The sequence below is a fragment of the Podarcis gaigeae genome, assembly GCF_964106915.1.
Source record: "Podarcis gaigeae genome assembly, chromosome: 3".
NCBI classification, from domain to species: Eukaryota; Metazoa; Chordata; class Lepidosauria; order Squamata; family Lacertidae; genus Podarcis; species Podarcis gaigeae.
Window position 1 is genome coordinate 99,492,772 of NC_139680.1, and position 288,358 is coordinate 99,781,129.

At 43.5% G+C, this 288,358-nt stretch overlaps 3 protein-coding genes and 9 long non-coding RNA genes across 16 annotated transcripts; 7 read left to right on the forward strand and 5 right to left on the reverse strand.

Annotated features, from left to right (window-relative positions):
• Positions 1–11,723: 11,723 nt before the first annotated feature.
• On the reverse strand, positions 11,724–13,046 carry LOC310842083. The gene is made up of 2 exons (XR_014562835.1): positions 12,253–13,046; positions 11,724–12,101 (listed from the first exon to the last, which is right to left on the reverse strand). It is a non-coding gene; the product is annotated as an uncharacterized lncRNA (long non-coding RNA).
• Positions 13,047–27,231: 14,185 nt separating this feature from the next.
• On the reverse strand, positions 27,232–31,771 carry LOC310842341. Its single transcript, XR_014563077.1, has 3 exons — positions 31,511–31,771; positions 29,917–30,033; positions 27,232–28,189 (listed from the first exon to the last, which is right to left on the reverse strand). It is a non-coding gene; the product is annotated as an uncharacterized lncRNA (long non-coding RNA).
• A 2,750-nt stretch (positions 31,772–34,521) lies between these two features.
• On the forward strand, positions 34,522–36,847 carry LOC310841261 (uncharacterized protein). Its single transcript, XM_083731814.1, has 3 exons — positions 34,522–34,706; positions 35,211–35,327; positions 36,515–36,847. The coding sequence occupies exons 1-3, from the start codon at positions 34,643–34,645 to the stop codon at positions 36,649–36,651; spliced, it is 318 nt and encodes a 105-aa protein (XP_083587940.1). The 5' UTR covers positions 34,522–34,642; the 3' UTR covers positions 36,652–36,847.
• Positions 36,848–54,301: 17,454 nt separating this feature from the next.
• On the forward strand, positions 54,302–56,977 carry LOC310841199. Its single transcript, XR_014562398.1, has 3 exons — positions 54,302–54,456; positions 55,175–55,291; positions 56,777–56,977. It is a non-coding gene; the product is annotated as an uncharacterized lncRNA (long non-coding RNA).
• Positions 56,978–72,906: 15,929 nt separating this feature from the next.
• LOC310842074 lies at positions 72,907–76,329 on the forward strand. The gene is made up of 3 exons (XR_014562823.1): positions 72,907–73,046; positions 74,569–74,679; positions 76,147–76,329. It is a non-coding gene; the product is annotated as an uncharacterized lncRNA (long non-coding RNA).
• Positions 76,330–79,326: 2,997 nt separating this feature from the next.
• On the forward strand, positions 79,327–82,489 carry LOC310840273 (uncharacterized protein). The gene is made up of 3 exons (XM_083729569.1): positions 79,327–79,466; positions 80,732–80,842; positions 82,308–82,489. The coding sequence occupies exons 1-3, from the start codon at positions 79,406–79,408 to the stop codon at positions 82,448–82,450; spliced, it is 315 nt and encodes a 104-aa protein (XP_083585695.1). The 5' UTR covers positions 79,327–79,405; the 3' UTR covers positions 82,451–82,489.
• Positions 82,490–86,446: 3,957 nt separating this feature from the next.
• Positions 86,447–92,223, forward strand: LOC310842081. The gene is made up of 3 exons (XR_014562832.1): positions 86,447–86,644; positions 88,262–88,372; positions 92,018–92,223. It is a non-coding gene; the product is annotated as an uncharacterized lncRNA (long non-coding RNA).
• Positions 92,224–97,001: 4,778 nt separating this feature from the next.
• On the reverse strand, positions 97,002–99,518 carry LOC310842107. 2 transcript variants are annotated; one of them, XR_014562868.1, is made up of 3 exons: positions 99,386–99,518; positions 98,176–98,289; positions 97,002–97,207 (listed from the first exon to the last, which is right to left on the reverse strand). It is a non-coding gene; the product is annotated as an uncharacterized lncRNA (long non-coding RNA). The 2 variants fall into 2 exon arrangements; XR_014562869.1 differs by having other exon boundaries at positions 98,176–98,286; positions 99,386–99,507.
• Positions 99,519–100,934: 1,416 nt separating this feature from the next.
• Positions 100,935–130,480, forward strand: LOC310842077. Its single transcript, XR_014562825.1, has 4 exons — positions 100,935–101,110; positions 128,083–128,279; positions 129,170–129,280; positions 130,273–130,480. It is a non-coding gene; the product is annotated as an uncharacterized lncRNA (long non-coding RNA).
• On the reverse strand, positions 108,209–149,292 carry HAAO (3-hydroxyanthranilate 3,4-dioxygenase). 4 transcript variants are annotated; one of them, XM_083733776.1, is made up of 10 exons: positions 149,022–149,292; positions 146,453–146,531; positions 145,827–145,910; positions 145,250–145,356; positions 143,905–143,994; positions 143,379–143,422; positions 139,378–139,523; positions 137,776–137,844; positions 135,347–135,429; positions 131,493–132,456 (listed from the first exon to the last, which is right to left on the reverse strand). In XM_083733776.1, exons 1-10 carry the CDS (start codon positions 149,102–149,104, stop codon positions 132,378–132,380), a joined length of 864 nt encoding a protein of 287 aa, XP_083589902.1. In that variant the 5' UTR covers positions 149,105–149,292; the 3' UTR covers positions 131,493–132,377. The 4 variants fall into 4 exon arrangements, with proteins under 4 accessions (XP_083589904.1, XP_083589902.1, XP_083589901.1 ...); XM_083733775.1 differs by having other exon boundaries at positions 131,493–132,505; positions 149,022–149,290; XM_083733777.1 differs by lacking the exon at positions 143,905–143,994 and having other exon boundaries at positions 131,493–132,505; positions 149,022–149,290.
• LOC310842133 lies at positions 112,402–113,911 on the reverse strand. The gene is made up of 3 exons (XR_014562908.1): positions 113,808–113,911; positions 112,941–113,051; positions 112,402–112,524 (listed from the first exon to the last, which is right to left on the reverse strand). It is a non-coding gene; the product is annotated as an uncharacterized lncRNA (long non-coding RNA).
• Positions 149,293–156,183: 6,891 nt separating the features above from the next.
• On the forward strand, positions 156,184–210,791 carry LOC310842338. Its single transcript, XR_014563076.1, has 3 exons — positions 156,184–156,334; positions 157,585–158,076; positions 210,664–210,791. It is a non-coding gene; the product is annotated as an uncharacterized lncRNA (long non-coding RNA).
• The last annotated feature ends 77,567 nt before the right edge of the window (positions 210,792–288,358 follow it).

Below are 288,358 nucleotides of genomic sequence, written 5' to 3' on the forward strand. Positions count from 1 at the left end.
GTAACAACATCATGGCGAGTACCAGCACCTATTTTTCTAGGAAAAGAGCACTGATCCCACCTATCCTGCAAAGAGTTGCAATGAATTACAATGACTGACATATGAAGGGGAACTTAATTGATTCCCTCTGTCCAGGGCCCCAAAGAACCAGTGATTCTGTATCCAATGAGTAGAGAGATTACAACAAAGAAGACATGCTGTAGTTTTTATCCTACAAGTCCCAATTCACAAAAGTAATTGCAAAATGATTAAGTAGAAATAAGCATTTATTATAGAGAGAGACTGTGTCCACTTTCTAAACAGAAAGAGCTCATTAAATTAGGAAACATTGCGCTACCAGTTGCTTCTCTCGCTACCAGAGCATGCTCAAAGTTCTCATTATGCTGAAAGCTAGGGAGATCTGGCCTTCATGAAAACAGGTCTGGGCATGCTCAGAACAGACAGATGATTCTATCAGGGTTGTTGGGGCATCTCCTTGGAATGTCCTCTTGACAACAAGAAGAGAGAGAGAGAGAGAGAGAGAGAGAGAGAGAGAGAGAGAGAGAGAGAGAGACTGCTCAAATGGGGTTGAAAAGTTAGCAGTCCTCTTAGAGAAACATGGAAGGAATAATAATAATAATAATAATAATAATAATAATAATAATAATAATGCAATACTTTTGGATTAGGACTGGCAGCAGCATTTTCCTCCCTTCCTCTACCTTCAAGATATCTGGAGCTTAAATTATAGGAGCACAAACACACTTTCTCTGTTCTAGTGAAGGGTCTTGCCCAGTAACTGATTGTTGAGAATATTTTCAACATCTATCTAAACTTCAGCCTCAATTCCTCACCCCTTTTTGGTAATGGGGATGCAGCTTAGGCCCCGGTAAAGTGTAACACCCCACCTCACTGTGAAGTGCTTAGAGATAACATTGAATTATGGGTAAAAAGGAAATGTTTTTACAGTAACTGGGTGTAATTTAGACACTGCATAAGGATTACTCCTGAACGAGAAACTAATGACAAATACTATTGGCAAAGTTTAGTGATTGAATGACCAGGTGACCACATTGTTCAAGAGACTGAGGGTTTTACTCCATTTTCAGAGGCAGACTCCTTTTATCTCGATAATGACACGTCTCAAAAAGAACCAAACAGGATATCATGTTCCCTTAAGAGATATCCAAACAGGATATCATGTTCCCAAACACAAAGCAGGGTGGACCAAGAAACCACAACCAACCTACTAATGGACAAAATAAGCAGCACCATTGGATTTGCTGTTGTTGTTGTTGTTGTTGGCATCCGTGTTTTTCGAAAGACAATGGAACGCATCCCTGGGGATGAAGTCACACCTTTGTGTTAGCACCGAAGTGACCTGTTTTGGGGGGCAAGCCTGGGCAGTGTGTATGGAGGTCCTGGAGGACAAGACCCCCCTCTCAGCTTCACGTATGAGGTCCAAATGAAAGCAGAACAATACATTTGGCATAAGTATGGCTGCAGGAGTTGCTGGAAGGAGGCATACGCCTTCCAATCGTCTTAGGGACTGCACTCTGGATTTGTTTACGCCTTAGCCTTTTCTTCTTCCCACAATATCTCACAAGGCAGCAGAGTTTAGGATAAGAGTTTGCTGCAGGGAAGCATACAGATTTGTCCCAAATGACTTAATTTGGCTGCAATCGGTGCTTCCTTCACCTTTACAATCATCATTTCTCCAATAAACTCATGTAATGAAAACCTGCTTCCCATTGAGAAGAAGGTGTGGAAGGGCTGAAAAAGAAAGAGTGAGTCATTGTTATCTTCCCCCTAGAATCTCCCTCCCCCCCTTTCTCTGCCTGTGTGTGTGTGTGTTACAAGGAACATAAAATTTGGATCACAGTAGTCCAGATTATGAACTGAATTGCTCATGTACAGGACAATAATTATGATTGGACCAAGAGATTGTAATGCTAATGACTCTGAAACTAAGAGAGTATTGGATCCGGCACTGAATTTTCCTGGATTGGATTCAACTTCCATATGAAAGTGATGCTGTTTTAAGCTCATGTAGATGAATGCAATTAAGCAAGCATTGCCCTCATTCTAAACAGGAGCACGCATTTTATCCTCCACAACTTCATTTCAGACATAAGGACTTTGTGGAGAGTGGAGGTGCTTGCTTCTCATTGCTGATCTGTGGGTCAAGGGTGGTATACAGATTATAACAGCAGCAGCAGCAGCAGTATGAACCCAACCTGCATCTTGAAAAGAACAGAACCATTTGCACAGAGTCATTACACACAGTCAATTAAAATGCATGTATACCTTTAACCCTTATCCCCAATAAAGAACTTGTCACACCAGGAAGAAGGAAAAGGCTGGTTTATTACATGGAAAAGCAAAGAATGAATATGTTCTGCTTTAGACAGCCTGTTAAAAAACCTGCAGGCAGCAAAATGATCATGATTACATTCACACACCTTATTTCTGTAGAGCAAAAGTGTCCCTAGGTACCTAAAAGCCCAGAGAGTAAGCGCAGGGACAGGACGCTAGCTGGTCTCTCCATAAAAGATAGGAAATGCATTGGAGTCACAGAGAGTTCATGAAATGTATTTGGAAAAGAGAGCCTTCTTTCATTGGCTGCTGCTGCTGGCAGGGTTGAGGAGAATGAAGGGTGTCATTTCCCCAGCTGGAAACATGAACTAGGAGGGAGGCTTGGTGAAGTGCAAAGAGAAGAGAGGGGGCTGGCAAGATGCAAATGAGGAGAAGGGGGCTTGGTAGGGTGAGGGTTTGGTAGGTTGCAAAGGGAGGGCTTAATGCAATGGGTGATTTGTAGGTGGGATTGGTGAGTAAGTTGAGGAGGGCAGGCAGCCCCTAGTAATAGAATACAATGTAATAAAAAGAAGCAATATGTATAAACGTGAAAACTCTGCAACATCTAGCACAATTGCTACAACAGACAAATCATTAGGTTGCTCTCCAAGATCCTCAGCAATTTGCAGGTGGCCAGTGGATGTAACAGGAATCTATGGTCGTCTGCTATATACAATAGGAACTTTCCTCCATGAGGCTCCCTTGGAATGAAGTGAACAGAATTGATAACAAGTGTGCCTGTTTTAAAGAGCCATGCCACATCCCAGACTGAAAAAGGAGACAATCGAAAGGAGCAGACCATATGCATTTGGGGGGGGGGGGTCTTCAGATGGGCTTCATACCTGTCTACATGTCCCTGTTGCAGAAATCAAAATTATTGCAGCAGATATTATTCACCATGTACTTCTCCTTTTCATTGCTAACAGATGTCACCTCATAGCCAATGCCACACATTTCTTTATTTTCAGCGCAGTAAGTCAGTCTCCATACAGGTTTCTTATCTATAAGGGTAGAAGGTAGAATCCATTGGAACAGAAAATGAGTACAAGCATTAATGTTTCTGTTCCCTGATTGCCATTTATACTTCATATAGTTACTTATGTTTCAAAACACATTCCATATAACCCTTTTTATCATCAAAACAGTAGGGGACACTTGCTTCCATTGTATAGATGTGATAAAGCAATGAAAATTCAGCATTGCACAACTGAGAGTGCATTGATAACTCAGCTGTAGGTCACAAAAATGTTTTGTATGAAGCTTCAATCCATAGCATATCCAAGTAAGAAGGATAAAGTGGCAAATGGGATGTTTTGCCCCATCAAATAAACCAAAGGGCATGGAACTGCTGTTTACTACTGTGCCAATTCATGTACCAATATCTGAAATCACTGAAATTTGCATGGGCAATATTTTACACCAATGTTTACCATGGCAGTGGTGGGAAGGTCTATGACAGGGGTCCTCAAACTTTTTAAACAGGGGGCTGGTTCACTGTCCCTCAGACACTGTTGGGGGCTGCTGAGATAAACCCAATGGGCCTGTAGTTTTAGGACCCCTGCCTTAGAAGTTCACAACATTGTCAAAAGGGATGATGGCCATTTCCTGTTTGTCTCTAGAAACACATGGTATGCACAGGTAAACTGCCTCTAAAAATTCTAAAGTTCCATTTAGCTACCAGAAGCCTATGTAGTGTTCACATTACATCTGACTTAAGAGCCAGGCTCAAATCCACACATGAAGTTCACAGGGTGATCTCAAGCCAGTCTTTGAGCCTGAACTCTCTTACAGGGCTGTGGCAAGAATAAAACAGAATGGAAGAAGAAAGAAGAAGAGCTATGTACCCTGAACTCCTTGAGAAAAGGATAGGATTAAAATGACAGACAACTAGAAAATCCCTCCAGGAATTTGTCTTCTTGTGATTTTTCTTTTAACAAACCATCACCAACACCACCACTAAAAGAAGAGCACAACTGGGCTTGACTTAATGTCAGCTACGGAAGAGTCATCCTCACCCCTCCAGCTCCATCATTCCCATCATTCTCAGCCCTCTTATCCTGTTCCTCATAGAAACACCAGATGAGCCCTGCTGGATCAGGCCAATGGCCCATCTAATCCAGCATCCTGTCTTCCCAGTGGCCCCCCAATGCCTGTGGGAAACCCCCGTGAGCAGAATTCGAGCACCTTCCGGTTCCCATCAACCAGCATTCAGAAGTCCTGCTGCCTCCGACCCTCCCAGGATGCACGCAAATAAATCTCCCCCCCAACCTCACACTTTCCACGTAGCCTTGGGCACAATCTCCCTCCCTCCCCAACCAGGTGCCTCTTGCAAGTATGACTAGAATAAGCCCCTTCTGACCCCCACCCCTGCCTCAGCTTCCTTTCCCCCAGGCCTACCAGAAACACCGTCTTCAATCCACCATGCTTTGCCATTCCTTATCCTCAGTATGTCTTGTAGAGTCACTGTCAGGAGAAATGGTGGGATAGAAATCAATATACAATGTGAGGGTCCTGTTCCCACCCTCACCACCTCTGCCAGGCTCACGCTTCCCCAAAATTCACCTCAGGTGGAGGGGGGAGGGCACCCTTTCCCCCTGCCCTGAAGTTGGCGACATCAGCGCCACCCCCACCCCCCGCTGCTGCGGCCAGTGAGGAAACACAAAAGTGCCGGTGCATTACCTCTCTCCATCCTTTCTCTTTTTATTTTAAATTTCCATGGAGCCCCAGAGAACAAGGGCTCATGTGTACCTGTGTGAGAGTGAATTGCTTTGTTCCATCCGTCCGAGAGTTCCCGGATGCAGCACCCCCTTTTTTCTTTGCTCCTTTCCCTCAGGTGTGTGTCCTGCCCAGTGCTCATGCATTAATTCCCTCAATGCCCAGTTTGTACTCTTGTGCCAAAATTCCATAAGACCCCGCCCACTTCCACGTCCTGACCACACCTCAGTGGTGGGTGTGCATGCATGTGTAAAAGGCAACGGGCCAAAGGGACTAAGCACATGCGTTTGTTCTTTTCAACAGAATTGCCACACCACGCTGGGTTTACCTTGCCACGCTTCCTGCGGCAAGTTGGAAGCCTCACCACCCACTCAGTCAGTTCCCGCTCACTGAGGTAAACCCAGTGTGGTGTTTCAGTCAGTCAGTCAGTCAGTCAGTCAGCAGCGTTTCACTCAGTCAGTCCCTGCACGCTGAGGTAAACCCGGTGCGGAGTTTTGGCCAGCGGGCTGGATTTATAAGCCTGGTGGACCAGATCCAACCCACGGCCCGTAGTTTGAGGACCCCTGGACTATGGGAACAGTTAACAACGCATCCAGGGAAGGATGAGAGATTTCTGATACTTCTCAGTGGCTTCAGATGTCCAAAAAGCATATATGACGGGGAAATCTAGCATTTAATCATAGTGAATTGTTTCCCACAGATTTTGGAAGGGGTTGTTAAGCAATATTTGTTTACCATATAGATCTATGTCTTCCCGTATGCAATTCAATGTAGAGATCTGCATTGTATATTGGAAAAAATCTAGGAGTGAAAAAAGGAACCAGCCCCACCAATTACCCTTGGGGTGAGATGGTTAATGCTGAGGATATGGTCTCCACCACCATCTTTCCTGGAGATTTATGCTCCTTTTGCACCAGCCTCTTTTCCCCAGCCGGAAAATGGTACCGCCTATTGCAGCTGCCCAAACTACTGCAGCTGCCATTTCGAAATTGGGAGAGAAGGAAAAGCTTATAGACTTTGCAAAGGTGTCCTGCAAGCAAACCTCGGGATCCCAACACCTTGGAAGTCCTAATGGGGCTCTTGCCCCTCCAAACTGCATCCACTTTGGGCAAAAGAGGAAAAAGTGAAAGCCATTGCTATATTTTCCCTTGTCGTGAATGGGAAGCACTGAGCATTTTATACACAGTGGCTCAAGATCCAGATTATGGACTAACGCAGTGCTATTTTTCTGGGAAAAGTGGTGCCAGAACTCACCGTGAACGCCTTCCTTGTTCTCTTATAATGGCAATGGTATCTACCTGAGAGGGGTCCAGCTGAAAAAAAGTTCTGGACTAAAGCACAGAGAACACAGAGCATCTCAGAAGCTGACTGATTACAAAAAAAGGACAAAGAATGCAGGTAAAAGGTAAATCTTGGGATCCTTCCACACTTACCATATGGCAACATTGTATAGATAAGACACGTCCCATTTTCTGCCTTGGTTTCACAGATTTTATTAACTTCATTTGGAGTACGTGAGTTGGATAGTTCACATTTCAGGGTGTCTGCTCCAAAATAATAATAATAATAATAATAATAATAATAATAATAATAATACAAAAAAGAAAAAACAAAAACAAATCCCCACTCTTGTAATTAAAATATTGAGCTTTGAGTGAGAATGAAAAAAATAACTTTTATTTGGTAGCTCTTTGCACTGCATATTCTCTACATGGCTGACAGCACAGAAACTTTAAATCAGAGAAGAAGAAAAAGATAAAGGTAAAGGACCTCTGACAGTTAAGTCCAGTTGCGAACGACTTTGGGGTTGAGGCGCTCATCTCACTTTAGTGGCCAAGGGAGCCAACGTTTGTCCACAGACAGTTTTTCCGGGTCATGTGGCCAGCAGGACTAAGCCACTTCTGGTGAAACCAGAGCAGCGCACGGAAACGCCGTTTACCTTCACACCAGAGCAGTACCTATTTATCTACTTGCATTGGTGTGCTTTTGAACTGCTAGGTTGGCAGGAGCTGGGACTAAGCAATCGGAGCTCACCCCGTCACAGGGATTCAAACTGCCAACCTTCTGATCAGAAAGCCCTGGGCTCAGTGGTTTAGACCACAGTGCCACCCGCGTCTCATAATTAGAGAAACCTTAGCCTAAATACATACAAAAAAATCAAGACTTTGCAATGCCCTGGTTTTCCTGAGGCAAGAAACTTACCTCCAAGTTGAAAGTAGATGACAACATAGAAAGCCAGGAGTATGATGCGAACTTTGGGAAGCATCTTGGAACTGGGAGGGTCCTGCTCACCACAGTGGAGCTCCAGGATACAGAGGAAGGAGTGCCGATCTCCTTTCACTTCCAATAGGATGGACAAGCTGCTTCTTATTGTTTCATTTGCAAGGCGGCTGCTCAGGGACCTCTGAGATCATTCTGTCTCTGTTCCTTGCTTAAATAGAGAGCATAATGGACCATGAAATCACAAACTGGTCATTCACATGCAGGACTGGACATCCCTGAGGGGGGTTTGACAAAATCCCAGCCAGTCCCGATCATGGGCGTGCCGGAGCGCACCCCCCCCCAGCCTGGCTGCTGTGGCAGATCACGCCCCCTGGCCTGGCCGCCATGGCAGAGTGTGCCTCCCGGCCTGGCCGCCAGGCGGATCGCATCCCTGGCTGTGCCACCATGCCAGATTGCGCCCCCCTAGCCAGGTGTGATCACCCCCCACTTTTTCGGGAGTTACGGGGGGCAGCATGCCATTACCCTACACTCCTGCCTGGAGGAGGTAGGCAGGCAGGCAGGCAGGGGAGAGAATGGGAAAGAGGCAGGCGAGCAAAAACAGAGGGGGGTGGGAGTGGATGCCTCAGGCCCCATCCCATCCCTCCCTATGGGCAGTTCACACTGCCCCAGGTGCCATAGAGGTTTTCTCCACCACTGACTGGACTTATACAGTGTCATGTGAGTTGGACTCAAACAGGGACAGTATAAGATGTTAAGCAAGAAAAGTGGGGAGAGAGAATTTGCATGTGTGTTTATTGGTTATGGTTGTCCCAGTGATTAAAAAATCCCCTACAGTATAGCCCATAGTCCAAATAATTATTACCCACACTTGTAGTAGAACCAACCAGCCCTTGAGTGGTGAGGGGGGCAGCATTAGGTCAGGGGTGACTTTTACTACCCTGAATTCTCCCCATCACCCGAATTTCCTCCTTCCTGGTTTCACAGCCTGTGAATGATGTCAGTGGAGAACATATTGGAATCAGGAGGATTGTGTTGCCGCAGCAAAACTCCAGGATGCAGAAGGAGGAGCACTCATCTACACTCACTTTCAGCAAGATGGACAAGCTTCTTCCTTTTATTCCATTGACAACATGACTGCACAGGCACCTTGAGGACAATTTTGTCCTTCTTCCTTGCATGGGTGAAGAGAATTGTGGGCTATGAAATAACAAACTGGTCATTCACATAGAGTACATAGGTGAAGATTGGGCTGATGGGTTGTAATGTGCATGTGACTAAAACAGGGCTAATCTTACCTTGTGCCACAATGTTCTTGGAGATACTGTATTACACTCTCATCCAGTAAGACAGACAAGCTGCTTCTTTTTATCTCATCGAGGACATGGCTGCACCGGCAGCTCAAGGGTCATTTTGCCTCTACTCGTTGTCTGTGTATGTACAGTGGGTTGAGACACAGCCTGATTAGGCTCATCCGGAGTGAACCTCAGTTGTCAGAGGATGAGGGTCAGTGGGAGTGGAAAGGAGATCTTGCATCTTGTCTGAGCCACCTCCTGCTCTTCTACCACAAGGTATCTTCTGAAGGACAGGAAGGCTTGCACCATTGGGGATGACAATGACAGGATGTCATCTCAGCCTGTTCTCCTCAGCATCGCTCACTTATGTTCATTGCTTCCAGTGTGTTCAGCCCTTCTGCCACTCACGACAGCACATTTACTCCAGCTCTGACTCCTGTTGCAGAGTGTGAGAAGGAAGTCAGGGAAGGTGGTGGCAGCAGGAGTGCAGGATGAAAGAGGATCAAAGAGAATACAGCGTGGTCCAATCAGCCCACTTGTGGATCAAATAAGCAGCTGTGATACATACAGCACCACAATTATAATGTATATAATCATGAATAATTCATGAATCATATTTTAAATGAATTATAGCAGTCCAGAACTGATCCCACTAAAGTTTATAAATTATTCCCATATATACCAGTAATTTGGGATAAAAACATCCCCCCTCCCATATAAAAACACCCCCCCTCCATTGCTATCTTGCAACTGAATGTTATCTGTAAACTTTGGCAGTACCCAAACATTCAGAGGAGGGGGAACTATGACTAAATTTTAGGTATTGCTTGAGAATATTTATGGAAACCTATTCCCATAAATATTCCCATAAATAAACTTAAACCCATAAATATTTTATTTGTCTATCTATTGAGCAGATCACATGAGAATTCAGCTATCAAGCTGAGGATTTGGCTACCTGGCTGACAACATGTCATCTGCACAGAGCGCCCGTTTGCTACCAAGTCAGGTCATGTATTAATTGACAAAGCCCTGGACAACTTAGGTTCAAGGTACCTTAGGGACTGCCTGAATGCTTGTGGACACATGGTCCACCAATAAGGTTGTCTTGTAGTTTGAGAGACAGAGAGATTTGTGCATCTGAAGAACTCTACTCCCAGAATTCCTTGTGCACGTGCAGGAGCAGCAGGAAGGGAAAGCTGGTGAGAGGAACAAAGCACCATAACAATAAGGGACAGTGGAGGCTGTGCTACTAGTGTTTCTGTTAGCGCTGCTCTCCTCTACCCATGTGTCCCCAGTGTCTTCCCCACATCTGTTCTGGAGGGTTAATGGGAGTGGAGATGCAAAACACAGTAGCATAGAAAGAGGAGAGAAAGTGTTGTTGCACACGCATAAATCTTTGCATTAATGGGATGATTTTGCTGGATCTAAACCCTATGATTGACTGAATGGTGACTTCTTCACATATTATGCCAGCTTTTCTGCATTCATTGCTATGCACTGAATTTCACCAGAGAGTTTTTGCACACAGCTGCAACAGATGGAATTAAGTATTTAGATAGATTCCCCCCCTCCCCCATGGTTTATTTTATTTTACAACATAAAAGAGAGAGAATGGAGTTTGTGGGTGAAGTCAAACCTCTGTGTTAGCAGCACTGAGGTGACCTCCTTGGGGGCAAGCCTGGGCAGTGTATATGGAGGTCCTGGGCTGCTCATATGAGAAGACCCCCATCTCAGCCTTACTGATGTGGTCCAAAGGAAAGCAGAGCAATATGTTTGGCACCAGTTTGGCTGCAGGAGTTGCCAGAAGGAGGCGTACAAGACACCATCCAACCATCTTAGGGACTCCACTCTGGATTTGTGCAGGGTTTACTCCTTAGTCTTTTCTTCTCCCACAATATCTTACAAGGCAGCAGATGTTTAGGATCAGAGTGATTAGCACATCTATGGGGTGATTTATGTGCATGAAGGAAATGAACTCCTTCTCATGTCCAGTTTCTTCAAGGAATCCTTTCATATGCATCTGCTTGGCCTTGTTTCTCTCTGCTCTTAGCCAAGTGTGCTTTTTGTCAGCTCCCCCATGACAGCAGCTCAAATAGCACAGGCAATATGCATGGTACTGTAGAATGTGATGCCCTATGGACCATACGGACTATAGACCATATAGTCCGTATGGTGAGGGCATTGCTGGTGAACAGATAGACAAATATTGTTTGCTTTCATAACCAAACTGATAGGTTTTTGCCTATCAGCTAGGTCAGGCATAGGCAAACTCTGGCCCTCCAGCTGTTTTGGGACTACAACTCCCATCATCCCTAGCTAACAGGACCAGTGGTCAGGGATGATGGGACTCGTAGTCCTCAAACCTCTGGAGGGATGGAGTTTGCCTATGCTGGAGCTAGGTACACAAAGCTCCTTTCATTAATATTAGGAAGTTGCATTCAGTCCTCGACACCACTCCAAAAAGGACAATAAACAGAGTACACAAAGCACATTGTACTTATTTAAATGGTACAGTTGGAAAGCAGAATAATCCAGCCTGACCAGTGACCAGTTTCTGTCTGTCCCCATAAAATGTACCTCCACTATCATTTTCATCTGCTGTAAGAGCTGTACTGTTGCAAAAGTGTACGCTTACCAATAGACCACATTAATTGGCAGCCCAGGAACTAGAAAGTTCATATCAGGTCAGTGGACGGCCAACCTTACTACTTGGTTGATTTATGAGGGTGCAAAAGCACTGTGCAAAAAATTTCTAAGAAAAAATTCAGCTGCCCCCACCCCCTGATTTTGGAGCTCTGGGTTACCAGATCTTGTTTCCAAGATGAAGCCATTTTATTTTATTTTTTAAAAAATAATATTTATTACTTTTAAAAGAAGAGAAGACAGAAGCAGAAAAAAACAAAAGAAAAAAAGTACAATACAATACAATACAACATAAAAACAATACAAAACACAACCTAAACCCATTAAACTAAACACTATAAACTAAACTAAACAAAACCCACTCCCTAACCCTAACCCTAAAGAAAACAAATCAAAAACAATTTTAAAAAATTACATCCCCCCCTTTTCTTTCTTACAAGTTGGGCTCCCTTTTATGGCACAGAATAATATTTTGTGACAAAAGAACATCATATTGACTTTAAAGAACATAAGAACATTAAATGCATACTTTATGAAACACGCGTTGATCCATGTAAATGACTGTTGGAAACTCAATTCATCTGTATACTGTATCCTACAATTTTTCAACTTTAATTACATACATATATTAAAAGTGCTAACTGCTCCTGTGGGTCCTCTGTTGTGATGCCAAAATAAGAGGAGATGGCTAACATGTTTAGCTATGTTGCAAATCCTCCATTGGCTAGTTTTACCTCATTTATAACCCGTCATTGCAGAAATCAATGCCTATTGAAGGCTTTGACTCTTCGCAACATTTGTACTCAACATGGATATGTTCGGTCACCTGCTGTTTGGTATCACATACTTCTTTTGGCCCACAGCCAACCTTTGTCCAGATTAGTTTCCCCTCTAAAATGAGCCAGAAAAAGAAGAGGAAAAGATGCAGTGAGCCACTTTAGTCATATTAACTATCCAGAGTATAACACAGTCCAGTTTCTTTGCCCTCAACACAGATCAGGCATGAACAGTGAATCTAAAGAATGAGGGTGAGGTTTCTTACCTTCATAGGCTTTGGCTATATTGCAACTTTCCAGTTCAGGGTCAGGTATGCAAATCCGGTCAGAGCCTTCAACTCCAATACATCCTTCTTCAGTCACTGTGCAGTCCCGACATAGTAAAGGATATGCTTCAAAAGACAATTTTTCACAATTAAGCACATTCCAAACTACTGCTCAAACTCACACTGAATTGTGCATTCTGTGCAATAATTTTCTCACAACACAACTTTTTACTGTTTGGGCTATTTGGTGACGAATTTGAAGAACCATCAGCCTACAGATAGCTCAGTTGGTTCGAATGTGGTGCTGATAATGTCAAGGTCACAGGTTCAATACCAAAACGAGACAGCTACATAGTTCTCCATTGCAGGGGATTGGACTAGATGATCCTCAGGGTCCCTCCCAATTCTATGATTCGATAATTTATTATGACTGCTTCCTCTGCCCCACATTTATGATCGAGTTCTGTAGCTTCACAATGATATGTACGTTGTGTCATCCCCCCTATTTCCGATGTTTCAGAATAAATGTTTTTAAGCATCGAAAACAGCACCATTGACAACGAGGGGGTCAAAGTACAGGAGGGGGTCAGATAATCATGTGAAGAGAGGGATAAATACAAGAGAAGTATGGGGAGAGATTGGGACGCAGGTGGCGCTGTGGGTTAAACCACAGAGCCTAGGACTTGCCGATCAGAAGATCGGCGGTTCGAATCCCTGCAACAGGGTGAGCTCCCGTTGCTCGATCCCTGCTCCTGCCAACCTAGCAGTTCGAAAGCATGTCAAAGTGCAAGTAGATAAATAGGTACCACTCTGGTGGGAAGGTAAACAGCGTTTCTGTGCGCTGCTCTGGTTCGCCAGAAGAGGCTTAGTCATGCTGGCCACATGACCCGGAAGCTGTACGCTGGCTCCCTCGGCAAGTAAAGCGAGATGAGCGCCGCAACCCCAGATTCGGTCACGACTGGACCTAATGGTCAGGGGTCACTTTACCTTTTATAGGGAGAGATTCATTGTGGTGGGGTTCCATCCCCATGAGGAACACACATGTTCAGTGGTTGCAGAATACTAACTAGGTGGGGAGTGGAGGCAGAGGGGCAAGGGAAGTATTTTGGAGGAGCATGTGGCTGGCTGTCAGAAGCATTGAGCAGGAGTGCTCTACACTGCAGCATTTCCTTAAAGACCCCCACATGTTTATTCTTATTGATAATGTGCCTGGTGTCTCCTTGTCTGATCTCCTGAAATCCACCACTGCAATATGAAATCCAGGCATCCAGAACCCTGAGCCATGGAGGCTGGGGAGGCAGGCTGGCTTTTTTAAAACCCTCATAAATATAGTAAGAAGATATTTGGATTTTCTTTTTATGTTACAACATATCGAAATTGCCCCTTCCTTTAAAAAGAAAGAAAGAAAGAAAAAGAACTGCTCTTATCTATTTTTTCACATGTAGATCCATTGCCAGCCAAGTCCACCTGCCACTAAAGGTTGCTTTCTGCATGTTACACTTGAGTGAAAACCCTTGTCCGATCCCTTGTCAATGGACCTTACCTCCAGATGTGAGGGGGATAAAGGCAGAGATTGCAAGGAGCAGAATCTGATTCTTCGGGGCCATCTTGGAATCGAGAGGGTTCTGTGGTCACAGCACAGCTCAAGTCACACTGGCTTTCAGTAAACTGGAGAAGAGGCTTCCTTTTATCCCCCTGAAGAGACATCTCCAAAAGAACATCATGTCCCCTGAAGAGGATCAAAGAGACTGAAATGTGGTCCTATCAGCCCACTTGTGGACAAAATAAGAAGCTGTAATAGATACACCCCACAATTATAAGTGCATTTACGTGTATATAATTAACTATGAATCCTAATTTTAAATTAATTTCAATTAGTTATAGCAGGGGTGAGCAAACTTTTTCAGCAGGGGGCCAGCCCACTGTCCCTCAGACCTTGCGGGGGGCCGGACTGTATTTTGGGGAAAAATATGAACAAATTCCTATGCCCCGCAAATAACCCAGAGATGCATTTTAAATAAAAATGCACATTCTACTCATGTAAAAACACGCTGATTCCTGGACCATCCACAGCCAGATTTAGAAAGCAATTGGGCCACTCTCATCTATTTTTTTGACATGTCGATCCATTGCCAGCCAAGCCAAGCCAAGGAATTGCACAAGGTTTGCTTTCTGCAGGTTACACTAGAGTGAAAATTCTTCCCTCTTCCCTTGTCAGTCAATCTGACCTCCAGGTTTGAGGAGAAGCAGGACACAGATTGTAAGAAGCAGGATCTGATTCTTTGGAGTCATATTGGAATCAGGAGGGTTCTGGGTCAAAGCAAATCCCGAATCAGCAAACTGGATCAAGTGCCTTCTTTAATCCCACTGATGGCACATCTCAACAAGAACCCAAGACAACATCATGTCCACTTAGGGTGATCAAAGGAAAAGGGGGAGTGGTGTGACAAGCAATCATTATCAGCCCACTTACGGAAAAAAGAATATATAATTGTGGGGATACAACACCACCATTATAATCATTAACCATATACAGTGGTACCTCGGGTTAAGAACTTCATTTGCTCTGGAGGTCCATTCTTAACCTGAAACTGTTCTTAACCTGAGGTACCACTTGAGCTAACGGAGCCTCCCGCTGCTGCGGCTGCGCGATTTCTGTTCTCATCCTGAAGCAAAGTTCTTAACCCGAGGTACTATTTCTGAGTTAGCGGAGTCTGTAACCTGAAGCGTCTGTAACCTGAAGTGTCTGTAACCTAAAGTGTCTTTAACCAGAGGTACCACTGTATAATAATTAATTCACGAATGCTCATTTTAAATGAACTTGAATGAAATATATCAGTTGATATCTAATCCAGAACTGATTCTAATAGAGTTTACATATAATACCCCCATTTCATTAACACACACACACACACACACACACATTGTGACACATCTGAATGGGATCGGCTCACGTGGACAAAAGAAGCCGCGGCATGGGCCTTCACCAAAACGGAGCAGGTGCTTCCTCCCCGCCCCCATATGATGGCATACCTCAACCAAAATCCAAGAGAACATCACATCCACTTAGGAGGAGAGAAGATAAATGAGGGAGGGCCAATAAATCAGGTCTTTCATGGTTTTTTTAAACTAATGAATTAGAGTCATTAATATCTAATCCAGAGTTGATAAATAACATGGTGCCCTTTGAATTCTCATAATGGGACAAGCTAATCAGGTTCTTAGCCAGAGGCATGTCGCCCACCCCACTTGCTCACTGATCCTTTTATATTCGGGGATGCCAGGGATTGAACATGTGATGTTCTGTATGCAACACACATAGTGGGGTGATCAGTCATAAACATTATGCCAGTGTGTTGTGCACCCTTGAGACAATGGAAATAAATTCATTTTCAGTCATAGAATCCTAAACTCAAATCAGGCATGGATTTTGCTTCCCTTATCCTTTCTGTACAATGCTGAAAATAAAACAGATTGGGTGGAAAGAGGTTTTGACATTTAATCTGAAGTGTATGTAACTATTGCTCCCCCCCCTCTCTCCACTCATTTGCACTGACCATCCCAGATGGGAAGCAAATTAGGAAAACTGCAGGCAAAAGGAATCTGCCAAATGTGACACTCCAGGGAAGTCTTAATGCAATTGTACATTGCCTTTTGAGCAGTGCTTTTTCAGTGCGCTGTGTGCATGCCTGATCCAGAATTAATTTTATAAGCACTCTTAAATGTTTTTTAAGTACTCTGACTTCTTCCCTTATATTCCTTTATATTCCCTGCATCGATTTCCAAGTCCACATCCCCTCCAGATTGCACAGCTCTCTGGCTCTGCTGCTCACTGCCAAGGACATGTTTATGAACTGTGCCCTTGAACTATATCAATGCCTCTTGCTCACCACGAAGGACAAGGAAAAGTTTGTGTGTGTGTGTAAATCTCTCTCCTTTGCATAGCTATAAAGCAGACTATAGTACAAAGATACATCTGTTACCTAGCTGTCACCGGAACATGCCAGTCAGTAATCACACAATTCAAAGTTGGAGTTAACTTCTTATTAGCAAAAATATCATTTCCCCACCTGAGACATTTGGGGCTGGGTGGCAAAATTCTGTCCCACCCAAGGTCAATTTTGCTAGCGGCCACCCAACATTTTCGGGATTTAAATGCCAGTCCTTTCTCCATTACCACACATCCACAGCCAGGGGGGCATTTTAACCAATGCATTTTGACACCTGAAGTTAACTACAAAATAGCACCCCCTCCCAACCAGATAAGAAGGTCTGAGTGAAGATCTGCATCAGAAAACTGCAGCAGTAATATCAGTTCCTCCTGTGCTGGATCCCCTACTCTGCTGGTTTCCATCCCAGTGTTGTTGCAATCTCCCAGTCCACTCTTGATCATTGTCCAGCCAGTTTGTGAGTCCATGGCACCTAAGAGTTCCTATCCACGCCAAGAAAACCACAAGACTCTCTGTCCTTGCCAAAAATAGGTACAGAATGAGGTGGCTTGAAGGGCCTATGCAGTCATGCCATCAATGCAATAAAAGCAAAAAGTTTGTCCACCTAGCTGGAAGTGAGTGGAGATCAAGGCATCTTTTTCTGTATCCCAGAATTGCTACGTAGCAGACAGAATCCTCTTGATTCCAAGCTGTTCCCCATGGCTCAAATCCTGCTCCTTGCCTTCTGTGCTTTCCTCTATCTTCTTCCTGAAGGCAAGTTCCTTATTCCAGGGCTGAGAGAAGGAGTTTTGATCAAAGATGAGTTGTAGATGTCAACTTCCAAGAAGCTTTAATCTTTCAAGCTAGAGAGCCCTCTCAAGTCTGCAAACAATGAGAGAAATACAAAATTATATAAAAGCATTATATTCTCTCTCTCTGCACCTGAAGTTTTCTGTTCACCTTCAGAGGTAACCCTGCGTAGAGTGTGCAAATGCACACAATCCTTCCACAGACAGGAAAAAACAACAACATTGTGAACACTTAACTTAGACAGATTCCTAGGCAGATCTACTTTCTGTGCTAGTGAAACTGGGTGCAGATCACTCTGGTGAAAAATCCTACTGTGGCAATGCATGCTTTTTTCCAGGTAGGACTTTCTGGAACTCAGTTCCACCACCTCTCAGGTGGGCACCATTGCCATTATAAGAGAACAAAGGAGGCGTTTTGTGAGTTTAGGTACCTGGAAAAATAGCATGGGATATGATCATGCACTAAAGATCCATGAGGTCAATGTAAGATACACAATTTTCATGAATGTGGCTGTGTTTCAGGCCAGATGGGTGTTGAAAGGTATGTTGGTGCTAAATTTGTTAGAAAGGAAAGAGTGGTGTTTCTCCACATAACTGAGAAGCTGCTCAAGAGAAGCCTCTGCAATACATTCTGAGATGTGAACTGTGTAAGTCTGATACACCATTATGCTGAGTTTTGGTGGCCCTGCCTGAAGGCTGACGTGGCTCGCTACGTCGCTGGTTGTGATGTCTGCCGGCGGGCCAAGGGCCCATCCGGGCGACCCCCCGGCCTTCTTCAGCCGTTGCCAGTTCCACCACATCCTTGGCATATGGTTTCTCTGGACTTTGTAGTGGACTTACCCCCGTCTCGTGGCTATACCTGCCTCCTAGTTTTCTTCGACCATTTCACTAAGATGGTGCACTGTGCTCCCTGCCCATCCGTACCCTCAGCTAAGGAAACCGCTCAGCTGTACCTCCAGCATGTCTTCCGCCTGCATGGCCTACCTGAGCGTGTGGTGTCCGACCGGGGCATTCAGTTCACATCCCGGTTCTGGCGAGCTTTGCACCAGGCCCTCGGGACAGAGGTCTGTCTCTCATCAGCCTACCACCCACAGACCGATGGCCAGACGGAACGGGCGAACGCGGTGCTGGAGCAGTACCTCCGGTGTTACTGCAGCTACCAGCAGGATGACTGGGTCGACCACCTAGCATTGGCGGAGTTCGCTTACAACAACGCGGTGAATGCGTCCACCCAGCAGACCCCGTTCCAGGCCAGTTACAGTTTTCATCCACGATTGTTTCCGGATGTGCTGCCGGCATCCGCGGTCCCTGCCAACAACGACGTTGCTCCCGCAACCTGGGACCGGGCTGACTAGGCTTTTATCCTCTTCTAAGGCCGGGGGCGGTCCCGGCCCCCAGGAGCCCCGCCTCCTCTGGCCTTAAGGCGAGCACTCCTCCTGGGAGCAACCAGTTCCCTTCGCCTCTCTGCCCTAAGCCTCTGCAGATCAGGAGAGGCTGAAAGGTTACTGGGCCCTGGAGGAGGCTCACCTGACGCCACTGAGTCCTCAAGCACCTCTGGGGCCAGAAGGGTTTCACCTGGGGCCAGCTCCTGGTGCTCTGCCACAGGTGCAGGCTCTTCAGCATCTAGGCCTTGCCCCAGTTCAGCCGGCCCTGGAGGCGGGGACTCCTGTGCAGGCTGGGATTCCTCTGGTTCATCCTCTGAATCGGAATCCCAGGCCATCACACTTCTCTTCTCATGTGGTGGCCAAAGTATTGGAGCCTCAGCTTCAGGATCTGTCCTTCCAGTGAGCACTCAGGGCTGATTTCCTTAAGAATGGATAGGTTTGATCTTCTTGCAGTCCATGGGACTCTCAAGAGTCTCCTCCAGCACCATAATTCATAATTCTCTGTTTACAACCCCCTTTTCCTTACCAGAATTTTGTTTCTTGTTTCTCTGTAGCAGGATGGGAAGTCATGTATCCTGGAGGGACATCCATTTCCTCACACATTAGCTCACTCCTGACCTGTAATAGTCTTAGACTTCTCCTCCTGGGAGAAACTGCTCAGGATCTCAGACGGAGGTCTTTCACCTCACCTGCTACCTGATCCCCTGTGAATTCCTTTGAATCCCCTTTGATTCCTGCATTGCAGGTGGTTGGACTAGATGATTCCTTCCAACTCTACAATTCTATGATTTTATGAATTGCAGGTGAACCTCAAACTTCTGTAGATAATGTGCTGTCCACATGCTGTACAACAGAGCTATCACTGTACTCTCAATCATTAGTGTCACCACATTGCATACCCTGGCTCAAATGCAAATACGTTTCTTTTCCACCACAAAGAATCCTTAACAAAAATCATTCTTCAGACATCCCTTACAGATTATCCAAGTGTCCCTATTTTCCAGGGATGTCCCTGATTTAGAGAAGCCAGCCAGTTTCTGATTTGATCCTGGAATATCCTGCTTTTCCTTAGGATGTCCCTATTTTCACTGGAGAAATGTTGGAGGGCATGGAGTTATCTGAACCTTGAGCCATCCGAAGGCAATCCTGTATATGGAAGGGTTTCTTTTAATGTTCAATGTTTTATTATGTTTTTATATATGTTGGAAGCTGCCCAGAGTGTTGGGCAACCCACTAAGATGTGTGGGGTATAAATAGTAAAAATATCATTATGGAATGGGATGTCCCAGTTTTCACCAGAGAAATGTTTTGGGGTCATGCCCTTATCCTTTTTGCACAATGGGCAGAAGAATAGCTTAATGTGTATCAACCTTTAAAAAGGTGGGGGCGGGGAAGTGTTTTGACATCTAATGCAAAGTATATGTCACTATTAGTGGAAATAAAATGCTAACGCTTCTTCCTATCCTCTCTCTCAATTTATTGTTCCCACTACCATCATAGATGGAGAACTGAGAGAAGTGGTTTTGTTTTGTGCGAAAGCTCTATCAGAGTGTGGCACTAGAAAGAACATCAGCCAAGGTGGTAAAGTTACTGGTTACATGGAAATCCTCTGTTGTGAAGACAGAGACTTCTGCAACGCTGGCTTATAGACAGGTCCTAAAGCTGACTGAAGATCTTCCACACACCAACATATGCCTTTGGACTTTTCAGCTCCCTTTCCCCATGTGTATTTTTGGAAATCTGTGTGCCTCTGTGTGATTTGTCAACCAAGGTGTCTGAATTAAGAGTTTCCATTAAATGAAGCAAGCACTAAATGCCATGGCTACAAAGTTAGCAAATGGAAAATGCCTACACTGCAATGGAGCAAGGTGTGATGAATGAGAGGCCTGCTGCATTTGTTTTCCTAGATGGGCAGGAAACAGTTGGCACAAAACTAGTCCTCCGAATGTTCTTCTTCTGCCTAACATGACCACCAGGGCTGTGCATGGGACGTTATTTTATTTTATTTTATTTATTTATTTTGTAAAATATTTATTAAGTTTTACAAAAACATCAGTACAAAACCACATAAAAAGAAAGAAAAGAAAATACACCAAAAAAGAAAAAATAGGAATATATAAAGAAATACAACTGTCAGGGAACTGCCATCGGAACAACAGGTGGTAGAAAGGCTCCAGGAGAATAGGAGAGACTCTGCAGCAGAAGAGGGAACCAGTAGGGGGAGAGCAGGAGCTCAAAGGGAAAGGGAGTCGGAGGGGAGGCTCTGGGATACTTCCAGTGAGAACAGTGAGGAGGTAACAAGACCCCCTTTAGCAACCCCCACCCCTCGCCGGAAGCTGTCACGCAGAGAGTCCAGGAGGCGCATGTCTGTCAAACAGCTTTTATGTTGGAGTAAGTTCCGTAGACGCCCACTGTCGGATACTACCAGCGACTGACGGAGTCATGCTTTGGGGGGCTCCGTTAGAGACTTAGGTTGGCTGACCAGCCAAAACCCGGAGGGATCAAGCTTTACGCACAAGCAGCTCATTATCCCATCACAACAACTTACAATAATAATAATAATAATAATAATAATAATAATAATAAACTACATACAAAAAACAAAGAAAAAATAAGAAAAAATTAAAAACAATACCATTTTTCATAACTTTAAACTCCTTAACTTGTTCCTTTGACCTCCTCACACCTCCACTTTTTGTATTCCCATTTACATAATCAAGTCAGCAAATCCTTACCCTCTTTGGGACGTTATTTTAAAAGAAAGCTGGAATATTCATCACTGATGAATTCTTTCAGAGGAGGGGTGTGTGTGTGTGGTAAATTCACACACGCTACCACCTTTCTGGCAAAAAGTCGATCAGAGAAACGCAGCATAGATAGTATATTTATGCAAATATATGTATTGCTTTTTCATAGCCTCCCAGATCCACTCTATGGCCACAACTTGGGGGCACCCTACAACAGGACTATCCATCTGCCTCAGATGCAGTCCTGAATTAGTTCTAGGTCTTGGGTTAAAGTTTATTTGGGGGCGGGGAGGGTTATACTGTTGGGATTGGGTCAGGGGAAGGAGAATTTGCAGGGGGTTCGATTCTGTTGGGTGCTCATTTCTAAGCAGCTTCTCTGCAGGAAGTCAATTGAAAAGCAGCAGCCTGCTTTTCAGGATCACTGCCTCTGCTCAACAGCTGTTGAGAGGAAGCATGAATTGGTCAGGGTTCACCTCAAGGGGTGGGGGTTTGAGGGAAAACTTGGGCAGGCATGGCTAATGCAAAGGGACAACTGAGGAGCTGTTTATGTCTGCTTCACTCCAACTCTCCCTTCGTCTCCTTGCAGTGCTGAACCTCCCTCCCTCTACACTATGTCCCCTTCGAAAGTAGTTACCTTTTCCAAAATTTCAGTAGGACAGGGGCTGGGGCAGTTCACAATCCTAGGAGCCATCAATAGCCTTGCCTCCAAAAATTTAGCTCCTCCTCCCTTAAAAAGGTAAAGGACCCTTGACAGTTAAGTCTGGTTTCTAACGACTCTGGGGTTGCGGCGCTCATCTCGCTTTACTGGCCGAGGGAGCCGATGTTTGTCCGCAGACATTTTTTCTGGGTCATATGACCAGCATGACTAAACTGCTTCTGTTGAAACCAGAGCAGCGCACGGAAACGCCGTTTACCTTCCCACCGGAGCAGTACCTATTTATCTACTTGCATTGGCATGCTTTCAAACTGCAAGGTTGACAGGAGCTGGGACTGAGCAACGGGAGCTCACCCCGTCATGGGGATTCGAACCGCCAACCTTCCAATCGGCAAGCCCTAGGCTCAGAGGTTTAGACCACAGCAGCACCTGCATCCCTATCCTCTTCTTTTAAAGCTACCCAAAAATAACATGAAGCAACAGCCACTAACACTGTGCAAGACCCCACCCAATGCATTTGGTTTGGAGTCTGATTCAGTTTCCATTTAAGAGAAAAGGACTGAAAAACAGTTATATGAAGAAGGCTGGGTTCTAAATAAGCAGACCAAATGCCACCAAACTCTAGCATCCAAAGAACTTACAAAAGAGTGAGTTAGTGAGACCGAGCTGCTAGTTTTCACTTCCCCTCCTCACCAAGTGAGTTTGGATCACAAAACTAGTGCTGTCATTCTGCAAAGTGCAGTTCCACTCTCACCCCACCCACTCTGGCATTCTCCTTATGTGGCGGTGCTGTTTTGCAATACTTTGGAGATACACTGTCTGGAGTGTTTTGCGTTCCAGATTGATCCACATTGCTACAAATGGTCCAAATTGCTACAAATCTCCCTCTCTGTCCAGGGACATTGATCAGGGTGACCCTGGCTGATTCTGTGCAAAAAGTGGACCCCCAAAAATCCAGGAATGGAATAGATCAGGGCTGGGAAACATTATCAAGATCGCCCTTGGGGCCAAATTTGACAGGTTAGCATGGCCTGTAAATTATGTGATGACATTATGCAGTTGACGGACAGGTGTCCCCACCCACCTGTCAAAATCCCTTGCAGGGTTCCGAAACACTTCCTGATGCTGTGGGAGGAGAGAAAAACAAGTTCTTCCTGGTGATTTGCCCAGCAGCAGTTGGAGCCTGGGAACCCTGCTGGCTTTCCTTCTCTCCCTTTCAGTGGTGGTGGCAGCAGCAGCAGAAAGGGTGGGACAAAGCTTATTTTTCTCCTTTGGGGTGAAAGCTTTGTCCCCCACCTCAACCAGCCAACAGCAATGGAAGGAAGGCAGTGGCTGCTGCTGTTGTGTGAAGCCATTGGTGGCCAGTGGGCTTAAATTTCCTCCTGTCCCTTTTTAGTCAGATCTTGCTACAATCTCAAAGAAGGAAGAAGAGCCTCCCAAAGCCTTTCCCCAATCTTTGCATGTCCCCCACCCCACCCCGCTTTGAGACCACAGTGAGATTGGCTTTAAAAGGGAAGGGGGAGAGAAGTGTTCTCCCTTCTAAGACTGATCACACTGCAATTGCCAAGATGGAGTGGAAAACTCCCAAGTGCTCCCAAACTCTTTTAAGACCCTGATCTGCTGTTTTAATTTCATCCTTCTGTCTAGGCTGTGTGATCCTGTTCCCTCCTGGGAACAGGGCTGCACAGGAAACACAGGATTTAACCCTGTCCTCCTGCTCGGCAGCTGGCATCGGCCGTGACATCAGCTGATAGACAGTGGAACTCACCATGAATGCCTTCCTCGTTCTCTTATAATGGCAATGGTAACTACCTGAGAGGGGTCCAGCTGAAAAAGAGTTCTGGGCCAAAGCATAGAGAACACAATTCATTGTATCCATTTCAATCATAGATGGGAACCTGTTTGCTAAAGAAAAAAGATGCATGTTGACTCCTGAGACGGGGTGTGATAAACACGAGACAATAGGAAATAAATTTCTTGGACATACTTACATCGACTATTATATTGAACACCTGTGCTGTGTCGATTTTTGCAGTGATAAATTATAAACTGGTCAGAAAACTGATTGAAGATCCATTGTATCCTGAGAAATACAAATGGACTTTTCCTTCCCAGCTTTATTTTCCTATGCACATTATTTAAATTTGACCTTTTGTCTGATTCTGTGGTCTGACAATCACGGAAGGGGTTACCTGGTATGGAACATAAAGCAAGACTAAAGGTGAATCTATACTCCTTGTTTTGAGCTACAGTTGTTTTGACTCCCCCCCCAAAAGTAGAGGTAAGAAACGCTTTATTTTACAATTATGCTCTGTGACATTTTAGAATGATATCTCTAATATCGTTCTAATAATGTTAAACAGGTCTGTGTAGATCCATCCTAATTCTTTCTGAATGCCGTGCTGCTTTCCCCTCTTTCCATCACTGTATCATTTTAACACCAACAGAAGTGGGCAGTTTCTTGCGAGTCCCGTTCTGGGTATTCAACATTAGTTTCTCCTAAATTAACATGCTCTATAGTTCCAACTGCTAGGAAACAGCACCAGTAATTTGGAACTAGTTTGGGCAGGATAAAATTTGGGTGGGCCTAGAATGTGATACATGAGTGGGTTTTGACCCTGGGGTGCCTTGACAACACTGGCTTCTGTCCCTCTTTCCCTCCCTCCCTCCTCTGATGCCCTCTTGCTTCTCTGCCTCCCAAAGGCTTGCACAACTGTTTGTTGCAGCAGCCCTGGCTACTAGCTCCCCAGGCAAATGGTGCATCTGGGGCTGCCCAGGGAGTACTTCCCAGGCCCCCGTGGAGCAGAGACACCTCTCTTTGCAGAAGGGGGCAGACAGCTAAGAGACCAGGGGTGGCAGCTGTGACTGCCCAGAGGACTCCCAAGGAGTGGGGGAGGAGAGGAGGCTGAGGGAACACTCCACAAGAGAGGGTGAGAGGCTGCCAGCTCTGCAGGCAAGGAGTGATATAACTGGGCTCCTGAGCCCCACAGAGGTGCAACAGAAAGAATGTAGTTGGTCAAGGGAGCCATGGACTCAAAAAGGTTTAAAACCTCTGCTTGAATGAAATAAAAAACACTTCCTTTGCCAATCATTCAGTTTTATTCTGTTTATTTAATCCACCATTCCTATCACAAATTATTGCTACTTTGTTTTTTTAGGCACATTGAACCATTCAGATTTTCAGTAGATTGATTGGCTTCTGAAGGATCTGTCTTTATACTTCTCTTCCTACTCTTATTTCTACAATGTTGTCTCTACTGAGCATTTTCTGTCAATAAACCATTTAGTTTAAGTTAAAGTAATGACTTTGTCTCTATCTATCTATCTATCTATCTATCATCTATCTATCTATCTATCTATCTATCTATCTATCTATCTATCTATCATCTATCTATCATCTATCTATCTATCTATCTATCTATCTATCTATCTATCTATCTATATCTATCATCATCATCATCATTATTATTATTACTACTACTACAAAGAAAATGACTTTATTTATGGATTTATTTCATAAAGTTCATACACCTCTCCATCATATAAAGTCATCAAAGAGGTTTACAAAAAGGATAAAGCAATAAGAAAAATTGATAACAATAATTTGAGACTTTTGAAAAGTGAAAACAAAAGACTAAAAACAGATTGAAACCTCCATCCATTTTCCTAAACATTTGGGTAGGCCAGTCTAAACAAAAATGTTTTCAGCAGGAGTCAAAAAAAGTACAGTGAAGGGATCTGCCTGACTGGAATACGTAGGGAGTTCCAAAGTATAAGGTGTTACCACACAAAAAGATCAAGTTCTTACAAATGCAGAATGGATATTATTAAGTGGTGCCTGTAACAGTTCCAGTTCTGCTGACTGAAGCAGTCTAGTCAATATTGTAGGTAAACTGATAATACCAAGCTTATAGGACATCGCAAATAATGCCGTTTTCTGGGCTGCCACTCCTCAAATGTCTGAGGGTGATGGAAGTACCAAGAAGGCCCCATCTGATCTTAATCTTGGATGGTGTCAGGAGTTTCTGCACATGGTGTTGACAGAAGTGGGGGGCAGGTGGGTTCATTGACTTGGGAAGGTAGTCCATGTAAGAGAAAGAAAGATCTGATCTGAAACCTCCACTGCCTCGTGGAATATATTCTGGAAAAGAAAAGGCCTAGAGAGTAACCTCTATACAAATTCGGAGTCCCTAAGACTGTTGGATGGCTCCTTGTACAGATCCTTCCGGCAACTCCTGCAGTCAAGCTGGTGCCAAACATATAGCTCTGCTTTCCTTTGGACCACACCAGTGAGGCCAAGAGGAGGGTCTCGTCATCTGGACAGTCCAGGACTTCCATATGCACTGCTTGCATCCCAGGGAGGTCACACAGCAGTTTGACTTCACCCTCAGAGGCACACTCCATACGTTTTTCGAGGCAGATGGATGACCACAAACCATGTATTATCATCTCTGTAGTGGATTGACAATGCACTTGCAGCTCTTCAGCCAACAAAGCCTACTCATTATGCAGGTAATGATATACTCATCAAGATGCCAACAGACCACTGACAATCCATGGAGAGGAAAAGGGAAACATCCGATATGTAGGAGATTTCATAGCCCATTAGACTCACTCTTCATGCAACTAGTAGAGGAAAAATGACTCTTGAAGTGCCTGTGGAGTCATGCCCTCAACGGGATCAAAAGAAGCAGATTGTCTGTAAGTGTAATACCGTGAGTGTAATACAAAATCTCCAACCACACAGTGGGACAAGATAAGATAAGCATTTCTTTCTAGAACAGGGACACATCCTGTACACTCCTTGCTTTAGTAGCTTGAAATGTTTGGTTTACTTCCCATGGAAGGAGGATGGTGGTGCCTGCTATGGTGACACATGCTATAAGAGGAAGAAATTTGGGCCAGGTAAGTATCCTCAGTTTCCAAATATTTGGGTCTCGTTGTAAATGTTTGAGAACAGAAGTGCATTTATACTGCCACCAGAAGTTAGATGTTAATAGTCACAGCACCCCCACAAACATGGTAAATATGGAAGGCAGTTGAAAGCGATATTTAAGCAGAATCAAAATCACTTTCTTTATCAATCATTCATTTATTTTTTTAATCCACATTCTAATAATGAATTATTGTTACTTTGTTTCACTATGCACATTGAACCGTTCCAGTACATTGATTTGCTTTTGAAGGATCTGTGTTTCTTTTCCCGGTCTTCCTAATATATTGTTTCTGTACTGAGCGTTATCAGTCAATAAACCTTTTAGTTTAAATTACAATGACAACTCTGTGGTTAATAACTCTATTTCTATTACTATTAATTCATTTTTGTCTCCCTTCACTCAGGTCCCAGGGTGGCTTACCACAATTTTAAAATACAAAATATAACATTAAATATAACATTAAAATAATCAAACCTTCCTCACAGAGTTGTGATGAGAAAGGGAAAGGAGGGATTGCTCATGCTTTCTTGAATTTATTGGATGAAAAGAGGGACAAATTATCCAAAACGTGTAATAGTCAGGCTAGATTGGTTGAACCCTTGGAGCTGTACCAGTTTGAGTGGGAAGGACAGAAAAACATGGCTCTTTATAAGACAAAGATGTGCCAGTCTGGTTAAAGGAACCAATATTCTTTTGTTTGCTACTATACAAAAACAAATTCTCAGAATAGGGACTTGTTCATCAGTTGAGGAGCAGGGATTAAATCCTGATGGTTTTGCAGCAGAAATCTTGTTTCCTGCTGGGAACATGGTGCACAGCCAGTGCATGATTAAGCCCTGCCCTTCCTATCTCACCAATGATGTCAGCTGAAGGATGGATGGGCATGGTTTGGAAAGAATGGCCTCACAGGCTAAATTAGACCCTCTGGCAACCCAAGATTGATTGGCTTATGGGATTGAGTGTATCATAGAATCCTAGAAATGTAGAGTTGGAAGGGACCCCATAGGGCATCTAGTCCAATGCCCTCCAATGAAGATATCATACATGACAGATGGCCATCCAACCTCCAAGGAGGGAGAGTTCATCACCCCCCCCAAGGGAGTCTGCATTTTGAAGGTGTTTACTTGGTAGCCATGGACGACACTTAAGATCTTACTTTTGAATATATATATTTTAATGGAAAAGCTTTAGCATTCCGCACTCAGAGCCATAATCACATTCAGAGTCATGCCTTTAACCAATATGAGCATGGGACAAAGGAAAACTAAAGGGCACAAACAATGCACCCACACGCTGATGTGTGGAGGATCTTCAAGCTGCTTCCAGTGCCGTGAGAAATTTGTCATTGCAGAAGTCACTGTCTTCGCAGCAGAAGAATTCGGTCCACTGGTCTGGGAACGGGGCGGGCTCTGAGGTGCCGCACTTTGCAACTTTCTTTGTCCTGCAGCTTAGTGTTTGTATTTGAAGATCACCATCTGTGATGGCAGAGAATAAAATGAATGGAAAGAGGGGGGAAATGAGTAAGCATTTCCATTTATATTTTCATAGGTATATATACTAGGTGCTGCTATCCCTGCTTGCATTGCTCACCAACCCTGCCTGGCTGGGTGCCCACTCCCTTCACGTGGCCTCTCATTCAGCCAGGCCACCCACTCATTTGGACCCCAGGCTTCCCTTCTCGACATCATTTGCAGGTGCACTGCCTTGAACCCGAAACATTGGGTGCCCACCATCACCGCGGCATGTGCAATTGCGCACATGTCAGCACACCCCGTGGTGTGCTGATGTCACTTGCACATGCCACAGGGAGTGTGTGCACCACCAAAAAGAAACGGGGGGGGGGGCTGATCATTTAAAATTTGTGGGTGCCCAGGCACCTGTTGTTGTTGTTGTTGTTTTGTCGTTTGTCGTGTCCGACTCTTCGTGACCCCATGGACCAGAGCATGCCAGGCACTCCTGTCTTCCACTGCCTCCTGCAGTTTGGTCAAACTCATGTTCGTAGCTTCGAGAACACTGTCCAACCATCTTGTCCTTTGTCGTCCCCTTCTCCTTGTGCCATCCATTTCCCCCAACATCAGGGTCTTTCCAAGGGAGTCTTCCCTTCTCACGAGGTGGCCCAAAGTATTGGAGCCTCAGCTTCACGATCTGTCCTTCCAGTGAGCACTCAGGCCTGATTTCCTTCAGAATGGATAGGTTTGATCTTCTTGCAGTCCATGGGACTCTCAAGAGTCTCCTCCAGCACCATAATTCAAAAGTATCAATTCTTCGGTGATCAGCCTTCTTTATGGCCCAGCTCTCACTCCTGGACCCCGCTTAGTTGGCTCCTATGTCCTCCTATGTCCTTTTGTGCACACATGCAAGTGGGAAAATGGGTGGCAGCAGGAATATGGAGAACATGTGAATGCCCACTTGGGACCACCCAACTGCTTGCTCTGCCAACCTGTAAGCTGGCCTGCCTGGTTTCCACACTCCACCTGCTGTTCTTTAGCCGCAATTCTTACCAAAACATTATATAGTATGATATATATTTTTGAGTGTCTAACACCATTCCATTCAAGACAGGATTTTAGTCCAGCACTGTTCTGTGAGTGCACCACCATGTGGAGGGAAAGGGACAACCTGGTGTATCGCTAAGACACTGGCAGTTGCACAACTCACATACTGAAAGTCCACATTACATTCCCTTGCATCCCCACATTAAAAGAGAAAATCAAGTAGTGGGTCTTATAAAAGACCTCTGCTGAAACCCTGAAGAGCCAGTTCCAGAGTATGCAAAGGGCACAGTAATGAATCATTAGTCATCAGTGTGCAAATGGCTGTCCTTCCTGGACTCAGATGTTTTGACAAACAGTCATATCTTGGAAGTCGAATGGAATCTGTTTCGGAAGTCTTTTTGACTTCCAAAACATTTGAAAACCAAAGTGTGGCTTCTGATTGGCTACAGGAAGCTCCTGCAGCCAATCGGAAGCTGCAGAAGCCTTGTCAGACATTCAGCTTTCAGTCACTTCCAGGTTTCGATCGTTCGGGAGCCAAGAACTAGGCTGTTCAAAAACCAAGGTACATCTGTACTCTGCAACAAGATATGTACCAAACTGTGGGAAGCAGATGGAACTGTAAACATGGAATTTGATGTCAGTGAAATTTGCATTGGCATTATTGCTCCATAATTAAGCCCAAAGAAGAGGAAGCTTAGATTACTTACTAAGGTACACCTTTAGGGCATGGCAGGTTTGCCTTTCAGGATCAGCTTCACAGGCACGAGGAGGCAAAAATTCTTCCGATGGACTGGAGGAGCTTTCCCGGCATTGCAGCGTATCAACTTCGAAAGACAAATCATCCTGATTATAATACCAAGCTTGACCTTAAGTGACAATGAATGAATAATCTATTCTTTGAAGTCACTGAAGTTTGCCATATGAACATACAGTGCAGAATCCTTAAATTAAGGATAATGCTGGCTGAATGGATGCAAAATATTAACTATTTGATGCCCTTTAAGATTAGATTATGTGCTTGTGAAGTCACTGAATGGGCCTTATGAGGAGCTTTTGAAGGAGCTTGGTAGGTTTAGCTTGGAAAAGATGAGACTGAGATGAGATATGTTGGCCATCTTCAAATGTCTTAAGAGCTGTCACATGGAAATAGGAACAAGCTTATTTTCTCCTGCTCTGGAGAGTAGGATTTGAACCAATGGCTTCAAGTTACAAGAAATGAGACTCTAACTAAACATCAGGAAGAACTTTCTGACTGTTCAACAGTGGAATAGTCTCCCTTGGGAAGTTGTGGACTCTCTTTGCTTGGAGGTTTTTAAGCAAAGGTTGGATGGCCATCTGTCATGGATGCTTTAGCTGAGATGCCTGCATTGCAAGGGGTTGGACTAGATGATCCTTGGATATCCTCCAACTCTATGATTCATTAGCAATGCAACTTCTACAACACAAGTTAAAGGTCTTTGGATCATGCATGTGGCACTCACTGGGACATGGTGGTCAAGATTCCAGTGAGAGCTCATTTGCTGTTTGTTGTAGCTTGGAAGTGCATGACCACCCTCAGGGGTCACCACCAGCTTCTGGACCTTCCAGCCTCTTTGCCTCAAACCATTTCCTCAGCATTACTGCAGGCAGACTTTTCCCCTGGACTTTATGCACAGAAATCCATCAGCGCATGCACTATGGTTCACAAATTTATTTTGTGCCACTCCCCCTTGGTTCTATAAACTTATCTGCAATATCCCCATCCCATTAAAAAGCATCATTCAGAACAGCACAACCCACCAAGGAAGATCATAGCACAATACAATTCATGACACTACCCATTAATTGTGCATTTCCCCACAATATCCAATAAAACTATTTAGTTTAATTAATTCAACAAAATGGATAAACTTGATGCCAGCTTTTCAAAGTCTGTGTCAGAGCTGTTCCCTTTCAGAACAGCACAACCCACCAAGGAAGATAATAGCACAATACAATTCAGACACTAAACATTAATTGCACAGTTTTTTCAAAATCCTGTTAAAGCTATTTAGTTTAATTCAACAAAATGGATGAACTTGACCCAGTGATGCCAGCTTTTCAAAGTCTGAAATTCATTTACACCTGCAGCACGCTCCTGCTGACACCTGCCTCTTCGTGCTCCCTAAGTAAGATCACGTTTCTGAACCACGGCTGAGGTTTGATCATGCTTTCCTTTGTATTGAAATGAGTTACTATTGTCCCCTTTCTCTTTTTTAAATGCTTTTGTCTATGATACCTTGAGTGAACAGCCTTCTTTCAGCTCTGGGAGAAGGAACATACCTTTATGTGGAAGGAAGAGAAAAGCACAGATAACAAGGAGCAGGAGCGGAACCCTGGGGGACATATTGGAATCAAGAAGGTTCTGTGGGCCACAGTAATGCTCTAGGTTCTACCAAGGAGGAACAATGATGTCCACTCCCTCCCAACAAGACAGGACAACCTGCTTCTTTTATCCCTTTACTGGCATGTGTACAGAAGCATTCTGTCCCCATTAACTGTGGACATACATAGGGAGTTCAGTGGGCACTGACTGGAAAGAAAATGAACACACAGTGTAACACCAAAGTGAGGGGAGGATGACACTGCTTTGTACATTCTAAGACAAGATGTGAACCTTAAAAGAACTCTCCCTGGAAATTTACACTTATTTTAATTTTGTGATATGATTCTCCAACCAAATAAATATTTTTTCTTCCACCTTGGGTAGCATCATGCCAAATTGGGTGAATGCCTCTTCAGAGGTGTCCAAATTAGTGTAGTTTGGAACAGTCTAGTCTGCCATCTTGATCCGAAATGGCATTCAACAGCTCCTACATTTCAGAAATCAATATACCAGATATCTTCACAAAGTCTTCATGGAAGATAGCGGCACTTCCTCCCATTATATATCTGACAAGTGCCTTCTCTATTGTCTTTTTAGCACCTACTCAAAACATTCCACTTTGAACTAGCCTTCTTAGTGGATATCTTCATCCAAGTTGATATTGGTATTTCATCCGGAGTGAATTTATTCATGTTATCTCTCTCCCCCCTGCCTAAGAAACAGTATCTGACTTTTCTCCTTGATCTGGGCTGATCCAGGGAACTCTCAACCAGGATCTGGTCCCCAAAGTCAATTGCAAGCAGTGCTAACATTTAACAAGGGCTTTTAAAACCCTGTATGGTGGGGAGACACATTGCCATGGGGGCAATAACCCATGGTGAGAGACCTATTGACGCTGCTACCTCAGTTGGTAGAACATGGAATTCTTAATCTCAGGATCATGGATGTGAACTCCAAATTGGGCAGGTAATTCCTGCACTGCAGGGGGTTGAACCAGATGATCCATGTGGTTCCCTCCAACTCTCACATTTTAAGATTCTTTGACCCCTGGCGCTAGCCCAACATTAGTTCCGTATCAGATTGTTTTACAGTTTTGGAAGGTTTAGCTCACCACCTTGATTTAAAATAAGAGTCCAATGGTTTTCAATTATAGAACAAAACCCCTTCCTTGGTCCCAGGAATCACCATGCCAAATTGGGCAATGGAATCTTCTGTGAGGTCCCAAGCAGTGTAGCTTGGTATTGTTTGGTCTACCCTCTTGACATTGCAAAATGAAGCAATTAGCAATGGTAAATCTCCATGGGATGCCTCATGGGAAGCAATTCATAAATGAAACAATAACGAAATAAATAAAGTTGTTGAAAGGGAATAAAATTTAGGAGATCACAATACTGGATAGTTAACTTTTATAAATATTAGTAAGAGACATTTTCCCTTTGAAAACAATGATAAACACAACCCTTGTTGGCTGCCCATTTCATGACTGTGAACAGCCAGAGATGATGTATTGGGCAGACCCAAGAGCAAGACGATGTTTTTCTCTCATTTAACAGAGGTTGCAGCAACACCATACATTTAAAGAACTCCTACACCACTTAAACAGCCATGGCTTCCCCAAGAACTGTAGTTTCTGAAGGGTGTTGACCTCACAGTGCTACAATTTGCAGCACTCTTAACTAGCTACAGTTTCAAGGATTCTCAAACCCAAAGTAGTATAAGAGTACTGTCAATGTATAGCATAGATCTGAACATAGGAAAAACCCATTCTACAACCAGAGGTGTTTCAAAGTTGGCCTCGCTAGCTGTTTTTGATTCCTTCTGTGGAATTTCATAGGCCAGGGATGTCCAACCAGTAGATCATGACCTACATGTAGATCCCCAGCTGATCCTGGTAGATTGCGGGATCCTTATCATGTTCAAAAAGTTACAAGGGAAAAGCTAAAAAAAACCTCTGTTCAATCCTCCCCCCAAAAAGCTCAACAACTCTGGGCAACCCACCCACCCCAGGCACGCTCCTCCTCCCTCCAATGACAATGGGTAGATCACTGCCAGTTTTTTTATACTGGGAGTAGATCACAGTCTTTTGGGAGTTGGACAAGCCTGGCATAGACTACTGAAGATATTTGCTTGAATGCTTCCTAGCTTCCTGGTTTAGCAACTCGTGACTACAATCTTAATCCCTGATCTGTACATATGTTGATGGCTTCATGCCTCACTGGAATGTGATCATTACAATGTGCAATTGTTATTTTTCATGCCATTGCCCATGGGACCCTCTGTCTCTGATAAGGATGGAGATTTTCAAAGTCCATGTCAGAGCTGTTCTCTTTCGGAACAGCACAACCCACCAAGGAAGATAATAGCACAATACAATTCAGACACTAAACATTAATTGCACAGTTTTTCAAAATCCTGTTAAAGCTATTTAGTTTAATTCAACAAAATGGATTAACTTGACCCAGTGATGCCAGCTTTTCAAGTCTGAAAGTCATTTACACCTGCAGCACGCTCCTGCTGACACCTGCCTCTTCGTGCCCCCTAAGTAAGATCACGTTTCTGAACCACGGCTGAGGTTTGCTCATGCTTTCCTATGTATTGAAATGAGTTACTATTTTCCCCTTTCTCTTTTTTAAATGCTTTTGTCTATGATACCTTGAGTGAACAGCCTTCTTTCAGCTCTGGGAGAAGGAACAATGACAATGGATAGATCACTGCCAGTTTTTTTTATACTGGGAGTAGATCACAGTCTTTTGGGAGTTGGACAAGCCTGGCATAGACTACTGAAGATATTTGCTTGAAAGCTTCCTAGCTTCCTGGTTTAGCAACTCGTGACTACAATCTTAATCCTTGATCTGTACATATGTTGATGGCTTCATGCTCACTAGAATGTGATCATTACAATGTGCAATTGTTATTTTGCAAGCCATTGCCCATGGGACCCTCTGTATCTGATAGGGATGGAGTGCACTTAAGGGTATCTGGGCAAGCACATCATCAAATGGATAAAAGGAAGCTGCTTGTTCGCCCCAGTAGAAGTGAGTGGAGATCACCATTGCCTCCTCTGTAACCAAGAGCTCTGTTGTGGCAAGATGTCCCTCATGGTTCAAATGCTGCTCCTTGGTATCTGTGTTAGCCTCTTCCTTCCTCCTGGAGGTAAGTTCCCTTCCCCAGTGCTGGGAGAAGGTTTTTCAGATGGAAGCAATAAACCTTTGATAACCAGTTGTTGGCAATCACAAGTGAAGAAAGTGCTGTGGAGCTCCTACTTGTGGGCATCTGGTCAGGCACTGTGAGAAGAGGATGCTGAACTCAATGGGCCACTCTCCTGATCCAGCAGAGCTCTTCTGAGGTTCTTCTACATAAATTACACTTGAGGTTCAAGGTTGGTATTTTGGAGTCTGAGAGGGACTCAGAGGCAATATGTCTCCAAATAGCAGGGGATTCACCAGTGGCTGAAGTGCTATTGAGCTCACATGCTACTTGTGAACTTCCCAAAGGGATCTGTTGGGCCTCTGTGAGAACAGGGTGCTGGACCAGCTGGGCCATTGGCCTGAACTAACAGGCTCTTCTTGTGTTCTTATACATTGATTACCCATTTATTATCACCTGAGTTTCAAGACTGGTATTCTGATAACCTTGAGGTTCTCCCTTTTGATGCAGATGCATTGACATGTCGACTTTGCATGTCCCCATCTGAAGGGATTCCATGTCTCCCTGCAAATACATGCTCAGCAAACCCTGAAACACAAGTGTGCCATGCCTACAAAGTGACCAAAGGTAAGAGTTCTACATTTCCCCATTGCATATAATTATGAAGGGTGGTATAATATATCAGAGAATTACCTTTATAAGGAAACCTATGTTGCTATACTAACATGGCAATCAGGGACACGATGCTGGCCATGAAAATTTCATCAATATTTCTTGCTGCAGAAATTCCACATTATTACAGTCCTTTCTCCTTTTGGAATTTTGTTTCCTGTGGTGGAAACCATAAGTATGTCTAATGTCCTGCATTCTGGCCTAAAGCAAAGATGGAGAAAAGGTGAAGCTCCAGATTTGTTGTACTACAGTTCCTATTGGCCTTTGCAATTGGCCTGGCTGGGGCTGGTGGGAGCTGGAGTCTACAACACGTTGACCATTCCTAAACTCAAGGATAGGCACAAAACTGAGCAATGATCCATTATTGGGCACTAGCTAAGAGCAACTCCTGAGTGTCCTTCAGATCACCCTCTACCTGATCTATTTTAATTGGAGACCCTCCATATGCAAACCATTTGCTCTTCATGCTTGTTCATCATTCTGGTGTGCAGTGCAGCTTTTCCCACAAAAATAGTCCGGGAACGCAGCCCTGTCCCTCCTGCTTACATGTACGAGCTGGAGAGGCAGGGCTGTGAGGGGATGGGCAGAGGAGACGTGCAGGGAAGAAGCCTCCCTGCATGTCAGCTCGGCAAGCTGCAACTGTCCCTCCTGCATGCAGCCTTGCCTCTCTGACAGGCGCATGCGAGCCACAGGTACAGAGCGGCTTGCACAGTGACACTCAGGGTGGCTTCTTCCTGCGCATCAGCTGTTAGCCAGGAAGCTGAAAAGCCTCATCAAAGCCCCGCTGCACCTCCAGCTCATGAGAAAACCCTTTTCAGAGCCCACAGAGGATGTCCCCTCTGTGCTCCAAGGACAGTCTTCTCATGAGTCAGAGGTACTATGGGCCCAGAGGTGTTACTGCTGAAAAAAGCCCTGCCAGTGTGCCAACTGATTCACAACTGTGGCACAACCTGGATCCTGTAATTAGCATGGCTGATAAGTTTCACCACACTCACAAGTGGGGAGAATGAAGACCCAGGAGAGGACTTCATTTGTTATAAACTGTAGATGTGAGGTGTAGTAGCCTTGATGTCCAGAGAGCATAAATATAAATGTCTTCTCCTTTTCTCTCTCTACTTGCATTCTGCCTGTCACCATAATAGATGGAAAAGTTCAGCAGAAAGTTCTAGGCTGCAAGTCAAAGGAATCTGGAGTTTGCAACACCGGCACCAATATTGATGGATATGAGGCTAAACATATCTGCTGTGATGACAGAGACTTCTGCAATGAGGCTCTGTAGACAAGAACTAAAAACAACCTGAAGAATGACTGCAAATTGAAGCATGTATAGGATCTTCTGCTTATGGTCACCTTTTTCTATATTCTCTTCTTCCGTTTACTGTATTTGATACAGAGTTTTCAAGGTTGTTGTTGTTTTGAAAAAAATTAAAGGCAACTGCTACACACAAATACAGCTACAGCAGAGCAAGATGACGATGATTATCTATATCTATCTATCTATCTATCATCTATCTAGCATCAAAAACATTCATATTATTTTCAGATTTTGGAGATGTGATTTCTGGAGTGAAACTGAGTCATCTATCAAGCATTGCCACAACTTTCACAACCTATACTTCATTTGCCACCTTGTCTGCCTGCTTACCTGTGCTATAGATGCATATGAGGATATTGATAAAACACAAAAGGCCATGTTAATGTGATTGTATGTACGATGGGGTCAATACAAGTTTTCTCCAGTGTTTCACAAATGCACAAGGCCTGCAACTGTGGAGCAGAAAGGCACTGCAGAGGTAGATTTTGGCTGCACCTATACATATCTAGGTGTGCAATAATCTATTCTTTGAAGTCACTGCAGTTCTCCATATGACCATGCACTGCAGAATCCTTAAATTAGGGATAATGCTGGCTGAATGGATGCAAAATATCAACTATTTGGTGCCCTTAAAAATTAGATTATCACTGAATGGGTCTGGAACCAAAGCCTTACGAGCAGTGGTGTAGCGTGGGGGGTGCACGGGGGCCCCGGCCACACAGGGCGCAACATCTGGGGGGTTAGGGTTAGGGGGCGCAAATCCACGGGTTAGGGGGTGCAAATTACTTGCCTTGCCCCGGGTGCTGACAACCCACGCTACGCCACTGCTTACGAGGAGCGTTTGAAGGAGCTTGTTATGTTTAGCCTGGAAAAGAGCAGACTGAGACCAGATGTGATAGCCATCTTCAAATGCCTTAAGAGATGTCACATGGAAATGGGGAAACAAACTGGATTCAAACCAATGTAGGATTCAAACCAATGTCTTCAAGTTATAAGAAAGGAGACTCTGACTAAACATCAGGGGGGAAACGTCTGATGGTAAGAGTTATTCGACAGTGGAATGCTCTCCCTCTCTGATTCTAAAAGTAATGCAACTTTTACAACACAGGTTAAAGGACTTTGGATCATGCGTGTGGCACTCAGTGGGACTGGGACATGGTGGGTCAAGGTTGCAGTGAGTACTCAGTTACTGTTGCAGCCTGGAAGCGTATGACCACCCTCAGGGGTCACCACCAGCTCCTTGACCTCCATGCCTCCTTGCCCCAAACCATCTCCTCCCCAGCAGTTGCAGTGCTGCCACCACCTGCCGCATGCTTCCCTTATGTGCTACTGCTGGTGCAAGCATTACCACTGCATGCATTACTACAGGCAGACTTTTCACCTGATGCACATAAATACATCAGCGCATGCACTATGGCACTGGTTCACAAACTTCTTTTGGACCACCCCCACCCTTGGTTCTGTAAACTCATCAGCAATGTCTCCTACCTTTTAAAAAGCACCAATCAGAACAGCACAACCCAAGTGTTGTGTTTGCAAAGTAAAGGAAGGATTGAACTCTGATTAATAAGAATATACACAGAGGCTTGAATCAGCAAGACTCTGGGAAGGGTGCATATAATCGTGTCTCTCTGTGCTTGTCCGTGTCTGCAGCCCCCTGAGCCAGGTAGTTTTTGTTCACAAAAGAGCTTTTTACAGAGCGTTCGTAAGAACCAATCAGATTTCTTCTGAGCATTTCTACAAACCCACGTGGGGACAAGTAAAACTACTAAAACTAATTAAGCACAAATATTTCTGGGGTAAACAAAGAACAGAACTACAAAGAAGAGCATCTGGCGACCCCGGAGGTAATAAACAATCAATACACATGATAAGGAGGATGGCCAGGAGGACCACGATCACTTTCCTGTTAGATCTGTTTCCTGGCCCTAAGATTAACATCCTACAACAAAGAAACTTGCCCACTGTCTTTGATGACCCAGGATGCCTGCCTGTCTAAGCAACTGGGCTGTGTACGTGACAAGAGAAATGGGCAGTAGAAGAAATGGCCAGAGATGCAGAGGTGTAGATTGAGCAAGAATCATATCAAAATAGTTTAAACCCAGTCAACGTAATGCTTTCATTGCTGACACAGATGGCTTACTCTATATTTGTTATAATTCCTCATAGCAATCCCACCTGATCACTACATCTCTGGATATTTGCACTCCTACAACCAAGGAAGGTAATAGCACAACACAATTTATGGCACTAACCATTAATTCCACATTTTTTTTCCAAAATCCGATAAAGACTATTTAGTTTAATTACCGTATTTTTTGCTCTATAAGACGCAGCAGACCACAAGACACACCTAGTTTTTGGAGGAGGAAAACAAGAAAAAACATTCTGAATCTCAGAAGCCAGAACAGCAAGAGGGATCGCTGCACAGTGAAAGCAGCAATCCCTCTTGCTGTTCTGGCTTCTGGGATAGCTGCACAGCCTGCATTCGCTCCATAAGACGCACACACATTCCCCCTTACTTTTTAGGAGGGAAAAAGTGAGTCTTATAGAGCAAAAAATACGGTAATTCAACAAAATGGATGAACTTAATGCCAGCTTTTCAAAGTCTAAAGTCATTTGCAGCTCCAGTGCCCCCTATTGCCCCCTTGCCTCTTCGTGCCCCCTAAGTAAGACCATGCTTTCAGAACAATGGCTGAAGTTTCCTCATGCTTTCCTGTGTATTGAAATGGTGGTGTGAATTGACACTCACACTGTCTCTTGGAGCTACCATTGTCTCCTTTCTCTTTTTAAACTGCTTTTGTCTATGATATCCTTCTTTCAGCCCTGGGAGAAGGAACTTACCTTTATGTGGAAGGAAGAGAAAAGCACAGATAACAAGGAGCAGGAGCGGAACCCTGGGGGACATATTGGAATCAGGAGGGTTCTGTGCGCCACAGTAAAACTCTAGGTTCTTCAAAGGAGGAACAATGATTTCCATTCCCTCCCGACAAGACAGGACAGGACAACCTGCTTCTTTTATCCCTTTACTGGCATGTGTACAGAAGCATTCTGTCCCCATTAACTGCATAGAGAGACCAGTGGGCAGTAACTTGAAAGAAAACCTGCTCTTTAACACTAAATCCAAACAAACAGCAATCTGCAGAAAGCCTGATTGCTGTTTGTTCTGATCCAATGCTAAACTGGAGTTTTACCGGGGCAAAAGCGGCAGGGCAAATGGAAGTGTGAAAGCTGCCTATGTGTAAGCTGCCCTCTGGCATTTGCCAATGGGTGATATTGTTTGGTATCCATTTGTTTCAGGAGACTATGGAGGCATGCACTTTGGTGGGTGAAGTCAAACATTTGGAAGATTATAGAGGAGACCTGTTTTGTTGGAGTTGGGGTAGATGAAGGTGTCTGGTTGTGGTGCTGCAAATGTACCATGGTGTTTCTTTTCTCTTGCCACTGCTACAGATCCATCACCTGACTGTCAGTCTCCAGGCACTGTGGTCATCTGCAAGGGATTCCCACAAGGCGGGGTTAATGTTGCCAGCCTTCATGTCACATCTGCAGATATCTTTGTGACATAGAGTTGGTCTGCCAACGAGCTTGCTCCCTGAGGCCAGCTCCCCGTAGGTCACGTCCTTGGAGATTATTTAAGAGAATTTATGCACTCTTTTCCTGTAAGAAAACCCCCTCAAAGCAGTATCTATGTAAATAAACATTAAGCGGCAAAAATATAAATATATTCTTCTGTTCCCCATCTCTATACTCATTCTACCCAGTACTACCATAGATGGGAAGGATCTACAGAGAATTCTAGGCTGCAGGTCAAAGGGACCTGGCGTTTGCAGTGTCATGTTGAATTATGCAGCAGGCCTGATACAACATCTCTGCTTTGATGATGGAGATTTCTGCAATGATAAGCTCTAGGTAGTGGCTTGAAGCAACCTGAAGAATGGCTGCAAATTGACACATGTGTACGATCTTCTCCTTATGGTTACTTCTTTTCCATATCATCTCCTTATGTTTATTAGGGACTGGGCAGAGGAGGAATGATGGAGACCGCTTCCGCAGCCTGACGCTTCCAGAGAGGAGGAAGGCAGTTCAGAATCACAATGAGCACTCACACTTTACATTGTGGGTGCCCTTTGTGGGATCGTGCACAGTGCTACAATTCCCATGGAGCTTACTGGCAAACAGGGGCTGGCTTGCCTCTCAGTGTTAATTTTTGGAGGTTCACCCCCAGCCTCAGTAATCAAGTTTCTTGCTGGGAGGTGGGGCCAGCACCATTTATAAATAGGGGGTGGGGCCGACAATAGTCAGGCAGCTGGCTCTGGAGATTCACCCTCCCTCTGTTTGCAGGTTAACTTTTTCTTCCTGTTTAGTGGGCGCTGCTACGGTCTTTGACTGGTTGCTGTTGAAGGACCGGGAAGAAATTTTCCTGCATTGGCAGGTTTTGTCTTCCCCGTAGCAATTCATCACAACTTTGGCAGTTATGGCCTTGGGTGGAATCCTTTAGTCTTTTCTTCCCTATTCTGTGTGTGTGAAGTGGTGACTCACCCCCCTGCGACGATGATTCCAGGGTTGCCCTCTTAAAGGGGTTATATATATGGGTGTCTCTGGCCATACATTGAAAGGTCATCAGTGAACTACCCTGCGTGTGGGGATATGGGCTTGGCTGCCTGCTACATTTACGTCTCGCAGAGCACCCCCATATCCCATTTACCCTGATGAGCCCCAGTTCCTCCCGGCTGGGGGGCTAGGAGGGATACACACCCAAGGCCTAAGCCAAGGTCTTCCTACATTCAGAAGTTTAATAAAGTTGTGGCCTAATTTTAATTCCATATAACGTTGTCAGAGTCTTTATTCCTTCTTTATGATCCCTTGGGGGCGTGGGCTGTCGCCGCCTGGTCACGCAACAGGGGTTTAAGGGAGGTCACAGCTCAGAGGCAGAGGAGGGGACAAGTTGGGAAATAATGGGAGAGGAGGATGAGGAAGAGGAAGAGGAAACACCAGAGGGGTGACAGCTGACAGACACAGTTTCTTTAGAAAGCATTTCAGACCCCCCCCCCCAATTCCCAGAACCTGGCAAGCCTTGAAAGTAGGAGAGCAAAGAACTCAAATGCATGGGGCACTTATCAGCACCTGTAGAGATGATAAATGAGGAAGTGCAGAGTTTTCAAGGTTCTTGTTTTTTAAATTTTAAATGAAAGGCAAGTTCACAACCACTACACACCTATCCAGCTAGGAGCAATAGGATGAAGATGATGTATGCCCTAATACTTGATATACTGGCTTTCAGATGGTTCATAACAAAAAAAGAAAAAGAAAGATAAAATCCAACTGTCATTAAATACACAATAGAACAATTCCACCATTTCCAGAGTTTGGAGATATGATTTCTGCCATGAAACCAAGGAGTCTATCAAGAGTTGCTACAACTTTCAAAAGCTACAGTATAGTTCATTTGCCTCTCTCTCCCTCCACTTCCCTGTGCTGTAGATGCATTGAGGATAATGATATAACACAAAGGTCCACTTTGGTGTGATTGCATGGTTGATGGTGCCAATATACATTTTTTTTCAGTGCTTCACAAGTACACAAGGACTGCAACTGTGGAGCAGGAAAGCACTGCAGAGGTAGATTCTGGCTGCATTTGTACACATGATGGTGTGGATGTATAAATGTGCAGTGATTTATCAACAAGTCCATGTAAAAAGAAAGCTGCTCTACCACGGCTTCAAATACAGGATCCTATATAGACCAATTTTTAAGAACAAATGGATTACAAAAAAATTCTCAAGAAAATAAGTTAATGCTGAATTATAAAATAACGGAACAAGAGGTGGAAGGTGCCATCCAGAATATGCAGTTGGGCAAATCTCCAGGGCCGGACGGTTTAACCTCGAAATAGTACAGATCCCTGAAAGACTGGTTAATTCAACCACTAAAGGAGGTTTGCAATGAAATTTTGGAGGGGGAAAAAGCGCCAGAGTCGTGGAAGGAAGCTTACATTACACTTATACCGAAAACTGAGTTTGAAAAAACGCAACTTAAGAACTACCGCCCCATATCCCTGCTTAATGTGGATTACAAAATTTTTGCAGATATATTGGCTAAAAGATCAAAAAAAGTTTTAGTTGAGGAGATACATAAAGACCAAGCTGGCTTTCTCCCGGGTAGACACTTGTCTGACAACACGAGAAATATAACTAACATTTTAGAGAAGCTGCAAGTGAACATTAATACTAAAGCAGTTTTGATATTTGTTGATGCGGAGAAAGCCTTTGATAATATTTCTTGGAGTTTTATGAAGAAAAATCTTCAGGGGATGGGGGTTGGTCAAGGTTTTGAAAATGGTATAGGTGCAATTTACTCAGAACAAAAGGCCAAATTGATAGTTAACAACGTGGTGACAGAAGAATTTAAGATGGAGAAAGGGACACAACAAGGCTGCCCAATTTCCCCTTTGCTTTTTATTTCGGTCCTGGAGGTTTTGCTAAATATGATTAGAAGGGACCATCTGATCAAAGGTATTCAGGTCGGAGCTAAACAGTACAAACTTAAAGCTTTTGCAGATGAATTAGTATTGACATTACAGGAGCCAGAATCTAGTACCAAAAGAGTATTAGAATTGATTGAGGAATTTGGTCAAGTGGCAGGATTTAAGTTGAACAAGTTAAAGACTAAGGTTCTTGAGAAAAATTTAACACCGATTGAGAAAGAGAGGTTTCAGAAGGAGACGGGTTTAACACTAGTTAAGAAAGTAAAATACCTGGGGGTTAACATGACTGCTAAGAACTTAAATTTATTTAAAGACAACTATGAGAAGTGCTGGTCAGAAGTGAAAAAGGATCTTGAAATATGGTCAAACTTGAAGCTTTCCTTGTTTGGTCGAATTGCTGTTATAAAGATGAATGTATTGCCAAGAATGTTATTTTTGTTTCAATCATTGCAAATTTTGGACAAAATGGACTGTTTCAAGAAGTGGCAGAGAGACATTTCTAGATTTGTCTGGCAGGGCAAGAAGCCCAGAATAAAATTTAAAATATTAACTGATGCAAAGGACAGAGGTGGATTTGCCCTGCCAGACCTTAAACTTTATTATGAATCAGCAGCATCTTGCTGGTTGAAAGAATGGCTGCTTCTTGAGAACACAGACATTTTGGATTTAGAAGGCTTTAATAACGTTTTTGGGTGGCATGCATATTTGTGGTATGACAAGGGTTCTGTTGATGAGAGCGTAGGATCATTGCCAGCCAGACCACGGTATTTTTGCAGGATTGGATGCTCTGGTGAGGAACTATAGTCCGGAGGCTTGGGGTCTTGTGGTGCTGGCAAGGCGAGTGCCGGAACATACGGCATCACAGCAGGCTGGACTAAAGAAGCCGGAGGTGATGTTGGCAATACAGCCATGGAGATATTTTTTGGTGATAAAGAGCCCATGGCGTAATGAACCTTGCACCATGCATTCAGAACACGAACACCAATGCTAGGGTGTCCATGAAAATGTGCTCCAATCCTATCCCAATGTTTTAATTCCCAAGTTCCATCTTGAGGATACCAGGGGCAATGCTCATCGATGGCCAGAATAAGCTGTATCAAATCACCCTCAGGAACTTCCAATTTGTTGGAGGAGAGGAGTAAGTGATACCCCCCCTTTTGATGCAGGAGAAGGGGGGGAGAGAATTTGAACTACGTTATCTGCAAGAGAGAGGGAAGGAAATAAAGATCTACTGCTCAAAACCTGGGAACGGGCTGCCAAAGGACAATAAGATTGCCGCTCTTTGAAAGCGCACTGTTTGTGAACAGAGCTGTGCTGGTCCCGGGGGGAAGGTACTGTTACCGTAGTCAGAGTTCACAAGATGTGAGGCGAGGTCCGAAACAGCGAGCCGGGCGGGGACAGGAACTCTCGAATATCAGAAGCAGAAAGCCGGGCGGGGAACAAGAACGCTGGAAGGTCAGAAGCAGGAGGCCGGGCAGGGAACAGGAACACTGGAAGGTCCGAAGCTGGGAGCCGGGCGGGAACAGGAATGCTGGAAGGTCAGAAGCAGGAAGCCGGGCGAGGAACAGGAACACTGGAGGTTCAGGTCTAGGTCCGGGTAAGAGCAGGTACTCAACAACGACGTTGCTCCCACAACCTGGGACCGGGCTGACTGACCTTTATCTTCTCTAAGGCCAGGGGCGGTCCCGGCCCCCAGGAGCCCCACCTCTCCTGGCCTTAAGGCGAACACTCCTCCTGGGAGACACCAGTTCCCTTCGCCTCTCTGCCCTAAGCCTCTGCAGTTCAGGAGAGGCCAAAGGGTTACTGGGCCCCGGGGGAGGCTCACCTGTAGACACTGAGTCCTCAAGCACCTCTGGGGCCAGAATGGTTTCACCTGGTGCCTGCTCCTGAGGATCTGACACAGGTGCAGGCTCCTCAGAATCTAGGCCTTGCCCCAGTTCAGCCGGCCCTGGAGGCGGGGACTCCTGTGCAGGCTGGGATTCCTCTGGTTCAGCCTCTGAATCGGAATCCCAGGCAATCACAAGAGCAATTTTTGACAGCTAGCTCTGCAAAGGGGATACATTGTTTATGGATGTCTTTTCTTGCTCTTAGAAAGAAAGGAAGTAACTGAAAAGTATCAGAAATTGAAACTGACTTTCACTTTGTTTTTTTCTTCTTTGTTTGAAGTGGGGGTCTTAAAGTGCCACTTTGGAACATAACAATTATAGACTGTTACTGTGTCCCCCTAGAGGAAATCTTTGAAACTGTTAACAATTAGGCCAGGGGAATTTTCCACTTTAAAACAAGTGGCCGTGGGACTGACCTTGGGTTTCTTCTACCTGAAGTGTTATGGCAGATGGGAAAGAAAAAGCAGACCATCCTTCAGACAAAACAACGAGGTCTGGCAGCGAAGACCGTCAACATCGGGTCCTTCTGCTCCACCTGCAGCTACATCTACACAATCTAAGCCAAAATGTATGTCATCTGAAGAAGCACTCGCAATCGCATTAGGCAAGATAAATGAATCATTGGAAAAATTAAGTAAACAGGTGGTCGAAGCATCAAATGAAATTGATCAAAATACTATAAGTATTAATAATTTGGGACAAAAGGTGAATTCTAATACAGAAACTATTGAGAAATTGCTACAGGAATCTACTCTGACTCGACAGACAGCTGAAGAAGCTAAGGAAAAAGCAGCTGCAGTGGAGGAGAAGATTCCAGGTATACAGAGGCAGCTTGAGGACTATAGGTCGACTTCTTCTATGATTGAACTTAAGGAAAAACAAACTAATTTGAGGATCAGAGCTGTGCCTGAGTTAGAGAAGGATAATTTGACAGACTTTCTTATGCAGGAATTTGCAGACTTCTGGGAACTGGATTCGGGAAAAGAAGGATTTATGATCATGAGTGCTTTTAGACTTGGAAGAGGGGGGAAGAAGAACAGGGTGAGAGACTGTTTGATTACCCTCCGATCAAAAGAGGAGAGAGACAGAATTTTGGGTTTGCACTTCCAGAAGACTTTAGAAATACATCAGTCAAGAGTTGAGATATTTAAAGATATCCCTAAACATCTTTTGGACCTTAGGTCTAACTACGGAGACTTAGTTGCCCTGTTGAGAAGGAACAGACTTATCTTCAGGTGGGAATTTCCCCAAGGCCTATCTTTTAAGTTTAAAGGAAGAAAGATAAAAATAAGATCTGTGGAAGATAAAGAAAAATTATTGAAAGATTACGGAGAAGACTTACAGAAAGAATCTGGAGAAGAGCTAGGAGTGCTGGACAGAGAATCATTTGACAGAGGCCTAGAGCAAAGAGCATTGGTCAGAGGATCACCAAAAAGAGGAATACTAGACATATCAAGACTATCTTTTGGATTGGACGGTCCAGAGAAAGAAGCAGCAATACCGCCGACTGAACAAGAGCAAGCACTTGGTGCGGTTGGAGGAAAAGCAGCATAACTACATTATGGCCCTGCAACTATTGACTTGGAATACTAATGGTTTGAACTCCCCTCAAAAAAGAAAAAAAAATCTTTCACTTACTAAAAAAGGAACAATTGGACCTGATTTGCCTACAGGAAACACACGTGATAAGGCTCCATAGAAAAGTATTGATTAATAAAAGATTGGGCCAAGAATTTATCTCTTCAGACAAAGTTAAAAAAAGAGGAGTAGTAATTTATGCAAGGAGAGCCTATCACCGAAATTTATATTTAAAGATGATCAAGGAAGATTTGTGGCAATTGAAATTCAATTACAAGGAGAGAAATTTCTGATAGTAGGCCTTTATGCTCCGAATGAGGGAAAATCAGAATTCTTTTAAAAAATTGCATAAAATTTTGTTGGACTATCTAGACTACAATGTCATTATGATGGGGGACATGAATGGAGTGGTTTCTACAAACATGGACAAGTCACAGAGACAGGTAGTTACTAAGGATGGCAGACTACCAAAAACCTTTTTTGAAATGACTGACAATATGGACACAGTTGATATTTGGAGAACAAAGAATCCCCTAGGTAGAGAGGGAACTTACATCTCTGAAGCCAAAATGACATGGACAAGAATTGACCAAATTTGGATAACTAGAGGAATGGCTCCAAAGACTAGAAAAGTGGAAATTTGCCCTAAAACCTGCTCCGACCATAATGCTGTGAAAATGGAGATGAAATTAACACCAACTGGATCCTTCAGATGGAGGATGAATGACACCTTATTTAGAGATGAAGAAGTGACTAAGAAGGCCCAAAAAACTTTGAGAGACTATTTTGAGATAAATATGAATACTACTCTTGAAAAAAGAGTAATCTGGGACGCAAGCAAAGCGGTTATGAGAGGGTTTCTGATTCAACAGAATGCAATAAAGAAGAGAACTCAAAATGAGAAATAAGATAAAATTTTGGAGAAAATAAAAGAAGGTGAGAAGAAATTAAGAGCGAAACCAAAGTCGCAAGAGATTCTGAGAGAAATAAAGTTATATCAAGTACAATACATGAAAATGATAAATCAGGAAATAGAATGGAAAATCAAACAGATGAGACAAAAGACATTCAAATCGGCTAATAAATGTGAGAAACTGCTAGCCTGGCAGATGAAAAAAAGACAAAAACTTAACTCCATTACAAATTTGGAAGTGGAAGGAAAGAATATACAGAATCCAGTGGAGATCAGAAAATGTTTCCAGAGATACTTTAAACAACTATATACACAAGGGCCACAGAAAGAGATTGATATAGATCAATTTTTGAAAACAAATGGACTACAAAAAATCTCTATGGAATACATGGAACTGGCCAAAATGACTGGCAGAATCCGAGACCAGGGAGAAGAGTCGGTAGAAGAAGATTGGAAGAAATTTAAAGACTATTTACCAACTAAGTTAGTTCTTGGTATGAGCTTTCGTGTGCATGCAGTGTATCTGAAGAAGTGTGCATGCACACGAAAGCTCATACCAAGAACTAACTTAGTTGGTCTTTAAAGTGCTACTGGAAGGAATTTTTTTTGTTTTGACTATGGCAGACCAACACGGCTACCTATCTGTAACAAAAAAGGGAGGTGTGAGGAGGTCAAGGAAATGAGCAAATGAAAATAAGACATGGAAAGTTGGATGTGTTTTTAACTGTTTTTTATTTTTTTTATTTTTTTCGTATTGTGTACTTTTCCTGTCTTTTCTTTCTCTTTTTTTATTTCTGTAAACCTTTTTGAAACCTCAATAAATATTATTTAAGAGAGAGAGAGAGAGAGAGAGAGAGAGAGGAGAAACTTTTTCAGGGTTGTGAAAAGAATTGTGGCCTCCCTAAGACATTGATCCACTGAGGCAGCTTTCCTAAGGCAGCTGCTGGAAGCTCTATGGTCCATCTGCCCCACACTTGGCTTCTGGATAGAGACCTCCACTGAGACCCTCTAACGGGGTACCCTGAATACGCTGCTGGTTGAGGACAGGGTGATGCACCACTTAACCTCAATATTTGAAGACTAGAATTCCACTCAATGCTTTAACTGCCAAAAAGTGTGACGTTTTGCTATGGTGAAGGCAAAACCTCTAGATGGGCCAATTTGTCTGCATACAAATTCCTTCCCAGCTCCAAATATGGCAACCGTTGGCAACCACAGCAAGGCCAGGAAATCCAAGGAATAAAGACGTGGTTAAATAAAAGAAAACCTAGGGAATAAAAGATGGTTAAACCTACAACCTAGAAAGCAAAACACATTTTAGAATACACGATAAAGAATTGACAGTGTTCAACAGCGGAACGGGCTTCCTTGGGAGACTGTGGACTCTCCTTCCTTGGAGGTTTTTAAGCAGGTGCTGGTTGGCCATCTGTCATGGATGCTTTAGCTAAGATTCCTGCATTGCAGGTGGTTGGACTAGATGAGCCTTTTTGTCTCTTCCAACACTACAATTCTATGATTCCATGACCTAGAATGTAATAAACACTTAATGATAAGGGATGAAGGGAGGGTTTGCTCTTTTCCCAATGAATCTGAGGGAGTCAAGTTTAGCCAGTTTTTATGCATTGCTGGTTGACCAAGCACACAAGCAACCAACCCCAATCAGCCAGCAAGGCACTGCTTAATGGGGAGGCCTCTGATTGGCCTGTTTAAATGTAGCTTTTTGGCGGGCAAACCTGCTCTGCAGCCGAGCCAGTTGGGGAAATCCCCCAAATCGTCAGCTGGACACACATGCCCTGGCCAGCATGGATGGCAGCCAAACATGAGGGGCTGTAACCACCCAGGAACGGGGTAAGTAGACATGTGTTGAGGTCCTACAAAGTCTCCCATCTGATACTTGCCTGATCTGGTTTAGTACCACTTGATGTGGCTTCCGGTTTATATCTCTGTATGTTAAGAATAAGTAAAAGTCTGTAAAAGAAGCTCTTCCTTAGCAAACTGATTGGACTGACGGGAGACCAACACAATATGCTGTACAGTGGTACCTCAGGTTAAGTACTTAATTCGTTCTGGAGTTCTGTACTTAACCTGAAACTGTTCTTAACCTGAAGCACCACTTTAGCTAATGAGGCCTCCTCCTGCTGCTGTGGCACCGGAGCACGATTTCTGTTCTCATCCTGAAGCAAAGTTCTTAACCTGAAGCACTATTTCTGGGTTAGCGGAGTCTGTAACCTGAAGCGTATGTAACCTGAGGTACCACTGTCGTTGAATAATCCACTCTGTGCTCCAACGACCACCTGTGTTTCCAAAAGAACCAGGAAAATCTAAGCACTGACTGACATCAAAATGATGTCTATACTACAGATTTTAAATCCTGTTGCACCACTTAATCAGTCACAATCTAATGGAAGTGCTTACCTCTATGTTAATTGCTTCTAGAGGGAGAAGGAAGCATTTGTACTCCATTAATCTAGAAAATAAAACGAGTAAAGTGATGAAATTTGGGGTGGCATCTTAGCACGCATCTCTTTCTTAGCATTTTTATGTTATGAGGATGGGAGAATAGAAGCAATCACAAAGCCAAAGTTTCATAACACAACAGGTAATGAAGAACATTAGAAACTGGGGCAGAAGCACTAGCATTATAACAAGAAAAAACAAATGCAATAACCCCCATGTCTAAATGCAGGGTCTGGAAATGACAGTCTATTTGTCAACCACAGCGAAAATTGTGCTTTGTGAGAAAAGAAAACTTATACCACTACCTATTGATTTGCAACTCAATCAATAAAGTTTGGGAAATGGCTAGCTAACATGATGAAATGAACTTACTTTGTTAAGAGTCAGAGACGGCATACGAAAAGATGGTGTTTATTAGAAAATGGAATTTATTTGTTTTACACTGGAATAATAAAGCACAAGATCACATTTGTTTTTGTTTTGTTTTGTTGTTGTTTAGTCATTTAGCTGTGTCCAACTCTTCGTGACTCCAAGGATCAGAGCATGCCAGGTACTCCTGTCTTCCACTGCCTCCCACAGTTTGGTCAAACTCATGCTGGTAGCTTCGAGAACACTGTCCAACTATCTCGTCCTCTGTCGTCCCCTTCTCCTTGTGCCCTCCATCTTTCCCAACATCAGGGTCTTTTCCAGGGAGTCTTTTCTTCTCATGAGGTGGTCAAAGTATTGGAGCCTCAGCTTCAGGATCTGTCCTTTCAGTGAGCACTCAGACTGATTTCCTTAAGAATGGAGAGGTTTGATCTTCTTGCAGTCCATGGGACTCTCAAGAGTCTCCTCCAACACCATAATTCAAAAGCATCAATTCTTTGGCGATCAGCCTTCTTTATGGTCCAGGTCTCATTTCCATACATCACTACTGGGAAAACCAGTAGCTTTAACTATATGGACCTTTGTTGGCAAGGTGATGTCCCTTCATGGATCACTGCCTCGCCATGGCAAAGGGGCTTGAATAACTCAGAGAAGCTATGAGCTATGCTGTGCAGGGCCACCCAAGATGGACAGGTCATAGTGGAGAGTTTTGACTAAATGTGATCCACCTGGAGCAGGAACCAGCAAGCCACTCCAGTATCCCTGCCAAGAAAACTCCATGGACAAAGACAACAGGCATAAAAAAGATCACATTATTTCACATTATTTGGAGAAAAACATAAGGCAAAGTAGAAAGAAAAGACAGTCAAATTCTTTCTGATATCTGTAGTCTTTAAAAAGCTTAAAGACAGATATAATAGTACCCTTTATAAGCTTCTGGGAAATAGAATATATTTGTTAGTAAAAATGAACGTGTTCCCTAAACTACTCTTTCTATTTCAATCAATTTTAATACTAGGTGGAACAGACCGCCTCAAGGCGTGGCAAAGATTTATTTCTAAATTTATTTAGCAGGGGAAAAGACCTAGAATTAAACATCAAATCCTAATCGACATCAAGGAAAGAGGAGGCTTTCCCTGCTGGACCTAAGATGCAGTGGCCTGTCTCACCTGGTCAAAAGAATGATGCTCACTTCAAAACCCAGACCTGTTAGATCTAGAAGGGTATTAAAACAGGTACGGTTGCCATGCGTACCTGGGATATGGGAAAGTCAAAGTGCACAAAAACTTTTCGAACCAAATCATTCGAAAATCTCTATATACCTTCTGGTGAAAATATAAAGACCTCCTCAAACCCAAAGTGCCATTGTGGATTTCACCACCCGAGGCAATTGCGGTAAAAAGGAAAATGGAAATTGCCTGTATACCAAACAGTATTAAAAGAAGAAGGGAATCAATTAAAACTAAAGAGCTTTGAAGAAGTGAGAGAACAGGTATCTGACTGGTTTTAGTATTATAAACTACTTGAAACATTTAAAATTGACAAGAAAAAAGGATTCGTGACAGAGATCTCAAGATTTGAAATAAACTTAATAAATTAAAAAACCAAAACTCTTTCCAAAACATACCAATTCCTCTTTGACTGGGAAGTCAAGGAGGAGGAGGTTAAATCAGCTAAATGGGCCCCAAGACCTTGGTTACAATATAGAGATGTGTCAATGGGAAAATCTATAGAAACTTCCAAAAAATGTACTTGACCCCTTATAAGCTTTCCAAAATGTACAAAAGCATCCCAAATACGTGCTGGAGATGCGGAGAACCAGGCGGCACTATGTTTCATATGTGGTGGGTATGTAAAAAGATCAAAGCCTTTTGTAATTATATCTATCTTGAGCTTTAAAAAATGCTAAATGTAACCTTCCTTAAAAATCCAGAATCATTCCTACTCGGTATCACAGGCCCAGACATTCCTAGAAATGTAAGAAAAGTTTTTTTATATGCCACCATTGTCGCGAGGGTACTTATAGCCACGGAGCAGAAAATCGACAAAATCCCCACTAGATCTGAATTGGTTTTGTAGCTTGTAGAATTTGCTGAGCTAGCTAACTTTTCTGAAAAGATTGAAGATAAGCCTAAGCAGGAGTTCATTTCAAACTGGGAACCCTTCAAGAGAAATTTTAAAAATAGTTGCTGTCAACCAGTAAGCAACAACTATGAAGAACATTTATTGTTATAATATTTGTACTTTTTGTGATTTTTGATTATATTGATTTACTGATAACAATGAATACAATTTTTTTCTGTTGTACAGATGCAATTACAAACAATAAAGCAAATGGAAAAAAATATGTGTTCGTAATTTTTGGAAGATATTTTATGGGGGTTTTTATAGCTTTGTTAGTATGTTTTATAAAAGCATACTGTCAAGATTAAAAAGAAGGATTTATTGCAAAAACAAACTTTTATTTTCAAATAATACGGCCTGGCAAAAAATCAAAGCAATTTCATATGTTACTGCTCCTAAATTGCCAACTCAAACCTTCTGATTCAGTGTGGATACCCTGATTCCCAAAGTGGGGACTAGGTGATCCAACCATCAGATCTGTTGTTCCAGCCACTTCCTGCTTATCTCTGCCCCAAACCTTTGAAAATGTGCCTGGAAAGTACACTACACCCCTGACTCACCCAACAAGCTTTGAAAGATCAATGAGTCCAGTAGTGTTTAAGGGGGCTCCCTGTCCCAGATCTACTAGCAGTTTAAGAAGGTGGGCTTTATGTTTTTAAAAAACCCTCCCCCACAAGTATCCTGGAGAACAACCTGCCTTCATGAAGGGAACATGGAGAGATGCTGCTGAATCACAAAAGAGTACACTGGTAATTGACAGGACCATAATGAGGATGGGAGTGGGAGTATGAAATGGCAGAAGGACAAGAACCCTCTTTCTATACAGCTGCTATGAAGGGGCATCATGAGCAGACAGCCAATATGGGGGCCACTTCTGTACCTCCTTCCCCAATCACTATGCAGCGAATGCTGACTTTGCCCAGGTTCAGCAGTGAGGATCATTCTTTACTCTTGAAATTTAGAACTCTGGAAGAAACATATAGACTAGACTTGCATACAGGGGAAGGAAATTGCAGCCCTCAAAAACAGCCATGATGAGTAATGTTGTTGAGGCGACTGACAGGTGTGCAAAGAGCCACCCACCGCCATGACCCGCCAGCAAGGGCCCTGTTGTCCAAAGTGTCATTGGTGGGCAGGGGCTGTTTTTCTCTAAGCTGATTTTTCAGGGGCGATGCTTTTATCCCTTGAAAATTAATAGCAGCACAGCCTCAATGACATGCATAAGGGGGAACTTTCTCCCACAGAAAGTATTGATGGTAGCTAACCAGGATGGGTTGAAATGAGGATTGGACATTTGGATGGAAGATAAAACTATCCATGGCTACTAGCCATGATGGTTACGGTCTGCACCCATGGTTCAAGACAGTATTGTTTTTGTATACCCTTAAAATCACAAATTGTTGTGGAAATATATATAAATATCAGAGCGGTGAGCCTCATTCTGCTCAGTGGGACATATTTTTAAATAGGCATGTAATTGTGGCTTTGTTTTTGGTTTTAATCAAGTCATTTCTACAGATTTATTATATTAAATTAGAAACATTAAAACCACCATTCATTTATTGTTGTGCAAGAAGTAATAATATTGATGATTATTGAGTATCCCACGAAGCTCTGGCCTTTTTACACCTGATCATCTGCCTGCCCCATCCACATAGATATCTCACTGCAATCTTTCTTGTCCTGCCTATGAGGGGTCAACGTGTGATTTCATGGCCCAGAAATCTCCACCTACATTTGCTTCTTCAAAGACAGAATCATCTTCCGGGTACTTCTGCATACAAGCTATAAATGGGAACAACTTGCCCATCCTGTTGGAATGAACAGAGACTAGTCTTCCTTCTTCCATAACTTTCAGCTGTGCTGTGGCACACAGAAGCCTCCAGACAGGAAGATGTCCACAGTGTTTCAGATCCTGTTCCTTGCATTCTGTGTTATCCTTTCTCTTCCATCTGTAGGTGAGTTCTTCTAAGGCTGTTAGAAATATTTTTATGTCACCAATGTGGTATGAAGCATTTCACATAATGCCCTCCTCAGGCATTCACAAGAGTGTCCTAGGACTATTGCTGGCTAGAGATGGATAGCATCTTCAGCATCCCCGGTTCTCCATAGCTAGTGTGGTGTAGTGGTTAGAGTGTCAGACATGGACCTGGGAGATCTGGGTTCAAATCCCTACTTGGCCATGAAGCTCACTGGTTCACCTTGGGCCCTCAGTCTAACCTATCTCAAGGGTGGTTGCGGGGATTAATTGGGGAGTAGGGAAACCATGTATGCCCCTGTGAGCTTTTTGGAAGAGCTGTCCAGAGTGGCATATAAATGTTGTTGTTGTGGTGGTGGTGTACCCACTCACTGTACCCTAACTTATTGTTTCTCATTGTTTCTTTCTCTGTTCAACTTTCAACTCGCCCCAAATGCCTCCTGGACTTAGATTCCTCGTTCCATTATCATGTGCTAGATGTTCTGAAGACAAGACAATATTATCTTGAAGAGGCTGTGCATACAACATATCCCATGCATTAAATCTCTGTTGCTAGTAACATGAGGGTTTGTTTTGTTTGTTTTTTTGTCATTGAGCATATGAAGATCTGCAAACCAAATGGCTGTGAAGAATCCATTGTTGACCCTGGTGCAATGTTGGCTTGGTGTTCTTGTAATAGTCAATACTTGTCTTTTTAGGAGCAACTGTTCGTTATTGTAGTCACTGCAAATCAGTTATACCAGGAGGTCTCTGTAGACCAAAGCACTGCAAGATTAGCCCAGAAGGAACTTGTGTGGCCCTCATAATTTATAGAGGTAAGAAACCTATCCCAAACTCATATATTCTTTAGATTTTTTGCTCCTCACCCAAACACCTCATTTTCTCTTTAAGCCACATCTTCATTGGGTTTAATGTTTCAAGGAAGTGGGATATTCTGTAGAAGTATTGTGTTAGGAGTTTGCGAAGCTCCCAACATTGGCTGGAGAACCCTGGAAGGAATATTGAATATGTGCATCCCAGCTTCTGAGTAGCCACGCAAAGGTGGAAGGACAGGGATCTGATAGCTCCTGCTGAGCACTGTCAGATTCGGTTCTGCAGAGGGTCAGAGGAAGCATGAGAGTGACACAAACTCCCAAGAAAGCCCTGGTTCTGCAACTGGCAACAGTAATTTGGTGGGCTTCTTTCTATGTCTCAGTGCTGGAAAGTATGGAGAAGGGGGGGGGGGTCGGCAGCAAAAAAGCTGGTCAGTTAGGTGACAACACAACCCTGCGGAGTGAAGCTTTTGTTTCCAGCCTTACAGTGGCTACTTATCAAAGAAATCTTCAAACCAAACTTCAAGGTGAGGAGTTACCAATTTAATTAGGTTGAATAATTCAGTTACAGCGGGGAGTATTAAAAGGAAGTCTACCCCTGTCTGTGGCTGCTTGCGAGCATGAGAGACAATGCAAGTGGAAAGTTTGTGGATTACTTTGATGGAGTTAGAGCCAGCTAATGTTTGAGAAGGAAGTAGGATTATACAAGTGTTTTTAATACCAATCTGAACTTTTGACTTTTTCAAATCTTGAATTTGAACTTGACCTGAAGTAGAATTAAGAAGTGAACTTGACTTGAATTTGAGATTGCAATTAAGGTTCTTAAATAAGAGACCCTGATGCTGATGGAAGAAAGGAACCTTGGCTAACAGCCAAAAATATAAATATAGTTAAAGACAATTATGAAAAAACACGGAAGGAGATAAAAAGGAATTTAGAAATTTGGGGAAGAATGAATATTTCATTGATAGGAAGAATATCAGTTATCAAAATGAATGTATTACCAAAAATGTTATTTTTATTCCAGTCAATTCCAGTAATCAACAATGCTTCAAAGAATGGCAAAGAGATATTTCAAGATTGATTTGGAGAGGGAAGAAGCCAAGAATAAAATACAAATCACTAACAAATATAAAAGACAAAGGAGGATTCTTCCACATCTTCAAAAGGGGCAGGGTGCAGGGAGGCTCGAAAGGGGCATTTAATATTTTATATATTTTGTTGAAAACCTCTGCCCAAAATTTGGATTCCAGAGTAAATTTATGTTGACCTTAAGCTCCAGAGATCTGGATTATAATTTTTGATCAGCAGTGGATTTTATGTCCACTGTCCTATCTATAAAATGGGAATATGTTTGACTGATTTCAGGGGCAACTAGTGATTTCAAATGGGGTTGAGCATTTCATGTGAAATCAAGTTGATTAATGGAGAAAATGCAAATGTTTAATCTCCTCACCCCCCCTTCCTCTTCTTCACTCTTCATTTCAGGGGGGAAGGTTTTTGAGAGAATACTTGGTTGCCGGAAGAAGACAGATGTGACATGTGGCCTCATCCATGTTGATAATGAGAATTCTTACCGCTATGATATCATCTGCTGCACGGATAAACATTTCTGCAATGAGCACTACCCATGAGACAGCACTTAAAGCAGCCTCTAGGCCCTCCACACACAAATAAAGCTTTTGCTGTGTTTCACTTTGGGTTTTCTCTTTTCATACTTTCTTTCCTCACATTTGTTGGTTGGAACTTTCAATTCTATCCATGTGACGAGAACCCGCTCGTCATCAGTAATGATCAGTCTCATGCCAGGATGTGTTGAAGGCGTCTGATGATTCTGGGTCACCAGAACCCCATATTTATTGAACACACTTCCATAAGCCATACCAGAAAAAACAACCATATAAAGAACATAACATTGTATCCGCCATCGGATAGGGAACTACCATATGAGGGCATCATACCATCACACTACTTCCACGTAGCTTGTCATGCTATACTACGTCAATATTTCTTTTACAGGATTTTCAGGACTTCCTGCAGAAGAAAGGGATAAGGCACCGAGTTGCTGTTTCAGCGGAAGCGTGGAACAGGGGTGTCTGTGTACGGGTGAACAGAGAATTGCAAAAGGGGATGGAAGCGCAATTGCTTAGTTCACATCTGCCACATGAGTACTGGGCGGAGTCGTTAATGTTGTATTGTTATACGTGGTTGAGAAAGTTTTCAAAAGAGTTGGGAAGTTCTCCTTTTGAGAAGCTGTTCCATAGAAAACCTTCTGTCACCCATTTCAAGGTTTTTGGGTCTCATGTGAGGACAGAGGCTCCAGGGGGAGTAAAGAATGCCAGAGGCATTTTTGTGGGATATGAAAAAGGTCTCTACAGAGTAATTTTGTCTGAATCTGGTCAGGTGATTCTCACAAAATTTCTAGAGAGCGCTTCTGAACAGGAGAGAGTAATTGTTCACACATTTCCCACAGAGGACAATTCAGATGATGATGATGATTTTATTGATTACAGTGGTACTGATGAAGACAGTGATAGCTCAGGGAGCTCAGTTGTCACAGTCATTGAGAGGAAATCTCACACAATGGCTAGACCATCACAGGTGGAGGATGAACCATTGTTCACTGTTGGTACTGTTTCTCCAAAGAGTCCTGAAACTGAACCAGTGAGCAGAGAGGATCAGCACCTCATACGTAGGTCTGAGAGAGTCACAAAGGGTGTCCCACCCAAGAGGTATTCAAAAGAGTTTGCCAACTTAGCTGTTGCATGTATTGCTGTTGCACACAACCAAAGACAGGTTGAAACTGTGTCTAAGTCAGAGACAAAGGCACAACAGAGAGTTGCTAGCCAAGGTAATGCAGAAGCACTCATTCCTTGGAAGCCAGACAACCAAAGAGGTACACTGGGGAAACCAGTGGCGGGGAGTTCCAAGGGTGGAACTGAAACAACAGGGGAGTGTTATATGTATAACAACTGTTTGTTTTCCTCTTTGGATCAAGCTTTGCTCGCAACACGCATTGATTCTTTTGGGGGAGGATGTTACGAAAAAGGAGCAATGCTCCGGCGAGCTGCAGCTGGCTGTAAAGCCAAACAGGATGTTGATGTTGTGGCTGTACCGTGGGAGCAGAGGGACAGCATATTCACAGTGCTGAGCACCGGATGTTGGCTCAGTGTGTCATCTGACCTGTACTGGAAGTACAGGGGTGGAGCTACTCTCTCTGCTGTTGTTGTTTGAAGAGTACGGACGTGTTTCTCTGTACTGCTGCATAGACAGAAATAAAGGCATGTAAATACATTTCTGTCTGTCTCTTCCCCCCTCCTGGGGAAACAGGGAGGAGGGAGAGTGGGAGACTCCTGCCGGGAGTCGCAGACAGGGGAGGTCAACAAGTAATCTTAGCTGGGTGCCTGGAGAATGGCACATTCCTCTGACTAGGCTTGAAGATTACAACAGTCCAATCATCAACATTGCACGAGGTGTTCACGTGCTCATTATGCCTGGCGCAGCGTACCATACCAAAAGGTCAGACTGCAGTAGATTTTCACCCACGCACTCATTGGGCCACGTATGCACAAGCAACCATTTTCCTACATCCATGCACAACAGATAGAATTAGATATGACCATCCAGGTGCTTCACTTATGTCTGGTATGAGATGCAGTAATTCCTGATGGAAGCTATGATTTAAAAAATAAAAAGAAGGTTGGATTATATAATAATCAGGACTACAAAGGCAAACCGATAACCCTACTCCATGATATATCAGGTTTGAAGGTGTGTTGAATCAGGGAAGCATTAAGAACTTCAGTTTTCCATCTGCAGTCAGAAAGAATCAGGACTAGCATCACAGCCTTCACAATGTATCCTTAAGGTAAAGGTAAAGGGACCCCTGACCATTAGGTCCAGTCGTGGCCGACTCTCGGGTTGCGGTGCTCATCTCGCTTTATTGGCCAAGGGAGCCAGCGTACAGCTTCCAGGTCATGTGGCCAGCATGACTAAGCCGCTTCTGGTGAACCAGAGCAGCACACGGAAACGCCGTTTACCTTCCCGCCGGAGCAATACCTATTTATCTACTTGCACTTTGACATACTTTCGAACTGCTAGGTTGGCAGGACCAGGGACTGAGCAATGGGAGCTCACCCCATTGCGGGGATTCGAACCACTCACCTTCTGATCGGCAAGTCCTAGGCTCTGTGGTTTAACCCACAGCGCCACCCGCATCCCTAATGTATCCTTAGGTGGGTTTAATACAAGGTTGAAATGGTCCCAGCACACACTAGCTTGACAGATGGAATCATAAGGTTGGAAATGCAGGGAATCCACTGCTACATCATCTCCAATAGATGGCAGCCCAACCTTTGCTTAACATCTTCTAACCATGTAGATTCTAACACCTTCCAAAGACGGCTGTCATCTAGTAGGGACAATTTAAATGTCTAACACTGAAAGTGATCAAACATTATTGCATTCCTTGAGCCCAGTGGCTGCACCACTAAGAAGGCCCCCTCTGGTTATAAAATCCAAAATTAAACTATGTTCTACTGTGCCAAATTCCAATTCTGAATCCATGAAAAATACATTCTATTATATGTTTAATAACTCATAAGGTAGCTGACTACAAAACCATTCCTATTGATATCAATGTAACCAACCATAAGATTATTGCTCTTGTTCATCAATATGATATTCTAAAGGTTGAAAGGGGTCTGCATGATACTCTTCATATAGTCATCCCTTCCAGGGACTTGGGAACAATATATCCAAGTACATTTTCACTGGGAAAGAGCAGCAAGTTGAGTATCCCGTCGCCATCCTGGATTGAAGCCACAAGGCAACATGCACAGAACTCCCCCCACCCCTTCTACTCTAACTGCATAATGCTTATGACAACCTGGTGTCTCATACTGAATGTAAATGAACTGTGAAAAGACTCTATGAATTGAAAGTGGAGAACAGTGCGTACTATTTTGTCACACATGAAATATTTAATTAATTGATTGATCAATTTAATTTCACTGGACAAGGGTCCATTTGTTCTGGCTGGATGATTAAAGATCCTAACCTTTGGTTTCTATATGATGGATTGGTGACAAATTTCCACCCAGGAAATTTCCAGTGTGTCGGCGTGGGCGCATTTACGTTTCCGGTTACGGTGGAGGTCAATCTCCAGGAACCCCACCTTGGAAGCAGACGGAAAAAGGCAGCCCTAGGCGAACACTGCGCAGATGAAATTTTCCTGTCAAATTCTGTAGGGAGCGTTGGGGGAGGATTTATAGGATTCCTCTCGATGGGTGTTTATCCAGGAATAGTTTCTGAGCAAAATAGACAGGCGCTGTTTGCTCTTACATGCAGGCTGGAGAAAACTATCAATGCCACCACCCGTGTTTTGCGCTCGCTGCAGGCAGAGGTTGAAGATTTGAACCAATTGACGTTGACCCATAGATTGGTTTTGGATTACCTCCTTGCACGTTTAGGCGGTTTTTGCAAAATTGTCCCAAAGGGTTAATGGCAGGTTAAATTCCATGATCTTAACAAGACAATTGATGACGAATTGCAAAAACTGCAGTCTTTGGTAGCTGACAACACACCCACTCAGAATCCCTGGGGAGAGATGTGGTCATGGATCCCAGGGGAGGGGTGGGTGCACAGCCTTCTGACTGCCTTAGCCATAGGAGGTTTTATTTTTCTGTTGCTTCTTTCTGTAATCCCTTGCTGTATGTCTTTGCTTAGGGGGATGATAGCCCGCAATGTTAAGCATCTCACTGACCCTCAGATTCTGGCAATATACCGAGCTTTGCCCCCAGTGCCAGATGAGCCAGAGGAAGATGATGGTTATGAGCGAATGCATAGGGAACCGGTTCCAGTGCAGGAACAGGCCCCTTTGCAGGAAGCAGTGGTTTATTCTGATGTCCAGAGTGGTGTTCAAGCTCAGGAATCAGATGAATCTTCTTTCTGAACTTGAAAAGGGGGGAATGAGGCAAGGAAGAAGGGCTACCCCTATGCTATTCATATAATCAGTTATCAGAAATCAATATATTTGTATATGCTCACACATAATCAAGGCTTACAGTATTTTATAATCCATTTTGAATCAAAGGGAAGCTGTGCCTTAGCTAACTGCATATTGCTTGAAACAGCAAAGTTTAGAGCCGACCTTTCCCCTACTACATCTGTGAACCCTGGACATGGGGAAGACGTGAATCAGAGATTCTGGTACAAAATCCCCTCAGATACAGGCTAAATTAGTCCACAGAACAGGAAGAGCAAAACCACAAAAACTCCCAACTCCCTGTCCTGTCATAACTAGCGGAGAGGTTAGACAGAGCGTCACTGCAAGCATCGGAAAGCAGAACTTGAACTCGGTGTTTGACCAGTGCTTGACCAGGTGCTGGAAGCATGGCCAGAAGCTTGCTAATTGGCTATTCCTTGCTGACAATATCGTGACTGTCTCATGGTTGTCTTATGATCTATGATTTGCTGTGATCTACTCAGGTATAAAGACCTCTGGATTTCTGTCAATCGGGGTCCCAGTTCCTTTTGGAAGAGATTCCAAACTGGGTCCTTATTGCCTGGCAATAAACTTCACCTTCATTTTCTCCATTTGCTGAGTCTGCCTGATCCTTATTTGCACCTAGTGAGTTCTTGCTCACGTTCACTTGCTTCAATATCAAAGATTATTGCTCTTGTTCATCAATATGATATTCTAAAGGTTGAAAGGGGTCTGCATGATATTCTTCATATAGTCATCCATTCCAGGGACTTGGGAACAATATATCCAAGTACATTTTCACTGGGAAAGAGCAGCAAGTTGAGTATCCCGTCGCCATCCTGGATTGAAGCCACAAGGCAACATGCACAGAACTCCCCCCACCCCTTCTTCTCTAACTGCATAATGCTTATGACAACCTGGTGTCTCATACTGAATGTAAATGAACTGTGAAAAGACTCTATGAATTGAAAGTGGAGAACAGTGTGTACTATTTTGTCACACATGAAATATTTAATTAATTGATTGCTCAATTAATTAAACAGAGTGCTTTTACTTCTTTTTTATCTTTACTTCCTTTCAAATAACACAGCATGGCAAAAAAGCAAAGCAATTTAATATGTAAATGCTACTAAATTGCCAGCTCATCCCTTCTGATTCAGTGTGGATACCCTGACTCCCAAAGTAGGGACTAGGTGATCCATCCATCAGATCTGTTGTTCCAACCACTTCCTGTTCTTCCCTTCCCCAAATCTTTGAAAATGTGCCTAGAAAGTACAGTACGCCCCTGACTTACCCAATAAGCTTTGAAGATCAGTAGTGTACCTCCTTCCCCAATCGCTATGCAGTGAATGCTGACTTTGCCCAGGTTTTGTACTGAGGATCAATTTCTACTCATTAAATTTAGAACTCTGGAAGAAACATATAGATTTGCATACAGGAGAAGGAACCTTCAGCCCTCAAAAACAGCCATGATGAGTGATGTCGCTGAGGCGACTGACAGGTGTGCAAAAAGCCACCTCCCGCCATGACCCACCAGCAATCTTGTCCCAAGGGTCATTGGTGGGCAGGGGCTGTTTTTCTCCAAGCTGGTTTTTCAGGGACGATACTTTTATCCCTTGAAAATTAATAGCAACACTGCCCCACTGACATGCAAAGGGGGAACTTTCTCCCCCAGAAAGTATTGATGGTAGCTAACCAGGATGGGTTGAAATGAGGATTGGACTTTTGGACGGAAGATAAAACTATTTATGGCTACTAGCCATGATGATTCTGATCTGCACCCATGGCTCCAGTTAGTATTGTTTTTGCATACCATTAAAATCACAAATTGTTGTGGAAATACAGGTGAAACTCAGAAATTAGAATACCATGGAAAAATTCATTTATTTCAGTAATTCAACTTAAAAGGTGAAACTAATATATGAGATAGACTCATGACATGCAAAGCGAGATATGTCAAGCCTTTATTTGTTATAATTGTGATGATTATGGAGTACAGCTGATGAAAACCCCAAATTAACAATCTCAGAAAATTAGAATATTAAATAAAATCAGCAAAACAGGGATTGCAAATAGAGCAATATTGGACCTCTGAGAAGTAGAAGCATGCATATGTATTCAGTATTTGGTTTGGGCCCCTTTTGCATCTATCAGCCTGTAGAACTGCTGAGGTGTTAATGGAAGACCAGGATGCTTCAATAGCAGCCTTCAGCTCTTCTGCATTGCTCAGTCTCATGTCTCTCATCTTTCTCTTGGCAATGCCCCATAGATTCTCTATGGGGTTCAGGTCTAGCCAGTTTGCTGGCCAATCAAGCACAGTAACCTGGGCATTGAACCAGGTTTTGGTACTTTTGGCAGTGTGGGCAGGTGCCAGAGTCCTGCTGGAAAATGAAGTCAGCATCCCCATAAAGCTAATCTGCCCAAGGAAGCATGAAGTGCTCCAAAATCTCCTGGTAGATGGCTATGTTGACCCTGGACTTAATGAAGCACAGTGGACCATAACCAGCTGATAATAATAATAATAATAATAATAATAATAATAATAATAATAATAATAATATCTTTATTGTCATTGCCCCCTCTCAGGGACAACGAAATTACTTGGCTGCTCCATCCACCCAGATAGGGCACTCCACTTAAAATCAGAACAACTATAAAAACACTAATTAAAACAATATAATATAATACAGCAAGGAAGATTAGATGACTTCAAAGTCCAGGTTTCCCATTCACGGCCGAGATCGCTCTGGAGAAGAAGCTGTTCTTGAGACGGCTCGTTCTTGTCATCATCGTCCTGTATCTCCGTCCCGACGGCAGGAGCTCGAAGAGACAGTGACCAGGATGCGATGGATCTTTTACTATGTCCAGTGCCTTCCTATGGCACCTTGTGGCATAAATCTGCTCTAAGGTGGAGAGTGGGCAGCCAACAATGCTCTCTGCTGCCTTAACAACTCTGCACAACACCATCCTGTCCTGGGTAGTACAGCTTCCGTACCACACACATAAGCCATAAGTGAGCACGCTCTCAATGGCACAGTGATAGAAGGCAAGCGGCAGTTTCTGCGGAAGATGGTTTTTCCTTAGGATTCTTAAAAAGTACAGTCTCTGCTGCGCCTTCTTCACAAGCCCCCTTGTGTTGACACTCCAGGACAGATCCTCTTGTAATTCAATACCCAAAAATCCGAACGTTGTTACCCTCTCCACACAGACCCCATCAATCAGAAGTGGCTGGACATTGCTCTTCTGTCTCCTGAAGTCCACCACAAGCTCCTTTGTCTTCCTTGTATTTATGAGCAAGTTGTTAGCTCTGCACCACTCTGTCAGCCGCTCCACCTCATCTCTATAGTCCGTTTCACCCTCCCTTTCAGAGATGAGCCCAATCACGGTTGTGTCATCTGCAAATTTGACAACCCTATTACTAGGGTGAGCAGCAACACAATCGTACGTGTAGAGAATATAAAGGAGCGGACTAAGTACGCATCCCTGTGGTGTTCCTGTGTTAGTCTTAAGTGTATTAGAGGTATAAGGGCCCAACCGAACCCTCTGGGTGCGGTCCGACAGAAAGGCCGATATCCACCCACAAAGTGATAACGGGAGCCCCAAATCTTCCAGTTTAGACACCAGACGTTGTGGTAGAATGGTATTAAATGCCGAGCTGAAATCTAAAAAAATGACGTGCCTCCCCAAATCTCTTTTCTGATGAGAGCAGCTTTTGCATCTCATTTGGAAACCAAGGATCCAGAGTCCGGAGGAAGAATGGAGAGGCATACTGCCAGGGGCTCAGGAGCAGAGGCACAGGAGAGGGAGGAAATGGAGAGCGAGGGGGAGGAATCTGAGGGGAGCGTAGGCGGTGACAGTGGTCAGAGGGATTCCACGAGCCTCTCCAGCGAATCGGAAGATTCACAGAAGGGAGCGCCGATGGCCAGGGCAAGGGGGGTGCCAAGGGGGAAACCCCAGAAGGAAGGGGCCAGCGGGCACTCCCAGAGCAGCAGTTGGAAATCAGGACCAGCTTACCCACCAGAGCACAGTGGGGGGGGGGTGTCCCAGGAATCGGGACCAGTGTTCTCACCACCAGCGAGAGGAGATGAGTCAGGATTGACCACGCCTCCATCGGAGAGCGGGGAAACGGTCAAGAGGAAGGTTACCGGCTGGGCGCATGCGCCAAGTTCAAATGTACAGGCGAGCGGCACAGCAGGTAGCCCGGATAGGGAGCCAGGTCCTAAAGCCCGCCGGAAGGAGGGGCAAGACTCAGGGGGGTCAGCGTCAGAAGAGTCCAGAAAGGAGGAAACCCCAGGGGGCAGAAGGACCCAGAGGAGGAAAGAACAACGGAAGAGGTGGAGTAAGGCTAGAGTCTTAAACTGGTGTCTAGGAGGCGGAGACTCAGATGGAGCTACGCCGGTCTAAGTTCTAAGACGTAGAGTTGCACGCTGCGGTTTGGAAATGGAAACTAATCTTCAATAAAGACTTTTATACGTTATTACTGACTAGCGTTGGTCCTCTGTGAGCTGGGACCGGGAGGCAACTCTGACAGTAAGCTCCATCTCGTAAAAATAAAACCTTGCAACGTGAGTGGACGCAGCGAGGGGGCGAAGATTGGTGCTTCGCAAGCTCACGAAGGCAGGACAAGATGAGTACCGAACAACAAATAACAGACCTGCAAAACGCAGTGGCACAACTTAACTCGGAAATACTGGCATCCAGGAAGAGGGAAGAAGAATCCGCTGTTGCCTGCAAGGATCTGCAAATCAGGTTGGAAATATTGGCTAAACAGGGGGTGCCGGGAACCAGACCAGAGGGGATTGGGCTGGGAAAGAGAGGAGGCAGCCTTGTGTTGCATTTCGATGGGAATCTGCAGCAGTATCCTAACTTCAGAGCAGACGTGGTTTTCGCCCTAGAATTGCTGGAGAAGGACTTTAGAGATGAGCAGGAGAAAGTAGGCTTCATACTAACGCATCTCCACGGAGACGCTAAAGCGTGGCTGCGGAATCTGTACCGAGATAAAGACCCAGCCCTCCAAAATGCGAAAGCCTTCCTTAGGGCGATATATGCGTGCTTTTTATCAGAGATTGATGTAGATATCGCCAGAAAAGAGGTACATGGACTGAAACAAGGCAGAGCCACTGTAAGGCAATATCACTCCCGCTTTTTTGCATTGGTCAACGCGCTGGGATAGGAAAAAGATTCAGCTGCCGTCAGGGACCTGTTCTGGGAGGGGTTGAACGGGGCTGTGAAAGACGAAATTGCGAGGGGGGAGCGACCCCAGACCACTAAAGACGTGATCCAGAGAGCGCTGACGATTGGGGTGAGGCTGGAGGAATGTTCCTGGAGCAAGGACGAAGGGCGTTGGGGACGCATGCCAGAGAGAGCACCTCCCTTCTTTCCCAGGGAAACAGCGCGCGCTCAATCCACGCCTCCGCTGGGAGGGGGAGAGGAGCCGATGGAGATAGGTGGTGCCAAGGCTCAGTCAGCAGCCAGAGCCCTAACACCGGGAGCAGTCAAAACGAAGCCTCCTAGAGGAATCAGGAAGTGTTACATCTGCGACAGTGCTCAGCACATGGCAAAAGAGTGCCCCCAGAGGATCCACAAGCACACTGCAGCCTCAGCAACAGTAATAGGAGCAGTTCAGCAGAAAGAAGCACAGCAGGGAAACGACGAAGTCTGGCTGGAAGTGGAGCCACTGGGGCCCAGCCAGACAAGTCAGTGAAGCAGTCCCCAGGAATCTTACAGCCCACAGACCCCCTCCCACCCAAACCAGTGGTGCAGCTCACCGCCTCCCTCCAGTTTCCCAATGGGCTCACCATGGAAGTCCCTATTACCATTGACTCTGGTAGCAATGCAGACTTTATAGGAGTGGATTTCATCAAGCAACAAGGCATAGCGCTCCTGCCTGCCACGATGCCCCTGAAAGTAGTGACAGTCGACGGCAGAGACTTGTTGGGGGGACAGGTGGTACAGCAAACGCCGCCAATGGTTATGCAAATTGGAAATCACCGCGAAGTCATCAGCTTCAACGTCACCCACCTGTCGGACACGCCCATAGTGTTGGGCATGAGTTGGCTGGACAGGCACAGCCCGGCATTGGCATGGTACCAGCGTCAACTGACCTTCTGCTCCTCCTACTGCGCAGAGCACTGCATCCTCGCTAACCAAGAAGATGAGGGGCACGAGGATGGACCACAGCTACACTTAGGCATGTTGCAAGCGGTACCCAACAAGTACAAAGAGTTTTTGGAGGTCTTCTGCGAGAAGGAAGCGGACAAGCTGCCTCCCCACAGGCCATATGACTGCAAGATTGACCTCCTGCCGGGGGTGACGCTGCCGACGGGGAAACTGTATTCCATGTCTGAGGATGAACTGCAGAAACTCAGGGAGTTCATAGATCACAACTTGAAGCGGGGCTTCATCCAAGAATCCAAGGCAGTGGGGGGCAGTCCCGTGTTTTTTGTGAAGAAGCGGGACACGCCCCAAAAGAGGCTTGTAGTTGATTACAGAATTTTGAATTCGAAAACCAAGCCCACAGCCTTCCCCATGCCCAAGATCGATGACCTGCTGGCGACGGTGAGGAAGGGTCGCATCTTTACCAAGTTGGATCTACGCGGAGCGTACAATCTCATACGCGTGCGGGAGGGCGACGAGTGGAAGACGGCCATGTTTACGCCGCTAGGCACCTATGAATATAGAGTTATGCCTTTTGGGTTACAAAATGGTTCCCACTGTTTTCAAGCCTTCATGCACCACGTCTTAGCGGGTCTCCTCTACAAGAAGTGTGTCTGCTTCCTGGACGACATCCTGATCTTCTCGGAGTCGCAGGAGGCCCACGAGAGAGATGTCAAGGAAGTCCTGCAGAGGCTGAGGGAGCACAGGCTTTATGCCAAGCTGGAGAAGTGCCAGTTCGACATGACGGAGGTGGATTTCCTGGGCTACAAGCTGTCCGACAAGGGGCTCGCCATGGACAGCGCCAAGGTCCGCTTGGTGCTGGACTGGAAAAGCCCGCGCAATCGGAAGGAGGTCCAGAAGTTTGTCGGCTTTGCCAACTTTTATCGCAAGTTTATCAAGGGTTTCGCTATGCAGACGGCGGCCATCACCGACACCCTCAGCTCCAAGAAGAAGAAGTTCATCTGGACGGAGCAGGCGGAGCAGTCCTTTCAGAAGCTCAAGCGTCTCTTCGCGTCCGAAGAACAACTACTACATGTGAACCCCAGCAAGCCCATGAGGGTTGAGACGGACGCCTCAGACAGAGCCGTGGGGGCGGTCCTGTTGGAGCGAGACCACCAAGGGGACTGGAGGCCGTGCGCTTTCTACTCCAGGAAACTCAGCAAGTCGGAGCAGAACTACATCATCTGGGACAGAGAGTTGCTGGCCATTCATGCAGCATTCAAGGCATGGCGGCACTTCCTCATCGGAGCCAAACACACAGTGCAGGTCCGCACGGACCATAAGAACTTGGAGTACTGGCGCACGGCGAGGTTCCTGAACCAGAGACACATCCGCTGGGTGGAGTTCTTTGCAGATTTCGACTTCAGGATAGAATACATCCCGGGAGACAACAACATCATGGCGGATGCGCTATCCAGGAAACCGCAGTATCTCGAGGAAGAGGCACTGGCGGCGGCCAAGCACATTTTCGCACCGAAAGCGTGAGCATGCGCCTCAGTCATGGTGGACCTGGACGCAGTACATCGCGCGCTGCAGACGGACTCCTTCGCACGAGACAAGATGGAGGAGGTGCGCAGCGGCACAGCGAAGGACGACGAGTTCCAGATACGCGACGGACTGCTCATCCGCAAAGGGGCCCTCTATGTGCCGGGAGACGACCTCCGCGCGAGAGTACTGCAACAGTTACACGACGCGCCCAGCGCTGGGCACTTCGGCAAAGAGAAGACGGTGGAATTAGTAGCCAGAGACTTTTGGTGGCCCAAGATGCGGGGAGAAGTTGCGGATTACGTCAATAGGTGCGACACCTGCCAAAGGGCCAAGCCAGTACACAGGCCGCCGGCGGGACTGTTGGAACCGCTACAGACCCCGCTCAAACCGTGGGAGAGGGTGGCCCTGGACTTTGTCACTGATCTGCCCAGCTCGAGGGGCAAAACAGCAGTACTCGTGGTAGTAGACTTGTTCACCAAGATGGCCCACTTCATTCCTTGCGCGAAGGTGGCCACAGCGGAGCAGACCGCCAAGCTGTTCATAGACCACGTGTTCAAGGTGCACGGCCTACCACGGTCTATCCTGTCCGACCGGGGGCGCCAGTTCATCTCCAGCTTCTGGCAGAAGCTGATGGGCATCCTGAACGTCAAGGTCAGCCTAGCGTCGGCAAGACACCCGCAGACCAATGGACAAGCGGAGAGGATCAACGCCATCATGCAGCAGTACCTGAGATGCTACGCGAACCAGCAGCCCTCGACCTGGGTGGACTACCTACCGCTGGCCGAGCTTGCCTACAACAACACGAAACACGTGTCCACGGGGGTGACACCGTTTTTCGCCAACAATGGGCGGCATCCCAGAACCTTCCCGGGTTTAGAGAAAGTGAGGGAGGGGGAGCCGCAGGGAGCTGAGGCCTTGGCAGCAGAGTTACAGGAGGTCCACGAGCAACTCCGAAGGCAGTTAGAGCTAGCTAAACACGCGTACAAAATGCAAGCGGACAGACACAGGAGAGTTGGGGAGGACATCCGGGTGGGGGACTGGGTCTGGTTGGCAGCCCAGGCAGTGCCGGCCAGATCGTTAGCTAAGAAGAAGCTCGGACACAAGCAGATAGGCCCTTACCAAGTCGAGGCACAGATCAACCCAGTGGTCTTCCGGTTGACACTCCCGGAGGGATCCAGAATGCACCCGGTCTTTCATAGATCGGTGCTCACGCCCTACAAGGCACCTCACAGGTTTCAGGCGCCAGGGACAGCACCAGACCCGCTCAGGGGAGCGCCCACGAAGGGGGGGTCACCGAGAGGGGAGCCACTCAACGAGGCCACAGAGATTTTAGACTCGAGATGGGGGGAGGAAGGGATTGAATATCTCCTTGCCAGGGAAGACACCCCGGTCAGCGCCAACAGGTGGGTACCGGACTATGCCGTGGAGGAGCAATGGCTCAAAGACGAATTCCATGCAATTTTCCCACACAGGCCCATGCCGGCAGATTATTTCGACGAATATCTTTTCACACCCACACTCTCAGCCAGCACGTTTCAGGGGTTCTCTTCAGCTGAGGACACGACGCTAGAGACTAGCTCTCCAGAGGGATCGCTCTCGGGGTTTGGCACAGGGGGCTCCTATTGGTGGGAGGATCAACCTGACGTGGGGTGGCGCAGAGAACTGCCGAGAGGGCCATTGCACGCAGCATCACCCCAGGCGACAGGGGAAGAGGGGGTCATGGGCGAGTTGGGGGAAGATCCCGGGTTCGAACACACCGCCCAGGAGATGGACGCAGAGGAGATCGCCGTTGACGAGACCATGGAGGACTTCCCGGACTTATCCGGCTGGCTGCACGCCACGGGGGACGAACTGTATCCTGCACTCACCCCCACAACACTGGAGCACCCAGAACCCGCACCTGAAGAGGGGGAGGGGGGAAGGGGGGCTTCGAGGGGGGATGGATGTCAGGGGCTCAGGAGCAGAGGCACAGGAGAGGGAGGAAATGGAGAGCGAGGGGGAGGAATCCGAGGGGAGTGTAGGCGGTGACAGTGGTCAGAGGGATTCCACGAGCCTCTCCAGCGAATCGGAAGATTCACAGAAGGGAGCACCGATGGCCAGGGCAAGGGGGGTGCCAAGGGGGAAACCCCAGAAGGAAGGGGCCAGCGGGCACTCCCAGAGCAGCAGTTGGAAATCAGGACCAGCTTCCCCACCAGAGCGCAGTGGGGGGGAGGAGTCCCAGGAATCTGGACCAGTGTTCTCACCACCAGCGAGAGGAGATGAGTCAGGATTGACCACGCCTCCATCGGAGAGCGGGGAAACGGTCAAGAGGAAGGTTACCGGCTGGGCGCACGCGCCAAGTTCAAATGTACAGGTGAGCGGCACAGCAGGTAGCCCGGATAGGGAGCCAGGTCCTAAAGCCCACCGGAAGGAGGGGCAAGACTCAGGGGGGGTCAGCGTCAGAAGAGTCCAGAAAGGAGGAAACCCCAGGGGGCAGAAGGACCCAGAGGAGGAAAGAACAACGGAAGAGGTGGAGTAAGGCTAGAGTCTTAAACTGGTGTCTAGGAGGCGGAGACTCAGATGGAGCTACGCCGGTCTAAGTTCTAAGACGTAGAGTTGCACGCTGCGGTTTGGAAATGGAAACTAATCTTCAATAAAGACTTTTATACATTATTACTGACTAGCGTTGGTCCTCTGTGAGCTGGGACCGGGAGGCAACTCTGACATATACAATGCCAGATACTTGAAGTCCAGAGTGATGTTTCCACAGTCTGTGTTGATTTGGGGAGCCATGTCATCTGCATGCTTCTACTTCTCAGAGGCCCAATATTACTCTATTTGCAATCCTTGTATTGCTGATTTCATTTAATATTCCAATTTTCTGAGATTGTTAATTTGGGGTTTTCATCAGCTGTATGCCATGGTCATCACAATTATAACAAATAAAGGCTTGACATATCTCGCTTTGCATGTCATGAGTCTATCTCATATATTAGTTTCACCTTTTAAGTTGAATTACTGAAATAAATGAACTTTTCCACGATATTCTAATTTTCTGAGTTTCACCTGTATATATAAATATCAGAGCAATGAGCCTCATTCTGCTCAGTGGGACATATTTTAAAATAGGCATGCAACATGAAGCTCTGGCCTTTTTACACCTGATCTGGGAGAGTGGTGCTTGAGGCTGCTGAGGTGTTGGGGAGAGAGTTGTTGCTCTTGTTGCTGTTGGGTTTGTTTTGTTTTGGTTTGGTTTTTTGTATCTTCTGCTGCGATTTATTGTTAAGTTTGGTTTTGCATTTTCTGTTGATGGCTACTTTTGAGATGTTGTAAGCTGTTAAGGGACACGGGTGGCGCTGTGGGTAAAACCTCAGCGCCTAGGACTTGCCGATCGCATGGTCGGCGGTTCGAATCCCCGCGGCGGGGTGCACTCCCGTTGCTTGGTCCCAGCGCCTGCCAACCAAGCAGTTCGAAAGCACCCCCGGGTGCAAGTAGATAAATAGGGACCGCTTACTAGCGGGAAGGTAAACTGCGTTTCCGTGTGCTGCTCTGGCTCGCCAGAAGCGGCTTCGTCACGCTGGCCACGTGACCCAGAAGTGTCTGCGGACAGCGCTGGCTGCTGGCCTCTAGAGTGAGATGAGCACACAACCCTAGAGTCTGTCAAGACTGGCCCGTATGGGCAGGGGTACCTTTACTTTTACCTAAGCTGCCTTGAGTATGGTTTGAACTGTAGAAAGGCAGAATGCAAATAAAAATATGTATGTATGTATGTATGTATGTATGTATGATTACACGTCTTGTCCTGCAGGGGCAAATGTGCCAGTGGAGACTTGCAGAGCCCATTGTAGCCCTGAGCTAAAAGACTCTGTTCCGCCCACACATCATTAGTGTCCTGTTATGAGTGGCCAGTTCATAATGTCACGGCCCACCAGTTTATCTTTATAAGTCCTTTCGGAGTACACTGTGATCTGTAGGGTGGTGTTAACAGGAACAGAGAAGAAGCTTTCTACTCTGGTGGAATCCAGTGCATTTGTTCCTCTATTACTTAGGGTTCTGCTGCAACATACACAGTGTCTTCTGCTTCCAAGATGTCCACCCCAGGCCAACTTTTTCTGGTAATCTGTGCTTTCCTGTGCCTTATACCTGGAGGTATGTTTTCTTCTTCTTCCGAGAGTTGGGGAAAGCATTATCAACCAAGGGAGATAGGTTCAAGGCAGGTAGACTGGTCCAAGGGAGAAGGAAAATGTAACTTAGGTAGATTCACATCGAAATATGAACCAAACCAAACTTCTCCCTCCTCTATAGAATCTCAGCTAAGCCAAAAAAATGACCCTGATTCTGTTATCTGGTACCACTTGATGGAAGGATTGTTTTTAGCTGACAACTGATGGAGAGGGAGAGCTAAAGACAACAGTAGTTGCAGTCGAGTGGATGGAGTGGTCCTGCTTCACATTTGCACCTTTCCTGCCAACTGCTACAGCCTGCTGAGATTTATTTATTTATTTATTTATTTATGCATGCCACTCTCCCTAATATTTAAATTGGAATGCCAGGGTAGAGGTATCTCGGTAGAGGTACTTTGCAAATACAGAATGAACTCAAGCTGTGGTCAAATCATGGGCTCCATCATCTCAGAGCTGGGGACGGATGGGTCAATGTATTTCCATTCTGTGCCAACTCCTTTTAATCCCATTTGGGGCAAATTATGTAAGGAAAAATCAACCCAGCTTTTCAAGCAGCAATATTGAATATTCTGAAGAGGTGGTCTGTGGAATGCCTCTTTCCCTCTTTAGTATTTTACAGCTGCTTAGAGCAGCTCTGAGGCCATGTGGCAAAACAAAATTGTGATCTCAGGAATTGACAGTGCTGTCGCTTCCTGGGGAATGGTAATGTAGAAAGGGATGCCTGCCCCTGTGTGCCTATGGGGGCAGCAATTGTAAGATACCAATACAAGGAAGGAAGGAAGGAAGGAAGGAAGGAAGGAAGGAAGGAAGGAGGAAGGAAGGAAGGAAGGAAGGAAGGAAGGAAGGAAGGAAGGAAGGAAGGGGGACAGAATGAAAGCAAGCTGAGCCTCGGCCCATTACCCCTTTTCCATTGTCTGAAAGTAAGTTTACAGATTCAAAAATCTGTAATCAGGCACTCTGAAAACAAGATAGTTTTCCATTTCTTTTTTTGAAGTACACTGTCTGTGAACATTCCGTCAATGTTGTTTTTGTAGCCTAGGGGCTGCCAAAGTGTCACCCATGAGTGGATATGCATCCACAGGCACATCCCTGGTACCTATGATATCCCCTCTCCACCCCTTGAGGAGGCAAGACTTGAAAAAAGAGCCCTATTTGTCACCCGTAGACCAGATAGTGATGTGTGCTTGGTTGCAATGTGTTGCCCATGTCAATTTTTCTTGTTTATAAATATGTCCATAGTCCCCAACAATCCTTGTACTAACCTAAGGCAGCTGTTGGTGGACTACAAGTTACATCATCCCTAAATAGCAGGATCTGTGGTCAGGGATGATGGGAAATGTAGTCAAAAAACAAACAGAGGACCAAGTTTGGGAAACCCTGACCTAAGGGATTACTTTCTTGACGAGAACATGAAGATTTCCAACCAAATGGCTACAAGACTACTCTCGTTTATTCACATGAGACTTTGGTTTTGTCTTTTGGAGCAGATGCTCTCCAGTGTTCAATGTGCGTAGCCTTGGAAGAAGGAGGAAAATGCGAAATGAGTACCTGTGAAACTGATGGTGAAGGACAGTGTGTTGCATTAATTGTCTATAAAGGTAAAAAAACCACACCAGCTATAAGGTTGGACCTTCTTTGGGCTCCATGTTCCCTTTCCCCTTAAGTGTCTTTTGGGGGGGGGGCTTAGCGATACAATAAAGGGGGATAGAATTCAATGTGGCACTAAGTGAGGAATGTGGGGGGTGGAAAATTAGATTCTAGTGAAGCATTTCAACAACAGAAGACGTGGGGTTCCTAGATCCAAAGAGCAGGGCTAGCACACAGAAAGACCCAGCAGAGTTTAAAATCATGTCACACTTTCTGCAGTAGGACAGCGTGGGGATAGGCTGTTAAAGCTGCTTTAATATCCCATTTAATCCACTAAAGCAGTGGACCCATTTCTATCCCTCTTAGGATTTAAAACACCACACCTTGTTAAGGAAGTTTTCAAATGCTTTACTTACGGATGCAAAAGACTGATTTATTATTTGTTCCATGCAGTGGCAAGCAGAAGTCAGGTACAATGCTCTTTGGTGGAAAACATAGAAGTTTAGTTTCAAAAACGCAGTCTGAGCTTGTAGGAAGCAAGCTCAGACACACTGAATGGTGGAAGAGAGTGTGGAAAGGAAGAGAAGGCTTGACTTCTTCCGTCACTGGAGAAGACAGTGTGGGACCTCAATGATTCTAGAAAACACAGTTTTCTGGTATTAACCCCTTCATACACTAACTAGCACTCAGGCACAATTATGTTTGACTGCAATGTCCCACAGTATGCATGTGGGTAGCAAGGTCTGATCACATAACAAGTATCCCCCCCCCACACACCTTTCCTTCCCATATGAACTGCTTAAACTTGTTCTGGGTTTCTGCTAGAGCAGATTAGGGAGCAGGCGAGGAGTGTGTGCCTATACCCAGAATAGCTTTGTTCCCCAAGAGTAATAAATTGTGTGTTTCTTCTTTCCTTCAGTCATCAGTATTAAAGGTAAAGGTAAAGGTACCCCTGCCCGTACGGGCCAGTCTTGACAGACTCTGGGGTTGTGCGCCCATCTCACTTAAGAGGCCAGGGGCCAGCGCTGTCCGGAGACACTTCCGGGTCACGTGGCCAGCGTGACAAAGCTGCATCTGGCGAGCCAGAGCTGCACACGGAAACGCCGTTTACCTTCCCGCTGGTACGCGGTCCCTATTTATCTACTTGCACCCGGAGGTGCTTTCGAACTGCTAGGTTGGCAGGCGCTGGGACCGAGCAGCGGGAGCGCACCCCGCCGCAGGGATTCGAACCGCCGACCTTTCGATCGGCAAGTCCTAGGCGCTGAGGCTTTAACCCACAGCGCCACCTGCGTCCCACATCAGTATTACCAGACTATTTATTTCTAAGCTCTGCAGAACTCTCAGTAGGGGGCACAGCTCAAAGGACAGCAGTTTAGATCTTTTAGGTGAAATTCAGTTAATCATTGTGGTGGCAATAGTGATGCAAACATTCACTCTTTTCTCTCCTCCTTTTTCCTGCTTTCTGTCCCTTTTCTCAGGTGAGGAAGTTTTTGAAAAAATACTTGGTTGTTCGAAGAAGGATGATGTCACCTGTGATGAAACAAGTGATAACCCAGAAAATGGCATGCATTATAAACTCAAATGCTGTGATGAAAGTGATCTCTGCAATTCAAAGTTTTAAGACTCTGCTCACTTGCAGACAATAAAAGCTTATGCTCTTAGCTTGTCAACTTTTCTTTGAATGTTCTTTATGCAGTGAGGTCATAGTCTGAGACAGTGGCACCAGGTGAGTTCAAAACAGCCAGTACTATTTCTGCAGCAGTGTCCCAAACCTACCCAATTAGCGTGAAAAGGGAGCTTTTGGGCCACTGTAGTTTCTAAAGCTAAGCATCTGGAAACACTGCAATCACAAGGGGCTTTGGATTCAAGAGAATGGTGTGCAAGTTCTGTTAAGCACAATGTGTCAATTATTTGGTTAATTAAAAAGAATTCAATGGATTCCTAAATCCAAAGGTGGGACTAAATACTCTCCAGTAAGAGAGAGCCCAGGGAAGAGTTTTTTGAAGTCACAAAACATGCAGCAGTAAAGCATGGGAATATAGGCAATTTGACCATTTTAAATATCCCATTCTAAGTCAGTTCCAGTGCTTTCCTTTAGCATTTGACAGAGCACATTGGTTAGTAAGTGAAAATGGTTCTTACTTACAAACTTCTAAAGTTTGATTCATGCATTTTCCCATAAAGCAGCAAGCAAAACTGGAAGAAACCTTGGGTTAAAAATACGGTAAAGTTTATATAAGCACACGGTCTAAGCCAGGAGCCCGTGGTTCAGACCTCCATTACATATGGCATTTACATGGTGGGCTGAATAAACAAAGCACTTCTCTAAGCCTTCATCACCAGAGGGGAGGGGGCATGATCAAAGTCTAGGAAAAGAGTTCTGTGGTCTTTACCCCTTCATGCATTAACTGGTACTAAACACACACTGGTTGTATGAAGCTGCAATTACCCCACAAAATGGAACTTCATGGAAAACACATCTGAAGTAATTCCAAAGCATTATATTAGAAAATATTAGATCTAGCTGAAAGACAACATATGGAGATCAGCATTGATTGTGGCAATACAACCTACATCATCACCATCACCATAACCATCATCATCATCACCCCCTGCAAGGCAGGGAGCAGGTCTTCCAGGTCTTTCCTTAAAATCTTCTAACCATGGAGAGTCTACCAACCTAAGAAGGCTGTCTTGTAATGGAGACCCTTAAAAGAAAGCAATGAAAATGATCAAGAATTTCTACATTCCTTCTACCCAGAGAGATCAAACAGGTTGTACCATTAAAAGGCCTCCACTGAGCATCAGATCCAATATAAAGCTACAATTTGTTGTGCCAAATGCCTTTTCTGTATCCATGAAATATAATACTCTAGTTTTATACAATTCCCTGGTATATTATAGTTAATAACTCCTAATTTAAGGCAGCCGGCTATAAAACCATTCTTATGGATAGCAATATAACCAAGCACAAGCATATCACACTTCCTGATCAATATGATATTCTAAAGGTTGAAAGGAGTCTGTATAATATGCCTGCTACATTTCACTCTGCTTTGCAATCAGGACTATATTGGTTTCTTTTCAAGAGTGATGGAGATTTCCATGGCAATTTGATAGTGAAATGAAGGGGTGAAAAGCAAGGAGCACAGAAGAATGAATGGAGCCATCTCTTCACCCTGAACAATAAACTTCCACGTACTTGGGAACAATATATCCAAGTACAGTGGAAAATGAAGTCAGCATCCCCATAAAGCTAATCTGCGCAAGGAAGCATGAAGTGCTCCAAAATCTCCTGGTAGATGGCTGTGTTGACCCTGGACTTAATGAAGCACAGTGGACCATAACCAGCTGATGACATGGCTCCTCAAATCTCTTTTCTGATGAGAGCAGCTTTTGCATCTCATTTGGAAACCAAGGATCCAGAGTCTGGAGGAAGAATGTCTGGAGGAATACAATGCCAGATACTTGAAGTCCAGTGTGATGTTTCCACAGTCTGTGTTGATTTGGGGAGCCATGTCATCTGCATGCTTCTACTTCTCAGAGGTCCAATATTGCTCTATTTGCAATCCTTGTATTGCTGATTTCATTTAATATTCCAATTTTCTGAGATTGTTAATTTGGGGTTTTCATCAGCTGTACGCCATGGTCATCACAATTATGAGTCTATCTCATATATTAGTGTCACCTTTTAAGTTGAATTACTGAAATAAATGAACTTTTCCACGATATTCTAATTTTCTGAGTTTCATCAGAGCAATGAGCCTCATTCTGCTCAGTGGGACATATTTTAAAATAGGCATGCAACATGAAGCTCTGGCCTTTTTACACCTGATCTGGGAGGGTGAGGTGTTGGGGAGAGAGTTGTTGCTCTTGTTGCTGTTGGGTTTGTTTGTTTGTTGTTGTTGTTTTGTATCTTCTGCTGTGGTTTATTGTTAAGTTTGGTTTTGCATTTTCTGTTGATGGCTACTTTTGAGATGTTGTAAGCTGTTAAGGGACATGGGTGGCGCTGTGGGTAAAACCTCAGTGCCTAGGATTTGCCGATCGCATGGTCGGCGGTTCGAATCCCCGCAGTGGGGTGCGCTCCCATTGCTCGGTCCCAGTGCCTGCCAACCTAGCAGTTTGAAAGCACCCCCGGGTGCAAGCATATAAATAGGGACCGCTTACTAGCGGGAAGGTAAACAGCGTTTCCGTGTGCTGCTCTGGCTCGCCAGAAGCGGCTTCGTCACGCTGGCCACGTGACCCAGAAGTGTCTGCGGACAGCGCTGGCTGCTGGCCTCTAGAGTGAGATGAGCACACAACCCTAGAGTCTGTCAAGACTGGCCCGTATGGGCAGGGGTACCTTTACTTTTACCTAAGCTGCCTTGAGTATGGTTTGAACTGTAGAAAGGCAGAATGCAAATAAAAATATGTATGTATGTATGTATGTATGTATGATTACACGTCTTGTCCTGCAGGGGCAAATGTGCCAGTGGAGACTTGCAGAGCCCATTGTAGCCCTGAGCTAAAAGACTCTGTTCCGCCCACACATCATTAGTGTCCTGTTATGAGTGGCCAGTTCATAATGTCACGGCCCACCAGTTTATCTTTATAAGTCCTTTCGGAGTACACTGTGATCTGTAGGGTGGTGTTAACAGGAACAGAGAAGAAGCTTTCTACTCTGGTGGAATCCAGTGCATTTGTTCCTCTATTACTTAGGGTTCTGCTGCAACATACACAGTGTCTTCTGCTTCCAAGATGTCCACCCCAGGCCAACTTTTTCTGGTAATCTGTGCTTTCCTGTGCCTTATACCTGGAGGTATGTTTTCTTCTTCTTCCGAGAGTTGGGGAAGGCATTATCAACCAAGGGAGATAGGTTCAAGGCAGGTAGACTGGTCCAAGGGAGAAGGAAAATGTAACTTAGGTAGATTCACATCGAAATATGAACCAAACCAAACTTCTCCCTCCTCCATAGAATCTCAGCTAAGCCAAAATAAATGACCCTGATTCTGTTATCTGCTGCCGCTTGATGGAAGGATTGTTTTTACCTGACAACTGAAGGAGAGGGAGAGCTAAAGACAACAGTAGTTGCAGTCGAGTGGATGGAGTGGTCCTGCTTCACATTTGCACCTTTCCTGCCAACTGCTACAGCCTGCTGAGATTTATTTATTTATTTATTTATTTATTTATTTATGCATGCCACTCTCCCTAATATTTAAATTGGAATGCCAGGGTAGAGGTATCTCGGTAGAGGTACTTTGCAAATACAGAATGAACTCAAGCTGTGGTCAAATCATGGGCTCCATCATCTCAGAGCTGGGGATGGATGGGTCAATGTATTTCCATTCTGTGCCAACTCCTTTTAATCCCATTTGGGGCAAATTATGTAAGGAAAAATCAACCCAGCTTTTCAAGCAGCAATATTGAATATTCTGAAGAGGTGGTCTGTGGAATGCCTCTTTCCCTCTTTAGTATTTTACAGCTGCTTAGAGCAGCTCTGAGGCCATGTGGCAAAACAAAATTGTGATCTCAGGAATTGACAGTGCTGTCGCTTCCTGGGGAATGGTAATGTAGAAAGGGATGCCTGCCCCTGTGTGCCTATGGGGGCAGCAATTGTAAGATACCAATACAAGAAAGGAAGGAAGGAAGGAAGGAAGGAAGGAAGGAAAGGGGGGCAGAAGGAAAGGAAGCTGAGCCTTGAAAGAAGAGCCCTATTTGTCACCCGTAGACCAGATAGTGATGTGTGCTTGGCTGCAATGTGTTGCCCATGTCAATTTTTCTTGTTTATAAATATGTCCATAGTCTCCAAAGAGTTAACAATCCTTGTACTAACCTAAGGCAGGGATTTCCAAACTTGGGGGTCTCCAGCTGTTGTTGGACTACAAGTTGCATCATCCCTAAATAGCGGGATCTGTGGTCAGGGATGATGGGAAATGTAGTCAAAAAACAAACAGAGGACCAAGTTTGGGAAACCCTGACCTAAGGGATTACTTTCTTGCCGAGAATATGAAGATTTCCAACCTAATGGCTACAAGGCTACCCTCGTTTATTCACATGAGACTTTGGTTTTGTCTTTTGGAGCAGATGCTCTCCAGTGTTCACTGTGCGTAGCCTTGGAAGAAGGAGGAAAATGCGAAATGAATACCTGTGAAACTGATGGTGAAGGACAGTGTGTTGCATTAATTGTCTATAAAGGTAAAAAAACCACACCAGCTATAAGGTTGGACCTTCTTTGGGCTCCATGTTCCCTTTCCCCTTAAGTGTCTTTTGGGGGGGGGGCTTAGCGATACAATAAAGGGGGATAGAATTCAATGTGGCACTAAGTGAGGAATGTGGGGGGTGGAAAATTAGATTCTAGTGAAGCATTTCAACAACAGAAGACGTGGGGTTCCTAGATCCAAAGAGCAGGGCTAGCACACAGAAAGACCCAGCAGAGTTTAAAATCATGTCACACTTTGTGCAGTAGGACAGCTTGGGGATAGGCTGTTAAAGCTGCTTTAATATTCCATTTAATCCACTAAAGCAGTGGACCCATTTCTATCCCTCTTAGGATTTAAAACACCACACCTTGTTAAGGAAGTTTTCAAATGCTTTACTTACGGATGCAAAAGACTGATTTATTATTTGTTCCATGCAGTGGCAAGCAGAAGTCAGGTACAATGCTCTTTGGTGGAAAACATAGAAGTTTAGTTTCAAAAACGCAGTCTGAGCTTGTAGGGAGCAAGCTCAGACACACTGAATGGTGGAAGAGAGTGTGGAAAGGAAGAGAAGGCTTGACTTCTTCCGTCACTGGAGAAGACAGTGTGGGACCTCAATGATTCTAGAAAACACAGTTTTCTGGTATTAACCCCTTCATACACTAACTAGCACTCAGGCACAATTATGTTTGACTGCAATGTCCCACAGTATGCATGTGGGTAGCAAGGTCTGATCACATAACAAGTATCCCCCCCACACACCTTTCCTTCCCATATGAACTGCTTAAACTTGTTCTGGGTTTCTGCTAGAGCAGATTAGGGAGCAGGCGAGGAGTGTGTGCCTATACCCAGAATAGCTTTGTTCCCCAAGAGTAATAAATTGTGTGTTTCTTCTTTCCTTCAGTCATCAGTATTAAAGGTAAAGGTAAAGGTACCCCTGCCCGTACGGGCCAGTCTTGACAGACTCTGGGGTTGTGCGCCCATCTCACTTAAGAGGCCAGGGGCCAGCGCTGTCCGGAGACACTTCCGGGTCACGTGGCCAGCGTGACAAAGCTGCATCTGGCGAGCCAGAGCTGCACACGGAAACGCCGTTTACCTTCCCGCTGGTAAGCGGTCCCTATTTATCTACTTGCACCCGGAGGTGCTTTCGAACTGCTAGGTTGGCAGGCGCTGGGACCGAGCAGCGGGAGCGCACCCCGCCGCAGGGATTCGAACCGCCGACCTTTCGATCGGCAAGTCCTAGGCGCTGAGGCTTTAACCCACAGCGCCACCTGCGTCCCACATCATTATTACCAGACTATTTATTTCTAAGCTCTGCAGAACTCTCAGTAGGGGGCACAGCTCAAAGGACAGCAGTTTAGATCTTTTAGGTGAAATTCAGTTAATCATTGTGGTGGCAATAGTGATGCAAACATTCACTCTTTTCTCTCCTCCTTTTTCCTGCTTTCTGTCTCTTTTCTCAGCTGAGGAAGTTTTTGAAAAAATACTTGGTTGTTCGAAGAAGGATGATGTCACCTGTGATGAAACAAGTGATAACCCAGAAAATGGCATGAATTATAAACTCAAATGCTGTGATGAAAGTGATCTCTGCAATTCAAAGTTTTAAGACTCTGCTCACTTGCAGACAATAAAAGCTTATGCTCTTAGCTTGTCAACTTTTCTTTGAATGTTCTTTATGCAGTGAGGTCATAGTCTGAGACAGTGGCACCAGGTGAGTTCAAAACAGCCAGTACTATTTCTGCAGCAGTGTCCCAAACCTACCCAATTAGCGTGAAAAGGGAGCTTTTGGGCCACTGTAGTTTCTAAAGCTAAGCATCTGGAAACACTGCAATCACAAGGGGCTTTGGATTCAAGAGAATGGTATGCAAGTTCTGTTAAGCACAATGTGTCAATTATTTGGTTAATTAAAAAGAATTCAATGGATTCCTAAATCCAAAGGTGGGACTAAATACTCTCCAGTAAGAGAGAGCCCAGGGAAGAGTTTTTTGAAGTCACAAAACATGCAGCAGTAAAGCATGGGAATATAGGCAATTTGACCATTTTAAATATCCCATTCTAAGTCAGTTCCAGTGCTTTCCTTTAGCATTTGACAGAGCACATTGGTTAGTAAGTGAAAATGGTTCTTACTTACAAACTTCTAAAGTTTGATTCATGCATTTTCCCATAAAGCAGCAAGCAAAACTGGAAGAAACCTTGGGTTAAAAATACGGTAAAGTTTATATAAGCACACGGTCTAAGCCAGGAGCCCGTGGTTCAGACCTCCATTACATATGGCATTTACATGGTGGGCTGAATAAACAAAGCACTTCTCTAAGCCTTCATCACCAGAGGGGAGGGGGCATGATCAAAGTCTAGGAAAAGAGTTCTGTGGTCTTTACCCCTTCATGCATTAACTGGTACTAAACACACACTGGTTGTATGAGGCTGCAATTACCCCACAAAATGGAACTTCATGGAAAACACATCTGAAGTAATTCCAAAGCATTATATTAGAAAATATTAGATCTAGCTGAAAGACAACATATGGAGATCAGCATTGATTGTGGCAATACAACCTACATCATCACCATCACCATAACCATCATCATCATCACCCCCTGCAAGGCAGGGAGCAGGTCTTCCAGGTCTTTCCTTAAAATCTTCTAACCATGGAGAGTCTACCAACCTAAGAAGGCTGTCTTGTAATGGAGACCCTTAAAAGAAAGCAATGAAAATGATCAAGCATTTCTACATTCCTTCTGCCCAGAGAGATCAAACAGGTTGTACCATTAATAGGCCTCCACTGAGCATCAGATCCAATTTAAAGCTACAATTTGTTGTGCCAAATGCCTTTTCTGTATCCATGAAATATAATACTCTGGTTTTATACAATTCCCTAGTATATTATAGTTAATAACTCCTAATTTAAGGCAGCCGGCTATAAAACCATTCTTATGGATAGCAATATAACCAAGCACAAGCATATCACACTTCCTGATCAATATGATATTCTAAAGGTTGAAAGGAGTCTGTATAATATGCCTGCTACATTTCACTCTGCTTTGCAATCAGGACTATATTGGTTTCTTTTCAAGAGTGATGGAGATTTCCATGGCAATTTGATAGTGAAATGAAGAGGTGAAAAGCAAGGAGCACAGAAGAATGAATGGAGCCATCTCTTCACCCTGAACAATAAACTTCCACGTACTTGGGAACAATATATCCAAGTACAGTGGAACCTTGGTTCTCGAACGGCTTAGTTGATGAACAATTGGCTCCTGAATGCCAAAAACCTGGAAGTAAGTGTTCTGGATTTCAAATGTTTTCGGAAGCCAAATGTCCAACTTGGTTGTTGGCTATTGTTTCCGGGGCACCGGGACTTCTGGAATAGATTAAGTTTGAAAATCAAGGTTCCACTGTACATTTTATGGGGAAAGTGCTGCAAATGGAGGTATTTCCCTCATTTCCTGGATTGAAGTCACAAGGGAACATGAACAGAGGGCTTCTTCTTTAAAAAAAAACAAAACACTGCATGGCTAAAAAGCAAGGCTATTTAATATCTAACTTCAATTTAAGTGCCAGGTCACTACTGCTGATTCTGTGTAGATATCCTCACTCATAAACAGAATTCTAGGTGATGCATACTGACTCCAAGTATCAAATCTGTTATTCCAATCACTTTTTGTTTAACCTTGCCCACAAACCTTTGGAAAGTGCCTAGAATGTACAGAACACTGTTTATTCCCGCAACTTGGAAGATCAATGAGTTTAATAGTATTTGAGGAAGCAACCCTTAAATTTTTGACATGACTATTATTTTGCATTCCCAGAAACTGAAATGGCACAGCCATCGGTCTATGGGCCTTGTCTGAGTTTTTCATTTCTTCATCTGCCTTTCATGTATGTGTGTTCTTGGCCAGCGAAGGCATTTGCTCTGGTACACTTCCCACAGTGTACTGTGCTATCTGGAACATCTGGTAGAGATCAGCCAGATTCATCTATACTGTGTACTTTAACTACAATGTGTACTAGTGTGCTCTGCTTAAGGGTTTCTTGTGTGCCCTGAATGCATTTCTAACGTGCAGGAGCTTTGCGTACCTATATGTCAGGAATACTTTCGCTGGCAATCACACATTGAGAGCTGCTTCTGAATACTACCAGTAGTTGCTGAAAATAACCAGAGGGAAGAAGACCCTTGTGCTTGGGTCCTTCAAGCCAGTTTCCCACAGGAATTTGGCTGACTCTTGTGAGAACAGGATGCTGGACCGGATTGGTCATTGGCTTGATCCTGCAGGCTCTTCTCATGTTCTTAATTTTGCAATCTAAACCAAATTCTGAAATTCTAAACATGGTACAATTGTACCTTGGTTGACAAATACCTTAGCAGTCTAACCTTTTGGCTCCCGAACGGCTCAAACCCAGAAGTGAGTGTTCTGGTTTGCAAACATTCTTTTGGAAGCTGAATGTCTGGTGGGGTTTCTGTGGCTTCTAATTGGGTGCAGGAAGCTCCTGGAGCCAATTGGAAGCCACGCCTTGGAAGTCGAACCTTTTTGAAGTAGAAAGGGCTTCCAGAAAGGATTCCATTTGGCTTCCAAAGTATGACTGTATTACTAAATATTTTGGACATTACCTTTACCATTATGAAATGTAATCTTCATGTTCATTCAGTGAAACCTGACAGCAACTCAACAAGATAAATTTGTGCATTTGCAACAATGCACAACAATGTGATCCTGTATGGGTCTACTCAGAAATCAGCACTGCTGAGTTCAATGGAGCCGATTCCCTGGTCTCTTTAATACATAACAAAACAGAGGACATTGCAAGTCCATCCTTCTTCATTAGGTGGGGGAAATGCATTTAATCTTTCAGGAACCCTGAGACTCAGTCACTGCTCCCATTGTTCGGTGCAGCTCCTGCCCATTTAGTAGTTCAAAAGCATGTTAAGTGCAAGTAGATAAATAGGTACCACTCCAGCGGGAAGGTAAATGGCATTTCCGTGCGCTGCTCTGGTTTGCCAGAAGCGGCTTAGTCATGCTGGCCACATGACCCGGAAGCTGTCTGCTGACAAACGCCGGCTCCCTCGGCCTATAGAACAAGATAAGCGCTCAACACCAGAGTTGTCCACGACTGGACCTAACGATCAGGGGTGCCTTTACTTTTTACTATCAAAATCTGCTACAAGATTGTTACCTCCGTCTTTTGTATACAGTGAGGCTGCAATCCTGTATGCACCTGAGGAGAAAGGCTCATTGAACTCAATGGGGCTTACTGTTGAATAGGCATGTCCAAGGTTGCAATGTAAATATAACCTTGTTTGTGGTGTTAAAATGGACATTTCTAGAATTTAATTACAGTAAAATATAAATATTAAAACACCCATCCATAGATTAGTGTGCAAGAAGTGAAAATATTGATGATTACAGATCTTGTCCTGCAGTTTTTTGGTCCTAAAAGTGGCAGGTGTGCCAGTGGAGACTTTCAGAGGCCATTGAAGCCCTGACATCAAAGAATCTGTTCCACCCACACTTCAATATCACTTAAATTGGGATTTTTGTTCTGTGATGAGTGGCCAGTTCATGATGTTATGGCCCACTCATTTATCTTTATAGTCCCTTTCTGAGGACACCATGATCTCTAGGCTGTTGTTAAAAGGATCAAAGGAAGAAGCTTCTCCACCCTGGAGGAATCCAGTAAAGGTCCACATCTATTCCTCTGTGATTTGGGGCTCTGCTGGAGAACACACCCTTTGATACCAAGATGTCCATCCCAAGTCAAGTACTTCTGGCAATCTCTGTTTTCCTGTTCCTTACACCTGGAGGTATGTTCTTTTTGCAAGAGCTGGGAAAAGCACTGTCAGCCAAGGGAGGCAGCTTAAGTGCAGGTTGACAGGCCTAAGAGAGAAGGCAAATGCAACTTTAGTTTAATACTGAAAAATCTGAACTTAGCCAATGAAATGGCCCTTCTTCTGTTCCATCCCTCTGTTGCACCTGAATGGAAAGACTGTTGCTACGTGGCGGTTGAGGGAGAGGGCGAGCCAAGGGCAGCTGTTGTTGCAGTAGAGCTGATCAGAGAATCTTAGAGCTGGAAGGGACCCAAGAGTCATCTAGTCCAACCCCCTGCAATCAATGATGAGGTGGCCCTGCTTCACATCTCTTCCTTTACTGCAGCCTGCTACAGTCTGCTCAAATTTATTCATTTAAGCCACTCTCCCTAATATTTAAATTTGTGTGTCAGGACTTTTCTTAGTAAAGATACTTTGCAAGTAGAAAATAAGACTCAAGATTTGAGCAGGCTATCGGTGTCGTGCAGCGGTAAATTAATCAAAGCAGAGTCTTCTTCATAAACAGAATAAAACTTTTACTCAAGAAAATAAAGTTGTTCATAAACAGCATAATTAAAGAGTATACACAGAGTGCTCATAGCAGCTATCTGACTCTTCACAGAGCCACAGTTACAGATTTACTAGAGTCCTGGAGACACTCTGTCTTCAACAACACAACACACACACCAAGCTGAGACACACACTGGCTGGCTACTTTTGTAGGGAGAATGAGTCTTCACTCAAGATGTGTCATGGGTCACAGTGACTTAGCAGTTTGCTGTTAACAGTTAGCAGTTAGCAGGCTTGAATGATTGTGTAGGCCTTACTGCTTCTGCTCTCAAAAACCTTTGTCTCAGGACAATAGGTTCCATCATCTAAGAGCTAGGGATGGGTGGATCAATATATTTCCCTCCTGGGGTGGCACCCATATTGTGTGAGGAACAAGCCATCAGAAATCCACCCAGCTTTACAAGCAGAAATATGAAGTTCTGAAGAGGTGGTCTGGGGGCTGCCTCTTTCTCCCTTTAACATTTTACAACTGCTTAGAACAGTTCTGTGGTCATGTTCTGTCCCTTCCTGCGGAATTATATGGCGAAAGAGATGCCTGCCCCTGGGAGCAGCAATTTTAAAGCTATCAGATACATTGTACAGAAATAAGAGAAGAGAGCTGAGGCAGTCCCTGTTGTTGTTTTCCCAATGTCTGTACATCAGGAATTCTGAAAGCAAGATAGGGAACCATTTCTTTTCTAAAAGTGCACTGCTGGTGAACATTCCTTATTTTGCAAATGGATGGGATCATCAAATCAACATGGTTTGTAACCTAGGGGCTGCCAAAGTGTCATCCCCTCCCGCTCTCATTGATGGAATTAGCTTTGAAAGAAGAACCCTATGTGTTACCCACAGAACAAGTTGTGATGTATGTTTGGTTGTTGTGTGTTCCCTGAGTCAGTTTCTCCTGAGTGTAAATATGTCCATGGTCCTCGACTATTACTAACCCAAGTCAGGATTTTCCAAACTTCCTTTGTTGGTGAGAATATGAAGACCTCCAATGAAATGGCTACAAAACCACCGTCATTTATTCACATGGGATTTTGGTTTTGTCTTTTGGAGCAGATGCTATCGTCTGTCTGCACTGTGTAGCCATTCTACCAGAAGTCCCATGCAACCTCCAAACCTGTGAAACTAAAGATGGAAGCCCCTGCATGGCCCTCCTCATATATACAAGTAAGAACCAGCAGCTAAGGTTGTCCTATCTTTGGGCTCCACCTCCCCCTTCTCCTTAAGTTCCATTTATTTTGGCTTAGTAATGCAATAAAGGGAAAGAGGTCACAGAAATGCCCTTATCACATGCCTCAGCATTTAGGAGTTTATAATGTTTCCAGCAACAGTAGGAAAAACATGGAAAGATTCTTGGCTATGTACATGTCAATATTGTGATATGTTAGGGGAATGCTCTGGGTGAAATTCCATGTAGCACAAAGTGTGGGGTGGAAAAATTAGATTTTGGTTACCCATGTGTGTGGGTGAACAAGAGAAGAGCCAGCAAGATACCTAGATAAAAAGAGCAGACAGAAAGACCCAGGAGAGTTTAAAATCATGTCACAATTTGTGCAGCAGTACAACTAGGGACAGGCTATTAAACCTGTTTTAATATCCCATTTATTCCACAGAGCACTGAACAAAGCACACACTGAGAGATAAGTTTACAAATGCTTTACTTACAGATTCAAAAGTTGGATTTATCTGTTGTTCCATGCAGCAGCAAGGAGAACACATGCAGAATACTCACATGGAAAATACAGAAGCATAGTTTCAAGCAAGTAGTCTGGGCTTGTATATAGCAAGCACAGACATGTCTTTCTTTTTTATTTTATTTTTTTATCAATAAATTTTTATTATTTTCTTTACACAGTTGTTTTACAATACATTAAACCACATATGCACTTTTAGCTCTGCCGAGCTTGCGACTTCCCTCCTTACCTTCAGTGGGTATCCCTTATTCTCTTCAGTCGCGTATTTTAATTTTTATCCTAATATCTATATTATACATTGTAGGAGTTCCTTCAGCCCTGCCAGTGTTTTTAAGTTTTTACAATTATCCTTTAAATACACAATAAATTTACTCCAACTTTCCTGGAATCTCTGATCATTCTGATCCCGAATCCTGCTGGTCAGTTTGGCTAACTCCGCGTAGTTAATCATTTTCATCTGCTACTCTGCAATGGTAGGGACTTCTTGTAGTTTCCAATTTTGGGCCAACATATTCCTTGCCGCAGCTGTGGTGTACATAGATAGTCTTTGGTCCATTTTCTTAATCTCCCTCCCCATCAAACCCAACAAAAAAGCCTTTGTTTTTTGGGGGGAAAGGTATATTTAAATATTTTCTTAAGTTCATTATAGATCAACTCCCCAAAATTCTTAACTTTATCGCAAGTCCACCACATGTGATAGAAATCTCCATTCGTCTCTTTGCATTTCCAGCATTTCTTGTCCCTCATCCTATATATGTGGACAGTGGAATTTGCTGCCAAGGAGTGTGGTGGAGTCTCCTTCTTTGGCGGTCTTTAAGCAGAGGCTTGACAACCATATGTCAGGAGTGCTCTGATGGTGTTTCCTGCTTGGCAGGGGGTTGGACTCAATGGCCCTTGTGGTCTATTCCAACTCTATGATTCTATGATTCTATATTTTCGCCAGCTTTACTGGTGTCAAATGCCACCTATAAATCATCGTCATTAAATTTTCTTTTAGAGCCGTACATGCCGTGAATTTCATACTTTCATTCCATAATTTTAGCCATGCATCCAATTCAATATTATGCCCAAAATCTATAGCCCATTTTATCATTGCTTCTTTCACCTCTTTATCTTTTGCAAACCATTCTAATAACAAATCATACATCTTAGATAATATTTAACCTCTGCCTTCTATTAATTCTAATTGAAATCTTGATTCAGCTTGAACCCAGCCTTCCTTTTATCCTCACTCAGTATATCGTTCACCTGATTGCAGCCAACCTGTAAACATGCCTTCTATTTGATCATATGGTTTAAGCTTTAACCCTTGTTCCATTTTTCTAATGATTTCCTCATAGGTGGCTTGCCTTCCTTCCATATTCACTTTTTTGACAGTCAATACCTCTATTGGCAATATCCACCATGGGATTTTCCTTTCCAATAAATTTAAATTGACCTTCTGATCACATGATTTAAAAAACCTTTATGAACTTTTACCTTATCATACCACAGGTACGAGTGCTACCCGTACCTATTGTCAGGATCTTCTAAATCCAAAAGGTCTGTTTTTTCCAATGTTATCCATTCCTTTAACCATACGAGACAGGACGCTTCATAATAGAGATTCATATCTGGTAAGGCAAATCCACCTCTTTCTTTTTTATCTATCAATATTTTCATTTTAATCCTCGGCTTCTTTCCGTGCCAGATGAATCTAGACAATATTTTTTGCCATTCTCTACATTGTCCTGTCCCTTTGATCACTGGAATTGTTTGGAATAAGAATAATATTCTAGGCAAAATGTTCATCTTAATCACTGATATTCTGCCTAAAAAGGATAATTTCAGCCTGTTCCAAATTTCTAAATCCTTTTTAATCTCTCTCCATGTGATTTCATAATTATCTTTATACAAATTTATATTTTTCATTGTCAGCCAAATTCCAAGGTATTTCACTTTCTTAACCACCATAATTCCTATCCTATGTTGCAATTCCTCTGTCTCTTCTTTATTCATAATATATATATGAATATATGTGAGAAAATAAGCACAGACACGTCTTTCCTGGCTGCTGCATGGTTGAAGAGAGTGTGAGCATGCACTTCCGCCTGCACTGGAGAAGAGGGTGTGCATCTTAACTGAGTCTAGGGAACATGGTTCTCTTGTCTTACTTTATACACCAATTAGCGCTCCTGCACACTTATCCTTGACAGCAATTTCCCAGTTTGATTGTGGGTAGTTAGGTCTGCTCACATAACAATCTTCCCCCCACCTCTCCTATCCACATGCATGCCTGAGGTTTTCCCCTCCCCTCTAGAGCAGATTTAGGAGTCCACGAGGATGGGGAGGGTGGAACATGTGTGCCTATACTGAGAATAGCATCAGCATTACCCGACTACAGGCAACTCCTCACTTGTGCAGGGATTCCATTCCCAGCTGCCACATGCACCAGCAAAACATATGTAATTGTGTCCTTCCCTTCTCCGCCCCTGCTCTGCCCTCACCTCACCCCCTTCTGGTGCCAAAAATGCCACATTGACAGCAGCCCCTCGTGGGCTGATTGTGCACAGGTAGGGCTGTGCCTGTTATTGTTTCTGTGCTCTGAAGTGGTTTAGTCATGCTGGTCACATGAGCCAGAAAGCTGTCTGTGGGCAAACGCCGGCTCCCTCGGCCTGAAAGTGAGATGGGCGCCGCAACTCCATAGTCGCCTTTGACTGGACTTAACCGTCCAGGGGTCCTTTACCTTTTATTTTACTATATACAGTGGTACCTCGGGTTAAGAACTTAATTCAGTCTGGCGGTCCGTTCTTAACCTGAGGTACCACTTTAGCTAATGGGGCCTCCCTCTGCCACCACGCTACTGCTGTGCAATTTTTTGTTCTCATCCTGAAGCAAAGTTCTTAGCCTGAGGTACTATTTCTGGGTTAGCAGAGTCTGTAACCTGAAGCGTCTGTAACCCGAGGTACCACTGTATACTCCAAACTCCCAGTCAATAGGGAATACAGACACAACTCATTGGAGAGCACCTTGGTTATTTTATGTGAAATCCAGGTACTCATTGTTGTTGTGGTGGTGATGACCCAAACATTCACTCTTTTTTCTCTTCCTCTTTCCTCCCTTTCACCCCTTGTCTCAGATGGGAAAGTTTCTGGGAAAGTACTTGGTTGCAGGAACCCTAATTCTCCGAAGTGTGGTTCTGTAGTTTATAAGCCAGAGATCGTAACCCATTATGAACTCCACTGCTGCAGGGGTAAGGATTTATGCAATGGAAAATTGTAAGACAGCCTGAAAGCAACATCAAGATTCTACACTCCTGCAAACAATAAAAGTTTGTGCTGTTTCCCCTTGGCTTGTCAATTTTTTAAATTCTTTTTGTTTTAATTGTTCTACGTGAATTGATCTAGTGGTCCGGGTTAGCAGGCAGGGGCTGGGGGTTTAAAATGGAAAGTATTCTACAAAGCTAAGCATTTAGGAACACTGAAAACCCAAGGGGCTTTGGTTTCAAGAGAATGGTGGGTAAATTTATTACGGACAATGTGTTGATTATTTAGTTAATTGGAAAGAATTTACTGGATCCCTAAATTCAAACATGGAACTGAAGACTCTGGTAATAAAGAGCCCCCCCACAGTGTTTTAAAAATACAGTAGTAAAGCATGGGCATATGGGCTGTTAGATCTTCTAGAGATCCCATTCTAAGTCAGTTACAGTGTTTCCCCTTTCTACCTTCTGTAATATTTAATAAACCACACCGTTTAGTAAGTTAAAATGGTTTTACTTACAATCTCCAAAGGTCAGATTCATGTGTTTTTGCATACAGCAGCAAGAAAAACTCAGGCTGAAACCTTGGGTTACAAAATATGGTAGAACGTTTATAAACATAAGAAGAGTCTCCTGGATCAGGCCAATATTTTATCTAGTCCAGCATCCTGTTCTAATAGGGACCAACAAGATGCCTGCAGGTAAACGGCAAGGAGGACCCAAACACAAGAGCACTCTGCCCTCCTGCAGTTTCCAGCAACTGACCATGGAGGCAAAGCATATACCTCAATCATAGCTAATGGTCATTGTTGGCCTCCCACTCCATGAATTTGACCAGTTCTCTTTCAAAGGCACCTAAGCTGGTGGCCATAACTGCCTTCTGTAGGAGCCAATAGCTCTGTGGTCATATGTGAACGATTCCATTCACTCACAAAAAGGAAAGCTGGTGTTGAGGACAGCATCCTCACAGAGCATGTGAAAAGTATTGCTAATTAGAAGGGCAAGTATATTATGTTTATGACACTATGGGCTCATCCCATGATGTGCCTCCAGCGTGGCCCACCATCTGCTAGGGCTGATGGGAACAGAGAACAGCTAAGACAGGCTCGACATATATTAAACAAGTGCCCAGTGGCGTTGCTGCCATCACCATTGGCTATAGCACTGCGCCATCTCTAGTTTGTGTTTGCCAATAGATCACATCAAAAGAAAAGACAAGAGAAGAAATCCAAGATATGAACACGGTGCCCCATATATACTAAGCCTGTACTTGGCTATGACTCTTCTCAGAACAGAGATGGAGACATAGCTGTCAACTTTTCCCTTTTCTTGAAAGGAATCCTATTAGGAATAAGGGAATTTCCCTTAAAAAAAGAGGGAAACTATGGATGCAGAATCTCTTCCAGATGTTGTTGGACTTCAGCTGCCAGCTGCCCTAGCCAGGATGGCCAAAGTATTTTAATTGTGTCAGTTTGACAAGATTTCTCTACCACCTATTTGACAAAAAACCCTGTAGTTTTCATAAGGACATATAAAATATTCATTAAAAATACTGATAAGATATTAGATAGAGTTACAGAGTGGGTGTCTCTGAGAAATATTAATGGGTAGGCACTTCCAGGGAGCAGGGGCTATGCTAAAGGAGCAGTTTATTGGGGTGGATGTGTTGAATAATTCTCTCTATATAGCTGACAGATGAGGAATCAGAAGTTCTTGGAATCAGGTGGGGGATTTCCCCCATTTCTTGGATTGAAGTCACAAGGGAACAAAGGGAACGTGAACAGAGGGCACCTTCTCATTTTGAAATAACATGGCATGGCTGATAAATTGCAAAGCAATTTAATATGTACCGTATTTTTTGCTCTATAAGACACCCCAGACCATAAGACTCACCTAGTTTTTGGAGGAGGAAAACAAGAAAAAAAATGTTCTGAATCCCAGAAGTCAGAACACCGAGAAAGATCATTGTTCTGGCTTCTGGGATAGCTGTGCAGCCTCTTCAGGACAGCGGGATGAACGCTCCCCATGCCCTGAAGAGGCTTCGCGTGGCTAAGCCAGAAGCTAGAACAGTGAGAGGGAGCGCTCACTGCATTCACTCCATAACACACACACACATTGCCCCTTACTTTTTAGGTGGGAAAAAGTGCATCTTATAGAGCGAAAAATATGGTAACTGCTTCTTAATTGGTCACTCCGTCCAATTCAGTGTGGATATCCTCACTGACAACGTGAGGGCTAGGTAATCCCTCCTGACTCCAAGCATCATATCTGTTGTTCCAACCACTTCCTCTTTATCCCTGCCCATAAACCTTTGAAAATGTGCCTGGAAAGTACACTACACCCCTGACTACCCCAAGAGCTTTGAAGATCAATGAGTCCAGTAGTGTTTAAGGGAGCTCCCTGTCCCAGATTCACTAGCAGTTTAAGAAGGTGAGCTTTATTTATTTTTTAAAAAATCCTCCCCCACAAGTGTTGTGGCCAATGGCATGGCCAATCCAGTCCAGCATCCTGTTGTCTATTCAGAGTCCCTAAATGCTTAGCTTTGTAGAATAAGGTAAAGCGACCCCTGACCATTAGGTCCAGTCGTGACTGACTCTGGGGTTGCTGCGCTCATCTCACTTTATTGGCCGAGGGATCCGGCGTACAGCTTCCGGGTCATGTGGCCATCATGACTAAGCCGCTTCTGGCGAACCAGAGCAGCGCATGGAAACACCGTTTATCTTCCTGCCGGAGCGGTACCTATTTATCTACTTGCACTTTGACGTGCCTTTGAACTGCTAGGTTGACAGGAGCTGGGACTGAGCAACGGGAGCTCACTCCGTTGTAGGGATTCAAACCACCGACCTTCTGATCAGCAAGTCTCTGTGTTTTAACCCACAGTGCCACCTGCGTCCCAGCTTTGTAGAACACAGTGGCCAAACTGTATTCATGAGGGGGGGATAGTACTTTCTCTTTCGAACCCCCAGTGCCTGCCTGCTTTCCCAGACCACTAGACCACTTCTCATAGCTCAATTAAAACAAAAACAATAAAAATTGACAAGCCAGGGGAAAACAGCATAAACGTTTATTGTTTGCAGGAGTGTAGAATCTTTCAGCCTGTCTTACAGTTTTGCATTGCAAAAACCCTTACCCCTTCAGCACTGGAGTTCATAATGGGTGGTGAGCTCTGGCTTATAAGTTATAGAACCACACTTCAAAGACTTATCCGTCTTTCAACCAAGTATTTTGCCAGTAACCGAGACAAGGGGTGGAAAGGAGGAAAGAGGAAGAGAGAAAAGCGTGAATGTGTGGGTCATGACCACCACCACGACAATGATTAACTGGATTTCACATAAAATATCCAAGGTGGTCTCCAATAAGTTGTGTTTGTATTCCCTATTGACTGGGAGTTTGGTGTATATATTGCATCAGAGTACAGAAATAAATGCAGGCACCATCTTCTTGCGCACAATCAGCACACGTGGAGCTGCTGACATGAGCAGCATTTTTGGCACCAGAAGGGAATGAGGTGAGGGCAGGGGCAGAAAAGGGAGGGACAGAATTACATGTGTTTTGCTGATGCATGGGGCATCTGGGAATGGAACGCCTGCACAAGTAAGGGTTCCATTCCCACAACACCAGATTTAATTTTAAAAGTTGGCAGGTGTCAGTATATAGGTAGAAAAATTCAATTTCAGAATTCATAGGGCTGAAAGGGATGCAGTGGGGTGAAGGGAAGGATCTGGACAGTCTGAGCCAGAAGTTCATAGATCCCACTTGAAAATGCCCAAAGGCGCTGTGTAGTAAGAAGCTGAATTGATGGCTTGAACCATAACTTTTGATAAAAAAATACAGAGTTGATGAAAGTTTTGAAAGTAGAGGAAATAAGAGTGATTATATATATATATATATATATATGCTTTCGTAGATTTTCACGGGTACAGGAATGCAGGTTTTGGTGTCCTCGGGTGTCTTCCCGTGTAAAAGTTGGGGTGTCTAGGCGACGTTTCGACGAGGTCTCACTCGTCATCTTCAGGCTGGTGCTTTCGGCTTCTTGTTACTGGAACAGAGCGGGATCTCAATGTTTGAGTTCCTATAAATACTGTAGAGGGGGTGTGGTGTCTAGCCTCCAATGTTCTGGGCAGAGAGGAAGTTCTGGGAACTTCCTCTGCCTGGGAACTTCCTCTCTGCCCAGAACATTGGAGGCTAGACACCACACCCCCTCTACAGTATTTATAGGAACTCAAACATTGAGATCCCGCTCTGTTCCAGTAACAAGAAGCCGAAAGCACCAGCCTGAAGATGACGAGTGAGACCTCGTCGAAACGTCGCCTAGACACCCCAACTTTTACACGGGAAGACACCCGAGGACACCAAAACCTGCATATATATATATATATATATATATATCCAGTTAATTATTTTTGATTAACCAAGAAATCAACACATTGTGCATAACACTTGCCCACCATTCTCTTGAAACACAAGCTTCTCATGTTTCAAGTGTTCCTTAATGTTTAGCTTTGCAGAATACAGTGACCAAAATTCTCAACTTTCATGCTGTTTGGGCTGCTTTTTTCCTTTTTAAATCATTTTTCTTGAGTTTCACCTTTTAAAAATCCAATCAAATTACATAGAATGTTCAAAATTAAACAAATACATATCAAATAGTCCAAATATTCAGCCTAAATTATAAATATTTTGTTGGGACTTCCCATGCTTCAAGTTTGGCGGGCTCTGATCTGTTTGGGGTTCTATCAGATACTGCAGCCAAAATAATACTGGCAATTTTGAACACTTACCCACCCCCCCATCTTGGACCATTACACCACAGAATATAGCATATTTGAAAGAAAGGAAAAAACAAGAAAGGTTGACAAGCTGAGGGGGAACAGAATAAACGTTTATTCTTTGCAGGAAGGCAGAATCTTGAGGTGGCTCTCAGCCTGTTTTAAAAGCTTGCATTGCAGAAATCTGTATCATCACAGCACCTGAGTTCCTGAAGCATGTTCTTTCGCTGTAAAGAATTTTCACACCGCACTTTATCCTTCTTTGCACAATGGAGTATTTTATCTATAAACTTCTCATCTGAGACAAGGTGTGAAGAGGAAGAAAGAGGAAAAGAGAAAAGAGTGAAGGTTTGTATCATCCTCACCCTCAGTTCCCACAATGATTAAGCGGAATTCACTTAAAATATCCAAGGTGCTCTCCACTAAAAAGCCTGGTAATACTGATGGCTGAAAGAATAAAGAAACACAAGGGCTGAATCGAGACATATATATATATATAATTAGGAAAACGTGTTGTAAACTTCATAATGGGAAATCACGTTGGAGAAAAATGGGACTCCACAGCGCCATCCAGTGTCATAGTGTTATAACGCATATAAAACACTTTTTCTTTACTAATGCAGCTGAGTCCAAGGTTTATTACTTTGGGGAAACAAAGCTATTTTGAATACAGGTACACATGTCTCTCCCCAACTTCTTCAACACCCCCTAAATCTGCACTAGAATGTAGAGAGAAACACACAAACAAGTTTAGGAGGCACATATGGGAAGGAGTGGAGTGGAGTATTGTGTGGTACCCTCATGCATACAGTGGGATATTGCAGTGAAACATAAGTATGCATGGAGGCTTTGAGACCAGAGAGCTGTGTTTTATAGAATTAGGTCGCACACCCTCTTTTCTGGTGATGTAAGTATCTTTTTTGTCCTTCTTTTAATTATTTCAATGTGCGGGGGGGGGGGTGACAATAATTTTTCTGCACCGGGTACCACCTGACTTTGCTACGCCACTGGGTGATGGAGGAAATAAGACCTTCTCTTCCTTTCTACACTCACACTCTCTTCAACTATGTAACAACCTGGAAAGAAATGTCTCAGCTTGCTGCAAAAAGCTCAGACTGCATGCTTGAAGCTATGCTTCTGACAAAGGCATTTCCATGAATTATTCCCCTTCTTGTATCACTAAGCTGAAAGAAATGGAAAATAAGCAGAAGGGGAATGTGGACCATGGAGCCCAAACAAGGCACAACCTTTGCAGCTGTTTCTTACTTTTATAGGTGATGATGCCAACACAGATTCCTTCATCATCAACTTCACATATTTGGTGTTTGCATGGTATTCCTGGTATCATAACGATGCATTTTATACAGAGGCGAGCATCTGCTCCAAAAGAGAAAACAAAAATGTTGTGAATAACGGAGGGTTGCTTTCATTGATGGATTATATTTTTATGCCACTTTTCATTCAAAGGAACCCCAAAGTGTCTTAGAAACAATGAATGACAATAGCATCATAGAGCAACAGAAATACAGCAGAAAGTTGTTGGACTATATGGAACTGGCGGAAATGACTGGCAGAATCCGAGACCAGGGAGAAGAGTCGGTGGAAGAAGACCGGAAAAAGTTTAAAGACTATTTACAGAAACACTGTAAAATCAATGAATGTTAGAAAAATGTTGGAATGAAGTTATATGGCTTTAGTAGAAATGTTATAAGGAACCAAGTACAAATAGATTATTAGTGTATTAAAGGGAAAAATAAGGTTAGAATATGTTAAGATAATTACAGGACAGAAAACAGAGGAAGATGGGAAGGAATTGCTGAAACAATTAACTGAAGTGGAAAACAAAAAGGGAGGTGTGAGGAGGTTATTGAAACATTTGAATGAAAGATAAGATATTGAAATTGATTGATGTGTCTTAAATTGTTTTTGTTTTGTTTTGTTAGTTTAATGTCTTAGTGTTAGTGTTATGTAGGTGTTATGTTATATAGTGTTTTTGTTTTTGTATTGTATTGTTTTGTTTAACTTTTTTTTCTTTGTAGTGTTTTATGTTAGGAAAGTAATAAATATTATTTTTAAAAAACCAGAAATACAGCAGAAATAATATAGAATAATTAACAAGATTTTTAAAAAGTAATAGCCAAATGGCCATGGAGTTTCCCTAAGCATCTGTAAAATGTGAAATGGAGAAATGGAGAAAAAGGCAGCCCCCTTCCAGTTCTCAGATTCTCTGATCAGCTTCACTGCAACAACAGCTGCTCTTGGCTCACCAACTCCCTCAATTGCCACCTAGCAACAGTCTTTCCATTAAGTTGCAACAGAGGGGGAGAACATTGGCTCAGTTCAGATTCTGTGGACAGAGCATGAATTTGGCTTGGTTCATACTTCAGTATGAAACTACCTAAGTTGCATTTTCCTTTTCTTAACCTGCCTCCCTTGGCTGACAGTGCTATTCCCAGCTCTTGCAAAAAGAACATACCTCCAGGCGTGAGGAACAGGAAAACACAGATTGCAAGAAGTTGTTGACTTGGGATGGACATCTTGGTATCAAAAGGTGTGTTCTCCTGCAGAGCCCGAAATCACAGAGGAATAGATGTGGACCTTTACTGGATTCCTCCAGGGTGGAGAAGATTCTTCCTTTGATCCTTTTAATGACACCTTAGAGATCATGATGTTCTTGGAAAGGAAGTATAAAGATAAATGGGTGGGTCGTAACATCATGAACTGGCCACTCATCATGGAACAAAAATCCCAATTTAAGTGAGAAGTGTGGGTGGAACAGATTCTTTGATGTCAGGGCTTCAGTGGCCTCTGCAAGTCTCCACTGGCACACTTACAACAGATTTTGATAGCCAAGATGTGTAAATAACAAGCAGAGTCTTGATGTTCCTGAAAGACTAAATGCATTCCCCCACACCCAAAGAACAAGAAAGTGTTATAGGACTTCCTTTCAACACTCCTTGGTAAGTGGGTGTAGGTTTACTGACTGAGTGGACGAAGTCTCTTCAATACAAAATAAAGCAAAAGACATTGAAAGGAAATCCTATAACACTTTCTTCTTTGGGAGTGGGGAAATGCATTTAGTATTTCAGGAACGTCAGGACTCTTCTGCTTATTTACACATCTTGGCTATCAAAATCTGCTATAAGATTGTCACTCCCATCTTTTCTATATTAGTGAGGCTAAAAGGTCTCCATGAAGTTATTTTTGAATGGGCATGCATAAGGTTGTGAGGTAACTATGGCTTTGCGGTGTTTATATTGTCATTTCTACAGATTTATTATATCAAATTAGAAACATTAAAACTATTGTCCATTTATTGTTGGGCAAGCATTGATGACATTTCTCATTTTGCCCTGCATTTATTTGGTCCTAATGTTGGCTATTTGCACATTAGTTGCCCTGCAGAGAGCTTGCTGGGGAGACCACACATTACAAGGAACACAAAATAACTTTAGCTAGATTTTAATAACATAAACAAAAACTCCTTTCACAATTAATGTATCAGTAAACAAGACCCATCGACCAACCGAACCACCAGTGTACTGAGAGAGCGAGGTGCTGCTCTTTATATACTATACCCAATTGCTGACACAGCTTAATTAACACAACTTAGCAGCACCTGCCATACTGTTTCACAGCTGTAAAACTAGGTCACGTTATTTCCTCTGGCCCTTAAAGACATACACATCTTGTGGAACAACAATGAACCTTCAAATTTAAAGAGACCATTCAACACCTAAAAGTTGAATTAAACATTAAAACCATTGTCCATTTATTGTTGGGCAAGCATTGAAGATATTTTTGATTCTGCCCTGCATTTATTTGGTCCTAAAAGTGGCAGGTGTGCCAGTGGAGACTTGCAGAGGCCATTGAAGCCCTGACATCAAAGAATCTGTTCCACCCACACTTCAATTTCTCACTTAAATTGGGATTTTTGTTCTGTGATGAGTGGCCAGTTCATGATGTTATGGCCCACCCATTTATCTTTATAGTTCCTTTCTGAGGACACCATGATCTCTAAGGTGTCATTAAAAGGATCAAAGGAAGAATCTTCTCCACCCTGGAGGAATCCAGTAAAGGTCCACATCTATTCCTCTGTGATTTGGGCCTCTGCAGGAGAACACACCTTTTGATACCAAGATGTCCATCCCAAGTCAAGTTCTTCTTGCAATCTGTGTTTTCCTGTTCCTCACGCCTGGAGGTATGTTCTTTTTGCAAGAGCTGGGAAAAGCACTGTCAGCCAAGGGAGGCAGGTTAAGAAAAGGAAAATGCAACTTAGGTAGTTTCATACTGAAGTATGAACCAAACCAAATTCATGCTCTGTCCATAGAATCTGAACTTAGCCAATGAAATGGCCCTTCTTCTGTTCTCACCCTCTGTTGCACCTGAATGGAAAGACTGTTGCTAGGTGATAACAAAGGGAGAGGGCGAGCCAAGGGCTGCTGTTGTTGCAGTGAAGCTGATCAGAGAATTATAGAATCTTAGAGCTGGAAGGGGCCCAAGGCTCATCTAGTCCAACCCCCTGCAATCAATGATGGAGAGGCCCTGCTTCACATGTCTTTCTTTACTGCAGCCTGTTAGAATCTGTTCAACATTTTATCTATTTAAGCAACTCTCCCTAATATTCAAGCAGGGAAACTGACTCCTTTACCGGGTAGAGATACTTTGCAAACAGAAAATAAAATCACGATATGGGCAAGCCTTCTGTAGCACAAGAAATCTTTAATAAAAACTATTCTTTTTAAAAAAACAAGATGAGGGCAAACTATAGGTTCATCCCAAACTAGGGGTGTATGGCTCAATGTTTTTCCATCCTGTGCTAACTCTCTTTAATCACATTTGGGGTCAATTCTTTAAAGAAGAAGCCATGAAAAATCCACCCAGCTTTACTTTTACAAGCATGAAGTCCTTCAGAAGTGGTCTGGGGGCTTTCTCTTTCTCAATTTCTCCATTTAATATTTTACAGTGGCTTAGGGAAATTCCATGGCCATTTGGCTATTACTTTTTTTAAAAACCTTGTTAATTATTCTTTTTGATTTCTGCTGTATTCTGTCTTATGATTTGTGATGTATTTCTGATGCTCTATTACCCTATTGTCTTTCATTGTTTCTAAGACACTTTGGGGTTCCTTTGAATGAAAAGTGGCCTAGAAATATAATCCATCAATCAAAGCAACCCTCCATTATTCACAACATTTTGGTTTTGTCTCTTGAAGCAGATGCTCGCCTCTGTACAAAATGCCTAATTATGGTAGCAGGAATGCCATGCAACCACCAAACATGTGAAGTTGATGATGGGGGAACCTGCGTTGCCATCACCACTCTCGAAAGTAAGAAACAGCTGCAAAGGTTGTGCCTTGTTTGGGCTCCATGTTCCACATTCCCCTTCTGCTTATTTTCCATTTTTTATAGCTTAGTGATAGAGCAATGGGGAATGATTCATGGAAATGCCTTTGTCAGAAGCATAGCTTCAAGCATGCAGTCTGAGCTTATATGCAGCAAGCTGAGACATTTCTTTCCAGGTTGCTACATAGTTGAAGAGAGTGTGAGTGTAGAAAGGAAGAGAAGGTCTTATTTCCTCCATCACCCAGTGGCGTATCAAGGTCAGGTAGTACCCCGTGCAGAAAATGTATTGTCAACCCACCCCCCAGCACATTGAAATAATTAAAAGAAGGGCAAAGAAGATACTTACATCACCAGAAAAGAGGGTGTATGAACCAATTCTATAAAACACAGCTCTCTGGTCTCAAAGCCTCCATGCATACTTATGTTTCACTGCAATATCCCACAGTACGCATGAGGGTACCACACAATACTCCACTCCACTCACAATACTCCACTCCACTCCTTCCCATATATGCTTCCTAAACTAGTTTGTGTGTTTCTCTCTACATTCTAGTGCAGATTTAGGGGGTGTTGAAGAAGTTGGGGAGAGACATGTGTACCTGTATTCAGAATAGCTTTCTTTCCCCAGAGTAATAAACCTTGGACTCAGCTGCATTAGTAAAGAAAAAGCATTTTATATGCATTATAACACTGTGACACTGGATGGCACTGTGGAGTCCCATCTTTCTCCAACGTGATTTCCCATTATAAAGTTTACAACACATTTTCCTAAAATGTTTATATATATATATATATAGAGAGAGAGAGAGAGAGAGAGAGAGATTCCTTGTGTTTCTTTATTCTTTCAGCCATCAGTATTACCAGGGGTTTTTTTAATGGAGAGCACCTTGGATATTTTATGTGAAGTCCAGTTAATCGTTGTGGTAACTGAGGATGAGAATGATACATATATTCACTCTTTTCTCTTTTCCTCTTTCTTCCTCTTCACACATCTCAGATGGGGTGTTTAGAGATAAAATACTCGATTGTGCATCAAAGGATATGGTGAAGTGCGATATGCCTTCTCCTAATCAAAATGGTATCCGTCTGGAAGTCAACTGCTGTGATGATTCTGATTTCTGCAATACAAACTTTTAAAACAGGCTGAGAGTCATCTCAAGATTCTGCCTTCCTGCAAAGAATAAATATTTATTCTGTTCCCCCTCAGCTTGTCAACCTTTCTTGTGTTTTCCTTTCTTTCAAATATGCTATATGCTGTGGTGTAATGGTCCAAGACAGGGGGGTAAGTGGGTTCAAAATGGACAGGACTATTTTGGCTGCAATATACGATAGCAGCTGAATCAGCATGAAAGGGGAAATTTTTGTTCACTGTATTCTGCAAAGTCAACCATTTAGGAACACTTGAAATATGAGGAGCTTGGATTTCAAGAGAATGGTGGGCATGTGTTGTTATGCACAATGTGTCGATTTCTTGGTTAATCAAAAAGAATTCACTGGCTCTATATATCACTTGCTCTCATTTCCTCTACTTTCAAAACTTTCATCAACGCCGTAGTTTCTTTAATCAAAACTTATGTTTCAAGCCGTCAATACAGCTTCTTACTATACAGCTCCTTTTGGCTTTTTCGAGTGGGATCTATGAACCACTTGCTCAGACTGTCTAGATCCTTTCCTGCACCCCACACTACCCCTTTCAGCCCTAAGAATTCCGAAATTGAACTTTTCTACCTATATACTGACACCTGCCAACTTTTAAAATTAAATCTGGTGTTGTGGGTGATGCAAGTCTGTTCAAGAGTTCTGACACTATGTTATACATAACAACTAGGCATTCGTTTTACAAGACCTCACTCCTGGTGGAACACTGAAATATGTTTTATTTTGTCTTAGGCCACATTCGCACCATGCATTTAAATTACTATGATGCCACTTTAAACAGCCATGGCTTCCCCCACCCCTAAAATCTTGGAGTTGTCGTTTATTTTTATTCCATTTTTTTTTAAAAAAAAAACCATTGTTATCGCTTTCCAAAAATATAAACATTAACAGAACAATTGGTTTTCCCCATTCCCACCCCCTCTCCCTGGAATAGAAGACTAATGAGTTAGATTTTCCCATAAGTCCATGTGAATATTTCATAAAGGGGTAACATATTTCAACAAAATTATCCAGATCAGATGCCTTGTTGAGACATGTACTCTCTTTGTTAGTTTCTCACACAAAGCAATTGTCCATATTTTTTTTCCATTATCTGATGTGTAGGTGATCAATTACTTTGCTATGAGTCATTGTGCAGCCACCAGAAGAAAATCAATACAGTGGTACCTCGGGTTACATACGCTTCAGGTTACATACGCTTCAGGTTACAGACTCCGCTAACCCAGAAATAGAGCTTCAGCTTAAGAACTTTGCTTCAGGATGAGAACAGAAATCGCACGGCAGCGGTGCAGCGGCATTGGGAGGCCCCATTAGCTAAAGTGCTGCTTCAGGTTAAGAACAATTTCAGGTTAAGAACGGACCTCCAGAACGAATTAAGTACTTAACCTGAGTTACCACTGTAAGTTCTGTGTATAACAAATTAAGTTGAATATTTGTTAATAAGCCTAGGCTTGGATTACATTATATTATATGTCCTGATCCGTGATTTTGCTTATTTCTGTACATACGCTTTCCCAGAATGGTTGTAACAGCTCACATGCCCACCACATATGAAAAGTCATATCAGTTGCCCTGTAGTTTATTAAGGGTGCTGAGAGTTGCTTATAAACTCTCCTATTCCTTCCCAGAGCTACAATTCCAGAGTTCTTTAACAATCAATCCTTCTTCTTAGGGAGCTGTGGCAACTTTAAAAAACAACCATTCCTAGGATTATTTGGGGAAATCTATGACTGTTTAGAATCATAGAATCATAGAATCATAGAGCTGGAAGAGACCACAAGGGCCATCGAGTCCAACCCCCTGCCAAGCAGGAAACACCATCAGAGCACTCCTGACATATGGTTGTCAAGCCTCTGCTTAAAGACCTCCAAAGAAGGAGACTCCACCACACTCCTTGGCAGCAAATTCCACTGTTGAACAGCTCTTACTGTCAGGAAGTTCTTCCTAATGTTTAGGTGGAATCTTCTTTCTTGTAGTTTGGAACCATTGCTCCGTGTCCGCTTCTCTGGAGCAGCAGAAAACAACCTTTCTCCCTCCTCTATGTGACATCCTTTTATATATTTGAACATGGCTATCATATCACCCCTTAACCTCCTCTTCTCCAGGCTAAACATGCCCAGCTCCCTTAGCCGTTCTTCATAAGGCATCGTTTCCAGGCCTTTGACCATTTTGGTTGCCCTCCTCTGGACACGTTCCAGTTTGTCTGTGTCCTTCTTGAACTGTGGTGCCCAGAACTGGACACAGTACTCCAGGTGGGGTCTGATCAGAGCAGAATACAGCGGCACTATTACTTCCCTTGATCTAGATGCAATACTCCTATTGATGCAGCCCAGAATTGCACTGGCTTTTTTAGCTGCCGCGCCACACTGTTGGCTCATGTCAAGTTTGTGGTCAACCAAGACTCCTAGATCCTTTTCACATGTACTGCTCTCAAGCCAGGTGTCACCCATCTTGTATTTGTGCCTCTCATTTTTTTTGCCCAAGTGCAATACTTTACATTTCTCCCTGTTAAAATTCATCCAAGTCGTTGATAAAGATGTTGAATAAGACCGGGCCCAAGACAGAACCCTGTGCCACCCCACTAGTCACTCTTCTCCAGGATGAAGAGGAACCATTGATGAGCACCCTTTGGGTTCGGTCAGTCAGCCAGTTACAAATCCACTGAGTGGTAGCATAGTCAAGTCCGCATTTTACCAGCTTCTTTACAAGAATATCATGGGGCACCTTGTCACATGCCTTGCTGAAATCAAGGTAGGCTACATCCACTGCGTTCCCTGCATCTACCAGGGTTGTAATTCTGTCAAAAAACGAGATCAGATTAGTCTGACATGACTTATTTTTCAGAAATCCATGCTGACTATTGGTGATCACAGCATTCCTTTCTAGGTGCTCACAGACTGTTTGCTTAATGATCTGCTCCAGAATCTTCCCTGGTATTGATGTCAGACTGACTGGGCAGTAATTATTTGGGTCCTCTCTTTTCCCCTTTTTCAAAATAGGGACAACATTTGCCCTCCTCCAGTCTGCCAGGACTTCGCCTGTTCTCCAGGAATTCTCAAAGATGACTGCCAATGGTTCTGAGATCACATCTGCCAGTTCTTTTAATACTCTTGGATGCAGTTCATCTGGCCCTGGAGACTTGAATACATCTAAACTAGCCAAGTATTCTTGTACTATCTCCTTAGTTATTCTGGGCTGTGTTTCCTCTGCTGAATCATTTGCTCCAAATTGTTCAGGTCGGGCATTGTTTTCTTTATTGGAGAAGACTGAGGCAAAGAAGGCATTGAGGAGTTCAGCCCTTTCTGTGTCCCCTGTTTGCATTTCACCATCTTCTCCTCTGGTAAAGTGGTTTCATATAGTTTTAGATGTGTGGATTCAAGATTAATTCTTCTTCTTCTTCTTCTTCTTCTTCTTCTTCTTCTTCTTCTTCTTCTTCTTCTTCTTCTTCAGATTGCAGGGCTCACATAAAACATTTTACCAGTCTTTTATTAATCAGTCTTGCCAGCAACTCAGGTATAGGGTCTTTTCCGTGCAGGATCCTGAATAATGGAAAGAGCAATGGATCCTTCAGCTCTCTTCCACTGGAACCTTCAAAACGAAACAGAGAATGGGACTGAATGGCAGACATGCACCCCTCCACTGTTCCTGCTGTTTTTTAAACCATATCAGTTAATCTTTTCAGATTGACTCTAAGCATTCATTGCCCAATAACATTAAACTCTCCCCTTAGGTTATTCATTGCTTGTTGACAATGCTAGAAGAATTTATGAGGATGCGAAACACTTTTTACCAAATACCAAATTATTTCTGCCTCTCACTTCACCTCCTGCTCCTGAATTTAATTACTGGTAACTAGCAGAATGGAAAGAAGTATAATGGTAGTTTAGGGAAAATGTCATTGCTTAATTGAGCAGTCAGCTATACAGAGTGTTGCCAAAATAAGTGGAAGCATTAGATTGTTGTAATGAGACTGGACTGTCATGACTGAGAATGAACATCTCACCAGGGATTTGGGTAGATTAAACATATGGGGGGGATTCAATGCAGTTCATAGCAATGAGACCCTAGGTGTCAATTCCCCATCATACAGCCGGGCTCTACCAACTGTAAAACATACGGAGCACATTAATTCTAAATAGGAAAGCAATCTATGGTGTGTGGGTCATAAATTATTAGGGCATGGGACAGGAACCTGAAAGCCGGTGGTCCTCCTGAATATGGGACAGATTTAAGACTCCTTGCCTTTCTGGTGCTGTATCACTGCCACTGAAATATACTCAGAGTTGAGAGTGGATTTCATGCTCTTTATTCAGCTCATAGTGGTGAGGAGGAAAAGAAGTTCCCCCACCACTATTTTTCCTTAATTTTTGTAGGGAGGAAAGTGTGTCTTATAGAGCGAAAAATACAGTATTGCCAGTGTGGAAACACCGGCTCCCTCAGCCTGAAGTGAGATCAGCGCTGCACCCCATAGTCGCCTTTGACTGGACTTAACCTTCCAGGGGTCATTTATGCCAGTGTGGTGTAGTGGTTAAGAGCGGTAGTCTCATAATCTGGGGAACCGGGTTCGCGTCTCTGCTCCTCCACATGCAGCTGCTGGGTGACCTTGGGCCAGTCACACTTCTTTGAAGTCTCTCAGCCCCACTCACCTCATAGTGTGTTTGTTGTGGGGGAGGAAGAGAAAGGAGAATGTTAGCCGCTTTGAGACTCCTTAAAGGGAGTGAAAGTCAGGATATCAAATCCAAACTCTTCTTTTTACCCTACCTACATAGTTAGTGTGAAATGGAAGTTGCATCACATACCAGCTGTCATAGCCATACATCTGCATTCTTTCCTCCCTCTTTGGTTATTCCTGGTCCAAAAATTATAACCTGGGCAACAAACCAAGAAAATGCAATGTGTTACTATGAGAAACATTTGTGTCAATGTAAAATTATTTAACGGAAATTGTGAGAAGATGCATTAACCTTGCCAAAGGCTTTGTATACCAGAATGTAAAAACAAAATGTAACAGATCACATCGACACATTTCTCTCTCTTCACCTCGATGGTCTTTGCTCCTGTACTCTTCTGATCCTCCCACTAATAGCTTTGTGCTTTTATCCATAGCATACACCACTCTTGGGACAGACAGTGCGTTTTCTTTTTGCCAGAGGCTTGCACTTGAACTTAATGGGAATCTTTTTCTGGACTTCAAACAGCTGTGATTCCTCATTTATTTTTCTCTTCTCATTTCTCCTACTCCATGTTTAGAAGTTAGGGGCAGATCCTAATGGTTAACCTTGCTGGCACTGGTCTTTGCAGCAATGCTCTGCACATCTTGTCCCAGCTCCTGGAGACTATGGGCACCAGTCCCAGTGCTACCATTTCTACATGAATTGGGAGAGTAGGATTGGCCCAGTGGTTGAGCTCACCCTTTTAATCAGAAAGTTATTGAATCCTTGGCACCTCCAGCTAAGAGGATTTCAGACAGCACTATGAGAAAGACTGCCTGACACTTTGGTGAGCAGCTTCTAGATGGAGTAGAACAGGACGTTCCACATGGAGAGAGCCACAACTGAGAAGGCCCTCTGCCTGGTTCCCTGTAACCTCATTTGTTGCAGTGAGGGAACCACCAGAAAGCCCTCAGAGCTGAACCTCAATGTCTGGGCAGAATGATGGGGTTGAGATGCTCCTTTAGGAATACAGGGCCAAGGCTGTTTAGGGCTTTAAAGGTCAGCACCAACACTTTGAATAAGTTATATAAATATATAACCTATATATATATAAATATCTATTTTTATTTATGTTAAATGTTAACTGAAAAGGCACATTTAACGTCAATTGTTTCTTTTCTTGATGACTAAATCAGTGTTCCTCGGATGTACTAGTGTAAATCAGTTTGTGTATTAGCAGGAATCTGTATAGCTCTCTAGAATGGCTGTTGGGCATACAATTCCTATAGAGTTCCTCCTAGTTCAGGGTTTGGGAACCTGCATTCTTTCAGACATGGCTTGACTACAGCCGCCTTCATCTACTGGGAGTTCAACAGAGATTGGGCTGAGATTTCTCATCCTTGTGCAAGGACAATAGAAGAGAGAGAGAATGGACATCTTCAGGCTAGATTATCCTTGAGGAACATTGCATATCATTTATTCTCTGCCCCGGAATAAGATATAAAAAACACTTCTCCACAGGAGGCTGCCTGTTCAACTGAAAAAATAATTCACTCAACTCCTCCTTTTCAAAGTACTCATGTTTTTTCTACCTCAGTTTCAGAGCTGTCTCCAAAAAGTCTGAAGGATTTCTTCTGATCTATCTCTTCACGATGATCGTTCAGCCAGCCTTGAAAGGAAAAAGGATCCATGACCTTGGCTTCGTTTAACGGGAAAGGCATTTCTTTCAAAAGTTCATCTAAAAACAAAGAAAATCCAGAGGTAGAAAAGATATATATATATATATATATATATATATATGCTTTCGTAGATTTTCACGGGTACAGGAATGCAGGTTTTGGTGTCCTCGGGTGTCTTCCCGTGTAAAAGTTGGGGTGTCTAGGCGACGTTTCGACGAGGTCTCACTCGTCATCTTCAGGCTGGTGCTTTCGGCTTCTTGTTACTGGAACAGAGCGGGATCTCAATGTTTGAGTTCCTATAAATACTGTAGAGGGGGTGTGGTGTCTAGCCTCCAATGTTCTGGGCAGAGAGGAAGTTCCCAGGCTAGTGTGCCTTTTCTTCTTTTGTTCCTTAATTACTTGAGAGATACCTTGAGTGATTTCTTGAGTGATATCCTGAGTACCACTTAGGTGGGTCATTAGGTGTGGATTAGTTGCTAAAGTCTTTGTGTCTTGACCTCTTGAACTTTGTGAAGAGTTTTCCTGAGAAGATGGCTGTATTGCACTTAGTTGTGCTTTGGCTTGGTTTCGTGTATAGGGGCGAGCTGTGGTTTTGTGGCTTGTGTCAGCCAGATCTGTGTAGGGATTGCAGGGGGGTGCAGCATCCGGAGGTGCCACCATGGATTGGCTACTGGATGGTGTCAGTAATTCATCTGTGGAGAGGGTCTGGGTTTGGGTCTGGTGTGGTTGATTGGTGTTGGCGTTCTGTGTGCCTCTGGATCTGGTGTCAGTTTTTGTGGGGAGGGCTAATTTCCAGATGTCTGGCAAGCGGGATGTGTCGTCACGCTTGTTCATGTTGTGAGGGTGTTTCTCTATCTCGATGGCTTCCATGATTATTCTCTTGTGGTGATGTTCCGTGTTAAAGAGCAATTTGGAATCTGCAAAATTAATTTCGTGTCCTGTTTCTTTCATGTGTTGGAAAAGAGAGGAAGTTTTTTCTTCTTTTTTGACGGCATTCTTGTGTTCTGCGATACGTGCATTTATTCGTCTGTTTGTTTGTCCAATGTACGTGGCTGGGCAGACTTTGCAGGGTATTTCATAGATCCCTTGGTTTTCCAACTGGATTTTATCCTTGGGGTTTCTGAGGATATTGGCTATTTTTTGGTTGGTGCAAAAGGCTGTTTTGATATTGTGTTTATGGAGTTCAAGTTCAAGAGGTCAAGACACAAAGACTTTAGCAACTAATCCACACCTAATGACCCACCTAAGTGGTACTCAGGATATCACTCAAGAAATCACTCAAGGTATCTCTCAAGTAATTAAGGAACAAAAGAAGAAAAGGCACACTAGCCTGGGAACTTCCTCTCTGCCCAGAACATTGGAGGCTAGACACCACACCCCCTCTACAGTATTTATAGGAACTCAAACATTGAGATCCCGCTCTGTTCCAGTAACAAGAAGCCGAAAGCACCAGCCTGAAGATGACGAGTGAGACCTCGTCGAAACGTCGCCTAGACACCCCAACTTTTACACGGGAAGACACCCGAGGACACCAAAACCTGCATATATATATATATATATATATATATATATATTTCTGATTGCTTTAGAAGCTGTGACAGATGTTTGCCCATCAGAAAGCTTATTGCAAGAACATGTGATATTGTCATATTAATGCTTGGTGTTTCAGAAGATTCAAACATATGGGTAGAAATGACAAGGGCCAAATTTCAAATTATCTAACAGTCCACGACTGCTTTTCCTGCCCTTCACTAGCTTCTTTAAACCTGCTGCCCATTAGGTCTTTCAACTCCTGCTTTGTCACAAATACAGACAACATTAAGCATATATGTTTACTGCCACTACTGTGCGTTCAAATGCCTTCTAGGGATTCTCTCGGCCAATATGGAGCAAAACTGATTACGCAGCACTTCAAAATTTAATACCCTGCATTTCCTGATAGTTTTGAAACAGTCTGAAACACTCTCTGCCCTTTCAAATCCTGTTCTGAGGTTGGCCTTTAAGGTCTTTTAATTTTAAAAACCCTCAGGCCAACACTTCATGCATGGTGGAGCAGCACAAGCTGGGCAGCTTCTTCCCAACACCTGCCTTCCCAACGCCAAGAGTCACTGTTAGTTCTGAGGAAGGAAGAGGCTTAGCAGAGGTAGTCCAGTGCTCCTGCCACCATGTTTGCACCTCACTGGGACCCAGTGTGGTGGTGTGGTTAAGAGCAGTTGACTCGTAATCTGGTGAACCGGGTTTGTATCTCCGCTCCTCCACACGCAGCTACTGGGTGACCTTGGGCCAGGCACACTTCTCTGAAGTCTCTCAGCCTCACTCACCTCACAGAGTGTTTGTTGTGGGGGAGGAAGGGAAAGGAGATTGTTAGCCGCTTTGAGACTCCTTAGGGTAGTGATAAAGCGGGATATCAAATCTAAACTACTACTACTACTACTACTACTCCTCTTCTTCTTCTTCTTCTTCTTCTTCTTCTTCTTCTTCTTCTTCTTCTTCTTCTTCTTCTTCTCTGAACTCCCTACCCCGTGTCTTACCTTTCCTCCTCTTAGGAATGCTCAGCATTGGGAATGCAGGTGAGCAACGTTGCCCTGCCTACCTCAACCCCTCCGATGGCTGCTGCATCTAGTGGTGTCTTATAGGCAGAGATGGAGAAGAAAGAGATGCAGAAATCAGTATCATCACAGCACCTGAGTTCCTGAAGCAGGTCATTTCGCTGAGAAGAATTTTCACACCACACTTTATCCTTCTTTGCACAATCGTGTATTTTATCTATAAACTTCTCATCTGAGACAAGGTGTGAAGAGGAAGAAAGAGGAAAAGAGAAAAGAGTGAAGGTTTGTATCATCCTCACCCTCAGTCCCCCACAATGATTAAGCGGAATTGACATAAAATATCCAAGGTGCTCCCCATTAAATAGCCTGGTAATACTGATGGCTGAAAGAATAAAGAAACACAAGGGCTGAATCTAGAAATAGATATAAAAAAACGTTTTAGGAAATCATGTTGTAAACTTCATAATGGGAGAAAGATGGGACTCCACAGTGCCATCCAGTGTCATAGTGTTATAACGCATACAAAGGCATTTCCATGAATTATTCCCGTTTGATATATTACTAAGCTAAATGAAATGGAAAATAAGCAGAAGGGGAATGTGGACCATGGAGCCCAAACAAGGCACAACCTTTGCAGCTGTTTCTTACTTTTATAGGTGATGATGCCAATGCAGATTCCTTCATCACCAACTTCACATATTTGATGTTTGCATGGTACTCCTGGTATCATAACGATGCATTTTATACAGAGGCGAGCATCTGCTCCAAAAGAGAAAGCAAAAATGTTGTGAATAACAGAGGGTTGCTTTTTTATGCCACTTTTCATTCAAAGGAAACCCAAAGTGTCTTAGAAACAATGAATGACAATAGCATCATAGAGCATCAGAAATACAGCAGAAATCATATAGAATAATTAAAAAGATTTTAAACAAGTAATAGCCAAATGGCCACGGAGTTTTCCTAAGCAGCTGTAAAATGTGAAATGGGGAAATGGAGAAAGAGAAAGCCCCCAGACCACTTCTGAAGGACTTCATGCTTGTAAAGCTGGGTGGATTTTTCATGGCTTGTTCTTTAAAGAATTGACCCCAAATGTGATTAAAAGGAGTTGGCACAGGATGGGGGGGGGGGTGAGCCATCAACCCTTAGCTCTGAGATGAACCTGTAGTTTACCCTCATCTTTTTTTTCAAAAAAATAGTTTTTATTAAAGATTTCTTGTGCTACAGAAGGCTTGCCCACATCTTGAGTTTTATTTTCTATTTGCAAAGTATCTCTACCCAGTAAAGGAGTCAGTCTCCCTCAACCGCCACCTAGCAACAGTCTTTCCATTAAGGTGCAACAGAGGGAGAGAACAGAAGAAGGGCCATTTAACTGCCTCAATTCAGATTCTATGGACAGAGCATAAATTTGGTTTGGTTCATACTTCAGTATAAAACTACCTAAGTTGCATTTTCCTTTTCTTAACCTGCCTCCCTTGGCTGACAGTGCTTTTCCCAACTCTTGCAAAAAGAACATACCTCCAGGTGTGAGGAACAGGAAAACACAGATTGCAAGAAGTTGTTGACTTGGGAAGGACATCTTAGTATCAAAAGGACACTGTATGTTCTCCAGCAGAGCCCCAGTGGGTGGGTTGTAACATCATGAACTGGCCACTCATCGCAGAACAAAAATCCCAGTTTAAGTGAGAATTTGAAGTGTGGGTGGAACAGATTCTTTGATGTCAGGGCTTCAATGGCCTCTGCAAGTCTCCACTGGCACACTTATAGCAGATTTTGATAGCCAAGATGTGTAAATAAGAAGCAGAATCTTGACGTTCCTGAAAGACTAAATGCATTCCCCCACACCCAAAGAACAAGAAAGTTATAGGACTTCTTTTCAACATCCTTTGTTTTATTTTGTACAGTCATACCTCATGTTGCATCCGCTTCAGGTTACGTGTTTACGTGTTGCGTCCCGTAGCAACCCGGAAGTACCGGAAAGGGTTACTTCTGGATTTTGCGACTGGTGCATGCGCAGAAGCACTAAATCACACCGTGCACATGCGCAGATGCAGCGCTTTGGCTTGCATCAATTCCATGTTACGGACGGGCCTCCGGAATGGATTCCATCTGTAACATGATGTTCTAGTGTATTGAAGAGACTTTATCCACTCGGTCAGTAAACCTACACCCACTTACCAAGGAGTAAGCGCCATTTAACTAAGTAGATTTCACTTCTGAGTAGACCCATACAGGATCACCTTTTTTCAGGTTTCATTCATGAAATGTGACATGTAATGTTAATGGCAATGTCCAGATTATCCAGTAATACTTTAGAATTTCAGAATTTGGTTTTGAGTGCAAAATTAAGAAGATGAAAAGAGCCTACTGGATCAGGCCAATGACCAATTCACTCCAGCATTATGTTCTCATAAGAGTCAGCCAGATGCCTGTGGGAAACTGGCTTGAAGGACCCAAGCACAAGGGTCTTCTCCCCTCCGGTTATTTTCAGCAACTGGTAATCGGAAGCAGCTCTCAAAGCGTGATTGCCAGAGAAAGTGTTCCTGACAAATTGGTACACAAAGCTCCTGCACATTAGAAATGCATTCAGGACAAACAAGAAACCCATAAAGAGAGAAAATGCAATTGCACATTGTACTTAAGGTACACAGTATAGTTCCATCTGGCTGAACTCAGATAGCAATGTCCCAACTCCTGCCTGCCTTCATATAATTTCAGTACACTGTGGGAAGTGTACCAGAGCAAATGCATCCGCTGGCCAAGAAAGCACATACATAACAGGCAAATGATGAAATGAAAAACTCACAAGGTCATAGGCTGATGACTGTTTCATTTCAGTTTCTGGCCAAAAACCTCCCCTTTCATGCTATAAGGCATGGAGAGTCCTCCCCTCCCTTCAGTGACTTCAAAGACAAGAATTAACGAGCACTTTCTATTTTATAGTCCTTTTTATTCAGTCATCTGGTTGCAAGCAAAAATCCATATCCCTCCACAAGGAGCGAAGTTGAACCGTCTGGGACGCAAGTAAAGCGGTTATGAGGGGGTTTCTGATACAACAGACCACCATAAAGAAAAGAGCACAGAATGAGAAAAAAGATAAGATCCTGGAGAAAATTAAAGAATGTGAGAAGAAGTTAAGATCGAGACCGAAGTCAAAGGAGATTTTAAGAGAAATTAAACTCTACCAAGCACAATATTCTAAATTGATAAATCAGGAAGTGGAATGGAAAGTTAAGCTAATGAAACAAAGATCTTTTGAATCGGCAAATAAATGTGGAAAGCTGTTAGCATGGCAGCTGAAAAAGAGACAAAAATTGAACACGGTCACAAATTTAGAGATTGAAGGAAGAAATATTCAGAACCCAGTGGAGATCAGAAAGTGTTTCCAGAGATATTTTAAACAACTATATACACAAGGGCCGCAAAACGAGGTGGAGATAGATCAATTTTTGATAAAGAATGGTCTACCAAGGCTGTCTCAGGAAAATAGAACAATCCTGAACTATAAAATAACACAACAAGAGATTGAAGAAGCCATTCAGAACATGCAACTGGGCAAATCTCCAGGGCCAGATGGGCTTACCTGCAAATATTATAAGACATTGAAAGACTATTTGATACATCCATTAATGGAGGTTTGCAATGAAATTATGGAGGGGAAGAAGGCACCGGAGTCGTGGAAAGAAGCTTTCATCACATTGATACCCAAACTAGAAACTGAAAAGACACAACTTAAGAACTACCGCCCCATCTCCCTCCTAAATGTGGATTACAAAATATTTGCAGACATTTTAGCAAGCAGATTTTAAAAAGTTTTAAATGAAGTAATTCACAAGGACCAGGCAGGCTTTCTCCCAGGCAGACATTTGTTTGCTAACACAAGGAACATTATTGATATTTTGGAACTTTTGCAAACAAATATTAATACAAAAGCAGTGTTAATATTTATAGATGCGGAGAAGGCCTTTGATAATATTTCATGGAAGTTTATGAAGAAAAACTTGGAAGGGATGGGAGTGGGACGGGGATTTGAGAATGGGATAGATGCAATTTATTCAGAACAAAAGGCTAAATTGATAGTGAACAATGTGGTGACGGAAGAGTTCAAAATCGAAAAAGGAACACGACAAGGTTGCCCTATTTCCCCTTTGCTATTTATTTTGGTCCTGGAGGTGCTCTTGAATATGATTAGAGGAGACCGGTTGGTGGAAGGAATTCAGGTCGGAGCGAAACAGTATAAACTTAAAGCATTTGCAGATGACCTAGTTTTGACCCTACAGGAGCCAGAGTCTAGTACGAAAAGGGTATTACAATTGATTCAGGAGTTTGGTCGGGTGGCGGGATTTAAACTTAACAAGCAGAAAACTAAGGTTTTGGAAAAAAAATTGACACCTTTAGAATCAGAAAGGTTTCAGAAAGAGACAGAGTTAAATGTGGTTAAAAAAGTAAGATACCTAGGGGTAAACATAACAGCTAAGAATCTGAGTCTATTTAAGGATAACTATGAAAAGTGTTGGTCAGAAATTAAAAGGGATTTAGAAGGTTGGTCAAGATTGAAACTTTCCTTGTCGGGCCGAATTGCTGCTATAAAGATGAATGTATTGCCAAAAATGCTGTTTTTGTTTCAGACTTTACAGATTGTGGACAAAATAGAGTGTTTTGGGAGGTGGCAAAGAGATATCTCCAAATTTGTCTGGCAGGGCAAAAAGCCCAGAATTAAGTTCAAGATATTAACTTCAAGATTGAGGTTGAATCCTGACAAGACAGAAGTACTGTTTTTGGGGGACAGGAGGCGGGCAGGTGTGGAGGATTCCCTGGTCCTGAATGGGGTAACTGTGCCCCTGAAGGACCAGGTGCGCAGCCTGGGAGTCATTTTGGACTCACAGCTGTCCATGGAGGCGCAGATTAACTCTGTGTCCAGGGCAGCTGTCTACCAGCTCCACCTGGTACGCAGGCTGAGACCCTACCTCCCCGCGGACTGTCTCGCCAGAGTGGTGCATGCTCTAGTTATCTCACGCTTGGACTACTGCAACGCGCTCTACGTGGGGCTACCTTTGAAGGTGACCCGGAAACTGCAATTAATCCAGAATGCGGCAGCGAGACTGGTGACTGGGAGTGGCCGCCGGGACCACATAACACCGGTTCTGAGAGATCTGCATTGGCTCCCAGTACGTTTCCGAGCACAATTCAAAGTGTTGGTGCTGACCTTTAAAGCCCTAAACGGCCTCGGTCCTGTATACCTGAAGGAGCGTCTCCACCCCCATCGTTCAGCCCGGACTCTGAGATCCAGCGCCGAGGGCCTTCTGGCGGTTCCCTCATTGCAAGAAGTGAGGCTACAGGGAACCAGACAGAGGGCCTTCTCGGTAGCGGCGCCCGCCCTGTGGAACGCCCTCCCATCAGATGTCAAAGAGATAAAGAATTACCTGACGTTCAGAAGACATCTTAAGGCAGCCCTGTTCAGGGAAGTTTTTAATATGTAATGCTGTACGGTTTTTAACACTGATTGGGAGCCGCCCAGAGTGGCTGGGGAAAACTCAGCCAGATGGGCGGGGTATAAATAATAAATTATTATTATTATTATTATTATTATTATTATTATTATTATAACTGATGCTAAAGAAAGAGGGGGCTTTGCCCTGCCAGACTTAAAGTTGTATTATGAATCAGCAGCTTTCTGCTGGTTGAAAGATTGGCTGCTTCTTGAAAACACTGATGTGTTGGATCTGGAAGGTTTTAATAATGCTTATGGATGTCATGCATATTTGTGGTATGACAAGGTTAAAAGTCACAAGGCTTTCAAGAACCATATTGTCAGGAAAGCAGTGTTCAATGTCTGGACAAAATATAAAGACTTATTGGAAAACAAGACCCCAAGGTGGTTATCACCAATGGAAGCTAAGGCCCGGAAAAGACTCAATATGGAGGCCAAATGGCCGAAATATTGGGAAATATTAGAAAAAGATGGAGATAATTGGAGGTTGCAGAGTTTGGAGAAATTAAAAGATAAAGTGCGAGATTGGTTACATTATGCTCAGATTAAAGAGGTTTTTAAGTTGGACAAAAAGATAGGATTCCAGGTGGAAAAATCAAAGTTGGAAACGGAATTGTTAGAACCTAAGACTAAGGTACTTTCAAGAATGTATAACTTGCTGTTAAAATGGAATACACAAGATGAAACGGTCAAATCGGCTATGATAAAATGGGCACAGGACATTGGGTACAACATCATGTTTGCTGACTGGGAAAGGTTATGGACCACCGGTTTGAAATTCACGGCATGTAATGCCTTGAAAGAAAATATTATGAAAATGATATATAGGTGGTACATGACCCCAGTCAAGCTCGCAAAAATATACCATTTGTCTGATAATAAATGTTGGAAATGTAAAGAAACTGAAGGAACGTTCTTTCACCTCTGGTGGACCTGCCCTAGAGTTAAGGCTTTCTGGGAAATGATATATAACGAGTTGAAAAAGGTATTTAAGTATACCTTCCCTAAAAAACCAGAGGCCTTTCTTTTGGGCATCGTCGACCAGAGAGTGTTAAAGAAGGACCGAACATTTTTTATGTATGCAACAACAGCAGCAAGAATACTCGTTGCTAAGCACTGGAAAACCCAAGATTTGCCCACACTGGAAGAATGGCAGATGCAACTGATAGACTATATGGAGCTAGCAGAAATGACTGGCAGAATCCGAGACCTGGGAGAAGAGGCTGTGGAGGAGGACTGGAAGAAATTTAAGGACTATTTACAAAAATATTGTAAATTGTATGAATGTTAAGAAAGATGTAAGATTATTAACAATATGGCACCAATAAGTTAGTTAAAAGGAATATGAAGATAAATGAAAATATAAGAAAAGATAAATTTTGGATAAATATTATGTTAAAATTAAGCTTTTAAGGTTTGGGCTAAATTATCTAAAATTAGGGATACAATATTGGAAAAATATAATATAAGAATTGAAATAAGGTGATAAATTGCTGGGTAAAGCTCGAAAATTTGGAACGCAGGAACGAGAGTTGCGAGGAAGTCCAAAGAAGTGAAGAAAATATGGATATTGAAAAATTATATGTTATTTTGTTTGTTTTTTCTATTGTATTAAGAAAATCTTTAATAAATATTTATTTAAAAAAAAGAAGTTGGCTACTATGAATCCTCCCACAATATCCCGGGCGTCAACGAGAAGTTCCTCCTCTCTGCATTCTTTGTTCTCTAATACGGACAGACCTCCTAGTTTTGGGGGAGGGAGGGTCTCCCATACTCTATAATGATGTCTCTGCTGGCTGTTCCTTCCCTTCTGTTTTTCTTTCCATTATCTCGTAGCTATTCAACTCCTGTCTAAGATGCTCTGTGTCTGTGTCTCTCCCTGCTTCTGAAACTGTTGGAGACAAGGGGCATGAATCTTCCCACTCCTCCAGCTCCTCTTTAAAGGGATCTGATCTGCCTGAGAATGCATTCCCCAGTCCTCTGATTCAGACCATTCCCTGACACATGCTGATTGGGCTGTTCTAGGATACTGCGGGAGGCATTGTAAAAGAGTATTAATAAATAAGAGATTGGGGCTTGAGTTTATTGCATGAAGTAAAGAAAAAAAGAGAGGGCTGGTAATTTATGTAAAACCTCAGATGGAGCCAAAACTGCTTTACAATGATGAAAAAGGTCGAACAGTGATTATAGAGGTTAAGATCAATAATGAGAAAGTGGTAGTTATTGGAATTTATGGACCAAATGAAAGAAAATCCGAATTCTATCAATTCCTGGAAGAAAAAGTCATAGAATATTTAGGGGGGGAAATTATATTATTAGGAGATTTTAATGGAGTAGTCAATCCAAACATGGACAGGACAATAAAGAAGAAAGAAAAGAGGCAGAACAAACTCCCAACTACATTTTCCCAATTAACAGAACTCCTGAATTTGTTTGACGCTTGGAGGTTTAAGAATCCAACAGAGAAAGAATTTACACATTACTCAGAGCCACATAAATTGGCGGGACGAATCGACACGATCTGGACAACAAAGGATTTATTAAATAATATTACAAAAGCAGAAATCCATCCAAGGACAATTTCTGATCACAGCGCGGTCTGGGTTAACTTTAAAGGAAAAGAAGAAAAGGTTAAAAGGTGGCAACTTAATGAGAGTATGCTAAACAATGAAAAAATTGTACAGAAGGCCAAGCAAATCTTAGAAGAATATTTTAAGTTTAATTTAAATCAAGGAGTAGATCTAGAGACGGTTTGGGACGCGGGTAAAGCCGTCATAAGAGGCTTCTTTATACAACAAAACACATTCCAAAGGAAAATAAAGGAAAACAAGAAAATGGACATCTGGGAGGAAATTAGAAAAAAGGAAAGGATCCTTTTCCAAAAACCGGATGATGAACTAATTAAGCAAAGTATAAAAATTTTACAGACGCAATTCTCCATGATAATAAATGAAGAGATAGAATGGAAGATAAAATGGTTGAGACATAGAAATTTTGAGTTTGCAAATAAACCTGGTAAACCTCTGGCCTGGCAATTAAAGAAGAAAAAGGAAGATAGAATTATCAATAAAATTAAAATTGAAGACAAATGGATTCAAGAACCGAAGGAAATTAGTAAAAACTTTGCTAGTTTTTTTCGGAAAACTATATAAGGAAGGTCCAGAGACTCTAGAAAAAATAATTGATTATTTGGGCAAAAATAAACTACCAATAATACCTAAGGAAAAAACTGAAATCTTGAACTCACCAATAACAGCTATGGAGGTGCAACAAGCTATACAGAGATCAAAATTAGGGAAGACACCGGGCCCAGATGGACTTCCAGCTAATTACTATAAAAAGTTAGAACAAGCATTATTTCTTCCCATGAAAGACCTAATGAATAATATTCTGGCAAATGGAAAACTTCCGAAAACCTGGAAGGACAGCTTTATTCCTCTTATCCATAAACAGGGAACAGATGCCTCAAACATGGCCAATTACAGACCCATTGCATTGCTAAATAACGATTACAAGATATTCGCAGACATTCTTGCAAATAGATTAAAAATGGTGCTGAAAGAGATAATTCATAAAGATCAAACCGGATTTCTTCCCGGACAATTTATGCAATCCAATATTAGATGTGTGATTAATGTATTAGAATATTTGGATATTAAAATTGATAAAACAGCAGCTATTATGTTGGTAGACGCTGAAAAAGCTTTTGATAACGTGTCCTGGAAGTTTATGAAAAAATTAATGGAAGAAATCGGGCTGGGAGAAAATATTTGTAAAGGAATAAATGCCATCTATTCGGAACAATATGCAAAATTGATCATCAACGGAAGAATTACTGAGGAGTGCAAAATAAACAAGGGAACCAGACAGGGCTGCCCACTGTCTCCACTGATATTTATCTTGGTGATGGAAGTCTTGAACAATCAGATAAGAAGGGATCAGCTTGTTAAAGGCATCACTCTGGGAAACAAAACATATAAAATTAAAGCTTTCGCGGATGATCTACTTGTTATGACTGAAAACCCTAAAGAAAGTCTGAAAAGAGTGCTGGAACTGATTAAAGAATTTGGAGTAGTGGCAGGCTTTAAGCTGAATATAACAAAAACAAAAATGCTTGTTAAAAATGTAACCACAGAAGAAAAGGCCTGAAAATCTCTTCAAAAGTGAAATACTTGGGTATTTGGATCACCCCCAAGAACATAAACTTATTTCAGGATAATTACACCAAAACTTGGCTAGAGATTAGAAAAAAACTTGGTAACCTGGAGTAAACTAAAATTAACATTTCTGGGTAGGATTTCCATTATAAAGATGAATGTGCTTCCAAAATTAATCTTTTTATTTCAAATGATTCCGATACTGGGTGAAGCAGGTTGTCTCATGATATGGCAAAGAGAAATTTCCAAATTTCTGTGGGAAGGGAAGAAACCTAGGATTAAACACCTGATCTTAATAGACATAAAAGAGAGAGGAGGCTTTTCCCTACCCGATCTAAAACTTTACTATGAGGCAGCCTGTTTCACCTGGCTAAAAGATTGGTGCACGTTGCAGGATCCGGACCTCCTGGACCTGGAAGGTTTTGACAACCGTTGGGGATGGCACGCCTACCTAACATATGGAAAAGCGAAAATTCATAAAAAAATTTACCAACCATATAATAAGAAAGTCACTCTTTGCTGTATGGGGAAAAATATAAAGACCTGATGGAGCCTAAAGTCCCGTGGTGGACTTCTCCAGTAGAAGCCATAGCAGTAAAACGGAAAAATACTCAGGAAAGCTGGCCAACATATAAAATACTTCTAAAAAATGAAGATAACCAAATAAAATTTAAAAAAATTGAGGAAATAAGAGAACACATTTCAGACTGGTTCCAATACCATCAGTTATTTGAAAAATTTAAATCTGACAAACAAAAGGGGTTCTCAGTAGATATTTCCCAATTCGAATCTGATCTTGTAAATTCTAAAAGAAAAACTCTTTCCAAAACTTATCGGAGGAGGAGGTAACAGTGGCAATGGTGAGGTGGTCCCAGGATTTTGGCCATTCAATAACCATGGCCCAATGGGAAAATTTATGGAAGATCAATTGGAAATTCACAAACTGTTACACGATTAGAGAGAACTTTCAAAAAATGCAACATCGATGGTATGTAACACCATGGAAACTTTCAAAAATGTATAAAAATGTGTCAAGTAATTGTTGGAGATGCGGGGACTCAGGAACATTCTACCATATGTGCTGGACATGTAGGAAAATACAGGTATTCTGGGAGAGTATACATGCAGAACTGCAAAAAATGCTAAAGAACTCTTTCAATAAAAAAACAGAGGCCTACCTCCTGGAAATAACAGATTTGGATATTCCACAAAAGAGGAAGGGTATCTTTTTATATGCGACGGCAGCAGCAAGAGTTTTGATTGCAGCAAAATGGAAGAGTAATGAAATCCCCTCTATACAAGATTGGATCCAAAAGCTGACAGAATATGCCGAATTAGATGGTTTATCAGAAAAAATAAAGAATAAATCAAAACAGGAATTTGTTTCTAAATGGGAGGTTTTCAAAGAATATCTGAAAAATAAATATAGTAGTTTAAATTCTGTTGCAGCATTCGAGGAACTTCAGTAATAGTTGCTAGGTAGATAGAAGAAATTAGATTTATTGAGAATAAGTTTAATTATGAAAAAAATGTGTATTGGCAATAAGTAATATGAATTTGAAATATGGAATAGACGGGAAGTTGGGTCTTTAGTGTTAAGACCAATAGATGTTTTATTGTTTGCCAAGAAAATTATGTGTCTATGGTTATTTTTGTAATTTGTGTGTAATTTGGTATTTGTGTTATTGTGTGTTTTTTTTCTTGTTGTATAAATATTATTTGAAAAAAAAGAAGGTTGGCGGTTTGAATCCCCGCAACGGGGTGTGCTCCCGTTGCTCTGTCCCAGCTCCTGCCAACCTAGCAGTTCAAAAGCACACCAAAAAGTGCAAGTAGATTAATAAGTACCGCTCCGGCAGGAAGGTAAATAACGTTTCCGTATGCTGCTCTGGTGTCGGTGTTCGTTTGTGCCAGAAGCGGCTTAGTCATGCTGACCACATGACCTGGAAAAACTGTCTGCGGAGAGGACAAACACCGGCTCCCTCGGCCTGTAAAGCGAGATGAGCGCTGCAACCCCAGAGTTGTTCACAACTGGACTTAACTGTCAGGGGTCTCTTTACCTTTACTGTACCTTATGATACTGCAGCTGAAATAGCACTGACTAATTTGAACCCACTCAACCCCCCCCCCCACTATCTTGGACTATTGCACCACTGCATATATCACACTTGAAAGAAAAGAAAAGAAATAACCAAGAAAGGATGGCAAGCTAAAGAGAAACAGTATATAATTTTTATTCTTTGCAGGAGGGTGAAGGCTGATGACTGTGTCAAATCTGTTTCCAAGAATTGCCATGTCCAAGCTTGCCATGTCAACATTTAAAGGGGAAATATATTAGTGCAGAGATGGATCCTCTTTTTCAACTCCAGGGAAATCCTGAAGGTGCAAGGGGTTCATGCCAGTGGCCACACACATTGACTAAGAAGAGGCAGGCAGCTTATACACACATGCCATGGGAGAGAAGCACTATGACAACTGACACATTTGTTAATTTTGGATTCTGTCTCATTTCTTGATTCCTAAATTCAGTTTTCCAGAATTCCACAACAATTCATTATTTACTGATATTTGGAAGTAATTGTGCTGGGCCCGGGGGTAACACGAGAACCTTGGTCCAGGTCCATTCCAGAATCTAAAGGTTCTGCTAGGAGTCAGTCCGACAGGGTCAAGGCAGGACACGAGGCAGAAAACCAGGCAAGGTACAGGATCTGGCATACAGCAATGTTGCTCCCGCAACCTGGGGCGGGGTCTGACAGCCTTTTATCTTTGTTGGGGTAACGGCCGGTCCTGATCCCCCGGTGACTCACCTCCCTGTTTCGCTCGAAGGTGAGCACTCCTCCTGCAAGTACTCAGGTCTCTCCTTCTCTCAGACCTTAGTCTCTGCAGCTAGGGAGATGTCAGGGGCTGCCTCAACCTCCCCTGACCAAACCGGTAGTGGAGCAGCTGTAAGTGATGGCCCAGCTGAAGGCAACAAGCTTTTTTTTTTTTATAAAGATATTTATTAGGGTTTTTTATAAAAAATACAAAAATAATAAACAACATTCCTTTTGTCTTAACAAATTTTCAAACCTTTTTGGACTTCCTCACGTTTCCCGTTCACACTTACATTGTCAATACATTTTTCCAAGCAAATTATCATGTAATTTATAGTCACTCTTTTAAATGATAAATAACAATTCTTCAGCAATTTTTGTTTTCTAAAATCTCACTTATCTTCCAATTCAAATCCAGATTAGTGATGGCCAATTTTTTGTAATCAAGCACCCTTCTTAACATTCCACCAAATTACAATATTTTTGTAAATAAATCTTAAATTTCCTCCAATCTTCTTCAATCTTTTCTTCTCCCAAGTCTCGGATTCTGCCGGTCATTTCCGCCAGTTGCATATAGTCTATCAGCTGCATCTGCCATTCTTCCAGTGTGGGTAAATCTTGAGTTTTCCAGTTCTTAGCGATGAGTATCCTTGCTGCCGTTGTAGCATACATAAAGAATGTTCGGTCCTTCTTTAACACCTTCTGGCCGACTATACCCAGGAGGAAGGCCTCTGGTTTCTTAGTGAAAGTATACTTAAATACTTTTTTCAGCTCGTTATATATCATTTCCCAGAAGGCCTTCACTTTCGGGCAAGTCCACCAGAGGTGAAAGAATGTTCCTTCATTTTCCTTACATTTCCAACATTTATTTTCGGACAAGTGGTATATTTTAGCAAGTTTAACAGGGGTCATGTACCATCTATATATCATTTTCATTACATTTTCCTTCAGAGCATTACATGCAGTGAAGTTCAGCCCAGTGGTCCACAACCTTTCCCAGTCTTCAAACATAATATTATACCCAATGTCCTGTGCCCATCTTATCATAGCAGATTTAACCATTTCATCTTGTGTGTTCCATTTCAACAGCAAGTTATACATTCTTGATAATATCTTACTCTTTGGTTCTAACAGTTCTGTCTCTAACTTCGATTTTTCCACCTGGAATCCTAGCTTTTTGTCATTTTTAAAAACTTCTTTAATCTGAGCATAATGTAACCAGTCTAGCACTTTATCCTTCATTTTCTCCAAACTCTGCAATTTCTAATTGTCACCATCTTTTTCTAATATTTCCCAATACTTTGGCCAGTTGGCCTCCATATTGAGTCTCTTCCGGGCCTTAGCCTCCAGAGGTGAAAGCCACCTTGGGGTTTTGTTTTCCAACAAGTCTTTGTATTTTGTCCAGACATTAAATACAGCTTTCCTGACAATATGGTTCTTAAAGGCCTTATTGATCTTAACTTTGTCATACCATAGATATGCATGCCAACCAAATGCATTGTTGAAACCTTCCAGATCCAACACATCCGTGTCTTCAAGAAGTAGCCAGTCCTTAAGCCAGCAGAAAGCTGCTGCTTCATAGTACAACTTTAAGTCCGGCAGGGCAAAGCCACCTCTTTCTTTCGCATCAGTTAGTATCTTAAACTTAATTCTAGGCTTTTTGCCCTGCCAGACAAATTTAGAAATATCTCTCTGCCACTTCCTGAAGCACTCCGTCTTATCCACAATTTGTAATGTTTGAAACAAAAACAACATCTGAAGGCAACAAGCTAATCCCCGCATCTGGAGCCAGGGCAGGCTCAGGGACCTGACTCAGCCCAGTTGGTGTTTGTTGCAAGGGAACCTGTGCAGACTGGGACACTTCAGGATCAGGCCCCAGACTTGGTTCAGATGATAGGCAAAGGATCCAGTGCAGACTGAGACTCCTCTGGTTCTGAGCCTGAGCTTGAGTCCCAAGCCATCACAGTAATACTGTCTCCAACCCTCGGGGCAAAGCATAACTATCATGGCTACTAGGCACGGATAGCCTTATCTTCCATTAATATGTCCAAACGTCACTGAAAGCCATTCAAATTAGTTGCCAGTTCCAGCAAGCTCTTCTTACATTCTTAATTTTGCACTCAAAACCAAAATCTGAAATTCTAAATAAAGTATTACTAGATATTTGGACGTTACCATGAACATTATACGACTCATCTCTTGTTCCTTGAATGAAACCTGAAAAAGGTGATCCTGTATGGGTCTACTCAGAAGTGAACTCTGCTTAGTCCAGTGGCGCTTACTCCTTGGTAAGCGGGTGTAGGTTTACTGACTGAGTGGACGAAGTCTCTTCAATACAAAATAAAACAAAAGACGTTGAAAGGAAATCCTATAACATTTTCTTCTTCTTTGGGAGTGGGGAAATGCATTTAGTATTTCAGGAACGTCAGGACTCTGCTGCTTATTTACACATCTTGGCTATCAAAATCTGCTATAAGATTGTCACTCCCATCTTTTCTATATTAGTGAGGCTAAAAGGTCTCCTTGAAGTTATTTTTGAATGGGCATGCATAAGGTTGTGAGGTAAGTATGGCTTTGCGGTGTTTATATTGTCATTTCTACAGATTTATTATATCAAATTAGAAACATTAAAACCATTGTCCATTTATTGTTGGGCAAGAATTGATGACGTTTCTGATTTTGTCCTGCATTTATTTGGTCCTAATGTTGGCTATTTGCAGACTAGTTGCGCTGCAGAGAGCTTGCTGGGGAGACCACACATTACAAGGAACACAAAATAACTTTAGCTAGATTTTAATAACATAAACAAAAACTCCTTTCACAATTAATGTATCAGTAAACAAGACCCATCGACCAACCGAACCACCAGTGTACTGAGAGAGCGAGGTGCTGCTCTTTATATACTATACCCAATTGCTGACACAGCTTAATTAACACAACTTAGCAGCACCTGCCATACTGTTTCACGGCTGTAAAACTAGGTCACGTTATTTGCTCTGGCCCTTAAAGACATACACATCTTGTGGAACAATAATGAACCTTCAAATTTAAAGAGACCATTCAACACCTAAAAGTTGAATTAAACGTTAAAACCATTGCCCATTTATTTTTGGGCAAGCATTGATGATATTTTTGATTCTGCCCTGCATTTATTTGGTCCTAAAAGTGGCAGGTGTGCCAGTGGAGACTTGCAGAGGTCATTGAAGCCCTGACACCAAAGAATCTGATCCACCCACACTTCAAGTTCTCATTTAAATTGGGATTTTTGTTCTGTGATGAGTGGCCAGTTCATGATGTTATGGCCCACCCATTTATCTTTATAGTTCCTTTCTGAGGACACCATGATCTCTAAGGTGTCATTAAAAGGATCAAAGGAAGAATCTTCTCCACCCTGGAGGAATCCAGTAAAGGTCCACATCTATTCCTCTGTGATTTGGGCCTCTGCAGGAGAACACACCTTTTGATACCAAGATGTCCATCCCAAGTCAACTACTTCTTGCAATCTTTGTTTTCCTGTTCCTCACGCCTGGAGGTATGTTCTTTTTGCAAGAGCTGGGAAAAGCACTGTCAGCCAAGGGAGGCAGGTTAAGTGCAGGTTGGCAGGCAGAAGTATGAACCAAACCAAATTTATGCTCTCTCCATAGAATCTGAACTGAGTCAGTTAAATGGAAATTCTTCTTTTCTCTCCCTCTGTTGCACCTTAATGGAAAGACTGTTGCTAGGTGGCAATTGAGGGAGAGGGCGAGCCAAGGGCAGCTGTTGTTGCAGTGAAGCTGATCAGAGAATCAGAGAATCTTAGAGTTGGATGTGACCCAAGGGTCATCTAGTCCAACCCCCTGCAATCTATGATGGAGAGGCCCTGCTTCACATGTCTTTCTTTACTGCAGCCTGTTAGAATCTGTTCAACATTTTATGTATTTAAGCAACTCTCCCTAATATTCAAGCAGGGAAACTGACTCCTTTACCGGGTAGAGATACTTTGCAAATAGAAAATAATACTCAAGATGTGGGCAAGCCTTCTGTAGCACAAGAAATCTTTAATAAAAACTATTTGGGATCAATTCTTTAAAGAACAAGCCATGAAAAATCCACCCAGCTTTGCAAGCAGAAAGTCCTTCAGAAGTGGTCTGGGGGCTTTCTCTTTCTCCATTTCTCCATTTAATATTTTACAGAGGCTTAGGGAAATTCCGTGGCCATTTGGCTATTACTTTTTTAAAATCTTGTTAATTATTCTGTATGATTTCTGCTGTTTTCTGTCTTATTATTTGTGATGTATTTCTGATGCTCTATTACCCTATTGTCATTCATTGTTTCTAAGACACTTTGGGGTTTCTTTGAATGAAAAGCAGCATAGAAATATAATCCATCAATCAAAGCAACCCTCCATTATTCACAACATTTTGGTTTTGTCTTTTGGAGCAGATGCTCGCCTCTGTGCAAAATGCCTAATTATGATACCAGGAATGCCATGCAAACACCAAACATGTGAAGTTGATGATGGAGGAACCTGTGTTGGCATCACCACCCTCGAAGGTAAGAAACAGCTGCAAAGGTTGTGCCTTGTTTGGGTTCCATAGTCCACATTCCCCTTCTGCTTATTTTCCATTTCTTTCAGCTTAGTGATACAGCAATGGGGAATAATTTATGGAAATGCCTTTGTCTGAAGCACAGCTTCAAGCATGCAGTCTGAGCTTGTATGCAACAAGTTCAGACATTTCTTTCCTGACTGTTGCATAGTTGAAGAGAGTGTTAGTGTAGAACGGAAGAGAAGGTCTTATTTCCCCCATCACCCAGTGGCGTAGCAAAGTCAGGTGGTACCCGGTGCAGAAAATTTCTTGTCACCCCCCCCCCAAGCACATTGAAATAATTAAAAGAAGGACAAATAAGATACTTACATCACCAGAAAAGAGGGTGTATGACCCAATTCTATAAAACACAGCTCTCTGGTCTCAAACCCTCCAAGCATACTTAGGTTTCACTGCAATATCCCACTGTACGCATGTGGGTACCAGACAATACTCCACTCCCCTCCTTCCCATATATGCTTCCTAAACTAGTTTGCATGTTTCTCTCTACATTCTAGAGCAGATTTAGGGGCTGTAGAAAAAGTGGAGAGAGACATGTGTACCTGTATTCAGAATAGCTTTGTTTCCCCAGAATATTGAACCTTGGACTCAGCTGCAATAGTAAAGAAAAAGCATTTTATATTCAATATAACACTGTGACACTGGATGGCACTGTGGAGTCCCATCTTTCTCCAACGTGATTTCCCATTATAAAGTTTACAACACATTTTCCTAAAATGTTGTGTGTGTGTGTGTGTGTGTGTGTGTGTGTGTCTAGATTCAGCCCTTGTGTTTCTTTATTCTTTCAGCCATCAGTATTACCAGGTTTTTTTTAATGGAAAGCACCTTGGATATTTTATGTGAAATCCAGTTAATCATTGTGGTAACTGAGGATGAGAATGATACATATCTTCACTCTTTTCTCTTTTCCTCTTTCTTCCTCTTCACACGTTGTCTCAGATGGGGTGTTTAGAGATAAAATACTCGACTGTGCATTGAAGAATATGGTGGTGTGCGATGTGCCTTGTCCTACTCAAAATGGTATCCGTCGGGAAATCAAATGCTGTGATGATTCTGATTTCTGCAATGCAAACTTTTAAAATAGGCCGAGAGTCACCTCAAGATTCTGCCTTCCTAAAATAATAAACATTTATTCTGTTCCCCCTCAGCTTGTCAACCCTTCTTGTGTTTTCCTTTCTTTCAAATATGCTATATGCTGTGGTGTAATGGTCCAAGACAGGGGGGTAAGTGGGTTCAAAATGGCCAGGACTATTTTGGCTGCAATATATGATAGCAGCTGAATCAGCATGAAAGGGGAGATTTTTGCTCACTGTATTCTGCAAAGTCAATCATTTAGGAACACTTGAAACATGAGGAGCTTGGATTTCAAGAGAATGGTGGGCATATGTTGTTATGCACAATGTGTCGATTTCTTGGTTAATCAAAAAGAATTCACTGACTCTATATATCACTTGCTCTCATTTCCTCTGCTTTCAAAACGTTCATCAACTCCCTATTTTTTTTAATCAAAACTCATGTTTCAAGCCATCAATTCAGCTTCCTATTACACAGCTCCTTTTGGCTTTTTCGAGTGGGATCTATGAACCACTGGCTCAGACTGTCCAGATCCTTCCCCTCTCCCCACTCTATCCCTTTCAACACTAAGAATTCCAAAATTGAATTTTTCTACCTATATACTGAAGGGACGCGGGTGGCGCTGTGGGTAAAACCTCAGTGCCTAGGACTTGTCGATCGTATGGTCGCCGGTTCGAATCCCCACGGCGGGGTGAGCTCCCGTCTTTTGGTCCCAGCTCCTGCCCACCTAGCAGTTTGAAAGCACCCCTAAGTGCAAGTAGATAAATAGGTACCGCTTTATAGCGGCGTGGTAAACGCCGTTTCAGTGTGCTGCGCTGGTGCTGGCTTGCCAGAGCAGCTTCGTCACGCTGGCCACGTGACCCGGAAGTGTCTTCAGACAGCGCTGGCTCCTGGCCTCTTAAGTGAAATGAGCACACAACCCTAGAGTCAGACACGATTGGCCCGTACAGGCAGGGGTACCTTTACCTTTACCTTTACCTATATACTGACGCCTGCCAACTTTTAAAATTAAATCTGGTGTTGTGGGTGATGCAAGTCTGTTTAAGAGTTCTGATACTGTGTTATATATAACAACTAGGCATTCGTTTTACAAGACCTCACTCCTAGTGGAACATTGAAATATGTTTTATTTTTTCTTAGGCCACATTCGCACCATGCATTTAAATTACTATGATACCAGTTTAAACAGCCATGGCTTCCCCGACCCCTAAAATCTTGGAGTTGTCGTTTATTTTTATTCCATTTTTTTCGCTTTCGAAAAATATAAACATTAACAGAACAATTGGTTTTCCCCATTCCCACCACCTCTCCCTGGAACAGAAGACTAATGAGTCAGATTTTCCCATAAGTCCATGTGAATATTTCATAAAGGGGTAACATATTTCAACAAAATTATCCAGATCAAATGCCTTGTTGAGACATGTACTCTTTTCGTTAGTTTCTCAGACAAAGCAATTGTCCACCCCCCACCCCCCATTGTCTGATGTGTAGGTGATCAATTACTTTGCTATAAGTAATTGTGCAGCCACCAGAAGAAAATCAAAAAGTTCCTTGTATAACAAATTAAGTTGAATATCTGTTAATAAGCCTAGGCTTGGATTACATTATATGTCCTGATCCGTGATTTTGCTTATTTCTGTACATACGCTTTCCCAGAATGGTTGTAACAGCTCACATGCCCACCACATATGAAAAGTCATATCAGTTGCCCTGTAGTTTATTAAGGGTGCTAAGAGTTGCTTGTAAACTCTCCTATTCCTCCCCAGAGCTACAATCCCAGAGTCGTTTAACAATCAATCCTTCTTCTTAGGGAGCTGTGGCAACTTTAAAAAACTACCATTCCTAGGATTATTTGGGGAAATCTATGACTGTTTAAAGTGGTGTCATATAGTTTTAGATGTGTGGATTCAAGATTAATGAATTTCTTCTTCTTCTTCTTCTTCTTCTTCTTCTTCTTCAGATTGCAGTGCTCACATAAAACATTTTATCAGTCTTTTATTAATCAGTCTTGCCAGCAACTCAGGTATAGGGTCTTTTCCGTGCAGGATCCTGAATAATGGAAAGAGCAATGGATCCTTCAGCTCTCTTCCACTGGAACCTTCAAAACGAAACAGAGAATGGGACTGAATGGCAGACATGCACCCCTCCACTGTTCCTGCTGTTTTTTTAAACCTTATCAGTTAATCTTTTCAGATTGACTCTAAACATTCATTGCCCAATAACATTAAACTCTCCCTTTAGGTTATTCATTGCTTGTTGACAATGCTAGAAGAATTTCTGAGGATGCGGAACACTTTTTACCAAATACCAAATCCTTTCTGCCTCTCACTTCACCTCCTGCTCCTGAATTTAATTACTGGTAACTAGCAGAATGGAAAGAAGTAAAATGGTAGTTTAGGGAAAATGTCATTGCTTAATTGAGCAGTCCGCTATACAGAGTGTTGCCAAAATAAGTGGAAGCATTAGATTGTTGTAATGAGACTGGACTGTCATGACTGAGAATGAACATCTCACCAGGGATTTGGGTAGATTAAACATATGGGGGGGATTCAATGCAGTTCATAGCAATGAGACCCTAGGTCTCAATTCCCCATCATAGAGCCAGGCTCTACCAACTTTAAAACATACGGAGTACATTAATTCTAAATAGGAAAGCAATCTATGGTGTGTGGGTCACAAATTATTAGGGCATGGGACAGCCCTAAATTATTAGGGCATGGGACATGCCCTAAATTATTAGGGCATGGCACAACAACCCAACAGCGGGGCATTTTGGTTAACACAAAACCATGTTGCTTGTCACCAGGCAGTTCTGGTGGCCAAGGGTAAGGGAAGATGTACGGGAATATGTACGGGGGTGCGATCACAATGTTTTTATTCCTTCTCGACAGGTCAGCCAAATCTCCGTAGTTGAAACTAAGATCCAAAAGATATTTCAGGACGTGTTTCAAAATTCCACCAAATCTGAAGGTCCCCACAACTCCAATCTCCTCCTGACCCAAGTCCAGGTCCCAAAGGTCAGTAAATCCCTGCATGAGGGGATCTATCCAACTTTCCTTCTTCAGTCCAAGCAGGGCTCCAATCCTCAAAATCTGACTTTTTCTAGATTCAATCATAAAGGGCATCAACTTATAATCATCAAATTGCCTCTGTAAGGCTGGGGCTCTCTCCCTCTCCACTTGTATTACTTTAGGTTCAACAACAACAACTTTCTCCTTCGCCTTCTCCACAATTTGCCATGTCAAAGTAGATTCCTGTATCGATTCCTGAATAGTTTCTGTATTGATGTTCACTTTTTGTCCCAAGTTATCAATTTTGATAGTCATCACATCCGTCTTCTTGTGAAGCTGTTTCAATGAATCATTTATCTTACATAATGCAATCACTATGGCTTCTTCTGTCGACATTCTTAACCAATCCAAGGTCAATCCCTGATTCTCACAGTTTTTTATTTTGCAGCTGGAAATTCCCCCAGCTCAACTCTTGTAACAGTTTCAAAGGCTCCCTCTAGAGGGAAACAGTTTCTCTTTGTATCAATCCTTTTAAGCACAGTTCAAGCAATAAAGTTAGTTTCAATTTTCAGTTGCTTTTACTCCTTTTTAAACGCAGGAGACAATGGAAACAATGTATTTCTCTTATTTAACTAGCTGTCAACACACATTCTATTCACAGTCAATGAACTTTCCCAAAACGTCAGTCTTACTAGCAGCCCGTTTCCAGGTTCAGAGCGGTGGTAATTTGACTTTCTTCACTCTCTCCTGCAGGCTTACACGATCCAAAATTTCCCCCCTCTTCTCCTGCTTCCAAGGGGGGTTTAATGATTTTAGCCGATGGAAATTTAATCCTTTACGGAAGACTTTCCAAGACTTTAGCTTGCAGCCTCTTTGCTGCAATCTATTTACAAAAGAGGGAAGGCGGACTTCCTGTTTGAAACCTCCCCGTTTTGATGCCAAATTAGGACATTTAAAAATCCAATTTTCCGTTCTACTCACGGGTAGTTGTTTAAAATCAAATTGTCCACAGGAAAAAGTCAGCGCTCTCCGGCAACAGCAATGTGGCTTCACTCCGTGAAAGAAGCAGTCAATTTGAAGCACCGTGCCGCTCACCCCACATCGCTCCGGATCCCCGAAACCGGGTTTCCCCGCGAGTAGGGGAGGCGCAAAAAGTGCCAGCCGAATCCCACGTTCACAGGCTTCTCCCGCCTGTGATTTTTAGTGGGTCTCTGCCTTCGCCGGGCCGGCCAGACCCTGATTTCCACAAAGCAAATTCCTCCCAATCAGAGGAATTCCCCCATTGCCGGAGGCGCCAACCCGGAAGTGCAACTCGAATGTTTTGGCTCCCGAACGCGCAAACCCGGAAGTGAGTGTTCCACTTTGGAAATGTTCTTTGGAACCCAAACATCCAGCATGGGTTCTGCGGCTTCTGATTGGCTGCAGCAGCTTCCTGAAGCCAATCAGAAGCAGCGCCTTGATTTCTGAACGTTTTGGAAGTCAAATCGACTTCCGGAACGGATTCCATTCGACTTCCAAGGTACGACTGTACAGGGGAAATAGCCAACAGTGAAACAAATAAATTCTCTGAGAAGGCCTGCTGAAACAAAATATCTTTTGGTGTCAAAAATATCAAAATGACAGCACCTGTCTGATTTCAGTAGGCACAGTGTTACAAAATACTGGTGCCACTACACACAAACAAGGGTAGCCAATATGGTGTCCTTCAGATGTTGTTGAACATTGCCCACCAGCCGCAGTCATCATGGTTAGGAAGGATGGGAGCTGTAGTTCAGCAAAATAAATAAATAATGGCTACCCCTGGTGTAGAAACTAAATGAATTTTTCATGAATAGAAAGCAGAAGGAGCAGTGATGTACCAATACCTGGGTGAGAGGAGGTGGCCATTTGCAAAAGGTGGCCAACCTCACATACTGTTGTATACTTACGCAGTCTGTTCTGGGATGAGAAGGCTGTCTCCATTTGCTAGACACAGGGTATTACTGTCAGCAGTAACAACAGATGTTCCTTCCTGAAAAGGCAGGAACAAAAGACAGGCTTTTAATTCTTCCTGGACTGTCATTAGCAGCCACAAACTAGGAAGTATATCTTAATGAACTAATTAGTCAGTCTAACCAAAGCATCAGTAATCTAGTGATCTGGGAAATAAACAAATCAATTAATTCTGTAAAAGCAGGGCTTGTGACCCAAAACAGTCATTAACAACTATATGCCACAGGCTTGATAGACATCCTTGGTTCTCCTCTTTCTGGGACCTGAATAAACTGAATGGTCATTGGGACAAGAACCTAGATTTGGCTGGTGGTGGGAGATGTTTCATTTACTACGGTGTTTCTCACCTTTTTTTCAGTCCATGTCCCCTTTTAGCTAACATAAAAAAGATGCCACACCCCCTTCAATCCCAGTTCACATAATTATTTAATTTGAATTTTTCACATGGATTGAAATTTCCTAGCTTTAAATTTGTTTACTTATATTGTACATTACCAAAACAAAAAAACAAAAAAATCCCACTCTCACAAACACTCCACACCAAGTTCTTCGTATGCCCCTGTTGGTTGAGAAAAAACTGATTTAGTGCATCACAAGTTGTGCAAACCTTGAATGCAGTGAAAAGGTTCTCCTTTGTTTTGATCAGTTTAGGGCTCATTACTTGCAGGAGGCGGGGGAATTGAGACCAATAATGTGAGTCGATGTAGAAATTTGGGGAAAAGCTGTTCACTTCTCCGTGGAATTCTGTAGTGATAGCTGATCTTTTCATTTGTGGAACTATTTGATTTGAAACAAACAAACAAACAAACAAACAAACAAACAAACAAACTGAGTGAGGCTTAACCTCCATAGTAAAGCCAACAGAAAAACTCCCCTGCTACCCAGTACAGATGCACTGTGAGGAGCAGCAATCAGACTGAGTTTTGCAGCCCACAGCTCCACATAATGAAGCTGTCTTGAGGCAACCCACTTCTGTGGCATTAGTTAATCAACTAAGCTAGCAGTGTGCTGAAAGATATGTCAGCCTGAAAATACGCCACTTGGTTGTTCGAAGTATTTTTTCAGTCTTCTCATCAGATCCTTGAAATACTTTCCAAGACCTGAAAAGTTGCTCACCAAGCCAACAGGGACTAGACTGACATTGTGTTGTTGTTTAGTCGTGTCCGACTCTTCGTGACCCCATGGACCAGAGCACGCCAGGCACTCCTGTCTTCCACTGCCTCCCGCAATTTGGTCAAAAACATGCTGGTAGCTTCGAGAACACGGTCCAACCATCTCGGCCTCTGTCATCCCCTTCTCCTTGCGCCCTCCATCTTTCCCAGCATCAGGGTCTTTTCCAGGGAGTCTTCTCTTCTCATGAGGTGGCCAAAGTATTGGAGCCTCAGCTTCACGATCTGTCCTTCCAGTGAGCACTCAGGATTTCCTTCAGAATGGATAGGTTTGATCTTCTTGCAGCCCATGGGACTCTCAAGAGTCTCCTTCAGACTGACATTACTTCAAGGAAAACCATGAATACGCTACTAAAAAGGGCTCATATCTGTCTTGTAAGAATGATGCTCTGTGAGCCATTTCATTCCTGTGAGGACTAATGCAGGTCTTGCATGAACAGAACTTTTCAAATGAGCAGGTAGGGAGAATGCTTTAACACTCAGGTTGTGCTTGTGGGCTGCCAATGGGACATCTGGGCTATATAGACTTTTGACCAGATCCAGCAATAATCATCTTCTATTCTTAAACTAAAGCACAGCCAGCATCAACAGTAGACTGGGTTCAGAGACTGCTGAGGAACCCATGGGTGAACCCCACTGCCTCAGTCCAACTGCAGCGATGACAAGGGTGTCCCAGCATCATCTGTAACCCCTGAAGTGAAAGACTTTTCTCCTGAGCCAGAGTCGAACCCACAGCTGGATCCTATGCCCATGGAGGCTTCACCCAGTGGGGCAGAGCAGCTACGCTTGCTTTCTGACAAGTGTGTTGTTATTGCTTGCCAGGAGGAAAACGGGCAAGGCTGTGGGGTAGGGTTGGGGGAGACATGGCCAAACACTGGATTGGCTTTGCAGCATGCCAGCCTCTATGCCACCTTGCTGCTCTCCCTCCAGATAAGCAACTAGCTACCCCAGAAGCTACCATAGCAGTTCTGTCCTACCTGTTGAGCCACTTCTGATCAGTGCACACACCTCATTTATTTCCATTGCTTGTTCGATGGAAGAATTATTGCCAGTGCAGAAACACCGGCTCCCTCAGCCTGAAGTGAGATCAGCGCTGCACCCCATTGTCACCTTTGAGTGAACTTAACCGTCCAGGCGTCCTTTACCTTTTTACCCTACCTACATAATTAGTGCGAAATGGAACTAGCATCACATACCAGCTGCCATAGCCATACATCTGCATTCTTTCCTCCCTCTTTGCTTATTCCTGGTCCAAAAATTATAACCTGGGCAACAAAGCAAGAAAATGCAATGTGTTACTATGGGAAATATTTGTGTCAAAGTAAAATTATTTAACGGAAATTGTGAGAAGATGCATTAACCTTGCCAAAGGCCTTGTATACCAGAATGTAAAAACAAAATGTAACAGATCACATCTACACATTTCTCTCTCTTTACCTCTATGGTCTTTGCCCCTGTACTCTTCTGATCCTCCCACTAATAGCTTTGTGCTTTTATCCATAGCGCACACCACTCTTGGGACAGACAGTGTGTTTTCCTTTCTCCAGAGGCTTGCACTTGAACTTAATGGGAATCTTTTTCTGGACTTCAAACAGCTGTGATTCCTCATTTATTTTTCTCTTCTCATTCCTCTAAATCCCTGTTTAGAAGTTAGGGGCAGATCCCAATGGTTAACCTTGCTGGCACTGGTTTTTGTAGCAATGTTCTGCACATCTTGTCCCAGCTCCTGGAGCCTATGGGCACTTGGTTTTAATGATTTATTGCTTTTGTAAGTTGATTATGGTCACTTTTGCGAGGAAAGCAACATCATCAATAGAAGATGCATCCATGTGGGGGATTTTTCTGACATTGTAAACCACCTCCAATCAGACTTGATTAGTAGAGGTAAATAGTAATAATGATATTAATTTTATTATTTGTATCCCACCTATCTGGCTGGGTTTCCCCACTCTGGGTGGCTTCCAACAAATAAAAAATCATAATAAAACATCAAACATTAAAAAATTCGCTAAACAGGGCTGCCTTCAGATGTCTTCTAAAAGTTGTATAGTTATTTATCTCCTTGACATCTGATTGGAGGATGTTCCACATGGAGAGAGCCACTACTGAGAAGGCCCTCTGCCTGGTTCCCTGTAACCTCATTTCTTGCAGTGAGGGAACCACCAGAAGACCATCAGAGCTGAACCTCAATATCTGGGCACAACGATGGGGCTGAGATGCTCCTTCAGGAATACAGGGCCAAGGCTGTTTAGGTCTTTAAAGGTAAGCACCAACACTTTGAATAAGTTATATAAATAGCTATTTTTATTTATGTTTAATGTTAACTGAAAAGGCACAACCGGTCCCTTCACATTTAACGTCACTTGTTTGGTCTCTTGATGACTAAATCAGTGTTCCTCAGAAGTACTGGTGTAAATCAGTTTGTGTATTAGCAGGAATCTGTATAGCTCCCTAGAACGGCTGTTGGGCATACAAGTGCTATAGAGTTTCTCCTGGTTCAGGGTTTGGGAACCTGCAGCCTTCCAGACATGGCTTGACTACAGCTGCCTTCATCTACTGGGAGTCCAACAGAGATTGGGCAGAGATTCCTCATCCTTGTCCAAGGCCAATAGAAGAGAGAGAATGGACATCTTCAGGCTAGATTATCCTTGAGGAACATTGCATATCATTTATTCCCTGCCCCTGAATAAGATACAAAATAAGATACAAAAAACACTTCTCCACAGGAGGCTGCGTGTTCACTTGTAAAAAATAATTCACTCAACTCCTCCTTTTCAAAGTACTCGTGTTTTATCTACCTCAGTTTCAGAGCTGTCTCCAAAAAGTCTGAAGGATTTCTTCTGATCTATCTCTTCACGATGATCGTTCAGCCAGCCTTGAAAGGAAAAAGGATCCATGACCTTGGCTTCGTTTAAGGGGAAAGGCATTTCTTTCAAAAGTTCATCTGAAAACAAAGAAAATCTAGAGGTAGAAAAGATAGATATATATATATTTCTGATTGCTTTACAAGCGGCGACAGGTGTTTGCCCATCAGAAAGCTTATTGCAAGAACATGTGATATTGTCATATTAATGCTTGGTGTTTCATATGGGTAGAAAAGGACAAGGGTCAAATTTCAAATTATCTAACAGTCCACGACAGCTTCTCCTACTTCTCCTGCCCTTCACCAGCTTCTTTAAACCTGCTGCCCATTAGGTCTTTCAACTCCTGCTTTGTCATAAATACAGACAACATTAAGCAGACACGTTTACTGCCACTACTCATTACCTTCGTACTGTGTGTTCAAATGCCTTCTAGGGATTCTCTTGGCCAATATGGAGCAAAACTGATTACGCAGGACTTCCAAATTTACTACCCTGCATTTCCTGATTGTTTTGAAACAGTCTGAAACACACTCTGCCCTTTCAAATCCTGCTCTGAGGTTCACAGTTCTGCACCCTGTGAAATTAACTTCAGTCTCTTAACTACATGCAAAGGTGAAATCTTCACCCACACTCCCATTTTCTTCTCCGAAAGCCACGCGGTACTCTCAAAACACATCTCTGGGGTGCTTTTTCGGTAATGGTCCAAATAAGATGCAGAAAAATGCAACGTCTCTCTGTGGTATCCCAAGTAGTTATGAAGCACATTAGGTAAGCATCAGTAGTATAGTCAGCCAGGGGTCGTGGAATTGTGTTCATTTGGTCTACTTTAAAACCTTCCTGTATCCTGTATAATTGTTTTTGCAGATCAGGTTTAGATGTGAAAAAAAAAAATGTACTGCACTGGGAATAGCAAAGACATGGCACCAAAATTTATAGTTTTTTTTAAAACCCAAACAGATCAGAAACTTCTTAAAACTCTGCAGATCTCTGGCAAGAAAATGCTATTCCTGGTAACTGGCCTCTAAGCTCTTTTAATTTTAAAAACCCTCAGGCCAACACTTCATGCATGGTGGAGCAGCACAAGCTGGGTAGCTTCTCCCCAACACCTGCCTTCCCAATGCCCAGAGTCACTGTTAGTTCTGGGTAAGGAAGAGGCTTAGCAGAGGTAGACCAGTGCTCCTGCCACCATGTTTGCACCACACTGAACTCCCTACCCTACCCTGTGTCTCACCTTTCCTCCTCTCAGGAATGCTCAGCATTGGGAATGCAGGTGAGCAACGTTGCCCTGCCTACCCCAACCCCTCTGATGGCTCCTGCATCTAGTGGTGTCTTATAAGTAGAGATGGAGAAGAAATTCAGTTTAGTGAGGACTTGCAATGCGAACCTACCTGATTGGAAGTTCCTGAAACAACTTGCAAATCTTCAGGATTTGTACTTCTCTACATTTTACAATGCAGTTCCCCAACCAAACGACGCATACAAAAATGTGTATATTAAAGTGTGCATCAAAAGGCATATGTTCCTGAAAACAACATATAAAATGCAAAATTGCTTTGCCCCCCCCCCCAAAAAAATGTGTATGCCAGGCAAAATTGCAGGAGGAAATTTCACTAAAATGCTGATGAATTTTCAGGGAATTTATATTTTTAAAAATCACAGAAAAAAATGAGAAACTGAAGCCAAAAAGGGACAGATTCACCCACCCTTACTCCAGGAACTTGTCATGTACATTAACATCCTTGCACAGCAAAGATGACTGCACTTAACTAAATGAACAATTGATGCAGAAAACAGGTCACAAAGATGATGGTTTTCTTCTTGCATCAACCAGCTATTTTTCTTGCATTTCCCTCCTAACTTTCATTCAAGGCTGCCCAGAGCAGCTTAAACCTTTCTCTTTCTCCTCCTCTCCTCCATCATTTTAACTCCATAGCAATCCTGCTTGGGTTGAGAGATAGTGAACTCACATGATAACATCCCAGGGTATAAAATGAATGGATGGCATGCATGACATGAGGTCACTTCTACTCGATCTTTAAAGAAGGTGAATAAATCTCTGTGTCACTCCCATTTTAGTGGCAGCCAAATTATTACCACTAATTCTAGTATAGCACCCTGTTAGGGGTGAACTAGGAATGGGGATCCCATGGCTTTCCAGATGTTTTGCTGAACTACAGCTCACATCATCCCTGACCTTGCTGGTTGGGGGCTGATGGGAACCAGAGGACAACAACATATGGGAGGCTCACAGCTTCTCCATCCCTGGGATAGTAAGGTAAAGGGACGCCTGACCATTAGGTCCAGTAGTGACCGACTCTGGGGTTGCGGTGCTCATCTCGCTTTATTGGCCGAGGGAGCCGGCATACAGCTTCCGGGTCATGTGGCCAGCATGACTAAGTTGCTTCTGGTGAACCAGAGCAGCGCACGGAAACGCCGTTTACCTTCCTGCCGGAGCAGTACCTATTTATCTACTTGCACTTTGACGTGCTTTCTAACTGCTAGGTTGGCAGGAGCAGAGACCCAGCAACGGGAGCTCACCCTGTCGCGGGGATTCAAACCACCGACCTTCTAATTGGCAAGTCCTAGGCTCTGTGGTTTAACCCACAGCGCCACCCGTGTCCTCCTGGGATAAAAGGTAAAGGTACCCCTGCCCATCAGGGCCAGTCGTGACCAACTCTAGGGTTGCGAGCTTATCTCGCTCAAGAGGCCGGGAGCTGGTGCTGTCCGAAGACACTTCCGGGTCACGTGGCCAGCGTGATGAAGCTGCATCTGGCGAGCCAGCACCAGCGCCGCACACAGAAATGCCATTTACCTTCCTGCTATAAAGTGGTCCCTATTTATCTACTTGCACTTAGGGGTGCTTTCGAACTGCTAGGTTGACAGGAGCTGGGACCAAACGACGGGAGCTCACCCCACCCCGGGGATTCGAACCGCCGACCTTATGATCAGCAAGTCCTAGGCATTGAGGTTTTACCCACAGCGCCACCCACGTCCCATGTCCCCCTGGGGTAAACCACTGTAAAACCCAATGGCTGTTGCTAAAATGCAATTATAGCATTTGCCGTTTTTTAATCTACTCTGTCTGTTGTGTTAAGCTTAAGAGACAAACTGGCTTCAAGTAGTCTAGCTTCTTTGTATCTAGAAATAAACACAAGTGGTTTTGTTATTGTTAATATAATAGAGGAGAGAGAAATACTTTCATAAGAGTTTTTAAGGGGGGCGGGAATAAACACCTTAGATAAAACACAATAGCTCCTCTTTTGCTTTGTAATACTCTTAACCATGGAAGCCGCTCCGTGGGGCCGTGTGCAAACAATCATCCCTAAATGCTCTCCTAATATTTCACCATGGGAATTGAACTCAACCACCATGAACCTTTTGCACAAGTTTACTGAAGCTGTCAGAGGAAGCACAAGCACTCCAGACCAAAGTATTCCTCTTTCTTGTGAAAAGCTCTGTTAGAAAGCTATGTATTTTAATTTTTGAGATCCTGAAAAGCTCAGAGAAAGCTAGGCAATAAATCCATCTCCCTGTTGTTTCTACCCTTTAATTCTGGCAGAGTCTCAGTTAAGAGAAAAAGAGAGAAGAAAGTTCACATTTCTCCTGCAGAAGTTATTTCATTTGGAGCAGAGTTTAAAGAGAGACGGTGGTTCTGTACATACCATACATTTAAATCACATCCACCACCATCCCCAAATCCTGGAAACTGTTAAGGATGCTGAGATTGGGAATAGTAGCTCTGTGAGTGGTAAACTACAGTTCCCAGGATTCCCAAGGTCTGTGTGCTTTGAATGTGTCATGTGTGCACAGCCAGTACAGCCAGTAATAATAGGGTTTTTTTTGCTGTTAATTAAGCTTTCCTTAAGGGGGGAAAAAACCACCCATATTATTGCTTGTTGAATAATTGCTTTGATTCTGAAATCAGTTTATATTACCTGGATTGGGTTTTCCAGTCTGATACTGCCTTGAGCTGAAAAACCTGGAATGGCAAATGTTAAAGGAGTAAAACCTTTCAGACTAATATAGGTAACCAAATTGTATGTCTGGGTGACATTACAAATGCATTCTTGCTTTCCCACTCCCTCTGTGAAAAGTGAAGCTACAGGGAACTAGGCAGAGGGCCTTCTCGGTAGTGGCACCTGCCCTGTGGAAAGCCCTCCCAACAGACGTCAAACAGATAAACAACTATTTGACTTTCATTAGACATCTGAAGGCAGCCCTGTTCAGGGAAGTTTTTAATGGCTGGTTTTTCATTATGTTTTTAGTGTTTTGTTGGAAGCTGCCCAGAGTGGCTGGGGCAACTCAGTCAGATAGTTAGATGAGCAGAAAATAATAATAATAATAATAATAATAATAATAATAATAATAATAATACAACTTGGGCCCATTAATTTCAATGGGTCAGCTCTGAATAAAAGTTATTTGGATACAACACGATGCAATAAAATGGAGAAGACTTACTCTTGGATTATTGGGATAAGTTGTGTGCCAAGGTCTTCACAGTAAAACCATCTCTCAAAAAGGACATTGGTTGATTCTCCAACGTAGTATCTGACAAAAGGGTGGGGGAGGAACTGCATTAAGTGGCTGTATCATATAAAATGGAAGGCTGTGTTATTTTACTCTCTAAATGCGTTTCAAAATATTATGCACTGGTTAAAAACAAATAAACGTATAATGCTTTGATTTGAACTTATCTGCACTGGGTAGGAAAATAAAATTCGGCACCACTGAGAATCTTGAAATCTGATTTCAGCTTAGATTGGACTTTAGTTAATTCAAATACATGGCAGCGCATCCTTGTCATTAAGCACAGTATTGTCTGCACTGATGGGCAGAAGATCTCCAGGATTTGAAACTGAGGACATTTCCAGCCCAACCTTGAGATAACACACCCTCTGTGTGCAAATATGTCCCGTCCCACTGATCTATGACTCTTTCCTCAATATGTTATTTGCTACACATTGCATACTTGTTGGCATCCATCTGTCTAGAGAGACAGTGCAGTGTGCCTCCAGGGGTGAAGTCAAACCGCTGCTTTATCAGCACTGAAGTGAGCTCCATGGGATGTGTAGGATGTTACAGGAGGGGTAGTACCTATGGAGGGGGAGACACACATGCATTGTGCTCCTTATGGGCTAGTTTGTCCCACTTTGGTCTCCATCCTACACTCAGATCTCACCTGTGACTCCTAGAAGCTGCCAGCATGCGACAGCGGCCACACCAGCTAAACCAGGTGAGGGTACTTGATGGGTCTCAAACCCTCTGTGAGTTAGGGACTCCCCCCTGAATGTGTAGACAGGCTCTGCGACCAATGGAGGGTTCAATGTACAAGAAGGTGGTTTCTGCATGGGCTGTAGAAGGAAGTGAGGAGCAGATGGGGCTCATCAACCTGGGAAAGTGACCCATCGAGGAGAAGGAATACTCTGATCCTAAATCTTCGTTGCCTTGTGGGATATGGTTGGGAGAAGAAAATGCTAAGGAGTAAACCCTACACAAACCCAGAGTGAAGGCCCTAAGACAGTTGGATGGTGCCTTGTATGCCTCCTTCTGGTAACTCCAGCAGCCAAGCATATTGCTCTACTTTCCTTTGGACCACATCAGTGAGGCCGAAAGGGGGGTCTTATCATCTGGGCAGCCCAGGACCTCCATACACACTGCCCAGGTTTGTGCCCCGGGGAGGTTACATATTGCATAAGTACTATATTTATACTACAGTATTTGTATGCCACTTTTTTTGAACCAAAATTGTTCTCAAAGTTGCTCAAGGTAATAGAGTCAGAGTTTTAAGAAGATTATATTTCACCTGAGTCCATCGGTTTCAGTCTTTAATCTTTTCCTCTCAATAACCAATCCCACAGTGTTTGCGAATCTCTGAGGGGAATGTGGTATCCTGGCTGGTAAGAGGAACATCTGCTCAGAAAAAAAAGAAAGGAAGTTGAAACAGTTTCCATAGTTCAGGGCAGGAGTGGGGAACCTCAGGCTTGGGGGCCAAATCCTGCTCTATCTGGCCCTCAGAATTCCCCTCAGGCCATACACTGGCCTTGTTTCACCCCCTGAATGTTTTCTGGCTGGAACGTGTCCTTGAACTCTGATAATACCTCTTGCTTGTCTGGATGGAGGATACAGAGGTTGTATTGGAGAAATGATGGAGGGTATGCTATACACATGATAAGGGAGGACTCCAGGTGCATCCAGAGCTCATTCTGTTTGCTTGTTTTTCTTTTCATGCAAACGTTCCTATAGCTGAAGAGGTAAGCCACAAGTCAATGGAAAATGTGGCTTGTTTCTTCAGCAGAGAGAACTATGACAAATACACCCTTGCTTTATGTGCATATTTCCCCCACCCATTTTCCATTAACCATTTACAAGGCTATGTTTACCTCTCCTTCTTTAATGTAGATATCCTTGTGTTTTCCATTCTCTATTATCTTCAGGCACATATCTCCTTCTAGCTGGTAGAACAACTACAGTGTAGGAGAGGGGAAAACTTAATTTAAAGTATGCATATCACAATGCCATATGTACAGTCTGCAAGGGATTCATGTATATTGCAGCACCGGCACAATCAGTTTTGGAAAACTGAACTGTGGTTTTAAAAATTCAATATGAGGGAATATGCTGACATCTATTGGATACATGGACAACTGCAAGCTATGAATGCTAAGATCAGGCATAGGCAAACTCGGCCCTCCAGATGTTTTGGGACTACGATTCCCATCATCCCTGACCACTGGTCCTGTTTGCTAGGGATGATGGGAGTTGTAGTCCCAAAACATCTGGAAGGCCAAGTTTGCCTATGCCTGGGCTAAGATGCTTGCTTAAAAAAAAATAGCTTAATGATAACAGTCCCCTACTCCTCTATCAGTCCTAGCCAGAGTAGCCAATGATCAGGCATGATGGAAGTAGTAGTCCAACAACATCTAGAGGGCATTGCATCATAGATATGCAAGCCTATGTAAGGACATTGTACCCAAATCACTAAATGAAAGACTTTCCAATGGGTTACCTCTTCTCCTTCTTCAATATGATAATCCTTCCTTTGGTTTGGCCCACCAACAAACATTACATTGAGCTGATAGCGGTGCCTGCAGGGTAATAAAAATACCAATTTTTAACAGAAACCTATGATAAGTTAAGGCATAAAAGGATAAAAGAGTAAAGACTCTTCAAACCAGCATTTTTGTATGCAACCTTGCCTATTTGCACAATTTTGCATGGCCGGCTTCCCTGAATAGCATATCCACATGCTATTTTCATTGACAGGTGCACTTTTATGCAATTTACTTGGTCAACAAACTACACTGCAAAATTTGGAGAAGTTCAAATTTCAAAGGATGCTCGTGTATTGTTTCAAATAGTGTAAATTAGTGAGTTTCACCACTACATGAGAAATGAATCAAATTTCTCCCACATTCCTGCTTTCTAACATTCAGAGAGGGAGCTTGCAAAATTATGAATCCAGTGAGAGCTGAGTTGTACTTTGAAGTTTTCACCATCCCTCTCCCCAAGCACTGTGATTGGATAGTGTTCAGTGAGACTTTAGCTCTCTCTGGGTTGGGAGATAGAGCCCTCAATGAGCAAAGTCCAACTTCCCAAACTGGCATCCACCTAATATGGTGTTTTGCAACACTGGGGGGTGGGGATGGGGTGGGGCAGCCAACTAAGCTTAGACAGAGTTCCAAGCTCCAAACAGGCTCAAATCACTCCCAATTTACTCAGAGCAAGTCAGAGCAAGTTGGAGTGGCCTCAATTCAATTCAGATTCAAGCTGAATCATCCCAAATCTTACTGCATCAGTGGGATTCAGCCGAAGTGGTTGCACAGCCCACCTCTGAGCTATCCTAAAATTGTTGTTGCACTTTGATGATGATGATGATGATGATGATGATGATGATGATAATTATTATTATTATTTATTATTTATACCCCGCCCATCTGGCTGAGTTTCCCCAGCCACTCTGGGCGGCTTCCAATCAAGTGTTAAAACCAATACAGCATTAAATATTAAAAACTTCCCTAAACATGGCTGCCTTCAGATGTCTTTTAAAGAGAAGATAGCTGATTATTTCCTTCCCATCTGAAGGGAGGGTGTTCCACAGGGTGGGCGCCACTACCGAGAAGGCCCTCTGTCTGGTTCCCTGTAACCTCACATCTCGCAATGAGGGAACCGCCAGAAGGGCCTCGCGCTGGATCTCAGTGTCCAGGCTGAATGATGGGGGTGGAAACGCTCCTTCAGGTATATGTTATTTCCCACCCTCTTGGTGCCTAGAAAACTCAAACATGTTTTCCAGTTACTGTATATGACTTGCTTCTTCAAAGCCCGGAGTTCTTCTCAAAACCGCCTTGGCCCAGTATATCTGAAGGAGCGTCTCCACCCCCATTGTTCTGCCCAGACACTGAGGTCCAGTGCCGAGGGCCTTCTGGTGGTTTCCTCACTGTGAGAAGCCAAGTTACGGAGAACCAGACAGAGGGCCTTCTTGGTAGTGACACCCACCCTGTGGAATGCCCTCCCACCAGATGTCAAAGAGAAGAACAACTACCAGACTTTTAGAAGACATCTGTTTAGGGAAACTTTTAATGTTTGATGCATTACTGTATTTTAATATTTTGTTGCAAGCCGCCCAGAGTGGCTGGGGAAGCCCAGCCAGATGGGCGGGGTATAAATAAATATTATATTATTATTATTATTATTATTATTATTATTATTATTATTATTATTATTATTATTCTGAACCTGTGTTTTATTTTAAGGTGTGAAAAATACTATTTGTGGAGTGTTGTACACTCTTACAACCTGCTATCCACAGGCATACAACAAGTTTATTATCAGTGCATCTGTGAATGCCACAAAGACTACAAAGCATGTTTATTATCAAGAACTACTGTTTAATTAATGTTGACAACTATGGCTTTTAATCTGCAAAACAGCCTTTAGGTTTGATTGCTTCTGTTTCGGCCAGACATTGAAGACCTTTGACAGACATATACAGTATTTCACTCAAAGGCCATAGGGAGCTGCCTTGTACCGAATCAGACCACTCAGTAATGTCTATACTGACTGGAAGTGGTCCTCCAGGGTTTCAGACAGAGGAATCTCTCAGTGTTACCTGAAGATGCTAGGCGCTGCACCTGGAACTCTTGGTATGCAAAGCATTGCTGCTCTACTGAGCCGTGACTCTCCTCTCCTCTTTGATTTGCAAAAGAATTGAAAAACAACATTTTGTTTTCAACGAAACATAGAACAGCGAATTATAGAATCATAGCATCTTAGAGTTGGAAGGGACCCCACGGGTCATCTAGTCCAACCCCCTGCAATGCTGGAATCTCAGCTTAAGCATCCATGACAGATGGCCATCCAACCTCTGCTTAAAAACCTCCAAGAAAGGAGAATTCACCGCCTCTCGTGGGAGTCTGTTCCACTGCCGAACAGCTCTTACTGTCAGAAGTTTTTCATTATGTTTTGTCAGAATCTCCTTTCTTGTAAGCCATTTCATTGAGTCTGACCCTCAAGAGAAGGAGAAAATTCTGCACATATTCCATTAATAAAAAAAACCACACGCAAACCCATTAACTTACATGAGCTTATTGCATACTGGAGGCAAGAAGACAGCTCTGTTTTCTTCTACCCATTTCTTTACGTTCACAAGCATCTTCTCCATGACTCTTGATTGCAAAGTGTGCCAAAGGAAGGAAATGAGTTTGCATAGCTCAATACATCATGCCTACTAAGTTTTGCACAACCTTCGTGAGCTGCTATACGTGGTTCTAAGCTACTTCGGAGTGGCAGTGTCTGCTCTGACTGTCCCCCCTTCTCAATAGAATGCCAGATCTCTCTGCGTTCAATCTTCCAAAGGTCTCTTTGTTGAAGAAAGGGTATCTCAGTAGCTTAGCCAATGATCAACTTGTGCAGGGATAAAGTACACAGAAAGCTGCTTCCTTTTCAAAAGCTTGCACAGTCATGGTAAAAGTGATGTGCCAGCCATGTGTGTGTGTGTGTGTGTGTGCGCGTGTTTTCTGAAGGCTGCTCTGCAAACCGGTCCTGCTGAATTAGCCTGATAATCCATTTGGCCCAACATCCTTTTCTCACAGTGGCCAGCCTGATGTCTATGGGACGCTCAACAGCAGAACCAAAACTCAAAAGCAATTTCCCCACTTGTGGTCCCCAGCAATTGGAATTCAGAGGCACACTGTCTCTGCCACTGGGTGAAGAATATAGCCATGTTGTATTGTGTTTTTACTAATTTTTGTTGGGAGCCACCCAGAGTGGCTGGGGCATATTATTATTATTATTAGTAGTAGTCACTGATAGCTTTTTATCACCTTCTTTGTCCTCTATGCGTGATATGTGAGAGTGAGCATCTATCCTATGTGTAACATACAAATGCGACAACACAGATGACAGTTTTCAAAGTGCCACAGGACTCTTATTATTTTCCTCTCCCCCCCCCCTTTTTCTTCTTGATTAACTCTTTGGAACTTTTACGTTGTCAAGGGAGATTGAATGCATGCAAGTTGCAACGTTTTGTCGGGCCTAATAAAGGTATGACCTGATTGTGGACTTTGGATTTATTATTTTTCTCAATACTCTCCTTTTTGATATGCGTGAGAGAGCAGAATTAAAAACACAAAACATACAACCAATTCCCCTTAATATATAAGGGAGAACAGGGGTGAGAAAGAAACTCAAGGATCCAGCACCATTTGGAGTCTTTATAACCTGATCAATTTCCATCCCAACTGGTTGCTGGAATAGCTCAGTCTGCAGAGCACAAGACTCTTAAAATCGGGGATGTGGGTTTAAGCCCCACGTTGGGCAAAAGACATTGGGTTGGACTAGATGATCTTCGAGGTCCCTACCAACTCTATGAATCATGATAAGAACTTTATAGTTTATATGGTAACTCTGTAGCTACTATATTGGTTTGCTTCCTGCCTATCACCTTTTCATTTTGTTCCAGGGTCTTTCAGTTCTGAGAGTAGCCACTGTTTGGGTGGGCTTTTTTATTATTGATCTGAAAGCCACTCTTGGCTTATTGTTACTGATCAGCAAGCCACTCTGTAAGCCTAAAGAGGAGCACAAAATGCTTTAAGTAAATAAAGAATTGATTCTGGTTACTCTGCTGATGCCACAGTCCAAGGCCTTGCCCTCATTTGCCTGCACTGATGAGATAATGAATGAATGACTGGACTGCCTGGCAAGTGGACTCAAATCAATACTAAAATATACTATTAATTATGATCAATCGGGCTTTCTACCAAACAGACATATGAAAACATTGATTTAATTGAATATTTGGAATTAAGACCTAGCAAAAAAGTAGCATTTATGCTAATAGACGCCGAAAAGGCCTTTGATAACCCATCTTGGGCCTTTCTGCAAAAAACTATAGAACGATCAGCTTTTGGAGAAAAATTCTGTAGAGGTGTCAAAGCAATATATAAAGAACAAGCCAGTTTAACAGTAAACAACACCAAGACCGATATTACAAAAATTGAGGACACTAGGCAGGGTTGTCCACTTTCGCCCTTGTTATTCATTTTAACTCTCAAAATTTTAAATTCAGAATGAAGAAATGAAGATGAAAATTGAGGACACTAGGCAGGGTTGTCCACTTTCACCCTTGTTATTCATTTTAACTCTCAAAATTTTAAATTCAGAATGAAGAAATGAAGATGAAATAAAAGGGATTACACTTGGGGAAAAGGTATTTAAAATCAAGGCATTTGCGGATGACATCATTTTAACGATTGAAGAACCAGAAACAAGTGTCCCAAAAGCAATAGAGAAAATTCTAGAATTTAGCTGCGTATCAGGATTTAAGTAGAATATGACAAAGACAAAGTTAATGGTGAAAAACATGCAAGAGCAGGAACAAAAAGATCTACAGGGAAAGAAAAAATTGCAAATTGTGAAAAAGGCAAAATATTTAGGTATAGAATTAACCACGAGAAATATCAATTTATTTGAAAATAATTATAATAAGGTTTGGAAAGAAACAAAAAAGGATTTTGAAACTTGGAGCAGATTAAAATTATCAATAGGAGGAAGAGTTTCCATAATGAAAATGAATGTCCTTCCCAAAATGCTCCATCTCTTTCAAACAATTCCCATAATATCTAGAGAAACATGTTTTGAGGAATGGAGGAAAGATATGACAGCTAGCAGGGACTCAGCTATGCAGCTGCAAATGAAACGTTTTAAATGTGTTGTATCGTGCAATAAATATACAAATTTAACACTAGATGGCGAGAGTGAGCTATGCCAAATTTGATGTATTTTCCAAAACTTATTTTTTTAAAAGCATTTTCACAATGTTTTTAAAATGTGTGTAGATTCCACCCAGGGCTGGGGGCGCTATCCAGGTTTCTGCATTGCAGGGGGTTGGACTAGATGACTCTTGGGGTGCCTTCCAATTCTACAAACTCTGATCCTACTCCTAAGGTGTAAGCTCCCCCACCGGCAGGGAAAATTAGGGTTTCAGGGAAGGAGGTGCTGCTCTGAGGGGAAAGATCTGAGAAGGAAAAGACCTATTTATTAGGAAAATAGGTATCTCCTCATGTCAAGGACTGTGGGGGCCCTAGAATTGGGTGATTTGATCATTAGGGATAGAGATGTCTGAGTATGAAAGCACCTTGTGAATTTATTCATCCATCTTTGAGATGAGAAGCAAAACTGGCTTGGTGGATAACTTGCAATGTCCTCTGTGTTTCAGCACTGGAATGCACATCTTGAAAGAGGAGCGCGCGCACACACACACACACACACAGAGAGAGAGAGAGAGAGAGAGAGAACCATCCTCAGGCTTTTTCTTTTCTTTTCTTTTCAATGCTTTGAGTATATTTTTAATATTGAAATTGTACCAAATAGGACTAATTTAGCTAACTAGCCCTGGTGATCATCTAATGTTTATTGGATGGATTTTCCCCCTAAATTGATTTTGAATTTTGAATTTATTGTTATTCACGTTTTCTACTGTATTTTCTATTGTTTTTGTTGCATCCATTAAGTGTTTTAGATTTGTTGTTAGCCACCCTGAGCCCGGTTTTCTGAACCGGGAAGGGCAGGGTATAAATAAATTCTTATTCTTATTCTTATTATAATTATTATTAAATGCAGAATATTGCCTGCCCAAACAGAGAGTTTCTCCTCAAGATTGTTTCATAAAATGTATACACTGCCTGATTGCTAAAATAACTCAGAGCGGTTTGCAAAAGACAAAACTCAAGATAAATTCACAACCCTACTTTAAAACATACGTAAGTTAAAATACTAAAACTGTAAAATTATCTCAACTTTCTAAGCAACTAAACAGGAATGTTTTTAAGGAGGCTCCAGAAATGAGTACAGCAAATAATAATATTGGAGGGATGGGGGACCTGTAGCCCTCCAGTGGTTTTGGATTCCAGCTCCCATCACCCCTGAGCATTGCCCATGCTGGCTAGGACTAATGGGAGCTGGAGACCAACTAAATCTCGAAAGTTACAGGTTTCCCATCTCTGCCTTTGGAAGCGCTTGTTCCTATGACTTGCCCGCTTTCTGCAGTTCAGGCAACAGGTGGCACTGTGACCACGTGCCTGGGTGGGGAAAACTCCCCAGGCAAAACACAGGGAGAAAGAAAGCAGTTTCTAAAAATAATAAGAGGCCTCTTGCCAAGCACTCACAATGTTTGTTCCTCAGAGTGAGAAACAATAGGCCCGCATTCCAGTGGTCAGGGGGAAAGCCAGAGCAATAAATGGAGGGATAGGATGGGTTTTGTGTGTGAGTGAGACCGATATCTTCCAAAGCCAAGATTTTGGAAGCAAACTGATTGCTGGGGTGCCATGTAAGATGACAAAAGACAGATGGAAAGTGTGTGATTGTGAATGGCATTTTTATTTTGCTCCTCTGTGAGCTGAGCATTCTTCAGCAGGCCTGTTAGAATCGGCCCTGGAAATGGAATCTCCGCCTCTAGGGAACAGTGGGTCAGCACTCAAACATCCCTGCAATTTTATAACGTAAAGGATTTGATGGCTGCGTTCTGTGGCTATAGCCCTTCACGTGTGCTGGGAAAGTGTTTTAGGAGAATGTATTTTCCTGATAGCGATCAAGGAAGAAAATAATATGTGGTGCTTACTTTTTAAAAGTTTGTATATTGGCGTTTAGCTTAAATCCAACATGGATTCTTATTCTTCAATTGTGTTGCGCTGGAAAGAGTGAAGGCAGGGCTGTCTGAAGCATATGTGGCACCGGGGGTGCAAAGATCCGCCCAGTGCCCCCTCCTCCAGGTTGCGCAGTCCCAGGCGTGCAGGAGGGCGGAGCCAGGTGGTCGCCTCAGTGTCTTGCTGGCTCGGTTGCCCCCAAACCTGCGGGGCAGAGCAGAAGAGCAGAAGAGCCTGCTCTTCCTTGGACTCAACTCTTGGGCCCCCGACTCTCAGCCTGGCAGCCCTGAGAGCCCAGCGCCCGGGTGCCCCGCACCCCCAGTGCCTATGGGTAAGACGGCCCTGAGTGAAGGCCTGACAGACTGGACACTATCCACGTAGTGTTCATAAAGAGATCAACCTGGAATAAGTGCAAACTAAGCCTGCCTTGCAGTATCAGCAGAGTCACTGGAATAAATTCTTTATTTACTTAAAGCAATTTACACTACTCTTTAGGTTGCAGAGGAGCTTACAGATCAATAGTAAAATAAACCACCCATCCACATAGCATTGCACACCGGTGGCATGTAGTGGATTCACACAAGGGGGGGAGAGGCAGAGAGTAGACCTCATCCAACAATGTGCTGGGCACATGTGTAACTGCACACCAGTTACACATTCTGCCACTACTGCATGCACATCCTATTGTTATCTGCAGATGAGTGTGAACTGCAATCCATATCTCAGTCATCTTCATTGCAAACAAGGTGTGGTGGGTGTCCTCTTGGGTGTACAATGTTATCCTTGTTTCTTGAAAAATCTGTAATGCTGAGTTCATGGGGATTTTTGCTTCCAAGGCAGGGAATGCAGGGTTGCAGCCTTTAAAATGACCATTTTGCAGATTAAGGAACTGAGGCATTAATCTTTCAACGACATTAAAAGTGATTCTTACTCCAGTCAGAAATAAGGATGCAGTGAAAGGGAGGTATGGGGAAGTCGGATGAAAGAAGGTATACGAAAATAAGATTGTGAAATTATACAAAAAAAAAAAAAAAAGATTCTTACTCCAGTCAGATTAGTCACTGCGTCAGGGAAAATGAGGATTGCAACTCAAAAGTCTCTAATCTGTCCTTGGCTTGAATAGTAGCTACAAAATATCACAATGGGGGAGAGGAGGCTCAAAAAGTAATATAAGTTTTGTGTGTGAAAGAGAGCGCATCATTTTTCTAAATTCACCAGCTAATGAAATACAAAAATCAAGTTTTGCACCAGTTGCTGATGGCCTCGGGAGATAAAGGCAGGTGGGCATCAGGAAGGTAAACAAGAGAAAAAAACTAAGCTCGTGTGTGAAGTCTTTGGATTCATCGAACCCTTTGAAGAGAGGTGGATGGAATCCATATAAACACAACATCGATTCCAATCAGATACAGAGCAGCATAAGAATTTCTACGCAAAAGATTTGTTAAAAAAGGAAGGTTTTAAAAGGTGCTGACAAGACAACAGAAGCAATGCCTGTCTGATATATGCAAAAGGAGGGACTTTCAGTCGTTAGATCCCTCCACACTAAAAGCCTGATTCCTATATGGAATAAATTTCCTGATGAGATTGTATCTGAGGAAAATTTTTTATCCTGTGAACTGCCCTGAGACCTACGGGTATAGGGCTGTATACAAATTTAATTAACCATAATAATAATAACACCTGCAAGATGCCCTCTCATAAGAGCACTGTGACTGGTTGGGTATAGAAGAGGTGCTGTGATGTTTCAGGTATCCTGGTCCCAAACTATTTAGGGCTTTGTTCACAAATATCAGCACTTTGAACTTAGCCTATTAGGTAGTTGCAGCCAGTGCACCTGAGGCAGAAAATCCCACAAGCATCTCTCCCTGGAAGTAAAGATACAGTAACAATAAATCAAATATTTGCAGCATTTCAGTCATGCAGAATCCGCTGACTGATTTTTCCTCCAGCGAGAAATCCCAGCACACTTAAAACTCAAAAATGGAATGTGTACTATGAGCTCTTTAGAAGAATAGGGAATAATAATAATAATAATAATAATAATAATAATAATATCTTTTATTATTCATACCCCAGCCACTCTGGGTGGCTTCTAGCATAATAAAAGCATACCCAAAGCAAAACGTCAAACATTAAAAACTTTCTGATACTGGACTGCCTTCAGATGTCTTCTAAAGGTTGGAATTGTGCTCGGAAATGTACTGGCAGTAAATGTAGACCTTTTAGAAATGGTGTCAAATGTGATTGATTCATTGGTTGATGAAGGCAAAGGGGTGCAGAAACTCTGCCCTCTGGGCCCTGTTTGCGCCATGAGGCCATTTTTGCTAAGCTGTGCCCATGTGCCCCATACCTGGCATAATAAGTTGTCAGGTGCAGGGCAGGTAAGGATGTGGCAAAGCAGAGTTTGCAGTCGAGGGTGTAGAAATAGTATTGCAAAGGCTTTCCCTCAAAACAGCTCTACCTAAGAACATCCAAACATTGCAAGCTAGAAATCTTCCACGGTGTTTTCTTCTATGCTCTTGGCAACTGCGCCCTCTGCAAGAGGCCCAGTTCGTTTGCCAACGCTGGGCTGGAATATGCGCACACAGACCATCCTTGGAAGCTAATTTTGCATAGATGATCTAACTGTGTTCCATCTCCAGCGTTTATGATTTCCTAAAATTGCAGCTGCCAGAAAGAGAAACTGGCTGCAACCTTTCAGGAATAATCGTCGCATGTGAAAAGAGTTCTGTGTTGCCGATGCCTAAATGGTAGGTTGGGGCTGTGGGTTTTATTATAATGCCATGCCTCTTCCCTTTCCCTCCCATAGTCACGAAAGTTTGCATAGCCAAAGGGCAGCCCAGCATGATGCTTGAGAACCATCTGCAGCTGGGGAGAGGGAAACTGTCGGAATGTTTTTATTCCTCTGGTCAGAGATCAGATCACAGTTTCCGCCCCAGTTTTTATTTATTCAGAAATATAAGTGGCACACCATGGGTTGCCATGTGTATGTGTATGTGTGTGCCTCTTGTCAATTCACAAGTGTCAATTCTGCGGTGTGTCTCAGACATTCATGTTTCCATCAGTATGGAAATACCAGGAAGGTCAGCAAATCGCACCCTGACCCTTCTCTGGGCAAAGTGAAAGCAAACGAAGCAAGGACTCCATTATGCAACAGCTCAGTGTTTCTCCAGGGCAGATTCCTTGCTGGACTTACAGAAGGAAGGTTGACTCCAAAGTCGTCATAGGTCAGGAATGAGCACATGGATTGATAATATGGACATATTAACTACATACAAATGAATTGCACGTCGACACAAAATAAAAATGGATAAATGTGAAGAAATCTGGAACGAATATTTAAGCGATAAGGTGGATAGTGGTGGGAAGTAGGGGGAGGAGAGAGAGGCGGGAAAATATTGTTAAAAAAGGTGTAGTCATAGGTATATTCAAATATGAACTGTCAAATTGTGTTATTAGTGTTATTATGGTTTTTGTTATATGTGTCTTTTGCGGTTGATGTTTGTATCGAAAAAATGATTAAACAAATTTTAAAAAAGAAAAGAAAAGAAAAGAAAAGAACCTGTGGCCTTTCAGATGTTGTCGGATTACATCTTTCATCATCCCTAGTCATAGGCTATGCTGGTTGAGAATGATGGGAGTTAAGAATGTTGTTGTCCAATTCTGGCACTCACTAAAAGAGATATTACTGGACTTTTAAAATGCATCAGGGTTGAAGGTGAACTTTTCGAAATCCTCTATGTTATGCTTAAATGTTACTCTGCAAGAGCAAAATTACCTCAGCAGAACATTCAAAATGGAAACCTGCCCAGGTTGTTTCAAGTACCTGGGAGTCACTATCACAAACGAACTGAGACAACTCAAAAAGCCGAACTTTGATCCTTTAATGGGGCAGCTTAGGAAGGATTTACATTGCCAGTGTGAGCTGAATCTTACCTAGCAGCATAGAATAGCCGCAGTGAAGGTGGCGCTTCTACCTAAGCTCCTCTTTCTTTTTCAGGTTTTACCTGTCTAGCTTGAGAAGGATGTTCTTCATAAATGGCGAAAACCTTAGGCTGCTTTCATTAGCGGAAATAACAGATGAAGGGCTGGTGATAATGGGGGTTTGGGGATCCCCAGACTTTCATCATTTTTGTGATGCCTGCCTGCTTAAGCAAGCCATTCAGTTTTATAAGAGGGAATGAAAATGTAGAGTGGTCTCCACTGAACCTGAAAAACCTTATGAAACTGAAACACTACAGGGCATTGCTCAGTTCAAACGAAAGGAACTAAACAATCCATTCTACATTATTACTCTGAAGACTTGGAAGAAATGCTTGGGGTTTGGGCCAGTGGCAGAAGAAGTCTCTCTGGCACCCAGTGCAGAGTGTCAGGGGGCTGGGCGAACCATCCATAAGGACGGGGCGAACTGCCCACAGGAGCAGAGCAAGCTGCCTGGTTGCGCACGCAGAGGTTCATGAAAAAAGAGACACATTCATTAGTAGTAGTAGTAGTAGTAGAAGAAGAAGAAGAAGAAGAGTAGTTTGGATTTGATATCCCACTTTATTACTACCCAAAGGAGTCTCAAAGCAGCTAACAATCTCTTTTCCCTTCCTCCCCCACAACAAACACTCTGTGAGGTGAGTGAGGCTAAGAGACTTCAGAGAAGTTTGACTAGCCCAAGGTCACCCAGCAGCTGCATGTGGAGGAGCGGGGAAGCGAACCCGGTTCACCAGATTACGAGTCCACCGCTCTTAACCACTACACCACACTGGCTCCACCACATTAGTGTTTGGTACCCATTTGCAGTGCATACTGTGGTTCACATGGGAGCAGTAAGCCTCAGAAATCATTATGTTACTGAGACAGTTATGGTCACAACACTCTTAGCATGAATCTCCAGCTATTGTCTGTTTTATCCCCATTTTAATTGTGCTTTATACAGTTGACAATGGATGTATTGTTTTACTTACTGAAATATTATATGCTTTCTATATATAATTTTTATTACATTTTCTGTTTTACAATTTAGAATATCCAATTAAACAACCTTAAAATGTCAGTGACTTCCCTTTCTACGGTTCATTTAGTATATCATAAATCCCTGCATATTTTACATAAACTAAACCATTCAGTATTCCATTATTACATCTGTCAAAACTTGTTTACACTGTTGGATTTATCTTAATGCTGCCAACGTTTTCAAGCGTACACAATTTCCTTCCATATATTCAATAAACATTTTCCAATCTTCTTTAAACGTATGTTCTTCTTGTTCTCTTTTTCTATATGTGAAATCTGCAAACTGCACATATTCCATCAGTTTAAGTTGCCATTCTTCTTTAGTTGGGACCTCGCTTGTTTTATGCTTTCTACACATGGGATGCATAGTGCAATGATGATGTGATTATTTTTATTTTTATTTCTTCCCTGCTTTTATTTCTTCCCCTGTTTGTTCAGCTGTGGCCTGATCTTCCAGGTTTCTTGGCGTCTTCTTAAATGTGCAACATGACATAACTACTTCTAGTGTTTTCCCAAGCCTGATACAGTTGGTTGGTTGCCTTTTGCCGAGAATGTGGAAATGCTGGACATGTTGCCATTCATTTATTTTACTAGGTGGTGAAGAGGATTTGCATGGTGGTGCTGTCAGCAGCCATATGTTTCCCACAATAGCGACTTTCACATCATACATTTAAAGCATTGTGGTACCACTTTCATGGCTTCCTGCAAAGGATTATGGGAGCTGTAGTTTGTCAAAGGAGCTGAGAGTTGTTGGGAGACTCCTTTTTCTCCCTCACAGAGCTACAGTTTGCAGAGTGGTCTAAACAATCGATTCCTCTTCACCGGGAACTCTGGTAAGTGTAGCTTTGTGAGGGGACTGGGGGGTCTCCTTATAATTCCCAGTACCCTTAACAAATTGCAGCACCCAGGATTCTTGTGGGGAAGCCATGACTGTTTAAAGCTGAATGGTACTGCTTTAAAAAATGGTGTTAATGTGGCCAATGTCTAGCTAGGCTTTTTAAAAAATCTGGAAATTCAAGAAAATCTAGAAAAGGCAACTGTCCAGGAGATGGCAGTATTGCACTCTGCATCTTCCAGTGACACCCTTCTTGAGTTTAGAAAAAGCTCTGGTTTTGTTAGCTCATCTATGGCCCTCCTGGAAGCAACAGCCTGTAAAAGAAGAAGAAGAAAAAGAAAAAAATGAAACATTCTTGGAAAATGTTTTACAGAACAGATTCTAGCATACAATGCTAATTGTGTCTTTTTGGAGAGGGGTGGGATGGGAGATCACAGTTGTCAACTTGGAAATTCATCATTTGGGCCTTTCAAATGTCTTCCAAGTTGAAGCCCTGCACCTAAATTGAAAACAAAGTTGTGTATATGAAATGTCTGAAAAATGGCTCTGAGCGCAGGAAACTCTAGCAGATAGCGGATTTAGATAGAGCACTCTCATCTGCAAAGTGTTAACCTTCTCCCTCTTTCTAAAAGATGTGCCTATCCAAAATTAAGATCATATGGGAAAGACCACAAGTCACTTCCCACATTGGATTTTATGGCTCCCCCTGCCCCTGCCCAGTGAGAACCAAAGAGACTTCAACCAATTTATTCCAGAATATCTCCTAACGTTAGTGGAGATGGCTTTGGGGGAGACAGTCACAAGTTGCAACCTGTGTGCTTAGAGCTGGCATTCTCAATGGTTACAGGGGGCCAACTATGCAGGGAGTTCAATTTCTACAGCAGAAACAAAGTTATAAAACTGGACAGTACCAGTTTGGAAATGGGAGGGGTTTCAATGTTTGAATATCCCTAGCACCACTAAAAGATACATCATGCAGTGCAGGGAAAGGAAAATAGGAGGAAATGCTCCTTCACTCTGACACTTTTTTCCCCCATGCAGGAATGTGTTGGTGTTGTTTTTGTGACACGGCAGTGCGTTCAAATGTGTGCTTCCCAACCTACAGCCTGAAGTGAAATCTAATATCAAATTCTGACTTTGGGACAGCCAGTCATTCGCGCACTTTCCATTCTGCATGGCTGGATTGATTTTAATTCCAAGAAAGCTATGGAGCAGAGATCCTTCAATGGCAGTAGTGTTGAAGCATTTTCCTTTACGAAAGGCGAGATGCGACAGCAAAATCCTCTTGTCCATTGGGCACAGGGCAGCATGACCCACACTGACATTGGAATTTAGGAAGCTGCTTTAATCTGTGTCAGACCATTGATCCACCCAGTTCAGTGTTGTCTACACCAGGGGTCAGCAAACTTTTTCAGCAGGGGGGCCAGTCCACTGTTCCTCAGACCTTGTGGGGGTCCGGACTATATGGGGGGGGGGGGAATGAACAAATTCCTATGCCCCACAAATAACCCAGAGATGCATTTTAAATAAAAAGACACATTTTACTCATGTAAAAACACGCTGATTCCTGGACCGTCCATGGGCCAGATTTAGAAGGTGATTGGGCCAGATCCAGCCCCTGGGCCTTAGTTTGTCTACCCATGGTCTACACTGCCTGGCAGTAGCACTCAAGGGTTTCAGACCAGGGACATTCTCAGTCCTACCTGCAGATACCAGGGGTTGAACCCGAGACCTTCCACATGCAAGGCAGATGCTCTAGCACTGAGCAATGGCTCTTCGCCAGGTGGCCATTCCATCTGGCCATAACCATTATCTAAGAGTCAGTACCTGAATGTACATATTTTCCTCTTACGCTCGTGTCACTTTTTCTTTTTTCTTATGTTTTTTTTTAATAAAATTTTTATTGGTTTTTCAACACTTATTAAACACAAACAATACACAATACAAAACAAACAAACAAACAAACAAACACATAAACACACAAATATAATTTCAAATCCTTTTTTTTCCTTAAACCCTACTTTGCCGACTTCCCCTACCTCCCCTTTCTGCATCCCTATTTCCAAATTTGTTTCAGCAAATCCTCTCTTCTAAAATTATCTAATTTACCCCTTATTTTTCTCTTTTACTTGATCATTTACAGCTGTAATCCTCTTTTTTTTCGATAACCTCGACATTTTAGCACTCATTAATCTTATATTTCTTAAGATAAATTTTTAATTTCTTCCAATCTTCTTCCGCCGTCTCTTTTCCTTGGTCTCGGATTCTGCCAGTCATTTCAGCCAGTTCCATATAGTCTATCACCTTCGTCTGCCATTCTTCCAAGGTGGGTAGTTCTTGTGTCTTCCAATACTTTGCGATGAGAACTCTTGCTGCTGTAGTAGCATACATTTTAAAAGTCCTATCTTTCTTTAACACCAATTGGCCAACAATGCCCAAGAGAAAGGCCTCTGGTTTCTTGTGAAAAGTACACTTAAGTAGCTTCTTCATTTCATTATATATTCTTGGAACTTTGAAGTGTCAGGCATAGCTCTAATGGCTTTAGCCCAAACGTAGCAGAGTTTTCCTGCACAGCGAAGAAGCTAGTTGAGGTGGAAATGACTTGTCAGCTAGACTCAGAATAACTATTTACAGGATTTATTAAAAGGAAAAAATAAAACCAGCAGAGTTTCTGCATACAAAACAAAGCAAAATAAATCCTTTCTCTCTCTCTCTCTCTCTTAACCATACACAGCACTTCTACTCCTAACACACCCACCTAACACAAACTGTGCTAGCATTCCTAGATAACAGAGTTGAGTGCTGGTCGTTAACCAATCAGAGTAAGTAGCTTCTAGGTCAAGCAGACCTTGGCTTTCTTCCAAGAGTAAATTGACATTGCCTTGAGTTAATTGTGTGAAGCCAGAATCTAAGTTTTCATGAGAATCAATTAACAGAAACTGAACACCCCCTCACAGATTCTGCTGGACAATTAACATCAAATAACACCTATGTTTATTTAAATAACACCTATGATTATTTTTCCAGCAAACCTAAACCCTTGCACATTTGCTTGTTCTTTATCTTTGCCAATGGTTTAGTTAATACATCTGCTACATTTCCTTCACTTGGTACATAAGTACATGTGATTATATTGTCTTGTACACAGCAACGTACATTTTGGTATTTTACAGAGATATGTTTGGAACGTGCTTTGAAACCCTCTGTTTTACTTAAGGTTATACAAGTCTGATTATCAATGTAAACTTGTACTGGTTCTCCACAATTTACATTTAAATCTGCTAACAAATGCTTGAAATAAATCACCTCGTTGCACAATTCACTCAATGCGGCGTACTCTGATTCCGTTGATGACACACTTACGTCTTGCTTACGTGACCGCCAGCTGATTAAAGCTCCACCGACCATTATGACTAGTCCTGTGACAGATTTTCTATCTGGCAAATTTCCCCAGTCACTATCACAGAAGCAACTCAACATTTCATCCTTTGAAGAATTTAATTGTAACATATAGCCAATTGTCTGTTTGAGGTATCTCAGAACTTGTTTTACCCCTTTCCAGGCATTTAGTGTGGGTTTTGAGACCAATCTACTCAATATGCCTACTGCATAGCTAATATCAGGTCTGGACCACTGTGCTAGATACAATAAACTTCCAATTACAGAATGATATATATCAGGATGTTCAAATTCAGGACTCTCATCTATATGAAGTGTTTTTATGAAACCTGGATCCATAGGCACCACTGCCCCTTTGCAATCCTGCATCCTGTATGTAGTCAGTAGTTGTTTAACTTTGTTCTGCTGACTAATTAGGCAGCTGCCATCTTGGGCCCAGCACACTTCCAACCCTAGATATGTCCTAACCGGGCCTAAGTCCTTCACTTTGAACCTACTGGACAATTGCTTGGCAAACCTTTTAGTTTGTTTATCTGTTTTGCAAGCATACAATACATCATCTACATAAATCAGACAAAACTCTTGATCACTGCCTGTACCACGTACACAAACACAATTGTCAGCTGTACTCTGCTTGAAACCAAATGACACTAAGGCCTCATGGAAACATTTGTTCCAAGATCTTGCCGCCTGTTTGAGACCATATAGAGCTTTGTTTAATTTCAACACTCTATTGGAACCTGTCTCATAACCAGGCGGTTCGGCTAGGTACAGGTCTTCTGATATTGATGCATGTAAATATGCAGTCTGGATATCAAAATGGTTTAACAGGAGTTTTCTCTTTGCCCCAAGCGTTAGAATCAGCCTTACACTGTCCCCCTTAGCAGTAGGGGAAAAAGTCTCGTCATAATCTTTTCCAGGCCTCTGAGAGTATCCTTGAGCCACTAAACGAGCTTTGTATTTGTACTTTCCTGTCACCAGAGGTTTAAGTTTGTACACCCACCTGCAGCCTACAATCTTTGCCCCCTCAGGAGCTGCTACTGGTGTAAAGACCTTGTGCTCATTCAGAGAGGACATCTCTTCCTCCATTGCCTGTTTCCAGAGCTCTGCCTCCTCTTTTGGTAACTTTAACACCTCCTGAAAACTCTTGGGCTCTGCAATTACAGTAAACACATTTGCAGTATCTGGAGAAAAACACACTGGAGGCACTCCTTTGTTTTGTCTTTTAGATCTTCTGGGAGAAAATTTTTCTTCTGACCCACTTTCCTCCTCAGAACTACGACCTCTCTTTTGTTGCTTAGCAACTGGTCTCTGGCTAATTCCACTTTCTTGAGAGCTCTTATCTGAACTTTCCTCCCCCTCAGACTCTGATTCTCTATGTTTACCTTCAGAGTCATGAAGCTCCTGGGAAGGTTCAAACCAAACCTCAGTATTGGCATGTAGTCTCTCCCAGCCACTATGTTCACAAAAACTGGCATTCCTGGAGATCACAATGCCATTTGTCCCTTCAGCAAAGCGGAAACCTTTTCCCAGCTCTTGGTAACCCACAAACACTAACTGTTTGGTCTTAGGATCTCCCTTCTTTCTCATTTGTTTTGGAATTAATACCCAGGCTTTTGATCCAAACACATGCAAATGGTCAATTTTGGGTTTTTTCTGAAACAATTTAAAGTACGGAGTTGTACCTATTGTTTGATGAAAGAGCCTATTTTGGAGATAACACGCGGTGAGCATGCTCTCCCCCCAATAAGACATGGGCAAATCAGCATCATCAAGCATGGCAAACATCATATTTTGTAAAGATCTGTGTTTTCGCTCTGCAACGCCATTCTCCTCTGGGGAAAAAACGTTCGTTTTTCTATGCCCAATGCCACGCTTTTGTAACCAATCTCTAAAAGCATTTGACATAAATTCGCCACCTCTGTCCGTCTGAATCCTTCTAAGTTTAAGGGACAGAAATCTTTCCACAGATGCCACCCAGCCTTTAAACTTAGTGAACACATCACCCTTATTCTTCATGGGAAAAACCCAAGAGTAACGCGTGGCGTCATCCACAATTGTTAATGAAAACGCGATCCACCCCTGCTTACAGCAAATGGACCAATTACGTCCATGTGAACCAGCTGTAGCGGTGACTCACTAACTCTGTCACTTCTGGGGTAAGAGACTCTGTGGGTTTTAACCTTTTTACAAACATTACAATCAAGGTACTTGTTACAACTCTTTAAATTACCCCCATCAGCCAATTCAGACATTTTTAGTACACTTTTCCAGCAAGCATGCCCCATTTTCCTATGCAATAAGTGCACACAGTTGTCATGTATAGCTTTGTTATTCACTGCAGGCTGAGATTTACTGACTACTGCTGCAACTTGAGATCCTGCTTTAAGCCAAAACAAGCCTCCCTCTGACTTAGCAGTGCCTAAAATCTCACCAGCCTTCTTAATAATACAACTGTCTCCTTCAAAATACACTTTAAACCCAGCTTTTAGCAAACAATCTACAGACATCAGATTGCTCCTTAATGAAGGCCCACAAAGTACATTTTGCAGGCATTCACGAAGACAAGGAACAAAAACTGCACCCCCCGAAATCACTTCGGAAGTACTTCCGTCTGCTAGGGCTACCTGGCTGCGCTGTGCTGAGTTCTTGGAAACAAACAATTCATCTGAATTTATGATGTGCCGAGACGCTCCCGAATCGACCACCCAGACAGCTGGTTTCTCATCAGCAATCTTGACCTCAGCGGTCACCAGCTGAGCCGACTGTTTCCGTTTGAAGAATTTCTTTTTACGCTGCTGCTGCTGCTGATCTCGTCTCTGCTCTTGCACTGGCCACTGAGACTTGACCAACTCTGGACATTGTCGTTTTAGATGCGCTGAAGACCCACATCGGAAACAACGCCTAACAGCAAACACTGACTCCTCACCGGTACGCTGCTTTTGCTTCACCTCTGGCACGGCATGAGAACTCCTTCCAAACCGCCCGCCTGTAGAAGCCTCTGCAGCAAACGACCTTTCTTGCCTCTTCTGCCATTCTTCAATCAAACGCCCAGTAACATAACTGACTGATAAATCACGCTCCTGTATGCCTTCTAGAGACAAAACTAAATTATCCCAGCTTTCCGGGAGAGAACTCAAAATAATAGCCACCTTCTCCTGCTGGTCTAACGCACAGTCTCTTTCCTGTAGCACAGCAAACTTTAACTGTAAACTGTGTAGGTGTTCCTGCATTGTAACCCCAGGCTGCAACGTTGCCTTGTACAATGCCTTGCGAATGAACAGCTTGGAAACCGCTGTCTCACGCACATGGAGTTCTTTAAGTGCTTGCCACACACCTCTAGCTGTCTTGATTCCCCTCACATACGGCAACTGGGAATCTTCCAGCCCCAAGACAATTGTGGCCCTTGCTCTTTGGTCTTTATCGAGGTCTTCATCATCAGGCTTCGTAGGAAACTTACTTACCACTTGCCAGAGACGATCCCTCTGCAGCACTGCCTCCATGCGTTCCGACCACAGCAAGTAATTGGAGTCATTCAGACACTCAAAAGCCATCTGAACTGGTTGAGAGGCCATCTTGAGAGCGATGTCCCTGGAACCCGGAACCAGCTACTCACGACCACCGAGAGAGAAAACAGGAACCACAGCACCCAGCACTAGCACACTGCAGCTGTTGTCCTTGAGTCCACTGCGTCACCAGCTCACAGCAGTCAGGAACCAGCCAGTGTCCATCTGCTGCACCAACAGGAACAACAACTTCTGGAACTACTGGAACCAACACCGTTGATGCTGACACCACCACAACTCAGGCTGGCAGCACAATACCCATAACCTCTTGGAACTTTGAAGTGTCAGGCATAGCTCTAATGGCTTTAGCCCAAACGTAGCAGAGTTTTCCTGCACAGCGAAGAAGCTAGTTGAGGTGGAAATGACTTGTCAGCTAGACTCAGAATAACTATTTACAGGATTTATTAAAAGGAAAAAATAAAACCAGCAGAGTTTCTGCATACAAAACAAAGCAAAATAAATCCTTTCTTTCTCTCTCTCTCTCTCTTAACCATACACAGCACTTCTACTCCTAACACACCCACCTAACACAAACTGTGCTAGCATTCCTAGATAACAGAGTTGAGTGCTGGTCGTTAACCAATCAGAGTAAGTAGCTTCTAGGTCAAGCAGACCTTGGCTTTCTTCCAAGAGTAAATTGACATTGCCTTGAGTTAATTGTGTGAAGCCAGAATCTGTAAGTTTTCATGAGAATCAATTAACAGAAACTGAACATATATCATTTCCCAGAAAGCCTTAATCTTCGGGCACGTCCACCAAAGGTGATAAAAAGTACATTGGTCAAGACATTCTTTTTTCTTATGTTGGTTTGATTGTAAGCCATTGTGTGAGGCATAAGGTGAGAACGGTCTCCCTCAGGAGTTGTGGACTCTCCTTCTTAGGAAATTTTTAATCAGAGGCTGGATGGCCATCTGTCATGGATGCTTTAGTTGAGATTCCTGCATCGCAGGGGATTGGACTAGATGCCTCTTGGGCTAGATGCCCTTCCAACTCTATGGTTCTATGATTATTTAACTGTTTGCTAGAGTTGGGGGAGAAATTTTGTTTCAATGTAATGCATTTCTCCCTAATTCACACTTGTCAAAACAATGCATAAACCAAAACACTGGACTTCTTTGAATTTTGCGGTGCAATTTGGCAATCTAAAACTATGTACCAAATGTCTATACTGAGGGACAGGTTTGCATACAAATGCATATATTAGTGAAAATCATGGGGGGGGGGGTTGATGTGTTAAACTGGGGTAAATTGCTTGCAAAAATGTGTATACTGGGCAAAAGTGTGTGCAAATTGTGTATTTTGGGAGCAACACACAAGGACATTTCCCCTCGTACTGCCCTAAAAAAGCACAATCAGGGGAGAGATTTTCCTCATGGTGGGAAGAAAGGGTTAAATTGTCCCTCCATACTTGTTGCAATTCTGGTAATCATTACCTCCTCAAGCCTCAGCTGATGCTATTCTGCAATTCTGCAAAATGTGGATGAAATCTTTGTTTGTTTTGCAGTGTGTGTGTTTGCTGTCTTGCCCACCCTCCCCACTTTCAGGACGCAACAAGCTTTATGTATAACTAAATAACTAAATAAGGCAATCAAGCAATCTACAGATACAGATGTTGAGGATATAATGAGGAAGGAAGAGGAGAAGGCAGGAGGGTTAAGGGTAGAGTACAGCTGCTCAAAGCTGTGCGGTGGCAGAGAGCCAAAGCATTGTTGTGGCAGATCTGATGCTAAATGCAGAGACTGCTTGAGGTGCTTGAAAAGCTATATGGCAAGGAAGGAGGGAAAGGGAGAGACAGAAAGAGAAGAGAGAGAACAAACAAATCTGCAGGAGTATTAAGAGTGCTTTGGTGTCTCCTGGCAATGATGTAAGATGGGGGACAAGGAAGAAACATTTGTATGCAAACGTGTGTTGAAAACGTCAGTGAGCAACCACATATAGAAAACAAGTACCAGTAACCTACCTACTTTAGATTAACACCACGGTCCTATTCCTGACTTGGGAGCAAACCTATCCCCATCCAACTTCCATACACCAGCCAAAGTCAAAGATAGACTGATGTAGGAACGACTAATGTCCACAATGGTACTTAACTGCCAAGGCAGCACGACACCCCTGGAGGAACTTGGGCTGAGATGGAGGAGTGGAAATTATTTGGAATCTTATGCTTGCTCAACGGTCTGTCCCACTCCTAAGAACAAGGAACTGATTTGCAGCCGACCCTGCCATTAGGCAGGGAGATGGCCCCCTCCTGTAGCTCATTTTAGCTGCTCAAAGTGTGCTCTGGTGAGCCCCAGCTTACACTGATGAACTCCCTTGGGCTTACCTGGAAGTGGCAGCTCACCACTGCTGTGGTTGGGGGCTCCATTTTGACTTCCTGCAGTGCACCAGAACACTCAATGTACTGCGTTAAAATGGAAGCTCACATACCCAGTTGCTTAACATTTTGTAAAGCATTTTGTTATATACATGTGTGATTATGTTTTAGATTTTTTTTGTTTTCTATTATGCTTTCTTTTATCCTTTATTGTAAATTGCTTTTATTACTTGGGTTTTTAAAAAAGTGAGTAATAAATTTAATAAATTAGATAAAAATTAAATGGCGGGTATGGGGACAAGGATCAGTACTGATTGGCCCCCGATAGGGCAGTGGACTTTGGAAGCTACCATAGGTTGCCAGCTGCTGGTTTCAGGCATGCCAAACGATTGCTCCATGAGCCAAAAAATACCAGACAAAACAGGAAGGACTTATCATTGCTTCCAGAAGGAACACAAAACTTCAGAGAAATGTGGGGGGGTGGGAGGAATTCCACTTCAGCTTAATGTCACTGAAGTTAATGAGCCCATTCCAAAATGAGATATTTAAGGACTGCAGCATAGTTGTGAAATGATGACTGCCATCCAGGGAATGTTAGGCGCTTAACTTAAATGTTAAGTGCTTGGTTTCAATGGGTCTTAGGTATGCTTAATTTCCCCGGAATTATTTCCTTTTTATTTTTACACATATTATAATGGCATTAAATTGACAAATGGTGAGCAGGATGGGAAAGCGTACATAAAGACTCAATACAACGTAAACTCTGCAATCTCAATCCAGGTGATTCAAGAAAATGCCAACAACATCTCTCAGTTTCTTCTTATTCACATCTAGCCCAGGTGGACAGGAATTGACATCTGGTAGCTAAATGTGCAAATGATGACACCATCTAAGTCAGGGGTCAGCAACCTTTTTCAGCCATGAGCCGGTCCACCATCCCTCAGACCATGTGGTGGGCCGGACTATATTTTGAAATTTTTTAAAAATGAACGGATTCTTATGTCCAGAGATATATATATATATATATAACCCAGAGATGCATTTTAAATAAAAGTGCACATTCCACTCCATTTAGGTAGAGGTGTGGGGGAGGTTTCCAGGTGTGTGCCCTGACCCTTGAAGAGTAGGATCAGGAAACTGCTCTGCAGAGGAAATCCTCTACTTTTAACAGGATAGAAAGTGGCAAGCAGGAGGAAGACCCCATTTCATGGAATCATAGAATTATAAAGTTAGAAGGTACCCTGAGGGTCATCTAGTCCAGTTCCCAGCAATGTAAGAATCTTAACTAAAGCATCCATGACAGATTACCATCTAACCTCTACTTAAAACTACCATGAAAGAGGGTCTACCACCTCCCAGGTCTTACTGTCAAAGTTTTTCCTGATGTTCAGTCAGAATCTCCTTTCTTGTAACTTGAATTCATTGGTTCAGTCCTACCCTCCAGAGCAGGAGAAAACAAGTTTGTGTCATCTTTCCCAACATCAGGGTCTTTCCCAGGGAGTCTTCTCTTCTCATGAGGTGGCCAAAGTATTGGAGCCTCAACTTCACGATCTGTCCTTCCAGTGAGCACTCAGAGCTGATTTCCTTCAGAATTGATACGTTTGATCTTCTTTGCAGTCAGTGGGACTCTCAAGAGTTTCCTCCAGCACCATAATTCAAAAGCATCAATTCTTCGGCGATCAGCCTTCTTGATGGTCCAGCTGTCACTTCCATACATCACTACTGGGGGAAAAATACATTTAGAACTGTGTATTTTGAGAGAAAACATGTATGGTATATATTAAATCTGTATGAAGAATTGCTGTATGGCAATTCTTTAATGCTGATTTCATTTTTTTAAAATGTTGATTAACATGGAGTTTTCTTGGCAGGGATACTGGAGTGGCTTGCCGGTTCCTGCTCCAGGTGGATCACATTTGGTCAAAACTCTCCACTATGACCTGTTCATCTTGGGTGGCCCCGCACGGCATAGCTCATAGCTTCTCCGAGTTATTCAAGCCCCTTCGCCACGGCAAGGCAGCGATCCATGAAGGGGGCAAAAATGGGATAGGCCTAAGTTATGGGTGAACATATGCAGAACTGATGGTCTCTGTGTCGGTCCTGATATTGGAGTTATGAATCCAATGTACCATGTACATTGTAGCCAGTGTACCCTGGAGCCTGGTGGAGGGCAAATTCTGCAATTCTGAAGACTGACAACCATCCAAAGGCTTTTATAGTTCAGGCACATCTTCCACCATGCAGACAACATAACTAATGTTTCGTTCTCCTTAGAGACTGCAGCTACCAGAATGCAAACAGATGTAGAAACGCATCTACAGTGATACCTCGGATTAAGAACTTAACCTGAAGCACCACTTTGGCTAATGGGGCCTCCCGCTGCCACCTCACCGCCGCCATGCGATTTCTGTTCTCATCCTGAAGCAAAGTTCTTAACCCGAGGTACTATTTCTGGGTTAGCGGAGTCTGTAACCTGAAGCATCTGTAACGCAAGGTACCACTGTATAGCCAGTGCTTTTTTTTCTGGGGATACTCAAGGGTATGCATTGCTGGCACCTCCCCGCCCCCCCAATTTTAAAAGTGTGACATTTAGTATAACAACTTCATGGTGAGTACTAGCACCTTTTTTTCTAAGAGGGAGAGGGAGAGAGAGAGGACTGTATATAATGATGTTATATTATTGTAGAGAGTAAGAATGAGAGTCTTTGTGGCGTAGTGCTTAGAGCACTGAGCTAGGACCTGGAAGACCAGGGTTCAAATCACCACTCAGTTCACGAAGCTCACTGGGTGACTTGGGGTCAGTAACTGCCTCTCAACCTAACCTACCTCACATCGTTGTTGTTATAATTAAGGAAGGAGGGTGTGAACCATGTACACCACCTTTAGCTCCTTGATGAAAAAGATGGAATATAAATGCAAGAAAATAAATAACTTGTGCATTTATAATAAAATTAGGCTGCAGAAATGCCTTTGAACCAGATTCCTCTTCCATCCCTAATCCTGACTAGTAGCCATTGACTGAATCTGTCTAATCCCCATTTAAAATCACCCATGCTGACAGCCATGGTCAACATCTTGAGATAGCGAACCCCATGTGTGAAGAAGTCCTTCCCTTGTATATCCTGAATCTTCTAACATTCAGCTTCATTCAATGCCTGCATTGGGTTTCTAGGATTGTGAGAGAGGGAGGAAAATGAAACATTTGATGGTGGCGCCCAGAAACTCGAGCTTTATGTTGAGCTCTGTGCCTGGCTTCTGCCTTAACGTTTGGTCCTGGCTTTTATACAACTGGGTACTGGAGCCTAAACGTTAGAAGTGTTTGTCAAACTCTACCACTGCCAAGCATGTCTGCCTTAAGCTGTTTGAGAATTTAAAGCCATTCCTTTGCCAAGAGGCAATAGCCAAAGGGGGTCTAGCCCACTTTTTGTGGTTGCAGCCCTGCCCAGCTGCCTATAGAAGAAAGTCGTGTATATAACTAGCCTGCTGTGCAAAAATGTTTTGCCTCCACTGTCAGAGGCAATATGCCTCTGGATGCTGGTTCCTGGGAAACACAAGCAGGGAGAATGATCTGGTACTCAGGTCTTGCTTGTGGGCTTCCCATAGGCATCTGGCTAGCAAAGGGTCCTGAAAGGGATCCTGAAAGAGATGTGCCATCTACCTTGGCCAAGGTCAGGCCCACACATGAGGCATGGTGAGGCAACTGCCTTGGGTGGCAGGATCCATAGGGGCAGCAGATCCTAATCCCCTCCCCTTGATACTGATTCATCACTTTTTCCCTTAAGGGGAGGGAGGACACCGTTTTGTGGTTCACCTCAAGTGTCAAAATGCCTTGGTTTGGCCCTGCCTTGGCCTGTTCCAGCAAGTTCTTCCCATAACGAGACCCTGGTCTTCCTGGGTCACTAACTGAACAGTCTTTACTTCCAGGTAAATGGGTACAGACTCACTGTGTGGTATCATACAACTTTTTAAACAGCCATAGTTTTCCACAAAGAATCCTGGAAATTGCAGCTCTGTTAAAGAGGCTAAGAAAGTTATTAACAGACCTACAGCTCTCAGCATGCTTAGCAAACTACCCTTCCTAAGATTATTTGGGGCAAGCCACGTCAGTTTAAGTGGTAAGATGCTGCATTAACTGTACAGTGCAGGTGGGGCCTAGCTGTTGCAGATGAGGAACAGGCTGGTTCTCCAATTAAAAAATATACTCTTTGCGAGGAAAGTGTTTCACAAGGACCATCTGACCCAGTATATATTCTTCTACACCAGGGGTTTGGAACCTCAAGCCCAGAGGCCAAATGTTGGCCTATTCCCCCTAGGCCATGTCCCTTTCACAGTCACACCCTCTTCCCCCAGGTCACATACCTCACCTGCATTGCTTCACATCCTCATTGTGTGTTTTTGCCTCTGTCCCTCTGTCTCTTTAGCTTTTGAATATGTTCCTTTTTCATTGCACTTGTAGCCGATTTCATGACTTTGGCACACAGTTCGCATCCATAAATAATACATCCCTGTCATATAAGTTGATAAATGTGCATGCCAGGCTCTGTAAATCTATATTTATTCATACCATATGAACTGTTTATACTATTTATTTCAGCCATGGAATGGATAATTGCAAATATAGCATGTGGTGGATGTTTCCTGAGCCTAGCAAGCCCAAACTCTGCCTCTCAAAGCAGTGGCCTGGTTATCTGCTTCGAAATCCACTCCCGCCTGAGTTGTCAAACATGTGCTGTACCATTTTGCTAGGACCTCCTCCCCCTCGCCCCAACATAGGTGCACCCAAAAGCACCAGTAAGCCTGGACTTGGAGGTAGATATCTGAGTACCTCCACTCAGCTCATTGAACAAGAGTGCCTCCAAGCGAGGATATGTGTTGTACATTGGTCTGGAAGAGGCGCACATGGGGACAGAAAACCAGGATCTCCATTGTTGGAGGAGCTGGCCGAACAGAGGCTTGGTCAATGCATTGTTCCTACAACCCCTGCTACCTTCCAACAATGGAGATCCTGCATCCCTGCACCCCTCTCTTCCAGGCCCTTTGGAATTACCAGCAAGAAAGGGGATGGTGGTGGCTATGGGAAGCTTAAAACACTCTAGATCAGCTGGGAGGCAAGGCAGATAGATAGAGAGAAATGGTCCTGGGAGGAAGCATGCCTCTCTTTCCTCCAACATATGGGCTCATCTGGAAATTGAACCCAGGACCTCTGATGTCCACAGCAAGAACCATGCCCTTATATCAGACTCCCCCAACCTAAGTCCATCTAGATCAGTGGTTCTCAACCTGTGGGTCCCCAGATTTTGTTGGACTACAATTTCCATCATCCCTGAGCTCTGGCCTTGCTAGCTAGGGGTGATGGGAGTTGTAGTTCAACAACATCTGGGGACCCACAGGTTGAGAAAGGCTGATCTAGATGTTATTGGACTACAAGTCAAAGCATCCCTGGCCATTGGCCATGCTGGTTGGCGCTGATGGGATTTGGAGTCCAACGGCATTCACAGGCAGCAGGTTGGGGAAGGCTGCCTGCCTATCAAGCCTGACCTTCAAGGAGCCAAATAAATAAAGAAGCAAAATAATCTTGAAATCATTATACAGATATTCCTTTAGAACAGGGGTGAGGAATCTGTGACCCTCCAGATGATACTGAACTACAAATCCCATCATCCCTCACCATTGGGGCTGATGGGATTGAGTCTAGCAACATGTGGAGGTCCACATTTCCCTACCCCTACTTTAAATTGTCATTGTCCCAGACGAGTTATTCACTGCCATTCATTCACCGGCCTCACTTTCTGCCCAGTGTTATCCTGGTGTGTTGAAAAGCGCAGTGCAAACGAGTAACGATTCTAATAGTGGCAGCAAGAAGAAAACATGAAATGCATTCAGATGGCATTTTGGTACTTCCTTGTTGTGATTTAGAAAAAGAAATGTTCCAGTGGTTTAAAAACCTGCAAAATAACAGGAAATCTCTTAAATCGTACTTTCCATTCCTGTAGTCAAAAATGCATTCCAAACCCTGGCTATAAACATAAGGCAAAAGACTAAGTGGTCACAGAGAGCTATATTTAGCTTTGATGAAACAGCATTCTGAAACTGGCTATGTTCTGAACTTTCTTTGAACACAGGCTTCCAAGGATTCAGAATGTGTATAGTTTTAATGAAGGCACATTTTAAATAGCCTGTTCTCGAGGACTGAGTTGGGTTTAATCTACTTTGCTGATCATAAATAGAGCAACTTACGGGGAGAGTTTGTCCATATTTTCATAGCTGTGATTATTAAGGAGACACACTTTTCTATAGGCATTTATATAGCTTATAGCAGATTGCTAAAGTTACTTCTTTAATAGGCATTAATGGCTACAAGATGCTTGCTTGAATGTGCAAGGATGATCTGCTAGCTGCTAGATATAGGACGCCTCCCCTGTTTCAGTGAGGACTAGAGGGAATCATAGAATTGTAGAGTTCATCTAGTCCAACCCCATGCAATACAAGAATCTCAGCTAAAGCATCCCTGACAGATAGCCATCCAACCTCTGCTTGAAAACCTCCAAGGAAGGAGAGCCCACCACCTCCAGAGGGAGACCGTTCCACTGTCAAATGGCTCTTACTGCCAAAAAATTCTTCCTGGTGTTTAGTGGGAAACTTGAAGCCATTTTTGAAACACTTTTGAATGCAGCCACACATACACCCCATATTTTTTGGTTGGAGAACTGCAAAACTGCAACATTCAGAGAAGTCTGAATGTCAAGAGGTGTCTCTGTGCCGGTTTTCGTATCGTTTCAGAAAGTGTGAAGGGAAGGGCTGTATGTGATGGCCTGAGTCTGGGGCTTGGACTCAGAACCAGAGGAGTCTCAGTCTGCACCGGTTCCTTTGCCTCAGGCGGCATCTGAACCAAGTCTGGGGCCTGATTCTGAAGAGCCCCAGCCTGCACAGGTTCCCCTGCAACAAGCACCAGCTGGGCTGAGTCAGGGGCCTGAGCCTGCCCTGGCTCCAGATGCGGGGATCACCTCGTTGCCTTCAGCTGGGCAATCACGTACAGCTGCTCCACTACCAGTTGGGTCAGGAGAGGCTGAGGCAGCCCCTGGGTCTAGTAACGCACCGACATCTCCCGAGCTGCAGAGGCTAAGGTCTGAGAGAAGGAGAGACCTGAGTACTTGCAGGCGGAGTGTTCACCTTCGGGCGAGCCAGGGAGGTGAGTCACTGGGGGATCAGGACCAGCTGTTACCCTGACAAAGGTAAAAGGCTGTCGGACTCTGGCCCCTGTTGCGGGAGCAACATTGCTGTATTCCAGATTCTGCCTGAGACCCTATGCCTGTCCTTGCCTGGTTTCCTGCCTTGGCCCTGTCGGACTGACTCCTCGTGGACTCCTTGGATTCGGGACTGAACCTGGACAGAGTTGCTCGGGTTAACCCCATGACCCAGCACACTGTAGCTCAGGGGTAGAGCATCTGCTTTGCATGCAGAAGGTCCCAGGTTGAATAACATCTCCAGGTAGGGCTGGGAAAGACTTCCTGCCTGAAATCACGGAGAGCCAATGCCAGTCAGTATAGACATTACTGAGCTAGCCCTCATTAAGTAGAAGGCAGCTCCCTGTGAATCTTGGCCTTTAAAAATTTACTAAATTCAAGCTTCTCCCCCATATTTAGTTAGAAGCCTGTCAATCCCTGTGAATTCCTGCAGCAATTGAGAAGGAGTGATCCATGTCTGCCTTGGCATGGGGAATCTTCTCTTCACAGGTGGAGCTCCATGCCGGTGTTCTGTGTAGAAAGGGCCATGAGATACCTACTTTTTAAATGTAAATATATATATTTTTAATACCGAAAAATAGCACCCATCAAGATCCCTAACTCACTCACAATTCCCTAAAATGACCCCTCAACATTACCTGTTTATCAGCAGGCAGCAAAATGATGCTTTATTAACAAAACCCCTCTCATATTTGTTTTCTCTGCTTTCAAAATAGGAGCCTCGTTCATGATTTAAGTAGGCTACCACTTTCCAATTAGTAACAAAAGGTTGTCTAGACTTGCCATTAGTTTCTCATGTACAAATACAGGGCTGTGGTGGGGTCATGACGTGGTTTTTTTGCTTCACTTTTGTGTGTTTATACTGAACTATAAACAGTGGATAATCTTAACCAGTGCTTCCCGCCCCCCTAAAAAAATGTTTAGGGGTACTCTCATTTTGACTCAAGAAAATCACCATTTTATAGTTCAAATCAGGAAAAATAAATACAGTAAATGGACAAAAGTACAAAGAACATGCATTACCTCCACGCATCCCACACTGCTTCACACACTGACAATTCACTGTGCTATTTGATGGAACTGATGATTCACCATGCTAGAGAAGAAACTAAAAAATTTTGTTTCTTCCCCTGTTAGGTTCACAAAATATTTAGGGGTATGCGTACCCCCAGAAAAAAAGCACTGCCAGTGCCACATGGTATGGAAGCAAACTACGATGAACAACATGTATACTTGAGAGTGGCCTAAGTTCACATGTTCAAACAAGAGAACAAAAGATGCCTATTCAAATTCGTACGAAAACCTAAGATTTATGGCTAGTTAGAAGCCTCCCTCATAGGGCAATGAACCCTAGAGTAAAGAGCAGGTAATTTGAGCATTGTTGCCTTTTAGCGGATTAGGAGCTGGCTTTTCCAAGCCATTAGTGAAAGAGTAAATATGTTTTAAAAGCTAGACAAACTCAATGGGTGAACAGTTTGTTTCGGATAGAGCATAAATCCTTGGGGTCCTCTAGACTAACTGTAGCCTGAAATGCCTTAAAAAAACAAAGATTTCCTTTGCTCTTAAACTCTCGTAGTTCTTTCTGAAGTCCAGTGTCTGCCAGTCCAACACTTAAGGAGGGGCAAGCTGAGGCAAGAGACTCTCATCATCACAGGAAGTGAAGGACCTGGCTGGTGCTTTTTCTGAACTTCTGACCATTATGAAAGCTCTGAAGCATTCACGAACGTCTTGGATTTTATGTCAACCAGATCCCCCCTTTATGAATCAAGGGATGTCTTAGAAAATGCAGTAAAAAAAGAAGTAGTAAAGATTCATCTTTGTTGTGTGTTTTTAACAAAGCATCTTGAGAATATTTATCCCCCGATGCATTAAAAATAATGTGTGGATGTGCAAATGCTGGCATGTGTCTGTCACAGAAGACAGTGGGGGAGTGTGCCTTTATGGGTGAAGTCAAACTGTTGGAGGGTTATAGCGCCTGCTGTGGCTGTAGAGACAGATTTGGGAGAGAGATGTTTTGTTGCAGCTGGGGCACATGAAGGTGTCCAGTTGTGCAACTGCAGAGTCATCATTGTGTTTCTTCTCCCTGTGTTCCTCCCAGCGGTCATTCCTCCTCTGTCACTGCTAGGGATACATGACTTAACAGTCTGTCTCCAGGCCACTGTGGCTGTTGCAGTGGGGTTGGTGTTGCCAGCTTTAATGTCACATTTACAGACATTGCTGTAACACAGAGTTGGTCTGCCAACAGGCCTGGTGTCTGAAGCTAGCTCCTTGTAGAGCACGCCCTTGGGGAACTGCCATCTTCCATTCTGTGGACATGACTAAGCCATCATAATTGCAAAATTTAGAGAATTGCAAATTTCAAAGGATGGCCACATTTTTGGTTTGCATATTACTGTAGGTAAGAATTAGGCAAGTTTCCAATTAAATGTGGATTGAACTGATTTTCTCCCTGTTCCTGCCAGAGGGCACTTTACCCAGAGCTCCCTCAAACTCAGAGTAGGCCCTCTTTTAGCTCGTCTGTCAAGAACTCCAAAGTATCCAGCCTTTCTACATGGAGATTTCATTGCACTCTCATGGACAATTGCCCTTTAGACTTACTTTCAGTGGCATCTGTCTAAACCCAAAGCAGCTAGTGGTCATTCCTTGTTCTTGACCTAATAAATTCCATAAGTAAATTTTGAATTGTGTGAGGGAAGCAAGATTCTCTCTGCCTCGTATATTTCATATATGAATGCAAATCCTTTATGAACGCTGTTTTTATTGTGTAAGCTGGTCTTGGACAGCTGGTCTATCTATCTATGAATGAAAATCTCTTTTATATACCAACACAAAGCAGACGGTTCCATGGTGATGAGCATTGGTAAAGTTAGAATTTAAGTTCTACAGGTAATCATTTCATCTACCTTGTGTGGGGTGGTGGTGGTGGTGATCTCTTTACACAAGCAAGAAAGTTGCATGTTATGTTTTAATGGTGACCAAAGGGCCCCCTCCTATCCTTTTTCTCTGTAAGCCTAGTAAGGCTGATACGTAACATCAAAGCATGTGGTATTAGGGTTGAACTTTTGTCTCCACCAAGGACTGAAGAGCTATGGATTCCACATTGTTCATGTTTTCTTTCAAAACAGCCTTGACTCTTGCCCTTTTGGGTTCTGCATGTGTGAATGAGTGGATGTTTGTTATTGCCAGCCTCACTGAGAACAGCAAAGTTAAACCCCTGGCCTCTGTGAAAGGCACAGAGGGGGCAGGCACTTAATATAAACACCCTGGTCACAGGAACATATCACAATGTTCTTAGTGAGGGCTATGATTCATCTCAAGTCAATATGGTCCTACTTCCTCCCTTCTGTCTTATGTGAAAGAGAGAGCAAGAGAGAGAGTGTGACCAGATCTGAAAGGAAAATTATTAAGATAAAGGAGAGGGGTTATTGCTCAGGAACTAGGCATACATCTTGTCACATTCAGAAGACTCTGGGTTCAATTCCTGAGAAGGGGAGCAATCAGGGAAAGACAGTTCTAATGCCCCATAGAGCTTCAGTGGTATAGGGAAGTTTTTAATGTTTGATGATTTATTATGTTTTTGTATATGCTGGAAGCTACCCAGAGTGAGTGGGGCACAAATAATAAAATTATTCTTATTAACTCTGGCCCCACTCATGAATTATCTCTGTGAAGGGAGAGTATGTGGGTTGGGTTGTATTCAAATTAGCATTGAAGCAAATGTCCCATCCTCTCGTCCATCCTGCACCCCCCAAATTTGTTCTGGGGTTTCTCCCAACCCTTCAGAGCAGATTGGGGGATGGCTCAGGGGGCAGACTGTGGGAATCCCATTGCACAAATGCATAATTAAACTGAACAAGGCGCTCTTTGTTTAAAGAGTCACAAGACTACAGCACCAGCTCTGTTCCAAACATGGTTTCTTCACCTCCACTTACTGGGCACCCAAGAAGAGCCTGTTTCTCCCTGTTCTGGAGGATCCCATAACTCTCTGGAGCTGATTTGAAAGAGGCACTGGGAAGTGGGGACCAGCAAAAATATTGTTGTCTCCTCTTCCTTGAGACTGACAAATCTGTGGCACTCAAGCTATGGTTGGGCTTCAGCCTCCCAACAGCTCTAACCAATGTAGACACTGGTCAGAAATGATGGAAGTTTTTTGTTTTTATTTATTATTGCATTTATATCCCACCTTTCCTCCCAGGATATCAAGGGGTGTCCACCTCATATCCTGGGAATCAAAAATATTCTCTCACCATTCACAACATATGTTTGTACACACACACACGTCACATTGTAACCCATGGGGACAAAATGCCATGAAATATACAGTAAGTGGCATGGTTGATCTGTGACATTTGGTTTCTCTCACATCTGTTTGCAACAAACAAACAAACAAACAAACAAACAGTCCTCGTGAAAATCACCAGCATTTTAAGGCTCATTTTTCCAAATACACACATAATATGCACTTTTTGCCCAACACATACATTTTTGCAAATAGGGCATATGTGTATGTTATTTTCATGAATATATGTAGTTTTATGAATACATTTCCCTAGTATATGCAATTTTGTACACAGGACTCAGCTGGAGAATTGCACTGCAAAATTCAGAGAAGAGTGCATTTCGAGGGACAGCTGCATTTCAGTTTGTAAATTGTTTCAGAAAGCAAAATTTTGGTAGGTTGCCTTGAAATGCAAACTGAATCAAACTTCTTACCCATCCCGACTCACAACTGACGGTGAAGGATGTCTTGATGCACGTATGGCCTGGCACCCCGGAAACAATATGTGTGCAGAGGTCAAGCTTGAGTGGAGCAAGATAACAACAACAGCATTTTAACTCCTTATTCAGTTCTTGCAGCTGCAGATACAAGACCTGAAGTGTAATTGCTCTTTAAAGCTGAAAAGTGCAAAAGCCAGTTTCTAAATGCACAGAAGAGTTGGTTCTGCCTGGTCCGCAGCCAAGCAGACACTCCAATGCTCAACTTACACTCAGCATGCAAAGGCGCTGTTTGGGAAAGCTGAAAAGCATGCAGGGAAACTGATGCAACATCTGCCTCTACTTATGCTTGCCTCTTTAGACAATGCCATATATATCTTTCCCTTTTATAAACAAAAGCAGAGAACAGAGAAAGAAGAGCTTTCAGATAACCAAAACAGCTAAGTTAGGAATGGCAGGATGATGGAGTTAATCAAACAATTCATTTTGAAATGGCAGTCAAATATCCGTATGTATGTTTATTTTTTAGAAATGGAAAGTCAAAACAAAGAAATGAAGTTCAATTCCCTCCTAAAGCCATATGATGAAGTCATGCATAATTGGAAGTCCTGCAGGCATATTCTCCCCAAATGTTTATGATACAAAGTAAAAGCTCCCTTTCTGTCAAATCCTGGATTTATGAAACAAAGAGCAAAGTGCTGCAATTATGGCAAACTGGTAGGTTTCTGTATATGAGAAGAAAATGGGCACAATTCTGACATCAACAATGCCAATGGTCAGAATCCAGAGAAATTGCACTTTCATCTCATTTGATGCTCTGCTGCTGACCTCAGACATGCTCTCAACATAGAATACTTCAAGTGAGGCCCCACAGCAAGATGGATGAACTTGACATTATTAGCAGATTTGCTGACTGATTCTGTTTGGTTTGGACTAAATTGGAACTGCTTATTTCTGTCCCACTCTGGGTGTTACATTAGCAGAACAGAGCTAGGAAGACAGTATCGACTGTGATGGCTGTTGTGAGTGGGTCACTTTTCTTACATTGCAAACATCTAGGGCAACTGTGACATTTGTAGGCAGTAACCTTAAGAGGGGACGAATGAGAAGCTGCGGGGAAAGCAGCAGGGCAAACAGAAAACCCTTTGGACACATATTTTCTAGGCACGGGATAATCGTATGTGTGGACAAGACCTTAGTCTTACACCTAAAGCTCAGCAAAGAGAATGCCTGCCTAATCTCAGTTGGGAGGGAGTTCGGCCCAGTAAACTTAAAGGAGCATCTCCACCCCCATCGTTCTGCCCGGATGCTGAGGTCCAGCGCCAAGGGCCTTCTGGCAATTCCCACACTGCAAGAAGCCAAGTTACAGGGAACCAGGCAGAGGGCCTTCCTGGTAGTGGCACCCACCCTGTGGAACCCCCTCCCACCAGATGTCAAAGAGACAAACAACTACCTGACACTTAGAAGACATCTGAAGGCAGCCCTCTTCAGGGAAGTTTTTAATGTGTGACATTTTAATGTATTTTTAATCTTTGTTGGAAGCGGTACAAATAATAAATAATAATTCTCCCCCTCCTCCTCCTCCTTCTTCTTCTTCTTTTTGGCACAGGATATGTTTGATGGGTTTCATGAGGCAAGGTTTGCCTTTAAATGCAGATTGGATCAAATTTCTTCCCTATCTGACTTTGAAAACCCCCACTGATTTTACTGAGTGAGGAATGCCTTTCTTTGGTGAGTGAATTAAAAAGGCAGTTATTTGCGATATAGGAGGCAAATGTTGGTTTAGGGCCAGTCTGGGGAAGCTGTAGTCCTTCCAGTGTTGTTGGACTGCATCTACCACCATCCCTGACCATCCAGGCCATTGGAGTCCAGCTATGGGAGAGCAAGCTCTGATGTTTCCTCAGAAAGCATCAAACAGAGGCAGAGCCTCATGTAGCTGCAGTATTCCTGTTGCTAGCCACACCCTCACCGGAAGGTGCCTTTTTGTTTAAAGTGCCCTTGCCTCCTCCATCAAGGAAGAATCTGGTCTCATTGGGGTCTCTGTGATGGAATCCTCTAAGTCTGAGAACAACAGCACTATATCCTCAGGGCACAAGCATCCATGGTTGATCTAGTGGACATGCTTCCGTGTGCCCTTTCCCTTATCTTCTCTCCTCACCCTCATCCCTTAAACAAAAGGGATCAGAAACCAAGATAATGCCAATTGGCTAGCCAGATGTTTCAGGGCATGAAAGTTGTCTCCCGTCCCCAGTTCTCCCCACCTTCTGATGGGGCGGTACCCTGTATCCACACAGGACTGCCACATGCCTCTCCGATGCATAGCAAAGAGCAGTAGATTTCTCTTTCTTATGTTTTTTCCTAAAGAAAAATTTGATTCTCTAGTTGGATTTGTTTCAGCAGCAGACTAGCCAACAGCACTTTCTGTTGCCTCACCTGGAATGGGTCTTTTACACCTCTGACATACTTTTGGCAAGGCAATAAGCTGAGTAAGGAGAAGTCTAGAGGGATCAAATCTCTGCCTAGCTTGAATCCAGCACTTCCTTTGTGATCTGTAACGTTTTGAAAGGTAATCAAGGACCTGACCGTGAAATGGGCTACAAGATGAAAATGAAAAGGAGACTCTTCTCAGTAAACTCTTCCCCCTGCAGCCGCCACCTATCTCAGGCCCCTTTATCAGAGCCTTTGTGTGTTGCTGACATTCAACAGGGCATGCATGGTGCTTGAATGAACATGGTGCTTGAATGAATGGTGATCATGCATCCCAACAATTATGTCTTCTTGTGAGCCAACTTGACATCTGAAGCCTCCATTTTGCAGGTCTCTCTCAACAGATGCCACTGATATTTACCGTATTTTTCGCTCTATAACACGCACCTGACCATAACACGCACATCGTTTTTAGAGGAGGAAAACAAGGGAAAAAACATTCTGAATGAAACAGTGGATGTATCATTTTTGTGCTTCATGCTGTGGCCACAGACATGTGATCTGATGGTGAATTTGGGCTGACCCAATGCAAAAATCCTGAGAATCCCTGTGCATCCATGGTTTGTAACCACGTTTTTGCACCATTGCAGCCCCAGGCAACAGTGGGTGCGTGATTTTGGGGGGGCAGGCTGTAGCCATGGACATGCTATGTGCTCTGATGGTGAATTTGGGCTGACCCAATGCAAAGATCCTGAGGATCCATGTGGATCCATGGTTTGTAACCATGTTTTTGCACCATTGCAGCCCCAGGCAACAGTGGGTATGTGATTTGGGGGGGGGGCAGGCTGTAGCCATGGACATGCTATGTGATCTGATGGTGAATTTGGGGTGACCCAATGCCAAAATCCTGAGAATTCCTGTGGATCCATGCTTTTTAACCACATTTTTGCACCATTGCAGCCCCAGGCAACAGTGGGTGCGTGATTTTGGGGGGGCAGGCTGTAGCCATGGACATGCTATGTGATCTGATGGTGAATTTGGGGTGACCCAATGCCAAAATCCTGAGAATTCCTGTGGATCCATGCTTTTTAACCACATTTTTGCACCATTGCAGCCCCAGGCAACAGTGGGTGCGTGATTTTGGGGGGGGCAGGCTGTAGCCATGGACATGCTATGTGATCTGATGGTGAATTTGGGGTGACCCAATGCAAAGATCCTGAGGATCCATGCTTTGTAACCACATTTTAAGTGGGGAGCGAAGGAAAAACAAAGAAGGGACATTAGAGGGGTGTGCAGAGAAGCAGCTGGCTAAGAATGCAGGAGAGGGATTTAACGGGAGGGAGGAAAGAAAGGCAAAAGTTTCCCCCCACCCAAGCCAGCCCTCTCTCTCTCTCTCTCTCTCTCTCTCTCTCTCTCCCTCCCTCCCTCCCTCCCTCCCTCCCTCCCTCCCTCCCCCTCTCTCTCTCCCTCCCCCCTCTCTCTCTCCCTCCCCCTCCCCCCTCTCTCTCTCCCTTCCCCCCTCTCTCTCCCTCTCCCCCAGCAGCACCGGAGCTTGCCTGGAGGGGAGGGGCTTTCCCTGCTCTTTGTTCCGTTTCAGCAAACACAGCAACGAAACAGAGGCGGGTGGGCAGTAAGACCCTGAGGCAGAATGCAGGAAAGCAGCCGCTTCCTCTTTTCAGGTTTCGCTTCTCCGTGCAGCGTGCAGCGCTGCGATTTGATTTTTGCATGATTTTTCGGCTCCAGGGACCACACATTCGCTCTATAACACGCACAGACATTTCCCCTTCCTTTTTAGAAGAAAAAATCTGCGTGTTATAGAAGGAAAAATACGGTATGTGGGGTATCTTTCTTTGAGAGGGGATATTTCTTCAGATGCAAAAGGCCTAAAAACAAAGATCAGTTAATGGCACCGAGGAAAGGACCACCAGTGAAAGACTCTGTGTGAGAGGCAGGGAAGGGAAGATCTTCCAGGGTGGGAAAAGAAAGGGATGCTCGGGTTAAGATCGACCCTTGAGAGAGGACTTTGTATTATTATTATGCTCTCTTTCTCTTTCCCTTTTTGTTTTCATTTAGGTTAGTCTGTTTTTTTATTTTATTGCATTACGAAAAAGCCTTTAAAAAAATTATTTGGGGGAGGAGAGGAAAGGACCACCACAATAAAAAAAAAAAACCAATGGCATGGAAGAACGCATATGAGTGCGTGCACACACACAGAGATCAACACACGGCATTGAGGAAAGGATACTGCTAGAATTTTGTCAGGAAAAATGGACGAGTTCAAGGAGTCAAGAGTTGACGGGATGCTAGAAACATAACACTGAATAGAAATACGATAAAAACATAAAAAACAAACAAACAAAAACAGTTGATTAAAATATAAGTTAGAATACAGTTTAAAATGCAGCTTAAAATGCAGCCTCATTTTAGTGGTAGCCCATAGATCAAAGCCATAAGGGGAGAAAACGTCAAATATGTTCAGTTTCTGTTTATTGATTCTCATGAAAACTTACAGATTCTGGCTTCACACAATTAACTCAAGGCAGTGTCAATTTACTCTTGGCAGAAAGCCAAGGTCTGCTTGACCTAGAAACTACTTACTCTGATTGGTTAATGACCAGCACTCAACTCTGTTATCTAGGAATGCTAGCACAGTTTGGGTTAGGTGTGTTAGGAGTAGGAGTCCTGTGTATGGTTAAGAGAGAGAGAGAAAAAGAAAGGATTTATTTTGCTTTGTTTTGTATGCAGAAACTCTGCTGGTTTCTTTTTCCTTTTAATAAATCCTGTAAATAGTCTGAGTCTAGCTGACTAGTCATTTCCACCTCAACTAGCTTCTTCGCTGTGCAAGAAAACTCTGCTACGTTTGGGCTAAAGCCATTAGAGCTATGCCTGACACTTCAAAGTTCCATGAAAATATTCACCAGGGCCAACTATCCATACTGGTCCTACATGGGCCACCAAAAAGAGCCAAGGGAAAATTTATATACAAATCCCATATAAGAGGTTCCATTAAAAAAATAAAAATAAATGAAAGGGTAGGTTAGACTGAGTCCAGCCCAAAGGCCAGGTGGAACAGCTGCGTCTTGCAGGCCCTGCGGAAATTTGTCAAATCCCACAGAGCCCTGATCTCCTGTGGTAGGGCTTTCCACCAGGCCAGGGCCAGAGCTGAAAAGGCCCTGGCCCTGATTAAGGCCAATCTGACCTCAGAAGGGGCTCAAAGTGTTGTTATTTATGGAGCTTAAGGTCCTCTGCAGGGCATAACAGGAGAGGCATTTCCGTAGGTACAAGGGTCCTAGGCCGCATAGGGCCTTAAAGGTCAAAACCAGCACCTTAAACCTGACCCTTTACTCCACCGGGAGCCAGTGCAGCTGGTAAAGCACTGGCTGAATGTGATCCCACGGCAAGGACCCCGTAAGGACCCGCTGGAGTTTCTGGGTCAGCTTCTAGGTCAGCCGCGCTTAAAGTGAATTACAGTAATGAAGCCTGGAGGTGACCATCACATGGATTACTGTGGCCAGATTGGGGCGAGAAAGGTAAGGGACCAACTGCTTAATATGGAGGAGATGGGAAAATGCCAGCTTTGCTGTAGCTGCAACCTGCGCCTCCATAGAGAGGGAGGCGTTGAAGGTGTGTGTGTGAGATGAGGTTCCTTTCCTGCATCTCATACTTACGGAACATTCCTGTATAATTTTATGAATGAGCTGTAAAATGGAGAAAAATAGGATTACAAATAGGATTACAAATAGGAATAGGATTCCTCAAAATTGCTGCAGAACATCAGCACCCTTTAAATAAATTTGCAGTCAATGTTCCTCTTGTAATGTTTGCCATGGGTGTTGTGAAAGGTGTTTCCACTTTGGCACATTACCGTTCTAAATTTGGAGATGTCTTCCCTCACTGGTGCACGGGTGAGCTATTCGACTAATCTCTGTTGACACTCGTGGGTTTCACATGGAAATTGTAAGTCCCCAACACATTCCAAGAAGAAGACTTTCTGCTAGTGTCCTTTTACTTGGAGCTGGGAAATTCTCGACATCTGCAAAGGGCTGTTTTGGAGGACCAATGTCCCAAATCCCAAACCATACACAAATATGGTGTTTTGGGGTGGAGAGTTTGCGAAACTCCAAACATATTTTGGAAGCCACTGACACAGCCATGGGAATGTTCCACTATCTTCCTTACATCATCTTTCCATTTAGTCAAATAACAGGGCGGCAGGGTTGCATGGAGACAGCCACAAAACCATAGTGACAGCATTGGCCCATCCCAAAGCATCCCCATTTATAGGGATACTAGTTACACACCTATGTTTGCAGCAAATTAGCAGTGTGGGTTTTTTGGTCTGGAATTGCTCTTTGCCAGGATGTGGGATTTGTACTGAGCAGAATCATCCTTTTGCTGAAACGGACAACCTCCAGTGCTTTCTCCTGCAATTGCCAAAACACCTCTTCTTCTTATAAGTACACATAATACTGTCATAAGATTGGTGGGTTGAGCTGTATGGCCTTTCAGGGACCCTCCCAACCTTATAATTCTGTGGCTGATGAAGAGTGCCTGCTAAAATGGTAAAAAACGGTTGGACAGAAGATTGCCTCAATAGGCCAGGCCTAGCCTGGCGAACATCCTCTGTTATGGAAATTGGACCAATGGGGTGCAACAGTTGGCCTTTTCAATAAATCTTTCCATCTCCCCTGGCTGTGAATGATGTCATCAAGCAGTGTTTGTGTGTGTGTCAGTGGCAGTTAGAAGGAGAGTGAAGGCAATGTGAGAAAGTCAGATTTTTGTCTTTGTAAAAGTTTCTTGGAGGTACTAGCTGTTCACCTAGGAATCTGAAACAGCAGTAGTGAGTTTAGAACATCTGTCAAAACGTTAAAGCTGTACCTCCACTTGCACTTAATCATTATATCTGTAAATCTATTGGCTGTTTTATTTTTTTATTGTCTTTATTGTACATCACCTTAAGATTGTTGTTTAGAAGGTGATTAATAAATCAATAATGATGATGATGATGATAATAATAATAATAGTTTTTGCTGTTGTTGGCATCCGTCTGTCTTCGGAGACAATAGTGTGCCTCCTTTTGAATTATGGTGCTGGAGGAGACTCTTGAGAGTCCCATGGACTGCAAGAAGATCAAACCTCTCCATTCTGAAGGAAATCAGCCCTGAGTGCTCACTGGAAGGACAGATCCTGAAGCTGAGGCTCCAATACTTTGGCCACCTCATGAGAAGAGAAGACTCCCTGGGAAAGACCCTGATGTTGGGAAAGATGGAGGGCACAAGGAGAAGGGGACGACAGAGGACAAGATGGTTGGACAGTGTTCTCGAAGCTACAAACATGAATCTGACCAAACTGCGGGAGGCAGTGGAAGACAGGAGTGCCTGGCGTGCTCTGGTCCATGGGGTCACGAAGAGTCAGACACAACTAAACGACTAAACAACAACAACAAGTGTGCCTCCAGGAGTGAAATCAAACTGCAGGGGAACCACAGAGCCTGCTGTGCCTGCAGAGACTGGTAACTCATAGCTGCCACCTCCTGCATTGTTTTTTTTTTGCTGTGTTAGCAGCACCAAAGTGATCTCTCTGGGTCACAAGCTTGGGCAATGTGTGGGGAGATCCTGGGCTGCCCAGATGACAGGACACTCCTCTCAGCCTCTCTGATGAAAGGAAAGCAGAGCAATACATTTGGCAGTGAGTTTCATGACCGAATGGAGATTTGAATCCTGGTCTCCCCAGTCCAAGTCGGACACTTTATCTGCTGTGCAATACTGGCTCTGCGCTTCTGAATTTGCCACTGAATCCTATATTCCTGCCACCCCACCAACCTCCCTTCTATTTGCCCCTCTCCTTCCTGCTAAGTGACCCACCTGCCAGAAACCAACTTGTGAGCTGCTTTTGGTTTAGAACTGGAAGTAAGGGAGCAGGAGCTGGGAAAACAGCTTAACAAACTCTCTTTTAACAGTGAAGCATCTCACATAATGAATAGTTCTGGTATTATTTTTTATTACCGATAGTAGCAGGAGGAGGAGGAGGAGGAGGAGGAGTACACAATGGGCACAACAAACCACTCAGAATGGACTTTGTTCAGATTTGCAGGTTGAGCGGTTTGCATAGCAATGGATATAGTTTTGTTTTTTTGCCCTGCCCCAAATTGGGGGGGGGGGCAGGGAGGGTTGCGTTTGCTTCCTTCAGCTATTTAAAACATAAGCTTGCATGAAATCAATTTGGATTCCTTGTGGATGAGGTAACAGGCCTTGGACCAAGTTTAGTTTCAAAATATGTTCTAAGGTGACTCAAAGAAGACTGGAAATTTTCCCCTAAAGCAGAGGAGGACGTTCTAATCCCTGGTTGGTATATGGGTTACTGGTGCCTGCTCTGCACACTGGTTGCGAGAGACCGCCAAAGTGGAGCAGTTAAAAAAAACCCTCATTTATTTCAGCATAAGGCAAATGAGTAACTGCTTAATTCTTCTCTGAAAAATCAACGGGAGGGAGAACAAGAATTAACCTCAGCAGGATTGTGGCCATAACAATTTATTTACTTGCATGTTTATATTAAAATTTATATGCTGCTTTTTGGCACTGTAATATGCGATCGTATTAAGATGGACACAACAGAGGGAATGTGTTTGCATGGACTTCTATTCTGACCTGAGGTAGCCCTACTCAGAGTAGACCCACTGAAGTTAGTGGACATAACTATCCAAAGTTAATTGATTTCAATGTGTCTACTCAGAATAGAATTATATCTGAGTTCCACACTTTGTGTGCTGGGTTTCTGACCTTCTAACTGTTTCCAGCTGCAGCCTTACCAGTGTTGGCCAAAACATTTTGCTGCCTTATCACAGGAAACATTTTGGCCAAGCAAAGAAGCTGAGGAGGGTGCTGAGTGGAGCCTAGAAGAAGAGTTTGGATTTGATATCCAGCTTTGTCACTACCTGAAGGAGTCTCAAAGCGGCTTACATTCTCCTTTCCCTTCCTCCCCCACAACAAACACTCTGTGAGGTGAGTGGGGCTGAGAGACTTCAAAGAAGTGTGACTAGCCCAAGGTCACCCAGCAGCGGAGACGCGAACCCGGTTCACCAGATTACGAGACTACCACTCTTAACCACTACACCACACTGGCCTAGGCTTGGAGGGCCACTTTTCACAGAATCACAGAGTGGAAGTAACCACAAGGGTCATCTAGTCCAACCTCCTGCAATGTAGTTTTGCCCAACTTAGGGCTCAAACCCACAACCCTAAGTTTAAGTGGCTTATGCTTTACCAACCGAGCTATGTATGTCAATCTCCCAGGCTTGCAGTTCCCCATTCCCATACCTTCCAACATTTTTTCCGATGAAAATAGGGACTTCCCATTCCATAAGAATAATTTTACTATTTATACCCCACTCATCTGACTGGGTTGCTCCAGCCGCTCTGGGCAACAGAGCTTCCAACATATATAAAAACATAATAAAACATTTAAAATTTTTTTAAAAAAATCTCTTCCCCATACAGGGCTGCCTTCAGACAGCTATGGGTTTGGATGACTCCATACCCTCCAACATTTCTCTGATGATCAAATCAGAAACTGGGACAACTTCTCTAAATTGGGGACTGTCCCTGGAAAACAGGGACACTTGAAGGTTCTGCATTCCTGTCTTAGCCAAAGTCTTCTTCTTCTTCTTTGGCTATCACTCGTAGCCGAGTAAGATTGTCTTCCATAAACACAGTTTTAACAATGAATCCGTAAGTGACTGTGGAGGCCAATTCTGGATCCACATGTCCTTCCACAGTGGGGACATTGGTTTCTGGGCGGGAGTTGATCACAGTGTGGATTTGCCAAGCGTGCCTTCCTCTTAGCACCACTGAGCCTCTTGGGCTTGCCGATCAGAAGGACGGTGGTTTTAATCCCCGCAACAGGGTGAGCTCCCAGCTCCTGCCAACCTAGCAGTTTGAAAACACGCCAGTTCAAGTAGATAAATAGGTACCACTGTGGTGGGAAGGTAAACGGCATTTCCGTGCGCTCTGGTTTCTGTCACCGCATCCCGTTGAGTCAGAAGCGGTTTAGTTATGCTGGCCACATGACCCGGAGAGCTGTCTGTGGACATACGCCGGCTCCCTCGGCCTAAAAAGCGAGATGAGCGCTGAAACCCCATAGTCGCCTTTGACTGGACTTCACCATACAGGGGTCCTTTACCTTTTTACCCATGTACTGTATGTAAAGCACTATTATTTCACTTTAACAGTCAGAGCTTTCCCCAGGAATCCTGGAAACTGCACTTTGTTAAGGGTGTTGACAGTAGTTAGGAGACCAGAGTGGTTTAATTCTTTCCCCAGGGAATTCTGGCAATTGTAGCTCCCTGAGGGGAATGGAGGTCCCTTAACAATTCTCAGCATCTTCAACAAACTGCAGCTCATTCATTCAGGTGGTTGTGACTGTTCAAAGTGGCATACGGGTGCTTTAGATGTCTGGTGCAGAAGTGGCATAAAAAACAGGGCTGAGGCCTGTGGTGCTTTCTTTGGGTGCCTTGAGCAGAAAGAGCCCAAGTCCTCTGGATGAAGTGGGGAGAAGGCTGGGTGGTCTTCGTGCATAAGGAAGAGCAAGTTTTCATGCAGCCCCAAGGCAGTTTACATAGTAAAAAAGAAAAAAAAATACAGTGTTTGAACACACCAACCAAGCAGACGAAAATTACTGACTCGTATGGGACCAAAGGCTTGTTGGAACATGTGAGTGACTCAGGCAAGGCAAGGCAAGAAGCAAAGAGGTTAGGCAGGCATAGAGTTGGCCTGGGCCCATTCCCCTTTGCCAAAAAGCACTCCAGAGTCTGTCACCCGCACCACAACTATCGGAGACACCGAAGTGTCATGCCACTGAGGTTGCTGGACGCAGCCCCCCCTCCCCCTGTTTCATTTTTGGGTTTTTTAGATTTGTTTGCGCAAGGTTTCAACGAAGCAGAGATCTTAACAGTCAAGAAAATAGTGTGTTTGGAACGAGAAGAGAACAAAGATACAATCTTATAAGATCATTACTTCACAATTTACAATGGAGCTATTGACATAACGTTATGGTGCAATGTTTTTCCAAAAGCCCTAATCTTGCAGAGCAAAGAAAACAAAACAGTATACTTGGAAATGGAAGAGAGCAAAACAACCATGTTACCAGGCTGATAGTGAAACTCCTACAAATGAACTAATAATGTAAATAATTGTAAAATTCCCACATGCTCGTCGTTTAACAAACCAGATACCACATAGATTTGGAAGGCAATTTGTGGGTCCTCAAGTCCAACCTTTGAGTGTAAAAGTTTGCAATCCTCTACCAGCAACTTTTTTCTTGCTCTTTCGTGTATTAATCTCCCTCTGCTGAATATAGTGCCTGGGCAGTCTAGAATCATAGAATCATAGAGTTGGAAGAGACCACAAGGGCCATCGAGTCCAACCCCCTAGTAATGATCCCTTCCCGATCACTGTATTTGGAGCCAAGAAGATACACTGAACATCTATTTACACACTAACAACATATTTCTAAACATGTTCAGAAACAGAAAGAGTGGAGAAGAGCAGTGTGAGTGTGGACTGCGGCCTGCCCTGAATTCCCCAAGCTAGCCTGCTACCCTCAAGTTGCCAGTGTCAAAGTACAGTTCAGCTGCCAGGCTGGTAGACCTTTGTTGAATGGAGAGACCTCTTGTCATCTACACTTTTGCCTCAGGCAGCAAAATGCCTTGAGCAGGGTCACAAGAAAGATAGCTACTAGCCAGAATGACTATGGTCTGCATCCACGGTTGGAGGCAGAATGCCTCTCAGCGCCAATTGTTGGGAATCACAAGTGGGGAGGGTTCTGCTGTGCTCAAGTTCTGCTTGCAAGCTTCTCAAAGGCATCTGCAAGAATAGGATGCTGGGCTGGATGGGCCAATGGCCTGATCCGTCAGACTCTTTTTATGTTGTATAGTTTTAAGTCCTATTCGTACTTATGGGACTGCCTCTCCTGGTATGCCCCACAGAGGACCTTAAGGTCCATGAATAACCATAGTTTAGAGGTCCCGGGCCCTAAGGAAGTCAGACTATCCTCCACCAGGGCCAGGGCCTTTTCAGTGATGGCTCCGACCTGGTGGAATGCTCTGTCCCATGAGACTAGGGTCCTTCAGGATTTAATCTCCTTCCGTTGGACCTGTGAGACAGAGCTATTCTGCCTGGCCTTTAATTTGAATTTAGCCCGATTTTTTATTTCCCTTCTTTTCCCTCCCCCTTCCCTTTTATGAAGATCACCCACTCTGAGACCCCACAGCTAATTCTCCCCTGGCCTCTTCGCTGGCCCAAGTAGGACCAATTCTGCCAGCTAGCCCTGGGGATTATCTAATTGATTTTTGATTTTTGAATTTTATTGTTATTTATGTTTTTATACTGTATTTTATGCTGTTTTATAATTAAATGTTTTAAAGTGTTTTAAATTTGTTGTTAGCCACCCTGAGCCCAGTTTTTGAACCAGGAAGGGCAGGGTATAAATAAAAATTTATTTATTATTATTAAGTTCAATGGGTAAACCTGGTCTCTGAGAGGGAGAGTGTGGGAGAGAGAGAGAGAGAGAGAGAGAGAGAGAGAGAGAGAGAGAGATGCGAATAGATTATTAGTAGACCCAGTCTTCCCAGGAAAAGAAGGGGATTAGGTTGCAGCCCAAATCCCTTTGAAAGCAATAGGTCTCGCTTCAGAATAAAGATTGTGTCATAAATAGCACATCCTTTAACTGAATGGAACTTATGTCATTAAAAGTTTGGGGTTACTCATTGTTTTTATTAGTATTATTTCCACCACTTGGTGCTCCAAGCAACATGCAATGGACAAAATCTACATTAAAATTTGCAGATACCATACAATGTAACCCAGTAGCAGAGATACAATAAAACCAGAGAGCAATTAAAATTCTATTAAATTACAAAGCATCGGCAATAAAGTTCCCTTCCTTAGCAGTAATCTCTGAATTAGCAAAGAGGAATGGATTTTATATGCTAATGGAGGGATAAGGTGCACTTCCTTCTGTAGGGTCCCTCCAAAGTCTAGGCACAGCACCATGAATGCTCCACGCCATGCCCTTAGAGCAGGGGGTGGGGAATCTTTGTGGCCTAGTGAGTCAGATCCTTATGTGTTTCCACTCCCGAGGGCCAACTTTGATGCACAAACCCCAATCAAAATGCCTTGCAGAGCTCTGACCAGGCACCCAACAGCCAGCTAGTTGTTGAGCACTAGGGAACCATGGAGCGAGGGGCTTTGCCAGCCCTATGTATGTCAAAAAGCCACATGTAGGGCTTTCAAAGTTGCTTTCTAAAAGGATCAGCTGTGCAATCAAATTCACCACAGGGAACTCAGTCACGTAGCCAATCCAGCATGGTTGGAGGCAGTGCGCAACACAGTTGATAGGGTTTCAGCTGTGGTTTCTGCAGGGATTGGCTTTCTGATTGTGTTCCTTAAAAGGAATTCCATTGTGCAGCCCAGCCAATTGTGCCTCTACCTGCCCCATATCTCACATTGCATACCATGTCACTTGTGGGACAGGTGGCCCTGGTTTGCGGGAGACGGCCTCATGAGTCAAAGTGGGACGCTCCCTTAGAACAAAAAACAAAAGTTATGTGAATCATGGTGGCCCCACATAATCTCATTGCCTGGGAAGGCTCCCATGCGGAGAAGGTGCCTCCTTACAGATATAATTCTGGGCTGTAAGACTAAGTGGATGTGGGCACTGGTTTGGGCTCAAAAACTAATGGGAAGCCAGTGCAGAAGGGTCAGAGCAGGTATGGTGCTCCCCCACCACTTTTTGGGGGGGTGACATTTAACAAATTGCCTTGTTCCATACCAGCTATACAGAAGGACTTAAAATAAGTGTACACAACACTCTCAGGTCCTTTGTTGGCACACCTCTCTGGCTTTCTGTGTTTCACTGAAAGCTGGAGGGAAGGCATCATGAGTTAGCTTCCCCATTGGGGCCTTTTTTGGATCAGAAGGCACAGGCAGCTAGGGAGGCTGCAGAGCACTGCAGAATTGTTTAATGGAAAGAGAAATGTGCACAACTGGGGAGGGACAAATGTGTCAATTCTCAGTCTTTCTCATTTCCCTTAAATTCACTTCTCTTTATTTCTACAATAGTTTGCCATTTTAAAAAAAAAAAAATCCCAATGAAAATTAATCAACAGCTTAATGAAAATTTTATTCTAAAAATACATTTTTATTTGCAGTTTTTACTAATTGACACATTTTGGTAACGTGTAATTTCCCCTAATGTTTTCTCTGGGTTATTTCTCTCTCTCTCTTTCACACACACACACACACACGCGCGCACACACACACACAGAGATTCTCATAAAAATGAAGAAAAAAAAATCTTCCATCCCTACACAGCACCCACAGCAACCTCACAATAATGAGGTAAGCTCAACCCCACCCTCACCAAAATGCTAAATAAATTATACCATGGGGGAGGGGGAGAGAGAGAATGGAGAAAATTTTCAAGACTTTGTATTGGCGAGAATGACGTGGCTCTAGGGGACACACATTATGTTACTTGCACAATGACTACTATATAAAAGACATAGGATGTAGTAGTGTTGAGTAACATGCTGTTTTAGTCTACACGAGTCAACTACTAGCTGGAGTTGTGTATGAGGAAATGGTGATGGATCCACTCATGTTTATTTTAGGATTGCTTTTCTCAATGCCGAGATTAACCAAAATTCTTTGCAAAAAGTAACGTTGGAACATGGAATGCCAGCAGTAGCTGGCAAAGTGGTTCACCAGCAGGAACCAACCACTCCTGTTGCTTCAGCAGAGTGATCACGTATCTTCCTCTCTCCTCCACATAATACTTAGCACTGCAAAACCCATGCTGTAACATTGCTGCGCTGCAAATTTCCTTGATCCACTGTGCTTCATTGGCTGCTGCTTAACAGGGGTGGGGACACTGAACACTGACTTCGCAGTAGGCTAACATCGCATCATCACACCTTTTATAGTACAATATGAAACTCAGAAAGAGGAGAGGAGGAGATGTGTTGCCATGCTTGCTTGGGACATGTCCACATCTGCAAATGACTTCTCTGCATTCAGGGAACAAACCTTTCCAAAACACAAATTATTAGAGGAAAATCAACTCCAACGTCCACTATTACCCTCACTCTATTCTCACAGAGAACAAGCCACTTCTTTGATAAAGCTAACCTAGAATTTAGCACCTTTTTTTGAATACAAGGAGCATGCAAGGGTTTTTACCTTGATGCTAAGGTTCAGACGGAGCATGAGAAAGCAAATATATCTTCATAAAATGGCACCCAACACAAGGGTCATAGTGCATGTGTGCTGGCCTGCAAATGGCCAAACTCACAACAGTTATGTCACATAGCGAAAGTACAACACTCCAGGTAGTAAAGGAAGTCAATTCCTGGGTGTAGCTTACAACGAAAGAGCAACGATTGGGAAGAGACAGGAACCACCTGTCTGAAAGCAGGCTAAGTCTTGCTATGTTTATCACAGTAATACTTTTTTCTAGAATCCCCCGAAGTTTGGGATTTAGAGTAGAATGTCTACCAGCCAGCTAAGCAAATGAGACACCAATTCTTGGTGGATTTCATGGAGATTTGAGGAGAAAAGAGACTCACTTTGTTCTGGACAGATCCAGCTGTTGAGACTCTCAGAATGGGGACCTAGACTTTATCTGGAGTGTGAAGGCTTCCTTTTAAAAATCACACAGAATCTTAGGCCTCTTCATATCCAGACAATAAGTGAAGTCATTGAAAAGATTAGGAAGTGTAAGCAGGTTGGATGTTTAATGATTTCCTGAGACCCCTCATTAATATATAGAGTGTTGATTCTTCCTTGTCCATTTCAACAGAGGGTTTGGGTGGGAAACTTTCAAGTGCACTTTCCCCTGGTATTCCAGGTTCTTACTAGCCTTTTGAGTCATGAGTGGACATACAAAATGGCAGAAGATTAGACATCTCTCCAGTAACAGATGTGACACTACTTAACTTGGTGGAAACCAAACAACTCCTGAGTCAAGGGTGGGGGACTTGTGTCCCTCCAGATTGTATTGGATTCCAACACACATCAGCCCTAGCCAGCAGGGCCAATGGTCAGGGATGATGGGCATTGGAGGCACAACAATTCCCCATCTCTGTCCTGTATAATGTAGTTGCAGCCTTACAAACACAAAGGATACTTCTACAATGATGTCTTCTTCCCACATTTTGGGCATGTTTCCCATTCGCATTTGGTGACATCTGAGCCCTCCACCATTTTTTAAAGTGAGAACAATAATTTTAGATTTCTTTCATCACTCGAGTCTGTTTTATCACATGTCATGAAGACATTTCGGGACTAATGCATGTAAATGATTCCAAAGCATGATTTGCAATTAGCATACCGAACTAGTTTCCCACCAAGTCTGATAATTAAAAGCCTCAAATATAGCTGCAACACCCATGCTCCCAGGATGAAAAGAATCCCTTAGAGCCATTATGTTTATGCATGCTCATGGATTTCTAATTGCAAACAAGACTATGTATTGATTATTTGCCAACTTAGTTTGTTGCTGTGCTCCATGTTTCCCATGCACGTTATTAGCATTTGTTATGAAAAACAGTTGGTGGAACTGACGTCCTTCCTTTGTGACCTTCTTTTTATAGCAGCAGGAATTTCATCTTATAAAATGTGAAATCATGCTCTACTCCAGCTCTGTATAATGCTGCAAATGAGGCTGATGAATCTGTGTTTTCAGTGTGTGTGTTCATGTGTGTTGCTGGAGGTTGGGTTCACAAAAGTAAACCAGACATCACTACCCACTGAACCAATATGCAGAGGCGAAATCCAAAAGGAGATGAAGAGCAGTTTGGATATTGGGCATCATGTCACTAGGATTTCTGAACTGGAAGGGGAATTGTATGCAGAAGCTAGTCTGCAAGATAAGCCCATGGCACCTGGGCCCAGAGATGTTGCACTGAGGACTCCATTAAGGAAACCTCGGTACAATCAGGTTCTCCACTGCTTCACTGAAGTAAAAGGTTGCTGGAGTGAGCTAGACTACCTTAACTGAAGGGACACCTTTCAGTAAAGGTGAAGCTTATAACTGAGATAAAACATAGCCTGAGCCCTTCAAAAGGCCTTGGTCTTAGTGCCCACATCATGGCACTGGTAGCAGAAGGGGCATGCTTTCTTGGCAAAAGATGGGTGCTATTTCTGGATTCTGGCAGCTGGGCATATTAGGCACCAGCTCTTGTGAAACTTTAGAAGATCCCAGGAGTTCATGGGATGGTAACACTGGGATATTATTAAAGGTTCAGGTTAGTACAGGGCGTCACATTAGGTCGGTGCTTTATATGAGGAGGAATCCTGCATGAGGGCAAGCAGGCTCTCTTTGGAAAACCAAGTGATGAAGCAACCTCTGCTACCCAAAGGTGGAACTAAATGTTAAGAAAATACAGGGTTGTGGGCTCAAACAGTAGCTTCTAGTTTTCTCCCATAATTTGCAATGCAAGTTACCCTGTGGTGTGATAGCATTATAATATGCATTTCTACATCGACAGCAGGGGTAGTCAGCGATGTTGGCTGCAGTGAGAAAGCACACAGTACAATTGTACTAAATGTTATGGAGAAGGCAACTCAACATAGAGCTTTCATTTTTGCTACCGATGCTATTTTGTACTTGGGGGCAGCACACTAACTAAGCACTGGTTCCTTAGCCACAGCTCAGGGATCACCTCTACTTTTCTTCTTTTGGATTTGTGGAAACCCTGCTGTTAGCCAGTATTTGGATACCTGTTAGAAGGCTGGATAGCTCAGTCAGTAAAGCATGAGACTCTTAATCCCAGGATCATTGGTTCGAGCCCCACATTGGGTGAAAGATTCCTGAATTGCAGGGGGTTGGACTAGATGACCCTTGTGGTCACAGCCGGCTCTACAATTCTATGATTGTCTCTGTTTCCCATTTTCCCAATCTTAAATTCAACTATCCACATTTCTGCAGACATATATAGATTTCATCTCTCTCCCTCTTACACACACACACACATGACTGCATGAATTTTATCAGCCCTTTAGTGAGAATTTCTCCCAATATACACACTTTGTGTGCAATTTTGCATTTGCAGGGGGTTGGACTAACTTGTGGTCCCTTCCAGCTCTACAATTCTATGATTCTGCAAAACAATTTCACCTAACATAGTGCACTTTTGTATATTATTTCAATAGCATACACACTTTATCCTCATACTGTATATGTACACATTTCTTGGTCAGAGAATCGTATTGCAAAATTTGGAGAAGTATGGATTTTGAAGGATGGGTATGTTTTGGTTTGTATATTGTTTCAGAAAGTGACAATTTGGTAGGTTTGCCTTTAAAAGCAAACCCCACCCCCCGATTTCTACCTAGTATGGACCTCCGTATGGCCCACTTGATAAGCTGGTTATGTTACCAACATGTGTTCGGAGCCCAAGATCAGTATTCTACACGAGCCTCTTGTTTTTCATAAGATCTAATTCCTCCCTGACGCTACAAATTCTCCACAGTCACCCTCCCATGTTGAAACATCTTTGTCCTCTGGTAGTATGTGCGTGTGTGGTTCCACCTCGCTATGCAAACTTATATCCTGGTATTAGCAGGCATGAGAAAGGGGCCTAAGATAACAGAGAAAAGTTAGCCTCACTGGTGGAATGCAAAGGACTATCAAAATGGCCTCACCTCTGCAACATTTAAGCCACCTTGTAAAAATGATTGCTTTCAAAAGAGAGCAAAGGAGGCTTTGAAATATAACTGTCTAGAACTACAGACTGTGTACAATAGCTTTTACAACATTAATCTTTTGTACCCACCCTCAAACAGTAAAGTCTTCCCTTCCAGGTGAACATCATTCTGATGTTTTTCAGACTTCATCATCTCAGAAGGGGTGGCCATGTCTGGAAACTGAACTCAATTCCGGCAGGAAACCAAAAGTTAAGAGAATTCCCTTTTCTTTAAGTAATGAAATTTAAGGCACCCTACACAAAACCCCAGGATATGTCTACTTACAAGTTGGAAAGCTTTATCCACTCTCCAGGTACTAGAATGATGGCAAATTTCAGCTGCTTTGTCCCAAAGGCGAGAACGCTATAGCCATTTTTAGATGCCCCATTATAGTGCATAGGGAACACAGATATTTGTTTTCTAGAGTGTGGCTTCGAATCCAGAGCACAAATCAACATTGAGATTGCATAGAGCAACTCAAAAACAGATTAGGATTTTAAAAACACAGAAAAACATGAGACCTATCTTGGAACACTCCTATTGCATACTGTAAAACTTAGTGCCAATGGGGAATTTAGTTTGGTCCACATTTTAAAGTGAATTGGCCTAATTCACCAGTCCTGGACTCCTATGGAGATTGGAATGCAGCTATAAATTAGATTGTATGCTGAATTTTGTAAAGCAGTTTTGGTTCCAAAATGTGTGCACAAAAATGCAGATTTTAAAGTTAAAAATTATTTACAAAAATGCATCTCTTGGGAGAAAGTCCACAGAAAAGTACATATAAATGCATATATTAGGGTCTGAATTTAATTTAAATGCAAAGGAGAATGTTCATGTTGTTGTTTTTAAATCTGCAGGAAACAGGATGGAATGAACTTGTAATGGAATGCATGTGAAACTGACATGGAAAGGAAATAGTCTCTTCTGTCTACCCCTAGAAAGACTTTTCCTTTCTGCCATGGTCCTTGGCTGATGCAACTGCAAAATTAATCTAAACACCAACATTAAACAGGCTGATCATGCACCAATTATCACCATTATCAATAATTGTAACGGTTGAAAAAATATTATCAGATGGTGCTGTTGGCTTTGTGTGCTCATTTATATTTCCCCCCTAGGTTTAACTCAGGTTTAAACTTGCATTAACAAGCCCTCTGTCCCAAACTAGCTTTCCGCTCAGGGCATTTCCAGGCTGACGTGTTACAAAGCAGGGTTTTACAACTTTTTAACTGGGAGATTTTATCTCTTCCCAGTGAACCTTGACTCACAGTTTTAGTGTTGCAAAGTCCCCATAAAAGATATTTAATATTGCAGTACTGTATTTTATTTTATTTTTGTTCTGGGGAAATATTTTACACTGTCTTAGAGATTATCTCCAAATCTTCTCTAAGGTTTAGGGGAAGCCTAGTTCACAGACCTGTAATTCTCAGAGTATTTTGATTTTCTCTCTTCTTTCAATGCTCAAAAACTCCACATTAATTAATCCAGACTAATTAAACACTTTCTGGTTTGGGACAAAGAGGTCTAATCTGAACCCCACACTTTACCCCATGACGATGTATGGAAAAGGTCTGCCTACATACAGTTTAATGTGAAATGTTGATGAACTCTCCATTTTTTCCTGTTGAAGTTAGAGTTGTTCTTTTTCACCAGACTGTTATTCTTCTGCTGTTTATTGGACCCTTACAAATACAAATGTGGTCCATCCATTTAATACATTATGGTGCCCAGTATTGGGGTTCTGTATTTTTCAAAGAAGAATAAAGCTATATGTGGGGCTTTTTTTTTAAGGACACGGGACAGTTTTCATGCAAGATGTTACAATCCCATAAATTGAAATAACACTCTTTTTTTCCTTTCCTTTTTTTTTTTTTTTTTTTTGCTATTTGAGTCTTAAATATATCATAACATATTGATCCAGTGAAGAGCCATTTTTTGAAAAAGGAGAAAAAAGCCTTCCCCACCAAAAAGGAAAATAAAACATAACCCTTCAAAGGAGTGCGTTGTTTCGCTTAGGGCAACCATCCACACCAGGAATGACTGAAGGCTCCTCTTTCCTAAACTCAATGAGACAGGTGAATCCCCAGAGAAGTGACTAGCCAGTGGCTAAATAGAACCTGTCGGGCTTTCATGCAAACTTCCTCTACATGTTTTTTTGCGGCTTCCAAGCATATGGTACAGTTTATTAGTATTTGCATGCATAAAGAAAATGACGGCGGAGAAGGAGGAGAGCAATAATATTTATTCTTCAGTGATATTTTCTAGATAAATATTTATTAAGTTGACACAGAGGCTGATCCTGTGCATACAGCTGAGACCAGCAGCTCAGAGGGGTTTGATATGTAGCCTCATGGATACACACACACACACACACACACACACACACACACACCATTAGGAGTCAAGAAGAGTCCTTGTAAGTGCAGGGTTGCCAGACCCCTGGGCAAAACTGACTATGTAGCTAAGGTGCTAATTTTCCAACTCAGTGCCGGCCTATGATATTTTGCTGCCTGAAGTTAAGCACAAATGGCCATCCCTTTCTGGGGTGAGGAACAGAGGGAAGAAATTTGGTTCAGTTTGCATTTGAAAGCGAACTATCAAATTCCCATTCTTTCGAAAAACGATATAAACCGAAACACAACCATCTGTTGAAACTCACACTTCTCTGAATTTTGCAATGCAATTCTCCAGCCAAACAATGCTTACAAAACTGCAGATGTTGATTTATCTATCATCTATCTATCTATCATCTATCTATCTATCTATCTATCTATCTATCTATCTATCTATCATCTATCTATTTATCTATCTATCATCTATCTATCTATCCTTGTTTCACAGTTAGTTCAGACACCAATTCTTGCAATCATCTTCTTCCTTGGTCCCTATAGTACCACCAGAAGCAGATCGCTTCACTTTGTTGCATGACAAAGTACACAAATCCTTTCCTTACAAATCTACAATTGTCAGCTCTGGAAGCCTGAAGGATTGTCTTCTCCCATATAAGCTGTCCTAAATATTAAGAACATCAACATGTGTACCAGATCCATGTCTGGCTGGAGTAAGAGAGGATATATTCTGCAGCTACACCTAGGTTCCTAGGTTCTATGATCTGCTATTTAGGCAAGCTATTACAGATTGATTCATAGGTCATCGTGAGAAGCATCCTTGACTGCTAAAAGATATTTCAGGTTGCTTCTCATGAGGTCCCAACAAAATAGTACTGACTTTCCCATAAGAGAGTACTTTGAAGTAGAGAACATTGCTCCTGGTTGTCAAAGTGTTTTCCCATCTTTCACTGCCCCATGAGGAAAGCACTCACTATATATATATATATATATATGCAGGTTTTGGTGTCCTCGGGTGTCTTCCCGTGTAAAAGTTGGGGTGTCTAGGCGACGTTTCGACGAGGTCTCACTCGTCATCTTCAGGCTGGTGCTTTCGGCTTCTTGTTACTGGAACAGAGCGGGATCTCAATGTTTGAGTTCCTATAAATACTGTAGAGGGGGTGTGGTGTCTAGCCTCCAATGTTCTGGGCAGAGAGGAAGTTCCCAGGCTAGTGTGCCTTTTCTTCTTTTGTTCCTTAATTACTTGAGAGATACCTTGAGTGATTTCTTGAGTGATATCCTGAGTACCACTTAGGTGGGTCATTAGGTGTGGATTAGTTGCTAAAGTCTTTGTGTCTTGACCTCTTGAACTTTGTGAAGAGTTTTCCTGAGAAGATGGCTGTATTGCACTTAGTTGTGCTTTGGCTTGGCTTCGTGTATAGGGGCGAGCTGTGGTTTTGTGGCTTGTGTCAGCCAGATCTGTGTAGGGATTGCAGGGGGGTGCAGCATCCGGAGGTGCCACCATGGATTGGCTACTGGATGGTGTCAGTAATTCATCTGTGGAGAGGGTCTGGGTTTGGGTCTGGTGTGGTTGATTGGTGTTGGCGTTCTGTGTGCCTCTGGATCTGGTGTCAGTTTTTGTGGGGAGGGCTAATTTCCAGATGTCTGGCAAGCGGGATGTGTCGTCACGCTTGTTCATGTTGTGAGGGTGTTTCTCTATCTCGATGGCTTCCATGATTATTCTCTTGTGGTGATGTTCCGTGTTAAAGAGCAATTTGGAATTTAGCAACAAAGACTTTAGCAACTAATCCACACCTAATGACCCACCTAAGTGGTACTCAGGATATCACTCAAGAAATCACTCAAGGTATCTCTCAAGTAATTAAGGAACAAAAGAAGAAAAGGCACACTAGCCTGGGAACTTCCTCTCTGCCCAGAACATTGGAGGCTAGACACCACACCCCCTCTACAGTATTTATAGGAACTCAAACATTGAGATCCCGCTCTGTTCCAGTAACAAGAAGCCGAAAGCACCAGCCTGAAGATGACGAGTGAGACCTCGTCGAAACGTCGCCTAGACACCCCAACTTTTACACGGGAAGACACCCGAGGACACCAAAACCTGCATTCCTGTACCCGTGAAAATCTACGAAAGCATATATATATATATATATATATATATATATATATATATATATATATCAATCTTCTTCCATCTGCCTTCAGGCAAAGAGATATTCCATTATATGAATGAAGAAGTCCTCATTTATCAACCTAGTTGTTGAGCAAAGGCAACTTCCAGTGTAAACAAGCAAGCACAGCATTCTTGAGTGCCTGTATGGGCTGAGGTTTGTTTACCACACTTTTCTGGAGGCAGGAGATATTTGCATTGTTGTAACCCGCCCCAGAATCCTGTAGCGAAGGGCATATCACAAATCCAATAAATAAAAATGGAAATAATAACCACAGAGACATGTGCGTAACACAAATGAATTCAATGCTTTATTGATAGAATAGGCTCAGGACAGAAACACCAAAGAAATAATAGCAGGAATATAAATGAGAAGCTCATTCTAAGCAAATCAATGTACTGAAAATATGAACATTTTTGTGTGTAAAATAGAACAAAGTAACATTGATTCAAGATAGGTACCACACACACCCACACACCCACACAGGAACGCAGTTATTTTCAATAAACAAAACAATTTACAACAACTGTCATTCTTTACAGCAGCAGAAGAAATGACAGAAGAAAGTTTAGAGAAATGGGAGAAAGAGAAGACAAATTTATGAGTGTGTACAGGGTGCTTCCGAGTGTTGTGTGGGATACTTCTGAAGAGGGGTATATTTTGCACATGAGATATCACAAATGGGTGGTTGGTAACAGGGTTTTTTAAGTTTTTTTTTTTTAAAAAAATTAACCTATAAAATTAGTTTTAACAGTAAATCTGCATTGATGGGGGCATAGGAGTATGGCTGGCATTTCAGTGCCAAGGGTATTTGGTGGGTCTGACAGAATATTACCTTTCATGGGCCTAGAATCAGTGGATCGTCATCCAGGACAGAATTCAGGACAGAATTTTACAATATTATTTGTTTCATTGTTCACTGCCTTGAGAGGGCTTCCTGTCAAAAGAATAAAGTTTAGAAGTTGAGTTGTACATCTGCAAATCCCTATAGGGTTGTCACGAGGAAGTTGGAGCAAACTGGTTTTCTGCCGATCCAGCGGGGAGGACCCAAACCCATGGATTCAAATTACAATAAATGAGATTTCAACTAAACGTTAGGAAGAACTGTCTGATGGTAAGAGCTGCTTAACAGTGGAATGGACTCCCTCAGAAGGTGGAGGTTTTTAAACAAAGCTTGGATGGCCACCAGTCCATCCGTAGCTGTGATCCCTGCATTGTAGGAGGCTAGACTAAAAATGATTCTTGGTAGTCACTTCCAGTTCTACAGTTCTATGATTGTAACACATCTATGAAAATCCCTCTTCCAACCCTTATAGAAGGAATGTACCTTCATAAGGAAAGTAGAGAAGAGCACAGAAAGCAAGGTTATTGCATACCAGTGTGTAGCATCAGATCAGATTATGTGGTGGCACGTCTCATGGTTAAAGGTAAAGGTAAAGGGACCCCTGACCTTTAGGTCCAGTCGTGACCGACTCTGGGGTTGTGGTGCTCATCTCGCTTTATTGGCTGAGGGAGCTGACGTACAGCTTCCGGGTCATGTGGCCAACATGACTAAGCCGCTTCTGGTGAACCAGAGCAGCGCACGGAAACACCATTTACCTTCCCGCTGGAGCCGTACCTATTTATCTACTTGCACTTTGACATGCTTTCGAACTGCTAGGTGGGCAGGAGCAGGGACCGAGCAATGGGAGTGCACCCCGTTGCAGGGATTCGAACCACCGACCTTCTGATCAGCAAGTCCTAGGCTCTGTGGTTTAACCCACAGCGCCACCTGCATGTTACTAGCCATGATTGAGGCTTATGTTGCTTCATGGGAAGCCATTAGCCTGATCCAGCAGGGTCTTTTTATGTTCTTACGTTTCTTTGGCTTCTTTCATTGTCTCCCTACCCCCTCACTCTGCAGGCTACAGCTGTGCTGCCACAACATGTGTTAGGAATGTTTAATGCAAACCAGAGCCCATAAATGCACCCTCCACCTAATTAAAATGTATGCTTGCAACATACACAAGTACAGCCACATCCTCAATCACCTGAATATCATTCATAACAATGTCCCAGCTACTGTTCATCCCCTATGGATAGATACTTCCTTATACAATTTCACTATGTCCTGACTGGTTTACCATTAGAAAAAGCACATGGTAAGCCACCAGTAAAGCTCTTTGAAATGCAAATAATTAAATGATTAATCGAGGTAACTGTTAGGTGGTTTTGTAGCTGGTTGACTGACCGAACCCAAAGAGTACTCATTGATGGTCCTACTGTCCCTGACACAGGGCTCTTCTTGTGTGCTTCTGTTCTTTGGATGTTCTAAACCTACATCCTGCACCCTTGGATCCCCAGATGTTGTTGGACTACAACTCCCATCATCCATGACCAATGGCTAAGCAGCCTTGGCCTGATGGGAGGCCCAAGACTGAAGAAGGCAGTCCTCCAAACCAGCTCGGTTTAGAATGTCCCCAAGTGAACTTGCATATTTTCTTTTGTGGGCAGATCTGTGAGCTGTCTGCATTTGGAGACTTGAGCCTTTCTTATGTAATGTCTTCTAATTTGCATGATATAAACAAATCGCAGCGCACATACTTTATTAAAAGGCTCTTATAATCGATGTGGCAAAGGCATAAAAACTGAGTTATTAGAGTTCCTCTGTTGCTGAAGGAGCCAGTGAGTCACCATTATAAAACATTCTGGCTTCATGAAGAGCTTACTTTTAAACATTGTGTACTGATTTTTGAAATAAGATGGTAAGTTGCACTGATGATGATTGACAGTAGTCACCACCCCTTGCGGTTTTGCTAGCTATGGCGAAACTTTCTCTGCTGGAAGCCATCTATTCTTTTAAAATGTGTGTGTAGATATTGATAGATACATAGATAGGTGATAGATAGATAGATGATAGATGATAGATAGATGAGATAGATAGATGATAGATGATAGATAGATGATAGATAGATGATAGATAGATAGATGATAGATGATAGATGATAGATGATAGATGATAGATGATAGATAGATAGATAGATAGATAGATAGATAGATAGATAGAGATAGATGATAGATAGATGATAGATAGATAGATGATAGATAGATAGATAGACGATAGATAGATGATAGATAGATAGATAGATAGATAGATAGATAGATAGATAGATAGATGGATATAGATAGATAGATATAGATAGATGATAGATAGATAGATAGATAGATAGATAGATAGATAGATGATAGAGATAGATAGATAGATGATAGATAGATAGATAGATGATAGATAGAGATAGATAGATAGATAGATAGATAGATAGATAGATAGATAGATAGATATAGATAGATAGATATAGCTGGATGGATGATAGGTAGATAATAAACTACTAGTTGCTACTGCACCACACTCAAGGGCAGCCAAATATTAGAGATGTTATTTCAAATGGTTCCTTATTAAACGTGTGTCAGGGTTTCAGGGTCAGAGAGCGAGGGGGAGGGGTCCCAGGGCGACGAGGAAGAGGACGACGATGACCCGAGGTTGTCAGTGAGTCCGTCAAGTGAATCCGAGGATTCCCAAAAGGGAGCCCCCCTGGTCAGGCCAAGGGGCAGTAGAGAGGGAGGCAGTCAGAAGCAGGGGAACGAAGGGGGAATCCCCAGTGGGGGCTGGAGATCGGGACCGGCCTCTCCGTCGGAACGGAGTGAAGGGGGTGGAGTTGCCAGTGTGTCAGAAAGAGCAGAACAGGAAGCAGAGAGGGGAAGGAGTTCGGAGCAAAACGTCCTGCCGGAAGGGGAGGAGTGTAGTACCGAGAGTAGCGTAACGGTCGAAAGGAAGGTCAGAGGCAACGTACGCGCGCCAAGTTCAAATGTGGAGGCGCGCGGAAATGAGGAGAGCCCTGAGGAGGAGCCTGGTCCCAAAGCACGAAGGAGGGGGGAGCAGGCGGCAGAAGACTCAGCCTCGGGGGAGTCCCAGAGGGAGGGAGCACAGGGGGGCAGGAAGACCCTGCGGAAAAGGAAAGAGAGGAAAAGGTGGAGCAGTACAAGCCTCTTAAGCTGGTGCAGGGGCGGGACTGACTCAGAGGGGACTTCAAACATCTAAGGGTAACAGATGCTGAGCCACGGAGCTTGGATGTAACGACAACAATGTTCTTCAATAAAACCTTTTGTATATAACTTGGACTGGACTTTGGTCTCTTGTGAGCTGGGACCTCGGGTGGCTCTGACAACGTGTTTCATTTTAGTTTCCTTTAAACGTCCAATAAAGCAAGCCTTCAGAGCTGAGGATCTATTTCAAAGCAGAAAATAAAGGCCTTGTTTGAATTGGGATTTGTCTCTGGGGTTAGGCAGTGCTGTGAAATAATATCCAGGAAAAGGAGTCACCGGACGTTTCTTACATGTGAATGTGTGTAACACGTAGTTCCACCTGAAATCCGACTCTCCTTACAGCCTCTTTTCTTCAGGTAGAGTACTTTATTGTCTTCCCAACAACTGGAAGTACTGGCGACAGATTCACACCAATGTCATTCGAACAAGTTGGGAGGATTTAAAACAGGCTTCCTCAACCTCGGATCTCCAGTTGTTTTGAGACTACAATTCCCATCATCCCTGACCTGCTAGCTAGGGATCATGGGAGTTGTAGGCCAAAAACATCTGGAGGGCCGAGGTTGAGGAAGCCTGATTTAAAACACCCCATCAGTCCAAAGATTCCTACTTATGCCACTGGAGTTTCCCTTTTCTCCCACCACGCCCCCTACAGATCTCCTCTGGAGAGTTCGGGAGTAAAAAACAGAACAGATTTAGAAGGCATGGAAGGTGGAGAGGAGAGAAGTCCTGTTGTGCAAGTGCATTGAATATATGTTGGATGCTCAATATACAATTGTTGCTTTCAAGCCTGACTTGGTGGTTGTTGTCAGGATGCTGTCAGCGGCTCCCGGCTGGTTGCCCAGGCAAGTATAAATACAAGTTTCTTACAGACCTTTTTTATTTCAAACTTTGCAGAGAGGCGCTATAGAACCCAGCACATACTCTGCACGCAAAACATCCTTGGTTTACCCCAGACAATTCCAATGGGGACTAGGAAGAGATGGTGGGAAAGACCTCTGTCCAAAACCCCCAGAGAGCTGCCAGTCAGAGCAGACAATATTGAGGTAGATGGATAAATAATCTGAGCTGGAAGAAGGCAGCCTTCCATCTGTCCGTTTGAATGTGCTCTCTCCCCGCCCTTCTTTTGGCATTTCCCCCTTTGGATAACCAAGGAAGAATTGAGTATCAAATACAAGGTGTTTGTTAGGCCTTCAATGTCAGGGGAGCAAAGAAAGCTGACCTCCGAGGAAATAATAACTTCTGTCCAAGAGAGAAATCTTAGAATATTCAATAGGACTGAAATAGAACTCTATGGGGACTTTTCAGGAACATCATCAAAGAAAACATGTCCCGGCCCGTCACAATGAAATGTCTGATGACGAAACAGGAATGAAATTGTTATTTAAAAGGAACAAAGGGAAGCAGAGACTCACAATAGATGAGTTAGTGTGCAAAGTTGTTATCTCTTGTATCAGACAAAACCCTTGAGACCTTCAGCAATGCTGGGATGGGACACACACAATGAACATCAGCAATGAATCATTTTGATGGGGGAAACTTTCAGTTTTTACTCATTTGAATCTATTTTGTAACATTCAAAAAGAGTTTGGGCAGTACCCAGATGGTTTTTCTGAAAGGATGCCGTCTCTTGTTCAGCTGATAAATTGCATTCGTTTGTTCAGATTTCTGCCTCAGCCCATTCTTGGGGTTTGGTGTGAATATGAAACATCACACCCATGCACACAAACGCACACACAATTTAAAAAATAAATCAAGCCAAAATAAAACATAAAAATGTAATTCTAGTATTTACAAGTTATATGTAAATGAAGTCCCCTCCCTTCTCCAATGGGCAGAGCAAACCCGGTGAAAGATAAAAAGAACATACCTATTCACAGGCATCTGGGTGGCAACTATGAGAAGAGGATGCTGTGCTCAATGGGCTGTTAGTCTGATCCAGAAGCCTCTTCTTAAAATATACACAGATTATTAATATAATTTACACAGACTGCTCCAGAGCCAGTTTATTTTTATTTTTAAGAGATTTCTAAATCGCCTTTCCACTTTATAATTTCCCATCAGGGCAGCTTACAGCAAATGAACCAATATACCGCAAAATCAACATGTGCGCTAAAAACAATACAAACTACACAGAGAAACACAGAAGGCTGCCATAAACGGAGTAAGACCATTGGACAATATAGCTCAGTATTGTCAATAATGACTGGCAGTGACTCTCCAGGGTTCTAAGAAAGAAGAAGAAGAGTTTGGATTTGATATCCTACTTTATCACTACCCGAAGGAGTCTCAAAGCAGCTAACATTCTCCTTTCCCTTCCTCCCCCACAACAAACACTCTGTGAGGTGAGTGGGGCTGAGAGACTTCAAAGAAGTGTAACTAGCTCAAGGTCACCCAGCAGCTGCATGTGGAGCAGCAGAGAGGCGAACCCAGTTCACCAGATTACGAGTCCACTGCTTTTAACCACTACACCACATTGCAACAATCCTAGAGCCAGATACCTGGAGATGTTATGGATTGAACCTGGGGCATTTTGCATCCATAGCAGATGCTCTTCAAAGGAACACTTCCCCCAACAAACAAAAGCAGCTGCAAAATCTTTCATGCACACACACACAAAAATCAGAATCCCATATTACCCCCATGTGGAACCAGACTGAAATCGTCATTCACATTACTCCCATATTGGTGTATATCATTCATTTCAATAGCCTGTCAACCTTGAAGTGTTTATTCTACGGAGATATAAGGAAACAGTGTTTTGTTTTTAAACTCAACCCGGAAAATTCACCTCCCTTGTTTCTTATAAAAGAAGATTTGGTTTCAAAGGCATGGCCCAGTCCTAGAAGTGCCTTATATAATTGGTGCAGGGTCAAAGAAAGGACCTGCCTTTCCACACAGGGGACACGGATTGTAGTTACAGTAATATCATTTCCATTCCATCTCTGCAATGTATCCAAAATATCCAAAAATATCACATGGCAGGGAAATAAAATAAATCACCGTGGCAGTCTGGCAAGCTCATGACTGGGTCAAAGCATTTATAAATAGAACTGGGTCACTGATATACTTAGGTTCTGGCAGGTCATTTGGTTTTTATGATGCACTTTCTGCCACCATGCGATCAAGAACTCTAAGGGGCAATGTTGTTTTTTAAAACAGAATTTAAATCATTTTCCCATATGGTGCCATTTTGTTTTTGTTTTTTTGTTTGCAGAAAATAACTGTGGGTCTCTCCAAAAACACAGAGAGGGATGACATGACTTTCAGCTACAATACCACTGAATGCAATATGACCTATTCTTACTGGTTTGGGGTTGCCATATTTCAAAAATTTGTTGTGGAGCTTTTTTTGGGGGGGGGTTGGACAAATCCAGGAATCCCTACGTTTATGAAGAGGGCAGGGTGGTTCTCTCCCCCCCCACCTCCCGTTTTGTTCACCCCATACGATAAAACTGACATGAGAAACTTCTTAGGATGCTGCTGATTTTTGAGGCAGTTTTCATCTTTTATTGTTACTTTGTTCTTCAAAAAGTTGTAGGCTTTCCCACAGTTCCTGTGCGTACATCAGCTGTGGACAAGGACCCAGCTGCACTGATAAGCGTGTTATTTTGCTATCACCAGGGCCTTTCGTGGTCCAAATAGGGGGGGGGGGGACCAAAACTTTAGGGAAAAAAACACTGGTGGGAGGAGAGAGGAGGCTCAACACCAAGCTCACCCATTCTTTCACTTGTCGCATGCCTAGAAAACATCCGTCCAAGAGTTTTGCTTGCCCCATGCTTTCTAGACACGGGTCAGATTGGTTTGGCCTTCCTGCTGCTTTCCGCTGGAGAATCTGCTCTATAGCACTAAATTGGAACAAAGGCAATCTGCAGAAAAACTTACTGCGCTTTGTTCCAGTTCAGCACTAAACTACAGCTTTTCACAGGGGAAAGTGGCAGGGCCAATTGAAGTGTGGATGGGACAGCAACCCCTAACTGTGGGTGGGGGAGCAACAGAAAACTGGGTAGAAAGGGCAGGATGGAGTATTGTAGAGGAGAGCAGGACTGGCTGACTGAAAATCATGATTTTATAGGCCTTTTCCTCGTTTATTATTTATTTACTAGATTCTTGTCATGCTGTCTGAAGGATTTTTCCTTCAATATCTACAGAAATTGGCTTTGGCATTTTGAGTCTTCCTACCCTCCCTTCAAGGCTTTTCAAAACATTCTGCTCCAGCTATGTTCCTTTCTCGTCTTTCTGCTTAAATCTAAGCAACGGCTCTTTTCAGACCGCCAAAGGGACTTGGCTGACTGGGATTTCAATATTTTCTTAATCCCCATCGTATTTATTTTCTAACATTACAACATTTTCTTAGGGTCACCAGGGTGAGGACTAATTAAGTCTGGGGTCTGGGATGTCTGGTCCCGAAATTTCACATCTAAGTTTCACCTACCAGGTAAACTCTCTCTCCATTTATAAAATCAGCTTTGTAGGGAGAGAAGCCAAATGCATGCCTTTCCCCAGATCCTACAGCTCCTATTGCAGGGCTAATGCTTGTTCTTTAAATAGTCATCATTCCAAGGGTATTTTGATGTTGGGCGGAAGCCTGATCACCCCACTCTTTACACCTCTAACCTTTCTAGGCCAGGAGCAATGGAAAATACCTGCAACATTCTGCAAAGACAGGCGTGGCAAATCATTGCTCAGTAGAGGACAGCAGCTTGAGGTCATAACCTTATGAGTTTCCCCGTGACTACCAGCAGAAGCCAATGCTGTCGCATGGAGGTGGGACAAGTCCCATTGTGAGGACATCCCAACAAGTGGTCCTCAACTTTGTGGAACAGAGTGGCAAACACAACGTAGGGGTGCTATTTTCAGCCCTGTCCCCATGGCATGCCTCCTGCATACTTCTGGCTAGGACTCACAAATTTGATAGTATATGCAATGAATTTCTAACTTCTAGGAAATGTTTGCATTTGGGCAGTGATATGACCACAATAGCAATTTATGACCGCAAAATGTGTTTTTCAGCTAGAGGGATTGGAGAAATGTACATATAAGATGAGAACTGTCTGATACTAAATTAGAACCTTGGCCTCTCTTAGATCAATACTGTCTGCACTGACTGGCAGCAGCCCCCTGGGGTTTCAAACAGGGACCATTTCCCATTCTTATTTGGAGATGCCATGGGCCTTTTGTGTGCCAGACACAAACTCTGCCACTGAGCCAATGGTGGAGCTTTCATTTTTTAAAAAAATTCCAAAATAAATAAATAAAAAGTGATGGCCACAACTCTAAACAGCATGGAAGTGACTTGATCATTTTATTTATGACTCGCTTCCATACTATGAACCACATATCCAAATCTCTTTCTAAAACAAAATTGCAAAAACCCAACACAGATTGCTATTCTTTAGCATTCAAGAACCAAAGATCATGCCGAGACAAACCAGTTATTCAAAGGACTTTGACAGTTTTGGCATGTGAAGCATAGAAAACGGTGAATCTGTCGATTTCAGTTTCTCTTTGTTTCATACTCTTCCAGTCTTCCAGTCTTAGGAAGATACATATTTCTGTATCAGTTTGCAATTTTTTTATATGAAGACAATCTTTGTGAGAATTTGTCTGCATTTCAGTGTATTTTTCTCTACATTACATTTTTTTCTCAATTTTTTGTATGCAATTTTGCCTGTATACATATTTTTTTACAAGCCAATTCCACTAATATACTGTATTTCCCCATGTTATTTTCATTATGCACCAGATGCTGATCAAAACAATAAGAAATGTGAAACATAGAAAACGGCGAATCTGTTGGTTTCAGTTTCTCTTTGTTTCTTATTCTTCCAGTCTTCCAGTCTCAGGTTCTCCATATTTCTGTATCAGTTTTCAAAAAAATAATACAAAGACAATCTTTGTGAGAACTTGTCTGCATTTCAGTGTATTTTTCTCTACATTACATTTTTTCCTCAAATTTTTGTATGCAATTTTGCCTGTATACATATTTTTACAAGCCAATTCCACTAATATACTGCATATTTCAATGTTATTTTCAATATGCACCAGATGCTGATCAAAGCAATAAGAAATCAGTTGACGTACATCTTTGTATGTGCAAATGTGTGTGTCGCAACTGACCGGTTAATTTATAACAGCTCAGTCCTAAGTATGATTATTCAGAAGGAAATTGCTCTAGAGGCTCAAGGGGAGTTCCCCTGTAATCGATGTGTTTCATGAGTGCTACCTGAGCTGCTTTTTTTAATATAATAATATTTATTAAAATTTTGTTTAGACAATAAAAGACATACATAATAACATAGCATTTTCCATTAACCACATTTCATTCTCATCTTTGGACTTCCTCACCTGAGCTGCTTTTTGTTCTTCTGTAATGCAAACAGGGAACCTGTAGCCCCCCAGACATTGGTAGATTCCAGTTCCCATCAACCCAGGGAACACAGCTAGTGGACAGCTAATGGTTCAGCTATATCAGAAGGATTAAAGGCTCCCCATTCCTGCACATGTTTGGGATCTTTTGGAGTTTTCCCTCCCCTCGAACCAAATTAATTTGACAGACGCAACTATTATTTTGTGGATGGTGGTTGTTTGGTTCTATAGCTTCCTCCTGATGTAGCTTTGAAATGGTAAAAAGTAAGGTGGGATGAGAGACTTCTCCATGCTTTGGGTTTTTTCTTTTCTTTGTGGGGTGAGGGGAATAGTTGGATATTTTTGAGGTTCCTTGAGTTTCTGAAAAAGCTTGCCTGTTTTGCAAGAGCTCTCTCCTAGTGGGTCACGCTGCTGGATGCGCTCTTGCTAGTGGTGCTGAATGAATTGTTGCATTGACACTGGTGATTTCAGTCTGGTTCCACCTGCCATGACACTGCTCCACAGCATCAGCCATAGCAGAGAGACATTTGCACAGTCAGCACTCCCTGCCCTTCCAAAAGAAGAATTGCAACAAGAGAGGGCTTTAGACAGGGAAGTAGTACAACCACCCCAAAGCCTATTGCCCCAGGGCAAAAATGAAACAGGCAATCCAGTGCTGTTACCTATGCAAAGATATGTGCAAGAGATTCTAGCTGGCAAACAGGTGCTAGTTAGCAGAGGCTGGGGAAGAAAAAATAGCTGGATCAAGCTGTGTATCTAATCTGAGAATGGAATTTTCCATAGCTGTCAAGTTCAGACACAAGGCCAGGTCTAAGCAACTGAAGCCATACATTAAAAAAACCACACACAGAAAAACACAGTTGTTTACTTTTGCACAGCCTGTCTTTGCAATGGCTGGCAATACACGGTTGGGCAATCGGCTCGTTGCCTTATTGTTCAGCTTTGAAAACAGAGCTGTTTCTTTCCTCTTTGAATGTTTGCGATATGGGTCACGGCCGTGCCTCTAACTTGTCTGTGCCTGGAAGGTCAAGGCAGGGAGTGTTTTGCCTGAACACAATACCTGTTACTGTGCTCACAGTTATTAAACTGGCTGGCTTGATAAACATCAATGGGAATGTTTAACTGCACAGATTATTAGAGGGAGAGAAAGGGAGAGACCGAGAAGAGAGAGAGAGAGAGAGAGAGAGAGAGAGAAACTAGGCCAGCTATCTACCATAAAGGCAGCTTGCTGAACTGATCGAATGATTATAAATGAATAAATGATGCATTTCTATCATTCTATATGATGTTGCTAGACTGTGTTGAAGTCTACTGACTGCCACAACCCATGTGCTAGCAGCAGATCCTGGTGTGGTGGCTCTCTGCTGAATGTTTACTACCAAATAAACTCCATTTGCAGTTCTCTGGACCCCATTTTGGTCTCTCCCCCTCCCCTACTCACGCACTCACACCATAAATGCTTGTGCTGGTAGCAATTACGTCATCTACAATTCATTTCAAAACCACCTCCAGGAAGACAAACGAGGGTTTGAAGAGTGCAGATGGGAAGGGAGAGATGAAGAATAGCTGTGGAGATGTCTGTTCGCGGGAGAATAAAAATACAATTTTTGATAATTAAATACATTTTAATCCTTTTCAGTGTTGCAGAATTACAGGAGGGATGACTCACCCACACAGGCTGTCATCGTCTCTCTCCCTCTGTTCAGCCCAGCAAGTAACAGGATGATTAGCCTGTTAATAATTATAAACTTCTTGTCTTCTGGGTTCACTTCACTTTGCCATAATGCGAGGACGTCTTTTGAAAAGCCAGCGCTGACATACTGAAATGTTTAAGACACCAGAGTGTGACATGTGTTGTTGTCTGAGATCTATCTTGCGCATGGTAGGAGGGAACAGGACTATTTGTTCCAGTTGTTATAAATATTTATTACACAAAGACGGGGCCATGCTTGCCACCACCGGTGGAAGTGTGAAAAATAAGGCACATCGCAGCAGCCTTTGCCCAAATGCCTCAACTTCTATGCACAGAGCATAGTTAAACTATAGAACTTGCTCCCACAGGAGGCAGTGATGGCCACAAAGCTAGGCAGCTTTAAAGGGGGATTAGACAAATTCATGGACAAGAGGGCTCCCAGTGGCTACTAGCTATGACAGCTATGCTCTAGAGTCAAAGGCAAGAATGATTCTGAACACCAGTTGCTGGAAACCACAGGAGGGCAGAGTGCTCTTGTGCTCGCATCCTGCTTCTATGTTTCCCACAGGCATCTGGTTGTGATGAACAGGATGCTGGACTATACAATCATAGAATTGTAGAGTTGAGAAGGACCTTGTCCAGCTCCCTGCAATGCAGGAATCTCAACTAAAGTATCCATGGCAGGTGCCCATACAAGCTCTGATTCAAAACCTCCAATGAAGGTCTAGATGGGCCATTGGCTTGATCCAGCAGGAACTTTTCATGTTCAATGAAAATGACTTTCATGGACACCCCAGAAGGAACACTGCAGCAGTGTTGGACTTGACAATTGCACCACACCTCTCTATACTGCCTGCAGTGTTGATTGTGCAGGTAAACAATGCATTCCTTGTAAGCATTCAAAGGGAGAAGAATCTTAGCTCAGTGGTAGAGCATCTGCTTTTCGTGCAGAACATCCCAGGTTCAATCCCCATCATCTCCAGGTAAGCCTGGGACTGTCCACTGTCTGAACTTGATGGGCCAATGGTCTGACTCAGTTCAAGGCAGCATCCAATGGTCCCATATTGCAATGTGAAGCCACCAAATTCCAGTTCATCAAGAGATTCAGTGCTATGACCTGTAGACTGAATTGGGACAGAAGGTTATTCAAATAATAATAATAAAAACTGTGCCACATTGCATCTTTCAATTGGCTTCTTGATGCCAGGGACGCCTGTATTACCACCAATAACCACACTGGAATATACGTATATATGTGCAACACTCCTATAGTACCTAGTACAAGCAGATGTGATCTGTATAGACACAGTGGGATGCATTTCAAGTGCCATGCTGAATCTGCTGCTTGCTTAGGACTTAGTCTGGGACTTTCATGTTTCCTTTTCACTCTGTGGTTCAATACACTGACATATTATATCCTGACATTTTAAAAAAAGCATCTGTTTCAGCATGTTAAGGTAACTCTGTCTGGCTCCACCTTTGTTTGGTCAGGTGTCGGCTCACCAAATTGAATTAAAGCCTCTATTCATTGTGCCACCGCTTTTTGACATGGTTAGCACCTCACTTAGATGTTTCGCACAACCTCCCGTAATCCCACTGAAAACAACCCTCCCCCTGAGCCCGTTTCATAAATCCCTTTGTGCGCTATTGTCCTCTTTCTGCAAAAGACCTTCCTTTTGTGAGAACCAGCATTTCGACGTTGTTCGGTGTCAACCAGGCCAGGCAAAAGGTTGGGTTAATATTGCAGGAGAGGTTCTAGTGCTTTCCCATTAGATCTCCCTTGTACCATTGACTAGTTACCCTTCCCCTTCCTCTCCTCTCCTTTCACTGTGTTCTGGAAGGTCTCTCAAAACACTGGAGCTGATTGGTGCAAAGGGGGTGCTAAAGGGGAGAGGGCGAGTTTTGTTGCACAAGCAGAAGTCTGTTGAGAAAATGGATGAGCAAATCAGCTGTCCAGTGTCTGTATCTTGCTCTTCTCTCAGGCCAGGTCTCCTCTAGCTTTAAGAATTGTATGGAAGAGGAAAAGCTGGCAGGCGAAGCCTGACTACTCAAGAATGTAAAAAGCAACACTTATATTAAAGGCAGAATTGAGAACCAGTGTGGTATTATTATTATTATTTATTGCATCCTACCTCCCCCTCCCCCACCGCCAGAACTCAATGTGGTGTATATGGTTTTCTCTCCCCTCCACGTTTAATTTCCCAAACAAGCCTGTGAGGTAGGCTGAGAGGCAGAGAGTGGCCACCCAGTGAGTTGCATGGTCGAGTGGGGATTTGAACCCTGGCCTCCCAGGCCACTCTGAACATTACGCCACACTGGCTCTCATTGTTGGGAGTGTCAGAATAGGACCAAGGAGAGATGCAATCAGGACCTCCCTCAGCAGTGATCACTGGCCAGTCATTGCATCTTGGCCTAACCTATCTCACAGAGCTGTTGTCAGAAGTGGCTCACCAGGTGGGTCAGAACTACTACAACAGCTTCCTGGAAGGTGAGGATCACCACATTTGCTTCTAGCCATGTCCATTACTGGTGTGTGGCCTCTGGAAGGTTCCTGAAGGGAATGTGGTTCTCAGACTGAAAAAAAGAGTCTCATCCCTGCATTATAGAGCTTGTTTCTGAGGCTTTGCTTAGAGCTGATCTGTGTCTCTTCTACAACTTTAAGCAGCAGACAAGGAAATGAGCCAATGCTAGGAAAATGAATAAGGTGCATGTTATTCCCTAACAGGTTAGGGTTAGGGTCCCCTGCCCTTGAAGGCAGTTTGTCTGGCCCAGGGTTTACCGATCATGCCTCAGCAGCCTCAAGAAGAGAGCCTATGGGCAACAGTGGAGTCTATTGGTGCCAAAGACTTCTACAGGAGAGTATGGCCAGTGAGTCCAAGCTTTCCTGTAAGCTTTTTGGGCTAAATCAGATGGTACCTCTCTGTGATCCATCCCACACCTTACAGGTCTGATGTAAGAAGAGTCTGCTAGACCAAGCCAATGGTTCATCAAGGTCAGTATCTCGTTCCCACAGCAGCCAACCAGATGCCTATGTGAAACGCACCAGCAGGACCTGAATACAAGAGCACTCTCCTCGCTTGTGATTCCCTGCAAATAGTATTCAGAGGCATACAGTGGAGGTAGAACATAGCCATCAGCTGGCATACCTTCCAACCTTTCTCCAATGAAAATAGGGACATGCTAAGGAAAAGCGGGAGATTCTGGGATAAAATCAGATACCAGGACGACTTCTGTAAATCTGGGCCTGTCCCTGGGAAAAAGGGACACTAGGAGGATCTGAGCTAGTAAACCCCTGATAGCCTATCTAGCTTTTGTTGTCATCGTCTTCCAGTAAGAGCTGTAGGCAATCCTGCGCCACACTAGAATTGGGTATTAGAGTACAGTATGGCAGACTTTGATAAATGTAATACGAAAAATTCCTTCCAGTAGCACCTTAGAGACCAACTAAATTTGTTCTTGGTATGAGCTTTCGTGTGCATGCACAATTCTTCAGATACACTGAAACAGAAGTCACCAGGCCCTTATATATAGTGAGAGGGTGGGGAGGGGTGATTGGCTGATAGGTGTGGTAAACCAGTTGATGACTGTTAATGACTGCAATTGGTCTTACAGGAAAAAGCAAGGGATGAGGTGGCCAAAAATAGCTTTATCATGTATAATGAGATAAGAATCCAACATCTCTATTCAGACCAGGTCTCTCCATTCCCACCACCCTTCTGAGTAAAATCCCTCCCCTCTCTCACTATATATAAGGGTCTGGTGACTTCTGTTTCAGTGTATCTGCATGCACACGAAAGCTCATACCAGGAGCAAACTTAGTTGGTCTCTAAGGTGCTACTGGATGGAATTTTTAAAAATTTTGTTTCAACTACAGCAGACCAACACGGCTACCTATCTGTAACTTTGATAAATGTAGTCTTGCTTGGTTTATGTGGCCACTCAAGTTGGTCCTTCTCAGCACCAAGTGTGGCCAGAGACACTTAATGTCATTGACCTCAGTTAATAATTACACTTATGGTCCCTTTGATCATTCACAGATACACGGGGTCTGTTTCATGGCTTCATAAATATTTACCAGAGTCATGAGGCTCTTTGTTTTGCTATCTGCCCTGCCCATGCTCATTGTTGCTAAGCATCAGCTTGAAGCGAGTAAGTGCCCATCTAATTGATCTATGCATGAAAGGAAGTGGCCTAGTTCATAAAAAAAGATTGTTGTCTTTACATTCAGAGTCACTTCGCCACTCTTATTTCTTTTGTTTATTGAGTTGGTGGGAAATGAGAAACACAAGAAGTCTTGCTCTGGACATCTCAATACACTGGTGAAATGCATTGTTCTATGTGCAGGGAATTAGTTTAGGTCAGACCTGCACAACTTGCGCCCACCAAGCTGAATAGTGCCTGTCAGCAGATCATGGATTCAGGTAAGTAGTCGTGTTGGTCTGACGCAGTCAAAATAAGTAAAAAATTTAAAAAACCGTCCAGTAGCACCTTAGAGACCAACTACTGGTAAGTTTGTTCTGGGTATAAGCTTTCGTGTGCATGCACACTTCTTCAGATACACTGAAACAGAGGTCACCCTCCCACTATATACAGTGGTACCTTGGGTTACATACGCTTCAGGTTACATACGCTTCAGGTTACAGACCGCTAACCCAGAAATAGTACCTCGGGTTAAGACCTTTGCTTCAGGATGAGAACAGAAATCATGTTCTGGCGGCGTGGCGGCAGCAGGAGGCCCCATTAGCTAAAGTGGTGCTTCAGGTTAAGAACAGTTTCAGGTTAAGAACGTACCCCCAGAATGAATTAAGTACATAACCAGAGGTACCACTGTATAAGGGTCTGGTCAGGTGACATCTGTTTCAGTGTATCTGAAGAAGTGTGCATGCACATGAAAGCTTATACCCAGAACAAACTTAGCTGGTCCCTAAGGTGCTACTTAGAAAGGGACGCAGGTGGCGCTGTGGGTAAAACCTCAGTGCCTAGGACTTGCCGATCGCATGGTCGGCGGTTTGAATCCCCATGGTGGGGTGCGCTCCCGTCGTTCAGTCCCAGCGCCTGCCAACCTAGCAGTTCGAAAGCACCTCCGGGTGCAAGTAGATAAATAGGGACCGCTTACCAGCGGGAAGGTAAACGGCGTAACTTGTGCTGCACTGGCTCGCCAGATGCAGCTTGTCACGCTGGCCACGTGACCCGGAAGTGTCTGTAGACAGCGCTGGCTCCCGGCCTATAGAGTGAGATGAGCGCACAACCCTAGAGTCTGGCAAGACTTGCCCGAACGGGCAGGGGTACCTTTACCTTTACCTTTACCTTTAAGGTGCTACTGGACAATTTTTTAATTTTTTAATTTATTTTGTCAGCAGATCAATAAGCCATGGGTATGGTCAAGAACTTTGCAGCTGACAGGACATGGCTTTTGCCTAAGGTTTGACGGGGTCTGCCAGCCTGTTTTAGGTCCATTGGTCGATTTCACTTGGGTATAATTTGCAAGAGCACTGCCATGCTTTTGTGCTGCTCTCATTCATTTCAACGGCTAAAGGAGTGGGATCATATCTCAGTGATAGAGCATAATCCCAACATTATTCAGTTGTTCCTGTTTTAATTATTTATTTTGTGTTTTTATTTTGTCATTTTATGTTGTGTATAGGGCGGTATACAAACTATCACCATCATCCTCTTAAAAAATTACATAATAGGGATTTGGGGAAAATTCAGTTAGATTCACAACTGAATTTGAACCAGCCTAATCATGAAATAATACAAAAACAGGAACACAACTCTCCTTTGAGAGAAATGTGCATGTTAGAAGAAAGTGTGCATTAAAATGTACAGTGAAAAATTAAGTCAGCACCTTGTTCTCATAATGGCTAACCAGATGCCTATGGGAAGCCCACCAACGGGGCATGAGCACAACAGCAGTCTTGAGATACACACAAATTAACAAATATCTACCACATCATCCCTAACCATGCGCTCTCAAAGAACTCAAAAAGTGAAAGAATGCTTACATTTGCAGAGAACTTACGTTTGAAGGCAACAGTCCTCACTGTTCATCCTCAATGTATGGCTTTCTAAGACTTACCACCCCTTAACATGCTTGCAGCATTTAGCATGGCCATACAAATGTTACATTGCATGTGTCACACTATACGTAGGCTATCCTGGTCAGTTTGGCAGCTAGCGTTATGGCATCTGGGCCACTACAAAACATGGCTTCTCTACAATAGAAGGTCAGATAGCCTTGGTTTTCCTGTGAAGGTAGCCATGCAATACTACATATAAGGAACCACACTAGTGAATATGTTTGCCTTTCCTATATTTCCTCATTCTTACTGGAACAACTCGTTATTTTTTTCAGATTCCTCGTTGAAATAAGCCATTCCCTTGAATAAGCAATTTTAACTTAATGGTCAACATTTGTGTACCCCCAAAGGAATACAATCTCTCTCTTATTGTGGGAGGCAAGGCTCCTGGAGACTGCACAACTGGCTATGTGGTGAGTTATGAGTATATGAGCATTTAGGGAAGAGAAGATGAGACAGACTTTATGGGGAAACATTATGGTGTTAAACGGGAGTGTAGCCTTTCCATATGAGAAAATGTCTAGAGGCAGTTTAGATAGCTGGAAAGCAAGTGGTGAATTGTTGTATTGGGAATAATATTAGGGTAGTCTGCTGTGCTAATTTATTGAGCTACAGTGCTCCTTTAACTGCCTGGGTTGCTTGGTTCCCCCACAAGGAAACTCATGGGAGGTAGGACCAAACCTTTAATACTTTGGAAAGTATATTTTTTTAAAAAAAGAAAAGAAAAGAAAGCAAAACAAAATCAACTTCAAATCCACCTTGAGAGAAATACAGTTTATTGTGAGCAGATGGAGGTTGAGGTTGAGTGGGGTGCAGTTTACAGACGTCACAACCAGAATTTAATCCAGTACAATTACAAAATGTTAGGTGGGAGATGGACGTTTAGAATAAAAAGTTGACAACTCCAGAGCATGTTCACTTGAAAGTTGTGATAAGTTCAGAAATATCCAGCTTGGGGGAAAGTTCCCATATCGGAAAGTTTGCTTTCTTTAGTTAAAAGTAGGTATATATTTGAAGCTAACACACTGAATGGAATACAGTATTCTTGCAGGATGCTAAAGTGGTCAGGATACTTTAGAGAACAAAGTTGGGTAGATATTTTTTTAAAAAAATTAGGGCTTTGGGGATATCTCTTGGATGCTCATCAGTTTCCTCTTCCATTTCCTACATTTTATTCCAAAGGTTTTGGTCAAATGCTAATTTCATTGAGCTAATGATAGAGCAGAAAATTACTTTGCCCCAGGCCACTTCCTCCCCCCTTACCCCATCTACAAATGCAGACCCTGATCAGGATAAGATCAATGAGATAAATCAATTAAATGCCACCAATATCAGTTAAACACAACTAATTTTTCCTGAAGGGGCTTAGCCAGGGGAGAGAGTGGACTTTTAGAGACTCCCAGGATTCATCCCCTGGCCCACATTTGCGTAACATGCAGCCACAAGCTACGTTCATGTGCCTCATCACTCCCTATAGGGGAAAGGCTGAAGATTGGTGGTAGAGCATCTGAAGACCCATGTTCAACCCCACAACATCTACAGGTAGGGTTGGGAATGTCCCTTGCTTGAAACCCTGGAGAGCCACTGCCAGTCAGTGTACCGTAGAGAATACAAAGCCAGATATACCAATGGTCTGCTTCAGTATAAGGCAGTTTCCTGTGTCCCATCCACAAATTTGCCCCCCGGAACACACTGCGGCAGGCAGGGGAATGTGGAAGTGAAGGCAGAGAGAAACACCTAGAAATCTGCAAGATAAAATTTGCAGGGGGAGAAAAGAGAAACCCTGCACCTCCAAAGCATTTCCCCTTCAGCCTACTGACAGCTCGCTTTGTCCATCACCTTCCCTGACACCAGCTCATGTTTTTCACACAGCCTGTCAACTGGAAGAATGCCATCTTCTCTAGGTGCTGCCAAAGGCTTCCCAACAACAGGCTATCTTGACTATTAACCAGCAAATTGCCTAACGTAAGAAGAGCCCTGCTGGGTCAAGCCACAGGCCTATCTCACCCAGCAATGGCCAACCGGAGGAGTGCTGGAAGCCCAGGAGCACAGTAGCAGCATCACAATGTTCTAATGCAAGGGTAGCCAACATGGTGCTCTCCAAATGTTGTAAACTACACCTCCCATAATCCTTGACCATTGGCCATACTGACTGAGGACAATGTCAGTTGTAGTCCAAAACATGTGGAGGACAACACGTTGACTGTCATTGTTATAATGTGCTATCAGCCAACAAAGCAGGAGAAATCAAGGTTAGCTCATATCCCCGCAGAAGCAGGAGTACAACTGTTTATTCATTATTTCATAGAATTTATATTCTGCCTATGAAACGGGTAGTGAAAATCATGCACATTGGTTGGATTTTGCTGCCTCCCGTCTCTTGACACTTGTAACCATTATAAATATTTCCAGGAAGAGGCAGGAACTTGCTGTCTAACCCTATCACCATCAGCTGGGATCTGCTCCTTGGTTTGTGAGCAAGAAAGCAAATTCGCACTCTGTTCTCCCAGCAGCTGAACATTTATATGTGGAACACTGAGGAACCAGAGCTGGCAGGAAATAATACAGTTTCCCTTTGTTCATGGTGTTTACTCCAAGCCTCTGCATTTCAGACAGAAATGGCATAAGGAGATGCAACGTGGTGTATAGTGCTTAGAGCGTTGGACTAGGACCAGGGAAAGGCAGGTTCAAATCCCCGCTCTGCCATGAAGCTCAGTTTGGTTGACTTTGGGCTTGTCACTATGTCAACCTAGACTACCCTACAGGCTTGTTATGGGGATAAAATGCAGGGGAGGGAACTATATACACTGCCTTGAGTTCACTGAGGAAAATATGGGATATAAGTGTAGCAAATAAATAAATGAATTTGCATGAATTGAGGCCACTACTTGTTTCCTGGCCAAACACTGCTTACTGTTAGGAAGATTTTGCTGATGCTTAGCTGAAATCAGTTTCCTTGACATCTCCACCTATTAGTTGTGCCCTCTGGAGCAACAGAGAATAACATCTGCTCCATCTTCTGTGTCACAGCCCTTCAGATATTTGAAGAAAGCTATCAGGCTCATTGTTTTCAATGTCTGCTTTTAGAGTTACACAAATTCCTTACTAAGGATTTATTATTCTTCAGACGCAGTTGGAGACTCTTATATGAAGTAATAGTGGTGGTTCCATCTTGAAGGCCCATAGGTATGATTAGCTGTTTTATAGCTGTTCCATGTATTCATGGATTGCAGATCCAGATCTGCCCATCTGAACACTTTTTAATAGAACACTCTACCGACATATCTGTTGCTATAGCCCATGCAAAGGGAAATGAATTGTATGCATTTCTCATTTCCTGAGGAGCAATGAGGGGAAATGAAGGTCATAGGTGTCCTCTGCAAGCCTTTGTAGAGGATTTAGTAGAGTGTGAAAAGAGGAAAAGGAAGAAAGGGGTTAAAGAGTCATTGGCCTTGTCCATGGCTGCTGTTTTCATGGTGATGTAACTGACTTCCTGGATTGTCCTCTGGGTTTTTCCTGTACATTTTCAGCACAAATCATGCTTATGACAGTAGTATTTAATCTGTCAGAGATGAATTCTGCTTCAGCCTCTCTGGCAAGTTTTTCTATCTCTACAAGTTTGAGCTTGATCGCTTGCCATTGAGATCTTTCCTTGATTCATATGGGGTGTGTTGCTGGGATCAGCCATGCCAAGGTGAGAGTCATATGTAAACAAATGAAACCTTCATGTTTACATTTTGATCAAGGGACTTTATGGCTTAGCTGGAGCTGTGTCAGCAGTTGCCATGCGAGCTCTGTTGTGTTTGAAGAGGTCTTAGCAAAATTCTGAAAAGGGGTGTGGAACATTGACTTTAAAGTGCCATTGCGCCCTTCCCAAACCTTGAGGCACTCTGAACTCCAGGCTGTTTCCTAGCTGCGAGTCAGCTTCAAGGACTATTCCACTCCCTTGAATTTGTGAGAACTTTTGCTGCCAACAATGCACTGTGTTTATTGCTAGAAGTAGGGCAACACTGTTGGGGTCACAGCCAGCCTTCTTGGCTAAAAGCAGGGGTGGGGTAGCCTTTAGAGGTTGCTGGACTACAACTACCATAATTCCTGACCTTTGGTCATGTTGGTTGGGGAGTTGGAGTCCAGCAATAGCTGGAGGGCCTGACAGATCATCCTGGTCTACAGTTTCAGGATGAATTACTGGTGCAGAATACAATGGCCATGTTGCTCACTAGGACAAGTTGGTTTAAGCATATCACACTGATCCTGGCTTGACTGCATTGGCTGCCAATTAGCTTCCAGGCCCAATTCAAAGTGCTGGTTTTGACCTAAATAGCCTTAAATGGCTCAGGACCACAATACCTCAAAGACCACCTCTCTCCATAGGAACCTACCCAGACCCTGAGATCATCCTCTGAGGCCCTTCTTTGTGTGTCTCCTCCACAAGAGTCCACAGCGTGGCAACTCGAGAACGGGCCTTTTCTGCAATGGCTCCCCATTTGTGGAATGCTCTCCTCAGGGAGCTTTGGCTGGTGACTTCAGACTACACTATTAGGAGCCAGGTGAAAACGTTCCTTTTTAACCAGGCCTTTGGGTGATTAACACCGCATATCCCTTTTAAATGTGCTCTTGGGGGGGGGAATATGAGGGGGGACTATTGATTTGTTGTTGTTGTTGTTATCGTGCATTTGTTTTGTTTTGTTTTTTGCTTTTAGTTTCAGCATTTTTTTTAAATAATATTTATTAAGAGTTTCCAATTACAACAAAATAAAAAAACAAAACATCCAAATTTAAAATCTTGTTTTCCCTAACATCTTTCCAGGACTCCCCCTCCCCTCCCCCTCTTGTATTCCAATTCTTACTTATAAATTCAGCAATTTCTTATCCCAAATTTGAACTTATTGTCATTGACCCAATTTAAAAATATTTTCCCATCTCCTAAAATCGACCTGTTCCCTTCCACGCGTTCCCCCCTTTAACATACATTGCAAATTAAAATATAATGAAATAAAATGTAGTTTAACACCCGTTGGATTCCAAATTTCCCTCCCCCTTTTCCCGGTTGCGTTCCCAAAATTTATCAACATCTGATGTCTTCCTGGAGCTCCCACAATTATTTAAGCCATAGTCCTTTACCAGTCATCTTTAATTTCGAATGTCCAATCTTGGAAGGAGTCTGTCTCAAAAAGGCTCATTTTTTCCATCCAGATTTTTATACATTAGGAGTAAAAACTCCAATTTTATTTCTTTAAACCTTTCAAATCTGGATGTCCCAAATGTTCCCTCTTCCAACTTTATCCTATTCTTGTTATTCTTGTTATTCTTGTTGTTCTTGTTGATCTCTCTCCTTTTCTTTCTTTTTTTCTTTCCTTTCCTGTTTTCCTGCACAAATGTTCTAATTCCAAAAGCTTCAAATTCAGCTGCAGAGGCTCTGTTATTCAGGAATGAAACATAATGCCAAGTCCCTTCCATTTTTCAATAGATAAGTCTATTGTCTTCTTTAGTATGTCAGCCTCTGTAGTCAAAATAGTGTTCCATTTCTGCAGTTTCCCAGGAGATAGAAAGTTCTATTCAAATTCCATGTCAACAACTTGTAATATCCCTCAGCTCCTCTAGGTGGGTTGCAATAACTCAGTTCCCTTCCAGATCACCCCAATCAGTCCAAATAACTTGTTATTCCTTGTTTTTAAACAATTTATATCCAATTTATAACAAATGTAACCAGCAAAGTCTTTGTAACAAAGTTCTCATTTTGTTCTTCTGCTTTGACAGCTCTTTGACAGCTGTCAAAACCTCTCTTTGTCTTCTCCCGGCGCTCTCGCAAAACGCTCCCAGGGTTCCGGGGGGGGGGGGTTACTTTTAAATCAATTCCACTTTTCTCCTCCAGCTCAGTCTTATAGTTTTCCGTCGCGAAATTAATATCTTTGTAAAAATAGGGTTGCACTCGATCTTAGATGTCAAATCCTTTGCTTTAGCTCCTCTACAACAGGGGGGGGGGCTGACTTCCTTTTTGCGCCTCCCCCGCTCGCTCCGAATTTTTTAAAAATTTATCCCCCTTTTTAGTCCAGGTTCCAATTACTCACGGGTTATTCTTTTAGGTCCAGATTTTCAATAGAAGAAGTCAGCGCTCTCCGTCGAATGGCATGCGGCTTCGCTTGGCAGGGGAAGCGGAGGACTCAAAGCACCACCACCCCGTCACCCGTTCCGTAGCCTTTAAAAAGGCTCCTTCGCGGGCCGGGGGGGAGCGCAAAAGGTGCCAGCCGAGTCACCATGTCCATGGGTTTCAGCGCCCATGGTTTTTGAGGGTCCCCGCGTCGCCGGCGCAGTAGGACCCAGCCCCTGCCGAGCAGGCTCCCTCCGGAGCTCGGAGGGAGTCCGCCATTCGGCGATGGTGCCAACCCGGAAGTGTTGTTATCGTGCATTTGGTATTTTTATATTGTACTTTTAGGTTGAGAACCATCCTGAAATCTGCTGATGAAGGGCAGTATACAAATTAAATAAATGATAATAACAACCCTAGTGAACCTAACAATGAGGCATAACGTCTCACTACAGTTTCACTAAGCTCCACACATTACTTCTGCTATTCTAGATGGGCATCTGGCTGAAGGATAGGCTTTTCTAAATCTTGGGCTATGAGAAATTAAGACCAACCTTGTAACTAACCCAGACATAATATAAGCCTATATAATGGGGAGCTGAGGATATGCTCCAGAGTTATGGAGCTCCAGAGTTATTGGGTCTTGTGGCACTTTTAAACTTCTGATTTCCCTCCCCATGTATATAAGGCAAGCACCATCTTTGCTGTCTTTTGGGTGCCTAATAAAGCCTTCTTTTAACATGCCTTTTAAGTTGAGCTCTTCCCTAGTCTAAATCTGCATTGGAATTGTTTTTAAGATGTCTTCTTACTTGTTGTTTACCACCCTGGGCTCCTTTGGGAGGAGGGGCAGGGTAGAAATTTAATGAACGAATTTAATGCAGGCTGAGCTGGGTGGATATGCCAAGAGAAAGAGTGGAAAGGACGGCAACGTTTAGATATTGTCACAGGGAGGCAGATAGTGTTTCTAAGTCCAAGTAATGAATGAATAAATAAAGAACTTCTGGCCTAAATATAGATGTAGGGATCAGGTTCATGGGGCTCCAGATTTATAGTTTAACATCCGTTAATCAACAGAAAATATACACATACAACCTTGCATGTGGCGCACAAGTAGAAGATACTAAATGTTCCAGAATCACATTCCTTAGTATGAATGCATTGCTTTGAGGATAATTGGATTAACTAATGAAACTGAATTAAGACTAAATATGGCAGCATTGTTTATTTACCTAGATGTTCTTTCTACTGAATATCTTAAAGCCCACTCATTGATTCTGGAGCCTATGAAGCAAATGACCACAAATTACTTTTACAAATGGTTGTTTCCTCCCTCTTCCCCCCCCCACTCCCCCCCCCCTTAATGACTCTGTTAAGCAACTGCTATATCCTCTGGAAACGAATCATTAGAGTGGTCCGGTAAGGACTGTGCCTAAACCAAGCCCAATGTGAGGCAGAGGGAGAAGCATTCTTGCAAAGCAGAGGATATGAAGCATGTTGATCTTATGCCATATGCTGTAATGTGGGACCAGCAGCTCATCTCTTAGGTGCAATTAGCTGGTCCATCGAGCACCTAATCTGGCCCTTCGGAAGGTAAGACAAGTTGATCAGCCATGACTTGCAAGCCAAGCTGCAGAAAGGGCCAGACGAGTTTGAAAAGGAAGCTAAGGAACAAGTCCCTCGGGGCTACAAATTCTGGATCTGAGACACAGCCGGAGTCAATGAAATGTTCCACCAGGGAGCCCTGCAATGGAATTGAGGAGAATGAGTGACTGATCTGAGAATGTTCCCACAGTCATCTCTGACAGCAACCCTCTATATAAAGGTTCAGCAATCCCCTATAAAGGTTACAGCATTAGGGTTTTAAAGAGGAAGAGGCAACATGCCAGAAGAGTAACATGATGGTACCATTTTGTGTAAACCGTTTAGAGATTTTTTAAAAATTGAGTGGCATATCTATTATTATTATTATTATTATTATTATTATTATTATTATACCACCTTTTATATAAAAATACAACACAAAACCACAAAATACATGTTAAAAACAAGAGCAACAACAACCTCAGGTAGATGCCATTTAGGGTCGTTTTTACCATTGGGCGTAGTGGCGCGGCGAGCCAGGGTGCCAAGCAGTGGAGGGCGCCAAAGTGGAGAGTTTGGGGAGGGGAGAGCGGGGAGGTAAGCGAGGCAGAGTGGGGGCTTGGTGCCTGCATGCATCCAGCACCCGTCGGAGGTGGGAAGGCTCCGGAGCTTTCCCGCAGTCCGGAGCTCTCTCCGCTGGCTCCGCGACACACCACCTCCTTGGCTGCGTTGTGTGTGCTTGCATCCCAAGTTCTGTACATAATACAGTGGTACCTCTGGTTATGTACTTAATTCGTTCCAGAGGTCCGTTCTTAACCTGAAACTGTTCTTAACATGAAGCACCGCTTCAGGTTACATATGCTTCAGGTTACAGACTCCACTAACCCAGAAATAGTACCTCGGGTTAAGAACTTTGCTTCAGGAGGAAAACAGAAATTGTGCTCCGGCGGCGCAGCAGCAGCAGAAGGCCCCATTAGCTAAAGTGGTGCTTCAGGTTAAGAACAGTTTCAGGTTAAGAACGGACCTCCAGAATGAATTAAGTACTTAACCCGAGGTACCACTGTACTCAGAAATGACCTTTAACTCCTACCTGCAACATTTTATTTTACTGTATGAATGCATTTCTTCCCACCCCTCAACGCATTTTGTTTAACAAATTTTCAAAACTTTAATAAAGGGGGGGGGCAAAAGAAACAACAAGTGAAGAGAGCAACAAAACAGAATGTTTCCCAACATTCCTGATAAATTCAGTCTTTCTAAACTTATTCTAGTTTGAGTCTTGCGTCAACCAGTGTCTAGAATTGTGAGGAACGATTTTGTTCATTTTTCCATGTGTACAATTTCAACTCTTTTCATAAGCATTTCCAATATAGCAGGAACTGGGGGATTTCCAAAAGTGAGCATAAACTACTTTTGCAGAAATCAAAAAGTTCATAAGGAACAATTGGGTCATCTTTTATCTGTCATCTTTTAAATAATTAAAAAGAATTGTTACTGTGTCATCATTCACAGCTTCTCTAGTGATCTGCTGAATATCTATTATGTGAAGCCAATATCCTTGAGCCTTGCTACATAACCACCAAAGGCAGTATTAGTCTGCTTGATGAGGATTAAATTTCCAACTCTTAAATCTGTTTACACCTTTAACTGCAACCTGAATCAAATGACCCACATTAAAAAATTAATACATGCACATCCCTCTCCAATTTTATTTTTTCTGTCTCTCTCTTCCATATTTTGATTTTGTGCTTTGTGTGTGTGTCTTTAAAAAGAAGGCAGTTGAAACACTGTTGGTATAACCCCTGTATGAAAACAAATATTACATAATATGGAATCTGGGAATCTGTGTTTTGGGACTAAGTCGCAACATATAGCATACATATATATAGGACTTCAATACATATATATATATATATATATATATATATATATATATATATATATGCTTTCGTAGATTTTCACGGGTACAGGAATGCAGGTTTTGGTGTCCTCGGGTGTCTTCCCGTGTAAAAGTTGGGGTGTCTAGGCGACGTTTCGACGAGGTCTCACTCGTCATCTTCAGGCTGGTGCTTTCGGCTTCTTGTTACTGGAACAGAGCTCTGTTCCAGTAACAAGAAGCCGAAAGCACCAGCCTGAAGATGACGAGTGAGACCTCGTCGAAACGTCGCCTAGACACCCCAACTTTTACACGGGAAGACACCCGAGGACACCAAAACCTGCATATATATATATATATATATATTGAGGTCCTATACTGTATAGATATAGGACTTCAATGCAGGTTTTGGTGTCCTCGGGTGTCTTCCCGTGTAAAAGTTGGGGTGTCTAGGCGACGTTTCGACGAGGTCTCACTCGTCATCTTCAGGCTGGTGCTTTCGGCTTCTTGTTACTGGAACAATATATATTGTCAATATATATAGTCAATATATATAGTCGCAACATATATATAGAACTTCAATCAGACCTTTATGGAAGGCATTACTGGCTAACCTGTGTCCTTCCAGATGTTGTTGGACTGCATCTGCCATCATCCCTGAACATTGGCTAGAGCTGATGGGAACTGGATCCCAACCACATCTGGAAGGACTAGGATTGGAAGGATCTGTCAGTTTTGGTTCTCTCCGTTTTTCAGTTTTTCCAGTCTTCAGTTAAGTGCAAAGATCTGAGAGATGGCCAAGAGGTGCTGAGTTTTCACTGAAGTGGACAAATTAATAGTAAGGGACAGGAGAAGGGAAAGAGAGAGAGTGGGAAAGGTGGGAAGAGAGGTCCGATTTTATGACAACTAGGTAGATTGATTGCTTAGTTGTTAGGGATATAGGAATGCATTTATGTCTTTAAGAGGGATGGGGGACCTGTGGTCCTCCAGAAGTTATTCAACTCCCATCAGCCTCAACCAGCATGGGCCATGGTCAAGGGTGATGTCCAACAACATCTGGAGGACCACACATTCTCCATTGGTGGTTTAGAAGGAGCTTTAGCATTTCTCTTCCAGAGTTGTTCAGGCCATTCACTCTCACAAACGGTTTTGTACCCATTAAAACTGTATCTGGTAAGTGCTCTGATCTGTTTGCATTTGTTTGCTGTATGAGGTTAATGGGAACCATTCATTTACATGACAGAAAGTGATGGATGCACTTAGAAATAACATTTGACTGGTGATCCCACCACCAACGAGAATCAAGACTGCTCCCTAAACGCATAGCCCCACCCTGAGTTCTGTTTCTTGGCCACGCTAATGTGCCATGGGACGTTGGGAATAGATAGATATATTTTCTAATTTGGCATGGCTCAAGCTCAAGAAGTGCTTCCTTTAAATAAATAAATAAAATAAATAAAAATTCCCCCCTCTTCCTAAAGAGATTTTGGCAACTCCTAACGTGAAAGAAAAGCCAAACATCTTGCTGTAGATTAGGCAGAGGCAGTTTCTTGTTGAAGAGATGCTGTTGTTCTAGCATGGTGTTTGCAACAGTAATATTCTTAGCTTAGTGCCAGCCGCTCCATTAGGTTCCATCCCTGTTCCTCTACCACTCCTTCACTCTGTGGGGTTTATAACTTGGCTGTAATGTAAAGTTTCCTCCAGGCTGAAACTTGCCATGCCAAAATCACAGCCCAAGGGATAATTTCCTTTCTCATTCCCTCCAAAAAAGCATTTCAGCTTTCTTCATGTATTTATAAAACTGGAAACAGCTTTTGAGCTTTGAGGAGTCAAGCACATGGCTCAAAATACCTGGATCTGTCTTCCATCAGCCATTTATGTCCTGAAAATGAAAACCTTAAGACTTAAAGGCCATTTTCAGATTTTTAGGCTTGCAAAGCAAACCTTCCATGATGAACTGATGCTACACTATCTTCCCGCATCTACAGACAATCTGTAGCTATGACTGTGAACGATTAGTTTCATTATTAACCCACCTGTCACCCTAATGTCCCAAAGTGGGTTACGAAAATTAAATCTCAGTATTTAAAACATTTTAAAACAACTTACGATCAAAGAAATAAGATGGGTTCTGAAAATAAATATCTCAAATGTCAAAAGCCAGGGATAAGAGATGTGTCTTCAGCATTCGCCAAAAACTTTATAATGAAGGTGCAAGACAAACCACTGTGGGGAGGAAGTTCTATAAGTTAGGGGCTCCCACAGATAATGTCCTCTCCCAGGTCACCACCACCCTGAGCTTCTGAAGGTGGTGGAACAACCAGAAGTGGTCCTGATCTTAGCACCTGAGAGGGTCTGTAGAGAAGGAAACGGTCTTTCAGGTAATTTGGGGGAGATATGGTATTTGCTGGGGTCACACAGTGTAATGAGTGGGTGTTTGAATGTTCAAATGAGGAGTCAAGAGCTCAGGGCACCACATGGTACATTCTGCAGTGAGTGGGGACTTGGTCTCAACAGACATTTTAATGGTCATAGATTTCTTTAGTCTAAGACAGCAGGCTGTGCTTCCCTAAGGTAAAGGTAAAGGGACCCCTGACCATTAGGTCCAGTTATGACCGACTCTGGGGTTGCGGCGCTCATCTCGCTTTATTGGCTGAGGGAGCCGGCATACAGTTTCTGGGTCATGTGGCCAGCATGACTAAGCCGCTTCTGGCGAACCAGAGTAGCGTACAGAAACGCCGTTTACCTTCCTGCCAGAGCGGTACCTTTTTATCTACTTGCACTGGCGTGCTTTCGAACTGCTAGGTGGGCAGGAGCTGGGACCGAACAACGGGAGCTCACCCTGTTGCGGGGATTCGAACCGCCGACCTTCTGATCAGCAAGCCCTAGGCTCTGTGGTTTAACCCACAGTGCCACCCGTGTCCCTACCTTTCTAACTCTCATGGAGAGAGAACATAGCTCAGGTAACTAAAGGATAGTTTAGGCAAAGTGGTTAAATAGCATATAATGTAAAAAAAATAATAATCATTGAATTGAACCCCTAGAGAGCAACTGTCAATCAGAGTTGGCAATACTGAACTAGTTAAACCAATGGTCTGATCCAAGGAAGCTTCCTGTGTTCCCATCTAGAATGAGGTTGAATTTTGTGGTCATTTTTTTAATGTGGAAAAGTAACCACAAATAGGGACGCGAGTGGCGCTGTGGGTAAAAGCCTCAGCGCCTAGGGCTTGCCGATCGAAAGGTCGGCGGTTCGAATCCCCGCGGCGGGGTGCGCTCCCGTTGCTCGGTCCCAGCGCCTGCCAACCTAGCAGTTCGAAAGCACCCTCGGGTGCAAGTAGATAAATAGGGACCGCTTTCTAGCGGGAAGGTAAACGGTGTTTCCGTGTGCAGCTCTGGCTTGCCAGAGCAGCGATGTCACGCTGGCCACGTGACCCGGAAGTGTCTCCGGACAGCGCTGGCCCCTGGCCTCTTGAGTGAGATGGGCGCACAACCCCAGAGTCTGGCAAGACTGGCCCCTACGGGCAGGGGTACCTTTACCTTTACCTTTACCTTTAACCACAAATAAACCACGAAGTAATTTTTGCTTGTCATTCAAAATTGTGATGAAACTTCCTTTTGAATGGATCCAATGTTTAGCCTCTCTAGGATACCAACAGAAATGTAGCTAAACACTCTAAAGAAGGATCGTCTCAAGTAATTGTAATTATGGGCTGTAATTATGGGTTTCAAGGAAAATAATTACTCCTGCATTTCTTAGGTTTCTCTTCTATTGTTTAATTTAACAGTCTGTAAAGTTTTGCAACTCCTGATGTTATTTTCAGTTGCTACTGTAATGTAATGTAATCCTAGGGCACAAATAATAATAATTAAAATTGAAAAGAAAATTCATCAAGGTTTAAGTGTGAATATTTCTGAATATGCACATTTTTGAATGCAGCTTTTCCTATGTCCGTTTTATTGTTGAACAGCTCTAACCATCTGAAAGTAGTTCCTAATTTTTAGTTGAAATTTTGTGATTTGAATCAATTTGTTTGGGTCCTACATTCTGGAGCATCAGAAAACAAGCTTGCTCCAACTACCATGTGACAACCCTTTAGAGGACTGTCATTTCTCCTCCCAATCTCCTCATTACCAGGCCTCTTTAAAGGTAAAGGGACCCCTGACCATTAGGTCCAGTCATGGCCGACTGGGGTTGCGGTGCTCATTTCCCTTTATTGGCCGAGGGAGCGAGCGTACAGCTTCCGGGTCATGTGGCCAGCATGACTAAGCCACTTCTGGCAAACCAGCGCATGGAAACGCCGTTTACCTTCCCGCCGGAGCGGTACCTATTTATCTACTTGCACTTGACGTGCTTTCGAACTGCTAGGTTGGCAGGAGCAGGGACTGAGCAACGGGAGCTCACCCCGTCGCGGGGATTCGAACTGCCAACCTTCTGATCGGCAAGTCCTAGGCTCTGTGGTTTAACCCACAGCGCCACCCGTGTCCCTTACCAGGCCTCTTTACCATCCCTCATAAGCCTTGACTTCTAGACCCTAGATCATCTTGGTTGCCCTCCTCTGCAGCTTGTCAGCTTACACTTCTTAAACTGTGGTGCCCAGAACTGGATTCAATCGTCCAGGTGGAGTCTGACCAAAGCAGCATCGAGTGATACCATTACTTGACTTGATCTGGACATGACACATCTATTGATGCAGCCTAGAATTGCATTCACTCCCCCCCCCCCCACACTGCCACTTTCACTATGCTTGCTGCCTTCACACGTGTAATGTTTGAAGAGGCCTACATTTGGAGGGGAGGAAGGGGGCAGTTGAACACATATGTATCATGACTATATTAATTGCCAAGCTGTACTCTGACTTTGAACAAGACCAGGGCTTGTAAGCTTAAACATATATGCGATTTTGGAAATGCTTTAAAGAGATCAGTACCCATGCTGAGGTCAAACATGAATGTGAATGGATATTTCTGGCAAAAGGAACAGAGACATATTTGTCTGACTTGGTTTGAACTGGATGGATATTTAATACAGAGGCTATATCTTCCACAAAGGCAAATTTTAAAATATTTGTAGGTTGTTCCATTCCTATTAGATGGGTAATGACTCTGGGCCAGAAATGTGGTTTGTGATGTGGTTTCCATGACAATTACTATGCATACTGGAACCCACTAATTGCTTTAGCAAAGTCATGTGAAATGGCTGTGTTTTCTGTCCAACATGTAAAATGGGCAGAAACTCTTTTTGTCCATTTCCACCTTCTTCCTATGTGGAATCAAAATATTTTACCACAGAATCTTGTCTCTTCAGCAGTAACATTGCATTCCTGTACATGCATTCTCAGAAGTAAGTCCTACTGGATTCAGTGGAATTTACTCCTGGACAATAATAATAATAATAATAATAATAATAATAATAATAACAATAATAATAACAATAATTTATTATTTATACCCCGCCCATCTGGCTGGGCCTCCCCAGCCTCTCTGGGCAGCTTCCATAAAAACCAAAAATACAGTAAAATATCACACGTTAAAAACTTCCCTGAACAGGGCTGCCTTAAGATGTCTTCTGAATGTCAGGTAGTTGTTTATCGCTTTGACATCTGCTGGAAGGGCGTTCCACAGGGTGGGCGCCACTACCGAGAAGGCCCTCTGCCTGGTTCCCTGTAACTTTGCTTCTCGCAATGAGGGAACCGCGAGAAGGCCCTTGGCGATGGACCTCAGCGTCCGTGCAGAATGATGGGGGTGGAGATACTTCAGGTATACTGGACCGAGGCCGTTTAGGGCTTTAAAGGTCAGCACCAACACTTTGAATTGTGCTCGGAAAGATACTGGGAGCCAATGTAGTTCTTTCAAGACCGGTGTTATATGGTCTCGGCGGCCGCTCCCAGTCACCAGTCTAGCTGCCGCATTCTGGATTAGTTGTAGTTTCCGAGTCACCTTCAAAGGTAGCCCCACGTAGAGTGCATTGCAGTAGTCCAAGCGGGAGATAACCAGAGCATGCACCACTCTGGCGAGACAGTCCGCAGGCAGATAGGGTCTCAGCCTACGTACCAGATGGAGCTGGTAAACAGCTGCCCTGGACACAGATTTGACCTGTGCCTCCATGGACAGCTGTGAGTCCAAAATGACTCCCAGGCTATGCACCTGGTCCTTCAGGGGCACAGTTACCCCATTCAGGACCAGGGAATCCTCCACACCTGCCCGCCTCCTGTCCCCCAGAAACAGTACTTCTGTCTTGTCAGGATTCAACCTCAATCTGTTAGCCGCCATCCATCCTCCAACCGCCTCCAGACACTCACACAGGACCTTCACTGCCTTCACTGGTTCTGATTTAAAAGAGAGGTAGAGCTGGGTATCATCTGCATACTGATGAACACCCAGCCGAAACCTCCTGATGATCTCTCCCAGCGGCCGCATGTAAATGTTGAAAAGCATGGGGGAGAGGACAGAACCCTGAGGCACCCCACAAGTGAGAGCCCAGGGGTCTGAACACTCATCCCCCACCACCACTTTCTGAACACGGCCCAGGAGGAAGGAGCGGAACCACTGTAGGACAGTGCCCCCAGCTCCCAGCCCCTCAAGACGGTCCAGAAGGATGTTATGGTTGATGGTATCAAACGCCGCTGAGAGATCCAGCAGAACTAGGAAACAGCTCTCACCTTTGTCCCTAGCCCACCGGAGATCATCAACCAGTGCGACCAAGGCAGTTTCAGTCCCATGATGAGGCCTGAATCCCGACTGGAAGGGATCCAAATGGTCCGCTTCTTCCAGGCGTGCCTGGAGTTGTTCGGCAACCGCTCGCTCTATCACCTTGCCCAAGAATGGAAGATTTGAGACTGGGCGATAGTTGGCCATTGTGGCCGCATCTAAAGATGGTTTTTTAAGAAGCGGTTTAATAACCGCCTCTTTCAGTGGGTCTGGGAAGGCTCCCTCACGGAGGGAAGCATTCACCATATATATGTATATGTATAGTATAATGTATAGGATTATTACCTTAATTCCCTTAATTCAAAGTAACTTAACCCCAGGCAAAGGATTGCCTCATAACCTTGTTGAAGGACCTTTTATTTGTCAAATGGCACCAGAAGATCCCCAAAGTTATTGTGGAAAATGTTTTCTAGGACTAGACGTGTCTGATGAAGTGAAAGGGATGCCAGAAGAGGGGACTCCAGCAACCTCTGGAGGGCCAAAGGATATCTGCCCTTGCTTTATGGCAATGCTTTATAGTTAGGCAACATTATTTCTCCTATATTGCAGAAGGGGAGGAGAGAAATTCATGCACACACATAATTGTAACATTACCACAGAGTCATTGCATATATAACTGCAAGGACACCACAAAGAAATCAGCACAGGGAACCTAGATTCAGGTAGGTAACCATGTTGGTCTGACGCAGTTGAAATAAATTAAAAAATTATCCAGTAGCACCTTAGAGACCAGCTAAGTTTGTTCTGGGTATACGCTTTCTTGTGCATGCAGACTTCTTCAGATACAATAAATTTGGTCTCTAAGGTGCTACTGGACAATTTAATTCTTTTATCATAGGGAACCATGAGTGTAGTGGCAGACTTTGGCCTCTAAAATTTCAGCAACTCCCTGTGTGAGATTAAAATTTGCCCCCACCTCTTGCGTTACGTTCTACAGCATTGTTGTGGTGCCCCCTGGAGTGCAGTGCCTACCCTAAAACCACCTCTGATGTATGGATACATCCTCTTATAATACAGGTGAGGAACTGGCTTCAGCCAGATCTTTCCCTTCTCCATCTTCCACAGGTTAACTTTGACAAGTGGCCTCACATCTTTATCAGTTCTGGGTGACACAAGCAAAGAAAGGAAGAGGAGAAGATTCAGTTTTGTATATAATTTGGTAGTAGCATGCTGTTTTATCAAGTTTGTTCCTTCTAATTTAGTATCTGTGGCTCGGCTGTAATTTTGTAAATACTACAACTGGGGGTGGAACAGTGTGTTCTGGGGGAAATGGTCTTGTAGGTCCTATTGGGACCTCTGCTGGAAAATTCCCAGAGTGGCTCAACAATCAATCTCTCTTCTGAGAGAACTCCAGGAATTGTAGCTCTGTGAGGAGAATAGTAGGTTAAGCACCCTTAACCCAGAATTTTTGGTACGGGGGACCATAACCACTTATAAAGGTATAATGCTTCTTTGAATGTAAAGTGCTGATGGGGCCATTCTCCAACTTCATTTCTCTCATTACGTGGGGAACAATGGGGAAACCATTAAAGATGAGAGGGAAAATAACTTCTCTTAATAGTGTGCATTGTTCATTCTTAAAAAATAAAATCTGGGAGATAATGCACTTTCACAATGGAAATATTTGCTTCCCCTTTCCAGTAATGACTGTGTTTTTGTTCCTTATGTGCTCTGTATTACTTTCAAAGACCATTTATTGAAAGAAAAATGTAAAGCAGTTGCAGCCTGCACCTGCATTTAGACTATGTTTTAGACAGTGGTGAATGTGGGTTCAATAGAGGTTCAGTGTGTGAGAGAATAGAGCATATTGTACAAATAAGGAATGCCATAGCATGGAAGCAGCCAATTCAGTCACTTAGACAGTGGCACAGACTCATTCCAGAAGAATTATGAAGAGCTGCTGCCTTTGCTGAAATAATAAATAAGGGGAGACAAATTCATTTTGATTCACATTTTAATCCACAGTTCCCAAGACAATCCTCAAATCGAAACACTGCTATCCATACAAATCCAAACTTTTCTGAATTGTGCAATGCATTTCTCCAACCAAAACATACATACAACATTGTTTGTATTACAGAAGAATATGTATGCACTGTGTATTATTATTATTATTATTATTATTATTTCTACACCACCCTTTATCTGAGAATCACAGGGCAACTTACAATATAAAAACACAATAATACATAGCACAATAATAAACAAAAACAATAACTCCCCACCCCAAAGTTCAAATGGCCATTAATTGTTTAATTAGCAAAAGGCCTGGGGTCTTCATACATATATTTAGGTGCCAGGCAAAAGGTCACTGAGGACAGCATTCTACAAATGGAGAAATGGACAAGCCTTTGCTGCGAGGCACTTACAGGGAGCAAAAATATGGGAAGGGCAGGGTGGGAGGAAGGAAAGGCAAAGTTAAATGGCAGAATCTCTGTGTGTGTGTGGTTCAAGTAATCTTGTTATATTGATAATATTGAAATGTGTTTTTGTATGTTATTACATTTGCTATTGTTTTTCTATGTTACTATGACCTTGTTACTATTTTTGATGTTTTGCAATGATATCATGAAATTGTTTCGTGCTTGATTGATGTTTTGCAATGACATCATGAAATTTTGTGCTTGATTGAAATGTATGTTTCTTTTGTTGTATGCTGCTTTGAGCATGATTTTGTGTGTGTGGAAAAGTGAAATACAAATAAAACGAATGAATGAACAAGATTATTTCAGTGGCATGTGTATCTATTAATGTTCTGGCATTTTATGGACTGCAGTAAATACATTTAATGAACAGATCTGAAGTTACGTTTAGTTACAGGCCGAGTTTCACAAGGGCAGGTAGACCAGGAAGGTTCTTCCAAAGGTTTTCCACAAAAAGTGGGTTTTGAAGGAAGGAAGAGAGCTGGCATCACCCAAGTGTTCTTGGAGTCAATTCAAGTTATATGAGGCAGCAACTGAAGAAGGGCTGGGCGTTTTGAGGCGTTATCAGATGATGGAGAGTGTTGGAGCTGGAGCAGCAAAGAGAGAGATGGGGGGGGGAACCCATGGAGGGTTTTAAGAAGCTTTTGCTGCATCCAGAGCTTCCTTTTGTTGGGAGATAATGAGGCAGATAAAAATGCCTGATGATGACAACAACAACACAAAAGACAAAAGTCACTCAGCAGGAGTGGGATCTAGATTGAGGATGGGGAACCTGCGGCCCACCAGATATTGACGCACTCCAGCTCCCATCAGCCCCTGCCAGCATGGACCATGGTCAGAGATTGTGGGAGTAACAGTAACATAAGGAGGGTGGGACGCTGGTGGCACTGTGGGTTAAACCACAGAGCCTAGGACTTGCCGATCAGAAGGTCGGCGGTTTGAATCCCCATGACGGGGTGAGCTCCCGTTGCTCAGTCCCTGCTCCTGCCAACCTAGCAGTTAGAAAGCACGTCAAATTGCAAGTAGATAAATAGGTACCACTCTGGCGGGAAGGTAAATGGCGTTTCCGTGCGCTGCTCTGGTCCGCCAGAAGTGGCTCAGTCATGCTGGCCACATGACCCGGAAGCTGTACGCCGGCTCCCTCAGCCAATAAAGTGAGATGAGCATTGCAACCCCAGAGTCAGGCACGACTGGACCTAATGGTCAGGGGTCCCTTTACCTTACCTAACATAAGGAGGGTGCCACTTTGGCTATCCATGATCTGGAAGAATGCTGCAAGTGTTTGATGATGTGGCCTGTAAATGACCTAGAACGTCAGGTCACCGGGATCAGATGATGTTCCTGGCCCTGGAGGAAAGGATGCCTCTTCTTTTGCCCCAGTGAGGCCATTCTACCGAAATTTAAGGAATGCTTTGATGGTATCATCAGACTTTTCATTCAGACCCATTCTAATGTAAAGACCAGACTGGGCATCGTTCAAGAGAAATCCTTCTGATAGCAAATCCGTCCTTGGCACTAATACACAATGGATAAATGGTTCACAGCTTTTCTCATGAAGCTTACAAAGGGCCAGGATGTCTTTATCCAGGAGGGTTACACATAATATAGTTCTATAAATATAATAAGCTCGAGAACAATTAAGAAAAGAGAAGAAAAACAACAACTCCAGCTTCATCTTGGCTTCTGAAAAAGACTCCTGCTGTTTCATTAACTCAGATGTAAGACAGCTTCCAGCAGCCTTATTTTTCCTTCCCGGTGTGTTGAGACCAGGCGCGATAAAATAACCACAAAATTATAATGCAGTACCATGCGCAGTTTTCGTAGCAAAATGACTGAAATGTCATTAGCATTTTGTAGCTGTAAACAAAGATGCTTATTTTCATGTTGCGTTCCTAACTAGCAGGGTTCTCCCGTAATAGCTGATATATCTTCCCTCATGACAAAACATGGTGAACTGTAATTACTTTATTTGTAACATTCACTACTAAGGAATTTAAGATAGTAAAGGGACCCCTGACCATTAGGTCCAGTCATGACCGACTCTGGGGTTGCGGTGCTCATCTCGCTTTATTGGCCGAGGGAGCCGGCGTACAGCTTCCGGGTCATGTGGCCAGCATGACTAAGCTGCTTCTTGTGAACCAGAGCAGCACACAGAAATGACGTTTACCTTCCCGCCAGAGTGGTACCTATTTATCTACTTGCACTTTGACGTGCTTTCGAACTGCTAGGTTGGCAGGAGCAGGGACCGAGCAACGGGAGCTCACCCCGTCATGGGGATTCGAACCGCCGACCTTCTGATCGGCAAGTCCTAGGCTCTGTGGTTTAACCCACAGCGCCACCTACTGTGCCATAATAATGGAAGTGTTTAATTAATTGATTAATTTTTAAAAATCTGTATAAGAACATAAGAAGGGGGTTAATGATCTCTGACAAGCAAGCAGCCTGATAAGCAGCAACGACTCTCTGTCAGTTTTATGTAAGTTTATTTACAAGAAGAAGCACATTCAGAGCTCGGCCTTCCTGCCTGTGCTCATTGACAGTAGTTGCTCAGTCTGACTCATCGTCCCTCCCCCAACAGGCAGAACGCCAAAATCCAGCCTTTCTCCTCCTCCCTTTTTGTTGTTCTCTGAGTTTCTCCCATCTCCTAGTAAGGGGACTGAATGGATGGCCTGTCTCCATCCCCCACTCCACTCTCAGAAGACACAGTCACAGACTCTGGCTTATCTGATGGTTGCCTGGCAATGCTCTGGCCGACTCCCAACTCCTCCTCTCCTTGGGAGCTAACAGCTTCTTCCCTGGGAAGGAGCGGGGACGGGCTGTCCTCTCTAAACTCTGACAAACAGGTCTCATCTGCAGGGTTGGCCCCTTGTTCACTTAGCTCAATTTCCGAGGCCAACTCTTCCGCTGCACTCGGGGGAGGGGCAGGCTCCTGACAGTTGGTCTAATTCTCTTTGAAAATCATTCAAGTTGGAGGCCATCACTGCAACTTCTGGATGCAAAGGTCACTGGTTAGCTGTGTGTGTGTGTGTGTGTGTGTGAGTGAGTGAGTGAGAGAGAGAGAGTGTAATAAAAAACTGGTTTTGCTCAGTGCTTGAAAAGAGTCAATAAGCATGAGCACAAGACCATCAGAAGCTGCCTTATTCTGAGTCTGACCATTGGTTCATCTAACTTTGTACTGTCCCGTTCCACCATGTGCACCAAATGCGGCCCTACGGCTGGAGACTGGCCTCCTCTCCGTCGAAACCCGGACCTGGTTAAGAACATTCAACTATTGGCTTCGCTTAAATTTAAACCCATCCGGACTACTACCTCTAGCAGTACGAGATGCTCATAGAAGTCGGTGGTCCAAAGTAGTGCATCAAAAACTACTTACATGTGGCCTCCAAGCACAGCATCTCCTGAAAATGGGTCTCCCCAAGGCAAAAATCTTTATTGACCAGCGCATGAAGGATATTGAGCAGCAGAATAACCTGGCCTATATTAAGAAATTTAGTGCTTGGTACGCTTATCTGCCCCCCTCCCACTTTGATTTTCGGGCACCATATTTGTCTACCTTAACCATTCCAAAACTCAGACGGGCCTTTACACTGGCCAGACTAAATATGTTACCCTCAGCTGTTCTTGAAGGTAGATATCAAAAAATAGCATTCGAGAACCGGCTCTGCCCCTGTCGAGCTGGCTACGTAGAGACTGTGGCACACGTTCTCTTGTCTTGCTCCCTATATAAAGATCTCAGGGACGAGACCATTACACCGCTCCTATCTGCCATCCCGGGCCGCTCTTGTGAAGCCAAATTGTTCTCACTCCTAGCCGACCAGAACAGCTTGACAACAGAGAAGGTTGCCAAATTTATCAAGAGAGCAATGAGACTGAGAGCTGCTATCTGAATAACATCAATGTCGTTACCCGGATTTCTCCCCTAGGATCTTATTATTATTATTATTACTACGCTTTATTATTATTATTTTATTACCTCTGCCAAGTTTTATTTTTGTTGGTGTTTGTCCTGTGATGCTATGGCCTGTCGGCTATGCAAATAAATTCTATTCTATTCTATTCTATTCTATTCTATTCTATTCTTTGTACTGTCTACTCTGACTGGCAGAAGCTCTCCAGTGCTTTAGGCAGGAGCTTTTTTCTTTATCTATTTCCCAGCCCTGCCTGGAGAAATGAAGGATTGAATCTTGGCCATTCTGCACCTTATCTCACCTCATCCCCAAACCATGAGCTATTGTCCTTATTTAAAGACCATCACAATGACTATGTTGTAGCAGATCTCACAAACTGTCTGATCAAGGTGCAACACAAACTCCTGCTCCCTATCTCATTTTTGGCACCCATGCTAGAAATTGCCCACCCTTGGCCATAGGGCATCAAAACTTTAATATATGGTATGACATAGGAAACGCAACCCACTCAAAGCTGGCCGAAGTTAAAGACAGCTAGGCCTTATTGATTTCACCAAGAGATTTACCTGTATGCTTCATTCTCTCCCACTGAAATTCATAGGATTGTAAAAATGCTTAACTTTGGCTGGATCAAGAGATCAACCTGCTGCAAGGGCACAATCAGTCAGGGACCCTCACACTGGACTGCTAAGTGTCATATTTTTCCACATTAAATTTGGTTTTTTACCTTCTGGGCTGCTGTCTAAGGCACAAAAGCAAGGCCAGAGGGGGAAAAGATGTCAAAAAACTTAGGTGGAGTATGTCTCCCTATAAATCAACAATACTCATGAGCTCATTAAGGCTTTTTTGAACAGAAATATTGTTGCCGTGATTTTTCTTAGCTCTGACAGCAAGTACCGTCTCTGCTTCCAGCTCAGCACAGCAGACAGCCAAAGGAGGGTGGGTAGGGGGAGTTGTTCTCACCTGTAAGACTGGGCTCAGAGTTCCTCTTTCCTTGCCAAGCCACAGAGGATTGTAGGGTAAGTCGTAGGGTTCAATCCATGATCCCCTATTTTCCCTTCATGGGTGGGAAACTCTGGAGTAAGCAAGGTAAGCTTTGCATCCTATTGCAAATTTGGAGAGACAGCTGAATTTCCTTCCAAACTACAAACTTCAAAAGTTTCACATCAAGGCTCGCTAAAATGAGAGGCTAATCTGAGGGGATTTTCTGCAACCTGAAAGTATTTTTGTCTTAAACAGAAAGGCCTTATTATTCCCTTCAGCGAAGCACTTGCAACATGCATGTGAGTTAAGCTTGCAAACATTTTGTGCTAGCAAAAGCGTCCAACCCTTTTCATGCAGACATTCAACAGGTGATGTTGGGGTTTCAATCTCATCCATGGACATTGCAATCCCAGATGTGTCCTAAACAACAAATCTGAGAAAAGAATCCAACACATGAAATAGCCCAGCCTAAAAACTGAATAGACAGATAAGCAGCAGCTAAAAGGACAGAATTAATTCCTATTAAAGTCTCAGGCAAAAAGGACAGGCTTAGCTAAGCATATAAAGGAGAGTCCTGCCAATGTGTTTAAGGACAGCAGCAGCACATGAGGTGGTAGATTGAAACTGCTGCTGCTACATGCTGGGGTGATCTGGTGGTGAAATCAGAGGCACTCCAGGTTTTTGCGTGGACAGGTGGAGTCCCCAGATCCCGAGTGGTCCCCCCCGTCATGTGGAATAACGACTCTAGACAACGTGCTATGGGATTAAATTGGCCACAACTTTATTAAATTTCAAATGTGGGTAGACCTTGGCTCAGGCATTGGGCGTTCTCCCTCCCTAGTCCCAAGCCGGGGACCTAGGGAGCATCGGGGTTATCCAGTGTGTGTGGGGGGGATGGGCCGGCTCTGGAGAACATATGTTCAAGCAGAGATAGCCGCCCCCGTAACGCCGCCGCAGGGGAGAGCAATGACGACCTTTCGGCGTACGGCCAAAGCCTCCCTTCAAAAACCCCTTTAACGGGGAACCCTGGTATCGCCGCCGCAAAGAGGAAGATGGACTAAAGGATTCCGCCCAAGGCCTGATACCGCCAAAGTTGTGACGTTTTGCTACGGGAAAAGCGAAACCTGCCAATGCAGGGAAATTCCTTTCCGGCCCTTTAACAGCGACCTTATCGTAGCAGCGCCCGCATACCTGTGGAGACAGGTTAACCTGCAAAACCTATGAAGAAAAGTTAGCCTGCAAAAGAAGACATTAACTGAGGGTGGGTAGGGTAGGAGAAGCTCTGGAGCCAAGTGAGGATTACCAATTAAGATCCACCTTCTATTGTGTGGGCAGGTAATCCCTCCCCTTACCTGGCCTGGTTTCCCTGGCAACGCTTCCCCCAGGTGGGATTGGACAACTCACTGGGGTAGGCGGGGACCTCCAGGTATCCCACCTGAGGGAAGGCAAAGCCTATGCTGATGGGGCCACTCCAGATCCAGGGCTGCACGCGTCCACACAAAAGGCGCCCCCCGTTTTAAGTGGGGAGCGGTCATTATTTCATTATTAAACTTATTAGTTGCTGTTTCTACAAAAATATCTCAGTGACTTACAACAATAACAAGGAGGAAAGGTTGGAGGAGCTGGTTATGTTTTGCCTGGAAAAGAGGGAGACTGAGAGGAGATACGATTGTCAACCAAATATCTCAAGGGCTTTGTCACATGGAAGAGGGAACAGGCTTGTTTTCTCCTGTTCTGGAAGGTAGGACTCGAACCAATGGCTTCAAGTTGCAAGAAAGGAGACTAAACATCAGGAAGAACTTTCTGAGAGTAAGAGCTGTTTGAAAAGCTCAGGAGGTTGTGAACTCTCCTTGCTTAGAGGTTTTTAAGCCGAGGTTGGATGGCTATATGTTATGGGTGCTTTAGCTGAGATTCCTGCATTGCAGGGCAGTGGCGTAGCGTGGGTTGTCAGCACCCGGGGCAAGGCAAGTAATTTGCGCCCCCTAACCCGAGTGAGCCAGGTAGGGGCAGAGAGCTGCGAGTGTGAGCGAGCCCCCCCATGTTGCGCCCGGTGCGGCCGGCCCCCCCACGCTACACCACTGTTGCAGGGAGTTGGACTAACCTTCTAATTCTACAATTCTATGAAACAAACAAACAAACAAACGAAAATCCAAAAGGCAATCATATTTGTGGATTGAAACATCCCACCCACTCAAGGAGACCACAGATAAAAGCCAATGGCCTTACAGAAAGGAAATGGTTGTGCCTTGTGCCCAAAGATATCTTATGATGGCTCCAGGGCGGTTTCCTGGGGAGAGCATTGCACAGGCAAGGAGCCACCGCTGAAAAGGCCTGTTCTTGTGTTGCCACCCTCCAGACCTCCTATGGAGGGGACACACAGAGAAAGGCCTCAGGTGATGATCACAGGATCCAGGCTGGTTCAGCAACCCAGAGCTCCCACAACCTCCCCCTACCCCATTCCTGTTAGGGGCAGTACCCTTCACACACCACTGCTGCTTTGGGAGTTCTATAATCCTGGTGCCACCACAAGGAAGACCCCACCTCTAGCATCATGCCAATAACCTCTGGAGGTTGGGGCACCCAAAGAAGAACCTCTGATGAAGGTTGTAGGTTCAAATTACATATTTCAGCAAACAAGCTTTTGGAAAAACTCACTGCTTCTCTTTCGAAGAAAATGTAGAGAAGAGGCCTGCTTAAAATACCAACCAACCCACCCTTAAAATACCAACCAACCCACCCTTCCAGGGCTGTCATTTGCCCTTGAGGATGCTGTTCACAGAAAATAATAACAAGAGACTAAATCAGAGGAAATAAGCAGTCTTTTAGAAACCCCAGGCCCAAACTGTTTAGGGCTTCATAGGTCAGAACCATCCTTTCGAATTAGGCCAAGGAACAAGCCGAGAGCCAGTCAGATTCCCAAAGAGTGAAGGAGGACACCTTTGAACAATTCCAGAGTTGAGAACTTTTCTAGCAGTGCTGTTTTTGTCAATCTACATGGCAACAAGGTGCCCTTGCCAAAAATTCCCTCTTACAGGAGCCTCACGCGCTGTTGTGTCTGATCGGTTTATTTGAAAGCAGTCCAGGAAATTATTTAAAATGAAGAGAATGGCTTTCAAACTTCTAGCATTTTTTAAAACACAAAACAAAACCCCTGTACCATACTGGATACAAAAAGATACTGGTTTACATTCCTTTAACCAGGCAAAAGCACAGCGTGTTGGTGTGCTTCCCCTTTGCTTGATTAGTAATTAGGAACATGAGTTCCACTCTTAAACACTCCAGGTTTGCTGTTCTAACTTATAAAGGAGACCTCATCTCTAGCTGGCTGCACCTTTTAGCTCTGGGTCACTGGTTAGACAAGCTCTCATTAACAGGGCACAGATATTAACTCTTCAGTCGCTCGCTGTGAGATTTTGCTATGCAGCCTGTTTCTGGGCATGGGGCTGATGCAATCTACAGACATTTACCGTATTTTTCGCCCCATAGGACGCACTTTCCCCCCTTCAAAAATGAAGGGGAAATCTGGGTGCATCCTATGGGGCGAATGCAGGCCTCCACTGAAGCTTGGAGAGAGGGGTCGGTGCGCACCGACCCCTCTCGCTCTCCAGGCTTCAGGAAGACACCCGCAGCCTAGGTAGCCCTGTGAGAGTTCCCACAGGGTGTCTAGGCTGTGAATAGCAGCCTGCTTCCCGGAGCACCGGGCGCCCTGAAAGCAGAGCGCCCGGCGCTTCGGGAACACATCCGCAGCCTAGGCAGCCCTGCAGGAGTTCCCGCAGGGCTGTCTAGGCTGCGAATAGCAGCCTGCCGCCAGGCGCCCTGAAGACTTCGGCCAGCCCCACAAGCTCGGGGGACAGCGGAGGGGACAGCGGAGGCGTTTCCCCCCCAAAAAAAAACCTAGGTCCATCCTATGGGACAGAGTGTCCTATGGGACGAAAAATACAGTAATTTCTTTTGTCTTTCCTTATTCCCATTAGGTCACCTATTCAGTTTAAGCTTGCTAGGATGGCTGGCATCTGTCTGTCTCAGGAGACAACGGAAGAATGTGCCTTCAGGAGTGAAGTCAAACCATTGGAGAGTTACGGCACCTGCTGTGGCTGCAGAGACTGATACAATAGAGACGTGTTTTGTTGCAGCTGGGGCAAATGAATGTGTCTGGTTGTACCAGTGCAGGCGTACTATGACGTTTCTTCTTTCTGCACTCCTCCCAGTGGTTATTCCTTCTCTGGTCACTGCTGTGGATACGCAAGCTGACTGATTGTCTCCCGGCACTGTAGTCATTTGCAAGAGATTCCCGCACAGCGGTCTTGATGTTGTCTGTCTTCATGTCACATTTGCAGACATTTTTGTGGTGCAGGTATGGTGCCTGAAGCCAGCTCCTCACAGAGCACATCCTTGGGGATCCTGCCATCTTCTATTCTGTGGGCAAGCCAGCATAGACATCACTGAGACAGGAGTGCGAACATGCTGGGAATATGGGCCTGGGAGAGCACATCTTTGTTTGCGACTGTCCTGCCATGTGATGCCCAAAATCTTCCTGACACAGTGCATGTGGAAGATGTTGAGACATTGCTCCTGGCAGGTGTGAGTTGCCCACAACTCACTTCCGTCAAGCTGCGTGCTCAGCATGCAAGCCTAGTAGACCTTCATTACTTCCTTTGCCTCAGATGCAACCTATTTTGCATCTAAAAGTATGTATCAACATACTTTTAGATGCAAAATAGGGGAATGAAAATAATGTAAGGTGGAAGTTAGTCCATTAGTAATACCACTAAATTTGAATGCTTATCACTATCCATTGTGTTTACAATATATACTTAGCATAGTGGCTCTTCTATATTTCCATGAGAGTGTTTTGTGTAAAATGAGACTGGGAGATTTACTACCTAAGTTACAGGAAGATATAAACTTCCTTTATTTAAACGTTCATTGCCCAGCTAGAAGGAAATGTCATTACCGCAGGAATTTCAACAAGTTTCAAGATGCAAACTGTATTCTTAGTGGGATTACTTGTACGGAGTTTTCCAGCCTATCAAAGAATTTGAGGATTACTGTGCAAACAACTACATGTAGAATCTTCAAGCATATATGTCAGTCAACTCCAAAGCAGGTCTGTGTTACCTTTCCAAAGGATATATTTCAGATGTTTCCAAATCCTTTGAGGGAAAATTAGGGATGGAGAAATCTGTCAATTGCAGTTTTGCTCTGTTACTCATTTCCCCAAATTTAAGTTCAGTTCATCTGCACCTGAGTGCTGGCATTATAGTGTCATTTATCCTTTTAATATGCAGTTTTTGTGTGTCAGCAGAGACCACACCCTGGGAAATGGCTTCGACTGGCTGGCTAAACCAGGTGAGGGCAGCTGAAGGGTTTCAAACCCTCAGTAAATTAAGGACATCCCCAGCATGTGAAGACAGGCTCCAGCCGATTGAATGGACAAGACCAATAGTGTGTCCAAAGGTGAAGTAGGTGGTTTCTGCACGTACTGTAGAGGAACCTGGGAAGGTAGCCCATTTAGGAGAAGGAAGACTCTGATCCGCTGTTGACTTGCAGGAGAGAAAAAAAGGCTAAGGTGTAAATCCTACACAAATCTGGAGTGGAATCCCTACGATAGTTGGGTGACGCCTTGTACACCTCCGCCAGTAAATTCCTGCAGTCAAACTGCTGTCAAACGTATTGCTGTGATTTCTTTTGGACCACATCAGTGAAGAAGAGCTTGGATTTGATATCCCACTTTATCACTACCCGAAGGAGTCTCAAAGCAGTTAACATTCTCCTTTCCCTTACTCCCCCACAACAAACACTCTGTGAGGTGAGTGGGGCTGAGAGACTTCAGAGAAGTGTGACTAGCCCAAGGTCACCCAGCAGCTGCATGTGGAGGAACGGAGATGCGAACCCGGTTCACCAGATTACGAGTCTACCGCTCTTAACCACTACTCCTCTGGCTCTCAGTGAGGCTGAGAGGGGGGTCTTGCCGTCTGGGCACCATACATGCTGTCCAGGCCTGTGCCCCAGAGAGGTCACTTTGGTGCTGACAACACAGCAGTTATTACCTCACCCCCGGAGGTGCACTCCATTGTCTCTCAAGACTGACATATGCCAACAATGCAGTTCACACAGGCTGAAATCAGGCTGAAAGGCCTATCAAGTTGAGCTTCCTGTTCTCACAGCCAGCTGCCTATGGGAAGCCCACAAACAGGACTTAAGGACAACACCAATTGTGATTCCCAGCGACTGGTATTCAGAGGCATACTGCCTCCAAAGTGGAAGAATAACATAGTCATCATGGCTGGAAGGCACTGACAGCCTTATCCTCCATGAATTTGTGCTCAGTGCCCTGAACACTAGCAGTGAAATTTGATAATAATGATAAATCCTTGTTTAAGAATAAAACTTCAGTCAGATCATTGTTTACATAAAAACTTGCCGGAGATTTCAAGGCGTATCTGTCAGCCTGTATTTATCTTGCCCCACTGTGGTTTAGGGAACATGTTTCCAAACCAAAATGCCCTAAGCAAAATTTGCTGACATCTTAATGTGCAGGAGACGCATTTAAATTGCTTCAGATATGTTTTGGGGAAAACAGACTGCAGAGAGTTGTCAAATCCTGGAATTAGCATGGCTACAAAGGACGTTGGAAACTGTAAATAGGAAAGTAACCTTGAAGCCTGTTAGTTGATGTATCATAGATTTCATTGTATCAATCAGTTTAGTTGAAAACTTTAGTCACTGATTTATTTTTATTTATAGATTGAAATGTATTAATTTTCCACCGGTTAAAACGGGCAGAAAACCCATTGTGAGTCTTATTATTTGTCAAGATGAATGCAGTGGGAGAGGAGCAGAGGAACAAAACCTAGACCTGGCAGTAATTATGGGATTCAAGGTGGTTATGTTGGCTTTGAAACCCATGTGTCAAAATCGAGATTTATGGCCAAAATGTTCAAACCTGCAAAACAGTAAAGCCAGACTTATAATTAGTTGTTAGCATTGAATAGAACTGGCATTGTTTCAGAGTTGATTCAAGTCAGAGAACCTTTCTTTATACATTAGATTTTGGAGGATAAGCTTCCCTCTCCTGCCCTCGTCCATGGCACTGGCAAAAGAAGAAGAAGAATGAATTAGAGAGCCAAATTGGTTTAGTGTTCTCCCATAGCTGCAGAGCTAGATGATAATTCTCTGTGTACACAAGAAAAGAGCACCCAAAGCGGCTTATAATAAAACAATCATTTTCTCTTTCTAGGTGGTAGAACAGGGCTGTGGAACCTTCTTCAGCCTGAGGGCTGCATTACTTCACGGGCAACAAACATTGGGCAGGAGCAGAGGCAAAAGTAGGTGGAACAATGAGTGTGTCTCTTACCTCTGCATAGTTGGGTACATTCCAGCCATGCTATAGTCAGAGGTTTATACACACACACCCTCTGCCCTCCATGCACAGAAGCAAGAGTCATCATCACAGTTCAAGAGCACATTCCAAAGAAGCAAAGGCCCTCAAAGGCAGCAGGACTGGTGGGACATATGTGGGGTGGGATGGAAGAGTTGAAGTTCAGATACCACACAGACCTTGGCTCTTGGGCCTGGTGTTCTCCTGTAATAGGACTATGGCTGGATCTACACTGATCTGGAAAACACTGAAAAAACAAACAAAAAAAAACCCTTAAGTATAGCTCTCAATGCAAATTTACATTAACAACGGATCACTGCTCTACAGGGCCCTCCGGTGTCACCTTTTTATAACACATTTCTAATGTTTTAACTGACCAGTGTCGATGAGTCCCAGGTCAGGGTTGGAGTCAGGCATAGGTCAGCAGCGAAACAATAAATCAAGCGAGGCCAGTGGAGTGAATTCTTTATTCAAGGAAACAAACCACCGCTCCGGCCTAGTGGTCTCAGCAATTCTTTCCAGGGCATCTTGCAAGGACTGAAGGTCCCTGCCTTCCCAGTGCCCTCTAGGACTCCCCTACCCAGGTCTTTCCCACACAGTCTCAGGCTGTGTCTGCTCACAAACCCTCCTTTGTTCTGCTCCTTTCATTTCTCGGTGTGTTCTAGGAGACCAGATGGGAGGGGAGCTGGTCACAGCATGAAGGGGAAACTCCCTGGCTTCTGCTTCTGCCTCAGAGTCTGAACTGTGTTCTGGTGCCGCCTCTTCCTGTTCACTAAACCCTGTCACCTCTTCTGCTTCTGACACCTCCTCCTCCCAGTCTGCTCCTTCTCCTTCCGACCACATTGTCCCACCACCAATCCCCTGGTTCTGAGCCTTCTTCCCCTGGGGGTTCCCTGACTGGTGTCTCCCACCACTCCTCTACATCCAGCCAGCCAATGACAGACCAATAGGAGCGTACTGTTGCATTGAGCTCATGTCCTGCTTCTGAGCTTCCCATAGGCAACTGGACTTGATAGGCCTTTGTTCTGATCCAGCAAGACTCTTCTTAACTTCCTTTCCCTTTTTGATCTAGCCATCCTTCTACATTTTTTATTTAAGGTCCCGTCCCCCATCCCCTGGCCAGGTGTCCAGAATGGCATGTTCTACTATAGGTGGAAGCTATTCTTGTTTTTATTTGTTCTGGCAGGTGGTCTAACGGTCCTACCCTTTGGATGAAATACAAAAACGATTGCCTCCGAAAGCGTAAAAAAGTATTTGGTGGAAACAATTGTCCCCAAGGAAGGAAAACAAGGAGAGAAACAAGACATCTGATTGAGTGGAGCTAATTGCAAACATGGGCTTAATTCCTGCTCACCACTTGGAAACTCTGGTGCATCCAATTAGAGATTGTGGTCAAACAGAATGATTGCAAAGATGCTGGACAATTCCATCAGGTACACAAAGCCAAGAGACTTGTGGGAAGAAGCACTGCGGTCTCTCAGCAGTCTCAAAATAGCATGTGCCCTAATTGAAACCTTCAGGTGTAGATCTGTGGCCACATCTTAGATGGGAGCTTAAGTCTTACCACAGATAAAAGCAAAGCAGAATAAGAGAAATGGGATGTGTTCAAACCATGTTGACACTAAGTCTGCAAAAGGAAAGGTCTGTATATAACACATTGACTGGGAAAGCACGCACAGGGACTGAATGCATCTGATACCATTAACAATTGAAAACAAAGCAGCAATTGCAGAATGCGTCTATTTGTTTTGACATGCAGATGTTTCAGTTCTCTGATTACCTCTGGTGGCTAATTGAAGAGGAGACAGAAGTCAGAAGAGCAGGGAAGGGAAACAAAGGAGCTATCAAAAGACAATGTATACTTTTGCAAGCAAAAGGACTGAAATCTCTATTCGAAGCACACCATGTTATCATTGGAAGAGTTCCAGTTGGGCTACCCCAAAATTGTCATGAGAAAACCCTTCAGCTACAAAGTGCAAAACTGTGATACCTGCTGAGATGCTTGAAATCCCTAAAAAGGTCAGCCCATTGATCAATAACATGGTTTAACCATGCGGTACAAACAACGCAGGTATAGTTTTCTTGGGTGGAAATACAGGAAAATAGCTGGGAGTTACTGTGAGGCGCATCCTCCTCCATGGCTTACATAATGAAGAAGAGAATAAGGAAAAGGAAGAGAAGAAACGCACCACTTCCTCCCTCACAGAGGTGAGGGGGTATGACCTAACTGAGCCTACTCTAGCAATTAGAACTCTGTGTTTCTTAACCCCTTCATATACTAACTAGCAAATCATGCACAGTTATGTTCTCCCACATAAACTTGTCCCGCTACCTCTACTTTTCAGGGCTCCTGACTGAAGATATGGCTTTTCACTAAAAGCTTGCATGGATTAGCTCTGTTCTAAGCTGTAGATCATCTGCAGATTGGCTACGTGTGGTTTTCTGCTCTTTCTAATTGCCTTCTAATTGTTCATGAAGACTTTATACAATGGTTTTTAAGATTGTTGCTGCATGCATAATCTGCTCCTGGCACAGCTTCCTATTCAGCAATGATGAATCAAAATGCCATTTGTCTGTAGGAGCATAGGAACTTCTAGCTCAGTCTTGTCTACAGTGACTAGCAGTTGCTTTTCGGGATTTCAGAAAAGGTGTTCCCTCAGCCCTACCTGGAGATGCTGGGAAATGAACCTGGGAACTTCTACCGCTGAGCTGAAATCCGGCAACCACAAATGGGGGTTAAAGGTCTAGTAACTTTGGGATATCACCAACAGATGCAGGATTGGATCAGAAGGAGAGGGGAGGCCATTGAAAATCTGGGACAGGCATGCCTCATAAATAAAATGGGAATTTGTGCTGGTCCTGAGGGTTAACTGTGCAGCCGAGTCCAGTCCGAGTCCAGTCAAGGTCGAGGGTGCAGTATGGAGGCTGTCCGTCAAAGCTGTAGCTGGGTCCAAGGCGGGGATTTGATTGGGGTCAGGAACTCTGGCAGAAGAGCAGGACAGGGTGCAGGCAGGAACAGGCTACTAACAATGTTGCTCCTGCAACCTGGGACTGGGGCTGACTGGCTTTTATCTGCCCCGAGGCATAGGGTGGCCCCAGTCCACAGGTGACTCGCCTCTCCTGGCCTGGAGAAGAGCACTCCTCCTGCAGGAACTTAGTTCCCTTTGCCTCTCTGCCCTGAGCCTCTGCAGCTCAGGAGAGGCTGGAGGGTTACCGGACCCAGAGGCAACCTCAGCTTCCCCTGACGGGGCTGAGAGTGGAGCACCTGCAGGCAATGGGTCCTCCATCACCTCAGGAGCCAGAGCAGACTCAGCTGGTGCCTGCACCTGAGGATCCAGCACAGGTGAGGACCCTTCAGGCTCAGGCCCCAGCCCCGGCTCAGCTGGTTCTGGAGGCGGGGACTCCTGTGCAGGCTGGGATTCCTCAGGTTCAGCCTCCGAGTCTGAATCCCAGGCCATCACATAATTGCTTGCTTGAATAATGTCAAATCAAAAGTATGCCTATGAGATTAAAGTAAGAATCACCTGCATTGTGGGGTGGGATGTAAACGATCTTTTGCGACTTTGCTACTTGAGTTTCAGCTGGAAAGATTGAATCTGGAACCTTATCCACACAAAACATATGGTCAACAGTAGAACTAATATGTCCCCACCCATCCCTCTAGTTTCTCATCTGTGGTCCTCTGGATTTTGCAGGACTACCAAGTCCCATCGTCCCTGGGCACTGGCCATTCTGGTTGAGGCTGATGGGAGTTGGAGTACAACAACATTTGGAGGGCCGCAGACTACCCACGCCTTCTCTAGTAGGTTTCCATCTGTTTTTTCCCCTTGAGCTCAAAGCTCCACCATGGCCTGATAGATTAGCCCCAATTGCATACTTGGAAATCGTTTGACTATAATATCAATGGGGCTACTTCATAGTAATTGGTTTGCAGAATGTACTATTAAAAAAAAAAAAGAAAAAAATAAATGCAAACAAAAGTGGACAAGCTGAAGAGAAGATTTAAGTACTGGAGATGATAGATTGCAAAAATGATGGGAAGCAGTTCCAGCAGGGAATCGCTGGATGCTAAACAGGAAGAAGCAGCAAAGCTTAATGGAAGCCATAATTCACGGCGCTTCCTATGGAAATTTTAATTCTGGCAAAGATTGAGAAGATAATTCTGAGGGGGTGTGGAATCCAGGGAGTGCCTTTAAATTTGAGTCCTATGCAGCATCTATTTCTGTTTGTTAAAGGCCTTTTTAAAAACACTCACACGCACCTCTGGCGGCATCTTCATTTTTCTTGGCTTTGGAGTAGAAAGAAACGTCCAAGTCCATTAAAAAAAAAAAAAAGGAACAGCCAGGTGGCAAGTCTATTTGCCACCTAGTCAGATGTGGAAAATACAGAATGATCGAACGAGAGTTTCTTTAAATAACATGAATCCTGGGACAGAAAACGTGCCAAAGCAAGGAATTTCTGAGTTAAAGGAAATTCATTTCTCCTCTCCCCCCACCCTGGAATGGGGCTGGAGTGAATATTCAACTTATTCACTACCGTTATTTCAGTGTTAATTTTCTTATTCATGTAATGTAAACATTAAAAGCCGTGTTTACCCATCCATGTGTTGAGCACACATCAGTGTGTTGTGAAAGGGGCTGAAGTGTGTCTTGAAAAATTAAACCAACATGTCAGATGCATCTCCTGCACCATGCCCCCCCCCCACCAGACTGGAGAAGTTGCAGCACTGATTCTCTCCCCCCCCCCCCCACTGCTGGCATACGTGAAAGTGCTGGCATCCTGAGGCCAGGAGTAAAGATAATTTGAGATTCAAAAATCAAAGATGGCACCAACTACATTGGCCTTCTGTGCCGTGGATTTTCTGCATCGCCAGAGGGTTGGACTCGATGACCTTTGAGATACCTTGCAACTCCTTGATTCTACATCTGCGAGGCACAGAGCAGGAATGCCATGGTCAGTTCTGGTACCTTCTCCTGACAATGATACCGTAGAGATCCAAACAGTTCAGAAAAGGGCAACCAAAATGAGGAAAGGTATAATATTTGGTCTGTTTAATTCAGGGGGGGGGGAGTGAGACAAGGGGGACATGATAAAGGTGTATAATATTATGCATGCTGAGAAGAAAGTGGACCAGAACTCAGGACAGAAAATAGAAAGTGCTTCTTCACATAATGGTAAAGGGTAAAGGGACCCCTGACCATTAAGTCCAGTCGCGGACAACTCTGGGGTTGCGGCGCTCATCGCGCTTTACTGGCTGAGGGAACCAGTGTACAGCTTCCAGGTCATGTGGCCAGCATGACTAAGCTGCTTCTGGTGAACCAGAGCAGCTATTGGTACCTATTTATCTACTTGCACTGTGTGCTTTCGAACTGCTAGGTGGGCAGGAGCTGAGACCGAGCAACAGGAGCTCACCCCGTTGTGGGGATTCAAACCGCTGACCTTCCAATCAGCAAGCCCTAGGTTCAGTGGTTTAACCACAGCGCCACCAGCGTCCCTTGCTTCTTCACATAGTGTATAGCTAAACTATGAAATTCACTTCCAAAGGAGGTAGTGATGGCTACCAACTTGCATGGATTTAAAGGACTAGTCTAATTCATAGACAACAATGGCTGCCAGCCATGATAGGTATTCATATAATCATATAATTGTAACATTGGAAGGGACCCTGAGGATCATGTAGTCCAACCCCCTGCAATGCAGGAATGAATATGCAGCTGTCCTTTTTGGGGATTGAACCTACAACCTTGGCGTTATCCGCACCATGCTCTAACCAGCTGAGCTATTCATTACCTCCATGATCAGACACAGTAGGCCTCTGAATAATAGTTGCTGGGGAGCACAAGTAGGGAACAGTGCTGTCCTCATGTCCTACTTTGGGGCTTCCTATGCAGATCTAGTTGATTGTGGTGAGAACAGGATACTGGGCTAGAGAGACCCTTGGTCTAATCCAGCAAGTCTCTTCTTTCATTCTTAATCCCAGAACCATGACTAAGGAAAGAACTCGCTTTGCTCCTCTCTGCCCAACCTACTGATTGGATTGTAGAAACTTGCTGTGACTTTTGCAATTTGCTCCAATCTGGTGGAGGAGAAAGTAATGAAAAGCTAACCTGTTGATGGACTGGAGTCTTTCGGATACGAGCGGAGGGGAGTAGTCCAATCTTGGAGATGGCACTGCATTCTAAGGACTTCAGATTCGGCATAGAGAAGAACTTCAATCCATCTGGGAAGGACAACATAATATTGCTATCCTTTGCTGGATCACAAATATCTCAAGGAGGTATATTTGGGTGCTCCTATCATCATCATCTTCATCATCAGCTTCCCCATTCAGGAAATTGGTGCAAAGCTCCACCACCAAGCAGGAGGGGGACCTGAAAAGGGATCTCTTCCTCCAACGCAGCATGGAAGACTCCACAAATGCTTACAGAGTTTGCCCCCCCCCACCCAGTCACTGGGGTGGCAATGGGGTGTTTCACATCAGGTGACAAAATGTCTTGGGCCGGCCCTGTTTGCTAGGAAAGTCTGGGAGCAGTCAGGTCTGTTGCACTGTTGGGTTTTACAGCCCACACTCGTCAATACTGCAGAATGCCCACCCTGTGTGTGGTGTGTGTGTGTGTGTGTGTGGACGCACACATGCATGTATAGTGGTACCTCGGGTTAAGTACTTAATTCGTTCCGGAGGTCCGTACTTAACCTGAAACTGTTCTTAACCTGAAGTACCACTTTAGCTAATGGGGCCTCCTGCTGCCGCTGTGCTGCTGGAGCACGATTTCTGTTCTCATCCTGAAGCAAAGTTCTTAACCCGAGGTACTATTTCTGGGTTAGAGGAGTCTGTAACCTGAAGCATATGTAACCTGTAGTGTATGTAACCCGAGGTACCACTGTATGTTTAAGGCACTCCTCACCCAGGATGCCAATTATCCCAGAGCTGGCCCTGCAACTCCACTTCATTCCTAAGCATCACCATTTCTCAGAAAACATATTTACACCCCTGAGCCCTGATTGACAGAACAAAGTGGCTTGTGGGATGCTGCAATGCAACATAAGCCAGGCTATCCTACAGTAGTAGGGCGGGTGCCCAACTTTTCTGGGGATTAATTGAAAAAGATGCATATATACATCTTCCTTTGCGGTAGAGCATGAACTATGTCTTTAATTTTAATCCATTTTTTCTTTTTAAAAAGGAAACATTCCAGGTATCATGAGTTTGGGAAACACCGGCTTAAAGTCTTCATTTCTGCCTACAAAGCAGTTCTGCTCCCACACCCACCTGGTTTAAGACTGTGTACCTCTCTGTGTATAATATATGCCAGCAATTAATCCACATTCCTCGGTCAAAAGTTTTCAAGGAAAGGGGTAATTTTGGCATTGAAATGTAATCTCTGTAAAGTAGGATACAGGCTAGGCTATTGGCTGACAGAGTTTAAGCACCAACAAAACTCCTTTGAAATATAGAAACATTAGATCTAGGATTGAACCTTTAAGTAATGTGTTGATTGCAAAAGCTTGTCAGCCTGGAAAAATAAAGGACGGCATGGTTAGTTTTATTATTATAAGCCCTGTTTTATACTTGTTTTCTCACAACCTGAATAAGACCATCTGGTTAAAATATCACCTCTAACCTCACTTCTTCTTTTTTTCTGTGTCTGCTGGGCATTCATGAATTGGAAAGCTACTAACCTAGGCTAATAAAGAGAGCTGTGTTTTCAGCGATTTGGCGCTGCAAAAAAATACTCCAGATGAAAACTGCTGTGGGATTTTTAAACAAAATTCCACGCTGGAACCAACAGGAGGTTATGATTTGATTTCATTTGTGCAAGTAGACGGGGAAGTCATGATAAATTTGAAAAGGTGGCTCAACAGTGCAATCCTGTGTGTGCCTACTCAGATGTAAAGCCTGTTCAACGGGGTGTACTCCAAGGAAAGTGTCAAATCTTTTCAGTTTGTTGCTTTTGTTATTCTTCATATGGTCTGTATTCCTAGCATCCTAAAGAGATGCAGAGGGAATACAGACCTGTGTTCTTTCTCCCAAGAAACTCACAATATAAAAAAGGCAGTGTGGAACAAGTGGGAGAAGTTAAGGAGGAAAGGAGAACCATGGATGGGCAAGTCTATCAGTTTCTGTTTCTCTGAGTTTCTCATATTTTGAATATTCAATTCTCCAAATCGCCACATCAGTTTGTAATTTTTTTTTTAAATCCTCATGAAAATTCATCAGAATAATATATGTTTGTGTGCCATCTTTCTTAGTATGGTTATAACACACCCTCCAACATTTCTCTAATGAAAATAAAAAAGGTAAAGGTACCCCTGCCCGTACGGGCCAGTCTTGACAGACTCTGGGGTTGTGCGCCCATCTCACTTAAGAGGCCAGGGGCCAGCGCTGTCCGGAGACACTTCCGGGTCACGTGGCCAGCGTGACATTGCTGCTCTGGCGAGCCAGAGCCGCACACGGAAACGCCGTTTACCTTCCCGCTGGTAAGCGGTCCCTATTTATCTACTTGCACCTGGAGGTGCTTTCGAACTGCTAGGTTGGCAGGCGCTGGGACCGAGCAGCGGGAGCGCACCCCGCCGCAGGGATTCGAACCGCTGACCTTTCGATCGGCAAGTCCTAGGCGCTGAGGCTTTAACCCACAGCGCCACCTGCGTCCCGGCCTAATGAAAATAGGGATGTCCTATTCCACAACAATAACAACAATTTTTTTATTTATTGCCCCAGTCACTCTGGGTAGCTTCCAACATACATAAAAACATAATAAAGCACTAAACATTTAAAACTTCCCTAGAAAGGGCTGCTTTCACGTGTCTTCTAAAGGTTGTATGATTACTTATCTCCTTGGCTCCTTGGTGCCAGGCAAAAACATTCCTTTTTAATCAGGTTTTTGGTTGGTCTGATTGACATCCTATGCCCTTTTTAAAAAGTGGCTCCTGGGGGGGACACATGTTGGGGGGGGTTGTTGTTTTTAATTTTATTATATATATTGTGGTTTTTATGTTGATGTTTTCTGTGAACCGCCCTGAGATCTCCAGGTATAGGGCGGTATATAAATTTAATAATGATGATGATGTTAAACAGGTCAGTGTAGATCCAGCCCATGTCAAACCATTGGTTCATTGAGGTCAGTACTGTCTACACCAGGGGGTCAGCAACCTTTTTCAGCCATAGGCCAGTCCACCGTCCCTCAGGCCATTTGGTGGGCCAGACTATTTTTTTTTGGGGGGGGGGGGGAATGAACAAATTCCTATGCCCCACAAATAATCCAGAGATGCATTTTAAATAAAAGAACACATTCTACTCATGTAAAAACACGCTGATTCCCGGACCATCTGTGGGCTGGATTGAGGAGGTGATTGGGCAGTATCCGGCCCACGGGCCTTATGTTGCCTACCCCTGGTCTACACTGACAGACAAGAGGCTCTCCATGGTGACAGCTAGGCATCTCCCCCAGATGCTAGGGATTAAACCTAGAACTGTTGGAATGCAAGGGTGTATCCGACTTCTGGGCCCTTCCTCAAACACACACACATATATATACTTACCTCCAGTGCCAGATTTACATATAAGCTAAACAAGCTATAGCTTAGGGCCTCACTCTCTTGGGGACCCCCCAAAAAATTAAAGGGGAAAAAACTGGATGTGCATTTCCAAAATATAAGATAAAAAACAAATAAAATAAAACCTACATACAGCAAGAGTGTTATGTGTTGTGTAAGCTCCTATGATGTAAATAATGGGCCCCGCCTGCTAGCCTGTGCCCTCAAATATCACTGGTTTGCTCATTTCGCACTGGTTGATGATCTCTGGCGAGCTAGGGACAAAGGTGAGAGTTGTTTCCTAGCTCTGCTGGATCTCTCAGCGGCCTTTGATACAATTGACCATAACATCCTTCTGGACCGTCTAGAGGGGCTGGGAGCTGGGGGCACTGTTATACAGTGGTTTCGCTCCTTCCTCCTGGGCCATGTTCAGAAAGTGGTGGTGGGGGATGAGTGTTCAGGACCCCTGGCCCTCACTTGTGGGGTGCCTCAGGGTTCCGTCCTCTCCCCCATGCTTTTTAACATCTATGTGAAGTCTCTGGGAGAGATCATCAGGGGGTTTGGACTGGGTGTCCATCAATATGCAGATGATACCCAGCTCTACCTCTCTTTCAAATCAGAACCAGTGAAGGCGGTGAAGGTCCTGTGTGAGTGCCTGGAGGCGGTTGGAGGATGGATGGCGGCTAATGGATTGAAGTTGAATCCTGACAAGACAGAAGTACTGTTTTTGGGGGACAGGGGGCGGACTGGTGTGGAGGACTCCCTGGTCCTGAATGGGGTAACTGTGCCCCTGAAGGACCAGGTGCGCAGCCTGGGAGTCATTTTGGACTCACAGCTGTTCATGGAGATACTGGTCAATTCTGTATCCAGGGCAGCTGTCTACCAACTCCACCTGGTACGCAGGCTGAGACCCTACCTGCCCGTGGACTGTCTCGCCAGAGTGGTGCATGCTCTAGTTATCTCCCGCTTGGACTACTGCAATGCGCTCTACGTGGGGCTACCTTTGAAGGTGACTTGGAAACTACAACTAATCCAGAATGCGGCAGCCAGACTGGTGACTGGGAGCGGCTGCCAAGACCATATAACGCCGGTCTTGAAAGACCTACATTGGCTCCCAGTCAAGCACAATTCAAAGTGCTGGTGTTGACCTTTAAAGCCCTAAATGACCTTGGCCCAGTATACCTGAAGGAGCGTCTCCACCCCCATCGTTCTGCCCAGACGCTGAGGTCCAGCGCCGAGGGCCTTCTGGCGGTTCCCTCATTGCGAGAAGCAAAGCTACAGGGAACCAGGCAGAGGGCCTTCTCGGTAGTGGCGCCCGCCCTGTGGAACGCCCTCCCATCAGATGTCGAAGCGACAAACAACTACTTGACATTCAGAAGACATCTTAAGGCAGCCCTGTTCAGGGAAGTTTTCAATGTGTGATATTTTAGTGTTTTTTGGTTTCTATGGAAGCTGCCCAGAGTGGCTGGGGGAACCCAGCTAGATGGGCGGGGTACAAATAAATAATAATAATAATAATTATTATTATTATTATTATTATTATTATTATTATTATTATTATTATTATTTCTATATATAGGGTGCCTACATTCTGCATGGACAACATGTGCAAATGGCTTTAGATACCTATTAGGTCCATAAATTACCATATAGCATGTATTCAACTCAAAAAAAACAGCGACAATTTGTTGTTGACAAAGGACAGCTGGACATATAAAGGGCCCCATTAACTTCAGTAGCTTAGGGCCTCATCAAACCTAAATCCAGCCCTGCTTAGCTCAAGATCTTGGCTTCATTGCTAAACTGATGTTAGGCAAATAAAAGTCCCTCAATGCTCTGGAAAGATCAGGGGATAAATGTGCCGAGGAATCTGAGCCTCTGAGCCATGTTTGATTTATGCCGTCTGAACTATGTGTGGTTGTGGACGACTTTCCAGTGTTTTGCTCAGTTTGACTATCCACATATGGCACGAAAGCATCTCTCCAGAGGAAAAAGAGAAGTCTGAGAAACATGTTAGTCAACCACTCTCTGTTAGATTTCATGGGGATGGTAGCACCCATTACGAAGATAGGGAAAGCTCGCATTTAAAAAATAAATTCAGTGATTCAAATTCAAACGTTGGTTGAACACAGTGAGCGATGTTTATCCTTGCTCTGAGAAAGACCTCGTGCATTCAGCAGAAACAGCTCGCCCCTTTCCCCCGGGTCACAAATGCATTTAATTATATATTTCCAACAACATTTATAACTGATCTTTTAGCCGAAAAGAGTATCTTACAAAAATAAGTCCTATGATGCAACCAGATGCCTGTGGGAAACCCACGAACTGGACTCAAGCACAAGAACACTCGCCCTTTCTGTGGTTTCCAGCAACCGGCATTCAAAAGCATTACAGCCTCTGACTGTAGATGCAGAATATAGCCAGGATGGCTTGTAGCCATTGATGGCCTTCTCATCCATGGATATGTCCAATCCTCTTTTATAGCCATCGAAGTTGGTGGCCGACACCTTCTCTCGCAGGAGCAAGTTCCATAGTCTGATTTTGCAGTGCATGGAGAACTACTTCCTTTTATCTGTTCTGAATCCTTCAAGGGCGCAGCTTCATTTGTCATAGAAGTCTAGCCTTCGAAAGGTGAAGTCACTACTTGATGAGTGGAGGACATAGCTTGTTGCAGGCATCATCCGTTGCAACATGCAGGATTCTTATGCCATAGAATAGTAATTATTATTATTATTATTATTATTATTATTATTATTATTATTATTTGTACCCCACCCATCTGGCTGGGTTTCCCCAGGTACTCTGGGCGGCTTCCAACAAAAATTAAAAATACATCACAATGTCACACATTAAAAACTTCCCTGCCTTCAGATGTTTTCTAAATGTCAGGTAGTAGTTTTTCTCTTTGACATCTGGTGGGTGGGTGTTCCACAGGGTGGGCACCACTACCGAGAAGGCTCTCTGTCTGGTTCCCTGTAGCTTTGCTTCTCGCAGTGAGGGAACCGCCAGAAGGCCCTCGGCGTTGGACCTCAGCATCCAGGCAGAACGATGGGGGTGGAGACGCTCTTTCAGGTTTACTGGACCAAAGCCATTTAGGACTTTAAAGGTCAGCACCAACACTTTAAATTGTGCTCAGAAACGTACTGGGAGCCAGTGTAGGTCTTTCAAGACCGGTGTTATGGGGTCTCGGTGGCCACTCCCAGTCATCAGTCTAGCTGCCGCATTCTGGATAAGTTGTAGTTTCCGGGTTACCTTCAAAGGTAGCCCCACGTAGAGCGTTTTGCAGTAGTCCAAGTGGGAAAAGGTGAGTTGTGGTTTGTATTGTGCTGACCAGGAGTAGAATTGCAAGGAATAGAAATTGTCTTCACTTAAAGCTCAAAGGAAACAGAGTGGGTGGATGATAACCTAGATGCTTCCCTTCATTTGATGCGACTGCAGAACTCTGAAACAAAGCACCTAGATCTGTAGCAGTCCTGTACAGTTGATCCACATATTATTAACGCCGGTTAAATGAATGAATGAATTTATTATTTCGGTCACAGACCAGTTCCAGCTCACATACAAAATCAGGGAAGTCATGAAACACAATAGGGATACATTTAAATTTGCAGTTCGGTAAGAATATCCATTCAATTATTTGTTGAGTTGTGTTTTGTGTGTTTCTTTTTTGTTTTAGTATCATATTCTTCCTAGGCAAAGGCTTTCTGGATCACCTGCTTAAAGAAATGACACATATAATGACGCATATAATCCCCCCCCCCCATGCAGATATCCTGTTTTATCCTGTTTTTCTCCCACTTCACAAAGAAAACTCAGTGCTAGAGGGAACTGCAAACTAGGTTGTGCTAGAATGGCCTAAGATAAATTTAGCTGAAGCCAAGAATGCCCCTGGTTTGGCTCTGAGAACTATGCAAAGGAGCCAAGGACATTGGGAAGGCTGGTTCAATGTCAATATGAAGAACACAGTGTATGGCACTTTGCAAGGAACACAAGTAAATTACATATATCCTATGTGGATTGCATAAGGGATTCGAAAGCATTATGCTGCGACCCACACAGAAGACTGCCACTATCCAGTGCAAGGAAAGGACAACAGCCAGCAGATTTCTGCAATCAATAAAGTTTTGTTGTTCAAGAAAGGTTTTTCCTTCAGTTTGTTTCTTTTCTGAGTATTTACCATTGCTGACTTTTTGCTTTCTGTTGAATTTTATTGTGCATAATCCTGCAGTCCTGTACACACTTGGAACTGGGAAGGTTGGTTCTAGGTTTGAAGGGGTCTCAATGATATGGGCTCTCAGAAGGCAACAAGATTATCAGTATGTATAGTTGTTGAGCTGTCTTCAGCCTGTTATGTTAATCACCCTTCACAGCTGTTTTGTTTACTTTTAATCTGTATTTTCAAAAACGTTTTTAAAAGCGTTTTTTCAAAACCCAAATCATTGAGGTCATCGAGCTGCCATTTTAAATACCTCACGATGCCCAATGTAGCCTTGCACCATGGTGAGATGAAATCATTGCCACCGGGGGTTGCTATTTCCCACAATGCCTGGAAGATACATACTGAGGCATTCTGGGAATTTAAAAATAGCTGGTGGCTTCCAAAGCCATTTATCCACAGGGTGTAGGGAAGGGGCTGGGCCTGTGTAAGCAAAGGGCCCTGCTGAGGTTCTTGTGCCCTGACAGCTGCCCCAAAATGCCCATTGCTGCCACCATCCCTGGAATTAACTTCCACTGAGCTTGATGAAAAATACATTCAAGTAAACATATATGGGATTAAGCAGGTTGCATTTTTGAGGGATGCAGTTATGTCTCATGACAATATTGATACCCGGAGAGCAGAAGGGGCAGGATATGACTGCTCAATGAGTGCCTAAACACAGGGAACCTCTGAAATGCCTAGTAATTGGATTAATTTCCATTCTGTAGCCCTTCCAGTAAGCAATCATGCCAGCAACTACTTCCGGTTTGGAATAATATAAATGTGATCCGGTATGAAAATTCAGTGAAGGACCTATGAAGCCTTAGTATGGCAATTGGATCCATCGCAGAGCCTACTAAAAATAGTAGTTATAAGGGAAGACATCACACCAAAGGTAATGGTCTGGGTTCCCCTTTAATTCCTTCCTGTGCCCCCACCCCAGATAATAGCAGCATTGGTTCAGGAGTTTTGGTTACAGCCAATACAGGATGTTTGGGGAGGGTGAAGGGAGGAGTAGGATTTCCTCTCACACCCCTTTGTATGGGAATCTAAACATGCCGAATGCTTGCGATGGTAAGGGAAGCAATAGGGAATTCCCGGAAAGGGTGGGGAAAAGAACACACTTTGCCTTGATTCACAGGCATGGACCTGAGCTTCCACAAACGCAGCGGTTCAAGGCTCTGTTTGCTGAAACCAATCCATGCAAAGCACCAGACTTGGTCAACATATGTCTGTTTGTTGAAGTTGGTATAATTTTGCTCAAATTTATGACTTTTGGATTTATTGCTATAATTTTCGCAGGGAACTAAATTAGGGGCTTACAAAAAAATCATCCAGGGTTCCCCCAATACACAGTATCGAGCTCAGAGACTTTTCTTTCGGGGAAGGTCCTTTGGCGAAATATGTTTTTTTCAGGGGGGAAATGTATATAAACATCTATATTAGGAGAAAATTGTTGAATTTTCCTGAGCATTTTCTTATAAAAATTGAACAAAACCACAAAGTGATAAGGAAACGTAGAGAACTAAAGAAAACTGTTCAGAACCAATCGGTAAGTTAATGGGAAAATAATTAGGGGAAAGGAGGGTATAATTAGGGGAAAGGTGGAAATAATTAGAGGAAGGGCTCTAGCTCAGTGGTAGCGCATCTGCCTAGCTTGCAAAAGGCTCTGGGTTCAATCACTGGCATCTTCAGGTAGGACTGAGAAAATCTCCTTCCTGAAACCCTGGAGACCTGCTGATGGCCAGTTCAGACAGTACTGAGCTCGATGGGTCAGTGGTCTGCCTTGGTGCAAGGCAGCTTCCTAAGTTAATGTGGAGGTAGGAATGGGTGGGTGGGTGAGAGCTGAACCTTCTTTCAATGCTAGGGTCAAAGTAGTCCACTTTACTTGAGGGCAGCAGGCTAGCTTGTGTCAGGGACTGGACAGAGGAGGAATGGTGGAGACCGCCTGCCCAGCATGAACTTTCCAGAGATGAGGAAGACAGTATAGATTTACAGCAGTGGTTTGCGGGAGGTCATAGTTCAGGGGCAGAGGAGGAGAGACACTGGGAAATAATGGAGAAGAGGAGGGGGAAGAGGAGCCAGAGCAGCTGGCTGACCCGTTATCACTAGAAAGCATTCCAGACCCCTCTTCTCCCAGAGCCCAGCAAGCATTGAAAGTAGGAGAGTAAAGGGCTTGGAGGTAAATGGCCATAAGGTGAGTGGTGCTGTTGACGAATGAGGAGAGAGGGGGCATGGAGGTTGCTCAGAGCAACGCCATTACTTGAAGAGGCAGCATTTCTAAGCCTCTCTCTGTGAATATTGAATAAAAGACCTTGGTAAGACTTTCCTTGTCTATCTGTTGCTGGCAGCCTACCGGGGGGTTTCAGCACAAGATATGTGGCCATATGTCAGTACTCTTCAAGTTCTTTGGCCTGACTGGAATGATCCTTTCAACTGCGATAATGTCTCTTGCTAGCCTGGATGGAGGGTGTGCTGAATTCTCTGGCTTACTTGCACCCTATAGTACAAGGGGTTTACCCACTTCTGCATCAGGTTCCACCCACTATGAACAGGTGGCCCACAGACGGTTGCCCTCAAGGGAATGTGGCCCTTAAGCTAAAAAGGGTTCCCCATCCTAGCCTTTAGGCCATAGTCTTCAAGCCCAACTGAAAATAAACCTTCCTGCCTATTGAGTGCATTTGCATCCTTTGTCAACTTTTCTCTCCCTCCTCACATTGTCTAAGCTCCCTTGGGTTGTGAATTATCATCTCTGTGTGTCATCCTTCAAAGTGCCATGATGAAACTAAAGGACACCAATGGTTTCACGTGGAATTGGGTTGTGAACCCTGATCTCAAGACCTTCAGCAAAAACCTAGTATTCCAACCAATCTCTACGCAAGAAATCCTAACATCCTGATCCCATTAAGTGTGCTGCTTTACAATACTTTGGATAACATTGTACTCTGACCATTTTAAAGCTTCTAACATGCAATCAATGTTTTCCACTTCACGTGCCAAAGAACTGCCATGTCCTTTGAGCTGAGTGAAGCCAAGCTGTCAAACAGGAGACACTGTGGAATTGTACGTTCACGCAAGCTTCATTCTGCCGACCAGCATCATATATCCTTGACATGCTTCTGAACTCCTGGCTTCTTTCTGGGATGCCATATGCCATACTCTTCTTTGAATCACAAACCACAAGCAATGAAAGAACATCCAGACTGAGGCAAAGCAATAGTCCACCTCGCCCAGTGTGATTTTGAAGGCCAGATGTGTAGCTTGAATGATGAAAGGGTGTGGACCGACAAACACAAATTGGCAGACGGTATAATAACATCACAAGAGACAGTGGGCTAAATTGACCTAGAAGTTTTCCTGTGCTCTTGTGCATCTCTGTGATGATGGCTTACTCCTTCAAGTGGTTGTTTTAGCAAGGACTCCTTGAAGGATTGGAGGGGGAAGTAGAGCACCATTTCACCTTGGAGAGCCAGTGTGGTGTAGTGGTTAAGAGCAGTGGACTTGTAATCTGGTGAACCGGGTTCGCGTCTCCGCTGCTGGGTGACCTTGGGCTAGTCACACTTCTTTGAAGTCTCTCAGCCCCACTCACCTCACAGAGTGTTTGTTGTGGGGGAGGAAGGGAAAGGAGAATGTTAGCCGCTTTGAGACTCCTTAAATGGGGGTGAAAGGCAGGATATCAAATCCAAACTACTACTCCTCCTCCTCTTCTTCTTCTTCTTCTTCTTCTTCTTGGAAGACAATGAGGCAATATAGAGGAGCTAGAGTACTTGGTGGAGACCTTAGCAATTTGATCAATGAATAGTAGTTAGATCAGTGAGCAGCAATAAAAAAGAAGATTCCGGAGTTTGTCATTTGATAGAAAAGCCTATTGTCTGGTCTAGAACCTCCATCCTTTCCAGTATCTAGACACTGTTGAGCTAAAAAGACAGAAGCAGTACTGGCACCAACTTACATTGCTTTATAGGAGATTTAAAGATTTCATGGAAGATAAGGCTATCAAGGGCTACTTATCATAGTAATTGTATACTACCTCCAGGATCGTAGGCAGCCTGTAGCAACAGGAGAAGACTATTGCCTCCTTGTTCTACTTGTAGGCTTCCCTGGATCATCTGGTTGGACACTGTCATAAGTAGGATGCTGAAGCAGATTGGCATTTGGCCTGTTCCAGCAGAGCTCTTCTTATGACCAAAGAACTCAGTTACTAATGCAGGTTATGGTGCAAGTAATTATTATGGACATTGTTTATGACATTGGGTCTAATAACCCTGGACCTTTAGATCTGAACAAGTGAGCTCACGGCAAAAATAGGACTTGGATCCACAAGTTCAACATCCTAAAACACATTATCCACATTCTTTACATAGCTATATGGAACATAAGGTCAGGTTCAAAATAAAAGGGTGAGGACTCTGATTGCAGATGAAAAACAGGTTATTTCTAAGAATGCAGAACCTGTTACAGATAGGTAGCCGTGTTGGTCTGCCATAGTCAAAACAAAACTAAATTTTCCTTCCAGTAGCACCTTAAAGACCAACTAAGTTAGTTCTTGGTATGAGCTTTCATGTGCATGCACACTTCTTCAGATACACTGAAGAACCTGTTATTCTTCCCCAGACATGTCAGTTAAGTGACTAAATGAAGGGTTTAAGTCAGTATTTCTCAACTGCGGGTGCATATGTAGGTCTCAGGAGCAGGGAGAACATTTTTTTTAAAAAATGAACAATGTAAGTTTTTTAAAATATATAATATAAAAGTATGAAGTGTTATTTGGAAAAGTATGAAGGTATGTGTCTATTTGCATTCATAATTAAGCCCTTGCATTTATGGGAGATATGAATTTGGCTGTTTTTCTGCACTTGGAGCAAATTACTCTCCCTCAGTCTGAAATCCACCTCGGAATTAATCCCATTGAACTCAATGGTGTCTACTTCTGAGTAAACATGCACAGGGTAGCACTGTGTAGGACTCAAAACATTTCTGAATATATGTAGTTAAGAAGTTTGCAGATTCAAAGTATTGAATGTTAATGGTGGAAATGTCCTGTGGCTCTCTCATAAAAAAATAATAATAATACAAAGTGATCCCAAAATCTTTTCCTAGACTAGTTGTAAGAATGAAAATAAAATAAAATAAAAAATACTATTTGAATTCCTTAAATTATGGTGGTGGTTGCTGTACAAGGCAGTTTACATAAAAAAGAGTTCAATTCAAATGCAAAATAAGGTAGAATGAAAAAATAGAAAGAGAGCTAATAAGCAAAACTAAGCAGCAGGTAACACCAATTTAAGACAGTTCATAATTGTGTGTCGAGGTCCCCCAAGTCACCCCTAAATAATTCACAATTCACACATAATTTTTGTTTAAGGTTTTTGGCATAATTTTGGCACAACTTTATTAAAACACATAAATCTGAGTGGTTGCATAGGCATCGGTTCCGACTATCTGTCCACCGCCCCGTGACAAAACTGACTTCCAGATTCCAGCGAAAGCCAGTAAGGGAAAACAATATTGGGGAGAGCATGGAGCCAGGTGCCAGACCCTCCCCCCTCCCTGCATGCTCTCAGGGGCAAGCCCCATTCAGAGGTATAGACGAAAGAATGGCAAGCCTGTGGATTCCTTTAACGGAATTCCCTTTCTGCAGCAGCATTGGCGGGGCAGGCACCGCCAATCCATACTCCTCCACCAACCAATTTTTTAACCAATGCCTAACCGCAACCTTACAAGTTGTGATGATTTGCTATGCAGTAGGCAAAAACCAAATGGCACCAGCCAATCAGCCAAATGGACAAAATTCCTACCAGGCCCTTGGCCCAAAAGCAGACGACCCCATGACAGGCATAGCAAATAGCCTTAAATTAGGGAGGGTGGGCGAGTGATCCGATGCAAGCAGCAAAAATGCCCAGTCTGCGTGCCTTTCTTTATAACCTTTGGTCCCTCCCCCTAAATGGCAACACCAGAATTTGCCCAGTAATCCAACCGCCCAATCACTGCGGATGGTCATCCATACTGACCCGCCCAACAACAGAGGGTGACTTGTCAGCCCCCACCGCAACATGTGCTCTCTATGAAGGAGAACACACTTTGCCAGTATTAAGCATGTCACTATTTCGCTTTGCCATCTGAGGTAGCCTCCAGACTGTCACTATTTTGCTGAAAGGATTCAAGCCACGGGAGGGGAAAGTGCTGCTCTAACCAGGTCCTGCTTGCAAGTTTCCCATAGACCTTTGATTGGTCACTGTGAATAGCATGCCGGCCTGGATGCCACACTTGCCTGATTTAGCAGGCTGTTCTGACGTTTTGATGTTCAGAAATGTAAGTTTGTACAACTGAAGTGGCTTAAAGCATTCTATCACCCTGGCACAACAACATCAACCCAGACTTTTGTGGTTAGGAAATTCATGGGGAACAAATGAACGAGTTTGTTTTAAATCAGTGAGTTTTAAGCATGCACACACCTCCCTCCCCCCCTTTTTTAGCTGCTAACATTGTCCTCAGTGCTGCTTTTGCAGGGATAATGTCTTTGGCGCTGACTGAGATGTTTCGGTGTTCTACACTGCCTTAAGCATTGCAAATGGCTACAGGGAAAACGTTGTTTAAATAAATAAATCACCAGAAGTTGCTTAAAGCAACAAAGGCTATGATTAGACATGACACAAAGGATTTGAACGCAACTCATGCAAAGCATGCGGTGCTTGTATGGTCCTGTTCTCATGAAGTATTTGATTTCTCAAGCCTTTTTCCTGCCTCTTGACAGGCGGTGCTCGCAAAAAAGAAACCCGAGGAGGGAAGCTGTTTAGAGACCTTTCGCATGGTTCCCATTGTAAAGAAAGCCACTTCCTGACCAGAGCCTGTCCAAAGAAAAACAGTCGACTGGAGACACCCTCTTTTGCAAACGACAGAGGCTTCTGAAGACAAAGCAGGACGCAGGGTGGGGAAAAAAGAAAGAGGTAGAATCACAGAGTTGGAAGGGACCCTAAGGATCATCTAGTCCAGTGCAAGAATATGCAGCTATCCATTATGGCGATCGAACCTGCAACCTTGGCATTATCAGCACCAGGCTTCAACCAACTGATCAAGATGCCGAAAAATAGTCAAGCATAACTCTGCATTATCAGAGTGGGGTGTGTGATCTAAACCCCAACTAACTACATCTCCCAATTTATTTATTTATTTTTGGAAAATAATAATAATAAAATTTTATTTATATCCCGCCTTCCCCAGCTGAAGCCGGGCTCAGAGCGGCTAACAGCAATAAAAGTAACACAGCATTCTAAAATCAATTCATTCTAAAATCAATTCAAAATCAAATTAATGGCAACCATTGGGCTAGAGTTCTGTGAGGATCACCAAAGGAGGGGGTCAGACTGTGCCTTGGCCAACTAGGTCCTTCAGGGCCCTAGTCTCTTGTGACAGAGTGTTCCACCAGATCAGGGCCACAGCCGAAAAAGCCCTGGCTCTGGTTGAGGCCAGCCTAACCTCCCTGTGGCCTGGTACCTCCAAGATGTTTTTGTTTGAAGACAGTAAGGTCCTCCGTGGGACATACCAGGAGAGGCGGTCCCATAGGTATGAGGGTCCTAGCCCATAGGACCTATCAAACCCTATCAAACTTAGGGCGGCTAATTTCTGAGTGGACCTGGGAATTCTAATCTTAGGCAGCCATGGTGAAAACTGATGTAGGGTGCTCCTTAGTTTGGATTAGTTAATCCAGAATGCCTTTGTCTCTGGTTCCTCTCAATTTCAGCTCTCGCCATGTGCTCTACCCATCACTGCCATGTGCTTCCATCAAGATACCTCTGAGGGAATGCAGGCCTCAGCAGGTAAAACAACAACCCCTTGCCTACCCAAGGTCTGAGGGAACATCAATGTTGATCTTCTCTTTATCTCTGTACCTCAGCCAAATGTCCCCAGGGCTTTATATTGTTTATTAACTTTCTACCCCACCCTTCATTCAAGAAGTTCAGGCTAGTGTACAGGTTTGCTCTTCATGTTATCATCTCAAGAAGAAGAGTTTGGATTTGATATCCCGCTTTATCACTACCCGAAGGATTCTCAAAGCGGCTAACTTTATCCTTTCCCTTCCTCCCCCACAACAAACACTCTGTGATGTGAGTGAGGCTGAGAGACTTCAGAGAAGTGTGACTGGCCCAAGGTCACCCAGCAGCTGCAGGTGGAGGAGCGGGGAAGCAAACCCGGTTCCCCAGATTACGAGTCTACTGCTCTTAACCACTACACCACACTGGCTCAACCTTTCATGCAGGTTAGGCTGAGGGTGAATGGTGGCCTAGCCCCCAGTGAGTAGGGGTTTGAACCTGGGCCACCCTAGTTGAGATGCAATACTCTAGCACAGGCATAGCCAATGCGGTGACCTCCAGATATTGCTAGACTACAGTTTCCATCATCCCTGACCACTGGCCATTCTAGCTGGAGCTGATGGGAGTTATAGTTCAACAATATCTGGCAGAAGCACGATATTGGCTCCCCCGACTCTGTTCTACACAAGCTTGCAAGGGATATGTGGTGCATTTGGTGGGAATGTTTAAAGCTATCTCATCTAGCAAAGGCATGGAAGGAGCAGCTAGCATAACAAGACTGCCTAGTTGCAGATGGCAACTTATAGCAATGAAAATAAATATTGCAATAACATGGGGTGATAGACAAAATACGTCCTCCTCGGGATCATAAATATATAGAAACGTATTTTATTTGTTTCATCAAAATTATATACCGCTTGATGGTTTTTAAAAACAACAACCCTCAAAGCAGTTTACAAAAAGCTTAAACAATAAAATCAAAAACAGCACACAGCCGTACATTGAAACATACAGAAGTTACAACAACAGCAACAACAACGACATGCCACCTCCATCTGACTGGGTTTCCCCAGCCACTCTGGACAGCTCTCAACAAAATATTAAAAACACAATAAAACATCAAACATTAAAAACTTCCCTATACAGAGCTACCTTCAGATGCCTTCTAAAAGTCAGATAGTTGTTTATTTCCTTGACATCTAACGGGAGGGTGTTTCACAGGGCGGGTGCCACTACCGAGAAGGCCCTCTGCCTGGTTCCCTGTAACCTCACTTCTCACAAGTGAGGGAACTGCCAGAAGGCACTCGATGCTCTCAGTTTCCATGCTGAACGATGGAGGTGGAGATGCTCCTTTGGGTATAAATTCATTTTTTTAATTTATTGGGTGTAAAGTTGGGTATATTTATTGGGTATATATTTATGGCATGCAAACATTTTTTATAAATACATGAATAAATACCATACTTTCTTTGTTGAAGTGGAGAATACTTATGAGTTACCAATTGGTTGGTCAGTATGGATGGGTTCTTTTCCCCCCCTTTTAAAATAATAATAATAATAATACTTTTATTATTTATAGTCCACCCATCTAACTGGGCTGCCCCAGCCACTTGGGGGGCTTCCAACATATATAAAAACATAATAAAACATTAAACATTTAATGTTTAATGTTTAACGTGGATGAGTTCTTTAAAAGATGTGATACTGCAGCTATAGCATAACATTAAGTTCTACTTACTGATTTCCATGTAAGTACAGCAAATACAGTAATCAGAGCTTTTTCAAACCTCATTGTTTTTAGGCTGTGTATAAATACAATAAGGGCAGTATATAAATAAAATAAAATAAAATATATGGTGTGAATGTCACCTGAGCTGAAATGCACATCTGCTGGTCAAAGTCTTTCCCATCTGCATCTGTACATATATATTTCTGTATGTAATTTGTATGCAAATGAGCACCATCCTTTTTGGTGATCTCTTAAGTAGCTGCCCTGAAAACATAGCTTACAAAATACGAAACTGGTGAAAATCTAGCTCATGTTCTTTCACCATCATCTCATTCTCCCACCTTTTCCTTTTCAAGTCAGAACCAATTCCTTCAGGGGGAAAAAAAAGGAATTTCCTCTGCAGCCTGTTTCATTGCTTTGACAAGTGGTTTTATTTTGGCTTTTTTTTCTTAAAAAAAAATACAACAACAACAACAACAAAATCTACACGGAAGACGGAGAGAGTTTCTAACATGTTATAAAAAACGTTAACAGACTCATGCGATCAAAATAGTTCTTGCCAAGGAGATATAAAAAGAGACTACACAAACATTCCGGGAATAATTTATGCTGAGTTCAAGTTGGAAACCAGAGACATAATGGTATATTATGTGTTCTCTTGGTGTTCCTTTTTGGAATCAACCAAACAAGCTCACCTTTTGCCCTCTACGCAAAGTCCTCAGTTCCTTCATGTGGCGTACCCTGGAGTGCAACAAACTCCAAATAAAATTTCTTTTTAACCTGCCTGCCCGGGAAAAAAGCCCTATGTGAAGGTAGATGGTGGGAATTGGCTCCTTCTCTTGGTTCAAGAAATCATTAAAGACTCTCCCACCACCAAACCCCTTTGCCTTCCCAACACTGTCTCTTCTTGGAAATCATTCAAAACACGACTGCCTTCTACTCACAACTCTTTTTTTCTTATATTTTTTTGCTCTTCTTAGGGCATCAGCTTATGGACCAAACCTATGACTTTTCAATTTGTGCAGGATGCTGAATGATTAGAAAAACTGATCATATAACCTGGGGGGGGGGGGCATTCCTCATTTCATTCTACTCATGTAAAAACACCAGGCAGGCCCCACAAATAACCCAGAGATGCATTTTAAATAAAAGGACATATTCTACTCATGTGAAAACACGCTGATTCCCAGACCATCAGTGGGCCGGATTTAGAAGGCCATACCTACCTAAGGCCACACCTACCTAAGGCCAATAGGTCCATTTCAATGATAGCTCAATGTGAAACCAGTGAGGAAGGTGACTCATGTGATGTAATGGCAAGTGGTCTGAAGCAAGGAAGTGGGGTAGAACAGTCAATACTACTTCCCTAAAATATTGTTCTTAGCTATAGATCAGGAGGCAGAGCCACTGGACCATCAGAATGATGATGATGATTGCAATCGCACCTTTTTAAATGATCTAGCAGGAATTCCCATATACCATTTTTGTTGCTGCTGCTGTTCTTTAGTAAATAGATTTTTCTACCACTGCAATAAGCCTGTAAATTTGCATTGCTATTCCTCTTTGGAATCCAGGCAATCACTCTAAGTTGTATGCGATCAGAAGAAGGAAGAGATTTAATGAATAGCAGCAAGGTGCTTCCCTCCCTCCCTCCCTCTCTTTTTCTAAAACCACATTCCAGTGCTTCTTTTTCTCATGCAGAGACCTAACCTTTGCTAGGAAATGACTGAACAAAAGTTTTCTTTAATGAAAAGAGCCCATTGTAATCAGGACTGCTGAGAGTACGGCATTCTGCATACATCGCGGAGTTGTCAGATGTTCTTCATTACGAGGCAGGATTCCCGCTAGATGCTAAGTCATCTTCATCCGATGTGGCCAATGTTAGAAGTGTAGCTGCTTATTTTATTAAATAAATATTTTTTTAAATGATAGGACATTTAATTGAAAGTAAGCTCTGCTGAAATATGTTCATTGTTTTCCACAGACGTTTACTTCTAATATTCATTGATGCATGGGGCGGGGGCTGCATTTCACAGTGATCATTTCTTTTTTCATTCTTATTCTTATGGTGTTAAGGGGAACTCATACCATTAAAAACGGATTTGCATTTTGCTGACATTAAAAAAAGAAAACACCCCATGGGTGCCAAAGAGAGCCCGTTCACTCCAAGGCAATCAACTATTTTCACACAAACCCATGTACTGAGAAATCGTGTCCTCCCTAAAAGAGGGTACATGTTGCGGTGAGACCTGGAGACTGACCTCCTGGTTGTGGGTAGGTCTGTTGGATAGCCACAACACCCGATTGGTAGGTTCCTCGTTGCTGGGTTTAATCTGGCCAATGGGGTGCAGTCTAAACAGATCGAGGGACCTATATAATCCCTTGCACGTGTCCCAGAGCTTCCTCTTTCGGCTCATGCATTGGAATACCCGCCCACCTCTCCCTAATTTTAGGGCATTTTTGCAATTGACCTTGCTATGCCGTCATGTGTCATCTGTCGTTGGGACAGGGGCACGGTGGGAATTTTCCCCACTTGGCTGATTGGCTGTTACCATTTGGGTTTCGTCTGCCATGTAGCAAATCGTCACAACTTGTAAGGTTGCAGATAGGCACTAGTTCATGTGAGAGGGATGGGGGAACGCTCTCGCCATCCCTATGTGAAGGGTATTCCATTAAAGGAATCCAGGGACTCAACTTGGTTTGGTCAATCCCAAAAAGGGGGTTGTGCCCGTGCCTGAGTCCAGGGGAGCATCTGGGGAGTGAACAGAGTCTGTTCCCAGGGTTTCACCTGCCTCAGGTGTTCACCCTTGGCTGACCTATGATAGAGCTCTGGGTCAGCGCTACCTGCAAGGGTGTAGGGAGTTAGTCGAACCAGAGCCTATGCAACCACTCCCTTTTCCGTAATCAATAAAGTTGTGGCCTAAATTCTGCCAAAAACCCAAACTAAAATTTGAGTCAAATGTGTCTTTATTTAAGGGGGAGGTCTCTGGGTCTGAACATGCAACAAGATTTGCTCATGTTGACTACTTTTCAAAAATGCATAAAATGCACAAACTGTTCTAGTATTTATTTATTGGGGGGCAGATTTTCTTGCTTTAAGGGGAAGATCATTCTGCCAATGTTTGTTAAATATGAAAAGTTTATATTGTGAACCGGTGTGGGCTGGCTAATCTTTTTTTAAAAAAAACAACGCGCAAGGGCTATATTTGCTGTTAGCCAACCCATCAGGGGCCACATGCCCATGGAAAGTGTGGCCCAAATGGGGAGCACCAAAGCTGCCACAGCCACGTGTTACTTTCTCTCTCTCACACACACAGAGAAACATACCACATGTGTGCATGCCTGTACTCTAACCACACCCATGCAGATAACCCACAGCCACATTGTGTCCACATATATGTGAAGATGTGACTAGGACTTCAGTCAGTGCCCATCTCTGCATCCTATAAGTTATACAAGTGTTTAATTGTGCAATGTGTTGAGAAGTACTTCCTAACCATAGAATTAGTGAACTGTCAGTTTACATTTCTTAGTGCAGAAAGTATTGATCTGATGTGCAGAAATCTTTCCTAGTCTACTTAATTCAAGAGGGTTCTAGAAGCTTCTTTGTGTGAAAGAAGCAAGCAGAAACTTCATGATGTTTGGGTTATTCCTTCAGAGAAGCTGAGTACAGCTGGTTTAAACTGGTTCTGTTACCTCTTTCTGTCAAGGTCATGCTGACTATAATAGTAAAGCCAGAAGGAGCCTGGGTTTCACCCTTTCTTTCTTTCTTTCTTTCTTTCTTTCTTTCTTCCTGGTGTCGTGTTTTGTATATAGTGTTAAGGTTTAGACTTATTACAAGTTATTATATGTTTAAATTAAGTCTGCCACAACTGGACTTCTCATGGACAGTGCCAATCCTGAATGTATTGGATTTGTGACCATTAAGACCATTATGCTCATTTGCCTTCAGTAGCAGTAAAGCTCTGCTGGATGAAATACAATTGCCTCTGGTCTATTTTTGGGGGAGTCCTGCAATGTGTTTAAGTTTTTACTCTGCTAAATATACATTGGAATCTACTTTGGATCAATACTGAGTAGAATTTCAATTTCAACCAATGAAGTTGAATGTTGGACAATTCAGGACAGATAAAAGAAAGTACTTAACATGGCATATAGTTAAACTACGGAGCTTACTCCCACAGGAGGCAATGTTGACCATAAACTGAGATAGCTTTATGAGCATTAGACGAATCCATGGAGGAAATGATTACCAGTGGCTACTAGCCATAATGACTGTGCTCTGCCTCTATGGTCGGAAGCAGAAAGGCTTCTGAATGCCAGTTGCTAAAAACCTCATGAGGGAAGAATCCTGTTGCTCTCGTGTCTAGCTTGCGGGCTTCCCACACACACCTGATTTGCCATTGTGAGAACACGATGCTGGACTACATAGACAATTGGCCTGATCCAGCAGGCTCCTCTTATCTTCCTTTCGTCTGCCCTAAATCTGCCATCATTCTGCTTCGTTGGAGGACCAATGCTGGATATAAACTATGAGGAGGGTTGTTGTTTTTCATGCCCTGATTTGATTTCTCAGGAGCATCTGACAGGTCTAAGCTGGAAACCAAACCAAAGACTTCTTCAGTTCCAATGCCACCAGTCAATCCAAAGGTGCAAATGGATGATTAAGTTCTGCCTACAAAACCATTTATCTTCCTCTATTGCACAAAAGAAGTGAGCCTCGGTGTCTCCTTCCAAAACATTATAATTTATTTTCCTGACAGATGTGCACTGCGTTTTCGAGCAAGTAATTCAGACTGTTTGTAAGAAAGTGACCCACAATCCAGCGGCCAAAAATAAAACCTGTAGATTTGCGTTTTCTTTGACCCCCAGGATCCTAACGGCTGTTTCCTTTATTCTTCTCAACCTTTGGCAGTTTTCTTCTACTTGTTGCTCTTCAGGTTTAGCTGGGAGTTGACACACACAAAGTAATGAAAACATAATCTCTTAAGGCTAAAGGAGAGATGGCTTGATATTTGAAGTAGGGAAACTGATAAAAACAAAACAACAGCTGCAATTGCGTGTTGTGTCATTTGATAGTCCCCTCGAATCATTAACATGCTACCTCGCTGAGCTTACAGTACAGAAGAATGTGTGACCTATGACTGTTCCCATAGAATATTTACAGCAACCACAAGCTGGTCTGAAACATGACACTTTGCCAATTCGGACTGTGTTTCGCCTCAGCTCACACCTGTGCCAAATGGGTGTCATCAGCATCTCGACATCAGGTCAGGTGGTACGTGAGAGGGCAACACTGTGAGTTCCCTCGTGAGAAGTTCCCTCATGCTCTCCCTGAAGCACCCAGTTCTGATATATGGGTGTGTGTGTTTATCATGGCTCTGTCATGTAAATGACATTTCAGTCCTCTGAAATTGCTTGAGAAAATGAGTTTGACGAAATAAGTTCTAGGAGAGTTCTTGATGCTATATTTGTATTGGCAAAAGAAAGTACCTCTTCACACAATGCATAGGTAAAACCAGTGGGGGGTTTTTCTATAAAAAAATGTGTTTAGGGGTACTCTCATTTTCCTACTCATATTGAAATACTGCCCCTCAATGAGGCCATACTTAGATTCACAAAATGTTTGCGTTCCACTCAGAAAAAAGCACTGGTGGGATTTGCCCCTGCAAGAAGTACTGAGAGCCACCAATTTGGATGGCTTTAGAAAAAGATTATACAAATTTGCTGAGGATAAGGCTACTAACCATCATGGCTATGTTCTACCTCTACTTTCGGAGGCAGCAAGTCTTTGAATGCCGGTCGCTGAGAGCCACAAGTTGGGAGAGTGCTGTTGTGCTCAGGTATTGTGTTTGGGCTTTCTATAAGCACCTGGTCAGCCACTGGGAGAAAAGTATGCTGGACTAGATGAGCCAATGGCCTGATCTAGCAGCTTCTCCTTATGTTCTCATCCAGAAATGCAGAGTTATGTTAAGATCAGATGGAGGGGGAAAATTATAGTGATGACATTTCCAATTCCATCATTCAAATTTTGAGGGGGGATTTGATATGTGTCCTGATAGCATTGCTCTATGTGCTTGTTCCCAATTTTGCTAGCGTGGTTGGAAACCCCGTAACATAATGACACCTGTCAGGACTTAGGGCAAGCAAAACTATTACACAGCTGGGGAAGAAAGAGACACAGGACAAGCCAGCTTTGTCATTTGTGGTTCCATCTTAAGAGGGCGCTGTCAGTCAACCCAGAGGTCAGAGTGCACTGAAGGGAGTCGTCTTCTGTGTAGGGATTTATATGCTACAATTGTTCCTTGACTTCATTCATGCCGGAAAATATGCTTTGATGTCCTTGCTTAAGAAGTCCTCCATTGCTGCGAAGCAACAATATCGTTTTTACATCTTTACCTCTTTCATCCTTTTGTGGTTGCGTTCTCCGGGACTACATCTTCTTGTTGTTCACATTCCTTTCATTCGGGCTGCTCTTCCTTTAGGGAAATCATTTGTGGTCCTTGTTTTTCATCAATGCATGAAACTGCAAACACCTGGGAAGATTTTCCATGGTGCAAGCACTTAGCACACCCCTGGACAGACATCTGAAACCCATTTGGTGCTTCCCAAAGGCCCATTCAATCACAGAACAAGATGGTTTCCCTCCTTTTATAAGTCGCATTGCTCCACTGGGATCGATCCCAGGGAGATAAAAGGGTGTGCGTGTGTCTTTTTAACTGTTCAAATTCAAAATGAACTTTATTCGAAACACATGTGTGCACACTTCCCCCACCCCTTTTAAAACCATATCAATAGGATTTGATTAAAATAAGGCTCCATCTATCCGATGTTTAACAAATATTCAGCCTGACTTGGGGCGATTGGTGTTGACATCTGAAATACAATGTTGTGGCTAATAAAAAAATAATAATCTAGTTTAAGTATTGTTAAACAGGGCCTCACCTGACACTCAAACCATTATATATATATTTATAATATCTGAATGAACTGTGGGGATGAAATGTTGGCCAAGACTAGCATTTTTCAAACTCTGTTCTGGGAAATGGCTGTGTTCCTGGGTAGCTTTTCAGTCAGTTTCTAAAGGGAAGATCCATCACAGTGCACAGAGTTCCCTGAAAGACTTTGGGTTGTATCCAACATGCTCTGTCTGCTAGCAGAAGGGGCTTTGCACTAGCAAATGGGCAATTGTTAATGCTGCAGTGGAATTCAGAACAACAGCTGTGCTCACAGAAACCCATTGTGCAATGGGTTCTGCAATCTATTGTGCAGCAAAGTTACCAGAGGCTTTCAGTCTTGGCGCAAACACTTTTGCGCCCCTTGTTATGGTACCTAGGTATCGACAGGAAATCTTTTATCCTGCTGATGCCACTCATTCCTTTTGGCTGCATTTGATAGCATTGATCACAAAGTGCTGGTGACGTGGTCTGACAGTTGGTTGTAGCTTGGCATAATTTTGTCCCCTGGCTGACCTGACCTGAAGCAGATGAACAGCACCTGAGCTGCTTAGACTGCAGTCAAGATCGAGTTGATCAAAAGATCTAATATCGTAGCATGATATCACCAATGAAGTCTGGTCTCGGCTCCAGGCACGTTGGTCGAATCAAACCCAAGACGCATGTCAACATCACCCAATCTGCTCTGAAAACATTTGTTTGGCATGTGCTGGGCTTTCACAAACCTCTGGTAAGGTTAAATTCCTGTGGGGTATATATGAACTTTGGCTGATCCTATCCCAGGTCATAATACTTGGCAAATGTTCTACCGAGTGATGACTGCCTCCCTTTTGTGTTCCGGTGATAACGCATCAGAGAGTAATATTTTGCTTACCTATTAACTTCTTGTGTGCGTTGAGTAAAATGTGAAGAATGTTATCAGCCCATAGGGAGAGCCATTTATGATGGGAGTGTTACAATATATGTCTGTACAGTGTGTGTGAGTCAGCTCTGTGTCTGAACTGCACTTGGTCCTTCACGTTGAAGGACAGGGTTGCAAACCACATCCTAGGCAACTGTCAATCACTTCCTAATGAGGTCAGGGACATGCACTCCTCTTAACCAAAAGGAGTGATGTGTTTCCCCCCCATGTCACTTCTCAAAAATACATATTTAGGGAAGAAGTCAGAAGATGACCCCAAACTGTGTTGTTTTCTTTCATAATTTCCAAAAGTTATGCATTGTATAACATGGTCAGTCAGTTGCATCACTGGTAGAATGTTAACTAAATAATAGTTGTTGTTGTTGTTGTTGTTGTTGTTATTTTATGCCACGCATCTGACTGGGTTGCCCAACAACTCTAGGCGGCTTCCAACAGATTAAAACATTAAGCACAGTAAAACATCAAAAAGTTCCCTATACAGGGCTGCCTTCAGATGTCTTCTAAAAGTCATGATAGTTGTAGTAATAATAATAATAGTAATAATAATAGTAATAACGTATTCATACCCCACCCACTCTGGGCGGCTTCCAACAGAATATTAAAATACAATAGTCTATTAAACATTAAAAGCTTCCCTAAACAGGACTGCCTTTAGATGTCTTCTAAAAGTCTGGTAGTTGTTTTTCTCTTTGACATCTGGTGGGAGGGCGGGTGCCACTACCGAGAAGGCCCTCTGCCTGATTCCCTGTAACTTGGCTTCTCACAGTGAGGGAACCGCCAGAAAGCCCTCGGAGCTGGATCTCAGTGTCCAGACTAGACAATGGGAGTGGAGACACTCCTTAAAGTATACTGGGCCGAGGCCATTTAGGACTTTAAAGGTTGGCACCAACACTTTGAACTGGGCTCAGAAACACAACTTTCGGCAGCTGGGGCCTTGTTGGTGATGCTGATTGGCACTGAATCAGAATTCCTTGATTGTGGAAAGTGAGCTGGACAATTCCCCACCAATGCACTTGATTTTCCCAATCCTGGAACAATAAATACAGATTAAGAAACAGAGCTCACGTTTTGTTAATATGATATTATAGCCTGCCTCACACACATATGATGCAAAGTCCTGTGTTATGCAGTTTGCGGAAGAAAATATCATGTAAAGTGTAATAATTACCAGATTGTGTAAAGCTGCTTAAAAGAACAACGAATGAAAACATTTCTGAATGTGATACAGTGGAGCTCGCAACCATCTGTAAACATTTCATGTGAATTGCTTCTCAGTTGATTTTTCGTAGCAGCCAATATTTAACCCCAGGTTAAGTTATAGGATTATCTTCTGAAACCCAACTACTTAGGTATGTTATTAGCAACTGTGTAGTCTCTTCTCATGCAATTTTGAAGAGAGCATCAAAGAAGAAAGGAATGGGCCCTGATTGAGAAATGAAAACAGGCTTTAAAGTATTCACTAGGAGGCAGCCTTTTGTGAAGTTCTTTTGGACAATTTTTTTGCAAAAGAAAAGCACATCCCTTCTATAAATGGAGACAACACCCCCAGAAGAGCTCATTAGTATAATTTGCCACAAATTCCATGGACTTAACTGTTTCCACACTGAGTGGCTGTATATATCCAAGATAGAACATGCAAGGCAGAACCATAATAACTGTTTTATAGACATAGTTATAAGACTGTGTGGGATTTTAAGATGTGCTTTGGCACTGGTCATTCTTTGTCAATAGGGTTGTAAGCATTTATTTCAAATTGCGCTGAATAACATAAATAACTTGAATAAACCTGTTCCCAGGAAAGATGGTTGCTTATGGTTGCCAAATCAATTTTCCAAAGTCAGGCTTCTATGAGTCACTTTGCTTTCAATGTTCAGAGGGGCTACCAAATCATTCTGGCTACTTTCTACCTCCACCATCAGAGGCATTATGTCTCTGAATAGCAGTTGTTAGGGATGGCAGATGGGCAGTGATGTGCAGGTGAGTTCCCACAAGGCAAGACACAGTGATAACAGCAAGAACCTTTACTGAACTAACAGAACTGGACAACAGGGGCAAAGCAACTGCTTATATACATTTCTGAAGGCCTGGGCCACTTCCACTCCCAATGCGATTGGCTACCTAAACTTTCAAGCTATGAACCATAACTCAGATCTTAAGGGCCAATGGCAGAGGCCCAAACCCTGAAATATTCTGTGATTGGATATCATGTATTGAATCAGAACACAGGGAATCAGAACCGGCAGACTCCTCTTATGAATAGCAACCAAGATCACCAAGGGGTTGGAGAAACTCCCCTATGAGGAAAGATCACAATATTTGGGACTTTTAAGTTGTGACGGTTCACTGAGGGGAGCAACAGAGGTGTATAAAGGTTTTTAGCTGGGGCAATCAGAATAAGATCCATTATTTGACTATTGATTGAAAACCCTAAAATGTATTTTATATAATTGACTTTTTATTTCTATTCTTTGTATATCGTATTGTTGTTTTATTGCTATGGCTGATGGCTGACGCAAATAAAGATTCATTCATTCATTCATATGGATAGGAGGGAGTGAGGTCACTGGAGACTCACCCCTACCGCTCTAGGAGGTCCAGTGGAGGAAGGAGGACAAGTGAACCAACCCCACAAAAGAGCCTCCATATGCATTCTCAGGGAGTCCCCCCTCCATGCAGTTGAGAGGCCCCGAGCCTGCTTAGCTTCAGCAGCCGAACGCTGTCAAGCGCCTACAGACTTGTTCCGCGGGCCTTTGCCTCATGCAGGTAATTGGATGAAGATGCTATTACAGACCCCCTCGCCGTTAAACAAACCTGTGATTCTGTTAGGAGGAGTGGACTTTGGATAGCTGCATCCTGTCAACTCCAGCACCGTTTTGATGATTAAAAGGGCCATTTGGATATTTTGCTGGCGAGCCAGAGTGGATTTTCCCCCTTAGGTCTCCTTTTATAAACACCTCCTGGGTGTAAGTACAATGAGTGCATTATGAACCAGAGTTCAGGCCTAGTCAAGCTTCTTCCAAACAGAGCGGAGCTGTGAAGCTGGGGCCGCAGCTGAGCCCTGCTTATCGGAACAGCGTTGGCAGGATGAGCTTTCGCATATCTAAATATTTATGCCAGCAGATGCACATTAAAACCACTTAGAAATAAATATGACTTTCTGAAAATAGAACCATCCGCAATGACATCAGGAGCTGTTTATCTTCCAGAACTGTGGGAACGGGCTCAGATAATAAAATATTTCATTGAAAAAAGATGGGGGGGAGGTAGAAAACTAACCTCAGATGGAGCTTTTAACGTTTATTTTGACATAAGCCGTCTGGCTGGGCCAAGTCTGCAGATAGCGCTGGTTCTTCGCAAGCCAGACATTACCTTCACGTCAAACACATCACCTTGGAATCTGGAGCTGCTCTTAGGCACAATCTCAGTAGCATACAGAGATGATCGGCACTGAAAATATTGGTTAATTAGTAGCATTAATTGCAGCAAAACACACACACAATGACCAACCAGCACATTGCAGTAATCCAAATAGGAGGTTACCAGAGCATGGATCACAGAAAGGAAATTATGCAGATTCCACTGCAGCTATAAATGAAGGAGAAATTCAATTTGGTTTCCATTTCAATAAGAAGCTACCTTATTCGTACTTCTCAAACCACTGTGTGAACTGAAACACAGGTAGCCTTT

Bases quoted from the DNA above. Each gene is read 5' to 3' on its own strand.
- HAAO (XM_083733776.1), bottom strand. From the start codon at position 149,104: ATGGAGAAGATGCTTGTGAACGTAAAGAAATGGGTAGAAGAAAACAGA. The intron at 145,911-146,452 runs GTAACCCATTGG...CCTACACTGTAG, and splicing joins ATATTGAAGAAGGAGAAGAG to TTGTTCTACCAGCTAGAAGG. The intron at 143,995-145,249 runs GTGAAATATAAT...CCCTTTTGTCAG, and splicing joins ACTGAAACCGATGGACTCAG to ATACTACGTTGGAGAATCAA.
- LOC310841261 (XM_083731814.1), top strand. From the start codon at position 34,643: ATGTCCCTCATGGTTCAAATGCTGCTCCTTGGTATCTGTGTTAGCCTC. The intron at 34,707-35,210 runs GTAAGTTCCCTT...CTTTTGATGCAG, and splicing joins CCTCTTCCTTCCTCCTGGAG to ATGCATTGACATGTCGACTT. The intron at 35,328-36,514 runs GTAAGAGTTCTA...TCACCATAATAG, and splicing joins TGCCTACAAAGTGACCAAAG to ATGGAAAAGTTCAGCAGAAA.
- LOC310840273 (XM_083729569.1), top strand. From the start codon at position 79,406: ATGTCCACCCCAGGCCAACTTTTTCTGGTAATCTGTGCTTTCCTGTGC. The intron at 79,467-80,731 runs GTATGTTTTCTT...CTTTTGGAGCAG, and splicing joins CCTGTGCCTTATACCTGGAG to ATGCTCTCCAGTGTTCACTG. The intron at 80,843-82,307 runs GTAAAAAAACCA...CTCTTTTCTCAG, and splicing joins TGCATTAATTGTCTATAAAG to CTGAGGAAGTTTTTGAAAAA.